A 288,358-nucleotide genomic window follows, 5' to 3' on the forward strand; every position below is an offset into this window, starting at 1 on the left:
CCATGAAGGTACGGTGATGACAATAATAAAATGTGGCAGTTTTACCCTTTCCTTAAAAAAGAAATCAGCTAATGCCCTTTTATTCCCTTTTAGGGAGTAGGCGAGGCCATTTTATCCCATCTACCTTTTGGAGACTGAGGGGGGTAGTAAAATGCTGAATTTATGTAGAGCCGCTATAGGTTTATGGCGCTGATGTTGCATGAAAATATGGATGAAAAGCATGCAATTTTAATTTTTGTTCTGTTTTCTCCAACACACTACATGATGATTTTTAGATAATGTAGTTTTATAAGAGTGTTATTAATTGTCGATTAATGTCCAACGTATGTATTAATTTAAGCAATGCATAATATTAACATTTAATTTTTAGGTTTGTGGTCGCTTGTTATAGACAGCGGTATGTAGTCATTTCATTAAGAGTATATAAGATGTTCTCTGGATTTCACTGTATTTTATGCTAACATAAACTTGTTTCTTATATCATTATTATCATCCGATCTAATTCCATGGAGCAAAAGACATTGTGGTTGGCAGCGGTAGTTATATATTACTCGTTGCCCTCCACATTTGAGTTTCTCATGATTTCACCCTGATGAGGATTATTATTATTACCTCAAGACCTCATGGAGTCAAAGACTCATCTGGGAAATGAAGCACCCTTATAAATTGATCACTGAATACCTTAACAGTATCTTCTGCAGCAGTTATCATTCTACCATTTTCATCCATTAACATCATCTTACCATAATCATTCTTCCATCTACTTGCGACTTATCTAAAAAAACTCTGTGGGGTTTTTCTTTGCCTGATATGCTAATTTCTGCTCATACTGCACTTTTGTTTTTCCTTACTAACAGAGCCACTCTTCTTGTAACTGATTATTACCATTATTCATCCTGTACTGCCTTCAAAGTCCTTCTTTTTCCAGATTTGATGCTTAATCTCCACTCTTTCATCATTTTCCACCCATTTTACACGTACCTTATTTAGCCTTTTGACCTTCAGAATATATTCACACAATGATGCAGTTATGTATTTCTTTGTCAGGTCCCAAGCAGTATTTATTTCCTTACTGCTCAACTCCTCATTCCATGCTATAGCCCCAAGTCACATACTCTCCTTTACATGCTGCCTGAGATAGTTGTCTCTGAAGAACTCAAGAAATTAATTTTCCTTATTCTCAAATGTTCTCTTCATATGAATCTATACTGCAATAATTAAAATCACTCATAATAATCACCCTTCCTACCTTATGTGGACACCTACCTTTTATGTCTTACCTTATGTGGACATAATTCCCATGCTTTCATCAACAGCACACTCAATTCCTTGTTGTCTTTTCTATGTTCATGAAAAACACTACCCTTCCATTTCTATTCCAGTGTATTCTGTCATTATTCACTAATTCCAATGTATTCTGTCAGATGTCTTTGAAAAATCCAGCAGTATCATCCTGTAGCTATTCTCTTCATCCAACTCACCTGTCACACTGTTATAAAAAGTTTGTAAGTTACTAAGGCATAACTAATCCTTCACAAAGTCATAGAATAAATGCTGTTTTTCCCACATTTCCTTGTTAAGAACAAAAAAAGCAATGTATTTTTTTTTAAATGCTTATCTCTATCGTTGTGAAAAATACATCAACTAATTTCATATATTTAATATTTAACCCCCCCCAATTCTGTATGGTAGATAAAATCTTGTCAAAGCTCCTTTCTCTGAGTTAATGGATAGTAATATATATATATATGTATATATATATATATATGTATATATATATATATATATATATATATATATATATATATATATATGGTTTTTTTCCCTTGCATAAAAATCTTCATTTTTCATTCTAGAAAATTTGCTACACAGCCCATGATTTAAAAAAAAAGTTTTTGGATAGTAAAAGATGGTTTAGTGCAGATTGTGTAGATAACGTAAGTGGCCTTCCGTTGCAAGTTGTTGGATTCCAAGGAGGTGTCATGTAATAATAATTAACTTTCTTTTGATATTTGTAATTAGTATTAATTATGACCATTAAGCCTTTGTTCAACAGCAGTTGTATAGTTATCAATTCTATAGCACAAAGTTGTCTGCTATCTGTAGGTGTCCTTGTCATACATATTTAGCATTTGGATAGCATTTCTTTGTCATCAGGAAAGTGCATTATATAACTTACATCAGTCAAAAAACCCAGATTTTGGATTCAGAAGATGCCAAAAAAAAGTTGTGTATGCAACATAACAGTGCAACTGTATACTGTTTGCCAAACATTGTTTTTTTCTGAGAATGGTAATAGTTTTTGCAGTTAATGTCAGATGAAAATTAAGAAATATTGTCTATGCAAAAAAAGTTTTCTCAGTGCTGACATCTAGTATAGGATTTTAATTCTAGTTATAGCCAACTACTACTACATTGCCATTACAGTTTGATCTTGCATTATGTGCTGTGCTTGTGGTTCTATGTGATATATTAATTCAGAGCAGAAGCCAGTCATTTAATATCTGGTACCAGGAGCTGGTGCTGAATAAATCTGATTGAATATTGTATTGCTAGGTTTGTATTGTTATTATTATTATGCTGTTGGGTTTTTCTCTATGCTAACTCCACAAATCTGGATTTTACAGGCTGAAGTTATCAGTTCTATAATATATTATTTACCGTTGTTGAAGTGATACCACATAAGCACTTGACATTTATAAGAACACATATGCAGATAGCAAACAACAGTGCACAGAACACACGTTGCTAATTGTTTCATATCATTAGTTAAATTAAAAATAATAATAATCAGCTTAATGTAAAACGTGCTTATTCTAGTGAACTGTGTGTTTTTGCAAACATACATTGTGAAAAATAATAAAAAATAATGCTGATAGAATTGGTACCCAAACACATTTGAAAGTTTAAGATATGAAGTAATTACACTAATTTTTTGGCAGAGGTGTAAGCCTTTCATTTACAACCATTTATTAGAATTGGATATCATCGGAGATACTTCTCATACACAGGCTTATACGTTGGTTATGCATTACTAAATCACTTAAGGAATTGACAACGTAGATATGAATATAAATTAAATTACACTTCCGATGTTTCGGCAACGTCACGTTGCCATCTTCAAAAGGAACTTATAAAAAAAGGCACGTGCACGTAGGCACTACAACACAGTAACTGAGAATGAAGTGATGAAGCTATTGTTCTCCTAAAAGTCCTGATGGTGCCCTCTAGCGAACTAAGCTTGGCCATTGGGCTAAAGGTCTGCTGATGTAAGCCTCCCAAATTTGCAGCAGTCTCATACAACCAAATTTGTTGAGGTTAGAGTTTCTTAGGGCTGAGGCTAATTCCATAAATAGTCTTTTGAAATATATTCGAAGAAACATCGGAGATAGTTATCATCAATGAGCATCTTTGGAAAAGTTTCAGATAAGGAAAGAAGGGATATTTAATGAAAAATTAAACAAGTAGTTTTACTTTGGGGGGGGGGAACTCTCATCACACCCTGAATACAGACTCCTCATTTTATCCAAACACTAGTAACTCAGTGACTGATCACATTTATATGCTTAATAAATAATTGTAGAAAGTTTTTCCACTTGGAAAAAGAAATTAAACTTGCCAAGAAATTATATTCTTGTTCTCATGTAATCCTTTATCCAAGTGTAAGCAAACAAAGTTTGTGCATAAATTATCTTCATAACTATATAGTCACGAAAATACTTCACATGTAAACTTGCTTTGTTTCATCATCATCATCATTGTCTCGACAGCCCTACGTGGGGGCCTGGCCTTCTTCAGAAACTTCTGCCAGCCTTCCTTATTCAATGCCAAACTCCTCCAATTTTTGACTCCTGAAACCTTAATGTCTTGCATCACTCCATCTTTCCATCTTAATTTAGGTCTTCAATTTTTCTTTTTCCTTCTGGCTTAGCATTAAACATCTTTTTAACTATTCTATTACTATTCATATGTATAATGTGTCTAGCCCAACTTAATTTATTTATTTTTATGTACTTAATAATGTCTGGCTCATTAAATAATCTGTATAGTTCATGGTTATATCTTTTTCTCCACACACCGTTCTCTTGTACTGCACCAAAAATATATCTGAGAACTCTTCTTTCAAACAGACCTAGCAATCTTTCATCTGCCATTGATAATACCCAGTTTTCAGAGGCATAGGTTAACACTGGTCTTACAAATATTTTGTACATCATCTTTGTTTTTCTTGAGATCAGATGTGACTTTAGGTGTTTCCTAAGTCCACAAAAGCATCTATTTGCGGAACGAATAAGTCTCTAAATCTCAGTACTGATATCATTTTTACAATTAACTTCTGATCCCAAGTATACAAAACTTTGTACAATTTCAAATTTATAGACTTTGTTTTTTCTACATTATTCTGCAAATTCATCTTCTTTGCTGCCTTTTCTAAACTTATGAAAGTTTCTTCCATTGCTTTTCGTGTCTTTCCTATATCATCAATATTGTCTGCATATGCCATAATTTGTACTGACTTGTAGAAATAGTTCCCCCTTGTATTAATGCCAGCATCTCTGAAAACCTTTTCAAGTGCTATGCTAAACAGTAAGCAAGCTACGCCATCCCCTTGTCGAACGCCATTTTTTATATATATTGGATCAGACCACATGTTCTGAATTTTGATCTGACAATGAGTATTTTTCATTGTAGCTTTAACTAAAGCAATAAGTTTGTACTGACTTGTAGAAATAGTTCCCCCTTGTATTAATGCCAACATCTCTGAAAACCTTTATGAACTACAATTCATGGAATATGTAGTTCCCCCATTGCAATAAATAAGTTAGTTCTATCTATGCTATCTCATATGGTTCTGAAATCTATGAAAAGGTAGTGTGTTTCAATTCCAAATTCATTACATTTTTCAAGTAATTGGCGTATATTAAAAATCTGATCAATTGTATATCTTCCTTGATGGAATCCACACTGATAATCGCCAATAATATTCTCTACATAGGAATAAAGTCTCTTAAATAGAATGTTAGAGAAAATTTTATAAGTTGTGCATAGTAAATTAATTCCTCTATAGTTAGAACATATCATTACATCACCTTTCTTATGGATGGGACATATGATGCTCGGATTCCATTCGTCTGGAATTGTTTCATTAATCCAGATTTTGTTGATAAGCTGACACAGCTGCTTGAAGTATTTTGTTCCTGCACTTTTAATTAATTTTGTTTGTATTCTATCCATTCCTGGGGGCTTATTGTTCTTAAGTTTTTTAATAGCTGCCTCCACTTCTGCATCTGTATCTTCTAGATCTTGGTTCTCTTCCACATCATCTAATTGACCAGATATATTTGAATTCAATAGTTCATTGAAATACTCTGCCCATCTTCCTAGTATTTTCATTCCCACTCAAAATTATACCCTCCTTATCCCTACATAACGTTGTTCTAGGCTGGAAATCTTTCCGACTATTAATTAACTTGTGATAGAAAGATCTGCTTTCATTCATACTTCTGAGATGGTCCAATTCTTTAAGTTCATCCTCATAGTATTTCTTCTTTCTATTCTTATGCACTCTTTTGTCTTCTTTTCTTGCCAAACGATATTCCTCCACAGAGTATGGTTTCTTTGCTGCATTTGTTTATATGACTCATTTTTTAATACAGTCACACATTCTGCAACAAACCAATAGTTATACTTAACTCTACTGACTTTCCCTAATACTGTGTCTGCTGTTGTTATTATGACATCCCTAAGAACATCCCAAGCTTCATTAACATTCTCACCAATGGTTAGACTAGATAGGTTTTCATTGATTCTCTTTCCCTCACCATATTTGGCTTCAACTTCTAATTTCTTCAATCTTTCCTTATTAAACTTTCTAGCATGGGACCCATATATCTTACATTAGAGATTGTGCTTCTAACCTTTGATATAATCACATAATGATCAGAATCAATATTTGCTCTTCTGTAGGTTCTAACATCCATTAAATTTGATAGGTGTCTTGCGTCTATTAAAAAATGATTGATTTAATCTAAAGATCCTTTAGATGCCTACATCAGGAGACTTCCATGTCATTTTATGAATATCTTTATAATTAAACATTGTACTACCAATAACCATATTTCTTGAAGAAGCAAAGTTGATCAGTGTCTAATCCCATTATCATTAGTCTCATTATGTAAACTATATTTCCCAGTGGTTGGCCTGTGTGTATCCTCTTTGTCTATCTTGGCACTTAAATCACCTATAATAATTTTTACATCCCTCTTTGGACATTCCCCAAATCTTATCTAATTCATCATAAAACAACTCTTTTTCAGCATCATTCTTATCTTCAGTTGAAGCACGTACAATAAAACTGTAGTTAAAACCTGTCCTTTAATTCATAACCTACACATTCGAGGTGAGTTTGCTTTAAAGTCCATGATAAGATGTTTTATCCTCTTTTTTATAATGAAACCTGTTCCAAACATGTGATTTTTCTTTTTTTGGCAGCTATAAAAAATAATATAAGTTTTCTTTTCCATAATCGCCTCTCCTGTCCAACTCATTTCTTGTATAGCTGTAACAAGAATCCTGTATTTATCCAATTGCTCCAGCAGCATTTTTAAAGCTCCAGATTGGTAAAGAGAAATTACGTTCCATGATCCAATTTTCAAATCGTTAAGACATTTGCCATTTTGTCACCATTTAGTCCATCCAGCACTTATTTCTTTAGATTTCATAACAAGTTTTTTTCCAAGGTGGGGCATCGGCTCCATGCCCAACCACTAACCTGGAGGACCAGGCCTCCGTATTTATGTGCCTGGGGGTGTAGCTGGGTTACCCTGTCTCCAGGGGTCATAAATACGGAGGCCTGGTCCTCCAAGTTGGTCTCCCATTTTAGTTGCCTCATGCGACATGCATGGGCTACAGTGGGGCTATTCTTATTCCTCGCCCACCACACAGGGGACTTGCTTTGTTTGCACTTGGATAATGGAATAAACAAGAATATTATTTCTTAGCAAGCTTAATTTAAGCTTTATTGTTGCCAACACCATGCATGACTTATTAAAGGATTAATGGAATCATCTCAGCTGTTCAGATAAATACACCTTGTTCAATTGATTATATTTACTATTATTATTATTTCGTGATACCTCCAAGGAGTCCAGAGACTCATCAAGGGAGGGCACCTACTCAACTCTCCGTCTCCACTACTTAATCCACTAAATCTATACCAATGCCATCTCCTGCCCACCACCACAAGTATTTTTGTCTGTAAATTGCACGTGTATTCTGAAGGCCAATTTGTCTGTATGTTTACCCAAGTAATTTTTATTTTATTTTTTTAACACCATTTGTAGGTTAGGGATTGTTACTTTAAGCCATCCTAACCTTATAAAATATCAGGAATGCTTGGATTGTTTTTAAGTTTGCAAACTTTTATTTTTTTTTTCAATAACACTCCCACATGCTAAAGGCCACAAGGCCTGTAGCAAATAAATGTCGCGTGTAGGCAGGGATCAAGAGCAAAGTAATCTGTTGATATTATTATCCAGGCCTCCATGGAGTCAAAAGACTCTTCATGGGAGGTCGTTTTTAGGAAACACAAAGTTTATCATACCACTCCTTGAGCCCATTGACCATTCCTGTTCTTACCTCTCTCTCTCAGGCAGTGCATTCCATGTTTTAACCACCCTCCATGCAAAGAAACCACTCCTCACCGTCTTGCTCACAGCCTCCTTTCATAATTTCCAGGGATGGCCCCTTGTCATCACCCCTTCTCGCTGTTCGACCAAGCGCAAGAACTCCCCAATGCCTACCCTGTAACTGCTGTCTCTCAACAGTTTAAAAGTCTCGATCATATCACCTCTCCTTCAGTCCACCAAACTCTGCAGTCCACATTCCCTCAGTCGATCCTCATAACTGACATTGTACAGTCCTGAAACCATCTTTGTTATCTGCCTCTGTACCCTTTCCACACTTAATTTATCCACTTCAAATCCTGGGTACCAAACCTGCAAACATTAGTCTAAGTGTGGTCTGATCAGGCTTTTATACAATGGAATGATAACTTTTATCTTGCAGGTCAGCATCCTTCTCAGTATTGCCGCAATCCTCTGAGTTACCTTCACCACCTTTGCAATATGCTCCCTGAATTCAGTTTTCTATTGGTCATCAGCCCTAGATCTCTTGTCTTCCCTACTTCCTCCAGTGTAGCTCCACCAATGAGTATGCATCCTCCCATCGATGTGTCCCAAACTTCAAGACTTTACATTTTGCTGCATTAAACCGAACCCCCATTCATATGCCAATCTGTCTAGTTTATTCAAATCATCTTGCAGGGCTGCCACATGTGCAGTATTACTGATAATCCTTCCCAGCTTCACATCATCTGCAAACAACTGAATATCCCCTTGCAATCCATTGACAATGTCATTGATATAAAGGTTGAACAATACAGGTCCCAGTATTGAGCCCTTGGAACTCCACTTGTAACCTTCTGACTCCTTGATATTGCCCCACCACACACAACTCTCTGATACCCTATCAGACAGCCAATCCTGAATCCATTTGACTAACCCGACATCTAAACCCATGTGCTGCAACTTAAATATCAGCTTATAATGTGGCACCCTGTCAAACACCTTTGCAAAATCTAAAAAAATGGCAGTATATGCCTTTCTCTCATCAACTGCTCTTGTCACTTTATTATAAAAGGCAATGATATTACTAAAGCAAGCGCACCCCTTAACAAATCCATGTTGATTCTCACAAATAACATTACCCTCATATGCCCAACGCTGTATATAGTCCCTCACTAATTTCTCCAAGACCTTAACAACTACTGATGACACACAAAGCCTATAATTAGACACTTCCAGTCTGCTACCATCCCTGTGCAGCTGCACTACCTTACCTTGCTTCCATTCCTTGGGTACCTTTCACACAGCTAGACTTATTGAAGAACCAGGTCAATGGAGTTGTCAGTTCTTTAGCACATTCTCTCAAAACCCATGGTGATATACCATCCAGTCCCACAGCTTTACTGGTATCCAGAGTACTCAGTATTTGGAACACACTCTCCTCTTGCACCTCTAAATCCTGAACCTGCCCTATCCCTCTAGTATTAAAACCTTCTTCTCCAGGATGAAATACTCAATTAAGTGCTTATTGAACAACTCCACTATGTCCTCTGCATCAGTCACTCTATTCCCATTTTTATCCCACAGTGTCATTCTTCCACAATAATTTTTCCTTCCACTGGACACATAGCTGAAAAATTCCCTAGGATTTTCTTTGGATCTTAGTGCCAATCTCTTCTCATATTTCAGTTTTGCCTTCCTCACCATACTGGTCACTCTCCTGGCCTGCTTCTTATATTCTTCTTGTATCTGCCCTCCACCTCTCTCCTTATATCTCTTCCATAGTCTCTTCAACTGTAGTTCCTTTTTTATATTGTTTGTCATCCACTTTACACCAAATTGTGTCCGCTTCTTCGCTCGTGGAATACAGCTTACTATTGCTGCTAACAAATACCCTTTCTTAAAGAAAATTTTTTGTTGTTAATTAATACAAGAAATCTTTCTAAAAATTGACTTCTGCTGAGCCAGCGAACATTATTGTACAACAGAAGTTCCCTATCATCATCATCTGCCTGTAATTTAAATAGCCGCCGTTGCAGGGCTTTTCCTCGAACAGAATTTACAATTTTAAATGTAATATCCAAAACATCTTTTGTGTTTAATCTTTTACTACACAGTACTTGTTGGTGAATAATAGAGTGGTATGTTAAAAAATCTGGATATTTGTCATAGTTTTTACATAATGAAATGAAGCCTGATTTATTACCTATCATTGCAGGAGCACCATCAGTATTAATAGACACAAGTTTAAAAAGCGGAAGTTTGTGTTGTTTCACAAATTCATCAAATGCCGAAAAAATGTCTTTTCCCCTAATCCTTCCCAATAATGGTATAATTTTCAAAAGTTCTTCTTTACTTGAATAATCTTGAAATACCATTTAACTGAGCAATATCAGTGAAGTCGTTTGATTCATCAAATTGTAATGAAAATGCAACACACACTGGTGAATGTCTGACATTAACCTAGCCTGGAAACTTTTCTCTGGCAATTGGAACTCTTCCTTTCGGCAATTTGAAACCTTGTCTGCAGCCTAGAAGTAGTCTCTCTAGCGAACGTCGCGAACTGAGAAGCTCCTTTCTGGAAGAGGGAAACTTTCTCTCGAGCAACATGATCTGGGCAGTCTCTCTGACGACGACTCTGGACCGGGCAGTCTCTCTGACAGCAATTCTGGAACCAGGACCCCTTCTGCTTGCTTCAGTCCCTTTTTATTAGGCCTCCTCTGAGACCTCGCATGAAGTTTGGCAACCTCCAAAGAATCGGTATGAGTCTTTCATCTTAAGTTTTAAGTTCGGCATGCCTTTTGTTCTCCTCTGCTTTCTTTTGATTGTAAGTTGCCGGCCATCGGAAAGTTGTTTGAACTCTTTCATTTCTGACTGACTTCGGAGATGTTTACACTTAGAACCTGCAAGCCTTTCTCATACATACAAGTTTCAATAACAATCTTTCTTCGGCAACAAAAACATTGTCTTTGTTTTTAACACTCTAACATATTCTTATTAAAGCAGTATATACAGTTAGCTTCAAAAGAGTTATTTACAAAAACATCTAATACAAACTATACCGAGACAAACAAAGTTTATTTTTTTTACAATATTCACATGGGACTTAACCTAAGTAAAAAATCGATGTAATGTGCTTTGGAATATTTAAGCTACAATTGAGTTTTTACACTTTGCTTATAATCGTATTCACTTGGCTCGCTGTTTGACTTCTACTGATCCAAATTAATTCATTTACCCGGACTTATAAGAAAATTACTGATTTGACAATTTTAATGAAAAATAAATAAACAATAGCAATACACTTAAAGCGCATTAAAAATAATACAAAATAATTATAAATAAAATATTATGTTTTCAGTTTTAATTAAATTTGTAAGTAAGGAGGAATACACGAGATCTACCAAAAATTGCTCTTTGATTGACGGGTTGAACACTCCTGCTATATATCAAACCTATATATGCTACTGCTGTGTTGAGTTGGAGGAGTGAAGGAGGAGTTTAAAGATAGACTGACTGGAGAAAATTACTGATATTAGCTTAAAAAAACTACAAATTGATCTAAGAAATATTAATCTATGAAAATATTGATGGCAGAAAGCTATAGGATAGAGACCACAAGGATGACTGAAAGTAGTAATACCACTGCTGTTAATATGGCCAGTTGAAAAATTGCAAATGAATACCTAATTGCTGTTTGTTTTATTTTCATAAACAAACTGATCATCCATAACTGGGAAGTGGAATAAATCGGGGAATGAGACAACAGTTTAATGAATGCAGTTTATCATCTCTGTCAGAGAAACATCATTGGGAATGTAGTACAAAACTTCAACATTCACATAGGCATCGCAGAGGAATAGAAATTATTAGATGGAATTAAAATGATTTTAAGAGTGAGAAACTGATTTTATACAGTATTTGGTATTCACATTCTAAGGAACATCTATCTTTGCACGTGTAACATGTTATATATCTTGCTTATTACATCTCATTCCTACATCATCATCATAGCCTTCGTATATTTGAAAGAAATGTTTACAGTCTTCCACTATATTGACTATACAACTGAACTGATTTTCTTTTATTGTCAGTGCTGTTGCAAAAATAATAAATAAATGATACATTTACAAAAGTAATAAATAAATGATACATTTACAAAATAAATAAAAGATTAAAAGATCTTTTTACATTAAAATTTCATGACTGACCATGCATTTTCATTGACTGATTCTATTCATGTACCGTACTCTAGACTCACTGCTCATCACAGAATCATTGAGGATGACTAACATCTCTATTAGTAATAGACTCATACGTATTAATTTCTCCCATGGAATGATTTATGAAAAATACAAAATTGAGATTCTACAGAAGGATTTTTGGGAATTAATCGAGGATAATGCATAGGCTAAATGTTGGTGAACAATTGGAAATGTTAAGGAAGTTCCATTTTCTGCTGCTTACTGATTATACCAGTCAATTGCCATTACAGTAGGAGCTAACCAGATTAATGGCTAATTTGATGAACCAGAAAATAAAAAAGAAAGCAGCTCAGGACGGTTAAACAGTGAAAGTTTATGATGAGAAGAGTAAAAGCATAGGGGTATCTAGCACTCAGAACACTAATTCAGTATATGTTCCTTTGGTCATAAAAAGGAATTAAAAACCTTGATTCATCCTATATGTGATATGAGGAATCTTTATAAGGTATTTTTCAAATGAAGGTGAGTTAGTTGGTCTCATATGACACAATTTCTCACTCTGAGAACCTGTAGTTTTTCCTTTCATAAAAGACAACTGGATTGCACATGCATTTACAAATAGACATGATATACGAGGTGGTATCAAAAAGTTTCGAGACTAGCTCTGTTTACGAGAAATTACTTTATTTATCTACGTTTACACACTATCACCTTCAAAATAGTCCCCTTGTATCAATACAGCGCTCCCAGCATTCTTGCCACTTCTAGAATGTGTCCTGGAAGTCTTCTTTTCAAAGCTTGTCAAGCACTTTCTGTGATTTGCACCGGATCGATCTCCGCAGTGGTGTCAAAACCGTGACCTTTGAGCTGGATCTTTATCTTCAGGAAGAGGGTGAAGTCTGCAGGAGCCAAATCTGGCGAGTAGGGTTGGTGCGGAAGTGAGATGTTGTTTCTGGCAAGAAACTCGCACGTCGGTGACAGGGTGCATTGTCGTCATGGAGCATCCAGTTTTTCACGCGCCACAGATCTGGTCGCTTTCGCCGAATGTCCTTCCTCAGGCGCCTTAAAACCTGGCAGTAGAACTCGCTATTGACGGTCTGGCCCCTGAGGACAAATTCTCGATGCACAATGTTGAGCTGCAGACCTACCTCGCCTTTTTCGGTTATGGAGATGATGTGCTCTTCCACTGTGAAGACTGTTGCTTTGGCTCAGGGTCGTACCCGTACACCCAAGTTTCGTCACCAGTAATGATCCTCGAATTTCAAGTTTTTTCAAATGTGAATTTCACTTTGCTCTGCTGTCCATGATGAAATCGCAGATGTGGTAATGCAGGTCGTCAGAATAACATCAGTTGCACAGCTTCCAATGTACACAGGACAATGTCTTTTGGCACACTAACTTATGAAGGTAGGTGCTCCCTGTGACTGTGTGCCTTGAATTTCACATTTTTTCAAACGTGAATTTCACTTTGTTCTTTGTTCTAACTTGCTGTCCGTGATGAAATTGCAGATGTGGTAACGCAGGTGGTCAGAATAGCATCAATTGCACAGTTCCTTATGTACACAGGACGATGTCATTTGACACACTGACTTATAAAGGTAGGTGCTCCCTGTGACTGTGCGTGTAGCCTTATGCTGCCATCTGTTGGCATGTTACAAACCTAGTCTCGAAACTTTTTGATACCACTTGCTAGTCATTAAGGTATAAGAGATAGCTAGCAAGTTGTTAGGCCTAACATATGATGAAATCAACTGACACACCATTTCCAGAATCATTAGAAAAAGACAAAAAAAGGAAAGTGCTGTTTAAACAAACAAGGAAAAGGCATAAAAGGAGAAAAAAAGAAATTGCATCAACCATTTACTGGTCTTCTAAACTTACCTTTTTTGACTTTTCACTACAAACAAACAAACAAATTGCGTAAAGCTAGTAATCTATTTTTCCAAGGTTGCAAAGTTGCACCCACACATATATGTATAAATGAATGATGTAAAACGCCATATATCTCTATTGTATATCAGCTCAGTTTCTCCTAAGTTAGCTAAAGTTCTCAAGAAATTTAAAATCTAGACTTCTTTCACTCCTCTGCCCAAGCTCTTACTCAGTACACCTAAACAAAAACATAACTTAAAATATCCTGGCATTTACTGTCGTTGGTGCTGCAACGTGCTATTTTGGTCAGAATGAAAAATCCATTGAATTCATGTGGAAGAACATGAGAGACATCACTTGTGGCAGAACTGGAGCTGGTGCACTGTCCAATCATGTCCTTCTGCTGACCCTAATTGATGAAAATTCTATCACTCATCCAGTCATCTGGAACAAATCAGAGAACATCTTTAGATGTTATGACAATTCAAGAGAAGAATTATGGAATCTAAAGAAATCATCCTCAGTCCATTATATCTTAACACTAACCTCGGCTATAATCTCTCTGATTGTTACTACGCTGCTATCCCACTTTGGCGTTCATGAGACCATGACCATGTGCACATGCCAAACAATACCTTACCTTACCTATCCTCTTCACTTCCTGCGGAGCATAGGGCCTCAACCATTGATTTCCATCTGACTCTATTCAATGCTTCTTTTTTGATCTCTTTCCAGGAACGTCTCAGCTGTCTTGCCTCTGTTTCTAGTTCTCTTCTCCATGTTATCCTGAGTCTACCTCTTTTCCTCTTGCCTTGAAGATTCCATTCTAGTTCAATTTTTGCTATTTCTTTATCTGGGTTCCTGATTGTGTGACCTATCCAGTTCCATTTTCTTTTAGTGATTTAATTTCTGATGCTGGTTTGACCTTTTCTCTCCCAAAGTTCTATGTTTGTTATTTTATTTGGCCAGTATATTCCTAGTATCTTCCTCAAGCACTTGTTTATGTAGATCTGTATTTTATTTATGTTTTCCTTTGTTAGTGACCATGTCTCAGCTCCGTATAGTAAAACTGGTTTAACATTAGTGTTGAAGAGCCTAATTTTGGCTTTTAATTTTATTTCTTTGGAGCCCCAAATTTTCTTCATCATACTGAATGCAATCTGTGCTTTCTGGATTCTATTTTGTATGTCCTGTTTGGTTCCTCCTTGTGTGCTGATCACTGATCCCAGGTAGACAAAGTTATCTACCTGTTCCAGTGTTTTCCCTAGTATTTCAAAGACTAATTCTTGTTTGGGGTTTATCTTCATTATTTAGTCTTGTTATGGTTTATTTTCAATCTGCATTTATTTGCGTCCTGGTTTAAATTATCTATTTTCTTTTGGAGGTGTTGATGTTTTTGTGCCAAAAGGCATGTATCGTCTGCAAAATCCAGGTCACTGATTTTATTTGACCATCCTCATTGAATGCCAGATGTTTTCCTCATCACCCAATCAATAACAATCAGAAAGATGGTCGGACAGAGCATACATCCTTGTCTTACTCCTGTGTTTGTTGCAAATGGTTCTGATAGTTTGTCGTTATTTATTATTTGGATTTTCTATTTTTCATGAGTTTTCTTTGTTATATTTATGATTTTCTGAGGAATCCCATAGTGCTTCATTAACTTCCATATAGTCTTTCTGTCTATGCAAATGCATGTTCAAAGTCACTAAATCCCAAATATAGGCTACTCTGCCACTCTATTGACTATTCAACAAACAATTATTGTTAATGTTATTATCTGATCAATACAAGATCTGTTTGGCCCGAACCCAGCCTGTTCTTTCCTCAGTTTAGTTTCAATTTCTTGTTTCATTCTTTCTAGCAAAATTCTAGTAAATACTTACAACATTTAGAAGTGAAATCCCTCTCCAATTTTTACAAAGTGTTATATCGCCCTTTTTTGGCAGTTTCACCAGGAGTCCTGTATTCCACTCTTCAGGCCATTCCTCCTTTTCCCGTGTTTGATTAAATAGCAGGTGTAGCATTTCAACAGTAGTGTTTATATCTGCTTTAAGTAGTTCAGTCTGTATATTGTCACTCCCAGCTGCTTTATTGTTTTTTGTTTCTTCACTGCCTGAGTTATTTCTAGTTCAGTTATATTTCCTGTATTTATTTTAAGTATTTCTTCTTCTGGTGTTTCTTGTTCTAGGTTTTCTATTTCTCCATTTAAAATTACTTGGAAATGTTGTACCCATTTTTTTTCTATGTCTGCTTCATTTGTGGGTAACTTTCCTTGTTTATTTTTTACAGGCCTTTCTCTTTTAAAGCTCTTCCCAGCTAACTTTCTTGTTAGCTGGGAAGAGCTAACAACCTCTTTGGGTCAAATTTACTTGCTGCTTCTTCAGCCTCTTTGCACATTTCCTCCAGGAAAACTCTTCTATCTTTCCTTGCACTTCTTTTTTACCTGTCTGTTTTTAAGCCTGTATCTTTCATTTATCCTATTTCTTTTGTACTTCGCAGAAGTGTATTCCATAAAGCTTTCCTTTCTTCACATAATGTGATGGTTTATGTCTATTTCCTTATGTTGTTCTACAAGGCTTCCATATTTATTCCTTAATGTTACTTTATATTTGTCTTTAGTATCCTTGTGTTTCAGTTTGGATATATTGTATTTAATTCTTTGGTTCTTGTCTTTAAATATTTTTCTTAGTTTCATTTTTATTTTTGCAATCAATAATAAGTGGTCTGTAAAGGCATCTGCACTCTCCAAACTCTTACATCTGTCAAAGAGGTTCTCCAATTCTGTTTATTAAAATATGGTCTATTTGGTTTTTGGATTTCTTATCAGGTGATATCCAAGTCTGTTTATGGATGTCTTTATGTTTAAATAACGTTCCTCCTATGATCATATCATTGAAAGTGCAAAAGTTTTTAGGATTTCTCCATTTTCGTTACAGTTTCCTTAACTTTTTCCCATTATTCGTTCTTATCCCACATTACTATCTCCTACTTTTGCATTCATGTCACCTATAATTAAAAGCATATCATTACTTTTTACTTCATCTACTTCTTTTTGCAGCATGTCATAGAAGTCTTCTTTCTCTTCTGTTTTTGCATTGTTTGTTGGTCCATATATGTTTATTACAGTCACATTTCTGTATTAATTTTAAATCTAGCTTTGATGATTTGTTCAGAAACTGGTTTCCATTCAATTAGTGCTCTTCTAGCATCTGTTGTTAGCATGAAAGCTATACCTATGTGTGTCATCTTCATTCTGGTTTCCAGAATATAAAATGTATTTGTTTGATGTTAGTTGGATTTCTCCCTACCATTCCATCTTGTCTCATTTAGACCTAGTATTTCTATTTTGTATCTGTCCATTTCTCTGGTTAGTAAGTTAGCTTTTCCACTTTCGTACAAAGTCCTAATATTCCAGCATCCAATTTTGGTTAAATGTTTTGCAGAAAACTCCAATAAAAAACCTCTATAGGTTTTTTTCTTGGAGTTTTCTGCCTGTCTGCTTCCCTAATGGGGCTTTCACTGGCTTGCTTCATTTTCCCTAGTACTTCTCCCTCTTGATTTTGTCTCAGTTTTCCAACAATGGTTGAGGTTTCTGTAGCAATATGTTTTTTCCATATTATGGTTGCTAGCCACAAGTACAACCCTCCTCCTTTCTCATCCGGACTTGGGACCAGCAATGGCAGAGTTTGCCAAACAATACAGTGTATCCAGTAATACAGTAATGCCTTCAGTCAGCAACGCATTGGCAATTTAATTTATAGCTTTTCTCTTGAGATTTTTTGTGTTTCTCTTTCATGTAATGCACTCAATGAAGTCTTCTAAGAAGACGAAACTAGCTGTGCACTTTAATTAAATTAAATAAAAAAACGGTGTTTCTATTTTATCTCTCAGCTTCCAGTCATTTTATTTACTTCAAATATATATATATGTATATAGTACTTTTTTTTTTTAAAGTAGTATGCAATATTTGCTATAGTCCTTGAGATAAGAGGGGTAGGGTCAGTTTTTTTTTCTGTTTTCCTTTATTTATTATTTATTTTATTTTTTAATGTGGTTCCCACCCACAAAGGTTATAGTAAACGTATAGTATTATGGGTGGGCTAAAGATTTTTTCTCCCCATTTTTTAAATTTTATATATATTTTTTGTAATTTTTTACTTAAATTGTTTCTAAATATATGAAGAGCTAAACATACAACTTGTTTAAGTTAAGGGATATTACATCCCATATTGTTTCTTAGCCGAATAAAAAACTCAAAAGAGTTTCATGCCGAATATAGAAATTATATAAAGTTCGGCGATTCCAAGCGTAAACAAATACCTGGATAGCAGCAACTGACCCTTAAGGTAGTGCAAGCTGAGGCAACTCATAGCAAAGGTGGAGCAAGATCTGATCACTATTCTTGATATTTACCCATAATGTGAACTTAGCTCCTAGGAGCTGTTCAGCATTATGAGAGAAGGTCACTACCCAGACCGGTTTCAACCTTATGTATAGGTGAAGTGGGCTCTAAAAATAAGACGATCCCGAAAGATCGCCCAACTCAGTTGTTCCACTCGATGACAGGCTCACTCCGTCACCGAGAAGAACTTCTCAGCATTGGATCTACCCAGTGGCAGGCTCACCCCACCACCAAGCAGAGCCATAATCTCAACAGTGGCCCCACTCAGAGACAGGCAAAACCTACCTCCAAGTGGAGCCTCTCAAAGCCAGATCTGCCCCACACCGGTTTCCACCCTCATTGAGGTCTCATCAGTGAGTAGGTAGACCTAATTAATACTAAGTTTGTAGCGAACAGAACTTACATCCCTTCTATGAAAATTGCCAAGTGGTATCCTAATAAATTACTAAATATATGAAGAGCCAAAGGCTTCAATTCGGCGACATATAACTTGTTTAAGTTAAGAGATATTACATCCCATATTGTTTCTTAGCCGAATAAGAAACTCAAAGAGTTTCATGCCGAATATAGAAATTATATAAAGTTCGGCGATTCCAAGCGTAAGCAAATACCTGGATAGCAGTGATCGGAGCTTGCTCCACCTTTGCTATGAGTTGCCTCAGCTTGCACTACCTTAAGGGTCAGTTGCTGCTATCCAGGTATTTGCTTACGCTTGGAATCGCCGAACCTTATATAATTTCTATATTCGGCATAAAACTCTTTTGAGTTTCTTATTCGGCTAAGAAACAATATGGGATGTAATATCCCTTAACTTAAATAAATTGTTTCTATTTTTATTGCAAATTTTCTAATTTTATTTCTCAGCTTCCATTCATTTAATCTATTTCAAATATATATAAAATTTCATACTACTTTTAAAAAAAAAGTAGTATAAAACTTGGTATTTGATACATTCCTTGAGGTAAGAGGTGGGGGGGGGGGGGTCAGTTTTTTTTTTATGTATGTGGTTCTTACCCACAAGAGGTTATTAGTAAACCTATAGTATATTTGTGTCGTGGGTGAGGCAAGGATTTTTTTTTTCCATTTTTATCAATTATATATATTTCTATTTTATCAGTTTTTATCAATTATATATATATATAAATAAATGAAAAATAAATAATTTTTCATTTATTTATATTTACATAGTCCAGAGATCCTACTCTACAGACCAAATATGGAACTTTATCAAGCCAATTGAGGCCTCCGGTAAGCAGAACAATGGTCTCACACCAAGTGATGAAATTAATCTGCCACCTAAAGACAGTCACGTACATCCATGCCCACGGTGGTAGTATTCAAACATGCGACCTGTTGGTTGGAGAGCAGGTATGCTAACCATGTGTCCATCCACTAGTAAGGGCATCATCATCATGTTTGGATGAAGTTCCATTCGTCCTCAGTCTAATATACAGGGTTGAAAAGTGAAATGAAAAAACTATAGTCTAATATTTGTGGTAGAAAAATGACATCTTTGTAAGGACAGATTATAAAATCAGATGTCATTAAAACTACAAGTGAATTGTAACTTGGCTTTTCCAGGGCAAATCCTGTTTAACAAACTTGATTAGTTTTTAAGTTATTGTTACGAATTGGACTGAGGAAATAATTTTACATTGTATATTTGGATTTTAGTAAGATGTTCTGTGCAATACCTTCAGAATCATAAGGTTGTGGAATATGGCATTGAGAGTAAGGCACTGAAGTGTGAGAGAAATAAAGAGATGGAATGCAGAAAATAGTAATCAGATTTTTAGTTGGGTTCTTTTAACTAGTGGTTTCTGCAGGAATCAGGATCAGTCGTTAATTTTTTGAGTGTGTGATTATAAGTAGTGTCAAAATCTGCAAACAGTGACTGGTGGGAAGAATGGTTAACAACAGTGAGTAAGAATTACTACTTCAGATTCCCGTAGGATATATTACTGGTCTGATGTTATTGTTATTTTTAATTATGACTGAAGCAACTAAAGCTAATTGCTTGAGCCATTCAGAGTATCTGCAGACTGGACAAAATAGAATATTTTTAAATTAATAAAAATAAAGTTCTAAAATATCTTTTTAACTGTAAAAAGTTACTGCACTACTGATCAGTTTATGGAACTCCTATTGACTTATTGAAATAAATGACTTATTGAGTCATTTAAAAAAAAAATGTGGATCTTGAGTAAGTGCATTTTTTTTGTATGGTGACTTGGATTTTGCATAATTTTTTGAGTCCTGCTGATTATAGTGCTCTTGGATGGATGGATCTTTTGTAGCCTTTTGATTTTCCATTGAGGTCTGATGATGATATAATCTTTCTTGTATTATGTTCTTTATTTTCTTGTATTCTTTGTTTTATTTATTATTTCTTCAATTAGGATTTATTTAATAATTTGAAAAATATCTTCTTTTATTTTAATTTCTGTAGAATCTTCTTTACTATATACTTTAAAATATATGAAATTAATATGAAAATGTTTACCAATGAAGTGAACTTTTTATGTAGGTATTAAAACCATGCAATAATGGCAGCATTACTGAAGAAGAGAGCTTTAGCTCAGTTTTCCCAAGTTTTGCAGGTAAAAAGTTTTAGTTTTTTTTTTCCTAGTACAATTCATTTCATATTTTGTTTTATGTGTTTGTCTGTACCATATTGTTGGTGTTAATTTCCTTATCTAATTGTTTTGTCATATTTAATTCAAGGTAGATATTTATTATCTCTTGCTTAAAGCTTTTACAATGTTTATCTATATTTTTATGATTCAGATGTTAATTATTTCTCCTTAGTATATATTAATTACCCATAAATACTCTTTTCTCTCTATATATATAAGTATGATTTTGAGATACTAAATTTAGATGGATGTGATATAATGTTTCACTGAAATCAACAAATGAAGTTATGCTTCAATGAGATATACTAGAAAATATATTTCATAAAATACTTGACATACTTGAAAGTATATACAAGTTTATATTTTCTGTCTAGACAATATTATGTGTGATGTTGGAAGAATCTTTATCTTCTTTGCAGCTAATGTGTTCTGTTCCACAAAACTTTGGTCTTTCTTCTGTATATCAGTGACCCTCTCCAGTTGATTGCAAATCCTTTTTCTCATTGGCACTTGTAATACATAAATCACTACAACTTTATGAACTTCTGCAATCCAAAATTCTTTTCCACAATTCATCCTTCAATGAGTTATTGATAACTTGTTAATTTCGTTCCCAGTAAACTCAGTTTTGTTTGATTTATTACAGAAAAGAACTATTCTTTCTTTTGATAACAGACAAATCTTTAGAAAAATGAGATTTTTCATAATATAAACATATTACAAAGGTATTACTCGGAAAACATCTTTTAGGTTTATACAAAACACAAATCTGTCATCTCCTTGACTACTCTTCTCCCATTTGAGGTGATGCTCCTAAGAAATCTTTAAAAATACTCAATTGAGTACAGATGAGATCATCTAGTTTGATTAATAGCCCATCCTTCACCATTTTAAAATAGGATTGTCCATGGATTATCAGAACTAACAAGGATTATTCACCTACTCTCTTCTGAATTCGTTAAAACACCCCTTCACAGAACAGATTTTTCTTTCTCTCAGTTCATTGCTTCTTCTGCTAGCTTCTGTAATAATCTTTTCTCATATTTATATTTATTGGTAAATATACAGCTACAATGCCCTGAGAATCTGTGAGTGAAAAAGCCAATGACATTTAAAGAGGGTCACTCCTAAACAGAAGCAGGCAAAATAGCCGTAAATATAATAGTTTGTTAAGAGGAGTAACATGGGAGTTCCCCAGAAATAATATCCGTAATTTACTTGTGTCTTATAACCATACAACCCCTGTCATTGGCTCTCTACTCATAACCCCCCCCCCTCACAAAAAACACCTTTAAAAATAGCATTCGCTTAACATACATATCAACACAACACAAGCATGTGTCATGGTTGCACGTCACACATTCAATGAGTGCATAAACTTTACAAAAGGGTACATACCAAAAAACCATCCTAACATACACTGCACAAAAATTATACATAACTTTCCTCAAGAAATTCCTCAATCAAAACATCACACCAAAATTCGTGGTAGTATGCGGTAACAGCACAATTAGCAGAAACAAAAAAATTTGGTACCAGGCATCCCATGCTCTCATAAAACAAGCCATAAACAACAGATTTAAAAATAAGCAACAACCATATTCATACAGTCACAAAACAAAAAACCAATTGAAAACGCTACTGACCCCAAACGAATGGGCAGTCTTTTGAGATATTACCCAATCTCACATCAACGACCACATGCTATTATTAGAAGCTCGACACGCAAAGAAATGGTATGCACTAACAAACACCCAAAACAACAATCTATCTGCTTCCACCCCTTCAGATATTACTGCCTTAAAACCCACAAAAAACAATTCCATCATCAATCTATTGCACCACAAACTCACACCCGACGAAATCACCATCCTGAGCAAAGGACTGAACTTTGGCATATCCCCAAAATACATACAAAACAGAGACATCATTACCGAAATTCAAGTGAAATTAGAGTATGATCCTAACAAAGAAACAATATTCCACAAAATTAACAACATCATAAACAGTAAAATAATAATAAAACCAAACATCACCCCCAACTTACAAAAAGCCTTCATATTTGTAAATTTAGGGACACAAAAACACACTTGTTGAACAAATTATTTTATTAATTGCTAATAAAATAAAACTTGACATTTCGACCTATCGAGGTCATCATCAGAAGAATACAAGTGTATAAGGAACCAAGCTACATGCTTATGCATAGTATATACCGGTAAACTAAATCTACGTGGTTAATTAATCCTTTTTCCTAGCCTGACCTCTAGTGATTAAAAATAAAAAAATAATAATAATAAATAAACTGCTACAATAAACTGCTCAAGTCCTCTAATATTCTTCTGGATAGTTCTGATTGTTATAATATGATTTCTTTCACTTGCTGTTCAATGTTACAAACACTTCCTCAGGTTGTCTTCTTGTAGTGGGATTTTTCTATGGCTAGTTGAGGTTGTTATACAGGTTGTAGATGGGTCCTCCACATTCTTGAAATGGTTATGCCATCATTTTTGTTGAGATTTGGGTCGTGTTTGAGCATTTCACATGACTCTTTAAATTTTCTCTCAAACCAAGTTTTGGTGCAGTGTAGGGACTTGGTATTTTTCCAGTCAATTCTGTGGTATGTTTGGAGTGCGTGGTCAGAAAGGCCGGTTTTTCCAAAATGGAGGTATTTAATGTGTCATTTGTGTTCATCTTTCCCCTATGTATGGTATGTTACATGCACATTGTATTTTGTATACCCCTGGGTGGGCTAGATGTGGAAGAGGATCTTTAGAAGAACTGAGTAGGTGTCTTAACTTATTTGGGGGTTTAAAGGTGGTTTTAATGTTGTATTTATGTAGTGTTCTGTCTATTTTTTCAGAAATGCCTCTAACATAAGTAATGGCAATAGCATTCTTGAAATCTTTTTTGTTCTTACTGGTATCTTTATGGAGGATCTTGTGATTAGTTTTTTTTACTGTATCCATTTTTGATAAATGTTTGGTTGATGATCTTCTATTCCTGGTTTAGAGCCTGTTCATTAGAACATATAGTTAGGGCTCTGTGTTTGAGGGTGCTTATGACACCTAGTTTTTGTGTTGGGTGGTGGTAAGAATTTTTGTGTATGTATTGGCCTGTAGGTTTGCGGTAAACTAAGAAGGAGAGACAACCAGAGGGAAGACGTGTGACAAGTGTGTCTAGGAAAGGAAGAGAGTTGTTTTTTTCCATTTCAATGGTGAATTGGATACATTTGTGTTGTTTGTTTAGGTGGCTAAGGCATGTATTTAGAACTTCGTGGCCATGGGGCCAAATGGCGAAAATATCGTCGACATATCTGAGCCAAATTTTGGGCTTTAGACATGCTGTCTCTAGAGCACGTTGCTCAAAGTCTTCCATATAAAAGTTAGCTATTGGTGGTGGTGTGTGTGTGTGGGGGGGGAGTGGTGAGCCCATGGCTGTACCTGCTTTTTGAAGGTAAAATTGTTTTGCCACACGAATTATCCAGAGCGGAGTACGTGGGCAAAGAGGGCCATGATGTTGTGTGGAAATATGTTCTGTAGGAGCAGGATCGTGTCATTGATGGGGACATTGGTGAAAAGGGAAGTTATGTCAAAGCTGACTAATAAATCTTGGTCATTGAGTGTAATGTTTTTAATTTTATTAATGAAATGTTGTGTATTTTTTATGTAGGAAGGGGACTGACCTACCAATTCCTTGAGTGTGGCAGCTAATTTTTGGGCTAGGTGATAATTTGGGCTGTCAATTCCTTCAACAATCAGATATAGCGGTGTGCCTGGTTTGTGTATTTTTGGCTAGCCATAAATTCTGGGCGCACGGACATAATGAGGTATTAATTTTTTTTGTTGTTTCTTCGGGCCACGTGTGGACTGATTTGATTAATTCAGTTGTTTTCTTTTTGTTACGTTTTGTGGGGTTGTAGTTTACCATTTGGTAGGTGTTGTGGTCCGATATTAAATGGTTCATTTTTTTAATGTATGTTGTACTTCTTCAAGAGGTATGTTGGTGAATAACAAAACCACATCTAAGCTTGCAAGGATATCTGTTTTTAAGATGGAGATGCCTTTTAATTTTTCAGTGAAATACTTAGAATTCTTTATGAAGGAATCTGATTTTTTATATTATCCTTCAAAAGACGGGTTAGATATTTAGCTATTAGGTATGTAGGAGAATTTGTTCTGTTGACGATTGGGTGGAGTGGAACTCCAATTTTGTGATCTTTGGTGCACCATCTAAGCATGGCATCAGTGGGTGTAGAGATTTCAGACTTCATTGTAAGTCCGAAGACCACCTAGTCATGTTCCGTATTAGGATATTAGTCTCTTTGATTTTTTAATTAAAGTTGGATCGACATTTGATATGTGATAGGTTGACGTGTCTGAAACTAACTCAGTGATCTTTGTTATGTAGTCTTTGGTGTTCAAAATAACCATCGAGTTGCCTTTGTCTGTCTTTAGGATGATTATATCTTTGTTCTTTAGGTTGGAGAGGGCTTGCTTCTTAAGAGGAGTTATATTATTTCAAAGTGAATAACACAATTTATGAACAACTTGATGGCTTAGCCATGGGCAGTTCCTTATCAGCTCCCTGTGCTGATCTGTTCATGGAAAAACTAGAAGCTGACATCCTTTCCAAAGTAAATCCAAAGCCATTGGTTTGGTGTTATTGGTTAAGATCTCCTTGATGAACTCACTCTCATATCTCAAACACGTAAACAACGGCTACCCAAAAAATATATTCAAAAAGATTCTTCATAGAAACCCTCTACAGCAACAACCGTCTGTTATGCAATATACATCGTCCATCGTCATCCCTTATGCAGGCTCAGTTTCAACAAAAATAGCTAAACTTCTGAAGTCTTTCAATGTCAGAGTTGCTCTCAAACCTGTTAAAACTTATATGCCACATTTTAAGATTTTCTAAGGACATTAATGCCTTCTTCAAATACTCAAGTGTATACAACATCCCATGTTCCTGTGGATTAAATTACATAGGCCAAACATCAAGAATCCTGGAAATTCTAAAAAAGAACATACAGGGGAAGTGAACAACAACAACAGAACAGATACTCTAGGATTAGCCCATCACTTCTCGATCTCTAACCACACCATCAATTGGGATAACAGCTCCATGCCTTATATAGAAGAAGATTTTCGATGTAGAAACTTCAAAGAAGCCACAGTTGTACTCCATTCGGGAGAAAAATCTAAACAGAAATCAAGGAATGATTCTGAAAGACATCTGAAAAAGCCTAATAAATTACTCAGCTTACCAGAATTTCATTTCGCTAAAAACTATATAATGCGCTCAATAAACAATGACTGAGACACCACGCTCCATGCTTATGATGTTGCGTGTCAGTTTTAATTTATTTGACTATGTTACTCCATTCTTTTTTACTAGCAAACAAACGTTAGTGTGTACCGTTATACTTGTCCTGAAGAAGCCAGACAGAATAGCTGGCGAAACTTGTTTGCAATTTGTGTATATCATTTATTAATATCTGGTCAACGAATAAAACAAAGAAAAAGCTCTAGTTTTAAAAATAATTTATATTTGGATCCAAGAAGATGAAACATTTCATTTTTGCATTTCTTTGAATGTTGAAATAAATGCCTACTTAATACCTATCTTTATTTACTATTCACTTGTTGACAGTCCCAACTTTTCTAGTCTAAGGATTCACCTTGCTAAGATTCCTTTTCCAAAATCCTCTATTAATATATTCCAACTGTCAAGTTTTTCTAAACTTGAATTCTGCATTCTCAAACTTCCATTCTCTGTTCTTTTCCTCTTTACCTAGGTACCAAACACTCTCTGTCAGCTGTCACTCACCCATAACCTCATTGATGAGCATGTGCACTTGTTCATCTTTGCAGCAAACAAGAAGTTAGTAATAGCTGACATGTTATTGTCAGTAGCGAAAAGAGAATGTCCCCATTATGAACGACAGATAACACAGTACACTTAACGATTGTGAGCTACAACAAACAACACCAGTGAAATTATAACAGTTATCAGAATCTGATTAGTACAATAAATCTCACATACTTTACATTTTATTAACATAAATAATCAATTTCTTATTGGTCACATTGCAAGTGCCTATCATACAAAACCAAAACTAATAAAACACCAACTTAAGAGAAGTTGTAAAAAGATTATGATTATAAATTATCATTATTTTTACAAGTGAATAGGAATATGATACTCTGAGAGATGGGTCAGAACAAATTTTAAAAAGAAGGTTTGTCCTAGTAATTTTCTTTCTTTTTATGATAAAAGTAACTGATGAGTTGGATAATGAAAATGCTGTACTGTGATGTCTGCCTGACTGTGCAGAGGCATTTGACAGGATACCTCACGATACCCTGTTTGTAGATGGGGTTTGTACATGAAATTGGTGAATAGCGAAGAAGGTGGTTGAAGGAGGACAGACATCAAAGAGTAGTATGTTGAATTGAATCGCAGAGAAGCTGGGTGACTAATGATGTGCCACAGGGTTCTGTACTTGGGCTACTGCTGTTCAGTTTTTACATTAATGATATTGAGAATCTTTTAGACAGGCTTTAGTAATGAAAGTTATTCATTTATGTTTTACATAGTATTAAACAACACGAAAACAGTAACAGATAAATAAGATATTTATTAACTGGCTGATGCTTTGCTTGGATTTTAAACTACCATCTTCAGAACAGAAACTTCTTGTTATGATATACAAGAAACAAGTACTGGAAACAGTTCAACTTACAACTAAAATTATATCTGTAGGTAATTTTGCAATTTTCAAGTGATTATTGTTGATAGTTTCATTACAGCACACATGGTTTCTTGATATGGTGTTTAATGGCAGCAGTGTAGTTACATTATACTATAGAAGTTATCTTAAGTCTACATATAAAAGTAACTGAATAGTCATATTTACATGTTATATACTTTACTCACAGGCCTGTGTAGCTCAGTGGAAGTGACACTTGCATCCTCTGCGCTTGGTTGCTCGAAGTTAGACTTAAGTTCAAGTCTAGTTCGTTGACTGGAGGAACTTTTTCTAAGCCTTTCTTCAATCAGTTCCCGAGTTAGTCGATCTCTGGCACGGTCTAACAGGTTTTTCCTCCTGGAAATTCTGTTTTTTTGTCCTGTAAATTCAAGAAAATTGATCATAGTACGCACGTTATTTCAGACAGTAACATATCTTGTTAGGGTTAGGTACCAAGAGATGGCAGTGCTTGTTTTCCAGCCTCTTCATTGGTGGATGCTATAATTAGTGATAGACATGTGCCAGCTATCTCTGATTGGCTACTGGTGGAGATTGAACTGCCCACTCAGTCTCCAAAAGCTAGATAGGGTATAAAGGCCTCACCTACTCCCTATAAGGGAATAAAAGGCATTAGCTGATTTATTTTATTTTATTACTTTACTCAGATGGAATGTTTCTTCTGTTAAAAATTATTCTGATTTTAATAAGATGGAAATTTAATGCATCATATTTTATCAGTTCATTTAACTAACCTGGTTCAGCTTTGTCAAACAGATGGTGGATGACCAAATTTCCTGCCACTGAATCCTTTGAGAATATCTAGAAATAGTAATATACAAACTGGAACCATTGAGGGGAAAAGAAGATACCGAGATGAAATATACAAGAACAATTCTTGTTTTCCTTCTGATGCATTCTGTACAGTTCTTTTATATGTGTACTCCGCCCCCCCCTCCCGGCACCTACGGCAGCCAACCTCCCCCCCCGGTTCCTGACTGGTAAGCCAGTTCTCCTTCAATTCTGAAGACTCGAAAGGGGTGGAGGTTCCATCCTCCCATCTGGCACCTAGGGTAGCCCTGAGTGTCGAGTCTTCAAAAGGGGGGGCACCGGCCCCTGGGTGCCTATGCACCCCTCCCCCTGAGTTCCAGACTGGTAGGCCGGTTCTCCTTGACTCAAATTTTGAAGACTCGACACTCAGGGTAGCCCCTGAGTTTCAAAATGTTTCAAAAAACATGACACGAAAAGGCTTATCATTATATATATAGGGTAGATATATATATACAGGCAGCCCTCGGTTTACACCTCGCTTCCGTTCCTGAAAAATTGGGTGTAAAATAAACCCAATTTTAATGGGAGATGAAAAGTTATGTTTCGCTCAGTCAAAAAATATATACATGAAGTATGTGTAACATTATTATATTTAAAGCTTTTATAATACATACATATATATTTGTTAAAATAAAATTATTAATAACGAAAAACAAAACAAAATTATATACAAGAAATATGAAACTTCGAAAAGATATTACATATTTCTATGTTGAAGTTCCTGGTTTCGGATGACCTGCATTTTATTTGAAAAAAGTATCCAGTGTTAACTGCCTAGATTTTCTTTTTCTTTCTTTAAGGGGTTCAGTGTAAGGTCGAATAGATGTGATTACACTCATTTTTACGTTTGCACTCTGTTCCCAATCGTGGTCCATTTCGCAGAGTTCATCAGTCAGTGTCTCTATGCTTGCAAGGATACACTATAAATCGGCCATTTTTATATCTCTCAGAGAACCTTCTTCATTTTTCTTCCTCCTCCTTTGGATGTTGACTTGATTGTTTGACTAATTCTTTTAAGTCTTCATTGGAATGCAGTTTATCATGGCTCTATAAGACTTCTGTCACATCTTCAGCTGTAATATAGTCCAATCCCAACTCTAGCGCAAGCTTGGTAACATCTTCAATAACATTCTCCTCTTGTCTTAATTCCTCAAAGTCATGCATAAATGCTGGAAGACGTTGTTGCCATGCTCATTTTAAACACTTTGCTGACGCCTCGTTCCAAGCTGCTTTGATACTGTTAATGCCCTTCAAAATATTGAATGACCGCTAATAGTCTTTAATAGTTTTTCCTGAAGTGTCCAAGACTCTTACCATTTCCATAAATATTATACGGAGGTAATAGGCTTTGAAGATTGATATAATCCCCTGATCCATTTTGCAAAAGCGATGTTGTGTTTGGGGGCATGTAAACAACCTTGACATCCAATGGTGTTCTTACTTCAGCAAGATTTTGAGGATGTCCAGGGGCATTATCCAAGAGAAGCAATGCCTTGGCTGGCAGGTCATTTTCTTTACAGAAGAGAAGCATGGTAGGACAAAAATAATTTGTGTGCCAATCTATAAAAACGTCTTGTGTAACCCAAGCTTTCTTGTTCCATTTCCAATAGACTGGCAGCATGGCTTTTAGACCCTTGAAGGTGCGTGGTGTCTGTGAATGGTACACCAACATTGGTTTAAGCTTCAAAGTTCCGGAGACATTTGCACCCAACAAAAGCTCAAGTCTATCTTTGCAGTTTTAAAACCTGGAGCAGAACGTCCCTCACAGGAAATGAAGGTGTGTGTGATGGCAATTTTTTCCAGTAGAGCCTAGTCTCATCAGCATTAAAAATGAGATCAGGAAGATAACTTCCTTGTTCTGCACAGTCTTGAAATTCTTTAGGAAAAGCAGCTGTGCCACAATATCTGCACTTGCCACCTCACCATAATTTGACACTATGGCACTTACTTCGAGACTTAAATCTCATGAATCAACCTTTGCTTCTTAAAAATGTTTCTTCGCCTCCATTTATCTTTTCAAGATCCTAAAAAATTATTTTTGCTTTCTCGGTTATAACAGCCTGCGTCAGAGGAATGTTTTTGTGATTCAAGTCATCCACCCATAATGATAATAATTTTTCCTTTTTTTCATGAAGTTTACCCCTGCTATGGTAGTACTACATGTTTTACATTTAGTACTGCCATAGATTGTTGCTGCATTTTTCATAATTGTAGTAACAGTCCATGGAGGTAAGTTCATACTTCTACAGACATTAGCACTTGTCTGCCCATCTTCCATTCTTCGAATCACCTCCATCTTCTTTTCAAGTGTGATTGATTTCTGTGCCTTCTTAACACCAAGTTCTGCTAACTTTTCTGCACTTCTTTTATCAGACATGGTATGTAATTACATACTTGATCAATTTAAATATGTATGTAAAAAAAATTAAATAGAACAATTAGGTAGATTCAACAGTAAAACTAGGTTTGATACATTTACATCATAGTAGCTCAGTGAACATTCAAACACTAGAGTGCCTGCTAACGTAGTTTCTCAGTCAGACCACACTACAGTAAGAAAGCATGCGCAGGCATCTGCCATTGTTGTGAATCAGCGTAAATTGAACCGTCGTAAACCTAGGGCGCCTGCATATATATAATATATATATAATATATTACAGCATAAAAAATCTCTTAAATCCTTTGTTTGTATAAATTACTTGTGAAAATGAAACATGCTTAGAATAAATATGAAATTTTTATCTTAATATATTATTTGATTTTTTTAGGAAGAGCAAGTAAAACCTCACAAGAAACTCAGACTTACAAAAAAAGCCACTCCTCAAGGAAGCATCTCCTTGGAACAACTGAAGACTGCAACATCAACAGAAGCACTTCAGCAGCTTATTCAACTACCCAGTGCTCTTACTCCAGAGGTTAAAAAAAAAGTTAAATGTTGACCAAATATATATATATATATATATATATGTGTGTGTGTGTGTGTGTGTGTGTGTGTGTGTGTATTATTATTATTACTACGGGCGACTCCAAGGACCAGTGCTTTCCAAACGTTTCATGTTGGTGACACACTTTTTAGACAAACATAATTTCGCAGCACAGTAATTCAGTCTGATGTGTCTCTCATGGGTCACATGGCCAGATCAGATGTAGTTTAAGTATATGCTTTTACAATTATGTTTTGTATAACTTTTAGAAGGTTTATTTAAAAATCTCTTCCTTTTCATCCGATACCGAGTTAATAAAAATTCACTATTTATAGTAAGTGATTAATCACTTACTCCTTTTAAAACATCCCATCATTATTATAACAAGCAGCTCCTTTTGATATTTGATAAGATCAAATATCATATAACTCCTTTAAAGGTTGCGTGATATAGTTAGATTGTACTGTTGTTTTTATTTGAGCAACCAAGTAACTTGCCTTTTGAGCTTTTTCTGATGTCTTCATTCTCTTGGTTAATGATGTAGACTTCTTTATAGATTTTGAAAGTTCAATAAAGTATTCTACTGCCTTTTCTGACAAATGAACTGTGTTTTGAGGTAAAATGGCGCTTTAATTTGCTTGGTATCGTACTTTCATTTGCAAGTATCACCCCACAAACTAAACACTGGGGACAAGGATGGTTTTCATTACCAGAAAATTTGAACCCCAATTTCATATAATCTTTATTGTATAAACGAGGCATGGAAAATTTTCCTTTCCACTTCTTCCCTATTAATGCAGACCGTTCAACAGTTGATTCTTGCGTAGTTTCCTCTATAGTCGATACATTTTGTTCATCACAAACATCACCTTTAGCTTTTCTTTTATTAATTAGTAACTTATCCATTTTATGGGTAATTCAACACCAATTTGATAAATAAAACTGTGCGAATTTATTGTAAAGCTTTAACAGTAACTAAACATAAAATAAAAGCACCAGCTCTTCATTTATTCATGTTGCAGTTAGAATAAACATCAATAATAACATTTGTATGAATAAGTGGGGCACTTTATTTTTATTGGTCGAACAATAATAAAAACGAGCGACTACTACATGATAAAACCACAGGGATGAATTCGGCTGCATTTATTCTCCATTATTTATCAAAATATATTGATATGAAATATTCTTAAAGGTTAAAAATAATTAAAAGATAGTTTGTGTATATAATTTTGAAAGTGAAATTTAAATTCTAGAACGTAAAGCATCTTGCAATTACATTCTATTTAAAGTAAAGTATTTTTGGGACTCCTTAGTGCGGCTCTGCACAATTTAGCTTGTTTACATTTACTGTCACTCATACTTGAATGAACTATAGAAAATTCCAACGAAAATGAAACTGATGGTGATGGTTGCATGCAAGTTGTATAGACTCAGGGAGGGGGTTCTGAGCAGTTGACCAAATATCTTCTTTAGCGGTGCTAACTAATAGTCGTACGGCACTTTGTGAAATGGATTCTGCTGTGGAAATTTTCAGCGATTATTCTGTTTAACGCTTTATGTTCGCACGACACACCTTCACATTGCAGCCGACACACTAACGTGTTGCGACACACAATTTGGAAAGCTCTGCCTTAGACTCATCGAGGAAGGCCCTAAACATCATGTCCACAACTATTCGACATTCTCACAGTATCTATCATACCTTACCTTGAACTCATTCACTGTCATAGCACCCACAACAGACTCTGGCAGCTTATTCCACTCATTTACCACTCTAAAAGTAAAGAACCCAGCTCTAACACCCTTACTAACCACATTCTTGCCCAGCTTCCATAGATGTCCCCTAGTCCTCCCACCACCAGTCCTGATCTCAAAAATGTCTTCTGAATTAATTTTATAGAAACCCTTCAGTAATTTGAATGTCTCAATCATATCTCCCCTCCTCCGCCTATCAACCAATTTCTGCAACCCACAAATCTTCAACCTGTTCTCATAAGGTGCATTCCATAGACCTGCTGTCGTCTTGGTCACTTGCCTCTGGATCCTCTCAACCTCCTCCTCCCCATCAAGAAGAAACCTAGGTGACCAAATCTGGGCACAGCAGTTGAGATGAGGTCTTATCAAGGCTCGGTACAGAGGAACAATGACTTGCTTATCCCTGCTTGTCAAAGTATTCTTCAGCAACCAAGTGATTTGATGAGCTGATTTAACCACTTTTGCAAACTAAACTTCATCTCCCTATCCACCAACACGCCCAAGTCCCTGGCCTAATCAATCTCCTGGAGTACAGTTCCATGAATGTGGTATACTGCTGCTAATCTTTTCACCCCAAAATGCATAACCTTACATTTTGTCACATTAAATTGACATCCATTCTCCTTAACCCAGACCTCCAATCTATCCAAATCATCCTGCATGATTTTGGCATCTTCTGCATTCATTATTACCCTACCCAGCTTTGCATCATCAGCAAACAAGTGAACACTTCCTCTCAGATCCTTCCCTATATCGTTAATGAACAAATAAAACAGCGGTGGTCCAAGAACAGAACCCTGCGGCACACCACTAGTCACAGGCCGTCTTTTGGACTCTACTCCTGAATAAACTACTTTCTGATCTCTCTCTCAATCAACCACCCTCCTATCCATCTCACCAACCCTTTATTCATTCCCATATGTTGCAGTTTATGGATTAGAATTCCATGTGGTATCCTGTCAAAGGCCTTAGCCAGGTCCAGCAGTATCACTGTAAACCTATTACCCTTATCCAGTTCAGCTGTCACTGTGCTATAAAACTTGAGCAAGTTACTGAGGTATGATCTACCCTTCACAAAGCCATGCTGTCCCCCTTACATTATCACATTTTCATCAATTCATTCCTGTATTTTTCCCTTGACTACTTTCTCCAAGACCTTGACAATGACTCCTGATATGCTGATCGGTCGGTAATTTGCAACAGTAGTCTTGGATCCTCCTTTATGCAGAGGAACTTTTCCCTCTTTCCACAACTTTGGAACTTAACCAGACCTGAGACTCAGATTAAACAACATGGTCAAGGGCACAGATAATTCTTTAGCCGCTTCACATGAGACCTGTGCATATCTAAGTCTATATCATTAAAGAAAGCTGATTAAAATCTGTGCTGCTTTGTACTAGGGTGCAGTAAGTAAAAAAAAGCACTATGGTAGCCAAAAAGAGACCATGCATCATCATGCTTATCACGGATTTAGGCCTAAAGTGGCTTGTTCTGGCCTTTGAAGTTGTCGTTGAATCTCTTTAGAGGATGTCCTGGTTTTCTTTTCCATAGTGATTTGTAATTTAAGGCTTGTTTTGGTAATCTTTCTGTTTTTTTATTAAGATGTTCATCCAATTTATGTTTATATTTTTAAATTTTTTCTATAACTAATTCCTTGTTTAATTCTTTCATAATTTCTTTTGTGATTGAATTGAGTATATTTTGCAGTTTTTCTCATAAACTTCATTATAGCTGTTATTAATCTTTTTGTTTTATTGTCCAGATTTCACTTCCTTACAATAGGATGGGTAGAGCTAATGTATTGTATACTTTTAGTCTGGTTTGTTTTTGAACTAGGTTTTAGGTTTAAATATAGAGTTAATTACACCTGTTATTTTTAAATATTTTGCAATTTTTAACTTTATATCTTTTTCATTTTCATAAGTAATCATACATTCTAGGTAGTTAAATGAATTCACTTGTTCTAAAATTTTGTTATCTATTACTATTTTAGTTCTTGTTGAATCTTGTCCTTTAAATGCCATTGTTTCTGATTTTTCTGTTGATATCATTCCATAATCTTTGGCTATTTCATTTAAATTTAAAATATCTTTCTGTAAGTTGTCTTCAGAATTTGTAATTACTATTTGGTCATCAGCAAAAAAGGAGAATGTTTAAGTTTACAATAGGAGAAAGTTTAATACCTTGATGGAAATTTTTATTCCATTTTGTTATTATTTCATTTAGATAAATATTAAAAAGAGTTGCTGAAAGGGGACATCCCTGTTGCACTTCTTGGTTTATCTCTCTCGGATATGATAGTTCATCATTTAATCTTATTTGTATTTGGTTATTTTCATATATGCTTATGATAGCTTTTAGAATATTGTTTGGTATTTGTCTTTCTTTTAATATATTAAAAAAAATACTTCTTTTAACTTTATCAAATGCTTTTCCAAAGTCAATAAATGTATTATGTGTTTCTAAATTGTATTCTCTTCTTTTCTCTGTTATTAATTTTAGGCAAAAGGCCAGGTCTATACATGATCGTCATTTTCTAAATCCATTTTTTACTTCTGAAATAAAGCTTTCAGAATATTTTATTAGTTTGTTATTTAAAATTCTGCTATATTCTGCATGAACTGTAATTGACCAGTGTTACTGTATATAAGAGAATGATTTAATATATCAGTGTTGCAATGATTCATACAGTTTAACCAGTTGATTTATGCTATCCACTCAGCCAGCTAACTTATTAAAAAATTCTAATAATGCTATATGTGCTTTATAAAATCATAATATTTGTGTTAAATAAACATAAATATTATGATTTATTAAAAATTATGTTATGTTTATTTTTAAAAAAACACAAATAATGATAATAAACAGTAATGAAATTTCTTATTGTTTCTTTAGGAATTTTTCTAATATGATTTTGTGAAATATTTAGATTGATGTTCAATATGTATATGGAGCTCTCCTGGATCATTTTCATAAAGAACAAGAATCAGCCGTAAGGGTGAAAGTAGTTAGCCTTTTCCATCAGATTGCCAGTCTTAGTCTTGTTGAGCCAAATGTGCTAGCAGATGATTTAGTGTCTTTGCTGAAAGGAGAGACATCTCATAAAGTTTTGGTTCAGTTACTCACTACACTTCACATACTTGGTAAATTAGCTGCTCCTGATGGAAGACTGCAACAACGTGTTCTTCACTTGGCAAAGCAGGTAGGTAAAAGATGTAGTGTGGTATTTTATGTATATGTCTTTAGCAGCAAATAGCATTAATATGGAGATATGAATGATAGGCTATTTCACTTACTTATGTAGATCAACACGTTCGAAAATCCGCGTATAACGTTTGACTCCCCAAAAATTTACTAATAACCTACTGTTGACCAGAAGCCTTACCGATAACATAAACATTTGATTAATGCATATTTTGTATGATATATATTATATACTATATTCTTACAATAAAGTAAGCTAGGGAAAAGAAAATGTTATTAAGAAAATCATAAGGAAGTGAAAATTCATTTACGGTACTGCACTGTATTGTATTTATCAATACTGTAATAGTTTACGTTGTCTGTTTACAAGATGAATCATACGTCTGTCAGTACCTGCAGCAACATTATCTTAATACATACAAAACAATATAGATGGTATACGTATTTCTAACACCAGACATCAAAAATGAAAAGATAATGTGAAAAAAAAATTCATATTTATTTACAGGTATAACATTTCATGCATTGATAATGAAGAAGCAAAAGTGTGATTGCTTTATATTATCCTAATGCATAGATGGCAAACCTATGGCACGCATGCCAGAGGTGGCACATGCGAGAATTTTGCTGGCACATCAGCGATTTACAGGTGATATCCTTTTATACGCTTATAAATTATTCTATCTTTTTTTTTTAATTGTTACAATACGTACAAGTTAAATTTTGTTTTACACGAAAGAAACTACCGACAAACACAAAGCCTACTGTAGAAACAAGGCCCAGCAGCTGAAAATTACAGCTGATGTAAAGAACGAATCTCTAGCCATTGGCTGAGGGGGCATAATAACATGACTCAGCTGATAGAAAAGAACTGTGTTTAGTCGCCAAAACTTTTTCATTATTTAAAAGCTTATTAACTCAAGTTTATTATCTTTAATATTTTTAGCATATGACAAGTCACCAGCTGCAACTTTGTCAAAACACGTGTCTTCTAAACATATGATATTAAGAGTAACATGGCAGTCATATCTGCTGGGCATCTTCCTACAGTGGGTTGTGAACAAATACAATTTTCTTTGCTTCAGCTGACTCATTGTACATCTGGGTTTCTCAACCGCTGGGCCCTGGCATCAATTATACCGGGCCGCAAGAGGTTCTTCTGAAATTTGTAATTTTTTATGAATAAATATTTTATAGTGGAAATATTCTGAGGAGAATATAATATTCGTGAATGTAACAAAAAGCTCAGACCCAGAAAACCTAAATAACATTTATGCAGGAAATGTTAGTGACGAAGCAGCATATTTTTAAACATGGAAATATTCAAGAGTAATCGGGAATTTTCAGACATCGAAATCTTTCAACATTCGGAAGTTCGTTGGCTGTCCTGCGGTGAAGTTCTCGAGAGGTTATATGAACTCCGAAAGGAAGCTGAGCAATTTCTAATAAGAAAGGTGACCTGCCCCATTATTTCCAGGATAAGAAATGGGTAGCCAGGCTGGCATATCATAGTCAGCAAAGGATGGTCGATTGATAGAGCCTCTGCTACTAATGGCTTGCAAAACGTTAAGCAAGTTTGAGAGCGGTTAGTAGTTGGAAGGGTATCAGTCATTCGATGCTGTTAGCACACTCTCCCTCGCTGAGTCTTTGGACATCATGGAGGGGTCACATAATAATAATGATAATAATCTCAGAGATATATTTTTTTACATAAATGAGTTGAATTTAAAGCTTCAAGGTCCTGATACTATATTTAATGCTCTTGGAACAAGATAGAATCATTCAAAAAGAAACTCCAACTTTGCTTTAATATGATTGCAGAAAGAAATAATGAAATGTTTCAGTTGTACTCAGATTATATTATGGGAGCAGGTGATTTCTATTCACAGAATTCATTTTCAGATATTATTGCAGCCAACTTGAAGATGTCGTTCTAAAAGTATTATCCTGAACATGAGAATCCCCGGAGGCAAAACATGTGAACCCCTTTGTTGAACACAAAGAGATAGCCCTTTCCATGAAGAAATCCTTCAACTTTTGAATTATCATTGGACAAAGGATTGCAAAGTACTTTTAATTCTATCAGTAATTTGAAATTCTGGATAAGAATGAAAAATGAATATCCAAATTTAAATGAAATAGCAATGAGATTTCTTCTTTGTTTTTCCACCACATATATTTGTGAAACTGCATTTTCTGTCATGACTGTGCTTATAATGAAATAGACGAATCGCTTGCAACTTTCCGACTGTCTCCATTTGGCTATCACTTCAATTCATCCCAGAATTAATAAGCTAATGGACAGAAAACCGCAACAAAATTCTTACTCTTTCTAACTAAAACTTTCAAAAACTCAGCTGTAGTAAGAGAAACTAAGTTTAACTTTTTCAGTAAATTTTAATTGCTGCGTTAAAGTGATGTGTTTTTAAATTCAAAATATTATTGTTGGAACTAGTGCTTAGAATTGAAAGATTCATATATTTTTATTTATTAAATTACATAATTTGCATATATATATATATATATATAAATATTCGGCGTGTGTATGTGATAATATCGTATTTATTCTAATATAATTCTCTTTTTTTTTTCATAATTAAAGCTAAAAATTTGTAGTGCAAAATATATGCGATTTTCAGAAACCCAAACAGTGAAATCTTCCTTCCCATTATTCCAAGCAAAAATTAACATTAATTTACAAGACTCGAGATACATAAAGAACAATCCTTCACGAATGACTAATGAAAAGTGATAGCAAAACAGACAGCAATGGTAGGCCAGTATAGAGAGCAGCAGCTATGAAGACGTGCATATGATTGGTGCGGAATTAACAAAAGATCGCGCGACTCAAAGATAAAAGCAAGCCGACAATTTTTGAATTGAAATGCTAATTCTCTTCAACCGAATCCCATAACATCTGCAACTGTCATAACAACACTCACTATATATTTCTTAGTTTTAACACATTCCCGACAACTTCTCATTACTGGCGGGCTCAACTCACACAAAGTTTCGATCCTTTGCTGATTTTTATTGCTGCCTGTTTGCATTTGAGCTGGCAGGGGAACTCACAGAAGTATTATATGGCATGTTTCAATTCGTGGTAGAATTTTATTTGAAGTTAGCTTTTGTGATCTGTCATAACGACATCGAGAATTTCAAATGCAAACAAACACTTATTTCATTATACAGTAATTGAAAAATGGGACAATAGTTTTTAGTTAGATACTGTGTTTCCGTGCAACATATGGTTTTGCTGGAGTTTATACATCATAGTTTCTGTGAGAGGGAAGATGATTCATTAGTTTGCGCCGATTTTATTCCAGCTGTCTCTAATTGCACTATTTGTTGAGAAATATATTACACAAAAGACATTAAAATACTGCACATGCATCTGTACCTTATTCAGAGACACAAAAAAACTACTTGTTTTTCTTGCATCTGCAGTATAATGGCTGTTGGGAAGGGAGAGTTGCTATCGCCTCGACTTGAATGTTTAAACATTTTTCGTGTGCGAGGTATATGAAAAACTTTTTAATGTCATTTTTCATAAAGTAAAATCAGGGATGCAAGTTATATTTGAGTAAACACGGTAAGCGTTTCGCCGACAAGTTGACATCCTTCTACTGCATCCCCTGCTCAGCTGACATCTATGGTGAGTTAAAATGCATAAATATTTTTCTGACTACCGTTTTTTTTTTTTTTTTTTTTTCAAACCAATACCATTAAAATCAATTTAATTATACAACAATCAGTTTTACACTGAATAATATTATAAATGTATACATAAATATTATAAATAAAATGAAGTATTATTTATAAAATTATAAATAATTAAATTATTTATAAAATATATATATATATATATATAAATTAATTAATTTTCTAATAATTTTTCCTCTATTAAAAACTACATGGCAGCATGTCAGCAACTTGATTTGCAAATTTTTGGCACGCACCAGTATGTCAACAAATCGGTTTGTAAACTTTTGGCACGTGCACGTAAAAAGATTCACCACCACTGGTCTAATGCAATCGATACGATTGCTTTGCAGTAGTCTAACCTATACACTAATAAATTAATCATTATAAAATTTTTATTTTATGCTAATTAACTAAGTAATAACATTTAATTTTATGCAGTTTTAATTGAATACTGTAACTTTGCATTTGTCTCGACTACAAATGGCCATATACATCTGTAAGTGTTTGTGTGCATAAGTTTTGATAAATTTTAACTTTTTATAATAGATTTGTATATACTTTATGGTAGAAAATGATAAAATAGACTAGTGTTTACATATATTTTATGCATTCATAGCATATCTAACTTTTTCGTAACTTTTTTGATATTTCTAGGCTATGTGGTTCGTGTATGAGTTTTTTTTTTAAATTGTTCCAAATCTCAAAAAAATTTCCAGTATACAGTAAAACCCTGTTTTTACGTTCTCCCAATGTACGTTTTCCTGCCATTTACGTCATTTTTCATTGGTCCTGTTTTAAGGCCTATTCTTACGATATATTGTTTTCCTGCCATTAACAACTTGATGTTGACATTATTTCCTGTGATTTGTGTTTTTTTCCTCGGGTGGCTATACTGATTTTCGAATCAATTTCTATGGAAATCTGTGCATTTCTGTTCCCAGATGGCATTGCTTTCTGCTGTATTTTCGTTTCCGCCATCATGGTGTCTTGCACACTTGCAGCAGTAATGTAGTGATGAGCAATACCGTGATTTTTTAATCACAGTACGAATTGATATTGCAGAATTTCTGCTACGTAATTAGCATATGAAAGTTGCTTTCAAGTTGCGGTGGTGGATTATCCATGTTAGTAATATGGAGAAAAAAGACAGAAAATATATTTCAGTAGAAGAAAAGATGGCAATTCTGCGACACATAGATTCATATGCCGGAACACGTGCGCATTTAGCAAAAGGTCTTGGACTCTCCGTGTCCACTTTGATAGTAAAAAACAGGTCAAGCATTGAACTCAATGTAAAGCAATCTGGTGCTATGTCAAAAAAAAAAAAAAAAAGAAAAACGAAAAGCAAAAACAACCAACAATTAAAGATTTTTTCTAAATAGATAAATGTAACTAATTGTAAATTTATTTATTTTCAGTTATTAAATTTTGTATGTAGACTCACATACTAGCATTAAGTCATCTTTTAGCCCTTTTTTAAATGTTTTTTTACATTTCATGCTATTTATACTTATTTCCATTAGTCCCCTGAAAAGTGTGAAAAAGGGGTTTTTTCTGTATTTATTTTTAAAAAAATGCGTGCAGTTCAAACCCACTTTCTTCAAGGGTCAACTGTATGTGCATGTAACCATACATATTACTATATACACACATATACCAATGTACATCTTCATTTGGGTTGTCTAACAGATACTCTTGTGGTGTTTTTTTCAAATCTCTTTAATTAAATTTAAATCTGTTTAAATTGAATTGTGATTGTGCATGGATAGCCTGGAATTTCACTTCATATTTTGGCTCTAGCATATTTCATTAAATTCTTTTTTCCTGTATAGTCGTGATTTAATTTTGTTACTTATTTGCCTGCTATGATCTCTGTGTATTCTATACATATTTAGAAACTTCCATTGTTTGGACTGATCAACTTGATTATAGTTTAGATTTATTTTCCCATATTGTATTTATATAAGTTATGTACGTGCTGTTAAATTCTATCTGAAGTTGGAAAAGCTAATGATAGTTGCTGTTTAAAATAAACTTAGAATTCATTTTGTATGATTAGAATATGTTTGGGTTCGCAACACCAATATAACAGTCACCATAGATATCATGCATTAAACTAGAGGTCATAAAGGCATAATATAATTCCAGGAGGTGGCATCATGAAACTCAGTTTTTTTTTTAATATTCTTCCAGTACATCCAATAGTTTTTGATATTCATGATCTAGGCTCTGAAACAGATAGGTCCGTGTCAGTTTATCCATAATCCTAGAAATTTTATTGGACTATACATATCAATCTCTTACTCATTTATGCTTATGTTTATTAGATGAGAATGTAATAATTTGTTTTTTTAAAAATCATACATTTATCATCCACATTTCTGATCACATTGTTACAATTGATCCTTTTGGTACAGTGCCTGAATTACAGTTAAGTACAGTATTTTTTTCTTCAACTAACACCCTGAAATCTTAGTGAAAAGGGATAAAATACATCTGTATACATACTCATTTGAGCTCAGACATTCTGGGAGGACGTAATAAACATAAAAAGACATACAAGAAATAATAAACACGCAATAAATCTGAGACGGTCCGCACGGTTAGCCAAGTGGCTTTGCGCTTCGCAACCATATGCCTGGGGAAGGAGTGTCCTAGGTTCAATTCCCGTCGGTGACGTGAGGAGCTGAAGGATCTTCCTCAGCCATAGCCAAGTTAGCCAGTCTTGGGCATGGACAGCAGGGTTTTTTCCTCAGTTTATTCTGGGGTTTTTCATCCCGCAAAGCAGGCAAACTGGCCTTGAGAACTTAACACTACAGGCCATAGGATATACCGGGGCATAGGGCTAACCACCTTATCCTGTAAATGGATTGAGGTCCGATGATCTATGGACCCTCGACACCGCAAGGTAAAAGAGGGTATAAAGAAGATGAGATGAGATGAGATAAATCTGAGACATAATAAAAAGAATAGTGATCCAAGGTAGAATAGTGCAATACCTGAGTATTGCACTATTTTTGAGAGTTTTATTTTTGTCTAGAAATATTTTGTGTCAGTAGGCAGGTTGAAAGTCAGACTGAACAGTTGTATAATTTTGTCTTGTGTTTTCTTTATTACTTTGATGGAAATGTCATCTATTTCATTGAGATTATAAGTACTGCAGATTTTGAGAGTAATTATTGTGATTATTATACAAGCATCTCTGGTTCTAATCACTACTCATTTTGGAGAGACCTACACTAACCATTATGACAAACACAAGGACTTTCTGTCTCTCTTTAAAGTCATGCTATGCATTAGCATGACTTTAAAGACCAATTTATTGGCCTTTATTTATTGAATTTATAAAAAATTTATTAACCAAAAAAATGAGCTCTCATGACTGCCTTTGTTGGACTGTGAATATCATCACATCATCAAACTCCTGATATGTATACCCCCCCCCCCCTCAAGGAGTGATAGTGCCAGAAAGTAAGGATAATAGAGAAAGGTCATTATTACTAATTTCCCTCCAAATTAGCTACTTATCTATTAGAACTTATATATTGTCAGATCTTTTATTTCAATCATGTAAGGCAGTGCACGTGTATTAGTCCACCTACACCTTGGTCTTCCTCTAGGTCTTTTTCCTACCACCATTCTGTCATTAAACACCTGTTTTGAACTTTCCTTTGTCTTTCTGTTTGTCGCTAAGATTAGCTTTATTCACACATTCTTGAATACTAATGATGTCATGAACCCTCCTAATATTTTCATATTTAATATGATTCTGACATTGACGCAATCTGTTTACTCGCCTAATTTCTCTCAGACCTCTAATATTTATAGTCTCCAATATTTTATCAGCTGCTTTATTTCTAATCCAACTTTCAGATCCATAAGTTGAATACTGTTGTATGCTGCTATTTTGTGGTTTGAATAGTTTTGTTCTTATTCAATAAAAATTTATTCAGTTGACTCCCTATCATACCAACTTTGCGTATTTTGTTATTGATTTCCATATTTAAATTGCTGTCTTCACTAAAAATTGTGCTTAAATAACTGAATTACTTCACTTTTTCTATGGTTCTCCATTTGGGATGCAGTTGATGATTTTAATTATCTTGCCTATTTTCATAGTCTTTGTCTTTTTATTGGTGAATTTCATACCAACTTTGTTAAAGCACTTATTTAGTTAAGAAATCCTGAAGATCTGTACTGGATTTATTTAAGAGTAGAGTATACATCATGTACATAAAGAAAAAATTGCTGAACTTGATATCAGGTTTAATGTGCTTTCCTTCATAATTTGATCCATATAGATAATGAATACCAGTAGAGATGGTGTGCACTTTTCCTCATACCTAATATATTCCTTTTTATATTCCTATGATTTCTCAATTATGTGTTGAACCCAGCTTGTTCTTCTCCAAGTGATTCATGCTGAATCTTCTGGAATAAAAACTATAGAAACAGGAATGAAAATAAATATTTTACTAACTAAATGAAATATTTAAAACCTGATATTTCACCACTTCAGTCTAGTATTATCAATGCTTTGAAGACATGCACTCAGCAAAGTCTCAAGTTAAAATTTCCTCCAGAACACGGGCATCACATATGAAGGACAACAATGTCGCTTTCTGTGGTGATGTTCCATGATTACTTCTGATGGGCAGATAGAGTGGTGTGCCAAAATTTATGTAGAATTACTCCATTAGTTCTATTACAGTTCAGGATTTCTGTAGTACAAGTTGCTTCCAGGAACAGTTTCTGTGATTTAAACTGGGATCTGTATAGTAGTAGTGGCTTTGCTTCCACCTGATAAAATGGTCTTCATCCAAGGCATGCTGTGCTAATCTGCTTTTTGGTTGTCATACCAAATATGTTTTTTTATATTATTTTCTTCTTACTATGGTGGTCCATCCTCTCTGTCCAAAGTACTGGATATTGTAGGCACCATTCTGTTGACTTTGTGCAGAGATTTCTAGACTGTTCGGATTTTGTGTGTTAGGATGGATCCAGTTTATCTGTTTTACCATTAATGTAGGACAGAGATATGGTGTGTATATAGTTTGGCTTGGGGGATGGGGTTCTTTTTAAGGATTTAGGAAGGATTTTTCTATTGTAACCATTTTTTTTTTTTTTTTTGTTTTTTTTTCAAAAGATGTAAGTAGATCCTGTGTCCAGAAACTTGAAAATTCCAAGTTTCTGGACAGGATGGTGATGTGAAGTGGCATGTAAGTGTCTACCTGTATGTGTGGATTTCTGATAGAGTGAACACGTGAGGGGGAAGGGGGGGAACACATCCAGTTGCCTTGCAAATAAGGTGTCCAAGAAGTCCAATGCTTCTTCTTTTTTCCTCTTCAACAGTAAAAGTAATTTGGGACTGGATATTGTTGAGGAAATGTAAAAAGTTGGAAAATGGCCAGCGCATTGTCTATATACCTCTGTCATACTTTGTGCTACTTGAGGGGGGTGATGAATTAAGTGCCAATATTTCAAAGCAAAAAAAAAAAAAATCTAACGCCTTTTTGTTCCCATATAGGGAATAGGCGAGGCCGTTTTTTTAGCCCTATCTAACTTTTGGAGACTGAGTGAACAGTTCAATCTCCACTGGTAGCCAATCAGAGATAGCTGGCCCAAGGCTATCACTAATTAATCGGCATGCATTGAAGGCGGCTAGTAAGTGCTGCCATCTGGTGGTCCCTAACACAATATTTTTAATGTCTGAAAATAGTGTGGGTTCGACAGCTGATTTTCTTGAGTTTATGGGTTTTTTTTCCTGGAAACTCGGATAGATATCCGAGTTTCCAGGAGAAAAAACCTGCTAGCCCATGTCAGAGATCGACTAACTCTGGAACCAGTCGAGAAAAGGCCTAGAAAAAAGTTCCTCTAGTCGGCGACTAGATTCGAACGCCTTTCGTCATGCAATCAAGCACTGTAGAGTGCAAATGCCACTTCTACTGAGCTACACAGGCTCTCTATCCATGTATAAATTAGTAATGGGGCAAAAGTGGAGAGCTAATTGCTACAGCTTCAGTTTGTTTAAAGAGCTTTTTTAGATGAGAATAGAATATAGAATATGAATGTATGGAAGGTGACAAACTGTTCTGGAGGCTGTTGAAAAGTTTAAAAATCGAGAAAACAGTATACTCTGAAGGGAATAAGGTGACATGAAAATTGAAGATAAAGATATTCTAGTTGTTTGGAGTAAGTGTTTCATATTTATTTAATTTATTTATTTATTTATTTATCATATGGCATATACACATGGTTAAAAGGAAATAAAATACATATGAATATAGATACGATACAATATATAAAATTATAAATAAGAAGTAAAACATAAGCAAGCAGATAAAATACAGGTATTAAATATATGACAAACTTCAAGCAAAAAATTTAGTCATATTTTTACATTTAGATTTTTAATCCAATTGATCGTCTCTGGGGATAGGTCAAAAATGTCCTTTAGTTCACCTGGATATGTCGTTAACTCACATTCCTGGACTATATGACAAATAGTTTGGGTCTCGGCTTCACAAGGGCAGTGGGGGATTCGATATCTTTTTCCATTTTGATAGTAAGTCTTTGCATACACCATGACCTGTACGGATCCTGTTAGCAGTCTTCCATATGTTCCTGGGCAGGTCAAATCTGGATGGTTTTTGAAGAATATTTATGTAGCTACGGACTTCGGGTGATAACGCTTGAGTCCACAGTGCATCCCACTTATTTATCAAGCTGGCATTCTGACTGAGAAGATTACAGGTGGTTTTAATGGCAGGTCTTCTGGATTTTAATCTATCAGATAAAGCATCTGGAATAAACTCGCGTATTAGGAGATTTTGGTTATTTAGGATTCTTTTATATTCACGAAGCAGAGCTTCCTGTCGTCGCAATTCTGGGGGAGAAATATGGCTCAGAATGGGGAGCTATTGTAAGGGTATGCTTCTGATACAGCCCATTATTAAGTGCATAGTGAGATTGAGTTGAACATCTAATTTGCTGATGCAGTGGCTATTAAGCTACTCAGCTGTGCTGTAGACCAGCCCCAAAGTAGAGCACTGTAGAGTTGTAGCACTTGAGCCCCATGTAGTACTTCAGAGCTTCTGAAGTATATTATTTCTAGTATGCACTTCAGCAGGATATTAATCATATGTTGTTTATATGACAGAGTTCTATCCAAGGTTATCCCCAAGTATTTAGGTGTTAGATTAAATGAAAACAGTTGAATTGAAGTGAAAACAAGAACATTCAGTTTTACCAGGATTTGTGTTAATCTCCATTTTTTATAGAACCTCCATGAGGCCGACATATCATTTATCAATATTTCTTCAGTTCTTTCTATAGATTTATTCCTGATTACCAAAGATAAATCATCTGCATGAGCAAATTTTTTGCTAACTGTTTCAGGGATGTCTGTGATGTAAAGATTGAAAAGCAGTGGTGCTATCACCAAGCCCTGTGATAGCACCACTGGATGGTTTTTAACCATCTTTCTCTGTTTACTGATACTTACCAGATTTCTCTGTTTACTGATACTTCCCCGATTTACCACTCTGAAATATCGATCACATAATAATTTGTTTATGAGGTGTCCTAGTGTGTTACATGGGATGATGTTAAGGAATTTGTATATGAGTCCCTCCCTCAAGAAAGTATCAAATGCTGCTGTCACGTCAACAAAAACTGCAGTAGTCTTCAAGCATTTTTGAAACCCTGCTTATGTAAGTTGTTAAGCTAAGGACCTGATCTGTGCAGCTACGATCTCTTCTGAACCCTGCTTTTCTATTGGAACACATTCCAGAATTTTACCACTGATCCTATTTAGAATCAATCTCTCCAGCAGTTTGTAGGTTGCACTTAAAAGGGCTATGGGGGCAATAGCTTTCACTTCTGTTTGCTGGCTTACCATGTTTTAGTACAGCACTGATTTTTGTCCTTTTAAATTCCCCGAGGACACAACCACTTTCAAGTATGTCGCTAAAGAATTTGGCCAACCACAATTTAGCATAAGGTTCACAATGTATCAGGAATTCATTATGAATATTATCGAATCCAGGAGCCTTCCTTGTTTTGATATTTTGAAGCGCCAAAGATATTTCTTCACAAGAAAAAGGTAAAGAGAATTGTAGGTTCTTTTGAATTACAGCCTTCATAGCCTTTAATTCACATTTTATCTCTAGTATGTTCTTTGGTTATAGGGTTTCTAGAAAGCGAAACAATATGAGCAGCTATCTGATTTGATTTGACAGGTGAAGATTTCTTTGGTATAAAGGAACTTGGACCAAGCTTCTTGAGTAGTAACCAGGCTTTTCTTCTAGAGTGTTTAAAGTCTATGTTCTCAGTTAATTGAATCCACTTTCCCTTCGAGCAGCATTCAGACTGTGAAGTAGTACTTCTTCTGTCTCAGGATCCTTACTTTCAAGGAATTCCCGATACAGGGATTCGCTTTCGTTAGTCTATCCAGGCACATATTCTTTTCGGTAGCCTCAAGGGAGGTAACTTTTTGCCACCACTATGACTACTCCAGTGAATCATGTGTAATTTTTATGGGCTGGGGGAAATTCTTCTAAGTCATGCATCTAGGTCCACAATAAAATTTTCTCAATCAGCATTTTGGAAATTCCATCTTGGTCTAGGAAATTATGTTATCACTGGAATTTAGATGCCTAATTCCATTAAGATGGGACGGTGTTGACTATTTGGAAAAACCTCAAATACGTCTGGAGACCTGTAAAGGTTGTTTTTCACAATCATTGGAGACAAATGTTAATTCAGGGTCATCATCAAATTTCTGCTATGTACCCTCAAGGGGTGTACAGGATATGATAGTACTACATGAAAAAAATTACATCATTACTAACTTCCTATCTACAATTTTCCTCCAAATCAGTCTGTTACTTGTCAAGACTCGAACATTATCAGATCTTATATTTCTATCGTCTAAGGCACTTTGTACCATATCAATCCACCTATATCTTGGTCTTCCTATGGGTGGTTTTCCTGCCAACCTGGCAGAGAATGCTCTTGTTTTGCTAATCTTTCTTCGCCCATTCTGTTTAAGTGACCATACCACCTGAGATTAGCTCTGCTAACGCATTCCTGGATGCTGACAACGTCAAGTTCTATACTTGCATAGATCTTGCCAGGAACACTCAGTAGGGAAATACCTCTGTAATTCTCACATTCAGTTTTATTTTCCTTTTTATATATGGGTACTATGAGAGCTCTACTCCAATCATCGGGAATTCGTCCCTCTGTCCAGGCTTTCTGAATTATGCAGTTCAGACACTGTAAGACTCTTATACCACCATACTTCAGCATTTCTGGTTGAATATCATCTACTCCTGCTGCCTTTCCACATATGCCTGACTGTATGCCTGTTGAGTGTTTTTTTTTTTTTTATCACTGTGCTATCACTGCTTGTTTCATTTAGCAATTTTTCAAAGTAATTACTCCATACTTCAAGGATATCTTTTTCTCCTGTTTTCATGTCACCTTTATCATCTTTAACTTCTTTTACAGCACTTTTTCCTCCATTCTTAAGCTTCTTCAACAACCTCCAGAATATTTTGCCACCTTCTTGATATTTATTTATTATATTCTTGCCAAAGTCCTCCCATGACTTTTGTTTAGCTAGTTATACACAGTGTTTCGCTTTCTTACATTTGTCATTTGTCTCTGTATTCTCTAAGAGCCCAGGCTGACTTATTTGCCAGGAACTTTTGATATGCTTTCTTCTTTTCCTTCACTGCCTCTTTAACTTCCTGTGTCCACCATAGAATTCTAATTTTAAAATCATTGCAGACAACTTCAAGGATAGAAAAATTGATTAAGCTAGAGAGCCACATGCCTCTCTAGCTGAATCAATTAGAGCTTTCTTCAAGGCTTGCTACTGAATCTCCAAGGTTTGATTCCTGTTCTCAAACTCTTTCGTTTTTTCTTCAATAATCTTTGTGTATTTTAGTCTACAGTTCACACCTGAGTGCTGCTCAGCTTTTATTCGCTTTAAAACTTTTCTACATGTTATTCTTTTCAATATGAAATTCAATTTTATCCTGCTCAAGAATAAATAGTGATCACTTCCAATTTCAAATTCTCTGTACACTGGTGTCCTGCACCAGGGAGAAAACATCACTATCAACAATAACATAGTCAATGAGACTTTTCTTATTCCTAGCCTCTTCTCTCTATGTGAATTTGTGCACATTTTTATGTTGGAACATGGTGTTAGTAATAACCAGTCCATGTCCTGAGCTGAAATCCAACAGATATTTGCCATTAGCCCATTCAGCTAATGTTTTCCCATTTTGATCATTCCAGTCATATTTCAATGAAGTATGGTGACTGTTAAAGTCTCCAGATTGCACCGTTGAATTGGGGTATATCTGTAAAACATCATTTGGCCAAGTGGTTGCAGGTGGTTTATACACATTCACAATTGTGATATCTGCTATTCTAACAACAATCTTATGGTTTTCATCATCGGTAGAAGAGGTCATCAGCACAGCATTCTTAATATCATTTTGGACATATGTTATGTTGCCGTAGCAATAAGTATATGTTATTCCAAGAATATCGTAACTAGGAATTGTTGCTCTAGATTTAACTTGTTCTTCAGTTTCGATATGTGATTTTTGAATTAAGAAATAGATCGATGTTTTCATCTCATAACAGTTTAGAAAGATATTGATACTTTGATGTGCTGATACCTTCAACATTTAACTGGCAGATGCAGATACTATGTCTGATGTTCCTTGTCTTCTGGTTCTGGGAGGAACACTATTGTGAAGGTTTTGAATTTCCATGTGTAAATATGGTCAGGAGATTGCACAAAGGTCTGGCCGTCAGTTGCTCTAGCTCTTTAGAGTGACCCAGAGTGCACCATGAGGAGGTGAGCTAGAATTGCATCCCAGTGTTTCATAGATTGCAAGTGAGAGAGAACAGTGGTGATAAATATCCAAGAAGAATGCAGTCAGAAGTACTTGAAAACTGGAGATATTTCAGCTCTCTGGAGTGATTACTTTGAAAGATTGCTAAATGAAACAACAAGTGAGAGAACAATAGTAGAAAATATTCAGTAGGAATGCTACCAGCCATGCATATCAGTATTCATCATCATCAGTTGCTGATATGTACCCTCAAGGGATGTTCAGTCTACTATAACAGCCCTACATGATTAAGTATAAATTATTATTAATCTCCTATCAACAGTTTCCTCCAAATTAGTCTATTAATTCTCAGCATTCTAATATTGCCATATCTAGTGTTTGTTTTTCTAAGGCACTTCTGACTGAATCAAACTACCTAGACTTTGGTCTTCCTCTGAGTCTTTTTTGTGCCATTTGGCATCAGACCATACCACTTTAGATTACTCTGCTCACTCACACATTCTTGAATGCAAACAATGTCCGTTTCTTTCTTAGTGTCTTCATTTTTAATATGATTCTACCAAGACAAAGTCGGTTCTATCAGCAGGAAAGGTCATGGCATCATTGTTTTGGGATACTAAAGGCATTTTGTTTATCAGTTATCTTGAAAAGGCTAAAACAATAACCGTGGAATATTATTCCAATCTTTTAACCAGACTAGATGAAAAAATTCATGAGAAAAGACCTGGTTTGCAGAAGAAAAAAATCATCTTTCATCAGGACAATGCACCTGCCCACAAAGCTGTTTTGGCAATGGGAAGATTGAGGGATCTGAACTATGAATTGTTGGAACATCCACCCTATTCCCCTAGATTTGACTCCCTCTGACTTCTATCTCTTCCCAAAACTAAAATTCTTCCTCCCTGGTCAGCGTTTTTCTTCGAATCAAGAGGTGATTGCAGCTGTAGAGGGATATTTTGCAGATCTTACTGAGAACCACTACAGGGACGGGATAATGGTGTTGGAGCATCGCTGGAATAAATGTATTAGTCTTAAGGGAGATTATGTTGAAAAATAAAAAATAATTTTGAAATTATAAATTTGTGTTTTCATTTCATTCATTCACATATTTCAATCATTAGGCTGAGAACTTTTCAGACCACCCTCATAAAACTGGTTTGAACATGCTTGTTGCTAGTTTAGTGTTTTGGCTAATTTCTCTCTTATTTCATATAAATTTATTTAGTTGGTTTCTCACCATACTAGTTTTGCTTATTCTGTTGTCTCCAAATGTAATTTACCATCTTCACTACAAACTATGTCTAAATAGCTGAAACAATTTTTTACTTTATCTATAGGGACTCCATTGAGAATGCAGCCAGTTTTTCATGTTCCTACCTATTTTCATAGTTTTGGTCTCTTATTGCTAATTTTCATGCCAAATTTGTTACAACTTAATTCAGTTTAATTAGAGAATCCTGGAGACTTTCACTAGATCACAGTATGATTCTAAATTATTGTCGTGGTTTCTGTGGCCTATAATTTTAAACCGAAAAAACAACAAAATAAAACTGCTTACAGAATATGAAAGTGTAACTGAAAAAGTTTTATTTGCTAAGCTATACTCACCGCATTTGATGTCTGGGAGATAATATGATGTCATACTTGAAAATGGTGACTGTTTAAGAGAAAGTATTGTGTGTACTTTGATTTTTCGAAACAAAGTCTGTTATCACAGTGCAACGTTGTTACAGAACTCAGCATGGAAAACATCCACCTTCATGTAATGCTATCTGATGTTGGTTAAAGCAGTTTCAAAAGACTTGGTAGTGTTCATCACCAAAAAGGAGTGGGAAGACCAAGCACTTTGCAGGAAGATGTTGATCAAATCCAGGAAGCATTTTATCGAAGCCCATAAAAATAAACTTTATATGGAATAAGAGAGAAATTAGTCAAAACACTAAATTAGCCATATACAAGACAGTGTTCAACTAATTTTAACTTATGGTTTGAAAACTGGGTTAGAAATGAAACACTTGACCAAAGACTGGAGACCACAGATTTGAGAGTCTGAGAAAGATTAGGGTTTTGAACAGATGGCATCAATGGCAATATCATATTAAAAATGAGGATATTAGGAAAAAACTTGACATTGTTAGCATCCAGGAATGTGTTAGCAGAGCTAATCTCAGGTAGTATGGTCACTTAAACAGTAGGGGAAGAAAGCAAGTGTTCTCTGCCAGGTTTGCAGAAAAAAAACCCACAGGAAAACCAAGATATTGGTTGATTGAGTAAAAAGTGCCTTAGAAGACAGAAATATAGGATCTGATATTGTTGGAGTCTTGACAAATAACAAATTGATTTGGAGGAAACTTGTTGATAGGAAGTTAGCAATGATGCAAGTTCTTCTTGTAGTACTATCATAATATCCTGTAACCTCTTGAGGGTGCATGTCAGGAATTTGATGATGACAAAATCAACTAGACGAGTTTCTTTGCAGTAAGGTTTACCACAAACGACTGTTTGGAGGGTGTTCATAACCACCTTCAACTCTGTGCCTACAAACTGCATCTGGCTTTACAGCCATACGATAAACCCCACCATTTCCAATTTGCCCAAGACATTTTGTCAAAAGCTGAAGCAGATGAAAATTATCTTCGGAGATGGATATTTCGTAATGAAGCAATGTTTTGTGTATCTGGGAGGGTAAATTGTCATAACTGCAGAATGTAAGGATCAGAAACCCTCACACATTCGAGTATTCAAAAGAGTTAGTTCAAAGGTGAATGTCTAGTGTGCTTTGTCATGTTTGAAAGTTTGGGATCCTTTTTCTTTGAAAAAAAACAGTGACAACAGTAAACTATCTGAACATGTTACAGCTGTATCTGTTATCCCCAGTTGGAAGATCATCAGCCAAATATGGTGTTCCAGCAAAGATGGAGCACTGCCACATTGGGTACTTATTGTCCAAAAATTTCTTGACATTGCTGACAATGTGAAGGAAGGACATTGTTTACCAGACCCCTGTGACCTCCCTCAATGAACTGAAGACCAGAATTTGTTTTTGTTTCAATAAGGAATTACCATGAGTAGGCATATTTAACCCTTTAATTGCTGATTTTATATTCTACTGACATTGTCCCATGTGCGGAATTAATTTTGCAAAAAATTTATAAATAAAATCAATTAAAATTCTTATTGAAGTAAGAAATCTGGACAGCATCATACGTTCTTGATATACACTTGTTCACTCACAAAAATGGCAATAATAGTGTTTTATAAAATTTGCATAATCAAGGGGTGTCCACTTGATTAAGCAAATTACACACTATGTAGAATCACCATGATCTTCTTCATCTGAAGTACACAATTCACGCCATCTACTGCCCTTCACCACAACTAGTATTTTTTGTCTGTAAATCGCATGTGTTCTGAAGGGCCGATTTGTCTGTGTGCGGAAAAACCTAAGTTTCCGGGAGAAAAAAAACCCTGCTACCTCCTTATGAGATTGGCTAGCTCACCTTCAATTGAAAAAGTCCATATATAAAGATTCCTCCCTTTACGACAAGAATTGAACTTAGGCCTTTAACAATCGAAGGGCACAATGTACCGTCATTCTTCCAATTGCGCTATGGAGGTGCTTAATATGATTAGTTGCACCAGTTCAAAATTTTCTCTTTAGATGTCATACAAGGACAGAAACCCAAGTCAAATAAACTTCACTCGAGTTAACTCGATCGTAGCAAGGTCGCCATTTTTTTCTGTGCTCAAGTTAACTGGATCGTAATAGTTAAAGGATTAAATAATTATAATACTGGAATTAACTAAATTATTATTTACATGAATTAATTGTTCCATCAGCTTTGACTGAAGATGCCTGTGATACTCAGGCAAAAATTATACTAATAAATAATAATTTACGTGAGTTAATTCTGGTATTATAATTATTTAAAAAAGACCAGAATTGTTGCTGCGATATGAACAGTTACACTGAAAATGATGGGGAACACTTGGAGAGAAATTGATTAGTGCTTGGACATCTTATGCTAAAAACTTCAACGCATTCCAGGTATTGATTTTATAGGTAATAAAACATTTTTGAGTTACACCTTCATATTCTGTAAGCAGTTTTATTTTGTTGTTTACGATTTGAAAATTATAGGCCACAGAAACTCCGACAATAATTTAGAATTGCCCTGTGTTTAGATGTAGCACATCATCTGCATAAAGTAAATAGCTACCGTTTGATATCTCTGATTGTTATATCAGGTTTAATACTTAACAGTTTCTTTCATAGTGCAATCCTTGTAGATGATGAACACCCATGCCCTTGCACCTGATTTTACATCAGACCACCTTTCTGTATTTCCTTCAATTCTAACTGCTGACTTACAACTTAAATATACATAATATATTGCTCTGTATGATGTTCCATTTATTCCATATAATTGTAGTGTTTTGAAAAGCTTTTCTCTGGGCACATTGTCATATGTCTTTTCCTGATCTACAAATTTAAATAAAGATCCTTGTTATATTCTCACGATTTCTTAACCTTTTGTTGTAAAGTGAAAATTTAATCTTGACAACCTCTATTTGATCTGAATCCACCTTGTAGGTAGTTTTTGGTAATGAGACCACATATTAATATAAATAGTTTTGTTAAAATAAGCCATTTAGTCGGCTAGGCCATTGTTATATATTTACTTTTTTCTATATTGTGTTCTTAGTTTATTTTATTTGTCTTACAAACTCCTCTTTTATATACTTCTCTATGCGTTCCTAACTCGATCCTACCTAGGAATGATTCCTCTTCGGACACTGGCAAATTTATATTTTTATGCTGCGCCAGCCAGTATCCTATATCATGAATTTGTTCAGGTTCAGGGAATATTCATAGATTGGTTGGCATTCACTCTAACGCACTCTAAATAGATATCGGTACTAATTGCAATCGTGGCCAATGATCTATTACTTAAACGCATTCATCAAAATCCCTCCTGCTATGGTTCTAATTTTTGCAAGTGGTAATTTGAAATCTCGAATTCAGGCATGAGTCAGGTATATGCAACAAAACATGTTTATTGGAACAAATGACAATTACAACTAAAATTGGATTAAAGTACTAATACTTCCAGATCTCTTACTAGGTTAATATCTCATGCTACACCAGTTACACAATGCTAAACTTATCAAAATTGCACTCAGGTCACAATACTATGCATACAAAACAATAGAACTAAATGACGATATTACTCTAAATCAATTCTCTTATGCATGCTACTCTTAAAGACATTTTATACAACTTGTTACTATCTGATAAAGGTCATTCACTAAATACAAATACACATCTAATTTCAGTCACATGCAACTATATAGATTCATTCCTGACATTTTTTTGTTCAACAGAGTTATGCGATCTCAAATTACGAATTCTTATCAGAGTCCTCTATGGATTGTCCACATAACTTAATCTAACATTAATTTCTATCTCTTTCAAAACATACAGTAAAGGTCTTTACATTACCCAGTTCTTTCCAAAGTTCTGTTAACTGCCATGTGTTGTTCGGGTTATCCTTCGTTCGGTTGTCTCGGCATACTCAGAACGACTGCCCGCTGTCCAACATCATAGGACCCTGGCTGGTCCTTTTTCTGTCCACTGGTCAGGAATCCTCGAGGTGAAGTCAGGAACAAAAGCCCAGCAATATCGTGCATATTGCCTTATATTCTCTCTCTTCTTTTTCGCACAACCCTTAATTTTTATGCGAGATGATCCTCAATTTCCTTACTGCCGTTAGGTGCTGTCTTCTAGGGAAGCGTGCTTGCGTCATCTTCTGCGTAAGCAGTACCTTGCAGCATTACGGCCGACATGTGCGTTTCGGACGCAACCTTTGCACTGGTGCTCTTTACTGTCTGGTGATTTACAAAGTTCCAGACAGCTTAATAGGACAAAATTTAACTACTATTTCCTTCTTACAAAAATCATAATATCTGATAATTTTTCCAGTTTAGTTTTCAACTATAAATATTTTTGATACAATTCATATACTATTACACAATTTCCTATATAGCAATTTAGAACTTTTTGCTGGTGAGCAGGTATTATCTAAGTTGGCTAGAATTCTCATGTTAGATTCTGAATGAATAATTTCTTTAAATTTGTTCATTCAGGATCTAACAAAGGTCCCCTTTTTCTAGATAAATTTTTTTTTTTCTTAAGCATCCCTCAATTCTCTGGGGATGACTTACTCGCTGCCCGATATCAGCATAATTAATTATCAGTATTTTGTCACTTGTTTCATGCACGTCCTTGTCTGCAACACCTTTATCTGATTGTCTCCTTCCTTCTGCTGTGCTTAATACTTTAAGTTCCTCTGAGACCAGTCTAGAAAAGTCTTCACTCTGTTCTGAATTTGTGCTTGTATTCTTTTATGCACACCATCTCCCTCAGTTGGTCTGGGCTTTCTCTGGTGTTTTCCATACATATAAGCACCCTTCCTCATCTGTGCTTGTGATCCCTTTCCAAGCTCTATTGTTTTCTTCCTCCTTTTGAACCGAAATTCCTTACTCGCATAATCACAGGAGAAATTGTACTTATATAAAAATTCATTTCCCAGGATTAATCCTAAATGAGGGGAAGAGCATTTTGGTAAAACTAAAAAGCTGTGCTAAACGCACAAACCAAATACGGGTAGATTGATTTTCAGTCTTATAGACCTCGTGGCTTGGGTAGCTTGGGGGGGGGGATACTCCCAAGAGTTTAATGGGTTCTCTCAGAACCTTTATCCTCCCCTTTACATAGGGCTCTACTTCCTGAAACAGTGTTCGGATATGAACGAGGCCTGTGAACCAGTGTCAATTAACGCTCTGATTCTTTTTTCGCATACCCTTCCTTGAATCATCATCTCAAAGCTGTATCTGACCTTCCCCCTTTTTCTCCCCTCTTCTTGCTTACTGCAAACATGAGACTTAGCCTCTGAGAAATCTCTATTTGTTCTGCTTTGTCTGGTGAAACAGTTCCTGGCTACATGTCCCAGCTTGTTGCAGCTGTAACACCTTGGAGTTTCTCGATGGTATTGCTTTTCTCTCCCATTCTTTATTACATAAAGTGATATTATATGTATATGAACCTGGCAAGGCTGTTAAAGTACAGTTACTGCAGAATGCATAACTGTAGTTACATACATTATATACTTATAACATCAATATGAAAGTTTTAATTTTGCTTAGATATGCATTATAATTTTTAAATTATTTTTAGTATCTCTCAGACACAAGTCATCTGGTGAAATGTGCATGCCTACAAATAATTAGTGAGTTTACTCCAGTTGATGGACAGTCTGATGTTAGTCTTAATACTCTTAAACTGTTGGCAGACTTCAGCCATAACCAAGATCCAAGGGTCCGATCAGAAGCTCTTCATTCCATGGTAAGACAAAGTTAATTGTTTTATTATTATTTTTAATATTCATTTGATAAAAGTCATGAAATGTATTCACAAAGTAGTTAAACTTTCGTCCTTATTGTTTTACTATTCTGAATATTTTTACATATCCATTTACTTAATTGTAACACTCTTCTTTTTTAAGTAATTTTTAGGATATAAGAGTTTCTTTTCATATTTATTATTGATTGCACCACATTACTGCAGTTGTGAAGAACAGCACAACATCCATTAACACGGTAGTTGTTTCCATAATTTGTATAATGAATTTTGATCACTGTGTAACCATGAAGGAAAAGATCCATACTTGGGTTGGAAAGTCTCAGATTTGTATCATCACATCTAGGAAATAAGGAGCTTTTGATGGTTTTCAGCAGTTGTGTATAATCATGACCTCTCCCAACCAAGCTGGTCTACTTTCTTATAGCATGTTTCCCTAATGGGCTCTAGTGGACCTAGGAAATATTGTTTCTTTAATCCCCTTGGAGGTAGATGACTTTCATCTTTCATTACCAGGGAAAACATTACCATCTTGTTGATTAGAGTGCTGATGTGGCTTTTGCAATTTTTGGTTTCTAGCGCAGGATCTCTGGTTTCTGTCTTCTCTTTCCTTCTTTTACAAGTGGTATTGTATATGTGTGGGGTGGTGGAAGTATTTTTACTTACTCCCTCCCTCAAACCCTGAATGGTTTAACTCTTAATTTCAAAATAAAAAGAAAACACTATAACTAAACTCCAAATCTGGTTTTCACATAGGTTTGTATCCCAGGATATTTCATATTTAACTTAACCTCTTAAATTAACCTATTTAACTCATTATGAGAATGAGTCTTTAAACACTGTATCCAAAATAAAAATCTTTAATTGACAAATAATACAAATATATACTACAAATCAACTACTTTACTATCCCAGTGTATTCTTTAGGTTACAACTCCAAACAATGTGAAAAACACTCTAGCTACACAGCTTCAAATATTATAAGCTAATAGTTACGGCCTTTTATAGACATAATGTCAAGCATTTTAGTCTCTTGTCTTCTACAGAAATTTTTAATCCTTCTTGAATTCATGCAGATTAACATAAAAATTGCTCTCTATGTGACAGCAACAAAAGACAGTCAACTTTTTCTTGCATCCCAAATCATGGAACACTGAAGAAAACATATCTTATCTTCATCCAATGCACTTCAATAACTTCACTTTCTATGAGAAAGTAACAACAAACTTCATTGAATAAACTTTATCAACAGTTTTATCACTTCAGAATAGCTTTGCCCTCTACATAAAAGCTTCTGAAGAAAAACTGTAACCATATCAACTGTTTCAAATCACTTATCAGACTGAGATTTCTAAATAAAACAAACTTAACAGGGCTCATTTCTATATGAACTGAAGAGCAATAAAGTTCCTTTTACCTTTAACTGAAATAAATCCTATATAGATTAATGACAACCCAAACTTTGCACTTATCTTTTTACTCTCTCAGTCTTCCATTTCTAACTCCTCTTCTAATTTCTGTTCAGTCTTCATATGTCAAAGACTGTGTTCCTTCCTACTTCTGAACAGCTGAACACTTAGCAAGGTTTGGTGATGTTCTTTCACTTTTTGCACATGCTTGGATATAAAATAGAGCAACTTCTGCTCCAGTCCACCATTGTGCACTGCCATTACTGCTTTCAGCACTATGCTTGAAAATAATAGTTATTTTCATATGGAAGGAAAGTTTATTAATTTTAAACTTCAAAATGAAATAAGCAGGATTTATAACATTCTTAATTTCACAGAATTTGCCATTGAGGTAAGTTCACTTTATTATTCCCACAATGTTGAATACAGCAGTAACTTTCACTTTCCTTGTCATTGACTTTTGTGAACATTTTGTCTATTTTATATATATATATATATATATATATATAAATGTCACTTTCTTCACTAAAGTGAACCATATAGGAGGTTATCAAAATAATGAAAACATTACAAATCAGAGAATTTTTTATTAATAAGCTAGTAGCTCACAAAACAATCACAGAGACATCACCTACGATGTGACAGTACAGTATGATATCAGCTATCACATGGCAGTGCCATAACTGATGTTGAATAAGCTGTTGTGCAGTTAGTGTGCAAAATGTCAGACCTCTGTGACCTCCAAAAAGTATGATCATTGGAGTGTGGTTTGTAGGGGCTGCCGTAATCAAAATGGCTGAAATCATAGGTATATCGCAAGCCATGGTATCGAAGATTATGACAAGATAAGGAAAACGTACACAGCATCATCTCCAATCAATTCTCCAAGGTTCAATCGCATTTTCCAATTGCAACATCACTGGCACAGTAGAGACATTTGCAGGAAGAATGGTCCCAAATTCCATTATCTTATGTATTAACACCCAAATTAAATGACTTGTATCAGTCTCTTCCACATTGAACTCATGGTATTCTAACAGTCCAAGGTAAGCCTACAGCTTATTAATAAAAAAATTCTCCAAAAATTTGTAGGTGTTTCCATTATTTTGATAACCCCCTGTAGATGATGAATAACAGTTGGAAATAGCATACATCCTTGTCTTGCAACTGATTTTATATCAACAACAAAATATCTTCTTGTTTCTCCTTCAGTTCTAACTGCTGGCTTACAGCTAAATGTAGATTTAATTGTGTTCTGCTCACAACTGAATTTCTTCCTTTACTTAATTTTCTCATGCTCTATGAAATTCTAGTGTTTTTGAACAGCTTTTTTCTTGGAACCTTGTTTCATTCCTTTTCCAGATCTACAAAACTCATATACAGATCTTATATAAATTACACTTGCCAAGAAATAATATTTTTGTTTAATCCTTTAATCTGAGCATAAGCAAAGTTTGTGTGTGAAGTATTATCACAACTAGGCTGCTTGTATATAGAGGCTAATGATTTTACATGCCTTAGTATCCCATAATACAAAGAACACATTCTTTTGGACATGTATATGCTATGCATTATGTTAAGAGCCACTACCCAAACTGGTTTCAACCTTTACTGAGGTTGAAACCAATGTGATCCAGATGAGATACACAGGTAGAAATAATGAAGGCCATATACAAATACATACATACAAATACATATACAAATGGTAAATAAAGGATTAAATAAAGATCAAACTGATCAGGGTAGTAGCCTTTCCCATAATAATAATTATTATTACAGGCAACTCCAAGGGGTCTTTAGACTCATCAAGTGAGGTCTTAAACATCATGTCAAAAACTATTCAGCACTTGCACAGTATCTATCATACTTTGCTTTGAACACATTCACAGTCTCCAAGTAAAAAAACCTAGTTCTTAACACCCTTGCTAACTACACTCTTGCTCAGTTTCCATGGATGGCCCCTAGTTCTCCCACTACTACTTTTCTGAAAAATTTCCTCTGAATTAATCTTGTAAAAACCTCTCAGCAATTTAAATGTCTCAATCATATCGCCCCTTTTTCACCTATCAACCAGTTTCTTTAATCCACAAATCTTCAACCTGTTCTCATAAGATTCATTCCATAGACCTGCTACCCTCTTGCTCACTCGCCTCTGGATCCTCTCTACCTCCCCCCCTCCCCATCAACAAGAAACCCTCTCACCCAGATCTGTGCACAGTAGTCAAGATGGGGTCTTATCAAGGCTTGATAAGAGAAACAATAACCTGCTTGTCTCTGCTCGTCAAAGTATTCTTCAGTAACCAAATGATCTGATGAGCTGCTTTAGCCACTTTTGCTATGTGCCCCCTAAACTTTAACTCCCTATCTACTAACACTCCCAAGTCTCTGTCTTCATCAATTTCCTGGAATATGGTTTCACCAATATGGTATACTGCTGATAATCTTTTCACTCCAAAATGCATAACCTTACACTTTGCCACATTAAACTGACATCCATTCTCCTTAGCCCAGTCTGCCAATCTATCCAAATCATCCTGCAAAATTTTGACATCATGTGTATTCACTATTGCTCTACCCAACTTTGCATCATTTGCAAATAACTGAACAGTTCCTCTTAGATCCTTTACTATATCATTAATGAACAAATTAAATAGCAATGGTCCAAGAACAGAACCCTGTGGCACACCACTAGTCAGGGGCCTTCTTTTGGACTCTACTCCTGAATAAACTACTCTCCGATATCTCTCCATCAACCACCCTCCTATCCATCTCACCAATCCTATATCCATTCCCATGCACTGCATTTTACTGATTAGAATTCCATGTGTATCTTGTCAAAGGCCTTTGCAAAGTCCAGCGGTATCACTGTAAATCCATTACCCTTATTCAATTCAGCCGTCACACATAGCATTGTACACCACTTGAAAAGAAGTCAGTGGACATCCCATGGGCAAGATGTGTCATGCCATGTAATGAGTCACATGTTTGTAACCAGTATAAATTGGAGGAATATGATGCTCCTAAGCCAGTGCAACTGTGTCTAGGTGACATCACTATGAGAAGGGAACTGATGGAGCTTGAAAGAGGTGATCTAATAGGATGCCATTTTATAGACCTATCTGTTCATCAGATTGTTGAAAAATTGAGGAATCCAAGGTCAATAATCAGTGATACCATACTGAGATGGAAGCATAGGAAGTGAACTGCAAGTGCAACCGCAGTGGACAACTTATCACACTCACATAATGTGACCTTAGCACTGAATGTGTTATAGTCACATTCAGTGACTGTAGGGTACTACAAAAGATAATATTCAAAAAACTCTGCATTCATTGGCCGACACATTGAATGCAGAGTTCCTAGCATTGACTGGAACACAAATCTGCACAAAAACATTTAGAACCGAGGCTCACAGCATGGGTTTCCATGGTAGGAATGCAGTATGTAAGCCCCCATTATCTAAACAACATGCTACATCGTCTTCAGTTGTGCAAACAGAGTGTACAGTGGGACGTAGAAGCTTGGAAAACTGTATAATGGAGTGATGAATCATGCTACACCCTCTACCAATCAGATGGATGGATGTGGGTGTTGCAGATGCCTGGTGAACGTCTTACTAGAATGCATAACCCAAACTATGAAATTCAGAGGTAGTGGTGTGATGGTAGGGTCCTGTTTTTCCTGGTTTGGCCTCAGACCTCTGTTTGTGGTACCATGAACATTGAAATCCAAGAGGTATCTGAACATTCTGTACAATGCAATGCTTCCTACTTTGTGCATTTCTATGGAATTGACTGTTGTCTCTTTCATTAAGATAATGCACCGTATTGTAAGGTTGCTGTTGTAAGATAATGCCCTGTATCCTAAGGCTGCTGCTGTGTGATTTGTGGACACGAATATCATCACCACACTTGACTGGCCTCCACAGAACCCTGATCTCAACCCTATTGAATATCTGTGGGATGGAGTGTCACATGAGGTAAAGGGACATCCATTCCACAACAGTTCAAGACCTGATTACATGCCTATGGAAAGAATGGTCCAAAATTCCCACATTGATTGCTATCATATGCTTGTGAAAAGTATGCCCCATAGGATTGCTGCAATCATCATAGCAAAAGGAGGTCCTACATCTTATTAAGGTGGAGTGCCATGGCTATTTGTTCTTCACACTATAGTGTCTGTTGACTTCTTTTCAAGCAGTGTACATATCTGAAAGATGTGTGCTTTGTATTATGGGATACTAAGGCAATTGATGTGAAGTTATTATCCTCTATATGCAGATATCCTCACAATAAAGTATCTTGACTGTAATCTCACACTTGGATGAATGATTAAACAAGAATGTAATTTCTTGACAAGTTTAATTTAACTTAGTGTTATAACCAAGTGAAAAAAACTTCCTAATACAGATCTTATGTGCCCATGATTTGTCAACTATTGTTTCTAAAACAAAAATCTGATACTGATAGCCTCTATTTGGCCTGAAGTCCTCGAAGTTTCTCTTCCACAATTTTTCTTAGTCTTTTGTCAGATACACTTTCAATAATCTTACCTGAAACACTCAGAAAAAATTCCTTTGTAATTAACACGTTCAATTTTATTTTCCTTTTTATAGATGGGGTGCTACCAGAGCCCTCTACATTTGAACATTTCTTGCCAAACATCATCTACTCCTGCTGCTTTTTCACATTTCAGATTTTTGATAGCTTTTTGCACCTCATGTATTATAGGCCCCTGAGAGCATTCCTCTTGAATATTTTCTGTACCTGTTTTGTCATTTTGTTTCATTTAGTGGATAGTTTGCTATTTCCTTTAGAATGACATTGCGATTATGAGACTTGTCTGGACTTCTCAATAGTTTTAGTTGAGCGAATTTATTAAAATGGTTTTATTATAGTGAGAGGTGTATGATATATAATATACTAATCTCAATTTAAACACTTGTTTAAATTTGTTGTTTCTCTTTTATTAGTTTAAGTGATTTAAGTCAGTTTGATAGAACATACACTCAGTATGTTCCATGAAACTGACTGTACAAAATGATTATACTGAAATATAGCTGATTAAATTGATATCCTTTCATAAGAATCTAACAATGCTGTTAGTGTGATTATTATCAATCTTTTTTGATACATTAATGATTTTCTAATAGTAGTGACATTAATATTTGAAAATCTTCATTATAGCTTTATGTGCATGAAAGAGGTCTGAAGTTAGACTCCACTCTGTATGATGAAATGTGTAAAGCACTTTCTGATGATTATGAAGGTGTAAGAATGGCTGCATTAAAACTTGTTGAAGTTCTAAGTCACATGTATGCAGAACAGTAAGTTACAATATAGGTTCTTGTTCATAGTAAATTTGTATCAGTTTGCATTTGATTGATAAATGATTCATCTTTAACTACATATGGTAATCTACTGTTTATCCAACCTTCAAAATGACCCTTCACTGACAGACTTCAGATAGAGCCTCATGTATTTGTACTTCAATTATCAGAACTTGCCATTCTGATAATTGGATAAATGGTAGTTTACCGTACTTAAAACCTGATTATGGTTGTATAATTAAAATTAATATAGAAATTCTATTTCTTTGATTTAAAAGCAACAGGATTGATAATATTATAATATATGTATATTTCTTTTTCCATACATGAAAGCAGTTTATAGTACTTCACTAATCTTGCAACTGAGTGTTACATTTAATTTTGGAACTGCGAAAGAAGGTCCTAAATTTTGAAATAAAATGGACCATCAGTAAGTGTGGTCAGTTTTCATTACAGCAAACTTGTGGAAATCGAAGGAATAGTTTCTGTGAAGTTCCTTTAGAATAGCATTAATGTTAAGAAGACTTCTCTGCAACTTATTTTTTTTTTTTTTTTTTGGATTTGTTATACAGTGAGTTTGTAATGATGCTGTGATTTTATAGTACCAGTTGACTGTATTCACGGAATGAAGAACATTAGATCTTCATTATTTTTCTTATCCCTTTCCTGGGATAAGAAAACTAACTTTCAAATCAATCATTAATAGCAAGAACTTTTATGTTGGGCTTCTGGAAGCAAGAAGGTTTATTTCCTCCCTCCAGAAACTCAAGTTTTTCTTCTAACAAAACAGTACAAACCAATCCAAGAATCAGTTTAATTGGATTGCTGGTTTGTTATTGGTATGACAACCATATTGTTTTTGATTATTATTTATTTAAGCATACAATGTTTCAGCTTAATTATGAATTAGTTACACTTTTTTGTGGTGTGGAAATCCAACCATTAATGATGAAAATTGTGTCATTGGGACAAACTGTCCCAATGACATCTTTTATTATTTTGAATAAAAGATGTCCCCTTAACAGCCTTTTGGATTGCCAAAATTTGAATATTGCATATATCTGAGGATCATATTCTAATTTGAATCCTGATGCTTCATTATATGTGGGGAGAGAGTGACATTTTGTGAATCTGGTAAAATATTTATTTACATTTGAATTCAAGAATAAATTATTAAATTTATTTAGGCTGATATTTATTATTTTTTGTATGCATAAATGAAAGGAAACTAAAATTCGTTAAAATAAATTATTTAAAAAATTCTCATTAAAATAGTTGATAAGATTGTTAGAAAAGTAATTTAATTATGCAGTAATATCATAGTATCCAGTCCTATACACTTCTTCATGGTACATATCAGCAAATGGTAATATTTTATAAATGGCAAAATAGCTTGTTTTAAGTGTGTTTGAAAAAGCAATTAAGAAAGAGCCTCTATAGCTCATCCAATAGTGATATAATGCTATTTGAACCTGGATTTTAAATCCCTAGGAAATGAAAAAAAAAAACCATATAAAAGGTTCTTCAGCTGAACATGAGTGAGTTAGTCAGAAGTGGTAAAGTTTTTATCTTTCAAGGTCTTTCAGATAATATATGCTTTGATAGATATAGCAGACCATACAAATAGGATTAACTGCCCTATTATAACACTAATTTGATTTCCAGTAGACTTACACTGTAGTAAATAGCATTATAATGGAATGATACAACAAACTATGAAAAACTCTTATAGAACCAGTGCTATTTTAAACTCCCTATTGCAAACAGTAAAAGCTCAAAATCTTCACAGTAGAAAACAGAATTTTTTAGCAGATTTCCTAGTAGACAAATAACAAAATATGGAAAAACTTATACTGATGCCAGTGTTTATCTACTGCAGGAACCATACACAAATAAAGGAAATAATGGAAACAGAACAAAGGAAATCATTAGAAAAATCATATTACTGACAGAACAAAAAGGATTGGCAGGAACCAAACATAAAGAACACAAAACAACATGGAAAAGTACAAGAGTGCAAACAATAATGGGAGAAATAAAAAGAAAAAATTAGAATATGAAATTGCAGAATTAATGTTTAAATTTCAAAAAGTTGGGTAAAAGATAAATTAATGTCTCTGACCTAAAACCCAACTTTCATAATGAAATAAATATCTGCAGGCTATTATTCAGATCAAAAATTCTAAATCAGAACATTTTTTTTTTACCTTATTAATAAAGAATCTTTCAAACACAAAATGAGCTGTTACCCACCCAATCTTCCTAACTTCTAATTAAACTTCAAATTTAAAAAATCCTGCATTTTTTTCATATTTCTTTAATTTACAATTTAAATAGAACAGTATCAATTTATACCAACTTCCATCATTGGGTTTCTGTCAGCGTAGGAAGCTGGCTTGTTCACCAAACAGTTGTGCAAATCATTTTCTTCCTTCTCTTAAGCTGACTGATGTAGGCTAACTAATGTGTATCATCTGCCCTCTTCCCTCTTTGTAATTACACTAACACCAGTTTATAATGAATCTGAAGTCTTCCCAACCAACTAGCGTTAAATCCTGCAGCCATGTATTTTGCCAGCTTGACTGGAAGGAGACCAAATACAGCGGCTGGAGGGGTAACTGTCGAGATATGTATGGACAGAAGACTGAGGTCTCTCTGTGTGTGGGCAGTATGTTTGTGAGTCTGTCACCTTTCACCGCATGTCCCACATCCTTTTTATTTCTTCGTCACCACATACAATGGATCACGACCTAAAGAAGTGCAATTTTGTTGCAGAGCACAAAAGATTCTTCCACAAAAAACAGTTTTAAAAAATCATAAAAAAACAAAAAAAATCCAACCAACAAAACTCATAAAACACAGCAAAATCTAACATAAAAAAACAACACCAGCATTAATTTTTACCAAAAAGTTTCTCTTATGAGAACCAGTTGAAAATCCAGCAAATATTATGATTTTCTCTCTTTTTACATTGTACATTGTGAGAAGTTAGAACTATTATACCCATGAGGTGAAAAATTACCTCAATGTCATGTCCGACCCATGAACTGTTCTTGTAATCTATTGAATTCTTTTAAGCAGTGAGGCTTCATTTTGGCTGATTAAGTTGCCTATCTCTTTTTCTTGATGTTATGAAATTTTCAGGACCATAGGTAAGATAAGCAAGGTCAGACTTTTAAGAGTCTAAGAATTTGTAGTCCTGATGTTCTGGGATCTCCTAATCTCAGTAAATTCAAAAAGCTCGGATCTGCTGAGCCTTGCTTAACATGCCATTGAACTAGACACTGAGTTCTTTGGAATCACACCAAGATTCTTCACTTGGTTTAAATTTGATTATGAAATTGTGAAACTAATATTGTCCTAATGTTAATGACTGTTTGCATACTAGTCTCAAAGTTTTGGAGAGTAATTGAGATGATCTGTTCATATTTTTATTTATTTATGTATATTTTTACAGCTTTTCGTGGTTGTGCTTTTGCATTAAAAAAAGTCTTCGGTATGGTCAGTCACCAATTAATTTTTGCTAAATCATTAATTAAGTTTTGAAAAAATACCCTTCCAAGAGGATGCTTATAATGTCAGGAACACGATGATGATGAAAACACTTTCTACAAAGGAAAAGAAAGGAAACTGCCATAATTTGATAAATTTCAATGTTCTGAATTTTTTGACATTTACCTACTTTATCTTAAAAAAAAAAAAAAAAATGCAGTATCTCTTAAAAATTCTTATATGAAAAAGTGAGCCAAGTACTGACGAAGTAGAAAGTTGGCAGTTTAGAATTTGCTGCTTAACAGACACTTTGAATGTGTAAAATTCCCTCTGAATTTGAGCAGTAACATAACAGCAACAACACTGCTTCTAATTATTAAAAATACCAGTTATTTGGCTGCAGCCAAATTGCAGGCAACCTCCTGCTTACTCATTTAGTTGCTTTTTAACATATGAGATATAAGAAAAGTTATAGCAATGCTTGTTCTAAATGAGAATTGAGTGAAAGAATAACATATTATTTCAGATACATATCTGTAGGAACCAGTGCTGAGAAGATTAGGCTTGCAGATGATGCCTTTGCTAGAATATGCAACATGATGAATGACTTGTCAATGAACGTTCGTGTCATGGCTGCTTCACTTTTGGTAAGCTTCTGCATTAAAATTTTTTTATTACATATTGACTATATAGAAATTATTAGCAAGGCTCTTTTAAATATGAGCCTTTCCAATTTTTGGTCTTTCTTATATGCCTTATTCTCTTATAGTATTATTGCTTACTAAATTGTTCATTATTAATAATTAAGTTAAATTTAATCAGACTGAGTTTTTCATCCCACAAAACTTGTAAACTGACTTGAAAAATGTGTGTAGTTGGCAAATATACATACTGTTTTGATCATAATTCCAACCCATCTCAACCCAATCCTTCAGATTTCCTAATCAATTCCACATTAATCCAGGGCTCTGCTTTTCATCCTCTTCATAAATGACCTTCACCCACTCAAACCCTATTTATAGTTTTTGTTGATAACAGTATACCCCATTCGGCTTTTTCATTTCACATCCTCTGCAGTGCTTGAATATCCCAAGATAAGAGCTCCTTCATAACCAACGCATTAAACATAATCATCACATCTTGCCTATTTATATGTGAGGATAAGTCTGCTATTGAGTAGTGTGTGGAGGAGAGGGATTGATATACATGATATTGAAATTAACTGGTTACAGCAAGGTAACCAGTTAATCGCTAGTGATATGAAGAATTGATCATTAATAGCAAATATTAAAATTTGGAAAGTTGAAGTATTTGTTTTCCCAAAATATTTCATTATATTGATTCTAATCTAAATGTTTTTTGATTGTTTTCTGAGTTGTTGCTGTGTCATATGACATCACTGGTTCTGTCCATCTGATGATATCTCTGAGCCAATCAGAATTCATAAATGCATTAATGTAGTTATATGTGTAAACCTAAGAGTTTTGTTTTGTTGAAAGTTTATATGATACTGAGTATTTTCAGTGTTTAGTTATAATGGCTGAAAAAAGTTTTTTTTTTCCACAAAAGTGATTGAAGACATAAGTGTTAGAAGTAAACATATAGCAAAAAATAGTGTCATTAATAAATAATAATATATACATATATATAATATAATAATAATAAATGGCCTTGTGTTACTTATAAAATGCATGAATTTTTTTCTTCACAGACTGATAAACACATAATACATAAGTAGTTAATATCTTTGAAAAAGGCATGTGATAAAAGGGCCAAGAGGAAAGCTCTTCAAAATGTTGAAGTTATATGGTTTGCAATGCCCACACTTAATTTGTAAGTCAGTTTTTGGAATTGACTGATACACAAGATTCATAAAATGAGGTGAATGGCAAAGCCATGCTATTCCCATTGCTATTCATCATCTATATAGATTGCATTATCAAAGAAAGTCGCATCATATCTGATATCAAATTTGTAGATACTAAACTTGGCTTTTTATGCAGAAGATGTCACAATACAGGGTGCTTATGATTCAAAATTGTATAACTGAGAAGAGACCTCCACATAGCCTTTAAAGAAATGCAGAGAACTGACCAGGGCTTCTGACCTAATGTTCAATCTACACTATCTCATGGTGCACCCTGTTAGGTGCACCACGAGACCTTCCATGACCTGGAGACTGAATGAATGAAGATGGGGTGGCAATTTGGGATTTATAAGACCAAATTGTATTCTTATTGACTTAAACTACAATGTAAAATGATGGTACAACAGGACAGAATTTCATGCTGGCTGGAGTGTTGCCCAGTTAAGCAAGGGACCCTATTATTTTGCCAGGGAAACAGGGTGAACAGTGAAAAGTCAGCTACCGGAACTAATCCTGAAACACATCCCAACTCAACATCACCAGAGCACTCTCTTCCTCTTCTTTATTGCAGAACTGTGTATATTTGTGCTTCAAGATCTTCCATGATCAATGCACTAAAAGCACTAATCTCATCATTCTCAAGTGGAATGAAGGTAATGTAGTGAATTTCAATGCTGTTGAAACAAACACATTTCTGTTGTATTACCCAAAAGAAAGATCCCCTCTTGGGCTGACTTTCACATCAAAATTTGATATGTTTAAACATATTCTGGCTTAAACATATCACATTGATACACCCTCACCACCTCCAAAAACTTGCTATTCTTTTCATTCAAAACACTACTTCTCTATTGCTCAACTGCTAGTGTAAAATATTGTTAATTATTTAAATTTTTTGATTAACTTTTGTCTTAACTTAACTTTAATTTTACTTTATTTTGCTTCACTAAGTTAGGACTAGAAACTTCTTTAACACAAACTTCTGAAGGTTAGGCTTATTATTATTATTATTTTTTTTTTTATTATTATCTGAGATCTCCAGGGAGTCAAGGACTCATCGAGAGAGGCTGTAAATTACCTAACCCAGCTATCATACCTTCCCTTAAATTCATTTACACTAGATGCGCTCACTACCCCTAAGGGCAAATTATTCCACTCACTCACTGCTCTCTGAGAGAAAAACCTAGCTCTTACCCCTTTCTTGACTGAGAACAACCTTAACTTCCACGGATGCCCCCGTGTTCTCTCCCCACCTTCCATATAACGAAAAATTTCATCATTTGAAATGCTATAACACCCATTCAAAAGTTTATAGGCCTCTATCATATCACCCCTCTTTCTCCTGTTAACCAGAGTCTGTAATCCACATACTCGCAATCTGTTCTCATAATCTAAATCCCATAATCTGGATATAATCTTTGTAACTCTTCTTTGCACCCTTTCCACACCTTCTTTATCCCCTTGAAACCTGGGAGTTCAAATCTGCACACAGTAATCCAAGTGCGGTCTTATCAAAGCCTTATAAAGAGGTAAAATTACTTCCTTATCCTTTCATGTCAAGGTTCGCTTCAGCATAGAAATTATCTTCTGAGTTGTATTTGCAACTTTTTTGCTATGTGACCTTTGAACGTTAAATTCTTATCCACCAATACACCAAGATCCCTTGCCTCTTCAGTTTCTTGTAGCATAACCCTGCTAATATAATATGCCGCTGGATCTCTAATCACGCCAAAGTGCATAACTTTACACTTACTAACATTAAACTGATAACCATTTTCATTTGCCCAGATTTCCAGTCTATTCAAATCATTTTGTAATTGCTGAATATCATAGCATCCATGATTGCCTATCTTCGCATCATCAGCAAACAATTGCAAATCTGATGATAGACCCTGCTTGAAATCATTAATGTATAGATTGAACAATAATGGCCCAAGGACTGAACCCTGAGGTACACCACTGGTTACCTTAAATCTGTCAGATTCACACCCACTGTATACCACATTTTGATATCTGTTAACCATCCCCTGATCCAAGTCAATAGATTATGTTCCAATCCTATATTCTCCAGTTTACGCAACAGCCTGTCGTGTGGTATCCTATCAAATGCCTTAGAAAAATCCAACATTATCATAGTGTATCCATTTCTTTTATCCAATTCGGCCGTAACATTGTTATAAAATATGAGCAAATTGCTAAAACATGACCTTCCTTTAGTAAACCTATTAGTAAGAACTCACATACATTTCTGTATGCGAGTTCTTACTAACTTCTCTAAAATCTTCACTACCACACCAGAAATACTAACATGTCAGTAGTTAGACACATCAGTTTTTGCACCACCCTTGTGCAATGGAACTATATTACATTCCTTTGGTATCATTCCTGAGCTGAGACTCAGTTATACAAATGTGTGAAAGGCTTAGTCAATTCAGCTGAACATTCCTTTAACAAACAGGCAGATATTCCATCTGTCCCTATTGACAAATTCTTATCCAGGTTATGCAAAAGCTCTTCAACCTCATTTTCATGAACCTCTAACTCTTCATCCAACGTAGCAGTAGCACTGTGCACTATACTACATACACCAGTTTTATTTATCTTAGCAAAGTGGGCACTCATTAACTGAATAATCTCCTTAGCTTCCGACACTCGTGTACCATCTGCATTCAATAAAGTTATTCTTCCACATTCATTCTTTCTTTTGCTTGCGGCATAACGATAAAATTCTTTTGGACCGCCTTTAGATTGCTTTTTCATACTCCTTTAGCTGGAGTATGAAAAGAAATTGGCTATCCAATTTCTTTTCATACTCCATTTTAACTTTTCTCACAATACTCGTTACTTTTCTGGCCTGAGTTTTATATATTTCATAACTCCTCTCACTCTTATTCTCATGATACTCTTTCCACATCATCATCTTCTTGTGGATTTCTAGCTTAATAAGGCTGCACATCCATTTCACACCCAACCTATTTACTCTTCGAACACTAGGGATACATTCAGATACTGCCTTATTCAAGCACTTTTTCAAAGATTCCCATGCATTGCTGACATTTTTTCCATTCAGTAACTGATACCATGGGATCAAAGATAATATTCTTCTTCTTCTTCTCTCTTCCATCATCTATGTGGATGATGATGAGGCTGAATGAACTCTTTCCACTTCTGTCTGTCCCAGGAGAGTCCGAACAATTCTGTCCGGTTTGGTGTCGCTTGTTGTGATTTGATTTTCAGGTCCTCTTTTATTTTGTCTATCCATCTAATTCTGGGCTGTCCTTTGGATCTTTTACCTTCCATCGTTGTATTCAAGGCTTTAGATGGTAGTCTTTCCGTTCCCATTGTCCTCATGCCAAACCATCGCAGTCTTCTTTTTTGGATTTTGTCTATTATTATTATTTCTTGTTTTAGTTGTTTCCTTGTCTTCGTTTCTTAGTCGATCCAACAGAGATACTCCAAGTAATCTTCTTAGCCAACCCATTTCAGTAACTAATAATTTTTTCTCTTCAGCCTTTTTGAGATTCCAGCATTCACTTTCATAGAGGAGTATTGGGAGGACCATTGTTTCATAGATTCTTACTTTTGTTACTTGTTTGATGTCTCTTGCCTTCCATATTTTATTAAGTCATCCAAAAGTTTGGGATGCTTGACTGATTCGTCTGTTTATATCTTTCATAATTTCACCATTGTACTCAATAACTCCTCCAAAGTAGGTGAAGTTTTCTACCTGCTCTAGATTCTTACTATCAATTTCAATTTTCAGATTGGTGCTTCTTTTTCCTATTTGCATAATTTTTGTTTTGTCTATATTTATGTTTAATCCAGATTTTATACACTTCTCCTTTATTTTATCAGAAATTCACTGTAGATTTTCTTCTGTGCTTGCAAGTAATGCAATGTCATCTGCAAATTTTAAATTTGTCACATTTTTCCCATATATTTTGATTCTGGAGTCTTCTTTGTTTAAGGCCTTATTGGTTGCTTCGTCCAGTGTAAGATTGAACAGGTCTGGTGACAGATTACATCCCTGTCTTACTCCACTTTCTGTGTGAAACTAGTTGGTTAATATTCTTCTAAGTTGATCATAATTTCCAGCTTTGTAATTCAGCATGTAGCCTGATTTAATCGGAGTTTCAATACAAGTAGATACTTCCCAAGAAAGAACAGCATGATCACTGTCACCAATTGGTGGTAAAATGGCAATATTCTTGACAGAGATCCCTTCTGACGCTATGAGCAAATCCAACACTCTTTGACCTCGAGTTCCTTCTTTCACATGCTGCTTGAGAAAGTTATCCCACAACAATTCAATAAATTCCTGTTCTTTCTGATCATGAGATTTCTCTTCTACCCAGTCAATGTTTGGAAAATTAAAGTCACCTATAATGATCATTTGCTTGGTACCCATAAGGCTAAATTGGCGATGCATTTCTTCGTCACCTACAACTGAGCTGCCAGGTCTGTAGCAACACCCCACCATACATTTCATTCTGTTAACCTCCACTTCACGCCAAATAGACTCAAACTCATCGCTACATGGGACATTGTTACCATCATTGTTTCCTTGTATTTCTACTCTAATTGGACTTAAGTCATCTGATATCATTAGTAGCACTCCTCCTCTTCTCCTATCTCTTCTGTCATTCCTAACAATAGTATATCCGTTACACTCGATCCCACATACCATATCTGATTCTGATAGCCAGGTTTCACTAATGCCAACAATCTTAGGCCACATCGTATTCAATAAAGCAATAGATTCAACTCCTTTGTTTCTAATGCTCCTGGCATTTGTGTATAGACAATAAATTACGACCTAGCCTATTCTTATAATTAGATATGCAATGTATTTGGTCTTGTTCTAGAATTTTCTCTTTTCCCTCCCCAGACGTACTTAAAAGGTCCGAACCCAAAGCATATTTTTTCACTCCTACGCCACATACATAACCATGTTGAAAGGCATTTATATCTTTATCATGTTTGTATACCATAGCTGAACTTTAACACACATTTTTCCCATTCCTCCCTTAATGTTCTAGTTTCCCCTGACTCTCTGCATTAAGTCTCATACCAAGAAGTCATTTCTCCAGGCTTCTGATGCCAAATGAATTTAAGTGCAAACCATCATTCTTATACAAATCTTTTCTGCCATCAAACACACCTCACACATCTAAAATATCACATCCATATCTTCTACATAGCCTGCGCATGAAATCATTTGCTATCATCGCCTTCCTTAACTCAGTACTATCATATCTAGGTAGTAATCCTACAATTTTTACTCTCTCACATTTCTTTCTCTCTTCTTCCAACAGACCGTTCATATCTTCTCTCATACTATGTTTGTCACCACTTAAATTATTAGCACCTACCAGCACTACCATTTCTTTTATGGTTTTCAGTTATGTTTGTCATATTTTTAATTTTCGCTCCCAGAGAGAATACGTAACAACACATCTTTAACATAAAAGCTTATATGTGCATAGTTGTGCAAAATTTCTTCAGCCACATACAATACTTATTTAGCACTATTCCCAGGGGCATGCCAACAATCTGTGCAATGCACACAAGTGCCAAAGATTTCAGGCGAGGAGGAAATACTTAAAAAAAATATTATTCATTAATTATATCAAAATAAATTACATTTTTGTTTAAATTTTAATTATATTTTATAGATTTGTCTTAAACACATTATTTATAATCACTTATTTGTTATTATTCCTTAAGATCTTATTTTATTCTGATCCTAGTTCTAACAAGTAGTTTAACGTAAACAAGTAAAAACTTGAACTTGCATAAGTTTACTGTTTACAGGATGACTTGCATTTGAATTTGTTTAATCTTGTTCACACTCGCATTTTCTTTAAACATATATAAGAAAATCGGCTGCAGTTTTTAACTTTATTCTATATTCTGCTGTTATCAGCAGAATATAGGCAACATCTTGCAATGTACCTTAATCGTCATGAGAAATATTTAAATCATTTGAACAATTACAAAAGTTGGATAGAATTAATTACATCCTTAAAAAATAAAACTTGTATTGATCATTTGCAGCAAACAGTTTTAGATAATGAAAGGAAACATTGGTATGAAGTTACAAAAAGAATAATTTTTGTAGTACAGTTTTTAGGCAAACAAAATCTAGCTCTTCATGGTAAAAGTAATAAACTTTACGATCGCAACATTGGTAATTTTTTAAAATGCATTGAGATGTTAGAAAAGTTTGATCCTTGTATATCGGAATACACACAATGTGTAACTAATGATCCTGACTTTAAAAATATGCCCTCCTATTTAGGAGATAAAATTCAAAATGAAATACTCGCTTCATTGGCATCAAATATTAAAAGTAAACGTTTTTATAAAGTGCTTTTTTTATTGGGGGAAGGGCCATAGGGGCGCCAACTAAAGTTTTGCACACAGGCGCCGGACACTACTGGCACGCCCCTGACTATTCCCGATGTTATCACATACACTCTCTTAAACTAAACATACGTAACAACACATAATCCTCCCTCAACTTCTAACCAAGTTATTGCCTATTTACCAATGATATCTCATAATCATACACGATTCCAAGGTACATCTCATAGCAAAAATACAATTAAAATATTGCTTACTTGCAACTATCACAAGTGGAAAGTCCAATTTACACAAAGCAAACTACATTGAGACTGGAGCGTCTTCTGTCTGGTCAGTCTTCAAGCTGCTTAGGCGGTTTCCCATAGAGTTTTCCTGCATCGAACTTGCTGGGGTTCTGTAGTAGCTACCCGGAGCCTAGAGAGAGGATTGGCAGCAGAAAAACATCTGGCATCAGCAGCGGGAAGGACAAAGGGAAGGAGTCCTGAGGAAGTCGAAAGCAGAAAGTCAAAAAAAAAAAAAAAAAAGTCTTGAGCCAAGTGCTGCATTCCCTTTTATGCAGATTTTCAGCTCTTTGTTCTTAATGATGAACTGGCCAGGATCAGCCAGTAGCAAAAATGACATCATTGTTGGCCATTTGACTATACGATCTTTGGATGGTACTTATCAGCGCTAATCTGGCTTAATTCCTACCAAGCTTTTACTAACAGGTCAAGTGTATGTGCATTCTTTCAGCAAATTTTATAACATCTTGTTTAGTACATTTATCTTACATAATTTCAAACAAAAACTGGAAAATCTATAGCGAAAACTTTACGAGATTTAATTTCTCACGAGATTTTACACTAGCTCTATAAATCCCACATCCAACGAACCTTAGTATATTGTTCTCATATTTGGAGTTTATAGTTTGCCCTCTTCTGATTACAATACTCTTTCCTAGTTATGTGAGACTCGCCATTGGTCAACATTCAAACATATTGAACCAATTTTTCATTTTCATCCTTCATTACATCCACATCTGTTCTTTAGATATGTTTTTCCCTAGTGAATATAATCCCTTGCTTTTCAAGAAACTTGTTAATAGATGCCTTCTTTCTAATTAGCCATTTGGTCACACATGGCACTTTTGTGTTATAGATTTTGTAATCATCTATATGTGGGATTAATATATATATATATATATATATATATACACACACAGTAAATACCCCTTTTTTACACTTCTCAGGGGACTGTTGGAAAAAAATGTAAATAGCAGGAAATGTAAAAAAACATTTAAAAAAGGCTAAAAGATGACTTACTGCTAGTATGTGAGTCTACGTACTAGATTACAAAATTTAATAACTGAAAATAAATGAATTTACAATTGCTTACATTTATCTATTTAAAAAAATCTTTAATTGTTGATTTTTTGATATAGCACCAGATTGCTTTGCATTCAGTTCAATGCTTGACCTGTTTTTTACTATCGTGTTCAAAGTGGACACAGAGAGTCCAAGATCTTTTGCTAAATGCGCACATGTTCTGGCATGCGAATCTAGAGTCACAGAATTGCCATCTTTTCTTCTACCAAAATACATTTTCTATCCTTTTTCTCCATGATACTAACATGGATAATCCACCACCACAACTTGAAAGCAACTTTCACACACTAAATTACATAGCAGAAAGTCTGCAATATCAATTCGTACTGTGATTGAAAAATCATGGTAACGCTCATCACTACATTACTGCTGCAAGTCACCGTGATGGCGGAAATGATACTGCAGCCGAAAGCAACGCCATCTGGGAACAGAAATGCACAGATTTCTGCAGAAATCGATTCGAAAATCAGTATTGCCACCCAAGAAAAAACACAAATCACGGGAAATAACATCAACATTGAGTTGTTAATGGCAGGAAAACAATATATCATAAGAATAGGCCTCAAGACGGGACCAACGGAAAATGATGTTAATGGTAGGATATATAGAATGGATGTAAATTGCAGGAACGTAAAAATGGGGTTTTACTGTGTATATATATATATTTGTTTCATTATATTTAGTAGTAGATAATTTTAAAAGGTTTAAATCGCTATTTGAAGTATTCCGAACCTCAGGTTCCCATTGCTTCTTGAAAATAATACATAAGAATATATAGCAAGCTTTTAGTTTTATGGAGCACCCTACTTAACCTACTTTTTTGGCCACAATTTATGTATAAATTAAGGAATAAGAAGTGGTTTTAAAATTGGCTAAATGAAAGTATCTTGTCAAAATTAAAAATTTGGGAATGAAATGGTATGGGAGAGACTGAATATAGTAAATATTTCTACTCTTTGTAGTATTATTTAAAATTATGGACATAATTTTAAATAATATTAACTTGTGTGGTGGTTATAAGTAACATCAAAATTTTGATGTCATCTAACTGAAAAAAGTAAAATAAAAGAAAAGATATAAACTCAGACATAAAAGACAAGTATATAAGCAAATTTGCTTATATGACTTGTCTTTTTTGTTTAAATTTTGTTTTTCTACTGAGGTTGTGATATATATATATATATATATATATACACATATTTTATATTATTAAGATATTTTTCTGATGTTTGCAGGGCAATATTACCCATGTCAGCTTGAACTTTTTAGAACAAACATTGGACAAGAAGTTAATGTCTAATTTAAGAGTGAGTAACATATTTCTTATGAATTTTCATGAATATATTTAAAAATCTAATTTTAGATATTAGAATTATTGAAACTTTTTAATTCTGAAGTACTGAAATATACATTGGTGTAAAATTAATATTGCAAGCAATATTAATTTTCTAAAATAATCACTCAAATTTCTAAAATATTACAGCTTTTCTTAAAATAATTATTACTAATAAGTGGAGTATCAAGAGAAGTATATTTTTTAGCAAATTTCACTCAAATATTTCATAAGCATATTTGATTTACCTATGTATATGCCAAAATGATTATTTCCAGTTGCTGATATGCTTGATGGGTTAACATTTACTTGAAGATTCCATGTGCTGTGAAATATGTGGCAAGTTAAGGAGAATATTCTGTGTTCTTACTGAAATTGTTTCATATAAAACCAAATAACTAATTTTTGAGCAGTGACCGGCTCTAATGTTAACACTTTATTTGGCAGTGCTGCTTTCAGGCAACATGACTTTACACTTGTTCTATTCTCATGCCAATAAGGGTGATTCAACTTCAAAAAAGTGCATCCATGAAGACAAAAGTTGCTTGGAAGCAGTAATGACAACAGTTGGGTGAAAACTCTTATTGGCATTAAAATAGAACAACTGTAGTCATGTTGCCTGAGAGCAACACTGTCAAATAAAGGGTTAAAGGGAGAATTTTAAAGTTTTTTTTTTTTTAATCTTGAAATTTTTTATAAAGTTAAAAAAAAAAAAAGAAATCTGTGTCTGTAGACTTGGAGAAAATTATGTGCATGATGTTTGTAGCTGCTTATCACTCAAAATATTTTTTTTCCTCCTTTTTAAAATTAATTATCCTGAATGCTTTATTGTAATACTGATGGACTTTTTGGAGGAGGGTATAAACATAAAAAGAGCATCATAGTTAATTTGGTTGTTAAATTCAGCATATTTAGTTAGTAGTCTAAAAATGTAAAGGTTGTTTTCCACTGAAATCAAATTAGCATATATACTGTATATAAATATATTGTTCTTGAAAGTGTTTTTTATCATTCACATTATCTGATGAACACTTGAAAGGTATTCATTCTTTTGCAAAAATTTGGTAGTTGAAATATTTAAAAAAACCAAACAGGATTTAAAGACATTGCAATATATGATATGTGAATTGTATCAGGAAATTAAGTAGAATTACAACATTGAGGGCTGCATATTGTTTGCAGTACAGAAAAATATCTTTACAATAAAAGTTGAAATTGAAATCCTGAAAAATATTAAATTTGAATATTGTAAATGAAATTAGTATTTAGTTTTTTTTTAGTATAATTACTTTATTATAATTATTCTTGTATTACATCATCATCAAATTCCTGACATGTACCATCAAGGGGTGTACAGGATACGATAGTACTACATGAAAAAATCTACATCATTACTAACTTCCTATCTACAATTTTCCTCCAAATCAGTCTGTTACTTGTCAAGACTGCAATATTATCATTATCAGATTTTATATTTCTATCCTCTAAGGCACTATGTACCATATCAATCCACCTATATCTTGGTCTTCCTCTGGGTCGTTTTCCTGTCAACTTGGCAGAGAACACTTGTTTTGCTAATCTTTCCTCGCCCATTCTGTTTAAGTGACCATGCCACCTGAGATTAGCTCTGCTAACGCATTCCTGGATGCTGACAATGTCAAGTTCTTTCCTAATATCCTTGTTTTTAATATGATATTGCCATTGATGCCATCTGTTCACGCCTCTAATCTTTCTCAGGACTCTCATATCTGTGTTCTCTAGTTTTTGGTCAAGTGTTTTGCTTCTGACCCAGCTCTCATATCCATAAGTTAGAACTGGTTTGAACACTGTATTGTATACAGCTAATTTAGTATTCCGACTAATTTCTCTCTTATTCCATATGAATTTATTCAACTGACTTCCTACCATACCAGCTTTGTTGATTCTGTTGTCTGTTTCCATATTTAATTTACCATCTTCACTAAAAATGGTGCAAAAGTAGTAGCTGAAATGTTTTACTTGTTCCACAGGTTCCCTGTTAACAACACAGTTGACATTTTCAACAATTCTACGTATTTTCATTGTCTTTGTCTTTTTAATGCTGACCTTCATACCATATCTATTACAACAGTTATTCAATTTAGTCTGGGAATCTTGCAAACCAGTAGCGGATTTATTTAGAAGTATAACATCATCCGCATAAAGCAAAGACCTGACATTAACATCTCCAATTCTGATATCATGTTTAATGCCACTTTCCTTCATAATGTGATCCATATAGATAACAAATAACAGAGGGGATAATGTACATCTTTGTCTGATGCCAGATTTAACATTAAACCATCTTCCTGTACATCCTTCAATTCTAACTGCCGACGTACAACTCAAATAAAGACTAAGTATTGCTTGATATAATGCCCCATTGACACCATATAACTGTAGCGTGTTGAATAGCTTCTCTTTTGACACCTTGTCATATGCTTTTTCCAAATCGACAAAACTTAAATATAGATCTTTGTTATGTTCCCATGCTTTCTTGACTGTTTGTCATAAAGTGAAGATCTGATCCTGACAGCCTCTATTTGGCCTGAATCCAGCTTGTTCTTCACCAAGCTTTTCTTCCACAATTCTTCTCAACCGTTTCTCAAGTATACTTGCATACATCTTGCCAGGATCAATCAGTAGGGAAATACCTCTGTAATTCTCACATTCAGTTTTATTTTCCTTTTTATATATAAACACTATTAGAGTTCTACTCCAATCATCGGGAATTCGTCCCTCTGTCCAGGCTTTCTGAACTATGCAGTGCAGCCACTGTAAGACTTTTATACCACCATACTTCAGCATTTCTGGTCGAATATCATCTACTCCTGCTGCCTTTCCATATTTCAAGCCTTTGATGGCTTTTTCTACTTCAAGTATGGACATGTATTCCTGACTGCATGCCTGTTGAGTGTTTTTTTACCACTGTGCTATCACTGCTTGTTTCATTTAGCAATTTTTCGAAGTAATTACTCCATACTTCAAGGATATCTTTTTCTCCTGTTTTCATGTCACCTTTATCATCTCTAACTCTTTTACAGCCCTCTTTCCTCCATTTCTAAGCTTCTTCAACAACCTCCAGAATATCTTACCACCTTCTTGATATTTATTTTCTATGTTCTTGCCAAAGTCCTCCCATGACTTTTGTTTAGCTAGTTTTACACAATGTTTTACTTTCTTACATTTGTCTATGTATTCTCTAAGAGGAAACTGACTTATTAGCCAGGAACTTTTGATATGCTTTCTTCTTTTCCTTCACTGCCTCTTTAACTTCCTGTATCCACCATGGAGTCCTGATTTTTCTATCCTTGCAGACAACCTCACCCCATGCCTTTCTTGCTGAATCAATCAATGTTTTCTTCAAGGGCTTGCCATTGAATATCCAAGGTTTGGTTCCTGTTCTCAAACTCTTTCATTTTTAATTCAATAATCTTTGTGTATTTAAATTGTACATATTTGGTCTGATGTATTAAAATAAAGAACTTTTATTATTAAAAGACCAGAAGATAAATGATAAAATATACAAAGAGCCAACAAGTTTCACTAGCCACTGTCTAGCATTTTCAAGGCTGAACTGGTGTGAAAACAAATGCATTAAGTTATTATTATTATTATTATTATTATTATTATTACCACGGGCTACTCCAGGAGTCCTTAGACTCATCGAGGGAGGCCCTAAACATCATGTTCACACAGCTGTTCATCATTCTCACAGTATCTATCATACCTTGCCTTGAACTCGCTCACTGTCATAGCACCCACAACAGACTCTGGCAGCTTATTCCACTCATTTACCACTCTAAAAGTAAAGAACCCAGCTCTAACACCCCTGCTAACCACGCTCTTGCCCAGCTTCCATGGGTGTCCCCTAGTTCTCCCACCACCAGTCCTGATCTCAAAAATATCATCTGAATTAATCCTATAGAATCCTTTTAGCAATTTGAATGTCTCAATCATATCTCCCCTTTTTCGCCTATCAACTAGTTTCTGCAACCCACAAATCTTCAACCTGTTCTCATATGGTGCATTCCATAGACCTGCTATCATCTTAGTCACTCGCCTCTGGATCCTCTCCACCTCCTCCCCATCAAGAAGGAACCTAGGTGACCAAATCTGGGCACAGTAGTCGAGATGAGGTCTTATCAGGGCTCGGTACAGAGGTACAATAACTTGTTTTTCTCTGCTCGTCAAGGTATTTTTCAACAACCAAGTGAGTTGATGAGCTGATTTAGCTACTTTTGCAATGTGCCCCCTAAACTTCATCTCCCTATCCACCAACACTCCCAAATCCCTGGCCTCATCAATCTCTTGGAGTACAGTTCCACCAATGTGGTATACTGCTGCTAATCTTTTCACTCCGAAATGCATAACCTTACATTTTGTCACATTAAATTGACATCCATTCTCCTTAGTCCAGAACTCCAATCTATCTAAGTCATCTTGCAAGACTTTGACATCTTCTGCATTCACTATCGCCCTACCCAACTTTGCATCATCAGCGAACAAATGAACTGTCCCACTTAGACCATTCCCTATATCGTTAATGAACAGATTAAACAGCAGTGGTCCAAGAACATTATATTTCAAGCATACACTTTATAACTGTTAGGCTGTTACATTTGATCATTCTGTTTGAAGGCGTGCATGTGTTCGAAAGCTTCAGTCGGATTCCGGTACATCACCACGTGTTGTTTAGTTTTTTGCATATTGTAATTCTGTCGAACTGAGAGAGATGATGAGATTTTTCCATATGTCTTTAAGAGTGAAACCCTGATTTCTATTTAAATTATTGCCTGTGCGTAGTACCACATCTGCTTCTTTTAAAGTTCTGTATCTGTAGTCATTCTCGATGTAAGGCATAGAACTGTTTTTCCAATCTATAACGTGATTTGATGTTGAGAAATGATGAGCTAAACCAGATATGATGATTCTATTATGATTGGCATCCCCCACATGTTCCTTCTGTCTTATTTCAAAACTTCTAGAAGTCTGACCAATGTAAGAAAGGCCACACGTGCATGGAATTTCATATACTCCAGGATATTTGAAGAACGGTACCTCATCTTTAGGTGATCTTAAGATTTGTCTGATCATGGTAGTTGGTTTCAAAACCACTCTGATGTTATGAGCTTTTAACATTCTCACTAATTTTGTGGAAACTGAATTAATATATGGAATGACAGCTGTGGATACATATTGGGGCACCGTAACACGTTGTTGATGGTTGTCTTTAAATAGCCATTTGTTTAAAATGTTAGAATGGTATCCATTAAGAGATAGAGTGTTAGCTATTAGTGACAGTTCTCTCTGCACATCTGTTTCTTTTGAAATAGACCTTAAGGCTCTATTACGGAGCATGTGAATGAAGCTGTGTTTTTGTGATCTATGATGGTTGGACGAATAATGTAGATATCTACCAGTATCTGTGGGTTTCTTGTAAATGGACAGTTGGAAATTGTTATCTTCTTTCCTCACTAGGAAGTCAAGAAAAGGAAGTTCTTTGTTCTTCTCTAGTTCTATAGTGAATTTGATCTTATTGTGTAGTGAGTTGATTTTGTTCAGAAACCCGAGAAGGTTTTCCATGGTATCTTTCCAGATGATGAACACGTCATCGACATATCTCCACCAAATTGACGGTTTTGGTACAATGGTGGAAAGAATATCCTTTTCAAGTTTTTCCATAAAAAGGTCTGCATATGGTAGTGACAGAGGACTACCCATGGCTAGACCTTCCAATTGTTTGTATGTGTCCACAGCTGTCATTCCATATATTAATTCAGTTTCCACAAAATTGGCGAGAATGTTAAAAGCTCATAACATCAGAGTGGTTTTTAAACCAACTACCATGATCAGACAAATCTTAAGATCACCTAAAGATGAGGTACTGTTCTTCAAATGTCCTGGAGTATATGAAATTCCATGCACGTGTGGCCTTTCTTACATTGGTTAGACTTCTAGAAGTTTTGAAATAAGAGAGAAGGAACATGTGGAAGATGTCAATCATAATAGAATCATCATATCTGGTTTAGCTCATCATTTCTCAACATCAAATCACGTTATAGATTGGAAAAACAGTTCTATTCCTTACATCGAGAATGACTACAGATACAGAACTTTAAAAGAAGCAGCTGTGGTACTACGCACAGGCAATAATTTAAATAGAAATCAGGGTTTCACTCTTAAAGACATATGGAAAAATTTCATCATATCTCTCAGTTCGACAGAATTACAATATGCAAAAAACTACACAACACGTGGTCATGTACCGGAATCCGACTGAAGCTTTCGAACACATGCACGCCTTCAAACAGAATGATCAAATGTAACGGCCTAACAGTTACTAAAGTGTATGTTTGAAATATAACTTAATGCATTTGTTTTCACACCAGTTCAGCCTTGAAAATGCTAGACAGTGGCTAGTGAAACTTGTTGGCTCTTTGTATATTTTATCATTTATCTTTTGGTCTTTTAATAATAAAAGTTCTTTATTTTAATCTTTGTGTATGTTAGTTTACAGTTCACATCTGAGAGCTGCTCAACTTTTATTCGCTTCAAAACTTGCAAACTTTAAAAGCTTCTTGTATTACATTATACAAGAATTAAGCTTTCATATGTGCCGATAAAGTGAGTGCCCACAGAATGAATTCAGAGAATGTTAATCTGATGAATTTCAAAGTAATAATACTTTAAATGGCATTGTCAGATTTTCACTTGGACATTGCCATTTGGAAAGACGGAATCCTAATTTCACACAAGAGCTAGGACATAAATAATTACAAAATGAAGGTAAAAAGAATTAAGGAACAAATCATGGCATTATACATGAAAAATATTTAAAAATAAGTTTAGGAAGTCAACAGTTGCTTATCAAACAAAAAAAATTAATAAATAAATAAAAGATACACAAAAGTGAAAGACAGCCAAAAAGAATACAACTTGGAAATCAGAAATGTTTCTATATTAAGAAATATTGCAATGTCAGAAATGTTCACAGATACATAACTGGAAAGAAAAGTAGAAGCATTATTGTGAAACATTTAAAGAACAACTTTTTCCTGCAGTTTGTAATAAAGAAAAATGCCAATTCGGAAATTTTTCAGCATAGATTTTTTGGCCATCAGAATTCATGCTATAAATAAAATTAAGGAATTTTGTAGAAATTTTGATTATTGAAATACCAGTAGAACATTTTTATATGGAAAAGTTTTCTTTATTGTTATACTTTTGCTTTAAATTTTCATTATAAGTTTACTTTCTAAACTTGATTTATGTTTTCTAACTATATATATTTTACAAAAAGAACATCTCATTAATGCTTATTCCCATTGGTATGCCTTTAATTTTGGTTTCCATACATTAGATTTTACTTAAAACTGTTTTAGCACTTGAAGAGCAAAATATTGAATAGGTTTGCATTTTGTTCATGAGAATTAGTGATTTTTAGAATTGGGATATTACTAGCAGCAAAGCGAAGTTTCAGAGATGGAATATTCGAATGAGATTCTTTAGAGGTGGAATATTTAAATAAAAAAATAAATCATTAGACTGTTATAAACAGTTTATTTTTCTAGTTGAATGATTTTAGTTAGGAATCAAAGGAAAATAATGAAACTGTTTTGAGAGAATTTAGAATAGTGGGATATTTTGATTATTTTTGTTATTACTATCATTACTTTTTTTATAATAATTATATGGTGTTATGCATCTACAACATAGATGAAATTCTAACATGTTAAAACAGTTGTGCCATGCATAAAAAAAAGTATCGTTTTTTAAAAGTTTGTCTTTAAATTTAATTTAAAGACAGGAGCTATAAAAGATGGCTTATTATTGAAAAGAAAATTATGAGTTTACTCTTGATTATTTTCAATAGAAATTACTATTGTGATTTTGTTATGTCAGTTCATGAAGACTGTAGTTCTAAATAAATTTGATAAAAAAAAGAATAGAATAGTTGTGCTTATTTAAATGAGATGAAGCTATCCTTCTATATCCAGCACTAGGCTGTGTGTTAATAGCTTATTTTTTTAAATTACCAATTGGAATGTTTTTATATTAGAATAGTTGAAAGTTAGAACATACCTGATTTTTGGAGGTGAGATTAAGTACTGAATTTGACAGTGATGTAACAAATAGTATTTGGTTAGTAATGTAGAAAATATGGAACCAGTTAATAAGAAAAATGGCAAAATTGTAACATAAATATATGAAAAGAATAAAAAAGACTAAAAAGCCAAGAGATCAAAAATTATGGATTTGAAAGGGAAAGAATTGAAAACTTAGTAGTCATGCACGACAGGTCATTGGTATGATGGTATGCTAGCCATTTCATAGAAATCATCATCAGGTAGTAGAGCATCCAAATTATATATATTATAAACTCTAGAACATATTTAACTTAGTTTTTTTTTTTTTTTTTTAATTTTATATGGAAGATCTCATTAAATCATGTTTGAGTTCTTTAAATATTTATTCTTCATGTAATTTATTATCAATTAGAAAAAACGCTCAGCTCATGAACGTCAGAAAGAAAATTATGAAAGTGGAGAATGGGCTACTGGACAGAAATGGGCAGATGATGCTCCAAAAGAAGAAATCGATGCAGAGAGTATAAATCTTATGAGTTCAGGAGCATGTGGAGCTTTTGTACATGGTTTAGAGGATGAATTCTTAGGTATATATAATATATTTTAACCATAATTCACATAATCCTTCTTCTCTTTTTTATTATTATTATAACTTGCATGGATGCTAACACTAATACGATTCTGATATTTAATTTATTAAAAGGCACCCCATACTAAATTGCAGAGCATATTAAATAAAAAATAAATAAATAAATAAGAACTCTATAGTACATTAGTACTGTTGATGTACCAAGTTAAATAGGCCAGCGATACTTTTCTTCGGCAATGTTCCAGGAGGAAACTGTTTACATCTTGAGATCTCTGTTAAAGATGAAAATCATCTCTCACTTAAGATTCACAAGTTTCCCAGTGAGGTTGATAAACACAACTTACTGGGTTGTCAAAGAGAGACATTACTCTTTCACCACTGAAGCCATTCTATAGTATATCACATTTTACATACTAGGATTTTATGTATGGTCCATGTAAAAATATCTGATTTCTTTCAAATATCTTTACCCCAGGAGTTGCTTAAGAAAGAAAAGTTAGAATGAACAAGGAGGGAGGATATTTTTTGCTTTGTTTCTTCTTGTGCATGCATTCATTTTTTGTGCCATTAATAATTTACTAATGTATTTTCAAACTGTTTTAAATCTTAACATCAAAGCAAAAAAGAAAACACCTGAAACTAAGCTCTAAATGAAGCTTCACACAGATTTCTGTCCCAAGATATCACACACATAATTTGTCCTCTGAATTAATCATTTAATGTATTGAGAGATGAATCTTTAGACACCTTTATAATCAAAGAAGATATGTTTAATTTATTTAAAAAAATAATAAAAATACGAATATATATACACACACACAACATAAAGTCAGTATAACATAACTATGCAAGTGCCAATATATCCTTCAGATCACATCAAACAACATGAACAATAACATACTTATTGAATATAAAGAAACTACCACAATTCGTTTTCTATGCTCTCTTCTCCTACTCCTCTGAATAGCTGAACACTAGTAGAAATGTTTGTTAATGCTCTTTTCACTTCAATGCATGCTCAGAAATGCAGTAGAGCAACTTCATGCTGGTGTACTATTGTACACTACCATTACAGCATTGGACTTTAAGCAGCATAATGTGACAAGGTGCCAAGAGAGAAGCTATTCAATACGCTGCAGTTATATGGTGTCAATGGGGCATTATATCAAGCAATACTTAGTCTTTATTTGAGTTGTGAGTCAGCAGTTAGAATTGAAGGAAGTACAGGAAGATGGTTTAATGTTAAATCTGGTGTGAGACAAGGATGTACATTATCCCCTCTGTTATTCATTATCTATATGGATCACATTATGAAGGAATGTGGTATTAAACCTGATATCAAAATTGGAGATGTTAATGTCAGCTCTTTGCTTTATGCGGATGATGTTATACTTCTAAATAAATCCACTACAAGTCTGCAAGATTCTCTGACTAAATTGAATAGCTGTTGTAATAGATATGGTATGAAGGTCAGCAATAAAAAGACAAAGACAATGAAAATAGGCAGAATCATTGAAAATGTCAACTGTGTTGTGAATGGAGAACCTGTGGAACAAGTAAAACATTTCAGCTACTTAGGCACAATTTTTACTGAAGATGGTAAACTAAATATAGAAATAGACAACAGAATCAGCAAAGCTGGTATCGTGGGAAGTCAATTGAATAAATTCATATGGAATAAGAAAGAAATTAGTCGGAACACTAAATTAGCTGTATACAAGACTGTGTTCAAACCAATTTTAACTTATGGATCTGAGAGCTGGGTCAGAAGTAAAACACTTGACCAAAGACTAGAGACCGCAGATATGAGAGTCCTAAGAAAGATTAGAGGCGTGAACAGATGGCATCAATGGCAATATCATATTAAAAATGAGGATATTAGGAAAGAACTTGACATTGTCAGCATCCAGGAATGCGTTAGCAGAGCTAATCTCAGATGGTATGGTCACTTAAATAGAATGGGAGAGGAAAGATTAGCAAAACAAGTGTTCTCTGCCAGGTTGGCAGGAAAACGACCCAGAGGAAGACCAAGATATAGGTGGATTGATACGGTACAAAGTGCCTTAGACGATAGAAATATAAGATCTGATAATGTTGGAATCTTGACAAGTAACAGACTGATTTGGAGGAAAATTGTAGATAGGAAGTTAGTAATGATGTAATTTTTTCATGTAGTACTGTCATATCCTGTACACCCCTTGAGGGTACATGGCAGGAATCTGATGATGATAATGTTCCATTTCACAGTGCAAGAAAGTTATAATCTGTCATGTTGTACCATCATTTGAAATTTTGGATTTCAAATGAATTTCATATTGAAATTCATGTTTCATATTGAAAAGAACATTGTAAGAACGTTTTCAAGAGAATAAAAGTTGAGCAGCTCTCAGATGTGAACTGTAGAATAAAATACACAAAAATTATTCAAGAAAAAATGGAAGAGTATGAGAGCAGGAACCGAACCTTGGAGATTCAGTGGCAAGCCCTGAAAAAAACATTGATTCAGCCAGAGAGGCATGTGGTGAGGTTGTGTGCAAGAATTGAAAAATCAGAACTCAGTGGTGGACACAGGAAGTTAAAGAGGCAGTGACAGAAAAGAAGAAAGCATATCAAAAGTTCCTGGCAAATAAGTCAGGTTGTGCTCTTAGAGAATACACAGACAAATGTAAGAAAGCTAAATACTCTGTAAAACTGGCTAAACAAAAGTCATGAGAGGACTTTGGGAAGAACATAGAAAATAAATATCATGAAGGTGGCAAGATATTCTGGAGGTTGTTGAAGAAGCTCAGAAATGGAGGAAAGAGTGGTGACATGAAAACAGGAGAAAAAGATATCTTGAAGTATGGAGTAATTACTTTGAAAAACTGCTAAATGAAACAAGCAGTGATGACAGCACAGTGGTAAAAAACACTGACCAGGCATGCAGTCAGGAATACATATCCATACTTGAAGTAGAAAAAGCCATCAAAAGCCTGAAATGTTCAAAGGTAGCAGGAGTAGATGATATTCGACCAGAAATGCTCAAGTATGGAGGTATAAAAGTCATGCAAGGGCAGCACTCCATAGTTCAGTAGTCTTGGACAGAGAGACGAATTCCAGATGATTGGAGTAGAGCTCTCATAGTACCCATATATAAAAAGGGAAATAAAACTGATCTGAGAATTACAAAGGCATTTCATTACTGAGTGTTCCTGGTAAGATATATGCAAGTATACTTGAGAAACGGTTGAAGAACCGTTTCTCAAGTATAGAGGTTGTCAGGATCAGATTTTCACTTTACGATAGATAGTTAAGAAATCAGGAATATAACAAAGATCTGTATTGAAGTTTTATGGATCTGGAAAAGGCATATGACAAGGTGCCAAGAAAAAAGCTATTCCAAACACTACAGTTAAATGGTGTTGATGGGGCATTATATCAATCAGTACGTGGTCTTTATTTGAGTTGTAGGTCAGCAGTTAGAATTGAAGGAAGTACAGGAAGATGGTTTAATGTTAAATCTGGTGTCAGACAAGGATGTACATTATCCCCTCTGTTATTCATTATCTATATGGATCACATTATGAAGGAATGTGGTTATTAAACCTGATATCAAAATTGGAGATGTTAATGTCAGCTCTTTGCTTTATGCGGATGATGTTATACTTCTAAATAAATCTGCTACAAGTATGCAAGATTCTCTGACTAAATTGAATAGCTGTTGTAATAGATATGGTATGAAGGTCAGCAATAAAAAGACAAAGACAATGAAAATAGGCAGAATCATTGAAAATGTCAACTGTGTTGTGAATGGACAACCTGTGGAACAAGTAAAACAATTCAGCTACTTAGGCACGATTTTTAGTGAAGATGGTAAATTAAATATGGAAATAGACAACAGAATCAACAAAGCTGGCATGGTAGGAAGTCAACTGAATAAATTTATATGGAATAAAAGAGAAATTAGCCAAAACACTAAATTAGGCTGTATACAAGACAGTATTTAAACCAATTTTAACTTATGGATCTGAATGCTGGGTTAGAAGTAAAACACTAGAGACCAAAGACTAGAGACTGCAGATATGAGAGTCTTGAGAAAGATTTCAGGCATGAATCCTTTCTTTTAGGCTTACACGGTGATCCGAATACATTTTGGAAAATTATGGAGACAACTACCGTGTTTGAGTAAAACTTTAGTTTAATATAAACCAAAATCCACATTCGACGTTTCGACCTTTATATCAAGGTCATCTTCTGGAGCATATATACTATATACAGAGTAACAAGCTGCATTACAGTCTACATGGTTTGTTACATGTTACAAACTGCATGGTTTGTTTTACTCAAACACGGTAGTTGTCTCCATAATTTTCCAAAATGTATTCGGATCACTGTGTAAGCCTAAAAGAAAGGATTCTCATCATCCATGGAAATTATACTCACAAGCGTTGCAATCGTTATGATAAGTTAAAGATACGTATTTCCCTCTTGATCAATCGGCTGGCCTTTTTAAGGAGATGCAGGGACAGTGACCTTATTCCTATCTGATCAAGCTGAAAAATAAATTTACACCCACTGAAGTACTTCGTATATATGACTGCACAGAGAAAGCAATACTTAAAGAACAAATCTAAACAGCCTGCGAAAACCTAGCAGTAACTCAAAATCATGTTTCAAAATTGCAATCCGAACTATTGAGCTATATAAATCCAGACATTCCACAAGTACTTGAAAGAATTACTGACAATGGGGCCAAATATATCCTAGAAAATAATAAAGAAAAACTCGAGGACAAATTTCACATTTTGAAACAACGCCGAAATATGACTACCAGTCATACCAATCCAACCAATCAGGAGATCTCCTCCCTGGTAAACAGTTCCAACAGTGAACAAGGGTGGCAAGGAGCGACCAACCACCTGCAAGCAAGAACCACGTGATCAACTTATCAAGCCACACCTTAAATAGCGGCCAACTTGCGCTACTTGGTAAAGGCCTTAACTATGCATTAGCACCTAAAATGGTCAATAAATTGGATTTTATCTACCATATAGAAAGAAGCATTAGGTGAACAAGTATTTTTATTGGCTACAATAATATAGCCAATAAAAATACAATTAGAAACCAGCAATGTTCTGAACAATAAGAAAACCATACGTAACAATCTTACAAAAATGGAACTAGCTGAAATCAAGTCATTAAAAGCAAATCAGGATATAATTATAATGAAATCAGATAAAGGCAATGCCACTGTCCTTGACAGATCAACATTCATCCATCAGATGAATCAACTAGTCTCCGATAACAGCACCTATCAGCTGGTAAACTATAACCCAACAAACAGGATAAAGAATAAAACAGAGAAATTACTTAAGTCTGTCACTTCATGGCCATCAGACACAGTTAAAAAACTTATACCCCATTACGCCCGCTCTCCCAGAATATATGGTGTCCTGAAAGTACACAAACAAAATGTGCTGCTTCGACCTATTGTGGAAGGAATTGATAGCCCTAATTACCACTTAGCCAAGAAATTAGCTTCAACACTGAAGGAGTTGGTAGATCATTCCCCCTCTACATAAAGAACACACAACACTTTATAAGCAATATTGAAGACATAACACTTAACAAAGATGACTTATTAGTCAGTTTCGACGTTTCTGCCCTTTTCACAAATGTCCCAATCAATGACACAATTCTTTTCCTACGGAACAAATTTCCACCCAACATTACAGCCCTCTTTGTCCACGTACTATGTTACGGTTACTTCGTGTGGCAAAATAAATTTTACCTACAAAAAGAAGGTACGGCCATGGGCTCACCACATCCCCCCCCCCCCATCGTTAACTTCTATATTGAAACTTTAGAACAAAGTGCTCTTGATTCCTCCACTCTAAAACCTACAGTGTGGCTTAGATACATTGAAGATGTGTTCGTTATCTGGCCACATGGGCGACAAATGCTAAACACATTCCTTAGCCACCTGAACAAACAACATGAATGCATACAATTTACCATCGAAATGGAAAATCAGAACTCACTCCCATTCCTGGACACACTGGTCACACGTCTTCCTTCAGGCAGTCTATCCTTCATGGTCTACTGCAAACCGACACACACTGGCCAATACATACATTCTAATTCATACCACCACCCATCACAAAAAATATGGAGTAATTAATGCCCTTAAAAACAGAGCTATAACAATTTGCTCTAACCAGCAAGCTCTGAAACAGGAACTAAAAATCATCAGTGACACATTTATAAATAATGGCTATAACAAAAATACTATTAATAAAGTACTTCATAAAACATTATCAAAAAATAATCTAAATTACAGTAAAACTATAGCCATCCCATACATCAAAGGGTTATCAGAAAAAATCGACAGAATCCTACACCAGTATAATCTCAATGCCACCTTTAAACCACCTACAAACTTAAAAACATATTCAACTCCTCTAAGGATCCTCTCCTCCCATTGGCACATCTTGGAGTTTATTGCATCCACTGCACCTGTTACTTACCATACATTAGTGAAACAGGACATATTATCCTTATACGTAAGAAAGAACACATAAGACACATTAAATATAACCATTTTGGTGAAGCAGGACTCTCAGATCACGCTCTCAACACCTTACACCAAATCGACTGGAAAAGTACCTGCTCTTTACACCATACAAAAACCTGGTATGAAAGAAAATTTAAGAAAGCCTGCGAAATTCTGATAAACTACCCAAATATCAACAATAATGGTGGCATGAAAATTCCAGGAATCTGGATGGCACACATTCAGCCTACTTAATATTTAGTATCCAGCATACTTCAGGACTCACTCTAGGCAACCTTCAGCTAGTATTGGAAACCATCCCATCCCAACTGGTTGGAATGTATGTGTATAATCATGGTGTTTGTATGTATATATGTATAATCATTTGTTTATATGCACATAAACACAAACATAATTAAATGCATATGTATAATATGTATAAGGGTTATATGTAGAATCATATATACAGGGTGTTCGGGATAAATTTGACATATTTATAATTAATTATATTTTTCCGTAAGTTACATGTATTAACACACACTTCTCTTCATTTAAAAGTTTGGACCCTTCTTCATTCATATACAAGATGTCAGAAAGGATGGATAGCTGGAACCCACCTGAATCATGGAAGAGAATAACTTGTATCATGATGATTCGTGCCCGCCATCAAAATAAGGATATTACGACTGCTGCCCAATGCTCCCTGAATACAGTAAAAACAATCAGGCATGAACTAGAGACTTGCAATGGTGACTACGAGGATGTAGCAAGAAGAAAGATCCCTAGCAGACGATCTGATTGCGTTCGTACAGCAGAATTCCTCGCAAATCTGCAGGAACAGGTGTTGAAGAACCCTGGCATTGGAATTCGGGCTTTGTTCGTGGAGTTGCTAACTGTAGTCAAGCCCTGGATAACAAGGGTAGCCAATGGTAGGCCGCATGTATGGCAGCAGGATTCGGCCCCTTGCCACACCTCTGGGAAAAGTCAAAAATGGTTGTCGGAAAATTTCTACGACTTCACCAGTCCAAATGTTTGGCCTCCAAACTCCCCAGACCTTAACCCCATGGATTATTTTGTATGGGGTGCAGTTGAAAAAGACACCAATCGCACTTCCAGTAATACAAAAGCCCAGTTAATGGATAAAATTAAAACAGTTTTTGCGGTCCTTCCCAGGGAGACTGTAGCATCAGCTTGTTCGAGGTTCCGAAGCAGAATTGAAGCTGTGATCGATGCTAATGGTGGTTATTTTGAGTAAATCTTGTTGATAGTATTGTAATTAACTCTGCCTGTAATGTTTTTTTGTCAATTCATTAAATTTAATAGATACAAAGAAGATTTTCTTTTTCCTTACGAAACTGTCAAATTTATCCCGAACACCCTGTATATAGACTTGTTGTTGCTCCCAATGTAATTTTACAACTAATAGATAATATTAATAACAGGACTCTAGCATTGATGTAGTAAGTTTTTTTTTTCCCACCAGAGGTCAGGCCAATAATTGTTGTAACTGTTGGTCAGTAACTTTAACAAACCATGTAGATTGTAGTGCAGCTTGTTTCTCTGTATATAGTATATATGCTCCAGAAGATGACCTTGATATAAAAGTCAAAACGTCGAATGTGGATTTTGGTTTATATTAAACTAAAGTTTTACTCAAACATGGTAGTTATCTCCATAATTTTCCAAAATGTATTTGGGGCATGAACAGATGGCATCAATGGCAATATCGTAATAAAAATGAGGATATTAGGAAAGAACTTGATATTGTCAGCATCCAGGAATGCATTAGCAGAGCTAATCTCAGGTGGTACGGTCACTTAAGCAGAATGGGAGAGGAAAGGTTAGCAAAACAAGTGTTCTCTGCCAGGTTGGCAAGAAAAAGACCCAGAGGAAGACTAAGATATAGGTGGATTGATACTGTAAAAAGTGCCTTAGAAGACAGAAATATAAATCCTGATAATATTGGCGGCTTGACATTTAACAGACTGATTTGGAGGAAAATTTTAGATAGGAAGTTAGTAATGATGTAAATGTTTCATGTAGTACTTATCATATCGTGTACACTCTTTGAGGGTATATATCAGGAATTTGATAATGATGATGATGAGAAAGTTATAATTTTGAAATGAACTGTTACACAAATTAGAACAAATGGGAATGGATATACACTGGTTATGTGGATAAGAGGATGGCTGCTGGACAGATATCAAAAAGTAGTATATGGAGGGGCAAAATCGAGGTGAAAACAGGTGACTGGTGGTGTGCCACAAGGTTCAATGCTGGGGCCATTGCTGTTTACCCCCCCCCCCCAATCGGCCACGACATCTATAGACATTCAGCTAAATCTGGATACGAAGCTCTAACACCCATTGAATAACATGGATAAGAAGTGCAATTTGGTGTCACTATTTCATCCACATCGGCTGGTAGGGGATGTTAATTTGTACATAAATGATATAGGAAATAACCTGAAAGGAAATATTCAGTTATTTGCTGATGATGCGAAATAATTTAGCATAATAGTTAATAGTTAAGAATTAATAAACATCAGTTTTTGTTGTTGTTTTATTTTTTCCCACATGGTAATCCTTTGACATAACTCCAAACTACACAAAAAGTCATTTGGATTCATGTCATGTCATCTATAATAGTAGTTTCTGACTCAGTATTTTTCTGCCTTTCCTTTTCTGTTTTAATAATTTTGTAATGTCTAATGTTAAAATTCATTTCAGAGGTACGAAGTGCTTCCTTAGATTCCCTATGTAAACTTGCCACTCTGTTTCCATCATTTGCACACCTATCACTTGATTTTCTAGTAGATATGTTTAATGATGAAATTGAAGAGGTTCGACTAAAAGCTATTCATTGTCTTGGAAAAATTAGTAAACATATAATATTGAGGGAGGATCAGCTTGAAACAATCCTTGCTGTACTAGAGGTATGTATGAATGAGGATGCATGCATGTATGTAACTAGTTTCATAATTTCATTGTCTGAAAGTTTTCATCTGATTGACATCAAAATGTTTTTAAGATAGTTACTTGCTTGCTTATGACTACTGCATAGATAAGATTAATAAACTTAATTTTTTTTTTTGTCTCCTTATTCCATTATTAAAACACCTAATAACTGGAATTATTATTAGTGCTATTTTATTTATGTATTTTATTTTTTAATGATTCAGCAGTTTTTCTGTCTATATGTGGAAGTGTGATCTAAAAGTATTGGAGTTGGGAAAACCTTAAGCATTTCTACTACTGCTGAAACCATCTTATCAACTTTTCAATTTTAGTATTGCTAAACTCTATTATGCCACATTTTTGTGTAATTGTATCAGTATCATGTTTGACCTATTTCAGTAGCATTGCCATGGTGAAGTTTTCAAACAGGTGCTCTGTATGCTCATAATCTATATTTATCATTTTGATCATCCATTTTTAAAATGGTGCCACAATCAAAAACCTTTTTCTTGTTTTATTTTCATTATCAAATACCATCTGCACTAATTCATGTCTTTCATTTAAATTTTATTTGTTTAATTTTTTTTATTTTAACACCACTGAGTTTTTTGAGCAGTTGGAGAAGATGAGTTGTGATAGATTGCAGTATGATAGCTGCTCTTCTACGCATGACACCCAGACCAGTACTTAGGTTGTCTGCAGACAATTTGGTGCCTCAGGTTTAGTGGCCTCATCAGCAGAGCAGTTGCACCGTAACAGTATGACAGCAACTCCAGCTAGTGTTACCTTTCAGTGTGCGAGGCATGAACAGTATCGTTGCAGTGGTAGACAGCATTCTGATTTAGAGGCATTCAGTCATGATCCCACATTAAGGACCTAAAGGCTTTCAATTCTCAATGTATATGAAACAGATGTTTAAGGACATTGCACCTTACCACTCCATATGACCTCTGCAACATAAATAATCAGCCATATGGAGTCTGATACTTCGCTAACACCAGGTTAGGGTTGCTGCAGATTCAGCCAGCTGAACGCTCACCTTAATCTGATATTTGACCAGGCACATCAGTCTATACCCTAACACATATAGCTAACGTACATACTAACTTAACTACCTGTCCTAACCTATCACCTGTTGAGCATGCTCTAATAGATAATCTATAGCTTAAAAGCAGGCTACATTTGCAACTTGTCATTGGTAGAGTCATCAGGTTTGCCCCTTCAAAGCCACCAACCCAATCCATTGAGTCCACCATTGCTAGAGAGTCAGATAAGGTTCCCAACAGTTGCTGTGCTGGGGTAGGTGTAGTTTTACCAGAGTACACCTCCTCCTCACAGGTCTAATGATGTCATAGCTAGAAAACCATTTACCTGTGTTCAGCATGTAGGTGCATAGTGTGGGGTGGCAAGTTCCCATGCTTCTAAGAGTAGCACTTGGCATTCTCTCTCTCTCTCTCTACGGGATCCTTTCTAAAGAGAGGCATGCTGGATCTGCTTTTCAGACAGGAGTTTTCAAACCAGCAGAACTAAAACAGCTCCATTCAACATCTAGAAAAGTGTCCACCTCAGTGAGAGTCACATTCGCTCCCACTGATCACCTCGATCTTGATTGATCAACACCTCTCAATGGCCATTGCAATTCTTTGATTTAATTAGACATTTGGATTCCCCTGGTCCATGCAGGTTCTGAGTTTGCTGTTAGTTGCCAGCCAGTGCACCAGACAGGCCATCCGGCATTTCACAAGAAGGCCCCCACGCTGGTCTGGGCTCAACCATTCCATCACTGAACAGTTTTGCCCAGTCCTGATGCAGTGCCATACCTGCTTTGGACTCCATCCATCTTGATCGGCCCAATCCTCAGAGCCAATCCTTGTCCCGAAGTTACAGATTAGTCTTACAAACATCACTCTATTGATTAGAGGCTGTTCACCTTGGAGACCTGCTGCAGGTATGCTCCGGAATGAAAATCACATTTTCTCTCTCCCTCAGATTTTCAAGGGCAGGCAGGAGTGCTCTGGATACTGCAGGAGGAAGTCTTTAATGAGGACAGAAGGAGATGACATAAAAGAGAGGTTATCATGATTGATCTGAAGTTGGACTATGAAATGATGGTGAGAGCAGCTATTTAATTTTTTATAAGCTTTAAAAAAGTAGACATATAACTGAAGCCAGTTCAGCAAGGAAAAGGCATAAGCATGAAACAGGAAGAAATATGAGAAAGCAACTTGAATGAATCTGTTTGGGTGTGTGTGTGAGAGAGAGAGAGAGAAGTAGAGGAGAGCTGTCAGTTAACTGAATGCTATTCTCTGGAGATTATCAAGAACTTTTAGGAAGGTTTTGGCATAACACCTGTAAAAATTTTGGATGGATATAGAATTTGTGTAAGATTACTAACAGGTCAAAAGTGGATTGTCTTGAGCAAAAAAGAAAACTCAACCTCAGCAGCCTTGAAGATAAGTACCCAAGTATGTAAGAAATATCAATGGAACTAGTGAAAGAATTAAAGAAGTACCACCCAATGCATTGGTGTTAACTAAGACAAAAAAAAAAAAAAAACTACTAAAACAGGTGAAATATTGCTAATATTAACTAAAAGATGGTATATTCTGACAGTAGCGATCAGAGAAAGGAATAGTTGCAGTATTCACTGCTAAATGCACTGACAAACTAGAATGGTAAACAAATTCAAATAGCATGATGGAGACAGATTTCAAAATGGGAAGTTGTAAAATGAGACTCATTTTGTCTGTGGTCTCACAGAAGGCACTAGAAAGGAAGAAGTAGAGAACTTTCAGGTCATTAGATAGGGTATCTAACAAGGAAAAGCTAGTTTTTGTTGGAAATCTAAACAAAATATAAAAGGAATACCAGACATATAGAAATGTTCTCAGAAAATTTGAAATCAATTGTGTACCACAGATATAATAATAATGATGTAATTTTTTTTCATGTAGTACTATCATATCCTGTACACCCCTTGAGGGTACATGGCAGGAATTTGATGATGATGATGTGTACCACAGTAAAAATTCAATTTATTATGCAGATATTTCATCTTACGTATCATAAGACATGATCAGTGCAAATAGTGAACAACAATAAGGAATTTGAATAACGAAACAGTAGAGCGCATGCATTAAATTTGAATCCCACGCTGTATGTGATTGCATGTTCATAGGTTAAAACTGTTGGGCTGAAAATTAATTAAAATATAGAGATTACAAATTTATTTGATACAGTTGAGAATGACACTTTAGGAATGGTGAGGCAGTTATTACATTGAGGTTAGGCCAATGAAGTGGGGATTCAGCACTTTCTTTATATAAACATTCATGTTTATACATAAATCTATGTAACAGTTTGGTGTTTTCCAACTGGATCCTGTGGCTGGTGCTTTCAATCCTGTGTTGTGCTGGCTGGATTTGTGAGGTTTGATGAGTCAAGTGAGGTCTTGATATTTAGAGATGCGTTTGTTGATTTGTTTGCATCTTTTTATTTCACTGGCAAGATTATTTGCTCTCTTTGTTTATATAAAACACTGCAGTTATATTTTGTAAATTGAATATTATACAAAATATGTTATATAAAACCTAGATTTAAATCAGCAGTTAGAATTGAAGATCCACAAGAAGATGGTTTGATGATTTTAAATCAAACCATCTTCTTGTGGATCTTCAATTCTAACTGCTGATTTATATCTAGGTTTTATATGTATATGAAAGACAATGCTGACTCTGATCGTATTCATATATATGGACCACGTTGTGAAAAGGCATTAAATCTCTATCCGAATTCTAGATATTTACCTCAGCTCTTCACTTGATGCAAATATGCTAATATATAACTGACGTAACAATTTTGCATGAAAATCGGCAATAAAAAAAAGCAAAAACAGGTAAAGTAGGCAGAAGAATGGAAAATATTATCAGCATTTGGATAACCTGTAGGATAAGTAAAATATTTCTGCTATTTAGGTCCCATGTTTAAGTGAAGATGGCAGATTAAATGGATATAGATAATAAAATAACATAATCAATCAAGCTTCTAAACAGGGCTCGACAAATATGCTTGCCCACTCGCCCATTTTGCTAGTTAGCAAGTAGCTGCAGACTGGACAAAATAAAATATTTTTTATTTAACCCTCTCATGCATGAATTTTTATATTCATTTATAAAAATTATAATGGCATGGTACAGTACCATTTAATCTTACAGTATTACCATGAATTCATTAATTTTGCTAAATTTATGTCCTGTACATGTAAAATATGATGTCCTCATCTGAGGACATCATGCACTAATTCCAACAGACTACAGACATATTTCTGTGGAAATGACTTAGACTAAGGAATTTATTTTCATTGAAAGACATTACAAATATGACAAAACAGATTATAAACAATTTATATTTTGCTGAAACACTGCATGAATGATCAAAATTTGGATTACTTAGTACACATACAAAAAAATTCTAATTGTTGAACAATTAGAATTTGTAGTAGAACTATGTAAATCAAGAACAGTCTTATTCTCTCTGTCTGAATCAATAAAATGCAAATATCACCTTATGTCCTAGCATCTGTTCACTGACATAGCATCAGCTATAACATCCATGCACAGACCATGTTCAGAAGACCAATTCTGTCTTACATGTGAGTATTTTATGTATGTCATGACAAGTACAATTCCAAGATGTAAACTTGGAATTGGTGTTTTCCTCTTAACTGTGGTTCAGTGCCACCAAAGGGATTATCTTTCTCACTAAACCACGCTGGTTGTCTCCGCAATGGCATATGACCAGCAACAGCTGGACTTTGAACGTTGTGAGTCTGACCAACAGGGGAAGTACACTGAACATCACTGTCTTCACTTGAACTGTCACTCTCTGTAGGATCGTTTTGTGGCTGCTGGTATGTAGGATCATCATCAGAATCACTCAGCTTCAAACCATCTTCAGATTCCTCCAACAGGTTTTCAATCTCCTCTTCGGTAAGTCTCTTGTGGTAATAGGCCTTTTTTTATGTCTGATGGACCTGGCTTTTGATTATCCATCTGTAAAAACAGATGATGATGCCAATTAACACACTTACTATTCATTTATATAAATAAATAAATAAAATTATTTTATAAATAAAATAAAATAAATAAAATTATAAAAAAATCTTGTACAAGAACTTTCTAACCTCAAACTATTTGCTGCATAGATTACCTTATAAACATATTGTCCTCATGTGAGGACAGGTTGTTTTCAAGTTTACTTTATGAATATAGTAATAAACATGAACAAATTAAATATTCACACTTCATCTACAAGGTATAACAATATATAAAATCATACTAACCTTTCCAGAAGATTCGTAAAATCACCAAATTCAAAACAACAAAACAGCAGCTTTTTACTTCCTCCTTGATACTACCATGCACTGCAAAGAGATTGGTATTCCTGTTACTCTATTGAAACTCCTGCCATCTGGTGTGGTTTCTAAGAACACTGGTCTCCCTAGATGAGGATTACATGCATACAGTAGCACTAAATTATGAATGAATAATTATTATGAGGGAAAATATATGTGTCCTCATACGAGGCCCTTATGTATGAGAGGGTTAATAATAAAAAAAAAAATTTCTTCAACCATGGTACAGCACCACTAATCACTGTATGGATCTCCTATTAACTTATTTATTATTGTTACATAACACCTCCAATTAGTCCAAGGACTCATTGGACTGATGATGATGATGGTACTCTGGAACTACCATCATCATCCACACACAACGGCACTCACCACTACCACTAGTGTTTTTTTTTTTTTTTTTTCTGTAAATTGCGTGTGTTCTCATGGCCTGATTTGTCTGTATGCAGGATGAAACCATAATTTTCCAGGAGAAAAGACCCTGCTACCTCTGTATGAGATCTGCTAACTCAACTTTCATTGAAAAAACCCATATAAAGATTCCTATCATCACAGCAAGAATCGAACTTTGGCCTTTTACAATCAGAGGGTACATTGCACAGAACATTAAGTTCTGATAATTGAAGTACAGTTGCATGGTACTCTACCAAAAGTTTGGTGAGACATGCAAGGATCACTTAATTTGAAGGTCAGATAGATGGTAGATTACTGTATTAATTTTGTATACCTTTATTTTACCATCAGTAAGCAGTAGACTTGAATCTGAATGGCTATTTGTAAAACTTTTTCCATCTTTGGTGATATCTTCATGTTGCATCCAGAGTAATGTTTCCCTCAGTTGGAAAGATCTAGGTTTGAACCTGTTCAAAATGCAAAGGAATATGTATATTGGCTTTTCAAATGAAGGGCAGTTAGTTGGTCTCAAACATCTGCTGGGTTTTCCCTTCCTGGATACTAGTTTTTACTCTGTGAAACTTATTATATAGTACATGAACATGGCTGAAACTAATAAGTATGATAAGCTTGCATTATAGCCTCAAATTCCCTATCATATTCCTAAATATTCTTCTATTTCTCCTGTTTTGTAAATTTAATAATTTCCAAAGAAGGAGAGGAAAGTTGCCAAAAATGAAATAAAAATAAACTTGAGTTTATTTATTTTTATTTCATTTTTGAAATGAACACAAAGATGAAGTTTATTGTTCAACAAAATAATACCACTATGTTTACTGAAGGCCACTTATGTTGTTTTTAGAGCAGATTCTCAACTTATCTAACACTTTGCTCAACCTGTGGGATTTGCATCCTTTCATGAGAAACATCAACCTGTCTGTTTTTAAGATGAATTTGAATTAAATGAATATCTCTAAATATTCAACTAACTTTCTGGTAAAGTCACTCGAGTTTATTATGAAAAGACAATCTGTTCAAATTTTATCAAAATAAATGCCATTCCTCAGAATTTTTTAGTATTATTTCCTATGTTTACTAATCTGATATGCTCTCATATAATAATCCTACAACAAAATTTCTTTCTTTCTATTTTTGTGATTAATTATAGGATTATTCTATGGATATTAGAGAAGCTTTACATGAGATTTTAGGAAACTGTCATCTTTCAACAAAGACTGGACTGAAAGCTTGTTTTGATAACTTATTAGAAAATATGAAACGGTATCCACAAGATAAAAGGTCAATATGGAGGTAAGCTAAATAGAAATTGATAATTACCATTTTCTTAATCTCATGTAAATGTTCCTTATTTCTGATTTTATCTGTAATGTAATGCAGATGAAAGAGCACTATGTTATTGGGCACATTTTGCAAAATTTACAAACACGTGTTAAATTGTTTTATCCATCAACTGTTCTACATAGCATCAGCGTTCTAGCTGAAATGTCAGTGGCTTGAGCAGTTATTGTTTAAATCAGCTTATCTGAAAGTTGGATCGTGTTTAGTATGCAAAATGATTCAGAATGATATAAGATAATAACTTTACTCTGGTTGGTTGGAATATAATGAAATTTGATATCTAGGATCTCTATTGAAATTTGTTGCATCTTCACAATTTTTGGTTTAAATTGGATCCCTTTTTTTTTAGACAATATGATTTGAAATGATATAAAACTGTATATCACAAGACAAGAAATTACTGTAGTCCTTCAACCAAAGTGACTGTAGTTTTTTATGTAATAATCAATGATATCAAAGATGGTCAGTTCCCACTATAGTAAACATTACAATAACAAACTCATTCACTATAACAAATTACCAAAAAAAGTCATGGCCAAACGTTCATAGTTACAATACTATTCTAAAGAAATTCACAGTGTTCTGTGACATTTTATTTAATTCCAAACCCCCCCCCCCCCCCCCCCCCCCCAATTTTATTTAATTCCATCCAACCAAAATGGAATTATTAGAGCATATAAGTTTGGCATGATTTTTCTTTTTACTAAAAAAATAAATAAATGCTGAATTTTAAAAAAAAATCTCTCAAACCAGAATCTAGAAATTATTTGCTATTCAGGTAGACAAGGTTTCAAAAAACAAAAGTTTCATATAATATATACTTATGCAGTTTGTAAAATGGTTCAGTTAATGTACAGCTGTGAAGTTACTTTGCATGCATATCTCTATTACAATTGTACATTTGCTTATGTATAATATAAGCTGGCCTGTTTGGCTGAGTGGTTAATGTGATGCTCTCCAATCAACAGGTTGTGGGTATGAATCCTGGCATTTTTTTTTTTTTTTTTTTAAGGTAGGGTGCTAAAGGGTCAAAGCTGTATAACTGAGAGGAGACCTCCACATAGCCTTTAAAGGAATGCAGAGAACCGACCAGGGCTTCTAACCTAATGTCCAATCCTCACCTTCTCCTGGTGCACCCTGTTGGGTATCTACCTGGATGAACTGAACGAACGAGGATGGGCTGGCAATTTGGGATTTGGTCGACCAAATTGTATTCTTAAACCAAAATAAAATATGATAGTACAACATGACAAAATTTCATGCCGGCTGGGAGCGTCGCCCGATTAAACAAGGCCCTCGTTGTTTTCGCCAGGGAATCAGGGCGAACAGCGAAAAGTCAGCTACTGGAACAAATCTGAAAACAAACCCAACTGAACATCACCAGAGTTAAAGATCGGTACTATCAACATAAGAAGCTTGAATGGCAAAGAAATGGAGCTAGCTGAGGAATTAGATAAGTACCAGATCGACATAATAGGGGTGACTGAAACAAAAAAGACCAAAACTGGTGAGATCTTTCTGAGCAATAAATACAAAATGTTATATTCAGGCAATGACAATCAAGGAAAAGAAAGAGTAGCCATAGTATTCAACACAAAATACGATGCTAATCTTCTTGAATGGCAGGCAGTCTCAAGTAGAGTAATGTGGGCAAATATGAGAATGGGGAACTGGACAATGAAACATATTTGTGCCTATGGTCCCACAGAAGGTTCTACTAAGATAGAAGGAGGAATTTTTTGATGCTTTAGAAAACACAACTGACACAGTGAAAAAGGAAAAGTTGGTCCTTGTTGGGGATCTGAATAGCAGAGTAGGAAATGATTGTCAGACATACAAAAATATTTTGGGAAAATTTGTAGAAAAGAGCAAAGCTAATAATAATGGCAAATACCTATTGGATTTCTGCTCAGGACATGGACTGGTTATTACTAACACCATGTTCCAACATAAAAATGTGCACAAATTCACATGGAGAGAAGAGGCTAGGAATAAGAAAAGTCTCATTGACTATATTGTTGTTAGTGATGTTTTCTCCCTGGTGCAGGACACCAGAGTGTACAGAGGATTTGAAATTGGAAGCGATCACTATTTAGTCTGGAGCAGGATAAAATTGAATTTCATATTGAAAAGAATAACATGTAAGAATGTTTTAAAGCGAATAAAAGTTGAGCAGCTCTCAGATGTGAACTGTAGACAAAAATACACAAAGATTATTGAAGAAAAAATGAAAGAGTTGGAGAACAGCAACCAAGCCTTGAAGAAAACACTGATTGATTCAGCCAGAGAGGCATGTGGTGAGGTTGTCTGCAAGGATAGAAAAATCAGAACTCCCTGGTGGACACAGGAAGTTAAACAGGCAGTGAAGGAAAAGAAGAAATCATATCAAAAGTTCCTGGCAAATAAGTCAGCTTTTCCTCTTAGAGAATACACAGACAAGTGTAAGAAAGCTAAACACTGTGTAAAACTAGCTAAACAAAAGTCATGGGCGGACTTTGGGAAAAACATAGAAAATAAATATAAAGAAGGTGGTAAGATATTCTGGAGGTTATTGAAGAAGCTTAGAAATGGAGGAAAGAGTGCACTAAAAGGAGTTAGAGATGATAAAGGTGACATGAAAACAGGAGAAAAAGATATCCTTCAAGTATGGAATAATTACTTCGAAAAATTGCTAAATGAAACAAGCAGTAATAGCACAGTGGTAAAAAAACACTCAACAGGCATACAGTCAAGAATACATATCCATTCTTGAAGTAGAAAAAGCCATCAAAGGCTTGAAATGTGGAAAGGCAGCAGGAGTAGATGATATTCGACCAGAAATGCTGAAGTATGGTGGTATAAAAGTCTTACAGTGGCTGCACTGCATAGTTCAGAATGCCTGGACAGAGGGATGAATTCCCGATGATTGGAGTAGAGCTCTAATAGTGCCCATATATAAAAAGGGAATTAAAACTGAATGTGAAAATTACAGAGGTATTTCCCTACTGAGTGTTCTTGGCAAGATCTATGCAAGTATAATTGAAAAACGGTTGAGAAGAATTGTGGAAAAAAAGCTTGGTGAAGAACAAGCTGGATTCAGGCCAAATAGAGGCTGTCAGGATCAGATCTTCACTTTATGACAAATAGTCGAGAAAGCATGGGAATATAACAAAGATCAGTATTTAAGTTTTGTCGATCTGGAAAAGGCATATGACAAGGTGCCAAAAGAGAAGCTATTCAATACGCTACAGTTGTATGGTGTCAATGGGACATTATATCAAGCAATATTTAGTCTGTATTTGAGTTATAAGTCGGCAGTTAGAATTGAAGGATGTACTGGAAGATGGTTTAATGTTTAAATCTTGTGAGACAAGGTTGTACATTTTCCTCTCTGTTATGCATTATCTATATGGATCACATTATGAAGGAAAGTGGTATTAAACATGATATCAGAATTGGAGATGTTAATGGCAGCTCTTTGCTTTATGCTGACGATGTTATACTTCTGAATAAATCCGCTGCAAGTTTGCAAGATTCCCAGACTAAATTGAATAACTGTTGTAATAGATATGGTATGAAGGTCAGCATTAAAAAGACAAAGACAATGAAAATAGGTAGAATTGTTGAAAATGTCAACTGTGTTGTGAACGGGAACCTGTTGAACAAGTGAAAAATTTCAGCTACTTAGCCACGATATTTAGTGAATATGGCAAATTAAATATGGAAATAGACAACAGAATCAACAAAGCTGGTATGGTAGGAAGTCAATTGAATAAATTCATATGGAATAAGAGGGAAATTAGTCGGAACACTAAATTAGCTGTATACAAGGCAGTGTTCAAACCAGTTTTAACTTATGGATCTGAGAGCTGGGTCATAAGTAAAACACTTGACCAAAGACTGGAGACCGCAGATATCAGAGTCCTGAGAAAGATTAGAGGCGTGAACAGATGGCATCAATGGCAATATCATATTAAAAACGAGGATATTAGGAAAGGACTTGACATTGTCGGCATCCAGGAATGTGTTAGTAGAGCTAATCTCAGGTGGTATGGTCACTTAAACAGAATGGGTGAGGAAAGATTAGCAAAACAAGTGTTCTCTGCCAGGTTGGCAGAAAAACGACCCAGAGGAAGACCAAGATATAGGTAGATTGATACGGTACAATGTGCCTTAGACGATAGAAATATAAGATCTGATAATGATAATATTGCAGTCTTGACAAGTAATAGACTGATTTGGAGGAAAATTGTAGATAGGAAGTTTGTAATTATGTAAATTTTTCATAATTACAAAGGAATTTGATGATGGTTTTTAAGGTTGCATAGCCTAGTGGGAAACCACCAGCTCTACTTATTGGAGGTCTAGAGCAGCTTGAAAAAGTTCCATGTTTAGTTTCCTAGAGCAGGGTTTCTGGATTATATAAAAACTAATAACAAATATGCCGGCCGAGTGGTTAGCATATCTTGTCTCCAGTAAAAGGCTGTATGTTTGAAACCTGCCATGGGCATGGATGTTTGTGATTATCTGTGAAAATATTAGTGGTGGAAGTGGACAGTAGGTGGCATTTGTGTAGATGATGATGGTAGTTATGATTCGCTCTAGTTGGTGGACTGAATGGTGGAGAGACAGAGAGTTGTAGAGTAGGTGCCCTCTCTCAATGAGTCTTTGGGCTCCTTGGAGGTGTCGTAATAATAATACAAAATATAAAAATATTTATAAAGCAATCCCTAGCCTGCTGCTACTAATGTACTGTAGGTTTGCAACTTTTTTTTGATAGGAGTCACAAAAAAAAAATAAATAAACTGGATTAAAAGAGTATATGACAAAAGTCATACATTTCTCAGAGTTTTTTTTTTTTTATTATTATTATTATTATTATTAGAGATATGATAGTGTGTTACTTTTTTTCTAACATAGAAAAATATTCCTACATATTAATACTTTCAGAGAATATGATATATTTGAAGTTTTGGTTACCAGTAAGATTGGTGTTCAGTTTGTTTCATTATGTGGAGATCATTAAGAATTATCTTATTTCCATGATTTCAGTCTTTTAAGAAGCTTCCAAGAGATGTGTTAAGTGATATTTTTTTATGTCATCTCTGGACTGATTCAAGTTTGATAAATGTTATCCACAAGTTTTGTTACTATTAGGCATTAGTTCATTCCAAATTATCTAGTAATCTGCTCGTTACAGCAGAACAATTTTGTGTGCCAAACAGTTTTTATGATACCCCCCCCCCACCTGTGGAAGGTTAAATATCTGTAGTATGTTCATACCATGGATGGATAAGTTTAGATAAACAGGAACTCTTTTGTAGACTAGACTAAACATTGTCTTTTCAAGCTATTTCAGGTTTAGTGTTAAGGATGGTGGTTGTGGTATTATGAAATGAAGCATTGAAAATTATCTCCTTCCCAGAAGCATTCACAAACACTTAAACTACAGTATAATTGGAATGCACAGCCTGTTGGTAGTAAAACAACAAACCATCCACTCAACTACCTTTGGAGCTTGAATTGGTAATTATGTGAAAATAAGTTTATTATGACTTGGAAATTGGGTGCTCTGCTCTTGGTATGGAATGGAATATACTGTGACTCTTTCACTTCCCTCACAACATAGCTCTACTCTGTAACTTTTGTCCTTCAGTACCATTTTATGCTTTAATATTGTATTTGCCAAAACATAATACCAAAATATATATAAAAAAAAATAATAATAATATCAACATTAGCTGCCTAAATATAATGATGCATACCACCACTTTCAGACATCCAAACTTGATCTTTGGTTTTTATCAGAACTTCAGCTGTAATTTTTGAATCCTATTTCAAAGAATACCAATCTGGAAATCTTTTTATTATTATTGCTATTTGCTCTGGTTTAAAAATTCCTTTCAAATTTTTATCACAGAAGCCTAATTTTCTGCACTTGAACTAGCATACAGTGAGGAATTCTTCTTTGTGGGTTTCATTATTCATTAACTAGAGCTAGCATCCCTTTCCCAATTCTGGCCAAGCCAGAAGAGATTTTGAAGTATTTATTTGCTAATAGTAATGACTTAACCCAAATTGTCCATATATCCTCCAGAATTAGTCAGGAGGATATATGGACAATTTGGGTTAAGTCCTTAATCAGTCATCCTTGTATATCATGCATGTTCTCTCTTCTTGGTAGATGAGCCATAACCTCTTATTCTGCCCTTCTCAATGTCTGATTTCTGTTTTCTCTTAGTGCAGACACCTGCCTGGCTAAAATCATTGAAGCAGTTCTTGTTGGAACAAGGGCTTTGTCCCCATTCATTAAATCTCCATATCAGTGTTCCTCACCTGGACCAAATGACTACCTGTATGAATTCTACCACTCTCAGTCCAAGTCATGGTTTTCCAGTAAATGTGCTAAAGCAGTCCAATACTGCCTTATTGGACAGTCTTAAAAAAACATTCAGCATGTCGCAAGTGGCTTGAGATAAAAAAAAAAAAATCCAGCTTCCCAAAAAACAACACCAACTAACTTAATTCCAACTGTGAAATAAAAAGAGACTGAATGCATGGTAATCATGCCTTTCAATCTCTTACCAAAGCCATTCAATTCAGATGATACCATCATAATATTACCCAAAGATAAGCTGACATCATGTCATTGTTTTTGTACAAATACCCATGTCTTCCAACTCTTGCATAGATAACAAAAACAAATCATTCCATGATACTATTTAACTGCCCACCTGTCTCCCCTGATCTTTTGCCAGAAAAGTGTCAGAAGAATCCTGGACAACATATATAAAGAGGTCTTTTGGTTCTGATTTTATTTCCCCCTTTTTACAATTTTGCGTTCAAAACATGCTCCAGAATTAACCTTTCCTTTGTCATTTCTATAGTGCTTCACTGTTTAACGTGAAATCAAGCCTATTATTCAGCCCACTCAAAATGAAAAAAAAGGGGGGGGAGTGATAAATCTACCAATAAGTTATCATATCAGTGTTCCTCACCTTGGTTCTCTCAGAAATAATGAAAAAAGTAATCTAGCAGTTTCTTCATGAAGTCCAACACACACACACACACACACCAACCAAATAATGACTTTCAGTATGAATTCTACCACTCTCAATCCATTGCAGATCTCCTAGGCCCATATTACCAACCTCTGGACACAAGCCACTAAAAGGTTGGGAGAAACTTGCAGTTTGATCTTGATATTTCCAAGATCTTTAATTGAGTGTTGTGATGATTTTTCTGTTGTCTTTTTATTGCTGCAATGCTAACCAAGCATTAACCTTTGGAAATGCTATTACTAATTTCATGCTCAAGTGTTCAGTTTGGTATAAAGAAACCGTATCTTAAAATTTTTATTCCAGAAAGAAGTCAGAATTGCTTCAAGTATATCAATTTAATTAAATATTATTCACAGTAATTATATGCATAATCATTAGCAAACTTAGGTGCACAAGTCTGTATTTGTTATTGTAAATTATTAATAATAATTTCACTCTCACACATTTTTATTCATTTTAAACTATTTTAAAATAAAGATGTAAGTTGAACTAAACTGATTTAAATAACTGAATAAACCCATAATGAGCAGATCATAAACTGCTTTACATGAAAAAGCAGTTTAAACACTGTTGGTTCTCTCTGGGTAGATGAAGCAGAGTACATAAATTATTATATTCATCCCTTTACTGAATTATCAGTTTAAATTCTGCTCCAAGTAATTCATTCCTTTTTTCAACAAGACATAAATTAACTGAGAAAGAAATTAGTCCTACCTTCCAGTAATATTCCAGAGAATATTCACAAACAAGAACACTTATCATATCCTTTCAGTGTGAAGAACGGCAGGTCTTAAATATAACTGACACATCATCAACAAATTCCTGATATATTATTATTATTACGAGCTACTCCAAGGCCTCCCTCGATGAGTCTAAAGACTCATCGAGGGAGGCCCTAAACATCATGTTCAACATTTGCTGTTCAAGTACTGTTCAACATTTGCGCAGCATCTATCATACTTTTCTTTGAACTCATTCACAGTCATGGCACCCACAACAGATTCTGGCAATCTATTCCACTCATACACAAATCTCAAAGCAAAAAAAAAAAAAAATCTAGTTATAATTGGTTAACTAACTCTTACCCAGTTTCCAAGTTCTCCCACCACCAGACCTGTTCTGAAAATTCTCCTCTGAATTAATCATGTAAAAACCCTTCAGTAATTTGTATGTCTCAATCTTATCACCCCTTTTTTTTTGCCTATCAACCAGTTTCTGTAATCCACAAATCTCCAACCTGTTCTCGTAAGTTTCATTCCACAGACCTTCTACCATTTTGGTCAATTGCCTCTGGATCCTCTCCACCTCTTTCTCATTGCCAAGAAACCTGGCACCTAGATCTGCATGCAGTAGTCAAAATGGAGATCTTATCAAGGCTTGATAAAGAAGAATAATAATCTGCTTTTTTCTGCTCGTCAAAGTACTCTTCAGTAACCAAGTAATCTGATGAGCTACTTTAACCACTTTTGCTATGTGCACCCTAAACTTTAACTCCCTACCCACTAATACTCCATAATCTCTGGCTTCATCAATTTCCTTGATTACAGTTCCACCAATGTGGTATACAACTGGTAATCTTTTCACCCCAAAATGCATAACCTTACACTTTGCCACATTAAACTGACATCTTTTCCCAGATTTTCATATCATTCTCCTTTTTCCAGACTGCTAATCTATCCAAATCATCCTGCAAAATTTTAACATCATCTGTATTAACTAGTGCTCTACCCAACTTTGCATCATCGGCAAACAACTGAACACTTCCTCTCAGATCCTTTCCTATATTGTTAATGTACAAATTAAACAGTAGCAGTCCAAGAACAGAACCCTGTGGCACACCACCAGGACTCTACACCTGAATAAACTACTCTCTGATATCTCTCCATCAACTACCCTCTTATCCACCTCCCAACCCTATATCCATCCCCATATGCTGTAGTTTATTGATTAAAATTCCATGTTGTATCCTATTAAAGGCTTTTATAAAGTCCAGCAGTATCACTGTAAACCCCATTACCTTTATCCAACTGAGCTGTCACTGTATTATAAAACATGAGTAAGTTACTGAGGCATCCTCTACCTATGTTGTCCTCCATACAGTATCCCATTTCCATCAACCCATTCCTGTATTTTGCTCTTGACAACAACTGCTGATATGCTGATTGGTCAGTAATTTGTTACATCAGTCTTAGAGCCTCCTTTATGCAATGAAACTATTTTCCTCTCTTTCCATCCCCCCCCCCCATAAGGACTAACTGAGACTTAGGTTAACAATGTGGTCAAGGGCACTGACAATTCCTTAGTAGCTTCATATAAAACTCGAGCTGGTATGCCATCCAGTCCCGCACCTGTATTCACATTAAGATTCTGTAATATGCTATGCACCTCCATTTCATTTACCTCAGTTCCCATAAAAGTCTTTGCCTTTCTCATTACTGTAATATCTCCACCTGGATAATATACTCGTGCAAAGTGTTCACTTAGTAATTCTACTGTTTTGACTGATTCAGTTACTTCTATAACATTAGCACTCATTAAAATCATTCTGCCATAAACATTCTTTCTTTTACTTGCAGCATATCCAAAGAACTGTTTGGAATTATCTTTACTCTGCATTGCTAATTTCCTTTATACTCTGCTTTTGCCTTTCTTACCATACTGGTTACCCTTCTGGCCTGTGCTTTGTACTGTTCATGTGTCTGCTGGTCGCCTTTCTTCTTGAATTTCCTCCACGGTTGTTACTTTTTTTTGCAGCTTTAGTTTAATGATGATATTCATCCATTTAACTCTCACTTGATTTACTCTATTCACTCTAGGTATGTAGTCTGTCATTACTTTCCTCAAACACTCCTTTACCACTTCCCATGTACTATCAACATCCATCTCCCTTGCATTTTCACATGCCATGGCACAATAGAGAATCAAGAGGTTTATATAGGATTACATGATGGTACTGCATGAAAAGTTTACATTATCACTAACTTTCCATCAACAGTTTTTCTTCAAATTAGTTTATCTCTTGGAGCTTCAGTATTATTAAATGTCATGTTTCAGTCTTCTAAGTACATCAGTCCTCATCTTGGTGTTTCCCTGCACCTTTTTCCTGCCATTCTGGCATCAGACATCTACTTTAATAACCTTTCCTCATTCTGTTTAAGTGACCATACTACATGACAGAAAGCTCTGCTCAAACATTCCTGAATGCTAAGAATGTCAGGTTCCTTCCTAATATCTTAATTTTTAATACAGTTGTGCCATTAATGCCACCTGTTCACATCACTTGTTTTTCTCAGAACTCATATTGTGGTCTCTAGTCTTTGATCAATTGTTTTAAATTTCCATAAATTGAGGAACAAAAAGAAAAAATTATAACTCTGAGGGGTAATGCTGAGTCAGGTTATCATATACAAATGAGTGGTGCTGTCAACAGTATATGCAAATAGGCCATGGCATGAGAGCAGGGATTTTGGAGTGGTTTTCTATTTCATGTCTGGAGTGAGAACAAGACATTTTGTGATAGCAGCATTCTAGGATATGGCTGCAAGACATCATTTAACTGTTGAATTCAGGTAGTGAACCATCATAAGACTACAGGCCAGCCAAAGTTGGGCAGAGCTAGCCAGATGATTGCATGAATCATTCCATGGTTCACAGAGTGGAACCCATTTGAACAATCACAAACAGCATCCTTGAGATGCAGTGAAGGAAGGCCATGAGCTACAACCACATGGGTGACCACTATCTCTGCTTATCTGCTTGCTGAAACAGAAGTGCTACCCTAAATTAGTTATGATCTGACCTCACATCAGCTACAGGAACATCAGTATCTGCTTCCACTGTGTGCAGAAGATGGTTTGTATATGAGGCAACCAGTAGTCTATGTGTTCCTATCCCCATGCCACAGGAGAGAATGTTTGAAATGGCCCTGTTTTCCATGTGAGCTGGACCCAAGACCAATGGAGGTGTCAGTATTGTTTACAAGAGTCTCGATTTTCTCTACAAAGCGATACCAGACTTGCTCTAATCTGGAGAGAACCAGGGACATGTTATCATCCCTCTAATATCTGTGAAAGGGACACTTAGATAGTACAATGATTTGGGGAGGCACCTCATTGAGTGGAGCATTGACATGTATATGCTGCTTAGTGGAACCACGAATGTTGCTACTTATAGATGAAGTTCTGGATCCAGTGTATTCAGTTGTCTGAAGCTATAGTGGCAATATCTGGTGTCCTCTATTAGCAGAGTGTAGTATAAATTTTGAGTGATTGTCGTAAGTATATTAGTCACATTTATGCTACTAAGGTTGCGAGAAGCAGAAGTGAAATGTTAAGAGATTAAAATGGTGATTGGACCAAAGTCATATTGTATCCTTGAACAATACTGTATCTTTGGATCTTTCCCTCTTCTAGTTGGTTGATCAAATTTTATAAATGCAGCCTTAGCTGCTGCATAAATATTCCATATAAGCCAATCATATGCTCTACCCCATTCCAGAGATGAGTGATGTTTTGAACCATGAATTATCCAACTTCATAAATAATTGTAGATTTTTGTTATTATCTAAGAAACAAACAAGTTCAAGAGGTAGAAGAAAGTAAAATAATAACAGTTATTATTGTTTTTACTATACAGTAAGTCTTCAGCTTACGCAGTTAATTCACTTCCAAGGTTTCTGCATAAGTTGAAAATCTGGAATAAGTCAAAATGGTGCTTAAATACAACGCATTTTTGACAAATGCTTGCTTGTCAAAGTATATTTGTTTCAGAGGATAATTAGGGCTAAAAAGGTTCTGTTTATGAAAATAAACTTTGAGAAAATTAAAGTTTACTGAATATTTTATTGGGTATATGACTATAAAAGCATATATAAATTGTAATACAGTAAATATGCACTAGGTGAGACCTTGTATGTAATGCATGCACTAATGTAATACTGTATGCATTACATACAAGGTCTCTCCTAGTGCATATTTACAGTTCATACTACCGCAGCTCTCTCTCTCTTTTATTCTTTTTATTTTTTAGCCTTGTAAATCAGTTTATAGCATGCAATAGCATCTTTAGTTTTCTCTTGTATAAGCATAAGACTTATTGGCATTCATTGTTGCATGTCTTAAATCTAAATTTGCCAGTAATTTTTCCATTTCTTCTATCAGTATGCCTCTTTTTCTTAGAAGTGATTGGCTAAATCATTTGCTGCATAATACAAACTTTATGTTTTATAATAGTTCTAACAGTCAATTATTCATTTTGTAAGCTTGTGCAATGTATGAACTTATTACCTTTTTTCATGTAGTTTAATAATATCTACTTTAGTTATAACGTATCTCTTCTTACCACTTATATTTATTTATTCTCATAATTTTTACATTTCTCAGACATGTTTAGGGTTTTTGCCTTCAATAAGTATTACGTAGGTGAACTAACAAGACAAGAACTTGTGCTCAAGGTAGAAACAAACAAAATAGCAATGATCCTGTGAGCTGTGCATCAGCTTACCTGGAAAGTCATCTTTCATGTTCAAAGTGGCACTTGATAGAGGAGCTTACTAGTCTAAGTTGAAGTATAGCAATTGTGTATGTACAATCTGCATAACTCTAATCTGTGTAAGTCAGGGACTTGCTGTATTAGAATATTTACAAAGTAAAAATTATTTATAAATTAACTGTTTGCAGTATATCCGAAAATAATAAAAATTCTTTTTCCCCCTCTTTAGAAGCATAAACTTATCTAATTCAGACTTTTCATTCAGAAACCTACATATGGAAGTTTTATGTGCAATTTGGAAGAGCAACTTGTCAGAAAATAATCACTTCAGGAAATTTTACATTTTTGCAGAGGAAAATTTTTTTTGTAATATTTTAAATATTTTTTTTCCCAGTTTGCTATTACCTATTAAATAATATAACAAATCAGTAATATGGTGGATGACTCCTTATCTTCTAACTATGCAACTAATGTTGGTGTCTCATAAGGCTATTATTTTGTCCATCTTCTTCCTTTTATATATAAACAGTATACTCCAGCTGACAGCCAATCCAGTACATGGTTTGCTGATGACAGTACATTGCACTCCTTTTCATATGAAAAAACCTTGCAGTGCATAAATCACTGCAACCTTGCAGAACCTTAACCTATACTACTTGAAATTCTGATCTTCAAAACACTCACCAATGGAATTTAGCTAACCTTGTCAACTTCAATGCTAGCAAAACACAACTCTGCATTATTTCCCACAAAAAGAACCCTTTTTTTTTTTTTCTCCCAATCTTACCTTTGACAATGTCCAAATCTCTATTCAAGATTAGATTTTCCTTCTTGGAATAACTCTAACCTGAAATTTCTCTTAGCACAAGCACATTACATTATATATTACTCCTCTGCATCCAAAATAAGTTTTCTCTTTTGCTAGAGGCATTACTTTAACATCAAACATCTCCTAACTGTACAAATTACAAATTCATCAGACCATTGAATATTTCTCTCACATCTGGAGTAGTGCCCCTTGGAACTTTAAAAATACTGGATTCTATATATAAAAGGGCAATTAGATTGATTAATGACTCCCTCTCTCACTAATTCATCCCACTCAATTTCCCATAGGCATTCAGTTTTCATTCCTTGCATCTTCTATAAATACTTCGATGGCCATGGTTCACCAGGATGGGTATCTGGAATTCCCCCACTCCCTGCCAGTCAATATGCTCTCAAACTTCAATCCCACAGAACAAATTTTTCTCCTCTTCATTCATCTCTTCCACTGTTGCACTCTGGAACAGTCTCCCACCATGTGCTTCCCCAAAGAGTACATTCCACTGCTTTTCAAGTTTAATGCAAACAAGTTCCTTCTTACCCATCCACAGTGCCAGTATACTACAGGTTGACCCATCTCTTGTGGATGGGTTCTCCATTAAAAATAAATTAAAAAACATTACAAGGTGGAGCATAATTATTATAACTGTTTTAGGTCTATTAGTAAATAATATCTATAAATTTATAAAATGTCTTTGAACTGTTTTAAAAAATTATTAGAATAAATTTGTTCTGGGAGTGTAGATTACTGAACTTTCAGATATTGCATAAATGCAAAAAAAGATTATCTTTGAATATTACAGATCACATTTTTTTCCTATAAACACAAAGAAGGTTTTTCCTTGTATTGCGTGTTAATATATAAGCAAACAGCTGCAGTCACTCTCCCCTCTTAATCTGTTATTATTTTTACAGGTGTTTACAACAGCTTGGTGCTAAGCATCCATATTTAACATTGCCGTTAGTACCAGAACTGTTAGGTATTCATCCATTTCTAGATATGCCAGAACCAGATATTGAAGATCCTGCATGTATCCTTTTTTGCAGATATTTATAGATACAGATTTCATTCGAAATATATTTACTGTTGTATAGTTTATGTATCGTTCTGTTGAGAACTATACATAAACTTAAGTGAGTGATTTCATTAAAAATAACTTGATATATAGAATAATAATATTTAAATTTCAGCACATTCTATTCTGAGTCCTATGCACCAGCATTTTTGAACAGTGAGTATTGGAATTTGTATTTCCCTAAAGTCCTGTGAATGTTTTAACTAATCATTCACAGGACTTTAGGGAATCAATCAAGACTTAAACACAGTATTTGGTGGCGATAATTTGTGATAAAACATACATAATATCATAATATTTTGAGCATGAAATTTTTTCCAATGATTTAGTTCAGGTGTGAATTTACCTGAAACAAATCTAGACCACATGAAGAGGATATATATCCTGGTCTTGATACATGAATAAGTGAACCCAATTGAAAAACTGATAGCAAGTGAATATGTTATTTCAGAAAACAAAATTTAAAAATGGACGAATGTGGCTGAGGATGCAAAAACAAAACATGTACATATTTGCATACTGAGGTTGTCATAATAATTGGGTTTGAAATTTGTTTTGTTGAAATGAGAGAATATACATGTGATTGGAAAAAAAAATTGCTGAAATGGGATATTCCTTCATTGAAAAATTTCATATGTGAAGAGAGTGGATCCCCCCCCCCCTCTCCCTTCTGTTCATGGTAGTATATGAATAAAAAGTAATGGACCAATTTTATGCTACAAAAAACACCTTTTACACCGTCACATTTTATATATAGACAATGCAATCCTACTCATTGCATTCATAGGTCAAATCCTGGTTCTTCCATATAATGAAAACTGATCATTAGGGACAGAATCAAGGCAAAATTAGGTGACTAGTGGTGTGCCACAAGGTTCAGTGCTGGGACCATTGCTATTTAATTTATACATAAATGATATAGGAAATAATCTGAAAGGAAATATTCAGTTAATAAATTAAAGACTTAATTCTGTATGATAGTCAAGTAAATAATAGTTTAATATCCGACATGTTTCACTGACTAATATCTGTCAGCATTTTCAAGGATACACTGGTAAGCAATGGAAAGTAACAAAAACTAGGAAACTAACTGACAATTCTAAAAATCATATAAAGTTATCACTGTGTGTGATATAATACATGTCGGATATTAAACTATTATTTACTTGACTAACATACAGAATTAAGTCTTTAATTTATTAATACTAGTGGTCAAGAAAAAGGTCATAATATGAAATATTCAGTTGTTTGCTGATGATACAAAATTGGGTAGAGTAATAGTTAATCAAGCCGATGTGGATTGCTTGCAGGACAATTTAAAATAGGCTGTCAGTATGGGCAAAAGTTAATGGATATCGGTTTAATGTTGAGAAGTGTAAAGTTATGCATTTTGAGATAAATAGATTACAAGCCATGTACCACATTGATGGAATTGTATTCCAAAAAATAGATGAAGCTAGAGATTTAGGTATGGTGGTAGACAGAGAGAGAGGGGGATTGCATAAGGATCAAAGCCTAATAATTGGGAGGACACCTCCACATCGCCTTTCAAGAATGCAGAGAACTGACTGGGGATTCTGCCCTAATGTCCAATCTCACCTTCACGTGGTGTGCTCTGTTAGTAGGTATCTACTGGGTACTGAATGAATGAGGATGGGCTGGCAATTTGGGACTTAGCTGACCAAATTGTACTCTCTATTGGCTTAAACCACAAATGCATATGGTGGTACAACATGATGAGATTTCATGTCGGTTGGGGCATCTCCCAGTTAAACAAGAACCCTGCTGTTTTCATCAGGAAAGCAGGGCGAACAGTGAAAACTCAGCTACTAGAACAAGCTACAATTCCACATCTGTAAGAAGAAGAATAAACCCAGCATCAAAAGTACTGAAGATAGGCACCATCAGTATAAGGAGTATTAATGATAAGGAAATTGAACTTACAGAACAATTAGAAAAGTACCATGTGGACATAATTGGCATTATTACTGAGACAAAGAAGACAAAAACAGGTGAGATCTTACTAAATAATAAGTATAGGATGCTATTTTCAGACAATAATGATCAAGGAAAGGAAGGAGTAGCAATAGTTAGCATTCAACACCAAACATGAAAATTGGGAGGCAGTTTCAAGTAGAATTATGTGGGCAAACTTCAAAATGGGGAAATTGACATTGAAACTTATTTATGACTATGGTCCCACAGAAGGTTCTTCTAAAGAAGAAGAAGAAGTGGAGGAATTTTATGTCATTAGAACAGGCAGCTGACATAAAGAAAATGGAAAAAGTGGTGCCTGTTGGAGATCTGAACAGCAGAGTAGGGAATGAATCCCACCGGGCATATAGGAACATTTTGAGAAAATTTGGAGAAAAGGACAAAGCTAATAATAATGGTAAGTATTTACTGGACTTCTGCTCAGGACACGGACTAGTCATTACTGACACCATGTTTCAACATAAAAAAGATATGCACAAGTTCACATGGAGAGAAGAAAGAAGAAAAGCCTCATTGACTACGTCATTATTGATAGTGATATCATCAAGCTCGTTCAGGATACAAGAATGTACAGAGGATTTGAAATTGGAAGTGATCATTACTTAGTATTAAGCAGGATGAAAATAGATATCACATTGAAAAGAACATGTGTAATAAAGTTTTTAAAAAAAAAAATAAAAGTTTACCAACCCGTACAAGTAAATTGTAGACTTGACTATACAAACATTACTGAAAAAAATTTGAAACAGTTTGAACATAAGAACCAAATCCTGGAGTCTCAGTGGCAAACTGTAAAGAAGACATTGACTGAATCAGCTAGGGTGAATACATGTGAAGTTATTTGTAAGAATAGAAAAATAAGACTGTCATGGTGGACACAAGAAATTAAAGAAGCAATTATGGAAAAGAAGAAATCATTCTGAAAGTTTCTAGCACACAAGTCAGTAGATGCCCTAATAGAGTACAGAGAAAAATGTATGAGAGTCAAGCTATATGTAAAAGGAGCTAAATAAAAGTCATGGGAAGACTTTGCTAAGAATACAGAAAATAAATATTAGAAGGTGGCAAAATGTTCTGGAGGCTATCGAAGAAGCTGAGAAATGGAGGAAAGAGTACTGTAAAAGGAATAAAAGGTGATATGAAAACTGAAGATAAGGATATCCTAGATCTGGAGTAATTACTTTGAAAGACTGTTAAATGAACCAAGCAGTGACAGAACTATCCTAGAAAATTTTCAAGAGGAATACAAAGAGGAGCACATATCAATTCTTGAGGTTGAAATGTGGAAAGGCAGCTGGAGTAGATGATATTTGATCAAAAAATAGGGAGGTATAAACGTTTAGTAGTGGTTAAACTGCATAATTCAGAGGGTCTGGTCAGAAGGTTCAAATTCCCAATGATTGGAGTGAAGCTCTCATAGTACTCCCTCTGTAAAAAAGGGAATAAAACTGAATGTGAGAATTACAGAGGAATTTCTCTACTAAGTGTGCCAGGTAAGATTTATGCAAGCATAATTGAAGAGGTTGAGAAAGATTGTGGAAGAGAAACTTGGAGAAGAACAAGCTGTGTTCAGGCCAAATAGAAGTTGTCAAGACCAGATTTTCACTTTAAGACAGTCAGTTGAGAAATCGTGGGAATATGACAAGGATCTGTACTTAAGTTTCGTAGATCTGGAAAAGGCATATGACAAGGTGCTCAGAGAAAAGCTTTTTAAAACACTACAACAGTGCTTCCCAAACTTATGAATGTCAAAGGCCACTTTGGAAAAATTAAAATATTTCATGACCCCCCCCCCCTCCATCGGAAAAAAAATCGTAATACAGACATATATTCAATACAATTTATATTCAAGATTTTGCGTTTGTAAGCTTTTTTGTGCTTCTTATCAATACCTTTGAAATTAAACTTATATGAATAAGCATATATTTACTAATATACATTAAGCGCCGAAATACACAGCAAGCAAAATTTGTGAACCAACACCGATGTGTGATTTTTTTTCCATTAAAATATAAAAAATTACAAAAAAGAAATAATAAATATTAAAAATTAAATAACGTTTCTTTTAAGATAAAAAAAATCTACTTAGTCTTAAAACATTTTAAATTTGTTTTCATTATTTCATGGCCCCCAAGGGGCCACGTCCCACAGTTTGGGAAGCGCTGCACTACAATATGGGGTGAATGGAACATTATACAGGTCCATACATAGTTTATATTTAAGTTGTAAATTAGTAGTTAGAAATGAAGGGAATACAGGAAGATGGTTTGATGTAAAATCAGGGGTAAGACAAGGATGCACATTATCCACACTCTTGTTCATTATCTATATGGATCACATTATGAAAAAAATTGACTTTAAACCTGATATTTATCATTGGAGATATGAAACTTAACTGTTTGTTTTCTGCAGATGATGTAGCCTTAACACATCCAGTGCAAGTATCTGCGATTCTTTTCATTTTACACAAATTATGGACTCTACAACCGTGTTATAAAAAAACTATTTTAATTTCCCAATGTTTCGACCTTCATATTTCAACCTTCACATCTCACCAAAACGTGGTATGAACGTAAATTTAAGGGGGCCTGTGAGATTCTTATCAATCACCCTAATCTTAACAATAATGACGGTCTAAAAATCCCAAGCATATGGAAGGCACATATTCTACCCACTTAAACTTTCTCCCTAAGAGTTAATTTTAAATAGAACCATAGGTAATCCAGTATCCTAAATCTAATATAACAATTGTCATGTTAAATTAGGACATCATTTTCACTGTAACAAAACTTCTGTATGAAAGAATGTTTCTCTGATGTCATCTTAAATAGAATATAGCTTTGATGTAGTTAATTTATTTTATTTCATTTATTTATTGTAATTTTATTTTCACTAGAGGTCAAACCAGTAGAATAATCGTTGATCAAATCATTGTCTCTTCAGCATACTATGTGAAATGTAATTTAACTTGTCTCTGTATATATATATATATATGTGCATACTCCAGATGATGACCTTAATATGAAGGTCGAAACGTCGGGAAATGAAAATAGTTTTTTATAACATGGTTGTAGAGTCCATAATTTGTGTAAAATGAATGCTGAACACTAAAGTAAAAGAGACTCCAGGATTCTCTAACTAAATTGAATAACATCTGTAACAAATTTAGCTATGAAAACAGGCAGCAACAGTTGAATTCTGAATGGAGAGCCTATAGAACAAGTAAAATGTTTCGGCTATTTAGGCACAGTTTATTGTGAAGATGGCAAATTAAATCTGGAAATAGATAACAGAATGAGCAAAGCAGATATGAATCAGTTGAATAAATTTATATGGAATAAGAAAGAAATTAGCCAAAAGACTAAACTAGTAGTATACAAGACAGTGTTCAAACCAGTTTTAAGTTATGAATCTGAGACTTAAGTTAAAAATAATACATTCAGCCAAAGACTAGAGATCACAGATATGAGAAGTCTTAATGTTCAAACCAATTTTAACTTATGTATCTGAAAGTTGGGTTAGAAACAGAGCACTTGATCAAAGACTAGAGACCAAGATATGATGGTTCTGAGAAAAATTAGGGGAGTGAACCGATGTCATCAATGGCAGAATCATATTAAAAATGAAAATATTTGAAAGGAACTTGACATTATTAGCGTTCAAGAATGTGTCTGTAGAGCTAATCTAAGGTGGTATGGCCACTTAAATTGAATGAGAGAGGATAAGTTAGCAAAACAAGTGTTTCATACAAAGATAACAAGAAAGAGACCCAGAGGAAGACCAAGGTTTATGTGGATTGATTCAGTCAAAAGTGCCTTTCCACATTTCAGGTTTTTGATAGCTTTTTTCTACTTCAAGTATTAAAGTGCACTCTGATTGCATTTCTCTTGAATATTTTCTGCCACTGTTTTATCACTTCCTGTTCAAAGTAATTACTCCAGCACCTAGAATACCTGTATCTTCATTGTTCATGTCATCTTAATCATCTCATTCTTTCATAGAACTCTTTGTAAAGTTTTTCAACAGCCTCCAGAACTTATTTTATTTTTATTTTTTTATATATCTGATCCACACATGAAAGGTCACAAGACCTATAGCACATCAGTGTTGTGTGTGGGCAAGGGAATAGAGGAAGTGGGGCAAGCAGTGAGAGGTGACAGACTTACAAACATACTGCCCACATAGAGGGGACTCGGTCTCCTGCCCAATACGTGGCCTCGACAGGTCCACCTGCAGCCACAGTATTTGGTCTCCCTCCACGTGGTTTCAGGATTTGACACTAGCTGATCGGGAAGCCTCCAGATTTGTTACTATCTGGTTCAGTCCCATGTACTATCCAGCAGCTGGCCTGCAGAACCATTTTACTGTTGTACCCTTGAATGGGGGGGGGGGGGTCCAGCCCGTACAGTAAGATTGGTATGTCATTGATGCTGTCACTGCATGTGGAAAGAAGGGGGGGGGGAGAGACAGAAACCAGAACCCATGCTCTAGCAACCAAATGTGGCTGCAAGTACTTCAGGTCTTTAATAAGAAGGGTGATGAAAGACATCTACCACTTAGAAAAAGTTATGTACCTGCCAAGGCATGAACCTGGGATTTTCCCACCTCCTTGATATTTATCTTCCCATAATGTTTATCTACTTTTATGTAAGGCTTTACTTCCTCTCTGAATTCTCTCAGAGCACATCCTCTCCTGCTTACTAGGAACTTCTGATATGCTTTCTTTTCTTTTGCAATTCTCTTTAAGTTCTCGAGTCTACTATGGAGTTAACCACAGCATTTCTGGCTGAATCATTCAATGTTCTCTTCACAGTCCACCACTGAGACTTCAAGGATTGTGTTTTGTTCTCAAGCACTTTCATTTTTTTCTTGAATAATATTTGTATATTTTAGTCTACAGTTCACCTCTGAAAGCTTCCCTACTTTGATTCTTTTTAAATACACACCTTTCTTTTCACTGTGAAATTTCATTTCATCCAGCTCAAAACTGAATGGTGATCACTACTTGTTCAAATTCCCTCTATACTCTTATGTCCTGAATTGGCATGAACATAGCCAATTCAGGACAATTATTGTTGGTAATACACATATTCACATAGAGAATATATGTCCCTTTGTTTTTGAACTTGGTGTTAGTAATGTCATTATCATTCTTCTTCTTCTCCTCTTCCACTCATGGCAGGTTGAGTTCCTCAAAGATGAATTTTTGCCATTTCTCTCTGTCTGTTGTCTTTTTATGAAGTTCTATTATGGAATTTAAGTGGGTGCTTTCTTTAATGTTGTCAATCCATTTCTTTCTTGGTCTTCCCCTGCTGGGCTGTCTTTCAATTCTGCCATTTAATAATATGTTTGATAGTCTTTCTGGGTTCATTCTTGAAACATGTCCAAACCAGCTTAGTTGACTCTTTTTTAGTGCTGTAATTATTGTTTCTTTAAAGTTAAGTTCTTCTCTGACTTCTTTTATTTATTTATTTCTTTTTCTTTCTCTGATTTATTTTTCTTTCTGCCCAGTTTGTTCTATTGTTTTTTCTTAGGCATTTCATTTCAAAGCATTGAGTTTATCTATTTCTTTTTTTCTTAAGATCCAGCATTCTGAGCCATAGAGTACTGTGGGAATTATCATTAGCAGTAGAGTTTTTTATTTTTGTCTCTCATAAGATCTGCTAATCTGTTTAATGCGAAAATTGCATCTGTTGTGCTTCTGCTGTTCATAAATCCATTTGCTCTTTTTTCATCTGTTCTTCATAGGAATGTTTAACTCTGTTTTGAAGAATCCTGATGAATATTTTATAGCAATGGCTTAGAAGGTCTATAGTTAGTGCAGGATCTGGCATCTCCTTTTTTTGTGGATAGGTATGATTGGCCTGTTCTCCATTCTGTTAGTTCCCTTAGGTAATTTATTATGCTTACTCCCCCTTTTTTAGAAGTTCTTTTTGAATGTTGTCTATGTCTGCTGCTTTATTATTTTTAATTTCTTTGATTACTCTATGTATTTCTTCATTTAGTATGTCTTTTGTGTCAGAAGTTTCTTCTGAGTCGAAGGCATCTTGATTTATGTTTCTTTAAAATGATTAGTCCATATTTCTTTTATTGTTTCATGGCAACTTGTTGTGGTTCCATCTTTTTGCAATATTGAAACTGGGTTGGGTTAGTATGTTCTAGTTATCTCTTTAACTATTTCATTATCATTAGCCAGTACATTATTAGCTCTTCTCTTTTCCACAGATTTTCCCAAAATATTTCTACATGTGTGATATTTGTTAACTGCTCTGCTGTTTAGATCTTTATCAAGAACCAACTTTTCTTTGTTTTTATCTTATGACTCAATCCCAAATTGCTAAATCATTCTCATTCATTTATTATTTTCTCCTAACAGGGTACACCAAGATGATGAGGGTTGGGCAGTGGGTTAGTTCTTTCTCCACATTCCTTTAAAAGGCTATTTGGAGATGTCTTTGACTCATAAGAATCTCAATGCCAGTAAGTATAAATTTCAAATGTCTTGCATAATTCATGTCTCAGAAATCAAGTTCATGCTATCTGCTTGCCAGCGATGGTATGATCTTGAATTTCTGTGCTGATGTGACATTATTCCTCAGGTTGTCTCTGGCATTCAAGGTCGCTGGAAGATCAATCACTAGAACATTTTATATGGTCATAAACTCATTCACTGCCTGCTGTTTCATCTCCTCATTTTGTGATGTTTTTAACTACTAAATTGAGAGACTTTGAAAGCAGAACTGTGAAACTTCACATGACAGCAAGAAAACCTAATGAATCAATTCATTGTAGTTTGCTACAAGACTGTTGATTTATTTTGCTTAATTTATTTTTATCTTTTTCTTAAAAAAGAAAAAAAAATGCATTTTCATCACCCTGGTAGTTTGCCATGAGTAGTCAAGGTACTATTCTGAAGACATTTACCTGAATATAGACTTCATATAAATGTATCTGTAGGGGATGCTTAAGGGTCAAAGCTGTATAACTGAGAGGAGACTTCCACATAGCCTTTAAAGGAATGCAGAGAACCGACCTGGGCTTCTGACGTAATGTCCAATCCTCACTTTCTCGTGGTGCACGATGAGAAAGTGAGGATTGGATATCTACCTGGATACTAAACGAATGAGGATGGGCTGGCAATTTGGGATTTAGCCGACCAAATTGTATTCTTATTGGTTAAACCAAAATAAAAAATGGTAGTACAACATGACAAAATTCATGCCGGCTGGGAGCGCCGCCCGGTTAAACAAGGCCCTCATTGTTTCGTCAGGGAACCAGGGCGAACAGCGAAAAGTCAGCTACTGGAACAAATCTGAAAACACACCCCAACTCAACATCACCAGAGAGTTAAAGATCGGTGCTATCAACATAACAAACCTGAATGGCAAAGAAATGGAGCTAGCCGAGGAATTAGATAAGTAAGAGATCGACATAATAGGAGTGACTGAAACAAAAAAGACAAAAACTGGTGAGATCTTTCTGAGCAATAAATACAAAATGTTATATTTAGGCAATGACAATCAAGGAAAAGATGGAATAGCCATAGTATTCAACACAAAATACAATGCTAATCTTCTTGAATGGCAGGCAGTCTCAAGTAGAGTGATGTGGACAATGAGACTTATTTGTGCCTATGGTCCCACAGAAGGTTCTACTAAGGTAGAAGTGGAGGAATTTTTTGATGCTTTAGAAAAAGCAACTGACACAATGAAAAAGGAAAAGTTGGTCCTTGTTGGGGATCTGAATAGCAGAGTAGGAAATGATTGTCAAACATACAAAAATATTTTGGGAAAATTTGAAGAAAAGAGCAAAGCTAATAATAATAATGGCAAATACCTGTTGGATTTCTGTTCAGCACATGGACATGGTTATTACTAACACCATGTTCCAACATAAAAATGTGCACAAATTCATATGGAGAAAAGAGGAAGGAATAAGAAAAGTTTCATTGACTATGTTATTGGTGATAGTGATGTTTTCTCCCTGGTGCAGAACACCAGAGTGTACAGAGGATTTGAAATTGGAAGCAATCACTATTTAGTCTGGAGCAGGATAAATTTGAATTTCATATTGAAAAGAATAACATGTAAGAAAGTTTTAAAGCAAATAAAAATTGAGCAGCTCTCAGATGTGAACTGTAGACTAACATACACAAATATTATTGAAGAAAAAGTGAAAGAGTTTGAGAACAGGAACCAAACCTTGGAGATTCAGTGGCATGCCTTGAAGAAAACCCAGATTGATTCAGCCAGAGAGGCATGTGGTGAGGTTGTCTGCAAGGATAGAAAAATCAGGACTCCATGGTGGACACAGGAAGCTAAAGAGGTAGTGAAGGAAAAGAAGAAATCATATCAAAAGTTTCTGGCAAATAAGTCAGCTTGTGCTCTTTGAGAATACAGAGACAAATGTAAGAAAGCGAAACACTGTGTAAAACTAGCTAAACAAAAGTCATGGGAGGACTTTGGCAAGAACATAGAAAATAAATATCAAGAAGGTGGTAAGATATTCTGGAGGTTGTTGAAGAAGCTTAGAAATGGAGGAAAGAGTGCTGTAAGAGGAGTTAGAGATGATAAAGGTGACATGAAAACAGGAGAAAAAAGATATCCTTGAAGTATGGAGTGATTACTTCAAAAAATTGCTAAATGAAACGAACAGTGATAGCACAGTGATAAAAAAAAAACACTCAACAGGCATACAGTTAGGAATACATATCCATACTTGAAGTAGAAAAGGCCATCAAAGGCTTGAAATGTAGAAAGACACCAGCAGTAGATGATATTTGACCAGAAATGCTGAAGTATGGTGGTATAAAAGTTTTGCAGTGGCTTCACTGCATAGTTCAGAAGGCCTGGACAGAGGGACGAATTCCAAATGATTGGAGTAGAGCTCTAATAGAGCCCATATATAAAAAGGGAAATAAAACTGAATGTGAGAATTACAGAGATATTTCCCTATTGAGTGTTCCTGGTAAGATTTATGCAAGTATACTTGAGAAACGGTTGAGAGGAATTGTAGAAAAACTTGGTGAAGAACAAGCTGGATTCAAGTCAAATAGAGGCTGTCAGGATCAGATGTTCACTTTACGACAAATAGTGAAGAAATCATGGGAATATAACAAAGATCTGTATTTAAGTTTTGTTGATCTGGAAAAGGCATATGACAAGGTGCCAAGAGAGAAGCTATTCAATACGCTACAGTTATATGGTGTCAATGGGGGCATTATATCTAGCAATACTTAGTCTTTATTTGAGTTGTAAGTCGGCAGTTACAATTGAAGGATGTACAGGAAGATTGTCTAATGTTAAATCTGGTGTGAGACAAGGATGTACATTATCCCCTCAGTTATGCATTATCTATATGGATCACATTATGAAGGAAAGTGATATTAAACATGATATCAGAATTGGAGATGTTAATGGCAGCTCTTTGCTTTATCCGTACGATGTTATTCTTCTGAATAAATCCGCTACAAGTTTGCAAGATTCCCTGACTAAATTGAATAACTGTTGTAATAGATATGGTATGAAGGTCAGCATTAAAAAGACAAAGACAATGAAAATAGGTAGAATTGTTTAAAATGGCAACTGTGTTGTGAATGGGGAACCTGTGGAACAAGTAAAACATTTCAGCTACTACTACTTGTGCACGATTTTTAGTGAAGATGGTAAATTAAATATGGAAACAGACAACAGAATCAACAAAGCTGGTGTAGTAGGAAGTCAGTTGAATAAATTCATATGGAATAGGAGAGAAATTAGTCGGAACACTAAATTAGCTGTATACAAGACAGTGTTCAAACCAGTTCTAACTTATGGATCTGAGAGCTGGGTCAGAAGTAAAACACTTGACCAAAGACTAGAGACCACAGATATGAGAGTCCTGAGAAAGATTAGAGGCGTGAACAGATGGCATCAATGGCAATATCATATTAAAAATGAGCATATTAGGAAAGGACTTGACATTGTCGGCATCCAGGAATGTGTTAGCAGAGCTAATCTCAGGTGGTATGGTCACTTAAACAGAATGGGTGAGGAATGATTAACAGAACAAGTGTTCCCTGCAAATTTGCAGGAAAACGACCCAGAGGAAGACCAAGATATAGGTGGATTGATACTGTACAAAGTGCCTTAGACGATAGAAATATAAGATCTAATAATGATGGTATTGGAGTCTTGACAAGTAATAGACTGATTTGGAGGAAAATTGTAGATAGGAAGTTGGTAATAATGTAAATTTTTCATGTAGTACTATCATATCCTGTACACCCCTTGAGGGTACATGTCAGGAATTTGATGATGATATAAATGTATCTTTGGATTTGCACTCAGTCTATATCCATCCGTCCTGTCGATTAAGGTTTCATTTGTTTTATTAACCATAACTTAAGTAATTAACCATCAAAACAGTGTGCAGATCATTTGCATTAATACAATAATCACATTATTAAGTTTATAAAAAATTAATTTTGATAAAATAAGTTTTTTCATATTATGTTTCATTATGGGATATAATTATGTCTTAACTGTTACCAGATATAAGTGTTCTAATTTTGGTGTTTAATGCAGCAGCAAACTGTGCAACAATGATGCCATTATTTGAAGAGCATGCTTTGAAACATTATTCATACCTACGAGATACATTACCGTCAGTTGTACCTCAGTTAAAGGTCTTTACATATTTTATCAGTTTCTGTTTAGACTTAATAAAACTGTAATAACAGAATAAAGTTTCTGTTAAATTTTTATTTGTTTTTATTACCCATGATTTTATAGCTTATCATTCTTAACTAACTATAAGCATAAGTAACTATATTTTTAACATAAATTTGTTTGCTTTTCTTAATTGATACTTTTAGCAGTTTTGTGAACTTGTTCTGATGGGATTTATACTTTTATTCCTCATCTTTAAATACTGATTCCTTATCTAAATTTTGGCTTTTATCAAGAAATGCTCTAAGAATTTCATTCTCTGTTTTCGAAAATGTCAGGCTGTATGGTAATATGAGATACATTGACAAAACCAGCCATGATGAATATCCTATTGTCTCATATTACCACACAGGCTGTCCGTGCGGTTAGCCTAGTGGCTTTGCGCTTTGCAACCATATGTCTGGGGAAGGAGTGTCCTGGGTTCGATTCCCATTGCCGACGTGAGGAGCTTAAGGATCTTCCTCAGCCATTTCCAAATTAGCCAGTCTTGGGCGTAGATAGCAGGGTTTCCCCCTCCAGTTTATCTGGGGTTTTTCATCCCGCAAGCAGGCAAACCGGCCCAGTGAACACACATGGATCTACAGCCATAAATACTTAAACCCCCTTGAGGGGGCTCAACTTGCCCCAATAGGGACGGGGGAGAAAAGGAAGGAAACTCCATATGAATAAAAAAAATAAAACCACACAGGCTGTCCGTAGTCTACAGTAATCAGTTAGTAGCATTTAGTTTTTTTTGTTTTTTTTTTTATGCAACTTTTACCGATGTAAATTTGTAAACCTATAGTATATTAGTACTGTGGATAGGCTAAGGATTTTTTTATTATTATTAACCCAAGACCTTCATGAAGTTGAAAGGCTCATTGTCAGAGGTACATGCTGTCACAGACCCAAAGCTTGCTATCATGCTTTAAACTTATGCAAAGTGCCTTCACTTGCCACACTCATGTGATACATTTCATTCACACCACCCACCCTCTATGTAACTAAACTGTTCCTTACTCCCTTGCTCACGTTCTCCATATAGTTTCCAGGGACGGCCTCTTATTCTATCCCTGTTTTCCATTATGTGAAATATTTTTTCAACATTAACTTGTTAACAACATCTTATCAACTTACATGTATTCATATCCACTGCCCTCCTTTTCACAAGACTCTGCAAGTTGCATTCCTTCAGCCTCTTCATGCTACACATTCCAAATACCACCTTAATCAATCTTCTTGTCTTCTTCTCTGGATCTTTCCTAATATGTCATCTTCCCTATTAAAACCATGTGACCAAATCTGTACACAATAATTCCTATGAGGCTTGATCTAGGAACATTGGAACCACAACTTCTTTATTTCTGCATATCAAGATCTCCTCATTCTCATAATCCAATCAAGCCTTCCAAAATCCACTCCCAGATCTCTCATCTCCTCCAAATCCTGCAAAATTTCCCCACCAAGTATATAATTTGCATCTCATCCTTACCTACCAAATTTCAGAACAGACACTTTCCACTTGCTCTGTTGCTTAAGTGAAACAGTTGTCACTTAACTGTCCTAAAAATAAAGTCTTTGCTTAAACATCCCATGTGGACGAGTATTTTTTCCCTATGTTAGGAAGTTCTGGAAAGTTTTTCTACTTGGTCACAATGTATATTATACTTTATAAGAAATTACATTCTTGTTTTAATTCTATACCCAAGCATAAGCCTGAAATAACTTCATGACTAATCTACTCGAATATAGATTAGTCAAGTGGCTCTTGACTTCACATCAATTTGCTAGTTTATGACTTCTGTTTAATGCACACTGAGCAGAGCTATGTGATATTTTACCTGTCTGCACCAACAGTTCAAGATCTGAGATCTCTGTTGGTTGTGCCACTGTTTTTCCTGACTGTCCTATCTAAAAGTTATTACTGTAGTCTTAAGTGTTCCTTTAATAATTATACTATGCCACAGTTACCTCTAAAAATCAAATATCTACCCTCAGTTGTATATATAGGATATTGTGATAGTACAGCATGAAAATATTAAATTTTTTCTTCAAATTAATCTGTTACCTGTCAAAAGAGGACTCCAATATTCTTAGATCTTATATTTCAGTTTTCTGAAACACTTCTTACTATATTAATCCATCTAGAATCTTTGGATCTCTTCCTACCATCCTGGTAAAAAAAAAAACCACTTGTTTTGCTAACCTTTCCTCTCATTCTGTTCAGATGACCATACAACCTTAGGTTAGCTCTGCTCACACACTCCTAGACAATAGCAATGTCAACTTCCTTCCTAATATTCTTGTTTTTAATAAAATTCTGTTATTGATGTGCCATTGGTTCACTAACCTAATCTTTTACACAGACCAGAGATCACATTACTTTCATATCTGTGGTTTCCACTCTTTGAACAAGTGTTTTCATTTTAACCCAGCATTCGGATCAATAAATTAAAATTGGTTTGAACACTGTCTGGTATATAGGTTGTTTAGTATTTTGATTGATTTTCCCTCTTATTCCTTATAAATTTATTCAGTTGACTTCCCATCCTGCCAACTTTGCTAATTCTGTTGCCTATTTCCATATTTAATTTGCAGTTTACTAAAAATCATGCTTAAATACTTGTTTGGCATCTTTAATTTATGTATATGCACTGTCATTAAAACAGAGAATTCAGTTTTTAGATTTTTATTGGTGGTGGAGACTAGTTCTCAAAGATCACGAACTTTCCTTACTTCTTCATTTTAAATCTGAATTAGTCATGGTAAGTAAACCTTCACTGTTGTAGTTCCTGATTAAACCTAAACATGTATTACAACCTTTTTTTCTTTTTTTGTGAATGATTAAAAAAACGAGTTTTTTTTTTAAACATACATTAGATTTAGAAAATACACTGAACAGTTGGTTTTTATTTTTGAAAGCTTCCTAACCAACCAGCCAGCTCACCTGCTCCTGTATCATCAAATCATCATTCAAAAACATTTTTACACCAAGTGTTAGAAAGAGTTGCTGCATCTGAGCATCGAAGACCTGAGGCAAGACAAAAATTAATGGAAAGTGCTATTCAGTAAGTTACTTGAAATTTAGAGTGATTTAATGTATTAGATATAATGTTTTGTGAAACATTGATAATCAGTATATCCTTTTATGATAATCCCACCAAGAGTTGGAAATGTGTAACTGAAACTGTGGGTGAGCTAAGAATTACAAATTATATAAACTGGGAATCTTCTAGTAATCAAACATGATATTGTATAAGGAAAGCCTTCATAGCTTAGTTGATATTGAACATGGCCTAGAGTTGAAAAGACGTAGGCTTAAATTCCATTGAGGATGCAACAAACCTTTTCTAATGTTTTGTAATAAGATTTATTAGCTAGTCTGATATGGAGGTGTCAAGGTTTTTCCTCCCTGAAAATTGGGGTTATTCCTTCCACAAAAAAAAAAACAAAAAAAAAAACATCTAGGTTGTAGAATATACACACACAGAGAGAGTTAACAGACAAGAATTAACAATTTTAGACCTCCCATCTAAAGTTACATTGTAAATAGGCATTCTCCTCCTGATATCCAATGAACTTGAATTTCACAAAAAAAAAGTGAAGGGATTAAGGGTCAGAGATAGCTAACTAGAAGAAGAATTCTGCATGGCCTATAAGGAAAAATTGAGAGGAGCTTCTGACCTGTTAATCTTCACTTATTTGAAGTGCTTCCTGTTACTAGATGTTTACTTAGATTCTGAAAGGAAGAGGATGAAATGGCAATTTTGGACTTAGTCTACTAAATTGTATTCTATATTAACTTAAATTACATATATATTACAATAGTAAAACTAATGATATATTAATAATTTATAATTCTTCAGTTTATGAGCATTATTAATCTGTCTATAGAATGCTTAATTGGTCATCCAGCAAATGCAGTATACTAGAAAAGTAGCATCAGATTCATCAAAGATACAAGTTCATTCTGATGATCCCATCCACAACTTCATTTTCCTCATGAGGAATAATTGTTTCTTAATCTCTTCTTTCAGCAATATGTATGACCTTTATTCTTGTGGTCAATTTTAAGAAAGTGCATTGAGACTTTTAAGCATTACAGGTGAAGTGAAATATGTCTTACGTTGTTTCCCAGATACACTGAATTTCTTATATTCATGTATACCACCAGGCTAGCATTGCTTGTAGTTCAACATTTATTTCTGTTTATTAATTATTATTATTATTATTATTATTATTACCTGAAGCCTCCAGGGAGTCCAAAGACTCATCGAGGGAGGGCACCTACTTTACAACTTGTCTCTACCATTCACAATCCACCACCTACAACGACCCGCAACTATCACCATCTACACCGCCATCTACCACTAGTATTTCCACAGACAATTGCAAACATCCATGCCTGTGGCGGATTCGAACCTGCAGCCTTTTCGCTGGAGAGCGGATACACTAACCACTCGGCCACCCAGGCCGGCAAATATATATTGCATTTTTTTCTTGTTAACTGATAGTTTTAATCTGGTTCCATAATAGGAACCTGAAAGGCTAGGCTTGAAAATTCATGATAAATTATCAACTCTTATTAGTGTTGTGAAGAATGAAATTAAACTCATGTTAAATGAACATTTTTTAAAATTTTTTAAAGAAAAAAGAAACATTGTTAGTTTATTTAAATTAAGGGGATATTAAATCCCACATTATTTAAAGCTGAATAAGAAACTCAAAGATTGGAATCAAAGAGTTTCATGCCGAATATAGTAAACTATAAAAGTTTCGGCAATCTTTGATTTGATCTTTGAGTTTCTTATTCGGCTTTGAAATAATGTGGGATTTAATATCCCCTTAATTTAAATAATGTTACATCGCCAAAGTGAAGCCTATTGACTCTTTTATTTAAGTAATTGTTAGTCTATGCTAACTGTTGTGGTTTACTATTATTGTATTGTTTGTTATTCATATTATTCTGTACATATTGTTTTATATGAAAAATAATTTTTGAACTTAAATGAACATGAGAAAAATGTTTGTTATATAGCATATTTTTTGTTTCTTCTCCTCAAAAATGTAACATAATTTATGGATTATTCCTAAGTAGAAAAGTGGCCTCACATTGAGTGATGAAAATGGCAACTTTTTTTAGGAATTTTTGCAGAAATCTGTACAACAGTGAGATTTGATCATTTATTTTCACAAAGAGAAATACTGTCCATTCTGTTCAGCTGCCTTAGTCAGCATTCATCTATTAATGTATCTGTGGAAATGTTTGTAGCCAAGTTACAAAGTGAATAAAGCAGATCGTTAAAATTTGTGTGCATTGTAGTATACATTATTATTAACTTTCTATCCCTATTTTTCTTCCAACTTAATCTGTGATTATCAGATTTTTATCAGATCTCCAGTATTGTCTGCTCTTACTTAAATCTTTGAAAGCATTGCAAACTATATAAATCCAAGATTTTGGTTTTTCCTTTACATTTTTGCATCAAATATTTCTATTTTTAACCATACCTCTTCCATTCTATTTCAATGGCCATAGCACCTTACATATTCATGAATGGTAATAATGTCACTTTCTTTTTGAGTATCCACATTTTTAACACAGTTTTACTAATGATGCTATCCAGACTCATTCAAATATGTGAATTCTGTCTTATATACTGCCAGTTATATTTTTGCTAATTCATGAAATTCATATAATTCTCTTCATTCATATTTAGGCATGATTTTTAATGAAGATTGTAAATTAAATATGGAAATAGACAACAGAATTATCAAAGCTGGTATATGGGGAGGTCAGTGGAATAAGTGAGAATTAGTCAAAACACTAAACTATGTGTATACAAGACAGTTTTCAAACTAATTTTAACTTATGGATTGGAGAGCTGTGTTAGAAATAAAACATTTGCCCAAAGACTGGAGATCACAGGTATGAAATTTTTGACAAAGATTACAGGAATGAACAGCGAGATCAATAGCAGAATCATATCAAAAATGAAGATATTAGAAAGGAACCTGACATTGTAATCATTTGGGAACGTGTGAGCAAAGCTAATCTCAGGTGGTACGATCACTTAAACAAACGAGAGATAAAAGATAAATAAAACAGGTATACAATTCCAGAATTGGTGGGAAAAGTTCCAGAAGACCAAGATCTATGTGCATTGATATAATAAGAAATTCCATAAAAGATTGAAATATAAGATCTGAGAATATCAGAGTCCTGACAGATAACAGATTAATTTGAAATTATCAATCGCAAGCTATTAATGATGTAAACTTTTTATATTGTACTATCATGATATCCTGTGTACCTCCTGAGGATGCATATCAGGAATTTGATGATGATGATAATGATATATTCTGAAAGCAGTGATCAAAAAATCCAAGTAGAGTGATGTGAACAGATTTCAGAATGGGATATTGGACATCGAGATTTAGTTGTGCCTATGCTCTCACAGAAGCTTCTACTAAAGAAGTAAGAAGTTTTTTAGAGTCATTGGAGAGAGTGGCTAACATATAAAGGAAAGCTGGTTCTTGTTAGATGTCTAATCAGCAAAGCACAAAATGAATGGTAGATATATACATAGAAATGTTTGGGAAAAATTCAAGAAAAGAGCAAAGCTAATAAAAATGATAAGCATTTCGGGATTTCTGTACACATCAGATATATGAGAAATCTTATTGGCTATATCATTGCAGATAGTGATATCCTCACATTTGTTTGCAATACAGAATCATACAGTGGATTTGAAATAAGAAGCAGTCACTATTTAGTTTTGAGCAGGATAGAAAAGAGTATCATATTGAAAAGAAAAATGAGTACAAAAAGTTTTTTTACAGAATCAGAATTGAGCAGCTTTCAGAGGTGAACCATAGACCTAAATATACAAATATCATTGGGGAAAAAAAATACACAAACATTTCAAAACAAGAACCGAACGTTGGAGACTCGTTGATAAAGTCTCCTGAAAACCTCGATTGAGTCAGACAGAGAGGCATGTGCTGAAGCTGTTTGCAGTGATAGAAAAATCAAAACTGGACTCAAGAAGTTAAAGAGACTATTAGGAAATGAAGAAATCATATGAAAAGTTCCTGGCAATATATCAGTATTTTTTAAAAAAAATTTAATATCTGATCTACACACAAAAGGCCACAAACCCTATAGCACACTAGTGCCATGTGTGGGTGAGAGGCTTAGAAGAAAGGAGGAGTCTGTGCACATTTTGCTTGAACAGCTGAGAGTTGTAATCTTTGGAGAAGGATCAGTGGTGAGCTATGGAAATTTTAACAAAGGGCTTGCATCGTCAAGCAAAAAGAAAAGAAAAAAGATAACTTAGCCCTTATATTGCAACTTTGTAGAACTTCTATAGGATATCAATCATTGATGCTAGATCTTTTAAAAATTCCAAATTGAGATGTTGGTTTAAAAAGTCCTTATATTTATTGTTCAATGCTAAATGCTTGCATAAAGCTTCCAAACACGTGCCTGATCTTTAAAATTTTGATACCAAGATCTTTTGCAATCGTATTTAATTCTCGTTAATTTTTTGCTGATTGATGATAAAAAGCATATAATTTATTCATAAATATTTCAAAATGATTTATTTAATATTTTTTATCGAATCGCCTAATGCCAATTGTAAACGATGAGCAACGCAATGCTGGGAATCACAATGTTGGGAAATTTTTGTAGAAGTTTGATTACAATACCTGATTTGTCTCCTAACATTACACTAGCTCCAGCAGAACAAAATGCAATGAGATGATTTTTTATATAGTTATCAGAAAATCCATATGAAGTTAAAGTAGCAATTATAGTAGCATGTATACATTCCGTGGTGGTATTTTCTAGTTCTACAAGATTATTAAACAAGAAGAACAAGGGGCTCGCAAATTTGAGAAAAATTTAACAATGGGCTCTCGTGAGCCCATTGTTAAATTTTAAAGAGGAAGCAGCAAACTTAGTTCGGTGAGTTTTAAGATGGACTTTAAAAGGTTGTTGATTAGTAGTGGAGGAATAATGGTGGCCAATAATAGTGGAAGAGAGTGGAGGAATAATAGTGGCCAGTCCATGAAAGTACCAATTTATTAATAAATAAATCTGTAGATTTATTTATTAATAAATTGGTTACTGATTAGGGGGAAAAAAATTATATATTTTTTATTTAAAATTTAAAATTTCACTGGCCGCCACTGCTATCAACACTCATCATGGGAGGTCCCTCCTAGGAAACACAAAGTCTATCATACCACTCCTCAAACTCATTGACCGGTCTCGCTCTCACCACTCTATCAGGCAATGCATTCCACTGTTCAAATACCCTCCATGCAAATAAACCACTCCTCACCCTGTTTCCTTTCGTAACTTCCAGGGATGGCCCCTTGTCATCACTCCTTCCTGCTGTTCAACCAAGCAAAAGAACTCCCCAGTGTAACAACCCTGTAACCACCTCTCAGTAGTTTAAAACTCGATCATATCACCTCTCCTCCTATCCACCAAACTCTGCAGTCCACATTTCCTCAGTCGATCCTCGTAACTGACATTGTACAGTCCTGAAACCATCTTTGCTATCCGCCTTTGTACCCTTTCCACGGTTAATTTCTCCCCTTCAAATCCTGGGGACCAAATATAAAAACAATAGTCTAAGTGTGGTCTGAGCAGGGTCTTATACAATGGAATGATAACTCTTTTATCTCTGCAGGTCAGTGTCCTTCTCATTATTGCAGCAATCCTCTGTATTACCTTCACCACCTTTGCAATATGTCCCCTGAATTTCTGGTTTTTATCAATCGTGTTTAACTGTCAGGTTAAACAATATAGGTCCCAGATCTCTTGTCTCCCCTACTTCCTCCAGTATAGCTCCTCCAATAGAGTATGCAGCATCCCATTGATGTGTCCCAAACCTCAAGACCTTACATTTTGCGGCATTAAACCGACAAACCATTAATTGCCCATCTGTCTAGCTTATTCAAATCCTCTTCCAGGGGTACCACATCTGCACTATTACTAATAACCCTTCCCAGCTTCACATCATCTGCAAACAACTGAATATCCCCCTGCAATCTACTGACAATGTCATTGATATAAAGATTAAACAATATAGGTCCCTGTACTGATCCCTGTGGGACCCTACTTGTAACCCTCTGCCTCCTTGACACTGCCCCACCATACACAACTCTCTGATACCTATTGAACAGCCAATCCTGAATCCAGTTGACCAACCTGACATCCAACCCCATGTGCTGCAACTTGAATATCAGCTTATCATGTGGCTCTCTGTCAAATGCCTTTGCTAAATCCAAGAAAATGGCAGTATATGCCTTTCCTTCATCCACTGCTCTTGTAACTTTATTATAAAAGGCTAGCATATTACTAAAACAAGAGCGCCCCTTCACAATTCATGTTGACTCTCGCAGATAACTTCACCCTCATCTGCTCAATGCTGTATACGGTCACTCACTAATTTCTCCAAGATCTTAGCAACTACTGATGACACACAAACTGGCCTATAATTTGACACTTCCAGTATGCTACTGCCCTTGCAACAACACTATCTTACCTTCCTTTCATTCCTTGGGTACCTTTCCCACAGCCAGACTTTTATTGAAGAGCCAGGTCAACGGAGCTGTCAGTTCTTTAGCATATTCTTTCAAAACTCGTGGTGAAATACCATCCAGTCCCATAGCTTTACTGGTATCCAGAGTACTCAGTATTTGGAACACACACTTTCCTCTTACACCTCTAAACCCTGAACCTGCCTTATCCCTCTAGTATTAAAACCTTCTTCTCCAGGATGAAATACTCCAATAAACTGCTCATTGAACAACTCCACTATGTCCTTTGCATCAGTCACTCTATTCCCATTTTTATCCCACAATGTCATTCTTCCACAATCATTTCTCCTCCTACTGGCCACATAGCTAAAACATTCACTAGGATTTTCTTGGATCTTAGTGCAAATCTCTTCTCACATTTCAGTTTTGCCTTCCTCACCATACTGGTCACTCTCCTGGCCTGCATCTCATCTTATATTCTTCCTGTATCTGCCCTTCACCCCTCTCCTTATATCTCTTCCATAATCTCTTTTTCAACTGCAGTTCTTGTTTGATATTGTTTGTGATCCACTTTATACCAAATTGTGTCTACTTCTTCACTCGTGGAATACAGCTTACTGTCGCTGCTAACAAATATTCCTTCACAATTTCTCAAGCACTAATGATATCCTGGCCTTCCAATTCTGCCCTCCATGAAACTTCCCCAAGTTTATCTAAGACTATTATAATCACCTGCCTTATAATTCCACATACTTTCCCATCTCTTTGATATTCCTGCATATCTATTCATCTTCCAAGTCAAAACCACATGGTCACTCTCTCCAACTGGTGGGAGAGATGTCATCTCAGTTATTATCAACTCTTCTGATGCTATGACCAAATCCAAAACTCTTGAACCTCTTATTCCCTCTATTACATGTTGCCTGAGACATTTGTCCCTCAAGAATTCTAGAAATTCCATCCCCTTATTACTACATGCATTTTCCTCTTCCAAGTTTATATTGCTGTAATATCTCCCATAACAATTATTCTTCTTGCACTTGCCAATTTCAACTGCCTAAACATCTCCTGGTTCCCACCCTATGTGCTCCCTGGTTTGTAGCAACACCCAGTAAATATCCTGTCTTGGCCACTTCTACATCACACCATATGCTTTCAAAACCATTAGTGTCACTGTCTTCCAAAGCCTCCACTCTTAGAGGACATAAGTCATCACTTATCATAAGCAGTGCTCCACCACCACGTTTTCCTTTCTTATCCTGCCAAAAAATGCTGTACCATGCCACTTCAATTCCTGTTATTTAATTCTTTGGCCAGGCTGATGCTATCAGCTCCACCAATTCATCTGCTTTATTTTGGATACTCCTGCCATTAGTATATAGCATAAAAATGTCACTGCTTTTATACCTATCACTGTCCTTTCTCGACCCCCACTGGACTCAGTGTTACCAGATGTCATTCCCACAAGAGGCCACCCCTGCTAACATCCACCCTGGAAATTCTAGTTTCCCTGCATTGACACACTGATTCGTTCAGAAAACCGCAATCTCTCCAGATGCCTTCGTCCTTCCTCATTCAAATGCAAGCGGTCTCTTGCATATAGTTCCCTTCTGTCCTCAAACACCCTCCAAGCATCTACATTCCAGTCCTCTCTTCCGACACATTCTGGCTATTATGCTATTCAGTATTATTGGTCTTCTTCTCAGCTCATCACTATCATACCTGGGCAACACACATGCAATCTTTCCTCTGCGTTTTCTTTTGCATAACCTCAAAGCAAGAATCTCAGATCTCTCGCTGCCCGATTTACATTACCTTTCAAGTCATTCATGCCCACCATCACAGTCATTTCATCCATCCTTTCACCCTTCTTAATTGCCATAGCCATATTTTCTGTCGTCCCTCCAGGCAAACACACCTCTGACATCCTATCTTGCACACCAGAGATCATCCAGTCTCCATACATCACACCTCTTACCACTCTGTTCCTTGATTGCTTATCTGCATCTCTCACTCTCTCTCCTCTAACCCTTTCTCTCTGTGTTTCCCTACTTACTTGCTGTCCTGGCATCACTCTATCCCTGGTTCTAGCACTCCCTCGCATTCTTTTCATTTCCTCTCTCCGACTGTTTCCATTCTCCCCTCCTCTATCATTCCCATCTCTCTCTCACTCCCTCTCTTCTACTGTTTCTATTCTCTCCTCTTCTGTCATTCCCACTCTTCTACTGCTCCTGTTCTCTCCTCTTCTAGCATTCCCATACCTCTCTCTCTCAATCCCTCTCTCCTGCTGTTTCTATATGCTCCTCTTTTATCATCCCCAAAACTCTCTTTCACTCCTACTTTGATTCGCTTTGCATTCATCTCTTCCATTCTCCTAATCTCATCTTTCATACTTCTCATCTTGTTCACAAGACATTCCACCTCTTTCAGCTCATCTATCCCTCATCCATTCATTCATTCATTCATTCTCCCAATCAAGACCATCTTCGAAAACTTCACAGTCATTCAAGCCTTCCACACTCCCGACTCTTTTTTTCTCATTCATATTTTGCTCATCATTCTCTCCTATCATGCTACTTGTCTCCCGACATTCATTTCCCGTCCCTGACGAAACTAGGTCAGTTATCGAAATATCTAATTCATTGAATTCCTCCCATTGCCTAAATTTTGTGCATATACGCACTTCCCCTTCTCTCACCCACCACATATCCAACTCTCGGGATGCATACATGCCGCAACACTGCATGCCACAAAGTCCTTTATCATCATCATCATCATCATCAAATTCCTGCCATGTACCCTCAAGGGGTGTACAGGATATGATAGTACTACATGAAAAAAATTACATCATTATTAATTTCCTATCTACAATTTTCCTCCAAATCAGTCTGTTACTTGTCAAGACTCCAACATTATCAGATCTTATATTTCTATCGTCTAAGGCACTTTGTACTGTATCAATCCACCTATATCTTGGTCTTCCTCTGGGTCGTTTTCCTGCCAACCTGGCAGAGAACACTTGTTTTGCTAATCTTTCCTCTCCCATTCTATTTAAGTGACCATACCACCTGAGATTAGCTCTGCTAACGCATTCCTGGATGATGACAATGTCAAGTTCTTTCCTAATATCCTCATTTTTAATATGATATTGCCATTGATGCCATCTGTTCACGCCTCTAATCTTTCTCAGGACTCTCATATCTGCGGTCTCTAGTCTTTGGTCAAGTGTTTTACTTCTGACCCAGCTCTCAGATCCATAAGTTAAAATTGGTTTGAACACAGTCTTGTATACAGCTAATTTAGTGTTCCGACTAATTTCTTTCTTATTCCATATGAATTTATTCAATTGACTTCCCACCATACCAGCTTTGCTGATTCTGTTGTCTATTTCTATATTTAGTTTACCATCTTCAGTAAAAATTGTGCCTAAATAGTGAAATGCTTTACTTGTTCCACAGGTTCTCCATTCACAACACAGTTGACATTTTCAGTGATTCTGCCTATTTTCATTGTCTTTGTCTTTTTATTGCTGACCTTCATACCATATCTATTACAACAGCTATTCAATTTAGTCAGCGAATCTTGCAGACTTGTAGCGGATTTATTTAGAAGTATAACATCATCCGCATAAAGCAAAGAGCTGACATTAACATCTCCAATTTTGATATCAGGTTTAATACCACATTCCTTCATAATGTGATCCATATAGATAATGAATAACAGAGGGGATAATGTACATCCTTGTCTCACACCAGATTTAACATTAAACCATCTTCCTGTACTTCCTTCAATTCTAACTGCTGACTCACAACTCAAATAAAGACTAAGTATTGCTTGATATAATGCCCCATTGACACCATATAACTGCAGCGTATTGAATAGCTGCTTCTTGGCACCTTGTCATATGCCTTTTCCAAATCGACAAAACTTAAATACAGATCTTTGTTATATTCCCATGCTTTCTCGACTATTTGTCGTAAAGTGAAGATCTGATCCTGGCAGCCTCTATTTGGCCTGAATACAGCTTGTTCTTCACCAAGCTTTTCTTCCACAATTCTTCTCAACCGTCGTTTCTCAAGTATACTTGCACAGATCTTGCCAGGAACACTCAGTAGGGAAATACCTCTGTAATTCTCACATGCAGTTTTATTTCCCTTTTTATATATGGGTACTGTGAGAGCTCTACTCCAATCATCGGGAATTCGTCCCTCCAGGCTTTCTGAACTATGCAATGCAGCCACTGTAAGACTCTTATACCACCATACTTCAGCATTTCTGGTCGAATATCATCTACTCCTGCTGCCTTTCCACATTTCAAGACTTTGATGGCTTTTTCTACTTCAAGTATGGATATGTATTCCTGACTGCATGCCTGGTCAGTGTTTTTTACCACTGTGCTCTCATCACTGCTTGTTTCATTTAGCAGTTTTTCAAAGTAATTACTCCATACTTCAAGGATATCGTTTTCTCCCGTTTTCATGTCACCTTTATCATCTCTAATTCCTTTTATAGCACTCTTTCCTCCATTCTTAAGCTTCTTCAACAACCTCCAGAATATTTTGCCACCTTCTTGATATTTATTTTCTATATTCTTGCCAAAGTCCTCCCATGACTTTTGTTTAGCTAGTTTTACACAGTGTTTAGCATTCTTGCATTTGTCTCTATATTCTCTAAGAGCACCAGCTGACTTATTTGACAGGAACTTTTGGTATGCTTTCTTCTTTTCCTTCACTGCCTCTTTAACTTCCTGTGTCCACCAGGGAGTTCTGATTTTTTTATCCTTACAGACAACCTCACCACATGCCTCTCTGGCAGAATCAATCAATGTTTTCTTCAGAGTTTGCCACTGAATCTCCAAGGTTTGATTCCTGTTCTCAAACTCTTTCATTTTTCCTTCAATAATCTTTGTGTATTTTAGTCTACAGCTCACATCTGAGAGCTGCTCAACTTTTATTCGCTTTAAAACTTTCTTACATGTTATTCTTTTCAATATGAAATTCAATTTTATCCTGCTCAAGACTAAATAGTGATCACTTCCAATTTCAAATCCTCTGTACACTCTGGTGTCCTGCACTAGGGAGAAAACATCACTATCAACAATAACATAGTTAATGAGACTTTTCTTATTCCTAGCCTCTTCTCTCCATGTGAATTTGCACATTTTTATGTTGGAACATGGTGTTAGTAATAACCATTCCATGTCCTGAGAAGAAATCCAACAGATATTTGCCATTATTATTAGCTTTGCTCTTTTCTCCAAATTTTCCCAAAATATTTTTGTATGTCTCACAATCATTTCCTACTCTGCTATTTAGATCCCCAACAAGGACCAACTTTTCATTTTTCATTGTGTCAGTTGCTTTTTCTAAAGCCTCAAAAAATTCCTCCACTTCTACCTTAGTAGAACCTTCTGTGGGACCATAGGCACAAATAAGTCTCATTGTCCAGTTCCCCATTCTCATATTTGCCCACATTACTCTACTTGAGACTGACTGCCATTCAAGAAGATTAGCCTCATATATTGTGTTGAATACTATGGCTACTCCTTCTTTTCCTTGATTGTCATTGCCTGAATATAACATTTTGTATTTATTGCTCAGAAAGATCTCACCAGTTTTGGTCTTTTTTGTTTCAGTCACCCCTATTATATCGATCTGGTACTTATCTAATTCCTCAGCTAGCTCCATTTCTTTGCCATTCAGGCTTCTTACGTTGATAGTACTGATCTTACTGATCTTTAACTCTGGTGATGTTGAGTTGCTGTTTGTTTTCAGATTTGTTCCAGTAGCTGACTTTTCGCTGTTCGCCCTGGTTCCCTTGCGAAAACAACGGGGGCCTTGTTTAACCGGGCGACGCCCCAGCCAGCATGAAATTTTGTCATGTTGTACCATCATTCTATATTTTGGTTTAACCAATAAGAATACAATTTGGTTGGCTAAATCCCAAATTGCCAGCCCATCCTCGTCCGTTCAGTATCCAAGTAGATACCCAACAGGGTGCACCACGAGAAGGTGAGGATTGGACATTAGGTCAGAAGCCCTGGTCGGTTCTCCGCATTCCTTTAAAGGCTATGTGGAGGTCTCCTCTCAGTTATACAGCTTTGACCCTTAAGCACCCCGTCCTTTATTATGTTATGTATAATAGAGTTCTTAAATGGCAGAGGACCTGGTGACACGCATTTATGATTGCAGCTGCAGTGGCCATCATTCCTTACTGCCGAGGAACTACTAAACTAAACACATTACTATGTATAAACTCTATATAAACACTGTATTATGTACACACACACACACACATAAAAGCTATATTCAACTATACCAAATAGCGAAAACTTATCTTCTCTTCCACCGCTAATGCTGCCAACTGTGACCTCGCCTTCTCAGTAATCCATCCAAAAATAACAATATATAACAACGAAACTTCAAAAGCAGAACCACTGAAGAACACTTCTGTTACTGAGAAAAAAATGGTTGCATTTGTTTGCATTAATTTGCCAAAAATTTGGGGGACTGTTATCCTAAGAGCAATTCCCACATAGCTGTAATGTTTTTTTTTTTACAACATTAGAGGGTGCCAAAATAGGACTTTAGATCTTTTTGTCCATTGCAATTGTATTGTTTCACTCACTCACTGTCATGTGAACAAGTGTGTCGTGTTCTGATGATGCTGATTTGAAATTCAGCGAAATATAAGAAGTTAATAAAACATCTTTTTGATAAAATTGTTTGGTGTTGTCAATACCGTTAAAAAATAAGTCATGACTAACCATCAACACCTAAGCTTATCTGTTAAAAGAGGTATATAGATATTAAGACAGTTCAATACTATTTTGATTTCACTGGTTTTTGATCAACTTTCTTTGATATTTGCCAAGTCTGACATTTGATCAGCTCTCACACTTTGATATTCTAAAGCATCTTACAAATTGCATCAACTAACTTATACCTCTATCTCTTTCTATGGAGGTATAAGTTAGTTGATGCAATTTGTTTGTTTTTTTCACTTAGGTACAGAGAAAAAGCCTAAAAGACTTCATTTTGGCATCAAAAACTATTAAAAGAAATGATAATAAATATACGATAATGTTGTACAGCCAAATAACAAAACAATGTTCTTTAAAACTTATAAAGTTGCAAAAGTGACTTATGAGAATATACCTTTGGTATGAGACTTGTCTCGGGATTGCACTATTTATAAGATGACTAATTATCTCAAGAACTCATATATTGATCTTTTGGTATTGCTATTAAGTTCTCAGTGGCCTAATAGCTGTTTCAAATTATTGGTTCTTATTGGAGACCAGACAGGAACCTTATGAGAACAAATTCCCTCTTCTCAATACCATAGAAACCAATGTCTGAAAGTTGCATTTTCCATAAGTGAGCAAAAGACAAGTAAAAAGGTTAATAAATATCCAATATTATTTTATAGCAAAAAGATTTTTATCTCTGAAACTTGTGAAGTTTTGATGTGAACAGAACTTTTAGCATGAGAGTTGCCCTGATGTTGCTTTACTTATACACTTGCTATGATACTAATTATTTTCAGTTACAATATGAATTGTTGCTGCAACAATTTAATTGACTGCTGTTTATTTATCACAGTTGTAATTTGTGTTTTGAAGATGCTGGTTTGAAATACACAAAATATTAGTGACTCAGTAAATTATTTATTCTGCTTGTCTAGTGTTATCTTTTAAGTGACATACGATAAATCATAAAAATTTTCAACAGCAAAATTTGTAAATTTATTGCTATTTTTAAAAAAAAAAAAAAACGTACAATAAATTATTCACATTTGCACAAAAGTTCGATATCTGACACACAAGCCTGTTCAATAGGATATTCTAGATAGAAACTGTTACTGGTAAAAACATGATTTTGAGACTTCTAATAGCAAGTTATTATTATTATTATTCAGGTTTCCATGGAGTCAGAAGACTCATCGCAGGATTTCCTTCCTACGAAACACAGTCTATCAAGACTCATCGTGGAAAGTCCCTCCTAGGAAACACAAAGTCTATCATACCACTCCTTAAGCTCATTGACCGTTCTTGCTCTCACCACTCTATCAGGCAATGCACTCCATGATTCAACCACCCTCCATGCAAAGAAAACACTCCTCACCCTCTTGCTCACAGTTTCCTTTCGTAACTTCCAGGGATGGCCCCTTATCATCACTCCTTCCTGCTGTTCAACCAAGCGAAAGAACTCCCCTGTGTCAACCTTGTAGCCACCTCTCAACAGTTTAAAAGTCTCAATCATATCACCTCTCCTTCTTCTATCCACCAAACTCTGCAAGTCCACATTCCCTTAGCTGATCCTCATAATTAACATTGTACAGTCCTGAAACTATCTTTGTTATCCACCTTTGTACTATTTCCACAGTTAATTTCTCTCCTTCAAATTCTGGGGACCAAATCTAAGAACAATAGTCTAAGTGTCATCTGATCAGTGTCTTATACACCAGAATGATAATTCTTTTATCTCTGCAGGTCAGTGTCTTTCTCATTATTGCAACAATCCTCAGTATTACCTTCATCACCTTTGCAATATGTCCCCTTAATTTCAGGTTTCTATCAATCATCAACCCCAGATCTCTTTTCTCCCCTACTTCCTCCAGTATAGCTCCTGCAATAGAGTATGCAGCATCCCAAACCTCAAGACCTTACATTTTGCTGCATTAAACCGACACCCCATTCATTTGTCCATCTGTCTAGCTTATTCAAATCCTCTTGCAGGGCTACCACATCTGCACTATTACTAACCCTTCCCAGCTTCACATCATCTACAAACAACTGAATATCCCCCTGCAACCTACTGACAATGTCATTGATATAAAAGTTAAACAATATAGGTCCAAGTACTGGGCCCTGTGGGATCCCACTTGTAACCCTCTGCTTCCTTGAAACTGCCCCACCATACACAACTCTCTGATACCTATCGGACAGCCAATCCTGAATCCAGTTGACCAGCTTGACATCCAAACCTATGTGCTGCAACTTGAATATCAGCTTATCATTTGGCACCCTGTCATTGACCATTCTCCCTCTGAATCAGTCACTCTATTTCCCATTTTTATCCCACAATGTCATTCTTCAACAATCATTTCTTCTCCTAAATCCAAGAAAATGGCAGTATATGCCTTTCCTTCATCCACTGCTCTTGTAACTTTATTATAAAAGGCTAGCATATTACTAAAACAAGAGCGCCCCTTCACAAATCCATGTTGACTCTCGCAAATAACTTCACCCTCATCTGCTCAATGCTGTATATCAGGGTTTCCCAACCCTATGCCCATGGGCACCATGGCGCCCGTCAAAAAATTTGCGTGTGCCCGCCGCTGTTCAACCGTGTGCCGTATACTTTGAAATAATCACGCAACAATTCATGGCATGCGTTAATGACACATGACTAGTATTAAACGCATACAATGTAAAGTAGACGCGCATTAGAAGTTGTTCGTTCCAGTTTAAGAACTGGAATATCATCATATTCTCCTAATTATGAAGTACTGGCCAATGAAATGGAATGCCATACTAACGTACATATATATATATATTTAAATTTTTATATAATGTAAATTTTTAAGTAATAAAGCATTTCATTATAATGTAAATGTTGTATGTATTCATTTAACAAACGAATTCAAAAAATTTGCTTGAAAAAATAGATGATGCTCGTCGCCCTACCAGTATTTTAGAATGTGCTCTAGGAAACAAAAAGGTTGGGAACCACTGCTGTACACGGTATCTCACTAATTTCTCCAAGATCTTAGCAACTACTGATGACACACAAACTGGCCTATAATTTGACACTTCCAGTATGCTACTGCCCTTGTGCAGCGACACTATCTTACCTTCCTTTCATTCCTTGGGGACATTTCCCACAGCCAGACTTTTATTGAACAGCCAGGGCAACTGAGCTGTCAGTTCTTTAGCATATTCTCTCAAAACTCGTGGTCCAGAAATAACATCCAGTCCCATAGCTTTACTGGTATCCAGAGTACTCAGTATTTGGAACACACACTCTCCTCTTATACCTCTAAACCCTGAACCTGCCTTATCCCTCTAGTATTAAAACCTTCTTCTCCAGGATGAAATACTCCAATAAACTGCTCATTGAACAACTCCACTATGTCCTTTGCATCAGTCACTCTATTCCCATTTTTATCCCACAATGTCATTCTTCCACAATCATTTCTCCTCCTACTGGCCACATAGCTAAAACATTCCCTGGGATTTTCTTGGATCTTAGTGCAAATCTTTTCTCATATTCCAGTTTTGCCTTCCTCACCATACTGGTCACTCTCCTGGCCTGCATCTCATCTTATATTCTTCCTGTATCTGCCCTTCACCCCTCTCCTTATATCTCTTCCATAATCTCATTTTCAACTACAGTTCTTGTTTGATATTGTTTGTCATCCACTTTATACCAAATTGTGTCCGCTTCTTCACTTGTGGAATACAGCTTACTATTGCTGCTAACAACTATTCCTTCACAATTTCCCAAGCACTAATGATATCCTGGCCTTCCAATTCTGCCCTCCATGAAACTTCCCCAAGTTTATCTAAGACTATTATAATCACCTGCCTTATAATTCCACATACTTTCCCATCTCTTTGATATTCCTGCATATCTATTCATCTTCCAAGTCAAAACCACATGGTCACTCTCTCCAACTGGTGGGAGAAATGTCATCTCAGTTATTATCAACTCTTCTGATGCTATGACCAAATCCAAAACTCTTGAACCTCTTGTTCCCTCTGTTACCTATTGCCTAAGACATTTGTCCCTCAAGAATTCTAGAAATTCCATTCCCTTATTGCTACATTCATCTTCCTCTCCCCAATTTATATTGCTGTAGTTAAAATCTCCCATAACAATCATTCTTCTTGCACTTGCCTAGCTCAACTGTCTAAACATCTCCTGGTCCCCACCCTCTCTGCTCCTTGGTTTGTAGAAACACCCCACTAAATATCCTGTTTTGGCCACTTCTATCTCACACCATATGCTTTCAAAATCATTAGTGTCACTGCCTTCCAAAGCCTCCACTCTTAGAGGACATTAGTCATCACTTATCATAAGCAGTACTCCACCACCACGCTTTTTCTTCCTATCCTGCCAAAAAATTCTGTACCCTGCTACTTCTATTCCTGTTGTTATAGCCTCTTCTGTCAACTACATCTCAGTGATCCCAATAATCTTTTGACAGGTTGATGCTATCAGCACCACCAATTCCTCTCCTTTATTCTGGATACTCCTGGCATTAGTATAAAAATGCCACTGTTTCTATACCCAGCATTATTCCCTCTACACTCCACTGGGCTCAGCATTACCTGATGTCGTCCCCCTTCTCCCAAGTACCCATTCCCACAAGAGGCCACCCCTGCTGCCATCCACCTTGGGCATTCTAGTTTCCCTGCATTGGCACACCGACTCGTTCAGAACAGCAATCTCTCCAGATGCCTACGTCCTTCCTCATTCAATTATTTTTTGAGATTGTATGGGTTATGACTAAATTGAATTATGATGCACTATAATGAAAAAGAGATATTACAATTTCTAGTGAAATTCCTGGTAATTACCAGTAATCATCAATAATTTCATTTGTCAGAATTATTTAATGTTTTTAGTAAATCTTTATATCTGTTAATTTCTTTCTATGACTGTATAAAAGAAATTCAAATAACATTTAAAACTTTCAGTATTTTTTGTATGTTATGCTATGAGAGAGAGATTGAAGTGGATCTGTAAGAGAGAGAGAGGGATCATTAATTAGCCAGATTGCCTCTTCTGGATAGAAAATGCCTTGACAAATACAGTAGAAAACATGACAGTTAAGCTCTGTGTAAAAGTAAACAAAAGTCTGGAAGGAAAGTTTGGAACATAGTTTGGTAAGAAGATAGAAAATAAATATACAGGTAGCTGAATGTTCTGGGGACTGGTGAATAAATAATCATTACAATTTGAATTGTTTCACTTACTTATAAACTGTAACATGCTGCTTTGTACTCTGTGAAGATGCTGATTTGAAATTCAGTGACTGATAACTTCTGTGGCTTGACGGATATCTAATCCCTTCATCGCTATGAATAATTCCCAGTTTAATAGAAGATATTTTTGAGCACTTGGCCCACCCTAATTAGGGCTGTGTTGAGAGATTTCAATTTGCGATCAGGGCCGCCTTTGGGCGTTTATGCTTCCATCTATCTTTTTCATCATAATCTGATGACTCACGAATGAGTAGGTTGGGATGGAGTGATGCCTGAGCAAAGTACTTGGTTGCTATCTGGAGGAGAAATGTAGGTATGTCTTGCAGGTTTCCGTCTTGATGGAGAATAGTGTTCCTTACAAACCACGGGGCATCAAAGATCATTCGGAAGCACTTGGTTTGGATTAATTGCAGTCGTTTGATGTTGCTTGGAGAGGCGTGGCTCCACGCTGGCGAACCATGTCAGAATAGGACTGATGATTGTTTTGTATATTCTTAATTTGTTTTCTGGACTGACTTTGCTTCTACGGTTGAGTAGAGGGTAGAGCTGAGCTATTGCAGAGTTTGCTTTGTTGCAAGCATGAGCGATGTGGGAGTTGAAGCTGAGATGATTATCTAGTTTGATTCCCAGATATTTTACTTCTTTTTGCCATGGAATAACAGTATTGAACATCGTGATTGCTCCATGATGGTCTGCTTTCTTCCTTGTAAATAGAATGGCCGTGCTTTTATCTGCATTACCATCAATCCTCCATAACCGAAACCATTTTTCAAGATTCTTTGCTGCATTTTGTAATCTTTGTGTGGCCAGGTATGGTCTGAGTGATCTGGTCAGTATCGCCATGTCATCTGCATAAAATGCCATGGTAGTTGATGTTGTGTTTGGGACATCTGAGATAAAAATGTTAAAGAGCAATGGCAATAATAGGGAGCCTTGTGGGACACCTGCTGTGATACTTCTTGTGGTTGATCTGAGCCCATGAAGTTTCACTTGAAATTTTCGGTCTTTTAGGTAAGAATCTATGATTTGGATGAGGTTTAGTGAGTATTTTGCAGTAATTAGTTTGTGGATGAGGCCTTTGTGCCACACTTTATCGAAGGCCTTCGCCACATCTAGGAAAATTGCACATGTATGCTGTCTCCAGTTAAATCCAATAGTTATGTACTCTATAAGTCTGTGGATTTGTTGAGTTGTGCAGTGTCCAGTTTGAAAACCAAATTGTTCTTTTGGGATTAGACCTAGATTGTCCGTTTCACTTTGTATGTAGGCGTTTTAGAATTACTTTTTCTGCTATTTTCCTTAGGCCTGACAAGAGGCTGATAGGTCTGTAATTCTGGGGGAACTGAGGTGCTTTCCCTGATTTGTGGATAAGGATTACATCTGCCTGCTTCCAGCGAGTGGGGAAGTAGTTGAGTCGTAGCATCGCATTAATGATAGCCACTTGATGCATTATTGTTTTGTGAAAGAGTGCTTTTATAATTTTGTTTGAAATCTGGTCAGGACCTGGTGCTTTTCTGTTATTGAGGTTCTTGATGATTTGGTATATTTCATTTGGCGTGGTATAGTTTGTGTTATCATGGGTGGTGGAACGATGAAGTGCATAGTGTACTTGCTTTTGGAATTTTTCAATGAAGAGCAAGTCCGCATGAGTGTAGTTTGGTTGAAATTGCAGCTCCAGAGAGTCTGCAAAAGCTTCTGCTTTCATCATCTCGGTAGACTATACCTTTTTCTCCATGTATTGGTTTTATGTTGGGGTGATTGCTGCGGAGGGCTTTAGTCATTTTCCATAGTGAGTTATCTTCAGCTTTTAAGGAGCTTAGTTTCCTCTCCCATTGCTGATTCTTATGGTCTTCAATTGCATATCGGACTAGGTTTGTTGCTCTGTTAAGCTCTTGCTTATCCTAAGGTGATAGTGTTGTATGGTACCGACGTCGAATTCTGTTTTTGCTGCGGATAAGCTTTAGAATCTCTTCTGGGAGCAGGTTAGTTTGGGCTGGAACGGTAACTGTGGAGGCTGTTGCAAGGCCAATTTGGATTGTGCTTTCCAGTTTGTTGATCGCTATGTCTACTTCTTTGGGTGAGGAGATAGATGGGACGGGGCCTGTGATGTTCTTGAGAGATGAGGTGAGCTTCTTCAGATTTGTGTAGGATTGTTCAGGGATGGTTTTGCTTCTCCACCTAGGCTAAGCAGAACTGGATTGTGGTAGGAGCTAAGATCATTAATAACCTGCAACTGGAATTGATGTGGGATGTTCCTGAAAATGGCGATATCCAGCACGTCAGGTTTGCTGAGTGGTTCGTAGTGTGTTGGTTCAACAGGACCTGCTATGGTGATGTTTCTTGTCATAGCAAATTTGTGTAGGCTCTTCCCATTATTATTGGTGTTCCTGCTGTTCCACGCAGGGTGTTTTGCGTTTGGATCTCTCGCCACTATTGTTGCTTTGTTTGTGTCAAGGAGCTGGGAGAGGTCTGAGGCTAGAAGTGGTTTGCCTGGAGGGTTGTAGACTGAATATAGTTTTAGACTGCCTGTGTTTTTTGTATGTATTTCAATTCCAGTTTCTTCCAGGTTTGTGGTTGCTGATTTCTTGATCTTGTTGTATCTAATGCTTTTTTTGACAAATATAGCAGTTCCGCCCTCTCTGGCGTTGAGTCTATCTGATCTTAGCAGCGTGTAGTGCCTTATTTTGGGGTTGTCGCAAGGCCGAAGATGCATCTCGTTGACTAAAAGGATGTCTATCTTATTACTTCAGCAAATTCTTTTACTTCCAGGAGATTGTTGTTTAGCCCGTTGGCATTCAAATAAGCAATCTGTAATGAGTTAGTTAAGTTGACTGTGTTATCCATTAATCATAGAGAAGATGACTTGTGTGTTTTTGAGGAATTTGTTGGTGTCAGCCTGATTGGGATTTGTTTTGCTAAAGGCTGTTAACATCTCTCCTAAAGTAGCAATTATGGTTGCTGCAATGGTTTGGTTGCAAGATACTGGTTTGCTATTTGTAGAGACCGCAGATGCATATAACCTTTCAGGAGTAACGACCCGTGTTTTGATTTCAGGTGTAATTCGCTTCTGATTGGGCAGGGGTTGTTCCTCTCTAGCCTTCTGCAGGTTGAATGGGTGGAGTGGGCATCCCCTGTAATTTGCTGGGTGTGGGCTGCCACAGTTCGCACACTTAGCAGGTGTGGTTCGTGGTTTGACGCAAGTGTGTGAGGGATGGTTATTACCGCATTTGACACACTTGTATTCCGCTTTGCATAGTTTTTGTGCATGCCCATACTTTTGACAGCGATGGCATTGACCAGCTGAAGCCTTTCTTCTGAGAGGCTCAGTCTTGATGACCAAACTGCATATTATTTTAAGGTCGTAAATTTCTCTATGCTCTTTACTGATCTCGACCAAGACCAGAGGCATAGGGCGCTTGTCAGCTCGATACATTCGTGAAATTTTGATTGGCTCTAGGCCCTGTGATCTGAGGTCAGTAGCTATTTCTTCCACTGGAATGGTCTCAGCCAGCCCTCTAATAACTACTTTTAAGTTTTTTTCGCTTTTGAGCTGAAATGTATGATATGGGACTTTTAGTTCATCCATAAGTCTGGTGAGCTGGTGGTAGTGCGAAATTCCTTCATCTGTGCTTTTGGCTGATGTAAATTTGATATTTGTATTCCTCATCGTTGTTGTGATAGCCGACCATTTTTCTTTTGTTCTCAAGATCACAGGTGGAATCCGCTCTTTGGGTTGTACCCTGGAGACAGTCTTTGTTCTTTCATCAGGTTGTGCTGTTAATTCCATTGGAGCATATTATTTTAAGTTGTTTTTTCCAAGAGTTGACATACTATTTCAGGCTCTGCTGCTGGTGAACTCTTCTTATGCTTTTTTCTGCTGACAACCTGATAGTTTGTAGCATTATCTGAGTTCACTAGGGGCTGGTCGTTAACCGGTGACATAATCTCTCTGGTGTTATCTCGAGAAGTGCTGGGGAGAGGGTCAGGGGATTGACAGTCCTCTGTATAAGCCTGTTAATAAACATCTTTTTTATTAAAAAGTTCATTTGGTGTTGTTAGTACTGTTGAAAATTAAGTTATACTAGTAGAGATGGTAGGGTCTACCTTTCCAGAAATTCTGAATTTTCATCCTGCAAAACATGCATTTTAACAGACATTAACATATTTGACCTGGTGTTGCTTAAGCTGTAATTACAGACAACCCAAACTCATTTCTTCAGTGTGAGACATTACCCTCTTATTCGGTGGTGACTTGAAATGACTATAAAAAGTACCATGTTTGGTCTCTAGAGTAAGAGATCTGGATTTTCTATCCTGTTGCAAAAGATAACAAATTTTAAAACCTTTTCTGGAATTCACATTTAAAAAAAAAAAAAAAAAAAAAAAAAAGTTTGTAGAAAGTAGAAAAAAAAAAGACAGGTTTAAAATAGCTTGGTATCTTTAACAAATACCAGTTTGTCAAAATTTTTCAACTGTAACATAATTATAAAATATGAGCAAATTGCTCATGAGTATTTAGACATGAGTAAATTTTACTCAGACATGAGCAGTTTACCATTAGATTACAACAGGAATAAGAGCAGGGTAGTTAAGTTTTTAAAAAAAAAAATAATAATAATAAATAAATAAAACATTTGGTGTTTAACAAGATTACCTCCAGAAACTACGAGAGTCATTCTTAGACTCAGTTTATGTCGTAGATCTTCACATCTTTATTCATGCAGTTTTTGTAGTAGAAAGTTTTGAGTTTTTTGAAGGTTTATTCCAATTAACCTTATGACTGGAAGAAATGATAAAATTTCTTCCAGTTTATTTATTTAATTAATAATTAAATAAACTTCCCATAGAAATCTTATTGTTTTGAAATCGTAGAACAAAGAATTGAAAGATAAGATTTGGATACAGTATGTTAGGGGCCACCCAGACTTTATGGTCTATCTAGAGTCATTCATTCAAACAAACAAACAAATGGATAATTACATAAACATCCATGAACCCTTTTTTGCTTTTGTAAATAATTCTCTTACACATAAAAAAAAAAAAAACATTCCTGGCATTTTAATTAATGTAGTCTCCCATTTCCCTTTCTCATAAATATCCTGTAGATGATACCCTAGGAAGAAAGATTGTCTTTCACACATCAATAATGTATTTGGTATTTTTTTTTTTACTTGCCAAAAGAAAATAAAATGTACAAACAGATTGCAGAAACAGCAGTGGGTATTGTGCTTATTCCCATTAATTACTGCATTTTGGGTAACATATCCTAAGCACATTGCCTGTCCTTTCATATGGCTCTACTATGTGGATGATATGCTTTAAGTTTCACCAGATATTACAATTTCTAGTGAAATTCCTGGTAATTACCAGTAATCATCAATAATTTCATTTGTCAGAATTATTTAATGGTTTTAGTAAATCTTTATATGTGTTAATTTCTTTCTATGACTGTATAAAAATAAATTCAAGTAACATTTAAAACTTTCACTATTTTTTGTATTTTGAATCCCCAACAAGGTTAATAATTAGTTCATCAGTAAACGACCACCACTTCCCAATTAAGTACAGTCAATGAAATTGAAATGTTTCTGAAAATTTAAGGGAAAAACTTAAGGTATTCAGTTTTTTTTTTTTTGTTTTGTAATATAAAAGGAAGTGGGGAAAAATAATAATTAAAAATACATAAATGTTTGGATTATCTCTTTTTCATTATAGTGTATCATAATTAAATTTAGTCATAACCCAAACAATCTCAATTTTTATAGAATATTGAAATCTTTTTTCTTTCAAATATTTTTTTAATAAAAAACTGTGGTCTAAGATTACAGTTTTTAATTTAAAATACTTGTGCTTATGCACTGTTAATTTGTACCTTTCTTTGGTACAGGATATTGTAATATATAATACTTATTTTCATTAAGTTTTGATTCTATACTTTGTTCGAAATATACACTTCTTTATCTTGTTTATTTCAACTCACTTAACTTATTATACTTAACAGCCATGACTCCGTCTTTCTTAATCCGTTGCTTGATCTAGTCTACTGTAGTTAATCCTTTCTGTCAATTAGACCTCTCCTTTTTCCATTGTCGTAACTATGCTAAATCACATGCACGAAATTCTAAAACATAGGAATTGCCTCTGGCTGGAGTCAATCCCTTTGTAAGCGTTTTTCTATATTGATTTCTGAAAAATTTATTTTTTTTTATTACAACTGCACCATCAGAAATCACAGATAAGGCTAAAATATCCTTCCATTAAAAAAAACACTTAGCAAAGCACGGAAATATCTCTTACACTTGTCACTATGCCAAGCAACGCAATTCTCTATTCTTCAGTCGTGACTATTTATCTCCCTAGGTCACACAGGTTCAGTCCTTTTATGAGAAGTGCATTGGTATATAGGAATCAGGCAAGTTATCTGACAAACAAAACAATTTATTCATGCTAATTAGAGTACAATAAAGTTAACACTAAGCACACAATCTTTTTCCCGACTCTATACTTCTCATCAATGTTAACTTAGATCTTCATCACCATGCATATCCTGGTTTTCTTTTTCCTAATGACTTGTACTTTAAGGCTTGTTTTCGTAATCTTTCTATTTTCATTCTTTGAACGTGTTCCATCCATTTATGTTTATATTTTAAAATTTTTTCTATTACTGATTCTTGGTTTAATTCTCTCAGAATTTCTTTGTTTCTTTTGTGATCAAATAGAGTATGCCTTGCAGTTTTTCTCATAAACTTCATTTCTGCTGTTATTAATCTTTGTTTGCCTTTTTGTTTTATTGTCCAGATTTCACTTCCATACAATAAGACTGGTAGGGCTAATGTATTGTATACTTTTAGTCTGGTTTGGTTTAAATATAGAATTAATTACACCTGTTATTTTTAAATATTTTGCAATTTTTACGTTTATATCTTTTTCATTTTCATATGTGATTATACTTTCTAGGTAATTAAATGAATTCACCTGTTCTAAGATCTTGTTATCTTTTACTATCTTAGTTCTTACTGGATCTTGTCCTTTGAAGGCCATAGTTTTTGATTTTTTTGTTGATATTATCATACCATAATCTTTGGCTATCTCATTTAGATCTAAAATAGCTTTCTGTAAGTTATCTTCAGAATTTGTAATTATTATTTGGTTCATCAGCAAAAAGAAGAGTGTTTAAATTCACAGTAGGAGAAAGTTGAATACCTTGATAGAAATTTTTATTACATTTTATTATTTCATTTAGGTAAATATTAAAAAAGTTGTGAGAGGGGACATCCCTGTCAGACCCCTTGGTTTATCTCTCTTGTATATGATAGCTCATGATTTAATCTTATTTGTATTTGATTATTTTCATATATACTTATGATAGCTTTTAGGATATTATTTAGTATTTGTCTTTCTTTCATCATCATCATCATCAAATTCCTGCCATGTACCCTCAAGGGGTGTACAGGATATGATAGTACTACATGAAAAATTTACATCATTACCAACTTCCTATCTACAATTTTCCTCCAAATCAGTCTGTTACTTGTCAAGACTGCAATATTATCATTATCAGATCTTATATTTCTATCCTCTAAGGCACTATGTACCATATCAATCCACCTATATCTTGGTCCTCCTCTGGGTCGTTTTTCTGCCAACCTGGCAGAGAACACTTGTTTTGCTAATCTTTTCTCGCCCATTCTGTTTAAATGACCATACCACCTGAGATTAGCTCTACTAATGCATTCCTGGATGCTCACAATGTCAAGTTCTTTAATAATATCCTTGTATTTAATATGATATTGCCATTGATGCCATCTGTTCACGCCGCTAATCTTTCTCAGTATTCTCACATCTGCGGTCTCTAGTCTTTGCACAAGTGTTTTACTTCTGACCCAGCTCTCAGATCCATAATTTAAAACTGGTTTGAACACTGTCTTGTATACACTAATTTAGTGTTCTGACTAATTTCTCTCTTATTCCACATGAATTTATTCAGTTGACTCCTACCATACCAGCTTTGTTGATTCTGTTGTCTATTTCCATATTTAATTTACCATCTTCACTAAAAATCGTGCCTAAGTAGCTGAAATGAAATCTGTAGCTGGTGGTGGGAGAACTAGGGGACACCTATGAAGCTGGGCAAGAGTGTGGTTAGCAGGGGTGTTAGAGCTGGGTTCTTTACTTTTAGAGTGGTAAATGAGTGGAATAAGCTTCCAGAGTCTGTTGTGGGTGCTATGACGGTGAACGAGTTCAAGACAAGGTATGATAGATACTGTGAGAATGTAATCGCATAGTTGTGTGGACATGATGTTTAGGGCCTCCCTCGATGAGTCTAAGGACTCCTGGAGTCGCCCGAAATAATAATAATAATTCCTAAGCTTCTTCAACAACCTCCAGAATATTTACCCACCTTCTTGATATTTATTTTCTATTCTTGCCAAAATCCTCCCATGACTTTTGTTTAGCTAGTTTTACACAGTGTTTAGCTTTCTTACATTTGTCTCTGTATTCTCTAAGAGCACAAGATGACTTATTTGTCAGGAACTTTTGATATGCTTTCTTCTTTTCCTTCACTGCCTCTTTAACTTCCTGTGTTCACCATGGAGTTCTGATTTTTCTATCCTTGCAGACAACCTCACCAGATGCCTCTCTGGCTGAATCAATCAGTGTTTTCTTCAAGGCTTACCACTGAATCTCCAAGGTTTGGTTCTTCTTCTCAAGCTCTTTCATTTTTCTTTCAATAATCTTTGTGTATTTTAGTCTACAGTTCACGTCGGAGAGCTGCTCAACTTTTATTTGCTTTAAAACTTTTTTACATGGCATTCTTTTCAACATGAAATTCAATTTTATCCTGCTCAAGACTAAATAGTGATCACTTCTAATTTCAAAACCTCTGTACACTCTGGTGTCCTGCACCAGGGAAAAAACATCACTATCAACAATAACATAGTCAATGAGACTTTTCTTATTCCTTGTCTCTTCTCTCCATGTGAATTTGTGCACATTTTTATGTTGGAACATGGTATTAGTAATAACCAGTCCATGTCCTGAGCAGAAATCCAACAGATATTTGCCATTATTATTAGTTTTGCTCTTTTCTCTAAATTTTCCCAAAACATTTTTGTATGTCTGACAATCACTTCCTAATCTGATATTTAGATCCCCAATAAGGACCAACTTTTCCTTTTTCATTGTGTCAGTAGCTTTCTCTAGAGCCTCAAAAAATTCCTCCACTTCTACCTTAGTAGAACCTTCTGTGGGACCATAGGCACAAATAAGTCTCATTGTCCACTTCCCCATTCTGATATTTGCCCACATCACTCTACTTGACATTGCCTGCCATTCAATAAGATGAGCCTCATATTTTGCGTTGAATACTATGGCTAATCCTTCTTTTCCATGATTGTCATTGCCTGAATATAACATTTTGTATTTATTGCTCAGAAATATCTCGCCAGTTTTTGTCTTTTTTGTTTCAGTCACTCTTATTATGTCGATCTGGTACTTATGTAATTCCCCCGCTAGCTCCATTTCTTTGCCATTCAGGTTTCTTATGTTGATAGTACCGATCTTTAACTCTGGTGATGTTGAGTTGGGGTGTGTTTTCAGATTTGTTCCAGTAGCTGACTTTTCGCTGTTCGCCCTGGTTTCCTGGCGAAAACAACGGGGGCCTTGTTTAACCGGGCAAGGCCCAGCCGGCATGAAATTTTGTCATGTTGTACCATCATTTTGTATTTTGGTTTAACCAATAGGAATACAATTTGGTCAGCTAAATCCCAAATTGCCAGCCCATCCTCGTTCGTTCAGTATCCAGGTAGATACCGAACAGGGTGCTCCACGAGAAGGTGAGGATTGGACATTAGGTCAGAAGCCCAGGTCGGTTCTCTGCATTCCTTTAAAGTCTTTGTGGAGGTCTCCTCTCAGCTATACAGCTTTGACCCTTAAGTACCCCTTGTCTTTCTTTTAATATGTTAAATAAAATACTTCTTTTAACTTTGTCAAATGCTTTTTCAAAGTCAATAAATGCAATATGTGTTTCTAAATTGTATTCTCTTCTTTTCTCTGTTATTAATTTTAGGCAGAAGGCCTGGTCTATACGTGATTATCATTTCCTTAATCTATTCTGTACTTCAAAAATAAAGTTTTCGGAATATTTCATTAGTTTGCTATTTAAAATTCTGCTATATATTTTGTAACAGGAATTTAGTATACTTATACCTCTATAGTTTTTAGGGTCATCCATCAGGGGCACGCTGTAATCCCTAGAGAGCGTGTCTCCTGGGTTGCGGATAGGGGAGCCCACCGTGTGTGTGTGTATGGTGGGGTGGCTTGAATATACTGAATCAAGACTCATGGACCAACACATCTATAAGGGTAATCATCTTGATTGTAAGTGAAGTGGCACTCCTGTGGACCCTCTAGCTGGATCTATCCTCTTTTTCTACTCTGAGAAAGATTCACTCACATTAATCTTTCCTATAAGGTCTTATTTTATGACCCTTATGCTATTAGAGTAGACGAGGTCCATGGGGGTCTTTCCATTTCTGGCCTTACAACTATGTCCCCTTTATAAACCTTTACTATAATTCTATTCTATTCCACTATAATCTACTCTTTCCCCTTCAATATACCCTATTCCTCCTATGGGTTTAAATTTGGAAGAGGGGCTAGTTCAGAAGCCTTAAGGTAGCAGACCTACCACTGAACTATTCCATCGTCAGGCTAGTCACCTGACATGGAGAACATAATTCTACTTTTAAGCTGACAGAAAAAGGTAATCGGAATGAATCTATGGAAAACGACCCTGGAATGGATAAGGTAAAACTTAGATCTTAAATTATCAATCTAGTTCAACAATTCTCCTTTAAATAAACAGGCTAAGGTAATATTTGTGCCTATACTTAAGTCATACAACATAACAGACATACGCATACTATACCAAACCCAAAGGTAGCTTAGACAATAAATAACATTACGCTCATTACCTTTCACCTTGTAACAGCGCTAATTTATTTCACACAGCTAAGCAAGTTATTTCTCAATGGTTAGCTAAGTGCCTTCAGTCCTGAAGTAATACTAACAAAAAAAAAAAAAAAAAAAAGCTAGAGCAATCTCTGCTACAATTTCTGCCTCTAGTTAAATCACATATAATAGACCTTGTGTGGTATTTATTCATCTAGTCCACATCAGTAGACCCTTGAGGTCATTATCATCTTCTTCCTTCTAATATTGCTTACACACTTGGGCACTATTTTCCAATATCGACGAGGGCACTTCCACAGGCAGAGATCATCAGGAACCTTGGTGGCTGGAAATCCAGAACTTACTTTCTACACTGCATAAACGACCCATCTAGCATCTTCGGGCATCCGTTGGCTGGAACGGGGCCCCTTGACCTAGAATCAGCAGGACATACTCAAACTGGGAGCCAGAACAGAAACTGGGTATAAACGAACTTATCCAGCGACGACCATCGAAACAACTCCTCCTCCTAAGCAGTCTTCTAGCTAACTTGACTCACTTTCTCTGAAACGAACCCTCTTCGTGACGACTGACCTTCCTCAAAAAATCCTCCTGTGTTCGTCTCCTCCACTCTCTCAATGTCTCCCCTTTTATGCTGCTCAATCGACCTTGATTCTTGCTACTTTTTTATTCCCCTGGGTATTCATAGAGGTATTTTTCCCCCGCCTTTTAAGTCGCTGCGTTAAGGCAGGAAACTCCATACATTCTTGACCTTCGTGTGTGTGCAGTGGCCTTAGGTCTTATTCTTAATCCCGTCTGGGATTTTTTTTGTCTTAACAATCTATGGTTACAGTTCATTCAGACATTTTTTTTCTTTGTCCTTTGTTGTTGTACAGCAAGTCATTAGTTAAATATAATCAAAATTACAAGTATGTTAAATTAATTTGAATTCCTGAGTAAAATCAGTATAGGAAGAATGTAATCTAAAAAATTTTGTCTATACAAGATTTTACAATATATGGTACAAAGTTATCATCGATGTGAAATGCATATTAAAATTGTAATACCTTTTGATATTACATTGAAACATATGATGGAGGCAAAGTGTATGAGGAGAGATATATTTCATCCATATTGATGTCAGTATGGTTACCTGTTTAGAAATAAGTCATAAATCTCATGAAGTGTGGGGGTTTATGGTACATCAATTACAGAAAAAATATGTACTTTTTTTTTTCAAATGAAGAAGCAATCTATATATACTTGCAGGTATAGACTTGTAGCTACTGCAGTGCTAACATAGTTATATTCAGAACTGATAATGTATCCTTAACTTATCACAGATACAGAACAATACCATCAACTATGCAGAAGTATTTTTTTCTGAGTGGAAATAAATCTCTCAGAGACAGTTTTTTTTTTTTTTTAAACAGACATGGATTTAAGAAATGATTTATAAATGATTGTGGGTCCAATAAATACTGCTTTTTTTCTTTCAGTAGGATTTTTTTTTTTTTATGGAAAATTGGAGGGAGGGGTTAGAAAGGTAGATGCAATGAATTTTATTGAAAGTTTATATAATTCAAATTCATTTAATTCAGAGCCAGTTTTGGTCATTTGAACTTTGAAATAGTCAAGCCCTACTATTTTCATAAATTTACAATTTTTAGATTCTATAAAATTTTTATTTTATTTTATTTATTTTTATTTTTTGCTTCATTCTATTAATGCAGGCTTTTGTTCTTAGGGATTTACAAAGGTTGTCTCAAATTGAACCTGAACTGTCTGCAGCAGCAAATTGTGGAAGCCTCTATATTCAGTGCCAGCTGCTGTTAGCTAAAGTAAGTATCTTTAAGAGCAATAACTACTGTCATTTTTGCTGCCCCATGTGCACATTAAAAATATTTTCTGCACAAGTTCCCAGTCTCAGGCTCAATGTGTGCGACACATTGAGTCTGACAGCCTGTGCTCACAATAGCAAAAGTCACAAGCAATGTTCTATCTAAGCTGTGTGCACTTGTATGCATGCACATCGATCAAAAAGTGAGCACATACAAAATTTTTCTTTTCAGAATTTCTAACTGACAGGCAGTAATTTTTCAATGTACTATAAAAACAAATTATGTGATAAATCATGCTTGTCATTTGTTTTATTTAATAATTTCTCCAATGTCTCCACTCTAATATTATTCTAAAACTTAATGCATCCTCTAATTAGTTACTTTTAGCCTGTGCCATGGAGCAAACTGATGCTGATGTCAGCAAGTTGCAAAAGTATATTTGTTTAGAGTGTCTACTGTCTAGATAGTACAGTCATTTGAACTTGTGCTAATGGTGATGGATTTTTGTAGTTATGCAGATTTAAGTGAATTAATTTAGTGATCACACTTTTACAGGTTACAGCTAGGGGAAGAAAGGACATCATTAATATGAGAAATATTTCATTAGTGCACACTTTTAGTCTGAAACTGGAAATTTGCACACTATGTTATTCAAACACACATGAAACTTGTGACCAGTGTTCCCACTAATGTGTACATTAGAGGGAACATTGGTCACTGGCCACAAATTCTAAATTAATTTGCTTAAATCCACATAGCTACAAAAATCAGTTACCATTTGCATGAGTTCAAGTGATTGTACTGTCTGTATACAGTAGATGCTCTAAACCAGTGGTTCTTAATCTTATTTTGCCTGGCATCCCTTTCAACTATTTGTATGGCCTGTTGCCCCTTGCTCAGTTTTACACTAAGTTAATGACTCAATTGTAATATATTATTAGGCAAACCTAAATTACCATCAACATATTTTATTCAGTTAATTAAAAATTAATAACTTTGATATAAATTAATTATTCATAAAAGATGTAAATTTACTATATTTAATAAACCAATCATTAATGGCTACTCATTAATGATTAGCTTATTAAATACAGTAAATAAAATACATTTCTAAGTCAATAAATTCTTCACACAAATTTGGATGAACAGAAGTGGCCTCAGAAAGAAATGGATTTATGACCCAATTGGGTATTTTAAGCTCATCAGAGTCTTTGAATCTGATCATCAAGTCTTCTTTCAGTGTCAGAAGATGGGAACAATAACAATTCAAATCTGTATCTAATATTAAATCATCTATTATTTGTAGACTTGAGAACTGCAGAAAATCTTGTCTTGCAATGCTCTGCTGTAGAATGTTAATTTTCTAATAAAAGCATTTATAATTCCCTTTGCTTTAATAAGATCCATGTTGCTTCCCTGCAATTCAGTGTTAACTTCGTTTAATTTGGTGAAAATATCAGAAAGATATGTGATGTCAACCTTTTCCTTTTTTTACATTACACATGTTCTCATCATGTGAATTAAGAAATTTCAAAACAGTATCGTAGAGATCATTAAAGTGTCACAGACAGTTTCCATTTGAGAGCCATCTGACTTCAGTGTGAAGCAAAAGATGTTCAATTGCTTCTTTATTAAAGTTACCAAAAAATACTGGTATTCAATGACTGGACTTTGAAGATAGTATGCCACTTTTCTGACAGAAAATAGGTGATTTGTGTTATATCCCTCCTCTGTTAAATCAGCAGTAAGTTCCACAGATGAAGAGGTCAGCCTTTGCCACTTTGGCTATATTTAAATTCTTTATTCTATTCACAGATGTTCTATCAGGTTTAAGTCAGGACTCTGTCTTGAGTACTGCTATAACCTTTAGTTTGGTGCAGTATGACTTTTGTTGTCCTTGTGCCAATAAACCCCTAATCAACCAATCAATCAGTTCAGGAATCTGTTACTGACTACTACAATGTTCAGATGTTAGAAGATGTAGGGGCAGAACTGCTTTAACATCTAGCTTTTTACATCTAGCCCATGGTATCATGTGGTCCACTTTGTTGATATTGTGTAGCACTGCAGCCCATTAAAGTGTGTGAACAAAAAAAGTGTCATCAATATTCAAGTGAATATTTAAAATATGGAGCTATTCTGTCTATAAATAATGAACAGTTACCAATATGCTTAATATGTGAAAAAAATTTTCTCAAGGAATGAATCTTTAATAAATTTAAAGATCGTCCTGAACTGAAAGAGTTAGTTGCACAACAAAGTAACCAACAAGAGAAGAGACTTGTCGTGTCTTACAAACTTTCAAAATTAATTGCCAAATGTGGAAAGCCACATATTATTGGCAAAACTCTCATCTTAGCAGCTATAAATGAAGTTTTCGATACGATGATTGGCCCAGGTAAAAGTAATATAACGTCATCAATTCTTCTCAGCAATTAGTTCAGTATCAACAAGAATTGATGAAATGGCAAAGGACATAGGAAAAAAACTTGGATTTAAAACCATAGAATTTTCTTTGGAACTCAATGAGACAACTTTATGTGACAACGAAGCTTTGTAATGGCCTACATGCATTATATAAATACTCATGAAGAAATTATTGAAGAATTTCTATTTGCAGAACAACTGAAAATTGACACGAAAGATTTTACAATTTTTAAGGTTGTTAAAGACTTTTTAATGTTAAAAATATACCTCTTGCAAATATTATTGTGTGTGCAACCGATGGAGCACTAGCTATGAATGGTTATCACTGTGGATTTATAACACATTTAAAAGAAGCAGTTCCAAATATCTTTACAATTCACTGTATTCTTCATAGACAGCACTTAGCTGCAAAACATCTTAGCAGTAGACTATATAAGGCTTTGGATGATGTTATTAAGCATTTGCCTTTGATAATGCTTACATCTCAAAGACATTTCACTGTACAAGGTCCCTTTGGTTGAATTCTTTAAACAGTGATGCCTTGGATCCCATTGTTCTGCTTCACATTAGTGCCATGTGCAACTTACCATGCTATATTAACTACGTTTAAAATTAAACTTTTAACTTAAATCTAATTAACACCACAATACAATCGAATTCTAACACAATCTTTAATTAATATTGCATTTTTCTAAACTTAACACCTGAGCTTTCAGAGCTCTCCAAACACAGGCTCACCACCTAAAAGTTCCTCTAGATAGTAAATAGAATTGAACTTCCAATGCACCTTCTTCAGGCGGTCTAGCGCTGTGAATGGCACACGCCACTTCCACTGAGCTATACAGTTGTATCAAGTGTGTGTATGTGTACACACACACACACACACACACACACACACACACACATATGCACCATTTAGATATACTATTTGTTTTGATAATTGACTTACATTCAAAAGAAACAATATTTTAAATTAGATAAATTTACAGGGGTGCTTAAGGGTCAAAGCTGTATAACTGAGAGGAGACCTTCACATAGCTTTTAAAGGAATGCGGAGAACCGACCAGGGCTTCTGACCTAATGTCCAATATTCACCTTCTCATGGTGTCCCCTGTTGGGTATCTACCTGGATACCGAACAAACAACGATGGGCCTGCAATTTGGGATTTAGCCGACCAAATTGTATTCTTATTGGCTTAAACCAATATACAAAATGATGGTACAACATGACAAAATTTCATGCCGGCTGGGGCGTCGCCCGGTTAAACAAGGCCATTGTTGTTTTCGCCAGGGAACCAGGGCGAACAGCGAAAAGTCAGCTACTGGAACAAATCTGAAAACACACCCCAACTGAAAACATCACCAGAGTTAAAAGATCAGTACTATCAACATAAGAAGCTTGAATGGCAAAGAATTGGAGCTAGCTGAGGAACTAGATAAGTACCAGATCGACATAATAGGGATGACTAAAACAAAACAAAAAAAAAAAAGACAAAAACTGATGAGATCTTTCTGAGCAATAAATACAAAATGTTATATTCAGGCAATGACAATCAAGGAAAAGAAGGAGTAACCATAGTATTCAACACAAAATACGAGGCTCATCTTCTTGAATGGCAGACAGTGTCAAGTAGAGTGATGTGGGCAAATATGAGAATTGGCAACTGGACAATGAGACTTATTTGTGCCTATGGTCCCACAGAAGGTTCTACTAAGGTAGAAGTACGTGTGTAGAGGCTTAAGTGCTGTGAGGACATCATGTTGGAGGCTTAATGGATTTTTTTTTTTACAACACTCAAAAAGAATTAAAATAGAATTTAATACTTCCTATATTTCGTCCTAGTCACTAGGACATCTACGGGGATTACAAAAACAATTAATGTAACATATGCACAAATAACAAACAATACTAAGCCCAACCACGTGGGTGACACTAAAGTCCTATCTAGGTAGAGCGCCCTCCAAGGGCAGTAGTAGGTGGCCTGGAATGTAAGGTGGGAACTCTGGTGTTTCCCAAATCTTAGGAAGCTTAATGCAACCATATTTATTGAGATTTGGTTGGTTTTTGAGAGCTGCTGCTGCTTCTAAGAAAAGTCTCTCTTTCTTGAATTTGCTGTGGTGGAGCATGGTGGTTTTCTTCCATGATACTCTGTGGGTGGTGTCCAAAACATGGTCAGCCAAGCCTGAATGGCCATAGTTGTGTTTGAAGATGTAAGACTTGTGTTCCTCTAGACGGATGGATGCTGATCTGCCTGTCTGTCCAAAGTACGCCAGCTTACAGGAACAGGGTACTTTGTAAACTCCAGGCAGAGAGAGAGAGGAGGGAGCTGATCTTTCGTAGAACGGATAAGGGTAGCCAGTTTGCGGTGGGGCTTATATGCTGTGTGTAGATTGTACTGTTTTAGTATCTTAGTACCAAGAGAGCCCACAATCTTTGTTCCAGTGGAACTGCCCTCACTAATGAGCTTAACCACATACACAGCACTTTCCTCTCCAGTGGCTACAGCGATCACAGTATCAAAAAAATAATCAACTTCTCCCCCATTCCCCTTCCTTCTCATCAACAAGATTTTAAAAATGCCATCACCATACCCTACATCCGTGGCACATCTGAAAAAATAGCCAAGATACTAAAACAGTACAATCTACACACAGCATATAAGCCCCACAGCAAACTGGCTACCCTTATCCGTTCTACGAAAGATCAGCTCCCTCCTCTCTCTCTGCCTGGAGTTTACAAAGTACCCTGTTCCTGTAAGCTGGCGTACTTTGGACAGACAGGCAGATCAGCATCCATCCGTCTAGGATGGATGCTGATTTGAATGTCGGTAAGCATTCAGCTGTCCATGGAGTAGGAATAGGGATCCCATACGTCCCGGTTTGCCGGGAGAGTCCATTAGATATGTTTAGTTCAGGACGCTAAATGTCCTGGATTTTTTAGAATATAAAAATATTAACATTTCTAATAAGAATAAGTACAAGTCATAATAATTTTGGGTGCTTTTAAAAATGTATGTTTACAAAACAAAAAGCAGAGACATATTTATTTTGTAGTTCGGTGAATTACCAGAGTGTTAGAATTTTGGGAAAACGATTTAGTTCCATACATTTCATTCAGCAGGAGAAAAGAATGTCAGAATGAGGGAGACAGTCGTCCAACTGTATGTTTAACTAATCTCAACCACAGCATCTATTTCGTTTGTCTGGTCGGCCTTAAATTTTTAGCAATCTTTTGTCTCAAGCTTAGTTCGGATAGCATACAATATCTGACAGTCTGAACTGAGGTTCATTGGTCGACAAGTTTTTGAATATTAACACGCCACGATAGTTCATTTTCTTTCAACCAATGAGAAACATTTCGGACCGTCGGATATCGTACGCTATGTAAACTGAGCTTCACACGTCAGGTGCTAAATTGTTTTTATATCGCTATTTATTTCTCTTAACCCTTAATTCTACAAAATTTATTGTGTCCTGGTTTTTTGTTTTCAAAAAATGGTATCACTAAGTAGGAGGCTAATACAGCAAGAGGAAACTGTAGCTTTTCTGTCTTTGATATATGAAAACTGGACAGAAATTAGAACAAAAACTAGAAATAGAAGACTGAGAAAGGATATCCTTGTATGATGAGATAAGTAAAAGTTTTTATAGTTATTAATCCATATAGAATTTATTTCAGTTAAGGCTGAAATCAAATTTCTATATGATATTGTTGGCAAGATCATATAGAAATGGGCCCAGTCAACTTGTTTTATATAGGAGTCTCAGTTTTTGTTCTCGTTGTTTCTTCAGATGCTTTCATATAGAAGGCAGAGTCATTCTGAAGTATTAAAACTGTCGATAAGATTTGAAGAAGAATGTGGTGACTTTCACATAGAAAGTTAATTCATTCTAGTGATGCTATGGTTTTTAGTAGTTTATTCAGTGGAACTTGCTGTTACTTTCATATAGAAAGTGAAGTTATAGAGGTGCATTGATTGAAGTCGAGATATTTTTTCTTTAGTGTTCTGTGCTTTTAAGATGCAAGAATTTTCACTTGAGTTGCTGTCATATAGAGAGCACCTTTGTTTTGTGCTAGTCTTTCTCCTATGTGAACTCAATAAAAAGAATAAAACTTCTATAGGAAGCAAGAGACTAAGGTTCCAGAAATTTTTTCCATATTGGATGATAACTGCTGGCTAATGTAATTGAAGAAAGGCTGTGTAACAAGAGTCTTTTTCATGTTGTTTGAAGTTGTAGTTTGGAGAATATATTGGTGCTTGCATAGTTAAATAGTTGATTTGGTGCTGTATATATTTCTGTTACTTTTGTAAATTAAAGATTTTTATTTTGGTTAAAAAGTTTTTAAGATTCAATCTCTTAAAGGGTTTAATTGGATATTAAGATTATTTATGACTATATATGAGATATTCTGAGACGAACATGTGTTCAAGCTAGATTTGGAGTTTTAAATTTAGGAGTTTTGGCCACTTGGAATGTGTAAGAGAAGCGAGCAAATATATATATATATATATATATATACACTCTCTCTCTCTCTCTCTCTCTCACACACACACACACACACACACACACACACACACACACACACACACACACACACACACACACACACACACACACACACACACACCAGTTGGGTAACTGAAAGTATAATTGCATGATGCTGTAATTATCAGATCACATATTCCCAACATATTCTATGTAAGAATGCAAATGACATAAGTATGCATGTACCAGAAGTCATTTGTTACACCAACACATTCAAGGTTCTGTTAATTGAAGATCTCTTCATCTGAAGTTCGGATATTAAGAGATCACTAAATGTAAAAGTTAAAAAGGTTATAATAGAGAAATACAGAGCTGTATAATAATTTCCATATACATTTTTTGACAGTAGATCTTGGCCTATAAGAAGACATATTAAAATGCCATATACTACTAAGTTTAGTTGAATCACTGCAGACAGAAGGAGAAGCAAAAAAAGTTATTGTATGTTAGTCATACTCAACAAATTATCTGAATTATCTTTACCTGTGGTTCCAAAAAAAATTGAAAGAAAATGTCTTGGATACTGAATGTTACAGTGGATGCTGATTTTGATAAAGCTTTCAACATTATGTTGATCTTCTGTAATTCACAATGAACAACAAAGCCTGCTATAGATAGGTAAACTGAAGTTTTTTGGCTAATGTTCACTATTTAATCAATTCAAATACTCCAAAACAAAATCTGCACAACTTAACATATCACTTCAATTGCTTGTCTCCACAGTGCATGCAAAATTTTATGCTGTAAGGCACCACTCTGCATGTATACTTGTGAGTTTCACTCTGTTTATTTGTCATAGAGATCTGTCATGTAACAATTTTAAGTAATCCAGCAACATTATCCACAGCACAGTGCATACGGATATTCTATGCTAAGTATGCACAAGTATGTAAATTTTGCAGCAATTTATACACTGCTAATGAATTTCTCTTTACCCAGTAATGAGACTGACAGTGTACAACTACTATATAAATTGAAAAGATGTATGCAGTAAAATTAAGAAATATGAATAACATATAATAGAAATGGTACAAAAGATGAAGGATGGAAAAAGAAAAAAAAAAATGGGGGGGGTACAAGAATTGGCTCAGTTTCCACCTAGTGGCTATAATTTTATTTAGCGACTAACTGCAGAGAAGTTACATTGGGTTCCACATTCTATAGTCATTTTCCCAAAGTAATTTTCCATACTTGTGATTTGAGGGTTTTCACCAAGATTTTTCCACAGATAAAATATCACTTTTTGTATACAGAGTTTGGTTTATTTGAATAGTTTTCATTCCTGTGTTTACTATCTATCCAGAACAGCCATCTGTCATCCATTTTCAGTAGACCAGAAAGGTGGCATTGAATGAAAGTATTTATGAGCATGCAAATATTTTCTGTAAAAGTAAGTTTTACTGCTCTATTAGATTTTCTTTTGAGATTAAGACAAAGGTATTTCTTTCTTTTCTCTTTTTCTGGTTGAAAGATTGAAAGAGTGGATAGGATGAGTCTCAGATAATTTGGAAACCTTGCTCTGGAGACCAAGCATAGAATTTTTTCAAGCTACTTCAAGCTGCCAATAAGCAGGATGCCAGACACTGAATGATAGAAATCATCTACTGCCTAAAGACTTACAAACAGCTATACTACAGTGGGATTGAACCTATAGTCTATTGCTTGAAAAGCAGAGATGCTATCCACTTAGCTAACCAAACTGGCAACTTGATTTATGTGTAAATATGCTTTATCATGTGTTTATTTTTTAATGGTATATATTAGAACACAGAAAAATAAGTAAATAATTAATTTATTAACTTATTGCTGATATTTCGCTGGTGTTATAACCAGCATCTTCAGAGCACAAAAACACAGTTTGTAACAATACGTGAGATTATAACAACATGGTGTAATTAATGGACTAGTTAAACAAAATTGTAGCAGCAACACAAAGACTAGTCCTGATTTTGGCACCCTCTATCCGAAAAAAAAAAAAAAAAAAAAATTGCAGCTATCACATAAGACTAGAGTCCTGAACAGAGAAAAAAAAACCAGTACTAGTTTTTTCTTAAGATGACTGTCTCCCAGATTTTAGGCAAATTTATACAGCCATATTTGTTGAGATTTGGAGTGTGTTTTAGGGCTTCTGTTGCCTCTAAGAACAAATCTCTCCGACTTGTAAGAGCTTCTGTGCAGTACTTTTGTGTTCTTCCAGTTGATCCTGTGTGCAGGGATATCCAGAGCATGGTCTGCTAGGCCCGACTTACCATAGTGAAAATGCCGGATGTATCTTTTGTGTTTGCTGATGTGGATGTTCACATGTCTTCCTGTTTGACCGTAGTAGGCTTGATTACATGAGCAGGGTACTTCGTAGACTCCTGGATGTGATAAAGGGGGGAATGCTGTCCCTGGGTGAGCGGATAAGGGTTGCTAATTTGCCACACAGTCTGAATGTGGTGTGTAGTTCATGTTAATTAAGAATTCTTGAAATCTTTTCGGATGTGCCATTAATGTATGGGATGGTGACTGTTTTGTTGTAGGTCTCTGTGGTGGATAGTGGGAGGGATTTCTTAGGAACGTTTAATATTTTGTTTATCTTATGGGGGGATTATAACCATTGGCCAAGAAGGTGTTGCATAAGTGAGCCAGTTCAGCAGCAAGAGCATTGTCATTGGAACAGATTGTTCTCGCTCTGTGGGTTAGCGTTTTTAAAATGCCATATTGTTGAGAAGGGTGATGGTGTGATTGTTTGTGTAAATATCTCCCTGTATGTGTGGGTTTTCTAAAAACTGAAAATGATAAGGAACCATCTGGAAGACGTCTTGCGTATTGTGACAAACTGTGTTTTTGTGCTCTGAAAGTGATGGTTATAACACCAGTGAAATATCAGCAATAAGTTAATAAATTAATTATTTACTTATTTTTCTGTGTTCTAATATATACCGTTAAAAAATAAACAACATGTACGACGAACACATAAGTCTGATCACGGAGACGATATCGTACATAAGACATGACAATTTGGTAAGTGGAAGTTAAAATTGGTGCGGCAACTGAACAGGTTAGCCTTCTTAAAGAGGTGCCGAGACACCAATTTAATACCGAACTGTGTTAAAATCAAAAACAAGTTCCACTCGGCCAAAGCCCAATGCATTTATAAATGAGCCAGTGTAGTGCTGTTACACTAGATTAACACCACTTGTCTGGAATTAGCAAAATCAAATTCAACCATCAATGCACTCTGTGAATCACTATATAATATTCTGAATATGGAACTATGGGCAATCCTAGATAACATCACCGACGCAACGGCTAAAAAAGAATTCAACATACTCAAAAACCAGCACCAAAATAAGTTTGAAAATCTCCAACAACGCAATACTATACAATGATCGCAATTACAACAAGACCTCCTCATCGTGAATTTATCGTCGTTCACCTTAAGCAAAGAAGCCACTAGTGCTTTAAGTCGAGGGCACAATTTTGCCGTGACTCCCAAACAAGTTCCAAAAGCCGAAATAATGGCATCCATCGAACGGGGAATATACGACCTGCCTCCAACAATAGCCAACATCCTAATCAAGTCTAAGCCTCCCAAAAATAATATCCCGCATAAGGAAATCATTGCTGTAAAAGAGCTACAGAATAATAGCCAGATTATCATAACAAACGCAGACAAAGGGAATGCAACTGTGGTGATGGACACAACAGAATATGAAAACAAAATGCACACGCTGTTACAAGATCAGTTGACATACAAAATTATAGATCGCAATCCCACCAACACACACAAAAGAATAAGGCACGTAAATTATTGAAAAAAAGTCACGTCCTGGCCCAAAGACAGTAAACAAACTCAAGCCCTTCCATGTTAAAACACCTGGGATTTATGGAGCACCAAAAATTCACAAACAAGGTACACCCTTACGCCCAATTGTGGACAGTATAAATAGTCCCACATACAAACTGGCTAGACATTTAGCTAAGCTACTAGCCACTCTCACAAACAATTCTCCCTCCTTTGTCAAAAATTCAGCCCACCTAAAAAGCATCTTCTTACAACACCATACCCTAAAAAGCTTAGACTTAATAGTAAGCTTTGATATCACCTCGCTATTCACAAATGTGCCACTAATAGAAACCCTCAATCTACTGAAGTCACACTCCCTCCCCAATATATTTGAACTATTCAAATTCACAATACATGCAGGATATTTCACAACGAAAGAGAAAATATACAAACAAATAGATGGGACAGCCATGGGCTCACCCCCCCCCCAGCCAACTTTTACATAGAACACCTGGAAAAACTAGCAATCAATACAGCCACTCTCAAACCAACACTTTGGCTACGCTATGTTGATGATGTGCTTGCTATTTGGCCTCATGGCCCAGAGACATTGGAAACATTCTTAGCGCATTTAAATAGCTAACATCCAAAAATCCACTTTACAGTGGAACTGGAAGCTAATAACTGTCTGTCCTTCCTGGATACACTTATCACACGTCTTCCAGATGGTTCCTTATCATTTTCAGTTTTTAGAAAACCCCCACATACAGGGAGATATTTACACAAACAATCACACCATCACCCTTCTCAACAATATGACATTTTAAAAATGCTAACCCACGGAGTGAGAGCAATCTGTTCCAATGACAATGCTCTTGCTGCTGAACTGGCTCACTTACGCAACACCTTCTTGGCCAATGGCTATAATCCCATAAAATAAGCAAAATACTAAACCTTCCTAAGAAATCCCTCCCACTATCCACCACAGAGACCTACAACAAAACAGTCACCATCCCATACATTAATGGCACATCCGAAAAGATTTCAAGAATTCTTAATTAACATGAACTACACACCACATTCAGACTGTGTGGCAAATTAGCAACCCTTATCCGCTCACCCAGGGACAGCATTCCCCCCTTTATCACATCCAGGAGTCTACGAAGTACCCTGCTCATGTAATCAAGCCTACTACGGTCAAACAGGAAGACCTGTGAACATCCACATCAGCAAACACAAAAGATACATCCGGCATTTTCACTATGGTAAGTCGGGCCTAGCAGACCATGCTCTGGATATCCCTGCACACAGGATCAACTGGAAGAACACAAAAGTACTGCACAGAAGCTCTTACAAGTCGGAGAGATTTGTTCTTAGAGGCAACAGAAGCCCTAAAACACACTCCAAATCTCAACAAATATGGCTGTATAAATTTGCCTAAAATCTGGGAGACAGTCATCTTAAGAAAAAACTAGTACTGGTTTTTTTTTCTCTGTTCAGGACTCTAGTCTTATGTGATAGCTGCAATTTTTTTTTTTTTTTTTTTTTTCGGATAGAGGGTGCCAAAATCAGGACTAGTCTTTGTGTTGCTGCTACAATTTTGTTTAACTAGTCCATTAATTACACCATGTTGTTATAATCTCACGTATTGTTACAAACTGTGTTTTTGTGCTCTGAAGATGCTGGTTATAGCATCTTCAGAGCACCATAACACCAGCGAAATATCAGTAATAAATTAATTGTTTACTTATTTTTCTGTGTTCTAATATATACCGTTAAAAAATAAACAACATGTACGACAAACACATAAGTCTGTCTACATGCTTTATCATTTTTAACTCCTGAATATGAACTTGTTTCACAGTAGTTAGTATGTCCAATCTAATGTTGGATGCAGCCCACTGATGACTTTAATTTGGCTTTCAAGAATATATAAGGAATTGGTTTAAAAACAGCACCCGTTTTATATTAAAAGAAACTATTAAAGGCAGAGTGTCCATCCATTCATGTTTTCCAACATCCATAGCAACATGTTGTTTGTAATTATGTAACACTAACAGGAGTGTTAAATACAAATCGGTTTGTATGCAGTATGAATAGTCTGTCTATTTTAGTTTGAATTTCTGTTGCATTATCTACTAATAGCGGTGATCAAACTGTTTTCCTCGTATGAAACTGAATAAATCTAAATCAAGAAATAGTGCATCAGATGGTCATCCTTGCTGTTTGTTGCAAACTGGTATTATCTTTGAAACTCCAAATTAAGAAAATTGTCTAAATATTTAACCTTAGGTATCCCATACCACTACAGTACAGTAGAAGAAGTGGGTAAATTACTATATAGTTAAATTTTGACATTTTTTATAGTAATTTTGTAACAAATCTAAAAATATGTTGATGTTAACTCCCATTATATCAAACACCACTGTTATAACTACAGGGAGTCAACCTATATATTTATGTCCATTTTATTGCCAGATTTCTCTGCATACATCTTCTCCCCCCCCTCCATTCTGAATGTGAGTGACATGATCTCTAATTGCTTTCGCACATACATTCCATTTCTCTCTGCCTCATGCTCAAAAAAAAAAAGTCGAATATCACTTTTATGCCACAATTTATTATGGTTGAAGTTCCATTAAAAATTCGTTGAATACCACTATTTTACAGTATGAATTTATTCATATTAATTCATTCCTTACTAACAAATAATTTGATTTAATTGCTGAATTAATTCATATCACTGATTATTTTAGATACTTTCAAATAAAAACTGGCTAAATCCATCACTTCTGTGTCCATTTCAAGGAAGCTCTTTAAAATCGTCACTGGAACATGTAAGATTTTTTTTTAACTAGAAATAGCTAATTTTTAAACTTCAAAAGATTGAATATTATTTTGTATTTTAAATGTTCTTCAATTTCATTTTCATTTATAATTCAAAAACAGTATTGCAAAAGATTTCTCGAAGGATGTTAGCTGTTCTTACTCCTGAGAACACCATTATAAGAATCCAGAAATTCTCAGCCATAAAGCTGCACCTTTTAAAAGAATAAAATTATTGGATATTCAATCCAATTCTGAAAACATCACTCATACTGCAAGCTAGAAATTGGAGAAATTAAGTAAAAGAAAATAATGACTTCATTGGTACATTTGGCAGGGAAATTGCTATATCACTCAATACAGGCTCACCTTTTCTTCTGAGAGGAAAACGTGGATGCCTGCTTCAATTCTTGTCTGTGTTAATTCGTTCCCACTAGTTTCCTCTGCTCTGAATAGTTTTAATGGTTTGAAAACAAGAAACAAACTTTAAATGTTCTTCAGTTTCATTTTCATTTATAATTCAAAAACAGTATTGCAAAAGATTTCTCAAAGGATGTTAGCTGTTCTTACTCCTGAGAACACCATTATAAGATTCATCCTCTCTGGATGAATCAATCAACCATATGCCTCTCTGGTTGATTGATTTATCCAGAGAGGCATATGGTGAGGTAATCTGCAAAAATCAGATTTCCATGGTTGGACTCAGGAAGTTACAGAACAGTCATGGAAAAGAAGAAAGCATATCAAAATACCTTTGTGCTCTTAGGGAGTACAGAGCAAAATGTAAGAGAGCAAAGCATTGTGTAAAATTAGCTAAACAAAAAGTCATGAGAAGACTTTGATAAGACCGTAGAATATAAATATCAGGAAGGTGATAAAATATTCTGGAGGCCATTGAAAGAGCTCAGAAATGGAGATGATAAAGGGGTCACTAAAACTCAGGATAAAGATATTCTTGATGTATGGAGTAATTACTTTGAAAGATGAATAAAACAAGCAGTGACAGCATGGTGGTAGAAAACACAGAAAACACTCAACAGGAATGCCATGTGCGATATATTATTATTATTAAGAGAGACCTCCAGGGAGACAGGAACTCGAGACAGGCCATGCTATTTGCACCAGCTGTCATACCTGTTCTTGAATTCATTCATGCTACTTGCACTCCCAACATCTAATGGCAATCCATTCGAATCATACACTACTCTGTGAGAGAAAAATATAGTTCTAACCCCTTTCTCAACAGCATTCATTCTCAACTTCCCTGGATGCTTTTGCATCCTTTCCCCATCCATAACATGAAAAATTCCATCAACTGGAATTTTTCATGAAATTCAACTGAAATCCTGTAGGACCCTTTCAGAAGTTTATACATCTCAATCATATCACCCCTCTTTCTCCTGTTTACTAGTGTCTGCAGCCTACAAATTCTCAGTCTGTCTTCATAATCTATTCCACAATCCTGATATCATTTTGACACACTCCTTTGCACTTTCTCCACTATCAGAATCACCACAGAAACCAGGAGACCAGTCCTCTGCATAAAGTCCAAGTGAGATCTTATCAAGACCTTGTAAAGAAGCAAAATGACTTCCTTATCTTTACATGTTAAGGTTCGCTTCAGCATTGCCATTATTCTCTGAGTTGTATTTACATTTTTTGCTATATGACCCTTAAACTTCAACTTCCTGTCTACTAAAACTCCAAGATCCCTAGCCTCATCAGTTTCTTCAAGCATAATCCTGCCAATATAATATGACATTAGATATATAATTACACTAAAGTGTATTTATTAGCATTGAAATGACTATCATTTTCACATTCCACAATTCCATCCTATTCAAATCATTCTACAAGTGCTATATCAGCATATTGCCTGTCAAATCTTTCCCAATAAAATTGTTTTGCTTCCTTGGGAAAAGGATTAAAACCAAGTATAAAATTTCTTAGTATCTGTAATGATCCCACAGATGTTGAAAGAATGTATGGTGATAACCATTGCACAAGTGTTGTTATCTCAGGAGTAGTGGAGTAGAGTCACCATACCAAATAACATCCTTCTTTTATAATCAACTTCACTTACCAGATTTTTGTTATTACACACTAACTTACTGGATTCCGTGCTTTGTTTTCCATTTTGCTGTTGAACTTTTTTATTCTCCCTGTGTTTCTCTAAACACCACCTGACTTTCTGTAGTTCCCTCATCATCTGTCCAATACTCTGCTTTAGCCTAATGATCTCAGAGGTTAAATTATTTTCAATATGTTCTTAATATCGTCTTTAGTGGAGGAAACTTTCTTTTTCACTACTTTGCTGTTCTTGTTAGCATTTCATTTCTTTGGGTTTTTGGAGCAATTTTACACCTATATTGAATATTAAAATATTACAATAAAAATATGTTATAAAGACACTAAATGCTCTAAAAAACATGAAAATCTACTCTAATATACTATAGAACTCTAATTTTCTAAGGAAAAAACACAACAAAACGTATAAAAATCACCAATTTTACATAAACACTAAATTACACCGACCACTCACGATATAACTTTGAACCTGAATGAATATATCAGTACTTGAATAGAAAAAGCTGACAAACACGAAATGTGAAAGACAGCTAGAGTATATGATATTTGACAGAAATGCAAATATGGGGGCGTAAAAGTTTTACAGTGGCTACACTGCATAATTCAGAAGCCCTGGTCAGAGGGTCAAGTTCCGGATGATTGAAATAGAGCACTCATAGTATCCATTTATAAAAAAAGGGAATAAAGCAGAATGTGAGAATTACAAAGGAATTTCTCTGCTGAGTGTTCCTGGTAAGATTTATGCAAGTATTCTTGAGCAATGGCTAAAAAAAATTGTCGAGGAAGAAGCTTTGAGAACAAGCTGGGTTGAGGCCAAACAGTGGTTGTGAGGACCAGATTTTCACTTTAAGACAAATAGTTGAGAAATCATGGGAATATAACAAGGATCTGTATTTAAGTTTTGTAGATCTGAAAAAGGCATATGGAAGGTGCCAAGAGGAAAGCTGTTCAAAATGCTCCGCTTATATGGTGTAAATGGGACATTTAGAGCCTCTTGCTCAGTCAGTATAAACAAAGCTCTTTGGTCAGAAAGACCTGGGTTCGATTCTTTTCCATGATGTGAGGAACCTTTATCTGGTCTCTTTTGAGTAAAGGTGAGTTAGCCAGTCTCATACAGAAGTAGAGAGTTTTTTTGTCACTCTGAACAGGCAAACCAGCCCCGTGAACACACAGATTTACAGCTATGAATACATGTGACAATATGTGGAAGAGATAGAGTCCTCACCACGTTGTTATGTCCGTAGTTAACCCTGAGTCACATCATGATAGCCAACCTCTTAGATAGAAGATGATACACTAATGAGATATCTAGTAATACATAGTTTCTATTTAAGTTGTAAATCAGCAATTAGAATTGAAGGAAGTATAGGAAGATCATTTCATATTAAGTCAGGTGTGCAACAAGGATGTACATTATCTCCACTGTTATTCATCCTCTATATAGATCACATTATGAAGGAAATTGGTATTAAACCTGATATCAAAATAGGAGATATTAATCTCAGCTCTTTACTTTATGTAGGTGATGTTGTTGTTGCTATTATTATTATTATTAGAGAGACCTCCAGGGAGTTTGGGACTCATCGAGGGAGGACACATACTTATTCTTAATTCATTCACACTGCTTGCACACTCAACATCCAATGGCAATCCATTCCAATCACACACCACCCTGTGAAAGAAAAATCTAGCCCTCACTCTCTTTTTTGCAGCATTCATTCTCAGCTTCCAAGGATATCCTTTAGTCCTTTCCCTACCCTCCATAACATAAAAAATTCAACTGAAATCCTGTATGACACTTTCAGAAGTGTCTTAATCATATCACTCCTATTTCTCCTGTTTGCTAGTGTCTGCAGTCTACAAATTTTCAATGTGTTCATAAGCAGTATTCCATAATCCTCATATTTTTAACACTCTCCTTCACTCTCTCTCACTCCAATATATCAGAATCACAAGAGAAACCTGGATTAAAGGTTTCTATTGTGAACCTGAATTAAAACCAGACCTGCATATAATACTCCAAGAGAGACCTTATCAAAGCCTTTTAAAAAGGCAAAATGATATCCTTATCTTTATATGTGATTGGTTCATTTCAGCATTGCAATTATCTCATCATCATCAAATTCCTGTCATGTACCTTCAAGGGGTGTACAGGATATGATAGTACTACATGAAAAAAATTACATCATTACTAACTTCCTATCTACAATTTTCCTCCAAATCAGTCTGTTACTTGTCAAGACTCCAATATTATCAGATCTTATATTTCTGTCGTCTAAAGCACTTTGTACCGCATCAATCCAACTATATCGTGGTCTTCTTCTGGGTCGTTTTGCTGCCAACCTGGCAGAGAACACTTGTTTTGCTAATCTTTCCTCGTCCATTCTGTTTAAGTGACCATACCACCTGAGATTAGCTCTGCTAACGCATTCCTGGATGCTGACAATGTCAAGTTCTTTCCTAAGATCCTCGTTTTTAATATGATATTGCCATTGATGCCATCTGTTCACACCTGTAATCTTTCTCAGGACTATCATGTCTGCAGTCTCTAGTCTTTGGTCAAGTGTTTTACTTCTGACTCAGATCCATAATTTAAAACTGGTTTGAACACTGTCTTGTATACAGCTAATTTAGTGTTCCGACTAATTTCTTTCTTATTCCATATGAATTTATTCAACTGACTTCCTACCATACCAGCTTTGTTGATTCTGTTGTCTGTTTCCATATTTAATTTACCATCTTCACTAAAAATCATGCACAAGTAGTAGCTGAAATGTTTTACTTGTTCCTCAGGTTCTCCATTCACAACACAGTTGATATTTTCAATGATTCTGCCTATTTTCATTGTCTTTGTCTTTTTATTGCTGACCTTCATACAATATCTATTACAAGGCTATTCAATTTAGTCAGAGAATCTTGCAGACTTGTAGCAGATTTATTTAGAAGTATAACATCATCTGCATAAAGCAAAGAGCTGATATCTCCAATTTTGATATCATGTTTAATACCACTTTCCTTCATGATGTGATCCATATAGATAATGAACAACAGAGGGGATAATGTACATCCTTGTCTCGCACCAGATTTAACATTAAACCATCTTCCTGTACTTTCTTCAATTCGAACTGCTGACTTACAACTCAAATAAACACTGAGTATTGCTTGATATAATACCCCATTGACACCATATAACTGTAGCGTATTGAATAGCTTCTCTCTTGGCACCTTGTCATATGCCTTTTCCAAATCGACAAAACTTAAATACAGATCTTTGTTATATTCCCATGCTTTCTCGACTATTTATCGTAAAGTGAAGATCTGATCCTGACAGCCTCCATTTGGCCTGAATCCAGCTTGTTCTTCACCAAGCTTTTCTTCCACAATTCTTCTCAACCGTTTCTCAAGTATACTTGCATAGATCTTGCCAGGAACACTCAATATGGAAATACTTCTGTAATTCTCACATTCAGTTTTATTTCCCTTTTTATATATTGGTACTATGAGAGCTCTACTCCAATCATCGGGAATTCGTCCCTCTGTCCAGGCTTTCTGAACTATGCATTGGAGCCACTGTAAGACTCTTATACCACCATACTTCAGCATTTCTGGTTGAATATCATCTACTTCAAGTATGGATATGTATTCCTGACTGCATGCCTGGTCAGTGTTTTCTACCACTGTGCTATCATCACTGCTTGTTTCATTTAGCAATTTTTCATAGTAATTACTCCATACCTCAAGGATATCTTTTCTCCGTTTTCATGTCACCTTTATCATCTCTAACTCCTTTTACAGCACTCTTTCCTCCATTTCTAAGCTTCTTCAACAACCTCCAGAATATTTTGCCACTTCTTGATATTTATTTTCTATATTCTCGCCAAAGTCCTCCCATGAGTTTTGTTTAGCTAGTTTTACACAGTGTTTAGCATTCTTGCATTTGTCTCTATATTCTCTAAAAGCACAAGCTGACTTATTTGACAGGAACTTTTGATATGCTTTCTTCTTTTCCTTCACTGCCTCTTTAACTTCCTGTGTCCACCAGGGAGTTCTGATTTTTTTATCCTTGCAGGCAACCTCACCACATGCCTCTCTTGCAGAATCAATCAATGTTTTCTTCAGAGTTTGCCACTGAATCTCCAAGGTTTGATTCCTGTTCTCAAACTCTTTCATTTTTTCTTCAATAATCTTTGTGTATTTTTTTGTCTACAGTTCACATCTGAGAGCTGCTCAACCTTTATTCGCTTTAAAACTTACATGTTATTCTTTTCAATATGAAATTCAATTTTTTCCTGCTCAAGACTAAATAGTGATCACTTCTAATTTCAAATCCTCTGTACACTCTGGTGTCCTGCACCAGGGAGAAAACATCACTAGCAACAATAACATAGTCAATGAGACTTTTCTTATTCCTAGCCTCTTCTCTCCATGTGAATTTGTGCACATTTTTATGTTGGAACATGGTGACCAGTCCATCTCCTGAGCAGAAATCCAACAGATATTTGCCATTATTATTAGCTTTGCTCTTTTCTCCAAATTTTCCCACTATATTTTTGTATGTCTCACAATGATTTCCTACTCTACTCTTTAGATCCTCAACAAGGATCAACTTTTCCTTTTTCATTGTGTCAGTTGCTTTTTCTAAAGCCTCAAAAATTTCCTCCACTTCTATCTTAGTAGAACCTTCTGTGGGACCATAGGCACAAATAAGTCTCGTTGTCCAGTTCCCCATTCTGATATTTTCTCACATCACTCTACTTGAGACTGCCTGCCATTCAAGAAGATTAGCATCGTATTTTGTGTTGAATACTATGGCTACTCCTTCTTTTCCTTGATTGTCATTGCCTGAATATAACATTTTGTATTTATTGCTCTGAAAGATCTCACCAGTTTTGGTCTTTTTTGTTTCAGTCACCCCTATTATGTCGATCTGGTACTTATCTAATTCCTCAGCTAGCTTCATTTCTTTGCCATTCAGGCTTCTTACGTTGATAGTACCGATCTTTAACTCTGGTGACGTTGAGTTGGGGTTTGTTTTCAGATTTGTTCTATTAGCTGACTTTTCGCTGTTTGCCCTGGTTCCTTGGCGAAAACGACGGAGGCTTAAACTTGCTATCTATTAACACTCCAAGATCCCTAGCCTGATCAGTTTATTTCAGCATAATCCCACCAATATAATACGAAATTGGATATCTAATCCAAAGCTCATGACTTTACATTGAACTGATATCCATTTTCCCATGCCCAGAATTCCAGCCTATTCAAATCATTCTGCAAATACTGCATATCAGCAGCATTCCTGATTACCCTACTTATCTTTACATCATCAGCAAATTGTTGTATGTCGCCTGTCAAATCCTTCCCAGTATCATTAATGTACAGATTGTGAATAACAGTGGACCAAGGACTGATCCTTGTGGTGCACCACTACTTACATTAAATTTTGCAGACTCACATTCCCATTATATCACTTTTGATTCCAATTTATGCAACAGTCTTCATGCTGTATTCTCTCAAAAGCCTTAGCAGAATACAAAAGTATCATGGTGTATTCATTCCCCTTGTGTAGTTCAATGGTAACATTATTATAGAATGTAAAGTTGCTAAACTTGCTTGCGTTCTGTAATGCTTGCATTCTATGGCTTTCCCTTAGTAAACCCATGCTGTTCGTTGAAAAGTTGAGATTCACTGTCAGCCCATTTCTGAATTCATGCCTGAATGAATTTTTTCAGAATTTTCACCACCACTCCTGATATTCTGATTGTTCACACTAATGGGATACATCGATCTTTGCAACACCCTTGTGCAATGGGATTAACATGCATTCTTTCCATTCCTGCAGAATCTTCCCTTTTCTGACACTCATATTATATAGCCTGGTCAAAGGAATAGCCAGTTCAGCTGAGCTATCTTTTAGCCCATTCTGATATCCCATCAGTCCCTATTGCTGAATTATTATTCAGTTTAGGCAACAGCTCTAATACCTCCTCTTCATACATCTGAGTTTCTTCATTCATTAAAGAGTTAGTGGTGAACTCAATGTTGCATACACCAGGTTGATAGCTTCTGGCAAAATGGGCACTCATTAGTTGAATAACCTTGTCTGCATCTGTCACCCTCACACCATCTGCATTCAGAAGAGTTATTCTTTCTTTTATTATTATTATTATTATTCGTGACACCTCCAAGGAGTCCAAAAACTCATCGTGGGAGGACACCTACTGTACAACTCTCCGTCTCAACCACTACACCGAACCTCTACTACTAATCATCTACATTTTACTTGCAGCATATTGATAGAATTCTTGCAGGTTGTCTTTAGCTTGCAGAGCCAGTTTCTTTCATACTCATACTTAGCTTTCCATACCACACATGTAACTCTTCTGGCCTGCTGCTTATAATTTTCATAGCAGACATCATCCTTATGCACACGGTATTCTTTGCACATCTTACATTTCTTACAAATCTTTTGCTTAATAAGATTACACATCTATTTGACTCATACCCTATTTATTCTTTGAATTCTTGGGACATATTTTGGTGTTGCATTATTTAAGTATTTTTTAAATGCTTCCCATGCACTGTCGATATTCTTCCCATCCAGCAACTGATACCATTCTGCTGAACTCAGTATAGTTGATCATGATTTCCTGCTTTGTAGTTCAGCATGTAACCTTTTCTGAATGGAACATTCATAAACTTAGTCACTACCTAAGTGAGTACTGCATGATCACTGTTACCAACTGGAGGCAGAATAGTTGTCTCTAACTGAAACACCCTCTGACACTATAATCAAATCTAACACTCTTTGACCTTGAGTTCCTTCCGTCGCATGCTGCCTAAAGATATTGTTTCGCAACAGCTTAAGAAATTCAGTTTCATTCTTTTCATGAGATTTTACTGCTATCCAATCAATATTTTGATAATTAGTCTTCCATTATGATTACTCTTTTTGTGCCTATTGTCTCTATTTGATGATGTATTTCTTCACTAACAATTCCCCACTATGTAATTGATCTTGTTAGATATAACCTAACACCAGATGGTTCAAATTCACTCCCTTATGAAATACTGTTATTAGTACAACACTGACTGAATTCAAGTCATCCAATATCATTAGCAATGCCCCCCCCTCCTCTCCTATTCTGTCTATCCTGTTATAATCCTAAATAAATCCAGAACAAGTGCATTATACCTTTACCAAATTCAATAACTGTTATAATTAATTTGATATGAAAATCAATACAAAAAAAAAGACAAAGACAGTGAAAATAGGCAGAAACATTGAAAACATCAACTGCATCCTGATGGAGAACTTAGAGAACAAGTAAAACCTCAGCTATTTAGGCAGAATTTTTAGTGAAGATGGAAAATTAAATTTGGAAATAGACAGCAGAATTCGCAAAGCTGGTATGGTAGGAAGTCAACTGAATAAATTTATATGGAATAAAAGAGAGATTAGTCAAAACACTAAACTAGCTGTATACAAGACAGTGTTCAAACCAATTTCAACTTATGAATCTGAGAGCTTGGTTAGAAATAGAGCTCTTGATCAAAGACTGGCAATCACAGATATAAGAATTCTGAGAAAGAATAGAGGATTGAACAGATGGCATCAATGGCCGTATCATATTAAAAATGAGGATATTAGGAAAGAACTTGATATTGTTAGAATTCAGGAATGTGTCTGCAGAATTAATATCAGCTGATATGGCCACTTGAACAGAATGGAAGAGCAAAGATTAGCTAAACAAGTGTTCGATGGCAGGAAAAAGACCAAGATGTAGGTGGATTGATACAGTAAAAAGTGCTTTAGAAGACAGAAATATTAGATCTGATAATATTGGAATGTTGACAGATAACAGCTAATCTTGAGGAAAATTGTTCATAGGAAGTTAGTAATGATGTGACTTTTCATATATTACTATAATAAGATCGTGTGTGTGCGTGTCCCCCCACGAGGGTATATATCAGAAAGTTGATTATGATGACGATTTCAAGTAGAAAGCGAATACATGTTAAAATTTTTTGAATCGCATGTAAAGGGGGGGTCACATGGTAGCACTCAACAGGATAAAAGGCAAAAGGCTGCACCAAGCGAATTGTGTTTGAAGGAAGCTCATTTTTGTGAAGAAATAAAATTTCAAACTTGGATGTCTTGTAATGCCTCAAAGGCATCATTTATATCAGAGGTGTCCAACCTGTGGCCCCATAAGTTCTTAAACTTTTAACATTATTATGTGATGCGAAAAATATGTTGTCTTTCTTTCTGTTTTGATACAGGAATTTAAGAATTGGTTTCAAGATTTCAGAAAAAATTATGAATTTTTTATATATTTGCAACTCCATTTTCAGTTCGACATAAATATATTACCTTTGACTTTTCGAAGGGAATGTATAGAGTTGCAATCAGATATTCAACTCGAATAAAAATTTGATCATGTCTCTTTACTAGATTTTTATAAGACCTATCTTCTCAGAGAAAAATATCCTTTGCTTCATAATCACGCTTTACTCATGTCATCACTTTTTGGTAGCACCTACATTTGTGAACAACTATTTTCAAGAATGAAGCAGAAGAGCAGAGTTAGATCAAAAATTTCTGATGAGAACCTTGAGAACTCACTACAAATTGCAACCACTTCCATCAAACCAGACATTGATTTCACGTAAACAAGGCCAGATATCTCACTAATTTTGTGTTTATGCTGCCCTCTTTTTTTAATGTTATAATAAATTTTAAAAAATAAAGGAAGTTTTGTTACTTATATACATTAACTATATTATACATTTTATATGCAGCCCAAGACAATTCTCTTCACTCAATGTGGCCCAGGCAAGCCAAAAGGTTGGACACCCATGATCTAGATGATTTTATGTAGGGAAAAATTGTTAAAAAGCTTGAAGAAGCCACAGAATTAGTGACATTATTATTATTATACGGGCACCTCCATGGAGTCCGAAGACTCATTGTGGGAGAAGATCCAATCTATCCACACAATCTATCATACCTCTCTTTGAACCCATTAACAGACAAAGCACTCACAATTGACTGTGGCAACCCATTCCACTCATTCACCACTCCAAGTAAAAAAAAAACTAGTCATCACACCCCTACTGACCACACCTTTATTCAACTTCCAGGGATAACCCCTTTTTCTGGTCACTCTAGCCAAGTGCTGAAACATTTCCCCTGTATATATCCTCTAAAATCCTTTAAGCAACTTAAATGTTTCTATCACATCCCCTCCTTTTCTCCTATCAATCAACTTCTGCAATCCACACACCTTCGGTCTATCCTCATAGGGAACATTCCGCAGGCCATTTACCGTCTTGGTCACTCACCTCTGAATCCTCTCCATCGCCTCCTTAGTGATATTGACAAAGAGTTTGGAATCTCGCATATCCAGGCTCTGGGCAGGGTTTCAAGCCAATCAAATGTGTTCCAGATCTTTGTTAAGAGGTTGCCAGCACTCTACCATGGAACATGGAGACAAATTTTTGGTTATAACAGCAAAATGTAATTGATGCACCAAAGCAGGTTAGTTTGCAAGTTGGCTCCATTCAAGCACATGTACATGAATATCTGAACAAACTGGCAAGTTTGTTCAAATATCCATAACATCTATGACAAGTAGGTCTATGTGTCTGAAGCCCTGTAGTCTACATTCCTTTATCCACAAAAGGCCTTATTCTTGCTCTTAAGGAGGAGTGTGCCAGTTTGCCTCAAGAACTCCTGAATCACTTTTGCTAACATTGTACAATATTGTGAAAGCTGCATTGCAGTTCGGGGTGAACGCATTCCATACTGAAATGTCTCTTCTCATAGTTTTCCATAAGCACTGTACATTAATTCCTTACTTATGTCCTTAGGAAATTTGTAAATTTTGCCAAAGATTGCAGTTTAATTTATACGAAATTTATAACTTACGTTTTGCGTTCTATAATTTATTAGTATGCTGGCAATAAATTTATGTCCACATTTGGCTTGTCATGAAAATATTTTTATATACAGGTAAAGATGTAGTTCATCATTAGATTTTGGACACCACTGTGTATATGTTTCCTCCTCCTTCATTAATCGTAGCTGTTTAGGTGGTAATCTTAGTAATGAAGTGATCAGTGCATATTTCATAGCCTCTGTGCACTTGAACATCTAAAGAAAATTTTTGTTTTGTTTTTTCATTTAAAATAATCTATAATTGATTTTTATTCTCTTTTTGACAAAGTAAAGTTATGTGTGTGTATATATATATATATATCTTTATGTTTATAGAAAGGATTCATTACTTTAAGAAAAAAACACATGGATCTGACTTGTAGGGTCAGATCCACATGTTTCATTTATTGCTGTGTTGCCTTTGTGTGTATGGGTTACAAGTGTTTGTTACTCCTTGAAGATGTCTATATAGACATCTTCAAGGAGTCTGTATAGACATCTTGTCTATATAGACTTCAGATCTTGGAAGAATTAAAATAGTTTTAAATCCTTTCTTAGTGCTGTTAATACTCCATTAAACACCTCTAACATGATGTCCTCCCAGCAACTAAGCCTTAACACACTAGGCGATGAAATTCATCTCCCATATAAAGACAATAATAAACATCCTTCTCCACAGTGGGATTCGAACCTGTTGGTTGGAGAGTGGAATGCACTAACCACTCAGCCAACCAGTCTGACAATAGTTGTTTTTATTTCTTATATATGTTTGTAATTGTTCATAGAATTCAATGCTATAATTTTCTCTTTTCTCTTCTGGAGCATATAATCCAGTTATTGTTAAGTAGCCTTTGTTTATTTTTTTAAATTATTCTTTCATTTTATTTCAGTATTTGTAGTAATTCAGTTTTGAAATAGATTTATGAAACCAAATCATAAAGCACACAAAGGCATTTTGATATCTACTGACTCCACTATATATTAAAGTTCTCAGTTTCCATGATTCCTTTTGACTTATTTTTTGTTTCAGTAATTATTGCAATCTTAAATCGTCCTGTATTTAATGTTTTATGTAAGTTAACCTCTTTATAAGCTGTTATTCCTACATTCCAGGTCATAATATTCAATTGCCAATTTCATTTTGCTATCTTCATTTCAGGGTCAGTTTTCAAAGAGTCCATATGAAAATGTTCTTCTTTATGAGCTTAAAACTAAAGTAAAACATCCCCATGTCAGGTTGTTAGACTGGCATTGGGTAATTCAGTGGCGTGGCATGGTTACTTGCTACCTTAAGGTCTCTGGACTTGCCTTTTCCAAATTTATATCCCTAGGAGAAATAGAGTATATAGTTGGCATTTCCTCCAACTTAAGATGTTATGTTTATACCAGCAATACTCTATTACATAGCCCCTTTCATGGCGACAGGTCATACCATTAGAAGGCATGGTTGGTAGTTGATTGAGAAAGTGGTTATGTTTTGTGCATCTTTGACCTTCGCCAGAGAGTGATGTTATGGCAATATTATGGTACCATAAAACATGAGTCATTAGGACATTCTGGAGGAAAGAAAACTTATGCTAGATCATAGTCTAAGTTAAGAGGGGAATCTGAATTTTACAGCATACTTGGAAGGAGAACTGCACTGGAAAAGTTAAAAAGGGTGTTGGGAGAGAGTGGCAATCATTGCGTAGTATTCTAGTAAATAAATAACAAAATTACTTTCCACATTTGGAAAAATGAAACATGTCAGTATTAGTATCTAAGGCTGAAAATCCATATAGAATGTACATCATATGTACAACAGACTAGAAGTAACCTTGCTTTTGTTTGGTGTCTCAAAATACCAGTTTCATCCAGTTTTATTTGCTGAGGTGAAAGGGGGGGGGTGTAATAGTTTGGCTCTTTCTTAACATTTAGTAAGTTCATCAATTCTCCAGATTAATTTAGTAAATGTAGTTTGTACCTAAACTTCCATTCCAAATGTTTTTTGATTATACTCTTTGCTTTTAACCAAACAGAGCTTCCTCAAGTCTGTAATCAGTTACTAATATGAAATGTTGCCTACACATGGCCTTGAAAGTACAAAATAATATGTCCTTATTAATCAATTGTGTCAATGTCAGTTCACTATTTATAGGTCTTACTAAATAATTGCATTTAGTTTTTATATTTTTTTAATTTTTCAAATGGAGATCATACTGGAACTTTATTAAAGATCGTATTATATATATTTTTTCCTTCTCCACCAACTAATGTGAATGAACTTTTGACTAGAATAGTTTATAGAAAATGCAAGATAATTTTGAACTCTTTAGAAAGAATTTATTTTAAGATTTGTTGTGATAAAATTTATTCCTACATTTCAGTAAACATTACTTTTTTTTTACATCGATAAATGTCTGCGTACATGCACGTCAAACATTTATTGCAGAAATTTGAGGTGAAATTAATTTATCATTTCAGTTACTTCAGTTGTCATTTTGTTTGAGTCATCAGTTCTTAGGATTAACACCAGAAGAGGTTGCATGTTTGAAGCAGTTAAAATTGCGAGTTCTCTCATTACAACTTCTAGTTGTAATTCGTGGAAGTAATACTTCTGCCCTTGGTTTATGTGAAGCCTTTCTAGACCAAGTTGAAACCCTGCATAGGTAAGATTTATAATTTTGTGTGTGTGCGTGCGTAAAGATTTGATGTATTATGTCAACGTTTTTATCATTTATGTTATCATTTAAGAATGTGTAAGCAGAGTTAATCTGAGGTATGATCACTTAATTAGACAAAATTCAAGAAACAAGACTGCAGTGGGCCATGTGACTAGAATGGGAACAGAAAGATTACCAACTGAAGCCCTGAACACAATGATGGAACGTAAAAGATCCAAAGGGCAGCCCAGAATCAGATCATCATCATCAAATTCCTGCTATGTACCCTCAAGGGGTGTACAGGATATGATAGTACTACATGAAAAAATTACATCATTATTAACTTCCTATCAACAATTTTCCTCCAGATTAGTCTGTTACTTGTCAAGACTCCAATATTATCAGATCTTATATTTCTGTCATCCAAGGCACTTTTTACCGTATCAATCCACCTATATCTTGGTCTTCCTCTAGGTCGTTTTCCTACCAACCTGGCAGAGAACACTTGTTTTGACAATCTTTCCTCGCCATTCTGTTTAAATGACCATACCACCTGAGATTAGCTCTGCTAACGCATTCCTGGATGCTGACAATGTCAAGTTCTTTCCTAATATCCTCGTTTTTAATATGATATTGCCATTGATGCCATCTGTTCACGCCTCTAATCTTTCTCAGGACTCATATCTGCGATCTCTAGTCTTTGGTCAAGTGTTTTACTTCTGACCCAGCTCTCAGATCCATAAGTTAAAACTGGTTTGAACACTGTCTTGTATACAGCTAATTTAGTGTTCTGACTAATTTCTCTTATTCCATATGAATTTATTCAGTTGACTTCCTACTATACCAGCTTTATTGATTCCGTTGTCTATTTCCATATTTAATTTACCATCTTCACTAAAAATCGTGCCTAAGTAGCTGATATGTTTTACTTGTTCCACAGGTTCTCCGTTGCAGTTGACATTTACAACGATTCTGCCTATTTTCATTGTCTTTGTCTTTTGAAAGTATAACATCGTCTGCATAAAGCAAAGAGCTGACATTAACATCCAATTTTGATATCATGTTTAATACCACTTACCTTCATAATGTGATTCATATAGATAATAAATAACAGAGAGGATAATGTACATCCTTGTCTCACACCAGATTTAACATTAAACCATCTTCCTGTACGTCCATCATTTCTAACCGCTAACTTACAACTCAAATAAAGACTAAGATTTGCTTGATATAATGCCCAATTGACACCTATAATAATTGTAGTGTATTGAATAGCTTCTCTCTTGGCACCTTATCATATGCCTTTTCCAGGTCTACAAAACCCGTGATTTCTCCACTATTTGTCGTAAAGTGAAAATCTGATCCTGACAGCCTCTGTTTGGCTGGAATCCAGCTTGTTCTTCACCAAGCTTTTCTTCTACAATTCTTCTCAACCGTTTCTCAAGTATACTTGCATAGATCTTGCCAGGAACACTCAGTAGGGAAATATGTCTGTAATTCTCACATTCAGTTTTATTTCCTTTTTTTTTTATATATGGGTACTATGAGAGCTCTTCTCCAATCATCGGAAATTTTTCCCTCTGTCTAGGCCTTCAGAACTAAGCAGTGCAACCACTGCAAGACTTTTATACCATCATACTTCAGCATTTCTGGTCGAATATCATCTACTCCTGCCGCCTTTCCAAATTTCAAGCCTTTGATGGCTTTTTCTACTTCAAGTATGAATATGTATTCCTGACTGTGTGCCTGTTGAATGTTTTTTTACAATTATGCTATCACTGCTTGTTTCATTTAGCAATTTTTCGAAGTAGTTAATCCATACTTCAAGGATATGTTTTAAAAGAGGTATACCGTGAGTAGACATATTGATACAAAATTAATAACGGAAAAAACTCGCGTACAAAGATTATTTAATAGTATAATTTTCACCTGTGTGTCACAGGCATCTTCAGTACATTAAGCTGAAATTAAACAATAACTGATAATTCCAAAAAACGCCACCTAAGTAGCTGGTGTAAGATAACTAAAAAGGTCAATAACTTTCCTTAAAAAAAAAAAAAAAAAAAAAAAAAATCAATACAATAAAATGTTAGAAAAGATTAGCTGATTTGTAAAGTACTATCTCCCATAATATAGGGGATTGACGTAAGCCGTCGGATCTATTTAAATTAGGAGAATGAAGTAGAGTTTCACATGTTTCTTTATAAAGGTGTTCCATGAGAAACTGACTTTTGTGAAGAACTCTTGTCTTTCTCCAATGAACTCTGTGTCTAGTGAAGATGGCATGTTCTGCAAGTCAAGACTTTTCAGGTTTAAAGTATTCAATATAAGATTGATGTTCTTCTAGCCGAATAGAGGCAGATCTTCATATTTGTCCGAAATAAGATAATCCACAATAGCACGGAATCTGGTAGACACCTGGATGATTAAGATATGGAAGCTTGTCCTTAGGAGAAGTGAGAAAGGTGGAGATTTTTCTAAACAGTCGAAAGGCAACAAAAATATTCAGTGGTTTTAAAACTTTTGCTATACATTCACTAATGGCTTGTACATAAGGGATAGTAATGCGTGTTATTTCTTCTGTGTTTGAAGGGTAGTTTTAATATGTCTTCCTCTTCAAACACAGAAGAAATAACGCGCATTACTATCCCATATGTACAAGGCATCAGTGAATGTATAGCAAAAGTTTTAAAACCACTGAATATTTTTGTTGCCTTTTGACCATTTAGAAAAATCTCCACCTTTCTCACTTCTCCTAAGGACAAGCTTCCACATCTTAATCATCCAGGTGACTACCAGATTCCATGCTATTGTGGATTATCTTATTTCGGACAAACGGGAAGATCTGCCTCTATTTTGCTAGAAGAACACCAATCTTATATTGAATACTTTAAACCTGAAAAGTCTTGACTTGCAGAACATGCCATCTTCACTAGACACAGGGTTCATTGGAGAAAGACAAGAGTTCTTCACAAAAGTCAGTTTCTCATGGAACGCCTTTGTAAAGAAACATGAAACTCTACTTCATTCTCCTAACTTAAACAGATCACACGACTTAGGTCTATCCCCTTTATGGGAGATAGTACTTTACAAATCAGCTAATCTTTCCTAACTTTTTATTGTATTGATTTTTTTTTAGGAAAGTTATTGACCTTTTTAGTTATCTTACACCATCTACTTAGGTGGCACTTTTTGGAATTGTCAGTTATTGTTTAATTTGAGCTTAATGTACTGAAGATGCCTGTGACACACATGCGAAAATTATACTATTAAATAATCTTTGTACATGAGTTTTTTCCGTTATTAATTTTGTATCGATACTTCGAGGATATCTTTTTTTCTTCCATTTTCATGTCATCTTTATCATCTTTAACTCCTTTTACAGCACTCTTTCCTCCATTTCTAAGCTTCAACAACCTCCAGAATATTTTGCCACCTTCTTGATATTTATTTTCTATGTTCTTACCAAAGTCCTCCAATGACCTTTGTTTAGCTAGTTTTACACACTGTTTAGCTTTCTTACATTTGTCTCTGTATTCTCTAAGAGCACAAGCTGACTTATTTGTCAGGAACGTTTGATATGCTTTCTTCTTTTCCTTCACTGCTTCTTCAACTTCCTGTATCCACCATGGAGTTCTGATTTTTCTTTCATTGCAGATAACCTAACCACTTGCCTCTCTGGCTGAATCAATCAAGGTTTTCTTCAAAGCTTGTCACTGAATCTTGAAAGTTTGGTTCCTGTTCTCAAACTCTTTCATTTTTTCTTCAATAATGTTTGTGTATTTTAGTCTACAGTTCACATCTGAGAGATGCTCAACTTTAATTCACTTTAACACTTTCTTACATGTTATTATTTTCAATATGAAATTCAATTTTATCCTGCTCAAGACTGAGTAGTGATCACTTTCAAATCCTCTGTACACTCTGGTGTCCTGCACAAGGTAGAAAACATCACTATCAACAATAACATAGTCAATGAGACTTTTCTTATTTCTTGCCTCTTCTCTCCATGTGAATTTGTGCACATTTTTATGTTGGAACATGGTATTAATAATAACCAGTCCATGTCCTGAGCAGAAATCCAACAGATATTTGCCATTATTATTAGTCTTTTCTCCAAATTTTCCCAATATATTTTTGTATGTCTGACAATCATTTCCTACTCTGCTATTTAAATCCCCAACAAGAACCAACTTTTCCTTTTTCATTGTGTCAGATGCTTTCTCTAAATCCTCAAAAAATTCCTCCACTTCTACCTTAGTAGAACCTTCTGTGGGACCATAGGCACAAATAAGTCTTATTGTCCAATTCCCCATTCTGATATTTGCCCACATCACTCTAATTGAGACTGCCTACCATTCAAAAAGATTAGCCTCGTATTTAGTGTTGAATACTATGGCTGCTCCTTCTTTTCCTTGATTGTCATTGCCTGAATATAACATTTTGTATTTATTGCTCTGAAAGATCTCACCAATTTTTGTCTTTTTTGTTTCATTCACCCCTATTTTGTCGATCTGGTACTTATCTAATTCCTCGGCTAGCTCCATTTCTTTGCCATTCAGGTTTGTTATGTTGATAGTACCGATCTTTAACTCTGGTGATGTTGAGTTGGGGTGTGTTTCAGATTTGTTCCAGTAGCTGACTTTTCGCTGTTCGCCCTGGTTCCCTCACGAAACAACGAGGGCCTTGTTTAACCGGGCGGCGCTCCCAGCCGGCATGAAATTTTGTCATGTTGTACTATCATTTTTTATTTTGGTTTAACCAATAAGAATACAATTTGGTCGGCTAAATCCCAAATTGGCAGCCCATCCTCGTTTGTTCAGTATCCAGATAGATACCCAACAGGGTGCACCACGAGAAGGTGAGGATTGGACATTAGGTTAGAAGCCCTTGTCAGTTCTCCGCATTCCTTTAAAGGCTATATGGAGGTCTCCTCTCAGTTATACAGCTTTGACCCTTAAGCACCCTCCAGAATTAGATGAATAGACAAAATAAAAGAGGACCTGAAAACCAAATCACAAAAAGCAACTGGACAGAATTGTTTGGACTCTCTGGGGACAGACAGAAGTGGAAAGAGTTCATTTGGCCTCATCATCATCCACATAGATGATGAAAGAGAGAAGAAGAAGAAGAAGAAGAGTGATCACTTAAATGGAATGGGAGAGGAATGGTTAGCAAGACACGTGTTGGACGACAAGATGACACTAAAAAGATCCAGAGGAAGACCGAGATATGGGTCGATTGATGCAGTTAAAAGTGCCCTAAAAGACCGAAACAAAAGATCTTACAATATTGGAGTCCTGATAAATAACAGATTAATCTTCACAACAAGTCTGTTTACATTTATGCCTATAATTTCCTATACATTTTGAAATTTAAAAATATGAATATATACAGTTATAGAATTTCTCTTAATTATTGGCGAATTATATAACCAAAAAAAAAAAAAAAATCAGCTAACGCCTTTTTATTCCCGTATAATAGGGAGTAGGCGAGGCCATTTAGCCCTATCTAACTTTTGGAGACTGAGTGGGCAGTTCAATCTCCACTGGTACCCAATCAGAGACAGATCTCCCAAGGCTATCACTAATTAAGCGGTACGCAGTGAAGAGAGACAGCTCAAATGTGCCGCGATCTCGTGGTCCCTAAGAAAAGAAAAACGTTGACTTTGGAAACAAAGCTCAACATCTTTAAGGATTTTGAAGGTGGAATGAAAATTTGTGAGCTAGCAAAGAAGTTTGATCTACAGCAATCCACAGTAAGAACAATCATAAAAGAAAGGTTTACAGATTTTGGAGGACATACATTCTAACGAGGAATGAATTGTAGCCACGAAGCAAGGAATAAAAAAATCATTAGCTTGCTATGAAGAAATTTTGCGTGACAAGAAAAAGACATTATGCCGTCAGATGAATCTATTAGATTTTATGAAACCATCGACATCGAAATAACTTGTTTTTTTTATGTATGAAAAACTACAATTATGATTATATTTCTTAAAAAATATAGGTGTTTTTATAAATCTTTGGTCTGAATTGTATGTTTGTGTGTATAAATTACATACAAAATTATACCCCGAGTTACGTGAATTCGACTTACGCGCTTTTTGTTGGTCCCACCTACCACATAACTTCGGGGCATGACTGTATTCACTTTTACCAAGAAATATGATAAAAATGAATTAAAAAGTAGGGCTATGATGGCAAACAATTCGATGCATAGGCTATGTAGAAAAAAATGGATGTGTGGAATGAGTTTGAGGGAAGATTGGATTTGTATAAGAGGGATGGCCTACACCTGAATGCATTTAGCATCAGGAGTCTAGAAAATCTAATAACTGGTATGAGACCTAACACAGAGAGTCAGGACAACTAAATTATAAAGGGCAGAATGGTGCGAATGTGAGTGTAATAGCGACAATCTTATATAACTGTGTTAATGATGGGAATGTTCTTTGTCATAGAAATGTTGACGAGGCGAGAATGATTTCAGGTTTGTGTTCATCCAGTTTGGACCCATCATATGCGTGCAAAGATGTGTACATGTGTAAGACATTGGAGAAGAATAGAGATCTGCAAGTTGTCCAACTGTGTCAGGCAGACTGCAAACAAGAGTATACAAAAGAACGTTTAGGTAGATTATTATGTCTATACTCGAATGCTAAGAGTATCAGAAACAAAGGGATAGAGTTTGTTGCCTTAGTCAATATGTTGAGACCTCAGATTGTAGGTATTAGTGAGACCTGGCTATCAGAATCAGACTTACTAACTGGTATTGAGTGTAGGGTTGCCACCTGTCCCGAATTTTAAGAAAATTTTCAGCATCCTGAATTACACCTAAGCAGGACAACTTATATATTTAAAATACAAATATTATTAAATCACTAATACCAGTACCAATGTATTCAGTCTTTTAATTTTTTTATAAGGTTAGAATTACATATTCAACTTTGGCTTTTTCATTTTATACATTTAGAGGAGAGGAAGACTTTCATATTCGATAAGTGTGTCCCTCTTTGGACTTACCAAAAGGTGGCAACCCTAATTGAGTGTCATGGGTACAGTATTTTTAGGAAGGATAGGAGAGGAAGGGGGCATGCTGCTAATGGTGTCGGATGACTTAATTCCAGTTAGAGTTGAGGCCTATGATTGCAGTAATACTACTAACAATATTTCATGTGGCAGCGAGTTTGAACCCATCTAGTGTGAGGTGGAATCTACAAGACAAATTACATAGTGGGGTGTTGTTACAGACCTGATTTATCAGTTGCTAGTGATGAAAAAATGCATCACCAAATAGAAAAGATGAGCGCAAAAAGAGTAAACATAATGGGAGACTTTAATTATCCAAATATTGATTGAGTAGCAGTAAAATCTCATGAGAAGAATGAAAATGCATTTATTGAACTGTTGCAGGACAACTTCCTCAAGCAGCATGTGACAGAAGGAACTCGAGGTCAAAGAGTGTTAGATTTGATTATAATGTCAGAGTGTTGCAGTTAAAGACATAACTATTCTACCTCCAGTTGGTGACAGTGATTTTGCGGTACTCACTTGGGAAGTGACTAAGTTTATGAATGTTCCATTCAGAAAAGGTTACTTGCTGATCCACAAAGCAGGAAATTATGAGGTGTATAATGTGGAATGGGATCAGTTGCTGGATGGAAAGAATATCGACAGTGGAACAATACTTAAATGATGCAATAGCAGAATGTGTCCTGAGAGTTTGAAGAATAAATAGAGTAGGAGTCAAATGGATGTGTAATCTTATTAAGCAAGGGATTCGTAAGAAAAAGACGATGTGGAAGGAATACCATTTCCATAAGGATGACGTTCATTATAAACGTTATAAGAAGCAGGCTAGAATAGCCACAACTGTTGTACGAAAGCAAAGTCTGAGTTTGAAAAGAAACTGGCTCTGCATGCTAAATACAACCCACAAGAATTCTATCAATATGCTGAAAGTAAAAGAAAGAATGAATATGAAAGAATAGCTTTTCTAAATCCAGATGGCATGAGGGTTACAGATGCAGAAGAGGTTGTTCAGTTAATGAGTGCCCATTTCGTTAAAAGCTATCAACCTGGTGAACACAACATTGAGCTCACTTTTACCTTTTCACTAGATGAAGAAATGCAGGTGTGTGTGTGTATTAGGCCGAGGTATTAGAGCTGTTGCACAAATTGAATAAGAATTCAGCAATAGGGACTGATGGAATATCAACACATGTGCCAAAAGAGTGTTCAGCTGAACTGGCCATTCCTTTAACCAGGATGTTTAATATGAGTCTCAGAACATGGAAGGAATGTATGGTAATTCCATTGTACAAGGATGGTGCAAAGACTGATGTATCCAACTAACGACCAATTAGTATCCCAGGAGTTGTGGTGGTGAAGATTTTGGAAAAGTTTGGTTATAGCTCACATTCAGAAATGGGTTGACAGTGAATATCTACTTTGCAATGAACAACATGGGTTTACTAAGGGAAGGTCATGTTTTAGCAACTTGCTCGCGTTCTATAACAATGTTACCATTGAACTAGACAAGGGGAATGGATACACCATGATACTTTTGGATTTTGCTAAGGTTTTTGAGAGAATATAGCATCAAAGACTGTTGCATAAATTGGAGAAAACGGGTTTGGATTATACAATATTAGCATGGATAAGAGGATGGCTGACTAATAGATATCAAAAAGTGGTATATGTGGAGGGGGGGGGGGGTCTGAGTCTGCATGGTTTTATGTAACAAGTGGTGTACCACAAGGATCAGTGCTTGGTCTACTGTAATCAGGAATGCTGCTGATATGCAGTCTTTGCAGAATGATTTGAATAGGCTGGAATTATGGGCATGAGAAAATGGGTGTCAGTAAATGTAAAGTCATTCACTTTGGCATGATTAGATATCCAATGTTGTATTATATTGGGATTAGGCTAGAAGAAACTGATAAGGCTAAGGATTTTGGATTGTTAATAGATAGGAAGTTGAAGTTCAGGGGCCATGTGGCAAAGATTGCAAATACAACTCAAAAGATAATTGCAATGCTGAAACGAACATTCACATGTAAAGATAAGAATGTCATTTTGCCTCTTTACAAGGCCTTGATAAGACCTCACTTGGACTATTGTGTGCAGGTCTGGTCTCCTGGTTTCCGTTGTGATTCTGATATATTGAAGAGAGTACGAAGGGAGAGTGTAAAAAATGATATCAGGATTGTGGAATACTGATTATGAAGACAGATTGAGAATTTGTAGACTGCAGACACTAGCAAACAGGAGAAAGAGGGATGATATGATTGAGACTTACAAACTTCTGAAAAGGGTCATACAGGATTTCAATTGGTTGAATTTTTCAATTTATGGAAGGTGGGGAAAGAACGAGATGACATCCTTAGAATCTGAGAATGAAGGCTGCCAAGAAGGCTGTGAGGACTAGATTTTTCTCTCAGAAGGTGCTGTGCGATTGGAATGGATTGCCTTTGGATGTTGTGAGTGCAAGCAGTGTGAATGAATTCAAGATTAAGTATGATAGCTGGTGTGTGTGTGTAGTATGTGGCTTTCCTCGCTGAGTCTTGACTCCCTGGAGGTCTCTCTTAATAATAATATTATTATTATTTTGCACTGCAGTTGATGATTATTTTTATCTCTTATTTTCTTTTATTTATTTATTGTGTGTGAATTCCATAATCCAATTATTAGTATACTTGGAGATACTGAAATCTCTAGTTATCACTTAATACTAACATGGATGAAAAAAGTGAATAGCTGTAAGCAACAACTGAATGGTAAAATAAGTTACTTATCATCTGAAATCTGTTTTTCAACAATAGGTTTCTAGAAGAGCAGGATATTAATCCTGATGGATTTATAGCCTCAGTATTTCATGAATTGGATGCATTAGATGAGCCCAAACCAGGTACTGTAGCACGTATTCTGCAACCATTACTTCAGTCTTATCCATGTCCCTCATTTCAACTGCGAAAAGGATCAGAGGATGGAAAAAATTTGGAAAGGATAAAGCAGGCAAAAGCTACCATTCATGAACCTGCAAGTGAATCTGATAACCCTCTTAAATTTACTGCTGGACTAATACTTGGTGTTAATATGGATGCAGAAATAGAGAATGTTGAAGATGTGAAAAATGTCAGAATAAAAGTAAGAATTTATTAATTGCTCTTGTTTTTTGGGGTGGTTTTTTTTCTATTAATTATTTAGCAGAATTTGTAGTTTTGTCTGATAAACATATTTGCATTGATAACATCCCCCCCCCTGTTAAACTAAAAATATAAAATATAGTAGATGCTCATTATAGCACACTCCCCATAGGGACCAGAAAAATAGTTTATTACAGGACAAGGTTTTGGCATAGTAAATTTGGAGAAAAAAGATTGATTCTTCTCTTTCATGCACTTTACTCTATTCCCATGGCAGGAAAAAGAATAGAAGAAATGGCAAGAAATAGAACAGTGGAAATTGATGGATATAACAAAGAAAATCATGGGAAGCTGAAGAAAGGAAATGGCAGGAAACTATACCTAGACAGAATTCACAGGATGAAATATCCAAACATGAAGGACACAAAACAACAACAACATGAAAAAGTACATGTAAAAAAGTAAAATTCAATCATTAATGGGAAACATATAAGAAAAATTTAGAAGAATATGAAATTATAAAAATGAAAATGCAGAATTAATGTTTAAATTTTGAAATGTTATATTAGCTTAAATTTATGTCACTTACCTGAGATGTTTGTGACAAACTAAATACTGACAGTGTACCATTAAAATCAAAAATAAGCTTCAGAACTTCAGTAGTCACTCAACATTATTTATAATTAGTTCTCTCTAATTACAGAGTAGGAGATGAATAGTGATATGCACAGCTGGTGTGAACAAGTCAACTTCTTAATAGGGCAGAGATTCAATGATGGACATCTGGCATAAATTGATATACTGTTCTCTTAGAACTGTAAATGAAAAAAAATCACATATTTAGCTTATTACAAAGATTTCAGGTGAATGACATTAATTTTACCATTAATGTAAACATTTTGAAATTTAAACATTAACCCTACATTTTTATTTCTATAATTTCATACTCTGAGTTCTTTCTTATATGTCTCCCATTATTGTTTGCATTTATACTTTTCATGTTGTTTTTTGTTCGGTTCCTGCCAATCCTTTTTGTTTTCCTGAGATTTCCTTTGTTCTGTTATCTCTCCTGCCATTTTCTTTGTCTGATAATTGTAATAATTTATTAGAAAATTCATTTCACAATCTCAAAGGTTTACTAATAATTTTACTAATTATAATAAGTGAGCTTCAAATAGCATTGGTTCTATGTGATTTAGACCAGGACTCTTCTGCTGTTTGTTATATCGCATACAATAAAATGGTATAGAAAAGTTCTGATATAATGATTTATTACAGAGAGAATTGACTGTATATGCACATTTCGTTATCATTATTTATATTAATGCCAGTCACCACTTGGATGTTATAAATTTAGTTTAATCCTTTATCCAAGTGTGAGCAAACAAAGTTTGTGTCTGAAAAAAACTTCAGGAATGGGGTAAGGTAGTACAACACTGGGAAACTCGTAGCAAAGGTGGACCAAGCTAACATCACTCCTATCTTAGTATCTCCCATAATGCAAAACACATCTCCTTGCAGATATGTATAATGTTATGCATTAAGGGAAAGGCACTACCCAGACTAGTTTCGACCTTTATTGAGGTCTCTTCATGGGATCCAGGCCAAGAAGTGGAGATACCAGGCAGAAGCAATAGCGAGGTCATCTTTACCTATAGGAGTTGCCAAAAGGTATGCCACCTTTTTATTAAATTACTCTGGATTTAGAGTAAGATGTTAAAAGTTTATTTTTCACTTGGTTAGACTATAATAAATTTAGTTTAATCCTTTATCCAAGTGTGAGCAAACAAAGTTTGCACTGAAAATATCTTCAGGATGCATAAGGTAGTACAACACCGAACTCGTAGCAAAGGTAGACCAAGCTAACATCATTCCTATCTCAGTATCTCCCATAATGCAAAACACATCTCCTTGCGGATATGTATAATGTTATACATTAAGGGAAGGGCCACTACCCAGACTAGTTTCGACCTTTATTGAGGTCTCTTCAGTGGGAGCCAGGCCCAGAAGTGGAGATACCAGGCAGAAGCAATAGCGAGGTCATCCTTACCTATAGGAGTTGCCAAAAGGTGTGCCACCTTTTTATTAAATTACTCTGGATCCACAAGATGTTTTTGCATTATGGGAGATACTGAGATAGGAGTGATGTTAGCTTGGTCCACCTTTGCTACGAGTTGCCTGGTGTTGTACTACCTTACCCCAGTCCTGAAGATATTTTCAGGTGCAAACTTTGTTTGCTCACACTTGGATAAAGGATTAAACTAAATTTATTATAGTCTAACCAAGTGAAAAATAAACTTTCAACCACTTGGATGATACACACCTACCTTCTGTTATCATATTATTCCTACCAAAAGCATGTGCTTAATCAGTTAAGCATTCCTATGATGTTAGATATGTGCATACTTAAAAAAAAAAAAAAAAAAAAAATTCTTTATTGGGGAGTGTTTAAATGTGGTGGTACAGTAAGCAGTAGATTTAGTTTGCAAAATTTTTTGAAAAGACTGACATTTTAAAAATGATTCCATGATTTAAACATAATTCACGTTTATGTAATTTTTATTCTCCCAGTATTTTTTGATCTGTTCTTAGCGAATACCTATTCTGAAAAATATACCAGCTCAAAATCCATATAACTTACAATATAAGCTCATTCTTTCTATGGGATTTCTTTTCCTCTCAACTTTTTCTTTTGGCCGTTTAAAATAGGATTCTACTTTTCTTTTCCCAGACAATTCTTTCCATTCTCCTGATCCAAACACTTGTCTGGGATGCAAACCTTCAGTTTACACTCTGTTTAAAATTCCCACCTATTGTCCAAGGTTTAGCTTTCCAACAAGTATGCCAAGGTAGTCTGAGAAAAATATTCAGCACATTGCAAGTGTCTGGAGATGAAAATTCAACTTTTTGTCCTACGTTGAACCTGGAAACTACCATCACATCAAATATTACTTTGAAAGAATGTCCAAATCCAGAAAACTTCTTTTACAAATGGTATTTATGTTCATGCCTTCTATTCTCTTGCAAATGCCTTGGGATATTATTATTACCTCTCTCACACCTGGATGAATCCTTTGTAATTGTACTAATAGTGACAAAACTGATCTCATAGCATTATTCTTCTCTTCCAGCTTCAGCAAAATGGCCGAAATTCTCAGTCTGTTGTGGTTGCTATGACTGTGAAAGAATTCAAAGCAATGTATGATAGATACCGCACAAGTGTTGGATAGGCTCTAAACGATATGCTAATTGTCATGTTGCTTAGGGACCTCCCTTGGTGAGTCTAAGGACTCCATGGAGTAGCTCATTAATAATAATAATAATTGTCCACTTTTGAACATATGTGATGGAAAGATTTTACGAAACTTGTGGCATTGGATTGGATTCTGTGATCTGTCTTCTATCTTTTAATTGGATGGCCTTTCCTCTTCAGATTCCCCCAGGATCTGAATTTGTCTGCATTCTTCTTCTATTTGTAAATTATCTTCTTTTGCTGGCATTTTTTCTAACTCGTTTGACAAATGTTGCAGTGCTCAGACATTCAATGCTTCAGGATCTCCAACCAGTACCTTAAATGCCGATTTCCATTCTCAGTGCTACTAAACACAGTTCCTGTCTTCTTTCTTGTGGAGAAAAAAAAAAAAAGTTCATCTAATGATTAATACCGTCTTGATCTACAGACTCATCACATCTGTGACTTTTTTTGGTCTCCAAAATACCTTAAATGTGTTCTCACATTTATGTAGTGCCAAAAACCTCCTTAAAAATCCTTGAAGCTTCTTCAAAAGAGAGAGAGAGTATTCAGCTGACTGAAGAACACCCAGAAGTGAGTGCAGTAATTTCCCATTATTCCTGAAAGTTACAAGCATCATTTCCAAGAAATGCTACAGATATAGAAATCATGAATAGTGGCATCTTAACTTGTGTATTGCTGTATTCTTTGATTTAGTGGAGTTAAGACCCCTTGCTGTCTTTGTGACAGTATACCATAAATCAACCAGCCAAAGAATACAGTATGGTGCAAAAAAAAACGGTACTGAATTTCAACATCTGTATCATTATAGTTATTCAGTACTATTTTTGTGCCATGATGCATTTTTTACATATATGTCACAGGGATTACAGAGAAAAGTATATGTCACACATTGATTGATTTGCTGATTGCCTGATCACTGGAAAGTAGTCAGATGTTGAGGTAAAAAATGTACCATTAAAGCATGCTATTATTTCTCCAGCTTTCACTTACAGTCATGCTTGACTTCTTTTCAGTTTCATATATTGGACTGATGAATTTTCTCCTAATGTAATAGGCTTTAAAAGTAGCAATTAACCTTGGTCTCTAGCAGTTGTAAAAGTGATGTTATAATTGATGAGAAGAATAAAATTTAGATTGTCAAACACATTAGATTTCTTTGAAATCCTGAGGCAAAAAAGTTTAATGGAAACGATTCGGGTGCTAAATAAAGAGCCACTCCACAGTATAAAAGAAGTAAAGTTGCTGCCTGACCTTTATTTATTGGCTTTCCAAGAAACTGAAAGGTGTTTTTATTCTTTCCCTTTAATGCCTTCAGATTAAGTAATTAATTTGGCCATGTAACTAATAGGATTTACACAAAACAGTATAGCAAGCCTGTCTTTTGCAGTATTGAATCCAGAAGCAGATTTTTTTCACTATTTTGCTAGGTGAGTTCTGGAATGCATTCCTGTCCAAAACAAGTCAGTTTCATCCACATTAAAAACTTGTTTAGGTATATATCCTTTTATCCATAATAACTTTCTTAATTATTATTATTATTATTACATGACACCTCCAGGGAGTCCAAAGACTCATCCAGGGAGGGCACCTGCTCTTCAGCTGTCTCCACCAACTACAATGAACCTCAACTACACCAACTGCATCTACTGCCCACCACCACCATTAACATTTTCACAGACAGTCACAAACATCCATGCCCACGGCAGGATTCGAACCCGCAGCCTTTTGGCTGGAGAGCGGATATGCTAACCACTCGGCCAATCAGGCTGGCAATTCATCTGGATAATTTTCTGGCCAGAGTTTGATGATGCATTCACTTAAGAGCTTCATGTTGTGGAGATTAAATGCTTTTTAAAATTTTCACTGCAGCCTGTGCTGGCTAACAAACTTGTGCTGTTACTGTTTTTGCCAATTTCATTGAAGTATTGATGCAGTTGTTTTTTTCTGTCTAATCATTATTCTATACATTCAATTCCATCTATATTTTTTTCTATTTTTTTGTGATGTGTTACAGAAGATACTACAAATAGTGAGGGATTACTGGATTCAGCTAATTGATGATTCCCTTTTATAGAATCTTGAGAATCTCAAACAATCTGTTTCTGTCTCTTCTCTCTCTCCCTCCCTTTTTTTTTTTTTTTTTTTTCAGACACTTTAATGCATGCTATCAATGCATTTCCATTCACTATTGCTCTACTTTGTGATAAGCCCATAATAACATGAGAGGTTACTGCCCAGCATCTATTCAGAGTTCAGTTGAACTCATTGAATCTGCTTCTCCTCCTCTTTTATTCTATCTACACTGATCTCCAAAACTAAGGATGAACACTATCACTATTTCTGAAGAGGTTACAACTGCAAATATGGATGAATCAGCTTGTGGCAATTTATATAACTGGCAATTTCAAGCAGAAAGCAGGCACACATTCAAATTTTCAAATCGTGTGCCAAAGGGGTTCAACTGGTAGCACTCAACAGATAAAAGGCATTTGTTAAGTGAATTGCACTTGAAGGAAGCTCTGTTTTTGAAGGAATAAAGTTGCAAACCTTGATGTCTTTTAATATCTCAAAGACATCATCTAGATGATTTCACATGGGGAAGAATCATTAGAAAACTTGAAGAAGGCCACAGAGTTAGTAATATTGACAGATAATTTGGAATCTCACATAGTATTGTATAGCATTTCCAATAGAATGTGTTCCAGACATTTTCTAAGAGGTCACACTCGCTCTATCATGGAGCAAGAAAACAAATTTTTGGTTATAACAGCAAAATGTAATTGGCATACCAGGGCAGGTCAGCTTACAAGTTAGTTCCATTCAACACAGGCATGTGGATATCTAGACAAACTGTGAAGACGTCTGCAACAAGTAGACCTATATGCCCGAAGGCCTGTAATCTCTGCTTCCCTTTATCCACAGCTCATTCGTAGAGCATGTTTTCAATGGTGTTGTGTCCATAAAAATTGGACGACACCAGTGGACTAATGTACTCTTTACAAATGAGTCATTTTAGTCTTTCCTCTGATTCTAGATAACACTTGATCTGACATGAAAGTGTTACTGCTTACATCGCGAGAATGTTCTTAAAAGGGATAGATATGGCAGTATTGAAGTCATAGTGTGGGGAGCATTATGCTTAAGACACACTGAGTGCTGGAAAAAGGAACTATGACTGGTGAACAATATTATTGCAGTGAGGTTCTTCAACGTCATGTTCAATTGTTCTGTGGTGCTGTAGGTGAAGAATTCATTTTTATGGATGATATTGCCACACCACATTGTACACGAGCAGTGGAGATACTTTTGGAGACTGATGATATTAATTGGATCATATGGCCAACATGCTCCCCAGACCTCAACCCATTAGAACCATGGCAAGTCAGCTTGGACATAAATTTATAGTCATTTTAGTCTTTCCTCTGATTCTAGATAACACTCGATCTGATATGAAAGAGTATTGCTTACCATTGCGAGAACGTTCTTGAAAGGGTGAAGAACATGTTTAGGATGTAATGGGGAGATGCATTTCTGCTCGGCATTCCCCTCCAGAAAACAAATGAGACCTTAACCTTGCTCTGAAGGAGGAGTGGGCCAGTGTTTGCCTCAAGAACTCCTGAATCACTTGGTGCTAAGCATGGTACAATGTTGTGAGAGCTGTATTGCAGTTTGGGGTGGACATATTCCATACTAAAATGTCTCTCCACATAGTTTTCTATAAGCACTGTACATTAGTTCCTTAACTACATGCTTCGAAAATCTGGTATCTTTTGCCGAAAATATATTGCAATTTAATTTGTACAAAATTTATAACACATTTTTTGTAGTATAATTTATTAGTATGCTGGCAATAAATTTATATCCATATTTGGCCGTAATCATGAAAATATTTTCATATACGGGTAAAGATATAGTTCATCCTTAGTTTTCAGACACCAGTGTTCACAAACTGCTTTCTGACCCAAGGCTTTCAACCTCTAGCATTTCAAATAAGAATAGCAGTTGCATTCCTCTCTCTTAACCCTTATATGCATGTGTGCACATACACAGATTGTGTGTGTGCGTACATGCATGTGCAGAATTGATATAAAAAATATTTAGAAATCTGGTGTTTGACTTGCTAAAATATACATTTAAGCCAGCCATTTGCTGTAAGAAGAGCAGATTTCTGCCTCTTGCATTGTTTTGGCTTAATAAAAATTGAAACCATCTTTGCAAATTGTATACTCTGCCCTTAATCCTGATATCCATCCCATACTTAAGTTACCAACTCAGCTGTGATAAAACTGTTGATGTTAAACAAATTAGCTAATCATTTATTAATTTTTTTTTCATTACTTTACACCACACTTCAAAATTATACTGAATAATAATCTGTATAGTTATTTACTATAATAATGTAAAAGTTTGGAGTCTCCATAGCTCGTTCAGTAAAGACAGTGCCCTTTGGTTGGAAAGAATTGGCTTCAAAGGACACAAAGAACTTTTATGGTTTTTTTTCTTTTTTTCTTTTTTTTTTTTTTTTTTTCATGTGAAATGTAGTTGGCTAGTCTCATATAGAGTGATAGTTCCCCCCCCCCCCCAGAAACTTAGGTTTTTCATCCTGGAGAACACACAAACAGGCCAGAAAATGGATGCAAATTAAGCATACCGACTTGCAGATGGGATTAGCCTCCCTATCAAAGTCATGTTACTAGTTGTGTCATTGGCCCAACACAAAAATGAGATTATGTAAAAGTTAAGCATTATAAATTAAAAGGAAGTTGATATGGATGATGCACTCTCTTTTAATTTATTATACTATTCCTATTCGACCTCCAGAACTATGTTGCTAAATTAAAGATTTGTCTAGACTCTCACATAAGACTTTAGATACATGAGTAAAAAAGAAAAGTCATGGGATAAGCAATAAATGCTAAATTATTACAGTTGATTGTTTTCTGGTTTTTGAAAGGTCACCAATGTCAGATCTCTATTGCTTAGCATGCAATAGAGATCTGACTGTTACTATCCAGTGTTCTAAAATCTTCTAATTTCTGTATCCATTTTGTACACTGCTCAAAACAATTAGGGGATGTTTTAGTTTTTTCTGTTGGATAATTATAAATTTCTGCAAATAATTATAACTGTTGGGTACTTTATACATGGATAATTATTTCTTACTTATGGATAGGGTGTAATTGATGAGATATTGTTTAAATAATCGATATTTATTACAAATTTAACAAATTATACATTTTAGCACGAAATAATTTTAACAAGAATAGCCAAAAACACTTTTGTTAATTTTTAATAGGGTGTATGGTCTCCATTAACAGCCAAAACAGCAGTACATCTTGATTGCATGGACCAGATAAGATGATCAAACAGTTCTTGTGGGATATTTCTCCACTCCTCTGTGAGAGCAATTTCAAGCTTTTGAAGCAATCGTGGTGGCACCAGTTGAGAAGAAACGCACCTACCTAAATCATCCCAGGCATGTTCGATTGGAATACAATCTGGTGAACAGGCAGGCCAGTCCATTCATTTAATATCCTCTTTCTCAAACCACTCTTGTACCAAATTTGCATAGTGTGGACGAGCATTGTCATCCATAAAAATGAATTCTTGGCCAATTGCAGCAGCATATGGACAAACTATAGGTTCCAAAATCGCATTGTGATACCTTAGGGCTGTTAAGGAACCGTTTCTGATAAAATGGAGATCAGTATGGGCACCTATACTTATTCCAGCCCATACCATCAAACTCTCACCTTGATGTTGAGGTCTTTCACGAACAAACTGCAGATTATTTCTTGTTCCACTTTCGTGCCATATCAAGATATGTCGGTTATCTGGTTGTAGACTGAACCTGTACTTGGCACTAAAAAGTACATGAGCCCAATCCTCATTTTTCCAATTGTGGTGTGCCTGTGCCCAAATTCTTTGGGCTCTTTTGTGATTTGCAGTAAGTGGAATGCAAACCATTGGTCTTCGAGCATACAAACCAATGGCATGAAGGCGATTTCATACTGTCTGTGTACGAAATATCAGCCTCCCTGTTGCTGTGGCAAGTTCACTTCGGAGTTGTGTTATGTTGAATGTTCGATTTCTTTTGGCAGGTAATGATAAATACTGATCGTCTCTTGGAGTTAGTTGTTGATGATGGGTGACCTTGGCCTTGTCTTCAGCAAATATTTTCCATCTCCAGAAAGTGATTCCAAAGTCGCGAAATTACACTTTGAGATACACGACACGCTTGAGCGAGAACTTGCTTCATTTGCCCAGCTTCTAATCGACCAATGGCTCTCCAGACCATGGATTCTGGGATATCATGTTGCTCTGCCATTTTTAACAAAATAATGGGTGGAAGCTGACACAAGTTTACAATTGAAGTGATAATTATGCATTGTGGAAGTGAGCGCAACAAGCCATGCTTATATACCCCCCCCCCCCCCCACATGCTAATATGGCTAACACATGTTTTGACAAGTCTTAACATGTGTGTTCTACACTGTTGTATATTAAGAATATTTTAAAATAAATATGTGACATTTGTAAATTATTTTTATAACTTTATAATTTACAAGAAAACCAAAATATCCTCTAATTATTTTAAGCAGTATACATATTCACACATCTTTTCTTGGGCACTCTTTCACTGTTTGCCTTAAGCCTACATATACTGGCCAATGCATACATGTAAACTCTTACCACCACCCAACAAAAACTAGATGTCATTAACTCACTGATAAACAGAGCTGTAAGGATTTTTTCCAATGAACAAGTGCTTAAGCATGAATTAAAAATTAACAGCAGTACTTTCCTAAAAATGGCTGCAGCAAAAATATTGTCAACAGAATTCTTCACAGAACTGGACCTCAAAATAAAAATAAACTAGATCATAATAAAACTGTAGCCATTCTAACTTAAACAATTATCAGAAAAAATAAACAAAATACCACACAGCTGTTATGGCCATCCATTCATTTCCAACTCTTGGTAATCTTGTGAACAAAGGCACTCTATCTCACTCAGCCTCTTGTCTTTTCTTTCAACATTTGTAAGTTCAGTTTGGTAAGTTCCTTTATGTTGTCCATCCAACCCTTTTGCAGTATTTCTCTCCTTCTCATGCCGACAATCTTCCTCACATAACTGCCTTTTCCAGTGATTCATCTGCTTGCATAATATGTGCAAAGTACATAAATTTCTGTTTAGCAATCATTGATTCCAAGGACATTCTATCTTTATACTCTCTAAAATCTTCTTATTAGTCATTCTTGCAGTCCATGGGATTCTTAATAGTCTCCTCCATGCCCATAATTAAAAATGAATCAATTCACTTTCTGTCTTTCTTCTTAATAATCCAGCTTTCACATCAATACATTACTACAGGAATACCGTTGCTTTGACAATTCTAACTATTATAACCTTACTGGCATCTTCTGTCTTTCATAAATTTTTGCTAGGTTTACCATACCTTTTTTCCTCATGGCGATCCTTCTTTTAATTTCATCTTCAAATTGACCATCATTTCTTATTCTAGAACTCAATAAATCCGAACTTTCAACCACTTCTATTTTATCTCCCCCAATCTTAAATTCATCCAAACTGCCAGAAGCCATCATTTTTGTTTTGCTGATGTTTAGTTCAAGCCTGGCTTTTTTTTGCTTTCCCTATTAATCAACTGCTCCATATCTTCCTTAGTTTCTGTTATGAGGGTGGGTTGTATCATCTGCATATCTTAAATTATTTATTTTTCTGTCCCCAGTCTTGAACATGTGAAAAGAATGTGTTTTCCTCAACACACTATCAGATTGATAGCCAACTTGCATAGGGAGTAAGAAGCCACAGTAAGAACAGGTGTTGGATTGACTGACTGACTTCAAGTTGGAAAAGGAGTTAGGCAAGGATGTTTACTTTCTCCTCACTTGTTTAGTATATATGCAGAGGACATCATGCATGAAGCATTGAATGAGCTCAGGACAGGAATTAGGATAGGAGGTAGATTGATCAGTAATCTGAGGTGTGCTAATGATACAGTACTACTTTGTAATGACATGGAAGAACTAGGACTAATTCTTGACAAAGTTAACAAGATCAGTAATAACAGAGAACTTCAACTCAATCCTAGCAAGACAAAGATTATGGTTCTCAAAGGAAATACAAACAGAGAAGCTCTTGAGAAACAAGTGTACCTTAATGGAAAAAGAATTGAGGATGTCAGCAAGTTTGAATACCTGGGATCCATTATTAATGTGAAGAATTGCTGTTCAGAAGACGTTAGGAATGGCTAAAACAACAGTCAGAGACCTGTCTAAAATCTGGAATGATGGATCTATCTCCATGGGAACAAAGTTGAGGATTTTGGATGTTTTTCCAACAGCGATTTATGGATGTGAGACTTTGAACCTAAAGAAGTCAGATAAGAAAAGAATATCTGCTTTTGAGATGTAGTGTTACAGAAGGCTGTTGAGGATATCATATACTGAAAGGCGTACAAATGAATGGGTTCTACTGATCTTAAAGATCAGTAGAACTTTAAGGCTCCTTAAGGATATTGACAGAAGAAAGTTAAAATATTTTGGACACATAGAAAGGATGGAAGAGGGACTTCTCAGAACAGTAATAGAAGGTAAAGTTCCTGGAAAAAGAGGAAGGGGTAGACCATCAATGGGATGGATGGATGGTGTGTGTGAAGTGACTGATCTTCAGAGAGTTGAAGCTGCCAGAAAAGCAAGCAACAGGACTATATGGCGTGGCCTGGTGTGGCACTTCACTGAGTATCAGAGTGACCATACAGCATCTGTAGATACACAGTGAACAGAGCCACCAGTCTTAATTCCTGCTGGGTCTTTGTCTAAGTTGACATTCTCATAATATATTCACTATAAATATTAAAAGGATAGTGTGACAGTATACAAGCCTGCTGCACCCCTTTTTTTGTACTTGAATGCCATCTGTTTCTCCAAAGACTCTTTTTACTGAAGCTTCTTGGTTGTTATACAGCTCTCTAATCAAGAGAATTATATGCTCAGGTTTTCCCATTGATCTCATCACATTTCACAGTCTGTTGTGACCCACACAGTCAAAAGCTTTCTTATAATCAATAAAGCAGATGAATATTTCCTTCTGAATTTCTCTTGTTCTTTCCATAATCCATCTCATGTTCAATATCTGGTCTCTAGTTCCTCTACCTCTCCTCAAGCATGCCTGTTCTTCTGGAATTTGTCTATTTACATATGGTTCCAGCCCCTCCCCCTTTTTTTTTTACACCTATTCTTCCATCAAACTTTTTGTTTTTTCCAAATTACTTTTTACAACTTTTAATCTAGTGATAAACTTCTCTTTACCTTTGTTATTTCATTTATGTTGTTTTTTAAGCAGATCTCTTGTTCTGTCTGTAATGTTACTTTCTTCAACTTTCTTGCACCTTTTGTTTAGATATTTTTCCTTTATCTTTCCTAGCCTGTCTCTCTGGAAATCTGCACTCAGTTATCTAATCCTTTCTTTGTTTCTCTGAAGTTTCATTTTTTTTTCTTTCTTCTGACCATTTACAATCTCTCTCTCTCTCTCTCTCTCTCTCTTTTTTTGCTTTTCTTTTGTGCTTCTTAATTTCTCTGACTTCTACTTTAAATACTTCATTTATATGATTTAAATCAAATTTGATACCATCCGTTTTGTTTCTTCTTAGTCCTTCATTTCAGTTTTCATTTCAATACCACACAAATACAACCTTAATGTCACCTTTAAGCCTCTTGCAAAATTAAGAAACTTATTCAGCTCCTTCAAAAATTCCTATCCTCTGGCCCAACCTGGAGTATGCCATATTTATTTCACCTGCAAACTTTCCTTATATAGGTGAAACTGGATTCATTATTCCTATTCAGAAAAAGGAACATGGATCACATATTAAATTTAATAACCATGGTAAATTTGACCTTTATGATCATGCCCAGGATACTCTATACAGAATTGCATGGAAAGACACCAATGTCTTACATCACACCAAAACATGGTATGAGCTCAAATTTTAAGAAGCTTGTGAAATTCTAATTGACCACCCTAATCTCAACAATAATGATGGCCTAAAAATCTCAAGAATATAGATGGCACATGTTTTTTTATTCTTGTTATTTAGAGTGATCTCCAGGTATCAGGGACTCGTCGAGTGAGGCTACATACTACCTGCACCATTTGTCATACTTGTTCTTGAATTCATTCATTCATTCACATTACTTGCATACACAACATCAAAAGGCAATCTATTCCAATCTGCACCACTGCAGTATTACCATACATTCTCTCCACTCCTGTAGAATCTTCCCTGTTCTGAGACTCAAATTTTATAGCCTGGTCAAAAGAATAGCCATTTCAGCTATTCTTTTGACCATCTTTTAACACTCTCTTTTAGCATCTGTGCTGATATCCCATCAGTTACTATTGTTGAATTCCTCTTCACTTTGTGCAACGGCTCTAATACCTCCTCTTCATCCAGTGAGCACAATGTTGCATACACCAGGTAGATACATTTTAGCAAAATGGGCACTCATTAGTTGAACAATCTATTCTGCATATGACATCCTCATACTGTCTGCATTCAAAAACGTTATTGTTTCATATTCATTTTTTCTTTCTTTTACTTGCAGCATAACGATAAAATGGAATTGTCTTTAGCTTGAAAAGTTAAAGATACTCAAACTTAGCTTTCCATACAACAGTTTTGACTCTTCTGGCCTGCTCCTAATAATTTTCATAACTGACATCATCCGCATGCACGTGCTATTCTTTCCTTGTCATCCTTTTCTTACGAATCTCTTGCTTAATAGGATTACCCATCCCCCTCACTCCTACCCTATTTATTCTTTGGACTCTAGGGACACATTCCAGTATTGCATCATTTAGGTCGCGATTCTTCCTATCCAACAACCAATTCCATGATGCAGAATCCAGGCTACTCCTCAGCTGGTCATAATTTCCTGCTTTGTAGTTGAGCATCTAAAACCTCTGAACATTCATGAACTTTGCCACCTCTTAAGTGAATGTCGTATGATCACTGTCACCAACCAGGGGTAAAATAGTTACATCTTTAACTGAAAACTCTTCTGACACTATAATCAAACTTAACGTTCTTTGACCTTGAGGTCCTTCTGTCACATGCTGCTTGAGAAAGTTGTCTTTCAATAACTCAGTAAACTTAATTTCATTCCTCTCATGAGATTTTACTACTCTCCAATCAGTGTTTTGATAATTAAAGTCTCCCATTATGATTACTCTTTTTGCACCCATCATCTTTATTTGGTGATGCATTTCTTTGTCATTTCATTCATTCATTTCAGTCATAATAATTAGGACTGTAATACTCTAGGTTCTTAACATTGACCTTCATATTAAGTAAAATTATGGAGTCTACCCTCAAATTTCCACTTAGCACAATAGCAGTCTTGAAAATTATACTGAAATGAATGCTAAAAACTGTAATGTTAAAATAAAGTGTACTGAATAGCATTGGGTAGTTCGATGCAAAAAAAGTGAAACGTTGAGTATCCTAACCTGTAGTTTTCACATCAGTAAGTGTAATTGACATGATAAGATAAATTCTGTCTGTCAATATATATGTTTTCTGACTGATTTATCGCAGTAGTGTGTAGAAGGGAGACAGAAAGAGCAGAATTTGAAAGAAAAATTCATGCCACCTCCATGTGAGACCATACCATATAACCTTCCTGCTTTAAATGTTCCTTGCATCTAGATGGAATTTAAATATAGGTCTTTTCATAAAAAGGGTATTCTTGTTATTGGCTGCATGTAGAGGCACTAGATTTGGCTATTCAGAAATTATTATTATTTAATCCTTCATCCAAGTGTAAGCAAACAAAGTTTGTGCATGAAATCACTAGCAAAGTTTTATGGGGAATTGAAAATTAAAGGATATAAATGTCTTAGAATGATTATACTCTGTTATCGTTTTCCTTCTAATCATATACATCTTTATGAATCGTTATTTACAACAAAAAAGTTATTATTATTATTCTTTTTTACTTAACAATATTTATTGAAATTTTTGCTGTATAGGTAGCCTATCCTGATCAACAAATTCAGTTAATCTTGCCTAGACTTTCCGACTTCAGACAACAAGGAGAGCTGACATACCGGTTATACACAAATGTATTACTTTCACACAGTATTTGGTCAGGTAAATTTCTTTTCACTAAATATATTTTATGCTTATAATTAATGGAACATTTAATTTAGTAAATTAGCTGCATTGTAACTTATCTTGAACCATTTGGGTTGAGAGCAGACAAGTGACAGCAGTGGTTAGTGTAGCATCCTCCAATGAGTCTCTGGAGATACCCAGAAATTATCCTTACTCATGTAATAGTTATTGTTATGCTCTTTTACCTATCTTTCTACCTATAATATGCATAGTTGCTGGAATAAATATTCAGAATTTAAATTCCCATTTGTATCCATATCCATTGCATTGGGTTGGTTTACATTATTTTTGGATTAAAGGTGATATATTTTATTGGTTAAGTTTATAATCATCATGGAGAAAGTTGATATTCTGAAGTTACATAAATACTATTTCTAAAATATATTTCATTATTTTGTATTAATTCTAAAACGTTTTAAAAGCATATTTTTATCTAACTGATTTGATTTTTTGTTTGATTTTTCAAAATGGCACTTCATATTTATTCTTATTGAAACATCTTTCACTGTAGAGGCTTGCCATGTGGAAATGAACTTGGTGCTCGATTTCAGCGACACCGAAGGTGGTACCACTAGTCGAGGAAGTCAGAAAAATCCACTGTGGTTGAAATCAGAAAACAGTCCCATAGAGCTTTGCAAACCTGTAAAAGTGTATATAGCACCAAAACCTGTAAAAAAAGGAATATAGAGATTGTAAATAATGAAACATTTGGTTTGTGATGTGCTAAAAGTTAAGTCGTGTGTCAGATATCGAACTTTTGTGCAAATGTGAATATTTTATTGTACTCAAAGAAGAATAAAAAAAATTTTTTTTTTTAAAAAATAGCAATAAATTTACAAATTTAGATCTGTTCAAAATTTTTATGATTTATCGTATGTCACTAAAACAGCAAACACTAGACAAGCAGAATAAATAATTTACTGAGTTACTAATATTTTTTATTATTAATTATTATATAGAATAATTATTATGATTTATCGTATGTCACTAAAACAGAAAACACTAGACAAGCAGAATAAATCATTTACTGAGTTACTAATATATTTTTTTTTTTATTAGTCATTATTATATAGAATAATTATTATAAGGGTGCTTAAGGGGCAAAGCTGTATAACTGAGAGGAGACCTCCACATAGCCTTTAAAGGAATGCGGAGAACCGACCAGGGCTTCTGACCTAATGTCCAATCCTCACCTTCTCGTGGTGCACCCTGTTGGGTATCTACTTGGATACTGAACGAACGAGGATGGGCTGGCAATTTGGGATTTAGTCGACCAAATTGTATTCTTGGTTAAACCAAAATTAAAAATGATGGTATGACATGACAAAATTTCATGCCGGCTGGGGCGTTGCCCGGTTAAACAATGCTCCCATTGTTTTCACCAGGGAACCAGGGCGAACAGCGAAAAGTCAGCTACTGGAACAAATCTGAAAACACACCCCAACTCAACATCACCAGAGTTAAAGATCGGTACTATCAACATAACAAACCTGAATGGCAAAGAAATGGAGCTAGCCGAGGAATTAGATAAGTACCAGATCGACAAAATAGGGGTGAATGAAACAAAAAAGACAAAAATTGGTGAGATCTTTCAGAGCAATAAATACAAAATGTTATATTCAGGCAATGACAATCAAGGAAAAGAAGGAGCAGCCATAGTATTCAACACTAAATACGAGGCTAATCTTTTTGAATGGTAGGCAGTCTCAATTAGAGTGATGTGGGCAAATATCAGAATGGGGAATTGGACAATAAGACTTATTTGTGCCTATGGTCCCACAGAAGATTCTACTAAGGTAGAAGTGGAGGAATTTTTTGAGGCTTTAGAAAAAGCCACTGACACAATGAAAAATGAAAAGTTGGTCCTTGTTGGGGATCTAAATAGCAGAGTAGGAAATGATTGTGAGACATACAAAAATATTTTGGGAAAATTTGGAGAAAGAGCAAACCTAATAATAATGGCAAATATCTGTTGGATTTCTGCTCAGCACATGGACTGGTTATTACTAACACCATGTTCCAACATAAAAATGTGCAAATTCACATGGAGAGAAGAGGCTAGGAATAAGAAAAGTCTCATTGACTGTGTTATTGTTGATAGTGATGTTTTCTCCCTGGTGCAGGACACCAGAGTGTACAGAGGATTTGAAATTGGAAGTGATCACTATCTAGTCTTGAGCAGGATAAAATTGAATTTCATATTGAAAAGAATAACATGTAAGAAAGTTTTAAAGCAAATAAAAGTTGAGCAGCTCTCAGATGTGAACTGTAGACTAAAATACACAAAGATTATTGAAGAAAAAATGAAAGAGTTTGAGAACAGGAATCAAACCTTGGAGATTCAGTGACAAACTCTGAAGAAAATATTGATTGATTCTGCAGAGAGGCATGTGGCGATGTTGTTTGTAAGGATAAAAAAAATCAGAACTCCCTGGTGGACACAGGAAGTTAAAGAGGCAGTGAAGGAAAAGAAGAAAGCATATCAAAAGTTCCTGTCAAATAAGTCAGCTTGTGCTCTTAGAGAATATAGAGACAAATGCAAGAATGCTAAACACTGTGTAAAACTAGCTAAACAAAAGTCATGGGAGGACTTTGCCAAGAATATAGAAAATAAATATCAAGAGGGTGGCAAAATATTCTGAAGGTTGTTGAAGAAGCTTAGGAATGGAGGAAAGTGTGCTGTAAAAGGAATTAGAGATGATAAAGGAGACATGAAAACGGGAGAAAAAGATATCCTTGAAGTATGGAGTAATTACTTTGAAAAACTTCTAAATGAAACAAGCAGTGATGACAGCACAATGCTAAAAAACACTGACCAGGCATGCAGTCAGGAATACATATCCATACGTGAAGTAGAAAAAGCAATCAAAGGCTTGAAATGTGGAAAGGCAGCAGGAGTAGATGATATTCGATGATATTCGACCAGAAATGCTGAAGTATGGTGCTATAAGACTCTTACAGTGGCTCCACTGCATAGTTCAGAAGGCCTGGACAGAGGGACGAATTCCCGATGATTGGAGTAGAACTCTCATAGTACCCATATATGAAAAGGGAAATAAAACTGCATGTGAGAATTACATGCAGTTTTATTCCCTACTGAGTGTTTCTGGCATGATCTATGCCAGTATACTTGAGAAACGGTTGAGAAGAATTGTGGAAGAAAAGCTTTGTGAAGAACAAGCTGGATTCAGGCCAAATAGAGGCTGTCAGGATCAGATCTTCACTTTACGACAAATAGTCGAGAAAGCATGGGAATATAACAAAGATCTGTATTTAAGTTTTGTCGATTTGGAAAAGGCATATGACAAGGTGCCAAGAGAGAAACTATTCAATACGCTGCAGTTATATGGTGTCGATGGGGCATTATATCAAGCAATACTTAGTCTTTATTTGAGTTGTAAGTCAGCAGTTAGAATTGAAGGAAGTACAGGAAGATGGTTTAATGTTAAATCTGGTGTGAGACAAGGATGTACATTAACTGCTCTGTTATTCATTATCTATATGGATGACATTATGAAGGAAAGTGGTATTAAACATGATATCAAAATTGGAGATGTTAATGTCAGCTCTTTGCTTTATGCAGATGATGTTATACTTCTAAATAAATCTGCTACAAGTCTGCAAGATTCTCTGACTAAATTGAATAGCTGTTGTAATAGATATGGTATGAAGGTCAGCAATAAAATGACAAAGATAATGAAAATAGGCAGAATCATTGAAAATGTCAACTGTGTTGTGAATGTAGAACCTGTGGAACAAGTAAAACATTTCAGCTATTTAGGCACGATTTTTACTGAAGATGGTAAATTAAATATAGAAATAGACAACAGAATCAACAAAGCTGGTATGGTGGGAAGTCAACTGAATAAATTCATATGGAATAAGAGAGAAATTAATCAGAACACTAAGTTAGCTGTATACAAGACAGTGTTCAAACCTGTTTTAACTTATGGATCTGAGACCTGGGTCAGAAGTAAAACACTTGACCAAAGACTAGTGACCACAGATATGAGAATCCTGAGAAAGATTATAGGCGTGAACAGATGGCATCAATGGCAATATCATATTAAAAACGAGGATATTAGGAAAGAACTTGACATTGTCAGCATCCAGGAATGCGTTAGCAGAGCTAATCTCAGGTGGTATGGTCACTTAAACAGAATGGACGAGGAAAGATTTGCAAAACAAGTGTTCTCTGCCAGGTTGGCAGGAAAAAGACCCAGAGGAAGACCAAGATATAGGTGGATTGATACGGTACAAAGTGCCTTAGACGATAGAAATATAAGATGTGATAACGTTGGAGTCTTGACAAGTAACAGACTGATATGGAGGAAAATTGTAGATAGGAAATTAATAATGATGTAAATTTTTCATGTAGTACTATCATATCCTGTACACCCCTTGAGGGTACATAGCAGGAATTTGATGATGATGATGATGATGAATAATTATTATATAGAATGAATATTAGTTACTAATATTCATTGATGTGTGTATGTTGTAGAAGAATTAAGTGGTGGGATATGTATTAGTAGTATGAATTAAGAGGTTAGATGTGTGTAGCTGAGTGGAGTAGAGGCCTTCCCCGCCGCGATGAGTCCTTGGAAGTGTCACGTAATAATAAAATGTTAAAGTTATATTATTCCTTATTATAATTTTAGAACAAGAATACTGTTACTATTCATTTCAACTGTTAAATATAGTAAGATTTTGTCAATTTAGTCATCATAGTTTTAATCAGAAATTTTCACAAACAAAAATTATGACTGCTAAATGTAAAAGTTATAAATTATTAAAATAGAGGGGTTTATGTGAGACCTGCAGAGTGGAAGCATTGATTGATAAAAACTTTTGAATTTGCAGAGGGATATTTTACACACTATAGAATGATCCCTTGTAGATATTCTGTACGCAGCTCCGAACAGAATTTTTAATCAGAAATTTTCACAAACAAAAATTATGACTGCTAAATGTAAAAGTTATAAATTATTAAAATAGAGGGGTTTATGTGAGACCTGCAGAGTGGAAGCATTGATTGATAAAAACTTTTGAATTTGCAGAGGGATATTTTACACACTATAGAATGATCCCTTGTAGATATTCTGTACGCAGCTCCGAACAGAATTTTTAATCAGAAATTTTCACAAACAAAATTATGACTGCTAAATGTAAAAGTTATAAATTATTAAAATAGGGGGGTTTATGTGAGACCTGCAGAGTGGAAGCATTGATTGATAAAAACTTTTGAATTTGCAGAGGGATATTTTACACACTATAGAATGATCCCTTGTAGATATTCTGTACGCAGCTCCGAACAGAATTTTGTAACCAATAAATACATGAAAATAAACAAAATTCCCATTCCATTACTTTCCCTTAATCCATGTATTTTTAAATAATTGCCAGCCTATCGGTTTCAATGAAAGTATCCATCCTAGAAAGCATTACCTTTTAAACTGGCATTAAAAAAAAAAAAAAAAAAAAAAAAAAAAGCATTTTTTCTGATTAAACTTGAGTGATCAGTTTAATATAACTGGTAACCCAAGAGAATAAAAGAAAAATGATGAAAATAAAATTGTGTCAATCTCTGATCAATTCTGTTATTCATATCACATTAGGCACCATATCCATCAAGGCTAAGGACATAGTATTGAATAATATACATGCTCAAAGTTCCATCAATACTGAAATAAATTTTAGTAACCGCTCTGAATATATTATGAATTTCTTCATAATTAATACATTTAAAATAGGGGTATTATCATACAGAGAATATTTGAATAAACAAGAAAACTTGCATGTACCTATTCTGTTTCTGTACTTGAAGGGGAGGGATATTAGGATAATAATTTGTTCTTTTCAATTTTGCATAATTATACAAATTCTTCTTTTCAGCCATTTTCTGTCCACTGCTGGACAAAGGAATCCTCCAGTTATTTCTCCACCTTTCTTTGTTCTTGGCAATGGTTGACCAAATTAAAAATAATCAGATATTCAAAGGATATAATTTTATAAGAATAAATAAAGATTATGTATATCATCATATGCTCACTGGGCATCCACAGATGCTGTATGATCACTCTGATGCTCGGTGATGTGCCACATCAGGCCTCGGCATTTAGTCTGTTGTATGCTTTTCTGGAGGTTTCACCTCTCTGAAGATCAGTCACTACACACACATTTATCTCATTGACAGTCTACCCCTTCCTCTTTTTGCAAAAACTTTACCTTCTATTACTGTTCTGAGAAGTCATCCTTTCAATGTGTTCAAATTATTTTAACTTTCTTCTGTCAATATCCTTAAGGAGCCTTAAAGTTCTACTGATCTTTTCTAACACCCATTCATTTGTATGCCTTTCAGTATGTAATATCCTCAACAGCCTTCCATAACACCACATCTCAAAAGCTGATATCCTTTTCTTGTCTGACTTCTTTAGGTTCCAAGTCTCACATCCATAAGTTGCTGTTGGAAAAGCAACTGCATCCAAAATCCAACTTTGTTCCCATGGAGATAGATCCAGCCTTCCAGATTTTAGACAAGTCTCTGACTGTTGTTTTAGCCATTCCTAATCTTCTTCTGACATCTTCTGAACAGCAATTCTTCACATTAATAATAGATCCCAGGTACTCAAACTTGCTGACTTCAATTCTTTCTCCATTAAGGCATACTTCTTTCTCGAAAGCTTCTCTGTTTGTATTTCCTTTGAGAACCATAATTTTTGGTTGAGTTGAAGTTATTACCGATCTTATTAACTTTATCAAGAATTTGTCCTAGTTCTTACTTGTTATTACAGAGGAGTATTGTATCATCAGCATACCTCAAATTAGTTATCAATCTACCACCTATCCTAATTCCTGTCCTGAGTTTATCCAGTGCTTCACAAATGATGTCCTCTGTTTATATACTATATAAGCGAGGAGAAAGTAAACATCCTTTCCTAACTCTTTTCCATTCTGAAGCCAATCAGTTAATCTAACACCTGTTCTTATTGTGGCTTCTCACTCCCTGTACAAGTTGGCTATCAACCCGATAGTTTGTTTAGGAAAACCCATTCTTTTCATTACTTCCCACAGTTTCACATGCTGAACACAGTCAAAAGCTTTAGAGAAGTCTAAGAAACACATCACCAGATGGAGTCTAAATTCTTTATATTTTTCTGTGATCTGACTAAGGCAAAGAATCTGATCTCTGGTGCCCTTACCTTTCCTAAAACTTCGGGCATCAGCATTTCTGCCTCAACTTTGGCCTTAATCCTATTTAGCATGATCTTCAATAAAAGTTTGCTTACATGAGATATTAAACTAATAGTTCTTTCAAGCCTTCTTATGTAGTGATATGAAAACCAACTTCTTCCCATCTTTAGGCCATGATCCTGTCTCCCATATCCTTGTAATCAATCTATGAAACACTCATCCCTCCATCCCCTGTGTTCTTAACTCTGCTGGGATTCCATCTGCACCTGGGAACCTTAGAATGCAATAGAAAATAAAAACATGAAGATATCAACAGAAAAATTAAAATCATTACAGTTGCTAGAGAAACTATAGGATGTAAATTAGAAATCAAAGAGAAAATAATTGAATAACTTATTAAGATAGTTATTTAGCTCTATGCCTAAATATTTTATAACATTGCGCAAATTGTATAAGAACAAGCAAAAAAAAAGCTACTAGAACATATGGATATCTTAGCAGCATTATCTGAAAGAGTAAGAACATTAAAATAAAATCTACAAAGGCAATGCTAGATCAGTATTAAGATTGAATAGAAATGAGAGCAGAAACTACAAAAATTAGACAAACCATTGAAGAATATTAGTGTAAATATATTAAACGAATACACAAATCAGAGAAAATTATCAATGGCACAGAGACTGGTCTCTATATATGGATGTCATGTTCACGAGTATCTCCCCACCGCATGTCCCCATGCTTTCCTTTCAGGTAATGATAAACTAGAAATAGTCGAACAATGATGGCAATATTGTGAACATAATAAATCTCTCTCAACAATTAGTTCATTCAAACAATTCAAATTAAACAATATTTATTCTAAAGTTACCATGATCTCTACCTCACATGCTCTCTGCTCATCCTACTTCTTTGTGAAACCATATTGTTCTCAGACATCCCTTACATCAAGGTCATCAGCAACTATGCCTTAAACACTGATCTCCATACCATCATTTAGTGGGGAAAGAATAACCTGATCAACTTCAATGCCTCTGAAACACAGTCCTGCCATTTCTCTCACAAACGGGATCTTAGCTAACCTTCCTTCATCCTCAGTAATGCACATCACCATACAGGATAAACTCTCTCTCCCCTTGAACTGACATTTACATCCAACCTCTCATGGCATAATCACATCAATAGCTTACTCAGATTCTAAAAAACGGCATTCTTTTCCACTCAAGCTATTTTACTCCACCCTAGCTACTAATCCTATATATAAATCTCAAATCTGCCCATCCTTAGAATACTATACATTTTGGTTGGTGTACCTAAAATCTCCTTAAAAATTCTTCATGCTGTCCAGAGGAGAGCAATTCGGCTTATAGATGACCCTTCCTTCACAGGGTTACCTCAACCCCTATCTCAGACAATTTTTCAGCTCTGTGTTTTTTCTACAGGTACTCCCATGGTGATTATGCCAGCGAATTGACAAATATCATTTCACCACTTCCTGTTAGGTTTGTTAAAAAGAAGGGCAGCTGCTATCCAACATCCCTTTACAGTCCAACTGCAAACTCATTGAATATGCTTCTCCTCTTCCTCATTTATTTCATCTACCTTTTTCCTCTGGAACGGGGCCTTTCTCATAATATGTTTCCCAATAATTTTAACTGAGAGCTTTCAAGAAGAATGTCAATAGGTTATTTCTTTTTCAACCTTCATTTACTCACACAAGACACTGATGTGCTATAGATTCTTGTACCTTGTGTGGTGTGGAATAAATAAATCTATCTATATATATGAATCTCAAATCTGCCCATCCTTAGAATACTATACACACGCAATTGGGTTGGTGCACCTAAAACGTCCTTAAAAATTTTTGATGCTGTCCAGAGGAGAGCAATTCAAGCAATATATATAAAGTTCAACTAGAACTTTTTCCAATCATTCATCCAGTTCCAAAGTTAGTCGATTTATGTCATGAGTAAGTAGGGATTTTTCTGCTGGAAACTTGGATTTTTATCACAGTATCTCAAGAAAATATACCATAGAACTTGCTATATATGGGCTGGTGGCAGTTGCCTGCTGTTCTGTCTCTCTTGATGCCTATTAAAATCATTGATGGCCTTGAACAAGCTGCCTGTGATTGGCTAGGGGGAGCATTGGCTGCCACTGAGTCTTCAAAAGTTAGGCCTAATTGGTTTTGCCTATACCCTTTGGAAAATAAGGCATTAGTAGATTTTATTTGCTTTAAGTTCATGACAGACAGGTGTCCTCGGTGGTCTAGTATATGAGAACCTGTATGACCACAGTCTAATGCTTAGCAGAATTAAAAGTAGCTTACTGAAAAGTATGTCAAAGTATTGAAAAGAATCAAAACAAATACAATTCACAAATGTTAACTGTAGACTCATAACAGCTATTATAGAAAATTAAAGAATTTAAAAACTAAAGTTCAACTATAGGCCTGTGTAGCTCGGTGGAAGTGGCGATTAGTCGCTCGAAGGTTGACTTAAGTTCAAATCTAGTCGCCGACTGGAGGAACTTTTTCTAAGCCTTTTTTTCAACCAGTTCCCAAGTTAGTTTATCTCTGGCACAGGCAAGTGGGTTTTTCCTCCTGGAAACTCGGATTTTTCATATCATATTCAAGAAAATTGACCATAGTACCCACATTATTTCAGACAGTGACATCTTGTTAGGGTTAGGTACCAAGAGATGGCAGCACTTGTTTGCCAGCCTCTTCATCGGTGGCTGCTATAATTAGTGATAGGCATGGGCCAGCTATCTCTGATTGGCTACCAGTAGAGATTGAACTGCCCACTCAGTCTCCAAAAGCTAGATAGGGTATAAAGCCCTCACCTACTCCCTATAAGGGAATAAAAGGCATTAGGTGATTTATTTTTTTATTTATAAGTTCAACTATAGAAACTGAGTAGGGAAATCGCAAAAAATAAATAAATAAATAAATAAAAATTGAAAAAAAAAAAGTTCTGTGCTTCATGTTGGCTCAAGAGGCAAAAATGAATTTATTTCTAGTCTGCAGACCATATGGAAATGTTTTGATAAAAAAAAAGACTGTGAACCTCTAGTAAATAATATGCTGAACCTTTTTACAAAAGTTTATAAAAGCTAAGGGGATGCAACAAAGTACTAATTATCATCTTTGTTTTCCTTTGACAGTAATTTTTGTGCATTAATTCTAATATTTTGAACCACGTTAAAAATTATTTTAATTTTGTGAATGTTTTCAAATAACAGTTTTGTTATAATTACATTTTTATGTATTTACATACTTATGTAAAATATATATATATATATAAAATCAGCTAAAACCTTTTTATTCCCATATATGGGGAGTAGGCAAGGCCATTTAGCCCTATCTAACTTTTGGAGACTGAGTGGACAGTTCACTCTCCACTGGTACCAATCAAAGATAGATGGCCCAAGGCTATCACTAATTAAGTGATACTCAGTGGAGAGAGACGGCTCAAATGTGCCGCCATCTCGTGGTCCCTAACACAATATATTTAATGTCTGAAATAATGTGAGTTCTACGATCGATTTTCTTGAGTTTACAGGACGAAAAACCCGAGTTTCCGGGAGGAAAAACCTGCTTGCCCTTGCCAGAGATCGACTAACTCGGGAACCGGTCGAAAAAAGGCTTGGAAAAATTTCCTCTAGTCGCCGACTAGACTCGAAACCAAGTCTTCCTTCGTGCAGCCAAGCGCCGTGGTTGGCAAACGCCACATCCACTGAGCTACACAGGCTCTTATGTAATCTACAAATTATCTAGATTTAGATTATGCTAATTCATATATTTTTATAATAATATTTAGTAATAATTAAACCTGTGTAGCTCAGTAGAAGTGGTGTTTGCACTCTACAGTACATGACTGCATGACGAAAGGCGTTCGAATCTAGTCGCCGACTAGAGGAACTTTTTCTAAGCCTTTTCTCGACCGGTTCTAGAGTTAGGCGATTTCTGACATGGGCTAGCAGGTTTTTTCTCCTGGAAACTCAGGTATTTCGTCCCGTAAACTCAAGAAAATCGGCCGTTGAACCCACACTATTTTCTCTCTCATCTCATTCGATTGGTAACAGGTTGAGTCCACTAAGAAGAAAGGTTCTCCACTTATCACGATCTTTGGCCATCTCAATCATGACTCTATAGCTAGGTAGATGTGAATGTTTTTTCAGCAGCTTTATCCAAGTACTTCTTGGTCTGCCTCTAGGTCTTTTTCTTCCGATATATCCATTCAGAGCTAAATATGGGAGTCTATGAGGAGACATTCTCTGAATATGACCAAACCATCTCAGTTGATGCTTAATGATTGTGTGTCTATTATATTATCTGGGAAGTCTAAAACTGTTCTGACTTGATCATTAGTCTTGTGTTGCATCCAGTGGGTGTTATTAATTTTTCTGAGACATTTCATTTCAAATGCTTGAAGTTTCTTGATTGGTTGTTGAGTTAATCTCCAGGCTTCTGAAGCATAAGTAGCCATTGAAATTATAATTGCTTTATATAATTTTATTTTAGACTCGTTGGGATTTTTTTATTTTTCCATATTTCTTTTAGTTTATTCATGTTTGTCCAACCTAGGTTTAGCCTGTGTTTTACTGTTTCCATATTGTTGAGGTTACTAGATATAAGACTGCCAAGATAAACATATTTATTAACTTGTTCCAGCAGGTGATTTTCAAGATAAAAAAAATCAGCTAACGCCTTTTATTCCCCTTATAGGGAGTAGGCGAGGCCTTTATACCCTATCTAGCTTTCGGAGACTGAGTGGGCAGTTCAATCTCCATCGGTAGCCAAGATGTCACTGTCTTGGCTACCGAAGTGACATCTTGTTAGGGTTAGGTACCAAGAGATGGCAGGACTTGTTTGCCACCTCTTCATCAGTGGCTGCTATAATTAGTGATAGACATGGGCCAGCTATCTCTGATTGGCTACCGATGGAGAGTGAACTGCCCACTCAGTCTCCGAAAGCTAGATATGGATTTTCAAGATTTATAGAAATAATTTCTTCTTCTCTACCTATCTTCATTATTTTTGTTTTATGAAGATTTATTTTCATACCATAAGTTTTACAAGTGTCATTTAAAATATTAATAGTTTTTTCTAGCTGCGGTTTAGAATCTGCTAAAATAATATGATCCGCGTATTTTATGTGATTAATGTTGGTACCATTAATTTTTACACCTGGTTCATCGGCTATGGTTTTACAGACTTCTTCTAGGAAGAGGATAAAAAGTTGAGGTGAGAGAGGGCATCCCTGCATTACACCTTTCTCGACTCTGAAATTCTCGGTTTTAATGTTGTTTGTTTTAACAAAAGCTTTGGTGTCTCCATAATAATTTGTAATAAATCTTAAAATATCAGAATCCATTTTTACGTTTTTTTTTTGGATAGTAATCAATTTGTTTCTATTAACTGAATCAAAGGCTTGCTTAAAATTTATAAAACAACAGTATATGGGCAGGTTTTATTCCCAATATTTTTCTGCTATATTAATGGTGAAGATATGGTCTATAGTGGATCTATGTGGCCTGAATCCTGCTTGGTTTTCCTCTATGATGTTTTCTGTAAGCACCTGTGTTCTCCTTTGTATAATTCGACTGAATAGTTTATAACTATGACTTAAGAGTGTTATTGGTCTGTAATTTTCACATATTCTTTTGTCTCATTTTTTGTGAATGGTATAATAATTCCTGTTTTCCAGTCAGTTGGAATTACTCGTATAAAGAATTTGATTAAATAAATTCATTAAGAAATTAATGGCTTCCTTGCCAGCCTGTGTAGCTCAGTGGATGTGGCGTTTGCACACCACGGCGCTTGGTCGCACGAAGGAAGACTTGGTTTCGAGTCTAGTCGGCGACTAGAGGAAATTTTTCTAAGCCTTTTTTCGACCGGTTCCCGAGTTAGTCGATCTCTGGCACGGACAAGCGGGTTTTTCCTCCTGGAAACTCGGGTTTTTCGTCCCGTAAACTCAAGAAAATTGACCGTAGAACCACCCACATTATTTTTCAGACATTAAATATATCGTGTTAGGGTTAGGGACCACGAGATGGCGGCACATTTGAGCCGTCTCTCTTCACTGAGTACTGCTTAATTAGTGATAGCCTTGGGCCATCTATCTCTGATTGGTGCCAATGGAGATTGAACTGCCCACTCAGTCTCCAAAAGTTAGATTAGGGCTAAATGGCCTCACCTACTCCTGTATACGGGAATAAAAAGACGTTAGCTGATTTTTTTTAAATGGCTTCCTTGCCACCATATTTCCATAGTTCTATAGATATTTCAACTTTACCCATAGCTTTTGAAAGTTTCATTTGGTTTATTGCATTTATAATTTCTGCTGAGGTTATGGGTGGTGCCTTTTCATATATCATCTTTTCAGTTATACTTTCCTCCTCCTGTTAGTTTTGAAATAATGTTTCATAGTAGTCCTTCCAAATTATTTTAATATTTTGTATTGACCCAGTTTCTAGATTGTTTTTATCTTTCATTGTTAATGGTTTATCTTTATAGATCTTAGTTAATTCTTTGATAATTTTGTATACAGTTTTATTATCATTTCTTTTATTAGCTTCTTCGCAAAGTTTTGCTTTTTCCTCCAACCAGTTATTTTTGGCAGATCACATTTTATCAATTTTGTTTTTAAGATTCTTATAATGCGTTTATTTTCTTCTGTATTTTTTATATTTAATATATGCTTTGCTGTTCTTTTTTCTTCTAAAGTATTTAGAATTTCAGGGGTTATCCATTCATGATTTGGTCTTGATGTTGTACCAAGTATGTTTCTTGCAGTACTTGTAACAATTTTTTTACCTTGATTCCATGTATTTTCTATATTGTCATAGGATAATCTTCTAAACTCATTTTCTATTAGTGTCTGATAATTATCTTGCATAGATTTCTCTTTCAGTTTTGACAGGTCCACTTTGTTGATAGGAGTTCGTGATTCACGAACTCCTATCAACATATTACAACTCCTATCAACACGATACTTGAATTTTAGTTTAATTTTTGCTGCTAGCAGTTCATGGTCAGTGTTTAAGTCTGGAGTTTTTAAAGTTCTAATTTTGCACTGATGATTTTCAGACATTAAAAATATTGTGTTAGGGTTAGGGACCACCAGATGGCGGTCTTCTTCACTGTGTGCCGATTAATTAGTGATAGCCTTGGGCCAGCTATCTCTCTGATTGGTTAGCAGTGAGAATGAACTGCCCACTCAGTCTCCAAAAGTTAGATAGGGCTAAAAAAACGGCTTCGCCTACTCCCTATACGGGAACAAAAAGGCGTTAGCTGATTTTTTTTTGCTGATTATTTTCTGTGCAATAAATTAGAATTGCAAATCATTCAACACATTCTCTTTGATTATTCTAATTGTTTGATATATAAAAAAAAAAAAAAAAAAAAATCAGCTAACGCCTTTTTATTCCCGTATATACGGGAGTAGGCGAGGCCATTTAGCCCTATCTAACTTTTGGAGACTGAGTGGGCAGTTCAATCTCCACTGGTACCCAATCAGAGACAGATGGCCCAAGGCTATCACTAATTAAGCGGTACGCAGTGAAGAGAGACGGCTCAAATGTGCCGCCATCTCGTGGTCTCTAACCCTAACACTATATATTTAATGTCTGAAATAATGTGGGTTCTACGGTCGATTTTCTTGAGTTTACAGGACGAAAAACCCGAGTTTCCGGGAGGAAAAACCTGCTTGCCCGTGCCAGAGATCGACTAACTCGGGAACCGGTCGAAAAAAGGCTTAGAAAAATTTCCTCTAGTCGCCGACTAGACTCGAAACCAAGACTTCCTTCGTGCGGCCTAGCGCGATGGTGTGCAAACGCCACATCCACTGAGCTACACAGGTTTGATATATAAATAATAGAAAATAAAAATAGATTAAAAAACTGTACAAAGGGCTATAGCCATACTAGTTAATGTAAAAGTACGTCGTAGGCGATGCAGTCACTAAAAAATGAAATGACTGCATCTATGAGAGCACACAAATACACAGAGAAAATAATTGAAACATGATATATACATTTAGAGTAATTTTCTATAATATGCATGCATAATAAAAGTCAACATTATTTCGTTCCATGAGGAAGATTATCAATATTTTTCGAAATGTGTAACGTGATGTTACAGACTTTATTTCATTAGGCGATTTGTTGTAGTTGCTTGTTGCTAAGTGCTCAAATGATCCTCCAAAAATTCGAAAAAATTTCAGCCACAATGTAAATCATAGTTTACAATTATATACAGAAAAATTATAATGTTATTTTTTACATAAAGTATACAATTGTATAGATAATGTTTCTGTAATAGCAAAACATTAAGAATGGTTAACAGGTCACTAGTTGAATATGCAAAAATATTAGTAATAGCTATAACCCTGAATTATTCCATTTTGCACTCTCATCAAAGGAAGCAGGTTGTTGTAGTAATTTCCACCCCAACAGGTGATACCATATTGCACTGAAGAATTCCTATTGAAACATGAATATCGTGAAGTAGATGCTGAGGATCATCAAATGCACTCAGACAACCGCAATTTCTTAAATTTTTATGAGTGATGTCTGATTACAATATAAAGAAGAATATAGAACTTCTTGATTTCAGCTAATTGCATTGTGTTATTAGCTATCTCAAAGTTCTACAGTACACACTACATTGCTCTCTCTCTCTCTCTCTCTCTCTCTCTCTCTCTTGCGCTCTCTCTCTCTCTCTGGAGAAGGTCATATCAGTGAATGGTAATTCTTTACTTACTGATGGGTAGATGTTATGTGTGATCACTTTAGCTAGTGTACTTTAGCCTGTCTCTTGCAAATATACTGTATATTCTTAACCAGTATCAAACAAAAATAGTTAAAATATACCAATTATTACAGAAATCGATATTCTACTGACTTGGTGAGCCCATACTATATTCAGACAAAAGAATATTGTGTTAGGGTCAGAGACCACTAGATGACAACATTTGTTAGCCATCTCTTCACTTCGTGACGAATAAATTACTGACAGCCTTCCACCAGCTAACTCTGATTGGTCACCAGTGGAGATTAAACTGTCATTCTCCAAAAGTTAGTTAGGGCTAAAACGGCCTCACCTACTTCCTATAAGGGAATAACAGTGTTAGGTGATTTTTTTTTATTTATTTTTGCATCGCAGTATTCAGCTGGAAGGAAGTGGTATCAGGTCTGATTTTAGTCGCCAACTAGAGAAACGGTTTCTGCAGCCTGTTCCTCAGGAAATCAACGTTAGAAACAGGGAATGAGAAGTTTTCCTAACAAATCAATAGAAGAAAACAATATTGCATTACATCTCTCTCTCTCTCTCTCACCCTCTCTCATTCTCTCTCTTTCTGTCTCTCAGTTCACAGGTAAACTGTTCAATATCTGTGAGAATGAAGCTAGAAGCCTGGTTTTTTTTTTTTAAAAAATCAGCTAACGCCTTTTTATTCCAGTATAGGGAGTAGGCAAGGACGTTTAGCCCTGTCTAACTTTTGGAGACTTAGTGAGCAGTTCAATCTCCGCCGGTAGCCAATCAGAGACAGCTGACCCAAGACTATCAGTAATTAAGCAGCATGCAGTGAAGAGAGATGGCTCAACAAGTGCCGCCATCTCGTGGTCCCTAACCTAACAATATATATTTAATGTCTGAAATGATGTGGGTTCTACGGTCGATTGTCTTGAGTTTACAGGACGAAAAATCAGAGTTTCCGGTAGAAAAAAAACCCGCTTGCCCATGCCAGAGATTGACTAACTTGGAAACAGGTCAAAAAAGGGTTAGAAAAATTTCCTTTAGTTGCCGACTAGATTCGAAAGCAAGTCTTCCTTCGTGCGCTCAAGCGCTGTGGTGTGCAAACGCCACATCCACAGTTATACATGCTGTTATGTTTTTATTTTGTCTTCCTATCAAATCAATAGCAGGAATACCGATGACAAACCCGAGTATTACATTGCATCACTCTCGTTCACAGGTAAACTGTGTTCAATATCTGTGAGCATCAATTGGCCACTTGTCTTCAGAAAGTTATTTAGGTCTCACCAATAACTGCCTACTCCTTTTGGGGGACTAAAACATTAGAAGATTTTTTGTTCTTTTGATGAATTTCTCCAAATCTAAAAATTCGTTAAGGTATGCAATAAAAACAGTATTACAGAATGAAATTACAATAATAATATGCTAATGCCTTTTATTCCCTTATAGGGAGAAGGCAAGGCCTTTAAAACTCTGTGGCTTTTGGAAACTGAGTGGGCATTTCAATCTCCACCTGTAAATAAACAGATAGCTGGCCCATGACTTTCACTAATTATTGGCGTCCACCGATGAAACCAGCAAACAAATACTGCCATCTCTTGGTACCTAATCCTAACAGGATGTGTTACTGTCTGAAATAATGTGAGTTCTACAGTCGGTTTTGTTACATTTACGACGAAAAACCCGATCTTCCGGGAGAAGAAACCCGCTTTCCCGTGCCAGAGATCGACTAATTCGGTAACCGGTTGAAGAAAGGCTTAGATAAAGTTCCTCCAGTCAGCTAGTAGACTTGAACTACATGTCTATCTTCGGGCGGCATAGCAGAGGTTGCAACGCCACTGCCAATAAGCTATACAGGCCTTAGTTACAAATATACTATGTGATATTAATTCAAGCATATTGCCACTTTAAACATGTTATTCTTGACATAACGGAACCCAAGAAGAAGTAAGTTTGGTTATTAAATGTATAAAAGAAGTACAAAGAAAATTCTAGTTTCTGGATGGATAAACTACGTCACTGGAATTAAAATACAAAAATTGACAGTGTCGTTAGTAATATAAATCACCGCTGCTGCAGCTAAACATAAATCTTCATAAATATAAGCATCATTCATGAGCTAACTTTCAGTTCAAGAAGCTAAAATAAAGTCTAAAGGTTTTTGAAGCCTTTTGGCTTCAAAAACCTTTAGACTCTTTATTATGAGTGCAGAGGTTTTTATAATAGCTTAACCTAGTATTCTAATCGATTTTCTCTTAGATCTCTCTTTATATTATTTAATATTTTAAAAACCGTGTTATAACTGTTTCAAGTTCAGAGACAAAGTTGTTCCCAGACTGTGTTTTTTTCTTACAGCTTGATTTGTGATTGCTCTTTTTCTCTTGTATTCTATATAGTCATATTAAGATTATGTTGCTAAGTATTTTTGGGCAATGTAATCATCCCATCTTCTGATTCCCTTTCTTCTCTGCCATTTTATTTCCTTCCCGGTGATTCATTGGCCGCATCTTATAATTGTTTTGATGGTATTCCATTTTCGACAGCTTTGCCTAAGTTCATATTTTCTATTTTTTATTAATTCTTTTTTATAGATCAATTTAATGCTAGTATCGTTTAAAAGGCAAATCATAAAAAAAGGTTTCCTGTTCAGATGAATGGACTTTTCTCATTAACCATTGAGGGGGGAATCTTAGGTTTGTAACAAGAAAAAAGTGATCGGTTTCTCAGTCACAACCTTGTATGCTATTGTATCTAGAATGAATTTTGCAAGTATTTTATTAGTTATTATATAATCTATAATTGTCTGTGAACTGCGTGCTGACCAATTATATTTATGGCAATCTTTATGCTTAAAGAGTTAATTGGGCAAACTGTTTTTAAACTGTTAAATATTGAAAAATCAATTAATTTTTTTTCGTTGTTAGTGCATATATGCAAGTTTTATAATATATGTTATTGCATATATTATAAAAACCTTAACAATACATTATGGGTGGGATCACTACCCAGAAACCGGTATGGGTAGTGACCCCCACCCATAATGTATTGCAGTATACATCTCTTAGTGAGATGTGCTTTACATTACGGAAAATACTAAGAATAGTGATCAGAGCTTTACCGTCCTTTACAATGAGTTGCCCTAGTGTTGCACCACCTTTAGACTTGAACTACATTCAGGTGCAAACTTAACTGTTTGCTTACTTGGGATTAGGAGTAAAATAACCAAGTTTATAAAATTACTTGGTAACCCTAATATAGGCAGTCAAAATTTTCTTCTTTTATGAGACTTGAAAGCAAAGTAAGATGTCCTACAAATTGGTTGCTGGAAAAGTGTAGTAAGCCCTGTGGTATGACTGCTATCGTTAAGTCTCTGTCTCTGGACTGGCTTATTGGAACCACATTTCCTCAGTTCCTGATGTTATGGTTATTCTGCCAACACTCGGACGTCAGAGCCCCATCTTTTAGAATTCAGGCTGCACCACATGCAGGTAGGGTTGATATTTAGTAAAGAGAGGCTATATCTTTTGCAATCACCCAGTAAATAGCCCACATTGATTCTGAGTCGGAAATAAATGTAATTATGTCTCATAAAAAAGAATTTCATATTTCTCATTAATTTCACAAAAAAAATCTTTTGATGCCCAGTTACTCTGTATTTTGTTAATGTAGAGATAAATGGCCTTGCTTACTTCCCATAATTGAAATAAAGGCGTTCGTGATTTTTTACCTGAGAATTTTGTTTATTATCTTACATATAATTACATGGCAATATCGATTTTGCTTTTGGATCCATAAAGGACAAAACATTTATAAGAAAAGCTGGTACATGATATATACTCTTGTATATATTGCAAGTATTTTATATCATGTACCATATATACCAGATATATGGTACATGATATATACTCTTGTATATATCATGTACCATATATCTGGTATATACATATCTTGTACATATATATCACATGATATATACTCAAAATGGCGCTTGCATCCTCTGCTCTAGGCTGCCCGAATATAGACTTATAGTTTAGGTCTACTTACCGACTAGAGGAACTTTTTCTAAGCTTTCTTTCGACCTATTCCAGAGTAAGTGGATCTCTGGTACGGACAAGCTTTTTTTTTCCTCCCGGAAACTCAGGATTTTCGTCCTGCAAATCCAGAAAATCGACTCTGGAACCCACATTATTTCAGACAGTAACCTATCCTGCTAGGTTAGGTACCAAGTGATGGATTCACTTGTTTGACGGTTTCTTTATCAGTGGCCGTCTATAATTAGTTATCAACGTGGGCCAGCTATCTTTGCTTATTTACCTGTGGAGATTGAACTGCCCACTCAATCTCCAAAAGCTAGATAGGGTTAAAGGTCTTGCCTGCTCCTTATAAGGGAAGAACAAAATGCGTTAACATATTATTTATTTATTATTGAAGTAGCATCATTTTATGTACAGCAGATATACTGTTACCTTTCTTGGTTAGAATTCTATTAAAATCCTATTAAATTCATAATTCATCAGAAGAATTTAGTAATATTAAAACTCATCTAGTATTACTTCATTCCCCAAAAGGATTAAACCAGACTTCCGATTAAACTCTTTTATTCTTAACTGGCTAAAATCGGTAGATTCGTCGTTAGTATTTAAGTTGACCTCTCCTGAGGTTTTCTAAATTTACAGTGCCGAGACTACACGAACAACTGCTAAAGTTTTGTTTACCTATCTGATAAGTCTGTTTAAAGTTGTCAACTCTATAAACAGATAAGTCTGTTTACAGAGTTGCTTTTATTCTGGTGCAAAGGACGTGTGAACCAGACAATTAACTAGTGGAAAATTGTACTCTGGAGCGATGAATCAAGGGTCACCTGTGATCAGTCGCAAAGTATGGGTTTGGAAGAAGCTCCGTAAACTCTTGTTACCATAGTGATGCATTCGTGCTTTCCATTCCCCCTCCAGAAAACAAACAAAGTGTTTTTCTTGTTCTGAAGGAGGAGTAGGACCGTTTTTCTCAAGAACTCCTGAATCATAGGATACTAAGATGGTATGAAGTTATGAGGGCCGCATCGCAGTTCGAGGTGGACATACTGAATTCTTTCTCTGTATAGTTTTAGGATTTAGGATTTTAACTTTTGCCCAAGAAAGTATTGCAGATAATTTTGAATGAAATTTATAACACATTTTTGTATAATATAGTAAGCTGACCATAAATTTATGTCCTCATTTGTCCTGTAGTAATGAATTTTTTTTTTCATATACAGGTAGAAATGTATTCGTCGTTAGCCCTTAGACACCAGTGAATTATTATATCTGACAAAGTCTGCAGCTGACATACCGTCAATCTGATTTGGATTGATTTTGCATTTCTTACCATGATGGACATGTTTTTTGCCTATTCCTTTCTATCATTTCCTTAGTTCAACAGTTGTATTTTCATTCAAATTCTTCAGTATCCTCAATACTTGCAATTCATCATCCTTTGATCTCAAATCAATCCTTATCACCTCTATGGTGACAATATCTTCACTTGAACGATATATCTTTGCAAACCACTCAGTACTTCAACAATTTCGTCTGCCTCTGTTACCTCTCTACCATCTGTACTCATTAGAGTAAGTAGTAGGACTACTTGCCATATAAAGAAAATACTCTTTGGGATTTCTTTTTACCTCTTCGGTTAATTTCTTCTCATAATCTGATTTTTTTTCCTTCCACATCACGGCGCTTGGCCACGTGAAGCAAGACTTGGTTTCGAGTCTAGTCGGCAACTAGAGGAAATTTTTCCAAGCCTTTTTTCGAACGGTTCCCGAGTTAGTCGATCTCTGACACGGGCAAGCGGGTTTTTCGTCCCTTAAACTTAAGAAAATCGACCGTAGAACCACCCACATTATTTTTCAGACATTAAATATATCGTGTAACGGTTAGGGACCACGAGATGGCGGCACATTTGAGCCGTCTCTCTTCACTGTGTACCGCTTAATTAGTGATAGCCTTGGGCCATCTATCTCTGATTGGTACCAGTGGAGATTGAACTGCCCACTCAGTCTCCAAAAGTTAGATATGGTTAAATAGCCTCGCCTACTCCCCGTATACGGGAATAAAAAGGTGTTGGCTGATTTTTTCTTTACTATGCTTACCCCTTTCTTTCGTGAACCTTGTACTATTAATGAGTTATTTGGTCACTTTTAGCCTTATATTCCCACCACAATATTTTCTTATTTTGTAATGCATGCTAATGATGCTACTCATCCATTTACCACCTACCTGATTTACCCTCCTAATGGTTTCACATATAATCTTCCATGTTTGAAATTTCCACATGTTTTGCTACCTCTGAAGTCAACACCACATGATCACTTTTACCAATCAGAGGAAATATAGACACCTTTGTTATGGATAGTTCTTCAAATACTATAATCAGATCTAACACTTTTTAACTATAATCATTTTCTTCCACTGACTGTTTCAAATATGCCATTAATTGTATATATCCATTTCCTTTCTGCAATGTGATCTTTCCTCCTTCCAGTCTTTGTATCTGGAGTTTAAGTCGTCATAATTTTGCTAAAGCTTTTGACAGTATTAGCATGGATAAGAGGATGGCTGACTGACAGAAAAGTGGTATATGGGGGGATATGTGTTCTGCATGGATTTAGGTAACGAGTGGTGTACCACAATGAACAGTGCTTGATCCACTGTTATTCAATCTGTACATTAATAATATTGGCATGGATTTCACAAGCGAAATACATCTATTTTCTGATGATGCAAAGATAGATAGAGTAATCAGGAATGCACCTGATATGCAGTCTTTGCAGAATGATTTGAATAGGCTGCAATTGTGGGCATGGAAAAATGGGTGGCAGTTAAATGTCAGTAAATGTAAAGTCATTCACTTCGACATGATTAGATATCCAAATTTGAAGTTTAGGAGCCAGGTGGCAAAGATTGCAAATACAACTCAAAAGATAATAATAATGCTGAAACGAACGTTCACATGTAAAGATAAGGATGTTATTTTGCCTCTGTAGAAGGCCTTGATAAGACCTCACTTGGGCAATTGTGTGCAGGTCTGGTCTCCTGGTTTCTGTGGTGATATCATGGAGAGAGTACAAAGAAGAGTGTTAAAAATGATATCAGGATTGTGGAATACTAATTATGAAGACAGATTGAGAATTTCTAGACTGCAAACGCTGGCAAACAGGAGAAGGAGGGGTGATATGATTGAGAGTTACAAACTTCTAAAAGGGTCATACAGGATTGCAATTGATGGAATTTTTCAATTTATGGAGGGTACGGAAATGACGAGAGGGCATCCTTGGAAGCTGAGAATGAATGCCGCCAAGAAGGGTGTATAGGCTAAATTTTTCTCTCAGAGAGTGGTGCGTGATTGGAATCGAGTGCCATTGGATGTTGTGAGTGCAAGAAGTGTGAATGAATTCAAGGATAAGTATGATAGTTGGTGCATGTGTTTGTAGTATATGGCCTCTCTAGATGAGTCTCTGACTCCTTGGAGGTCTCTCTTAATAATAATAATAATAATAATAATTAGTCAACTTACACTAATTGTACAGTATGGCGCAAAAAACACGGAAAAAAAAAAGAAAAATATTACACTGAATAACTCGAACTATATATGTTATGGAGTAAATGGATTTATTAACAAAGAAATAACCTTCAGTTAATTCCCGCATAAAGCATTAAAGAAGGTAGATTACTTGCTCGAAATGGGCACTTTGTCTTCTAAGACAGGTTTCGTATCGCATGAGAAGGTTTTCTGTCATCTTGGAGAACAACGGTTGGGACATGCTGGACATATAGTATCTCAAGCGATGTTCACCCCCTTCAGTACTGAATGGGGTGAAAGAACATATGTCAGTTCAGTACTGTTTTTTTGTGCTATATCATAATAATCTGCTAATGCATGTCTTCCACATCATCCGTCTCACCCCCTGGCATAGCAGTAACATTTTATATTTTCTCCTATTGCACTCAATCTGACACCAGATTGACTCAACAGTACTGCCATATAACTGACTGACTTATAAAAATATAAAATGAGTAAATCAGCTAACAACTTTTATTTCATTATCGGGAGAAGGTGAGGATTTTTACCCTATCTAGCTTTTGAATATTGAGTTGGCAGTTCAATTTTACCTTTATCCAATTAGAAATAGCTGGCCCAAGACCATCACTAATTATAAGAGACAATGTGTGTGTGTGTGTGTGTGTGTGTGTGTGTGTGTGTGTGTGTGTGTGTGTGTGTGTGTGTGTGTGTGTGTGTGTGTGTGTGTGTGTGTGTGTGTGTGTGTGTGTGTGTGTGTGTGATATGCTTGATCTTCTTGAGTTTAAGGGGCGAAAAACCCGAGTTTCTGGGAGAGAAAATCCGAGTGCCATTGATCAGCTAACTAGGGAAGGGAACAGGTTGAAGAAAGGCTTACTTGAACTTGAGTCTACCTTCCAGCATCATTTCCAGTGAGCTACTCCTGCTCTTGTTGCTGCATTTCATCTACTATCTTTAGCAGACTCACTCCTCTCCTGTGCACTGTATCCTACCTGAAAATTCTAATTGCATCACATTATCTTCTTGTAACTATACCATCTGCTTTTAACTGAATGTCACTAATTCCTATAACATTTGGTGAGATTGCACTAATCACTGCTATAAACTCCCTCTCGCTCCTGATAATTTTGGCATTAGTATATAAAAACTGCAGCATCCCCGTGGGTTCCTTTTTTACTTTTACTTCCTGAATGGACTAACATAAGTAATATATTTGCATGAGAGACTAGATTCTTCACTTCTTAATTATTCTCAAAGTGATTTCCTTCATTGATGCCTTCACTCTCTCTCTCTCTCTCTCTCTCTCTCTCACACACACACACACACACACACACACACACACACACACACACACACACACACACACACACACACACACACACACACACACACACACACACACATCCTCCCTAATTTCTTTAGTTTTCCTGACGTTGCACTTCGAACTCTTATTGAACCAAGTTTTCTCTAGACTCCTAATTCCAAATCCATTTAAGTGTAGTTTATTTATCAGCATTGTACAAATCTTTATGTCCATGAAACTCACGCCATAGATCCATAAACCCTGCATCATTTCTTCTGCACAACTTGTGCATTGATTCATTAGCTCTCATCGCCCTTTTCTCACCTCTTAGGTCATTAGTTCCAGCCCAAACGATTAATTCTTTTACCTATTTTTCTGCATTGTAACAAATATTATTAATTTTTGTAACAGGCAAACAAGATTTCGCATCGCTTTCGTGAAGTACTCACCTTATCATAGAATCGCCCTGAAACATTATCTCCTGACGCTCCTTCTCTCCTTTATTCTTACAATTTACTTTTTTACTTCGGACTTTTTCCTCTTCTCAAGTCGACTAATCCTTTTCTGTTTCTGCAGCCTTCGAATCTCGTGATGCAAACGAGCTATTTCTTCATTCAGATCTTCTACATTCTTCAGAACGCTCTCACCATTATTGTAAACGCGGTCTTACTGCAACTTTTAATCTCCCCTTTTTTACTCAAATTTCATTTACCATTGTTTAGTTCTTTGATTAATTAATCTATTCTGTAGTCTCTTGCCAAAGTTCGAGTATTAAGGGGTACAAATTGCCATTTTCATAGATTTAAGAGGCGGCTTGTTTTCATCTGCGAGATTCTTAGCACCCCTGGCCTCAGGGCCGGCGTTTTCCATAAAGGGACCCGAGCGCGGTAAACCTTTTGGGGGGCCCTAAAATATTTTTCAAAGGTAAAAATTAAAGGATTCGAAATAAACGTATTTTAAAACCTTTTACCTGCAAATGATTTTGGCACAGGAAAAAAAAAAAAAAATCGAAATATAACACGTTCGTAATGTGTACCGACTGTGCCCACTCGATCGTGGGGCTCGAGTGCATTGCATCCACTGCTCCCCCGAGATGGCCGGCCCTACCTGGCCTCACTCGGTGGCTTACCGCCACTGAAAAAAGTGAGCGTGGGCCGCGCAGGACTCGGGGCCGTTTCTTTTGTTGCAGTAGTGGCATCTTTGCTGTGGTCGCATATACACTTCTCTTGACCAGGGTTCTGAAGTTTTCGCCAGAGCTCTGTTAGTGGTGTTGGGTCCAGGTCCAATAATGGTTAGGATTCCCAACACCCCAGGGTACATCACGAGGGAGGTAGAGTTGCACTTTGCATAGGCTGACCATATTTCCTTGAGACAAAAACGGGACGGGGGTTATATAATATTCTGTATTCATGAAAAAGTAAAACGATAAAAAAAGTTTTACTTTGCCCAATACGTATGGTGATAAAACACTGGTAATTATTGCTTCTGATTTGGTACATGCTGAAGAAAATTTTGGTTCGTAAATTTAATTGATCAATGTCGACAAGCAGTCATTTTTGCGAGAAAACTTTGGCCGTGACCCATAGTATGATAAGCAACAAGAGCTTCACTTGCTGCAATTTTATCACTTTCGCTATCACCATCACGTCTCACCATGAACGTGCTAATGTTTTTAACTGAAACCAGAGTCTTTTCAGCATTCTGATGTTTCTGGGTACGTAGATGTCGCTTCTGCCTCCACGAGCAACGGAAAAATGGACATTACAATGTTGGCATATTACTTTTAGTCAATCACTACACAGCTTGTTCAGTTTAATAAATTTGAATTCTTTCTGGAGATCGTCATTAAAACTGCAGTTTCGCTTCTTTGGCATTGCAAGGATAGACTTAAAGCTTTAAAAAATAAAATTATAACTTATGAAATTTAAATCACCGGCATTGAAAAAAAAAAGCCTACAGACAAAACAAAACCTAATGCTATAGCAGAACAGACGCCGCGTCTGAGACGCAAGTGTTGCCAAAATGTATTTATTACTTTCTCTGAATAAATCACTGCAGATATCGATATTTCGTATCGAACAATGCGACTCTATGGTTATACAAATGACTGGTATCCATGATATTGATATATGACTATAGGTTATGAATAATAATTTATTATGGACTAATATTAAAGTATATTTATAGGTTTTATTAAAAACTGGACAAAATTTGCATTTTATTAAAACCACAGGACGGCCGGAAATTTAAAAAAAAAAACGGTACTGTCCCATTCAAAACGGGACGTATGGTCAGCCTAACTTTGCACCCCACCTGCTATAAATATATAAAAAATAAATAAATACTGTATTCAACTACACAGTTATACACAAGAATATTATAATCGCTAATTATCGAAATATCTTTATATCAATATTAAATCATTGACTTAGCTGCGAGTTCACTATCACGCAGTCTATCCAGTGCTCGTCTCCGCTGATTAAGTGTACTGATAGAATAAAGCTGAAATCTTTTGGATATATTGAAATTGAAGATTATCAAGTATGGGATCAAGGAGTACTAGAGCAGAGTTTAAAAAAAAAAAAAAAACAGATGGAAAGAGTATTTTAAGTAACTATACAGTTAATGAGGATGAATTCCATAGGACACTTTCCTAGGGGGAGGGAAGTAGTTTTCATAGCTTATTTAGAGGTGCAATCAATTTCGCTTAAGCACGAGGATTAAAAGTGTTGTTATGGAGCTTAATAATAACCTCCATGTGCATATAAAATCCAAGGAAAATTAATTCCAGCCACAGGATATGAGGGATAAGTTTGTTTCATAAATCAATTATTTGGATTTTGGAGAGAGGTCTAGCGACTGGAAGAAGTCAGTATTCATAGTGATGCTTAAGAAGGCAGATATGAAAGATTGGCAGAACCATAGAACTATTATTTTAATCTCTCATCAAACAAGATATCTAATTCCTCCTTACTTATTCTATGCCGAGGATATATCGGGAAGAACTAGAACGAACCCTTTGCAGACTTAATGGGGTCAGCATGAAGAAATGACTTAAACTCATTCCTAGCAAAGACAAAGACTGTTGCTCTTGAAGAAAAGATACACATCAAGGCCTTGAAAAATTTTACATTAATGGAGAAATAATTAAGGGTATCAGCAAATTATACCTGGACTCCTTTATTAGTGTGAAGAATTTGATGTTCTGAAGACATGAGAAGATTGGAAGATTTTTTAAAAAAGCTTTAGGGAGGGATAGCTTATTTCTACAGTTAGAATTCCGAGGATTCTGGGCGCAGCTGTTTTTTCTTTTTTTTTTTTTTTCAGTAGTTACCTGCTTATGGATGCGAAACTTCCATAAGCAGGTAACTGTAAATGTCTGGTAAAATGAATGGCTAATTTGATAGATGGTGTTACAGGAGACTGTTGAGGATTTCATGCAATGAATGGTGGACAAATAGGTTCTAAAAGGATCGATAAAACATTATGACTCATTAAGGGTATTGACAGAAGAAAGCTGAAATCTTTTGGATATATATATAGAAAGAATGGAAGGAGGTATTTCTCAAAACGGTAATAGATCGTAAAGTTCCTGGAAAATGTGGAAGTAGTAGACCTTCAACTACATGTTTGGAGTGTGTCTGGTTTTCCAAGGGTTGAAGCCTTAAGAAAAGCCTACAATTCTCACCTAGAGAGAATTCGTGTAACATACCACTGAGATCCAGAGTGACTATACGTATGTGTTGATATGATTTTTTTTTTTTTAAGTGATGTTGTAACAGATTTTCTGTTGTTAAAATCAGATACAACATATAATGTTAATTAGTCAATACTACAATACTTGAATAAATTTCTTCACTTTATTTATGCTGTTTGTTTTGGTGTTCCATTTTTTTTTATTTTTCGGCTTAAGAAAATTTCTTGGCTGTTGAGCGTAACATAAAATGTTATTGAATTCTTTGATCTTAAAAAGTTTGGTAAATACCGAACACCTGTAATCTTCGAGTCTCCATACAAAGTTGTTTCCTGTTTTACATTACGAGCTCGCTAGTTCTAGTTACATTTTTTAAACATGTACCGGTTACAGCAAACTAGATAAAGTGAAATGTATGCGATTATTCACAATAGCATTTAATATTTGTCTCCTTAACTTATCGGATGTTCTGTGAGCGATATCACCTTCTCAGCTGGTAATTTATAAAAATTAGGAAATATATTTGCCGGCAAAGGTTGGTCGATTGGTAGAGTCTCTGCTACTAATAGCTCGGTTAAGTAAGTTTGAGAGCGGTTAGTAGTTGAAGAGATCCCAATCGTTCGATGCTGTTAGCACGCTATCCCTCGATGAGTCTTTGGACTCCCTGGAGGTGTCAAATAATAATAATACAAAAATAAAAAAAAACCACCGTATTTCGAAAAGAAATGTTTGACTGGAAGAGTCGTTCGCCTCCTAACCAAATATAATAATTGTTAATTAGACTGAGCATTTATTTTAAATGCCTACAGAAAGCGAAGCGAATAAAAAAGATCAATAGAAGTTTTAGTTTTATCTTTTCACACACATGTTATGTTATTTATGCTAAGTTAAACATTGAGGCTATTCGTCATTAGAAAGAAGGAGGGACTTGGAATTTTCGGTATTTTTTAACGAACACTTCATCGCCGGTGAACCATCCAGTATGTTTTGGGGACGATGTCACATGACTTCTTTTCAACCAATTACAAGTGACACCTCTCTTCCACCGCCAAGCTCGTTTGAAGAAAGCGAATAGAGGAGAGCGCAGGTAGCGATTACTATTGCTGTGTGTGGTATAGTGAGCTGCTTACCTAGGTGAAGTAGTAATCTTTGTATATATATAAATGAATGAATAGCAAGCATTAAAGGGGTGGTTATAATATGGACTCATCATATGGGATGTAATTTAATTGATGAGTTACTGAGTTTTGTCAAGAGATGTGAAAATTGTTGAATTTTGAATGATTAAAAAAAAAAGATTAAAACTTCTGGGATTATTGTAGGACGCCTCCCATACTAGCGAATAGGATTTTAACTCCGTCGCCATCTTGACGTAATAAGTTTTACATTTTTAAATTTTTTTAATCTTTAAATTGAAAGTGATATATTTTCGAACTTGTTAAACGAATATTTTGCTGTACATATGAAAGTGCCGAAGAAAATAGCTTCACTAGAAAGTTCCTGTGGAGTAACTACCCAGTTATTTTGCCTCGCAATTTTCCTCGTTAGTCAAGTTAAACTTGAACCTGTACTGATTATTTTAATTGGTATAAAATCCTTTGGAATTAGTTGAAAGTGAATATGGACTTCAACAGAAGCGTAAATACAGTTACTCAAGGCTAGATGTGTTGATCGCACGTAGTGGACACTATGTAACTGATTTATTCACAACCAGGTAGTGGACGATCGTCTAGAGTAGCGTGCCAAGGGCCATTTCCCTCCTTGATGTATGAATTTACGCATGGCTCCCAGTGAAGCCTTTTATTCTTCTGAACTTTTACTGCACTTATAATTTAAAAGGTACTTCGTGGTAATATTTTAAATTTGATTGCTGATCCTCATTTCTTTTGTTGTTAAAATGTGCAGATGTATGTCGTACTGAGTTATCGATGTAGGTTTAGTGATTGCTTTCTAGCATAGTAGTAGTATAACGTGACAGAATACAATATAGTCTGTAAAAGAACACATCTGTATTTCTAGTGTATTTGGGTAATTTTTTCTGAAGGTATGCTTATTTGTTAAATACTATCATTAAGTATCTGAGTGCTATCATTCAGTATATCCACACAAAAAAAAAAGCTCTGCTGCTTATGTTCATAGTATTTCTCTATATTTAAAAAAAATTATATATCTATCAAACAAATATATGCTAGTCAATTGTATTTGTTAAATCAGATGCATTCAGCTTTAATGAAAAGGAAAGGTTTCAAGCACCTTTTATTTGAACTTATTTTTTACTGCCTTATTTATCCATGCAGAACTTTCAGTAGATGGCATGGATTTGTGTACTAACTTGAAAGTAATTTCTAAAAAATTAGTAGAGGTGTACTTTTTCATCATGTGATTTAAAATATGTTTATATATTTATATTTCAGTAATATTTCTGTGTTGAAAGTTGAAGTTTTGTTTTTACTCAGCTTATGTTCTTATTTCCCTTCTCAATTATTTTTATATTTGAAAAGTGTAGCTCTACAGCTATTTTTAGTATATATGAATATGTTAAGTCTGACAGCTTAGTTATGTAAATATGAAATGAAAGTTTTATACATTATGCAATTATACTTTTTTGTTGTTGTTTTTAAAGCAGAACTTTTCAATACCCTGTAATTGTCAGCAGAAGTTGAAACTCTAGAAAAAAAAAAGTGCAGCAGCCTTTCAACTTTCAGTCTAATTCTTTGATTAATGCTGCTTTCCCCAGCAGTCATGTGCATATGGGAGCTGATAATGAAAATTCAATAGGGTCTACATGGAATATACCCACTCACAAATAATTAGGCTAAATTGGAAAACCCTGTTTCCTTACTGATTTTCTTTTGTTCTTGTGTTTTCTTTTGAATTATATTCTGAATTACTCTTTTCCTACTCCCACAAAGGAGAGATAGTTATCTTAATCATGCCTTTATCTATGCCTTGCCTGGAAAGAAGTCATCTTCTTGGTACCCACCACTTCTTATTACCTGTTCTCCTTAGCAAAGCAAAGAAACTTAAAAGTTCTTATTTTCTGGAGGCTGGATAGTAGATTAGTGTTTGGATAAGAGATTAGCTGTTTAATAGGTATCAGCAAGTTGTATGTGGAGGATTGCTATCCCAGAAGAGAAAAGTTATTAGTGGTGTACACCAAGAGTCTGTTTTTGAGTTTTTGCTGTTTAACTGGTAGTTAATGATATTGGGAGGTGATATACAGTTATTTGCATTTGATGGAAAGTTGGGAGAACTATGAGAATGGAGCAGATGCCATGGATTTGTTAGATGACTTGAATGCACTGGTTAAATGGGAAAGTGAGTTGGGGTTGCCAGTTCATTGGTGCAGAATGTAAAGTTTTAACATTTGGGAAGCAGAGAATATCTTGGAGTAAGTGGTAGAGATAAGGGACCTGGGGAAATTGTGGACAAGGACCTAAAATTTTGAGGATGCATTGCTAGAATCAATAAGACAGTGCAGTGGATTATGGCAGTGATGCAGAGGACACTGATGTTTAGAAGTTAGGATGTTATGGTTCCATTATATAAGACTTTGATTAGGCCACATATAGGCTATTGTGCACAGATTTGGTCGCCTGGTTTTCAAAAAGTATGAAGATATGTTGGAAATCGTCCAGAGACGATTGACCAAGCTGGTATCTGTGCTCTGGAATGTTGAATATGAAGACAGATTGAAGCATAAATTGCAGTGACCGGCAGATAAGAGGAGGTGGTTAAATTACTAAGGGATTATTACCAGATTAATATGGATGAGGTTCACATAGAATGAGAGAAAACAATATGTCATCCCTGAAAGCTGTATAAGGAGAGTATGAGGGAAAACAGTTTTATTGCATAGTGGTAGTTGATTGGAATTAATTACCTGAGAGTGTGATGAATGCAGAAATGGTGATATTTAAGGCACAGTATTCTGAACTGTGCATGTGATAGTGGGATCTTCTGTGGAGGTCTAATAATAATATTTCTATATTTACATCCTAAGCCACCAACAGGTGCCCACCTAGTTAGGACTCTAGTCTTTCATCCACATTTCACTTAGTTTTGGTTGCCTGCATATATGTGTGTGTGTTACGTCTCATTGTACTCCCTGATGATATCTCAGTCATTGAGATAAAAATATTGAATGAGCTAAATATTATTTTTAATCCTTTCTCAGTGGCTGTTTCACTCCATTAAGCCTCTAACTTGAATTTCTCCCAGCATATTACTCTAAGCACACACAAACCCCTAGTGACCTGTCTTAAGCACAGTAATCTACATATAGAAGTGTCAGTGCCTTATAAAGAGAGATGATAACTTCCTTATCTATGTTAGTGTGTTCTTCAGTAACCAAGTAATCCTATGACCTATACTCCAAATTTCAACTGTGTGTACCAACATCCCTCAAATCCTAAGTTTCATAGTTTTCTAAAGTGTCCCCTCCCCCCAAATCTGTTTGGTACACGCCTTTATTTCCTCATCCCAAAATGCATAATTTTCTACTTTTCCACATTAAAACTGTCTTTCTCCTTTGCATCTATTATCAGTCTTTTTAAATCATACACTACTTGATTTTCAGCAAACAGCCAATTATTTTCTTTGAAATCATTTATGTACAAAATAAACAGTAGCAGACCATTGTGGCATACTACTAGACCTGCTTTCTTCTGGATTCTGCTTCTTCACATGTTACTTTTCGGTATGCCCATTTGGAACCTTATTATTATTATTTGACTCATCGAGGGAGAGTGTGCCAACAGCATCGAATGATTGGTGCCCCTTCCAACTACTAACCACACTCAAACTTACTTAACTGAGCCATTAGTAGCAGAATCTCTACCAATCGACCAACCTTTGCCGGCTTAGGTTGGTTGATTGATTGACCAACCTTCATCATATTCTGTCAAATGCCTTTGCAAAATCCAGCAGTATCATCACCTAGCCATCATTATTATAAAAAGTCAGTAAATTACCAAGTCATGCTGTCCCCCCCCCCCCCCCCCCCAATATAGTATCATATTCTTATCTGCCTACCAACTTTTCCATTACTTTTACCACCACTCCCTTGATTGGGCTGTGATTTGCTACCATGCTCTTAGAGCCAGCTTTGTGTAGCAGAATTACTTTTTCCTCCTTCCACTTCCTTGAGACTACCAAATGTTAGACTAGTCTAATATTACGTTGCACATTCTCATAATATGTGAGCTGATAATCTGTCTAATTCCATAGCCATATGCATTGAGATTCTGCAACATCCAAAGCACTTCCAATTCACCAATCTCTATTCTCACAACTATTCCTGTCACACCAGTACCCTAGATAATAGGCCCTTGCAAAAGTGGTCACTGTGTAACTTATTGTTTTGTCTACTTCTGTCATCTTGTTACTGTCAGCACCAGTGGCTGCTCATGGCTTGAAATCGTGGGGATGCTGCAACTTTCGAAATATACATACACGCTGTAAGTAGTACAGTGTATATGAGTTTGGATAAAATATCAAAATTATGATAGAAATTTAAAAAAAAATTAAACATGAAAAAATATTGTTAATTATCGATAAAATTATACAGTTTAGTATAATTCAAAATTATTTAAAAATAAAATCCATTCCTTTAATTGAAATTAAACGAATGGATGTACAATTTTTGGACATTTCAATTAAATCCTTTAATTGTAATGTCCAGATATTTAAAGAGATGGAATAAACACGATAAGCACTACGAGCACTCTACTACTGGCGCAAGGCACAAACTGCATATAAACAGTGGAACTGTGCGACAGACAGTGCTGCATTATGCTAATAGCTCTTATCTCACTATGACATGCATATACTTGCACACATAGCAATATGACACTGTGGTAAACACAGTGCTGCTTACGTCCTTTGCCCTCCTAAGTGCTACAAGATGAATTTTTATTATTTTTTTTATACAAAATAAGAGAATTGTATGGGATTGTTGATGATGAAATTAAATATTACAAGCAAATATTAATAAATATATTTATATATCGAGAAAAATTGGGGATGCTGCAGTTCCACAGTGCCTATTCACGAGCTGCCTCTGGTCAGCACTCTTTAAATTCACCATTCATGTAGTCTTCTTCTGTTTACTTGCCACATAATGAAAAAAATTCCATGGGGGCTCTTTTTTAACACATTGGTTTCTTTAAACGTTGATAGTATTTCTGGCATTCAGAATTTTTTTTGAAGAGCATTACTTAAATTTCCCAATTAGAAATGTAAATTATTTTTGATAACTATTTGGAATACCTTTTTTGAAGTGATTTTGGGGATGATTTACTTATTGAAAATAAATTATTTGCAAAGTAATTTTTTGAGTTTAAAAAGTGGTATATAGAAATAATTATTTCTATATACTGAAACCCCCCCCCCCCCAAAAAAAAAATAAGCAAAAAGTTTTAATAAGTTTTTAGTTTTAAATACAGTGACATGAATACTAGTTTCAGAAAAAAAATTATATTAAGGCAGATTTCATTGATCCATGTTATCTTTTTTTTTTTTTTTTGTTAAAAAAAAAACCTGTCAGATGAATGGTAAAAATGTTAGGTTAGCTTTAATTATGCTCTGTTTTTTTTTGTTGTTTTTAAGTGAACAGTGAGGTTAGTTTAGAACTAGTAGTTTATCATTCATAAATTCAAGAGGTGGGGGGTGGGTGTTGCAGGCTACATAGAGAACTGTTAGTCCTTTGACTTCTTATGTAACTTTTAGTTTCTAAGCTGAAGCCCATGTTAAAACATCAGGAAAGTGCTCTCCACTTGACCGACTAGGCCAGCATATTTCTCAGACTCAAAAGTTTATCTTCCATTTGATTGTATTGCTACCAACATCTTCTTCCTAAAAGAGGAAGCAGGAAAACCCTAATCATTTTTGTCTTTTCAATATGTAGCAATAAAATTAGCTGTTGGAGTGTGCTAATATTAAAAACAAATGGCATATTGTGTCATATAGGATTTGCAGTAAATTATAGATGAAATAACTTATTTTCTAAATCTCTATATTGGGATAATTTTTAAATTTGCAAAATGTATTTATGTTAGGTGTTGCATCAAGGACAAATTGAATATGCTGCATACAACTTCCCTTATACAAGCAGTATAATTGGGATAAAATGAGTTATTATAATGTTGACAAAAGGACTGATAGTGTGCTCTTAGGTTAATAAGTTGATTTCCACATCTCACGTGTAGGAGCATTAAATTTTTAAGATATTATCCAATACATTAAGTCACTGTTAAGCAGTTAGTGACTCTGTCTTGCATGTACATTATCAGTCTTTTGTCAAGGTTATAATTTATTTTATTCCCCTTATGTTTTATGTAAGAGATATTGTAATAATAATTATTGAGAGTTCTGGTATAAAAACCACAATTCAACATAACCAAAGAAATAGCTCAGGGAAAGTTATAGCATTGCAAGGACAATTAGAACAAGCAGCATTTTTTGGTACATTTTTGCAAAATGCATATCACTTGTTAAATTTGTCATTTATCTGTTTGTATGTTATTTCTTGTTGTTGGCTGGATATATTTTATTGAAATTTTGGAGCATTAAATTTGATCCTTTATTGGTTTTAGTAATCATGCTCTGACTAGATGGAATTTCAGATATTTTCATCTATTTGTCAGCCAATCTCGGTTTGGTTTCATTTAACCTAATACACATAGAACTCTATCCACAATATGTTGTAGACATTGTTTTGTGAGTGGGGTTCCCATATTGCATATTTAGTACTTTGAGGTATGTGGACTGACGGTTAGATAATCTGTGAACTTTTTCAAGCCACTTCTCCCATAAAGAGGGTGGTGGTCTCACACCTGGTAATAAAAATTGTCTGCCACCTAAGTACTTCCACAAGCATTTGTGCTTACTATGGAGAACCCATTGCAAGTTGGTTGGAGAGCAGATAGTATGCTATCCATTTGACCAACTAGGCCAGCATATTTGGCAAAATTGTCTGTCGTATATATATACGTCAGATTTTTTCTGTGTTCAATTGTTAGAATTAATCATCTCACTATATAGAATGCTATTATGGAAGGCATCTTTTGTATAATTGTCTTTAACTATTTTCCTTCTTAATTGTGTATGTATATTGTTCTCATTATATAGCAACCTTGCTCACTGTAACACTATGCCAAAGGTTGCAGGTTTGTTATAGTGAGATTAAGAGAATACTGTTTGAACCAGGTAGCAGTAATGCTTAATCCTGGATGTATATAATTAGCTAAGTGTATATTTTCATACAGTTAAAACAAGGATAGAAATTATGCAGTATGATATTAAATTTGGATATACTAGTATCAAAATATTCTACAATTCTGTAATGTTTTCTGTATTTTGCGATTAGTTTAGGTTTTGACACTTAACAAAAATAATTTGTTTATTTAAACACAACTTTCATTAAGTTCCTCCAGTACATATGTAATTCTGCATGTGTTTTATGCTTGCCATGCAGTTATATTCTTGTTTAATCCTTTACCAAACAAAGTTTGTACATGAAGTATCTTCATGACTAGGCTGCTTATATGTAGAGGCCACATGCGTGTGTGCGCATACGCAAGTAACCTAGTCAACTTGCGTGGGATACTGAGGCAATTAACATCAATTTCCTCAGTATCTCATAATGCAGAGCATACTTCATTTCACTTATATATATATTGCTATTTATTATGGGCAAGGTTACTTCCCAGCCAGTTTTTGACTTTTATTGAAGCATGATCAGTGGGAGCAGGACCCAGGAAGATACAGAGGTTGAATTGATACAAAAGTCATATCCGTATACAAGTAACAAAAAAAGTGTCACCTTAACCCTTCACAAAACCACGATGTCCCTTATAGTGTCACATTCCTGTTCAACCATTCCCAAATTCTGCCTTTTACCAACTTCAATATTTTAACCACCACTTCTGAGATTAGAGTATAATTTGCTGTACTATCAGAGCCTCCTTTATGCAGTTGAACTATTTTGCTCTTTCCACTGTCTAGATAGTTTTCCAGAAACTGAGGCTTAAATTAAACAACCAGGTCAGAAGAACTGCCAACTTCCTTGCACATTCTTGTAATACATTGGCTGATATCCCATCTAATCTTATATACAAGTAGCAAAAAAGGTATCTCATGTTATTAAAATGAGAGGAGGCTATTGAAAGATTAAAAATCAAGAAAAGTATCTTTTTCACCTTTATCAGATGATAAAGATGAAAAAGAACAGCCAGATGTTATTTTGAAAGAGTATTAAATGGTCCACCTCTCTGTGTAATCATGGCTCACAGATGCCGAGGAACAGATTCCACAAGGTGTTGAACCTCCTCCATGCGTAACTTGACCCATGTTCACTGCAGCAACTCTGTCAGTTCAGTTCATGTTCATTCCATGAAGGAGGATCAGCAGTTCTCACATCCCATTCTAGCATATCCCACACATGTTGAATTGGGTTACAGTCAGGGAAGTTTGGGGACCAAGGCAATGTGGCGAATTCGTTGTGTTCCTCCAGCCACTCAGTACTTGTACAAGCGTGATGACAAGGTGCATTGTCGTGTTGAATGATGCCACTGTTTGGTCAGGGTAGACCTCCTGCTGATATGGATAGTGATGGGCGGCTTATAGGTCTCTGTAGCATTCACCATTCAGTGTTTGTGGGATAATAACCAACGGAACCAGGGCATGCCAGGAAAAAGTTCCCTTTTCTTACCTTTGGTCAGGGTAGACCTCCTGCTGATATGGATAGTGATGGGCGGCTTATAGGTCTCTGTAGCATTCACCATTCAGTGTTTGTGGGATAATAACCAACGGAACCAGGGCATGCCAGGAAAAAGTTCCCCAGACTATTATACCACCTCCATCAGCCTGTTGAACAACTATGCAACCAGGGAATAGGACTTCATGCTGTTTATGCCAAATGCGAACCCAGCAATCAGCATGCTGCAGCAGGAAATGGAACTCGTCACTCCAGATGACATTCTTCCATCTTTCAAGGGTCTATTGCTGATGTTCTTTAGCCCATGCGAGGCATTGTTCGTGATGCCTGGTCATCATTAGGGGTACCCTTGTTGGTCTCCTCTGCTGGAATCCCAGTGAAGCAAGGTACAATGCATGGTGTATGTGGAAATGAGTCGAACTGTTGTGCTTGTGGGCAAGCTGTGTGACTGTTGCTCATTGTTGCTGAGATCCCAGTCATGACATGCAGTGCTCATCTCTAGGGTCAGCCATGCATGGGCGATAATGTGAGCCCTTCTGCTGGATGTCTGTTCATGGTTAATTTTAGTCTTGGTACACCCTTGATACAGTGGTATGGGAGCAACCAACAAGTGTGGCTGTTTCTGAAATACTGGCACCCGTCTTCCCGGTCCCAAATATCTGCCTACAATCAAACTGGCTTACGTCACCATATTTCTCCATTACTGGAAAACATTGACTAATTGCATACAGAGGATAGGTGTGCTCATTTATAGAAGTTGCATGTGATGTTGATATCATGTGGTACTTCGTTATAGTGTTGAATACATAAATCAGGCAAAGCTGACTCAGTGTATATATCAATACTTTACATAGGGAAAAAAAGCTAGAAATAGTGAAATATGCAGGTATAAAAGTTTGCAAGAGGAGTACATATTAATACTTTAGGTATAAAAAACCATCAAAAACTTGAAATGCAGAAAAACAGCTGGATAGGTTATATTTGACCAAAAATGCTTAAGTATGGAGGTATAAAAGTTTTGCAATGACTGCACTGCATAATTCATAGAGCCTAGTCACAAGGTTGAATTCTAAACGATTCATGTATAGCTCTAATAGTTCCCGTCTATTAAAAAAAAAAGGGGGGGGGGAGAATAAAACTGAATGAAAGAATTGCCAGCCTGGTTGGCCAAGTGGTTAGCATATCCGCTCTCTAGCCAAAAGGCTGTGGGTTTGAATCCCGCCATGGGCATGGATGTTTGCGATTGTCTGTGAAAATACTAGTGGTGGTGGTAAGCAGTAGATGGTGCTTGCGTAGATGATGAAGACGGAGAGATGTATAGTAGGTGCCCTCCCTTGATGAGTATTTAGGACTCCCTGGAGGTGTCGTGTAATAATAATAATTAGAGAGAGTTTCTCTAAGTGTTTCAGGTAAGATTTATGCAAGCATATTCGAAAAGAGGTTGAGAAAGATTGTGGAAGAGAAACTTAGAGAAGAACAAGCTGGGTTCAGGCCAAATAGAAGTTGTCAAGATCAGATTTTCACTTCACAACAAATAGTTCAGAAATTTATGGGAATGTGGCAATGAGATGTAATTTAAGTTTTGTAGATCTTGAAAAGGCATATGACAGGAACCCCAGAAAAAAGCTTTTCAAAACACTACAATTATATGGGGTAGATGAAACATTATACAGAACGGTACACAGTCTATTTATGTTGTAAGTTATAATTGAAGGAAATTCAAGATGATGGTTTGTAAAACCAGGGGAAAGACAAGGATGCACGTTATCTCCACTATTATTTATCATCTAGATCACAACATGAAAGAAAGTGGCATTAGGCCTGATTATTAGAGTTGGAGATGTCAAACTTAGCTCTTTGCTTTATGCAGATAATATTGTACACCTAAACACATTTAGTGCAAGTCTATCCAGGATTTTCTAATTAAATTGAATATCAGCTGTAACAAATTTGGCATGAAAATCATCAATAAAAAGATCAAAAATTATGAAAATAGACAAACATTGAACATATTAACTGCATTCTGATTGGAAGCTATAGAGCAACTAAAATATTTTTTAGTGAAGATAGCAAGTAAAATCTAGAAATTGGCAAGATAATAAGCAAAGCTGGTATGGTGGGTAGTCAGCTGAATAAATTTATATTGAATAAGAGAGAAATTAGTCAAAACACCAAGCTAGCAGTATATAAGAGTGTTCTGACCAGTAGAAATAAAGCACTTGATTAGAGCACTTTATTTCTACTGGTGTTAATAAGGTTGTTTTTTTTTAGGTGAGTAAACAGATTGAATTTGAAAAACTCGCAGGATTGTCCTCAATATTTCAAGGGCATTTGATCAGTTTGGACAGAGGCATACTTAACAGGCTGCCATCCTATGGTCTGCTTTACTCTGCAACTGGATCACTAAATTTCTTATTGGTCACTCGCTACATTTCATGGTGAACAGTTTCTCCTCAGATTTCCCAACCAACATAGGTGCACCCTAGGGTTCTGTTCTCTCACCCACTCTCTTCCTCTTGTATGTGAATGACATGTTCTCACAGACTTCCAGTTCTATCCATAGGTTTGCTGATGACAGTACACTCCATTCCTCCTTTTCATTTGACAAACCTTGTAGTGCTGAAGTATTAGAATCCTCAAGATCTGCCATGACCTTGGATCTGAACTTAGATCTCTTAGTTATATCCTAGTCGGGCAAGAACAACCTTGTTAACTTCAATGCCACCAAAACCCAGTTCTGTCTGATCTCTTGCAAGAAAGAGCTTGCATCCATCCCTCTTACCTTCAGTAATACTGAGATATCCAAACAAGATCAGATTTCTCTTCTTAGACTGACCTGCACCTCTGATCTTTCCTGGCACAACTACATTTCAACTATAGCTTCTGAAGTTGTCAATCTGGAGTGGCACCAAAATCCTTTCTAAGACTGCTCGATTCTATCCAGAAGAGGGTAATCCAGCTAATTAATGATCCCCCTCTCACATATCCACTACAATCTGTCTTTCATAGACTTCAGTTTCTGCTTTATGCCTCTTCTTCGGATTCTTTCACGGACATTGCTCTGCTGAATTGGCCACTGCTATTCCTCCACTCTTCTCCAAAATCATTAAAACAAAGAGCCACTGCTAACCAACAGCACTTTTACAGTGCATCTTGAAATTCACTGAATCAACCTCACTGTCTTGTCTTTCATTCCATCTACTTCTGTCCTTTGGAAAAGCCCCCCCCCCCAATTCTGCTTTCCCCAAAGATTAAAATGCTGCTGTTGAAGCAAAATGTGAACAGATTCCTCATTTTTTTTCTATTCCTCTTGTCTACACATGACACTAATGTGCTGTAGGTCTTGGGCCTTTCATGTGTGGATCACATTAAAAAAAAAAAAAAACATCAAGACAAGGATACACACTCTCTTACCCATCTATCACATTTTGAAGAAAAGTGGTATTAAACCTAATATCAAAATTGGAGGTATTTAGCTTGGTTCTTTACTTTATGCAGATAATGTTATATTCCTAAATAAATCTAGTACAGCTTAGATTCTTGGATTGAATAACTGCTATATAACAAATATTTATATGAAAATAAGCATGAAAAAAGACCAAATTTTGAAAATAGGCTGAATATAGAACTAACTGCATTTCTCAATGGAGAAATTTCTATATTTCTCAAAGACAGCCTATTGAAAAAGAAAAATGTTTCAGCTTTTTTTAAATGTAATTTCTGTGAAACAGTTTAAGCCTATGGTACATTGGTACCCTGGATGGGATAAGATATTTTTAAATTATGTTTTCTGCATTTTAATTTATTTTTATGTAATTTAGAAACTGCTCTAGTTCAGGCTTCCATTGCATTGATTTAATGATCTCACACTGAGTGAAATTCATATATCACCTAAATGTAGATTTTTCAAGCATTCCTCTTAAGGCCAGATTTGAACCTACATTTGTTTTATCTTGGAGAGCTGGCATGCTAACCACTTAGCCATTCAGGCTAACAAAGTGAAGATGGGAAATGGAATATGGAAATGTGCAATAAAATAAGCATATCTAATGTGCTTAATAAACTTATATGGAATAAGAGAAAAATTAGCTATTAATCTGAGAGTAACCAACAGCCATTAATACAGTAATTAATTCTTATTCTTCTGATTTCAGCTGCATCAAAATTCTCTCCAAACCCATTAAGTACTGCATGTTGAACTACAATATTGCTTGAATATAGTAAAAATATTGAGACAACCAGTATGTTATCCCATAACTGATTGAATGAACTTGGTTATATTGTAAATTAAAGATGCCAAGAAATTATATTCTTAGTTTCATCTATTATTCAAGTGTAATATACCTTTTGACTACTTGTATATTGGAATTATGACTTCTGCATTACTTCAAACCTTGGTATCACAAATTGCTGAGAAAGTTATTCTCACCAGACTCCAAGAATCAGTACGCAAGCTAAACATTCTTCCCGAGGAGCAGTTTGGGTTCTGTCAATTGCATAGCACCACACAGCAGATTTTCAGATTGGTGGAATATGTCACCATGGGATTTAACTGGCGTTAATGCACTGGGTCTGTTTTCCCTGACATAGCCAGTGCATTTGACAAAGTTTGGCATTAGCTTGCTATACAAAATGATAACATCCAGAATACCATTGGAAGTGGTTCATCTGATCAGATCATACCTCCATGATAGACGCATGCAAGTTAAGTTAAATGGCACAATTTCAACTCAAAAATGCATCATAGCTGGAGTCACACAAGGATCCCTACTGGCACTGACTCTCTTTTCCATATATATGTGATATCCTGCACAACCTTCTGTCATCTATCAAAGCCCTATATGCAGATGATACACTGATATTAACCAGATCTTTAAAACTGCACCACCTAGCAATCAAAAAACTGCAGGAAAATCTACTGCTAATCAAACAATACTTTGCCAAATGGCAACTTCAAATAAATCCCCAGAAGAGCATAGCCGTGCTATTCACCAGAAGATCAATGCTTCCTACTGGAGATGTCCTCTTGTTCATCACAAAAATTCCATGGCAAACCGAGATCAAATATCTTGGCGTATTGCTGGACAGAAAGTTGACCTTCAGCGCCCATATCAAAACTCTATGTCTAAAGATGTCAAAAATCATTGCACAGCTCAGCAGGAACAGCAAATTGAGCACCAGAATCAAGCTACTTATATACAAAATAATGATTCATCCTATATTCATATATGCCGGCTTGGAGTCATACTGCTGATACCAATATCCTAAAATTACAACATGCGCAAAATAAATGTCTCAGAATGATCCTCAACGCACCATGGTTCTTACGCACTGTGCAACTTCACCGGGACATAAATATTCCCTATATTTACATCTTCGTGCAGACTATAGCAACTAAGTTTTTCTCAAAAGCATCTGTGCATCCTAATAATCTAATTCAACTAGCGGCAAATTACGACGCAACAGACTACTCCAAGTACAAACGACCAAAAGCTATTTTAGACCAGAAATTGCTGGTCTAGTTGGCTGAATGTTAACATATCCACTTTCTAACCAAGCTGTGATTTAGATTTTGCCATAGGCCTGGATGCTTTGTGAATCTCATTAGGTGAGGATGAATTTCATTGCCTGGTGTCAGACTACAACCAGACTTATTGGGAGTTTCAGATACCTTGAAAAAGTTAGTTTGATCTCCAAGGTTTCCAAATACCTATTCCTTAGCTGACCCACTAGTTTGCAACACAATTCAAAAACCTATGCACAAATGCCATTTGATATTATACAAAAAGAGAGAGAGAGTGATCTCTTTTCTCCACAGATCAATATGCATTTTGAAGCTTCCTCCTCTTTCTGATTAGTTATGACCACTCTCAGTTGATGTGATGATAACAAAAGACTCATTACAATGGCATTTAACTTTATTTCATCCTTATGATATCACTCTGATACTTCATCATATATTACATTTGTTAATACTATATAACTTGATAGCCTGGTTGGCTGAATGGGTAATGTCACTAACAAGTTTTAATTTGTATTTAATTATAATATGGATGCTTGTGTAAGTTTTTATGTGATAGATGAATTTCATCTTAATGTGAGATCAGTTAAATGGTAATTGGAACCTAAAGTGACTTGAAAATGATCGGTATCTAGGGCAAGGTTTGTAGATTAACATGAACCTGATGTAGTAACAATTTGCTGTAGAGTTGTCATAAAAAAAAATAAAAAATGTTGGTGGTGCATATGCAGAACAGTTAATATTTATTTTTCATTCATATTTTTCATCTATTTACTTTCTTTTAAATTTTCACATTTCTTCTCATGAAAATAGCATTGGCTTACTCTTAGTTCAACAACTTCTTATTGTTAACACTGGCATTACTCGTAACTAATGGTTCGTGATTAAACTTCTTATCAAGAATACTGTGCTGGAAGCTAGCTTATCTAACCATCATGGATGTCCATAAGTCAGCATAATAGTATTAATGAAGCGATCCCATGAACTCATTTAAAACATAACAAATCCATTCCTGAAGGTTAAGTAGTCCCACAATCATTTGTGGAGAATAAGATGATTTTTGTTTTTGTATATATAGTGAGATAAATTTTTTAAAAGTAGCAGTGTTTACAAGTAAATTTTATGTGATTCTGACCCATAAAAGATTAAACTTATTGTAGTTTAGTACAGTACTGTGGGTAGGTGGGTTAATTTTTTTTTTTTTTTTGCAATTTTTTTACATGATCCAGAAACTGCTCTAGAGACCAAACACTGAATTTTTTTAAACCTCTAGTAAGCTGGGTGATGATTTCACAGTAGACACTGATCTGTCTTCCATCTGAACATCACAAACCTCCGTACCGAATTTGTACCCCCCCCCCAGCCTAATCAGCAGGTATCTATCTACTCAGCCAACAAGGCCATCATGTCATATAAAAATATTTGAGGGCTTCATTGTTATCGCATCCACCTGATATGGAAAGAATTGAATTTCCAAGATTAATTCTTTTTAATATATCAACCTCACACATGAGAGGCCTCAAAACCTATAACACCACAGTGCCATGTGAGCAATTACTATAGAAGTAATTATAAATGTTGCAATATTGAATATCAGTTAATGATATCATTAACTGATATCATCATTTAAAATTCATTATTTGGTATTTGTAGTAAAAATGCTGAGGAGAAGGTGAATATAAGAGAAGATACTTCTCAATTACTGCATTTATTAAAAAAAAAAAAAAAAACATAGGTAAGACTTAAGTTTATGTAGTATTTTTCTAACTGAAGAAATTTAGATGTTAGATATATAGCGGTTATGCCTTGAGTGTAAACTATGTGAAATGTCTAATTTAACACAAATCAAGAAACTATGTTTCTTGATTTGTGTTAAATGTCATAATTATGAAAAGGTATCTGTTTATAAGTTTACCTCTTGTTATTTCAAATCCTTAGTTTCTCCCTTTTTGCACAGACTAAGTGAATTTTCTGTTGTCTGCTACATGCAGTTGATATTTTGTTGTCATCAGACCTCCAGGGAGTTGCAGGACTCATTATTTAGGTCCTTACTCTTCACATCTTAAGTTGGTTTTCTCTTGCTGTTCCTCATACTGTGACAACAGATTGTCACTTTTCAAGCAAAAAAAACTTGCTTCTCAATCTCTTGCTCACATCCTCCTTACAACTTTTTGGATAATCTCTCTCTCTCTCTCTCTCTCTTCCTCCAGATAATCTGTATTAATTTGATATAAACCATTTTTATAGATCATACCTTTTGCCTCTTATTTATCAGCAGTCTCTTCAGATAGCATGAATGTCTTCATATTAACATTTCAGAGTCATGTTTTTCTAGACTTTTCCAAAATCTCATTGTGGCAAAACAGTTAGTGACAAAACAACACAGAATTCTAAATACATCTTTAGTCCTGTAAAATAGAACAGTAACTTCATTATTTTTGCATGTCGGTGTTCTTCTCATCATTATTATAATTTGTTACATTGCTTCTCTTAAGTGTCCAGAGTTGATAAGAGTGCATTTTTGGGCCTAAGTGATTCCATCCCCCAGCAAGGACAGATCAGCTAATTATACTGAGAAAAACAAAACATGCAATTAAGGCCCCAGTAATTTATACTGGTTTTCCCTTTCAGCACCGAATCTGTCCTCTAAGTTTTGGCATCATGTTATCACCCCTAGATTCTTCTTCCCCACTAATTAAATACATTGCATTTCTTCCATACTCAGATCTTTGTATTTAGCAGCATTGAATTAAGTTTCACTTAACTGCCCATATAAACAGCCTGTTCAAAGCCTCGTAGAGGACTACATTAGTTTCACTCTTCTTATTCTCCTTATCTTTGCATTATCTGCAAACAACTGTATATCCTCCATATAACTTCTCTCTCTCTCTGATTAGCATTAATATAAAAGTTATAGTAATGGCCTTAAAACAGAATCCAGTGCCAATGGAAGAAGTCAGCACCACTAGTTGCCTATTTCTTCCATGATTCTGAATCTCCATATATAACTTGCTAATAAATCTATCACATAGCTAGTCTGCTATCCTAATTTATTACTTATCTCAACCTGTCTTGGTTATATCAACCTGTTCTGTGCACTCCGTTTGTTTGCTAACCATGATTCTCCCTCAATAAATCCATGCTAACTCCTGTCTTGGATCGATCTTAGCTTTCTGCCCTTACCTTAACCACCATTCAGATACATAAACTAGTTGCTAATTTGAAACCTTTTATCAGCTTCTTTGTTAGTGGCACTATTTCATCCTTTGATTATTTTGGACTTTCATTATGCACATATAGAGTACCATTAAGTTTTTTCAAAAATTCCTTTTAAAATGTGAATAATATGTCATGTTTCTCAAACTTTGAATGAAATTGCTCTCATTTGCATAAAAGAGCATAATAAAATGTTCTTTTATACAATTTAAATGCTATTCATGTAAATTATTCAACTATATAACTTCCATAATAACTTGAACAAAAAAGAAAACTTGAACAGAAGTAGAGGAGATGAGAGATCTATGAGTGATGGTGGACAAGGACCTGAAATTCAGGGGCCACATTGCACAAGTTGTAAAGACATCACATCGAATAATGCGATTATTCGATGTGATTTCTGCAACCCTGACATTCAGAAATAGAGAAGTTATGATTCCATTGTATTAGGCCTTATATGGATTATTGTGCACAGATTTGGTCTCTGGATTTTCATGGTGACGAGGATATGTTGGAAAGGGTACAGAGAAGATTCATAAAGGTAGTCAATGGTCTTTGGAATGTGGAGTATGAGGACAGATTGAGAGAATGTAAGTTGAAGAGCCTCGTTCATAGGAGGAAGAGGGGGATGTGATTGAGACATAAGCTGGTCAGGGGTTGTTATCAGGTAGACATGGAAGAGATTTTTCATAGAATGTGAGAGGGGAGTAGAACAAGAGGCTATTGCTGGAAACTGTATAAGGAGGGTGTGAGTAAAGGAGTGAGAAGCAGGTTCTTTGCATGGAAGGCGGTTGGTGAGTGGAATGCATTGCCTGAGTGTGTTGTGGATGTGGACACATTGAATCAGTTTAAGATGCAGTTGGACGAGCATTGTATGCAATAGTGAGTATCTCCCACAATGAATCTCTGACTCCATGGAAGTCAAATGTTAATAATAGTATAGGTATTTATCGTGGAGATTTTTTTTTTTTGTAAAGATTATTATGGAATATTCCATTCTAAAATAAGATTCCATCTCATTATATATATTTGGTTTATTAGATAGTTCTGAGTTAAACTAACATTGTGTAAAAACATGAGGAAATAGGTTTTATGTTACTTATAGTGGCATAACATTTACAGTACCATAAACTCGTTTTATTTTTTAAAAAAAAAATTGTTTTCCCTTCCTTCATTATTATTATTTTTTTTTTATTATTCCACATCACTTGTAGTGGTTACAAGGCTAAATTTCAGGTTAAGACTACAGTTTATTATTTATGCTTTCCTTTAATTGTTGTTCATCTTTATATAGGGCCTCTTTATTTGCCATCATTTGAATGTGATAAATACCCAAGGAACTCTTAATAAAGCTACTTTATTCATTTGTTATTCACTTTGCAGGTGAGAAATAACTTTATTCTCTTTAATACTACCTTAAATACATTAATTCCAATACGATTATCTTCATTTATTATTCTGAATAATTGTGAATAAATCTTAAATATTTATTTTACAATAAAATGAGATATTTTTACATTTTTTTCTGAATTATAAAAATAATTGGAATTTTTATTAATAATTGGGAGAGGAAATGCATTTCAAAAGTTCAAAACTCTTCATAAGGAGAATTTTTTTTTTTTTTTTCGTGTATACCTTTCACTGAATCTTGCTAGGATCCATTTCTAATTAGACAATACTACTCTACTGCAACTCATATCTGCTTTATTAATGGTGGTAGTAGGAACAAATGACCTGACTGGGAATCAGGAGAGTGTAAGACTGGATATCAAGAAGTTGTTGAGAAAAATAAAAGATAGTGTGATAGGAAAGGTAGTCAGAGTGTTGCTTAGATATGACAGCGATATGAGATGGAGAGCAAGAATTATAAATGATATATTAGCAGAAATACATGGAGAAGAGAAGTGCAGTTTGTGAGTGTGTGTGTGGTATAAGTTTGAAGGATGGAATTGTATAAGAGTGATGGAATGCATTTTAATGGTTTTGGTGTAAGTCATTTGGAGAGGCTGCTGCTGAAAGCAAAGTAATGAGCGCAGAGAATGAATCTGAGCAAGTAAGAAGCAATGTGGAAGAGTAAGGAAAGAGGGATTGAAATGGTGCTTATGAATGGAGAAGTGGATAGCATGAGTGTAGAGAATGAGAGAACAAGTGTGCAAGACAAACAGGATAATGGGGACTCGGGGGTTGATGGAGTAGCACAGTGTGAGAAAGGTCGATGCTCAACGATGAAGTGAAAGTATGAGTAGACAAGATAGAAATGAGATGTGGGGGAGGGGACAGTTGGGTTTGAAGAGGATACCGTGATAAGTAATGATAGAGAAAAATGCCTCGAGGAAGGCATGGGGAATTGCTAATGAGTGGTATAAGTGAAACTTGTTATAGATCAAGAAATGAACTATTATGTTTGTATATGAATGCTAGAGATATCAGAATCAAGGGGAGGGAATGAAATTGTTACACTGATTGGGGGTGCAGGAAGGGGAGTGCTGTCAATGATAGAAAAGGAGTTATGCCTATGCAGTGGTTTTGAGACAGTATGATGTGAGATAGAGGTGAATAAAATATTTGGTCGAATGTGCTATAGACCTGATAATGTGGAATGTAATGTGTAACCTTAAATATATAATCAAATTAGTCACAAATGGGAAAAGGGTGATCATTATGGATGATTTTAATTACAGCAATATAGATGGGAATGAGAAGATAGCATCTGGATGTAAATTAAATGAATTTCTTGAGTTTTTGAGGGCATGCAATGGTTGAGGGTCTCAGATCTGATCAACTCATCAGAGGATTGCATTATATATGAGGTGTGAAATCTGCCCCCAGTTGGTGAGAATAACCATGAAGAGATTACCTAGGTGGTTGAAAGCTGTGTGAGGAAAGGATATATTTGAAATTACAAGGCTAGTGATCATGAAAAGCTCCGGGGACATCTTGCAGCTTTTGTATGGGATTAGGCATTGATAAGGAGATCAGTCTACTTGGGTAAGCTATGAATTATCTAATAGAAGCAATGTCTGAATGTATTCCATTTAGACATTGGAATACATTTAGATGGTCAAGTGTCTGAAGGTTATTAACCTTCAGACACTTGACCGATGCGGAATGGATGAATGTAGAGATTAAACATGCAATAGAAGAAGAAGGCATTATTTAGGCAACATTAATAATCAGTTCTATAAAGAGTACAGAGAATAGGCAAGGAGGGTGACTCAGTTGTTAAAAGTAGGAAAGGTGCCGCATGAGCAACTGTTAGCTTATGACCCAAAAAAAGAACCTCAGGAGTTATTTTGACACGTAGCCAGTAGAAAAACAGAGCGATCACGGGAGGATGATGTTGAAGAAAATGGTAAAAGGATAACTGTTGCAGATGATATAGTTAAGATATTGAATGAACAGTTCCTAAAGGTATTTCATCCTTGTGGATGTAACATTCATACAGAGTTTGAGAGCAATGGAAGTGGAATAGGAGAGACTGATTTTGTATAAACAAATGAGCAAACTTGATCTTAATAAGGCAGTGAAATTAGATGATATCACCATGTGTTTTGAAGGAATGAGCCCAGAAGTTGACATCTGCCATGTCATGCTTATTTAATGAGTCTTACATAGGGATCCCAATTTTTGAAAACAAAAAACCTGGACACAATCAATTTTGTAGAATTAAGGGTTAAGAGAAATAAATTTTATTCATTAACATTATGTATATGCTATGTAAACAGTTCAAAACTAGGTTATATCACATACCCTGTAGCGATATAAAAACAATTTAGCGCCTGACATGTGAAGCTTTGTTTGCATAGCATACGATATCCGATGGTCCAAAATATTTTTCATTGGTTGAAAGAAAATGAACTATCATGGCGCATTAATATTCAAAAACATGTCGACCAATGAGAAACATTTCGGACCATCGGATATCGTACGCTATGCGAACTAAGCTTGAGACAAAAGATTGCTAAAAATTTACGGCCGACCAGACGAACGAAATAGATGCCGTGGTTGCGATTAGTTAAACATACAGTTGGGCGACTGTCTCCCTCATTCTGACATTCTTTTCTCCTGCTGAATGAAATGTATGGAACTAAATTTGTTTTCCCAAAATTCTAACATTCTGGTAATTCACCGAACTACAAAATAAATATGTCTCTGCTTTTTGTTTTGTAAACATACATTTTTAAAAGCACCCAAAAATATTACGACTTTTACTTATTCTTATGAGAAATGTTAATATTGTTATATTCTAAAAAATCCGGGACATTTAGCGTCCCGAACTAAACATATCGGGACGCTGGGACAGAAGTAATAAAACCGGGACGTATGAGATCCCTAGTCTTACATGAGATTAAGTTCCTAAGAAGTGGAAGGAAGGAAAGATTGTTCTGCTTCATAAGAGAGGTGACAGAATTTGAGCTTCAAATTATAGGCTAATCTACATGTCATTTGTTGTGGTTAAATTGCTGAAGTTAGTGAGAACCATTATCCAGAATTGGGTTGACAACAGTAGTATTCCCTTTGATGGACAGCACGGATTTGCTAAAGGAAGGTCATGTTTCAGTAATTGCTTATTGCAATAAAATGACAGGTGCATTGAACAAGAAAGAAGGATGCACTTTGTAAATTTTACAAAGGCTTTTTATATATTGCTATATGATAAGTTGATAGTTAAACTAAAACGAATAGAGTTGGATATTAGATTAGTGCATTGGATTAGAGATTGACTCTGATATGCATCAACAAGTTGAATATGGGGGGGAGCAATATCCCAAAAGAGGAAAGTCACTAATGGTGTGCTTTAAAAGTTTGTTTTAGGGCCATTGCTGTTTTAACCTGTATGCTAATGATATTGATTAAAGTTTGTATGGGGATATTTAGTTGTTTACAGGTGATGGAAAATTGGGAAGAATTATGGGAGTAGCGCAGATGGTCTGGCTGAAAAGAGAACTTGAATCTGAGTGAATGGGCATAGGAGTAGGGTTGTTGGTTCAGTGTTGTAGTGTGTAAGGTTTAAAATATACACTTGATGGAGGTGGAGGAGATAAGAGATCTGGTTATCATTGTGGATTTAGAGGACACAATTTCTAAAATTGTGAGGCAACACAAATTTTGGCAGTGATGCAGTAGACTTATACAATGAAACCAGATGAGATTTTGGTTTCCTTGTATAAGGGCCTTGATTAGACCATATGTGGACTACTATGCACAGATTTGATCATCTGATTTTCGTAAGGATGACAGGATGGTATTGGAAAGGGTCCTGAGACAATTGACTGAAGTGGTTTCTGGGCTCTGGAATGTAGAGTATTAAAGGTTGAGAAGTTCCAATTTACAGTCTAATGGACAGGAGTAGGAGCAGAGGTAATAGAAATATAATTTGGTAAGGGGTTCTTATTAAATTAATGTTGAAGAGATTTTCCATAGAATGTTAGGAAGAGGGTGTGAGCAAAGGAGTGAAAAGCTGGTTTTTTGTGTGGGGAGTGATGATTGATTGGAATGCATTGCCTGAGAATGTGGTGTCTGCAGAGAATGTGAATGTCTTTAAGGGCACAGTAGGATGATCTGTGTGTATGATATTGGGGACCTCCCATTATGAGTATTTGACTCCATGGAAGTCTAGGGATAATAATAATAATCCCTTTCTCATTGACTATTATGTTAAGCTATTGTTTTATGTTTATAATCTTACTGAAAATGTTTACAACACACTCAGTGTTGTAAACTTTAATATTTTTGCTATCATCATATTCCTGATATGCATCCTCAAGATTGTATACCATAATTAAATTTGCATTATTACCAACTTCCTATCAACAGTTTAATACCAAATTCATTTGTGATTTGTTAGACCTCTGTTGTATAATTTTATCTTTCAGCTATTCTAGCAGAAAACACCTGTTTTGCTGTCCTTTCTTCTGTCATGAATATAACACTTTAGATTAGCTCTGGTACACTCTTGAATGTTAACAGTATCAAGTTTCTGTCTTTCTAATATTTTTATTTTTAATATAATGCTGCAATCGATGCCATCCACTCACTTCCCTTATCTTTGATCAACTGTTTCTTCCATTCTTTTATCCCTCCCCTCTCCCAGAGCTGTAACTTAAAACTTGTCTGAAGAAGTCAAGGGTTCGAATCCCGCCATGGGCATGGATGTTTGTGATTGTCTCTGGAAAAACTAGTGGTGGTGGTCAGCGGTAGATGGCACTGGTGTGGTTGTGGTTAGTTGTAGTTGGTCGATTGAGTGGTGGAGAGAGAGCTGTAGAGCAGGTGCCCTCCCTCGATGAGTCTATGGACTCCCTGGAGGTGTCAAATAATAATAAAATAATAATAATAATAAAAAAGTCTCGTACACTTCCTAGTCTAGTGTTTTTGGCTATTTTATCTTTTCTTCCATATAAATTTATTCAGCTGGCTCCCTGCCATACCAGCTTTGCTTATACTATTGTCTGTTTCCATCTTCAGTTTGCCATCTTTCATAAAATTGTGCGCCTAAATAACTTTTTGTGTGCTCTTTGAAAATGCAGTTGGTTTCTATGTTCCTGCCTATTTTCATAGTTTTTTTATTTTGCTACTGATTTTCATGTCAAATTATTAAGTTTTCTGATCTAAAAAAACTTAAATACATATACATATTATTTCTGGAAAATTTCCCATGTTACTCCTCTAAATTAATATTAATTTTTATGGCTATTTTGCCTATTTTTCTTTAGGAATATCCCTTTTATGATGTCATTGGCTTTTTACTCAATTTTTAGGGCATTACTGATGTTTTAAAGACCTAGATACAGGAAGAATATAAAGAAGGAATAATTTTGGACCTACCTTTGTAGGATGTTCCTGATTGACACGGCTAACTGCGCAGACTATTAAACTCATTATTTATTTTAAAATGTGATCTAAATACCAGAAGCTGTCTACAGAACTGCTAAAAACCACTGAAACATATTCAAGCATGTAGTAATAATCTTCACACTAATGTGATACTGTATTTCAGTGAAGAATTTCTTCATGAATATTATGTCTTTTAAAAATGCTACACTAATAAATTTTTAACATAATATATGCTCTTATTAATGAACCTCATTATTATGACAGTAACCAAAAATTAGGTTACTGTCAATTTTGAGGCATGTACATTTGTTACACTGAAGTATATAAATTTACTTTTACGTTTGGTAATTTTAAGATCATTATTCCTAAACCTTTTTAATTTCATAACATTGTGTGTTAGCATGGTCTTCTAAAGCCTCTGGGTTCATTTAGGTTTTTAAGTGTCATTAGTAATTTTGTTTTGTGTGCATGTGTGGTTACCACCCACGAAAGGTTATTACTAAACCTATAGTACATTTGCACCGTGGGTGGGCTAAGGGTTTTTTTTTTTTTTTTTGTCAGTTTTATATATTTTTTTAATTTACTTATACATAGTTCAGAAACTCTGCTCTAGATACCAAACATGGAATTTTTTCAACCACTTCAGGTTTCCAATAAGCAGGACAGTGGTCTCAACCAGGTGATTAAATTTATCTTCCACTTAAAGACAATCGCAAACGTTCATGGTGCGATTCGAATCCCCGACCTGTTGGTTGGAGAGTGGGTACGCTAACCACTCGGCCAACCAGATATGATTTTGCAAAATAAACTGTACCCTCCCACAGGGATTATTAATTGGATTAAAAATATGATACGTCCTATTACTGAACCTTGTTGAAACTCCATATGCAGTGAGCCCTGAATTTTATGTGTGTGTAGCTGGAAATAGATTTGCTGGTCAGATAATTTTGAAGGGTCAGTATAGTTACATATTGCTGTGCCAGAGGTCAGTTGACATGAACCCATCCTGGATTGGTTAATTGAAGGTTGAATAATTGAGAAAGAACCATACAGCTGATTTATTATACCAAACTAAAAGTTGCAACAAAAGCCCTGTAGGTATAGTGCTATGCTAAAAGAAATTCGCCATAGCAAACTATCAACATTAAGAAGCCATTCTTGTGGTCCCTTCAAGTTTGCTAAAGTGGGAGTCAACTGTATTATCATTTCAGTAAGATTATGGTGCTACAACCGTGTTAGGAATCTCTCTCGGATCTCATGTCTGAGGACTTGTGACCTTCCTTACATCCTCGTATTAAGTTTGCCATGGAGATTGAAAAAGACAAGTTATCCTTTTTAGACATCCTCCTCATCCATTCACCTTCAAGTATTCTAACAAGAACAGTTTACAGAAAACCCACTTTCACTGAACGTTATATTCTCAAACAATCTGCTCATCATCCTTATCAAAAAACAGGAATCATAAAATGTTTAATCTGACGAGCTAGAAATAATTGTTCAACTCCTCATGAATTACAGAAAGAACTTTCAACTATCAAACATCACATGAAATTAAATGGCTTTTCCGAAAAAAGTACACAACATCTGTTTGATTCCTACAATTCAATCCAGAACAACAAAGAATCAATACGTAGAGTTCCAATTCCATATATTTCTGGGATTTCAGAACCAATTTCAAGAATTCTGAAGAAATATGATTTAATAGCCACTTATATACTTATTTCCCCTCTTCTGAAGATAAATGCTCAGTTATGTCTCTGCCTGGTGTGTTTCAAGTTCCTTGTAACTGCAATCTGTCCTACTTTGGACAAACGGGACGCTGTATAGAAAAAAAAAATTCAAGAACATCAATCATACGTTCTGCACAATAAATCCGATAAGTCTGGATTGGCTTAGCATGGGATAGAGACAAGCCACAACATCCTCTGGTCTAAGACTCGCCTTCTACGCAGATGGTGCTATAAATTCAAACGCCTATTCAAAGAGAGTGCTGAGGCCTTACTTCAATGCCCTAACTTGAATCGAAATGACTATATCCTTATCAAAAATATGGGAAAGTTTAATCCGGATAACACATTAATTTTTTTTTTTAAATTGAGGCTTAATTCCTACATTAGTCTAATGTTATTTATAAATTAAGATTATTATATGAAATTGTGAATTAATACCTATAATTGTCATCACTGATGAAATTTTTCCTCTCTTTAATGCTTAGCAATGTAACATCATGTGGCTCGTTCTACTTTCGAATGATCAATTGTTGGTATTCCACCTTGTTAAAAACTGTTCCTAATTTCCACTGAAGATAATCTGTTTCAGACTGTAATATTTGGCAAATATTAAAAATTCTTGTGTTAACGTGTCTATAATTCCTAATATGATACTTAGTACTTTATTGCATCCCCCTTAGCTTTTTTACGACTGTTCGTAAACAGTTGGGCATATTATTTACTAATGGTTCAATCTTGTTTTTTATCAAAACATGCCCATTTGACCTGCACTCTAGAAACAAGATCATTTTTGTTTCTTCATAATTCCCCACAAATTCGCAATGAGATTTAAATCTGGTGATGTTGCCAGCCAAGGAATTACATTGATTTGTATTTCTTTGAGCCATCTAATAGTGATCTTGGAAGTGTGACAAGAGCCGAATCTTTTGAATGTTTTCAAATAACAGTTTTCTTATAATTTATATTACATTTTTGTGTGTTTACATGATTATATAATCTACAAAGTATGTAGATTTTAGATTATGCTAATTTGTATTTGGTAATGATTATTTTATATGCAATAAATCTTTCACACTTTTTTTTTTTTTTTTTTTTTTTTCCCCCGGAGGTGTATATATAGATCAAATTATTAAAATATGGAAAACGATAAAATAAGGTATCCAGTTAGCCAGGATTGTTATCAATACAATGCTGTATTAGATGATCAGATTATATTAGAAGACAATAAAGATTAACTTGAAAAATAAGTTTATGAATTAAACAAAATAAGGCCACCAATACAATTTAAAAATTTCACAAAAGAATACAAAAGTCATGGCATTTAAAGGTCAAGATCATGGTGAGTCAAAAATAATCATAGAAAATTGAATAAGTGATAGTTTAATTAAGCTACATAATAACATCTAAAAGATAAAGATATAGATAAAACAAAGAAATTCAAAAAAATTTGTGGAACAATTAAGAGGACATTAAAAAAAACAAGATGAGAAACAAATTTTATAAAGTAAGGGTCAATCCCACTCTATTATATAGTTCAGAAATATGGACTGTTAAAAAGAAAGATGAAAGTACAAGCATCAGTAATGAGATTTTTAAGAATTGAAGGATACACAGAATTGGACCATATAAAAATTGAAGACATCTGACAATATAAATGAATAGATCAAGGAATATAGAGAGAGAAAAATGGAAAGAGCATTTATTTAGGAAGGAAAGATATTGGCTAAAAGGAGGGAGGAAGACCAATAAAGCCAGAGCTGGCAAATGCCTAATCCTTGAGAAGGAGAAGAGGAAACCCATTATAATTTCTTAAAAGAATTTCAAACACTTCGTATAGGCTGATGATATGCTATCTAGAATTGGAAATTAACTAGAGAGAATTAAGTATCAATTACTGAGTGAAACACAATCAGTCATTTTAAAGTAGATTTAGAATGAGGCACTGATTATGCATAATAACTTATGTTTTTAATCACTTGGCAGAGTCAACTTCCATTCTTTTCATTGCATTAACGAATATTTTAATTTTTATATTTTGTCTCTTGTTCAACTTTCTAGAAAGGGTTCTTGATGGAAGATTGAGGAAGGAGGTAGAGATTGCAAAGGAACAATTTGGCTTCATGCCTGATAGATCAACAACAGATGCTATCTTTGGGTTACGGCAGATGATGGAAAAGTTTCGAGAGAAACAACGGGAGCTACATCTGGCATTTATTGATCTGGAGAAAGCATATGATAGAGTGCCAAGGCAAGAAGTCTGGAGGTGCCTGAGGGGGAAGAAGGTTCCGGAGAAATATGTCAGGTTGGTGCGGGAGGTTACAGAAATGTGAAGGCAAGTGTTTGGACCTGTCTGGAACAGACAGAAAGTTTTCAAGTAACAGTTGGCCTGCATCAAGGGTCAGCATTAAGTCTGTTTCTGTTTAATATTGTGATAGAGCCTTGGACAATGTTGTATGCAGATTCAAGAGAAGAAGCAGGAACTAAACTGGAAAGATGGAGAAAAGTACTGGAAGAGAGAGGTATGAGACTGGGCAGAAGTAAGACAAAGTATATGTGTTGTGCAGTGGCCAGGAGACAGATCTAGAGCTGGAAGGAAATGTCATCAGGAAGGTGAGGGACTTTAGATACTTAGGTCCACCAGTGGAAGAAGATGGAGGAGCTGAGAAGGAAGTGGGATGCAGGATATAAGCAGGTTGGAGGAACTGGAGGGAGATGGCTGGAGTGTTATGCTATAAGAGGGTGCAGATCAATCTGAAAGGCAAAATCTGTAGGTCATTAGTGAGGCCAGCTATGACAGTATGCTATAGAAACTGTGGCCCTGAGGAAAAATAACATCAGCAGGATGGAGGTAGCAGAGATGAGAATGCTTAGGTGGATGTGCAGTGTGACCAGAAAGGATTGTCTGAGAAATGACCATGTGAGGGGAACAGTGAAAGTTATGAACTTAGGAGCAAAGATACAGGAGGCAAGGTTGAGATGGTTTGGTCATGTGATGAGGAGGGAGGACGAATATGTGGGAAGAAGGGTCGTGCAGATGGATGTGCAAGGGAGGAGGAAGCGTGGGCAGCCAAAGAAGAGATGGGGGGGAGCTGGTAGAAGAGGACTTGAGAATGAAGAGCTTGGATGTGGAGGAGACTCATCAACAGTGACCCCACTTAAGTGGGAGAAGCTGGAGAAGAAGTCTCTTGTTCAACTTTTTGTTACATTTGGCAAATTGTTCAAATTCACATTATTAGATCAATTAATGAAACAGTCTTGTTTTTATGAAAGTGTGTGTTATATTCATATTTCAAGATTAGGTACAGATTAGATTGGATAAAACTTTCTCTTAAGCAATATAATAATATTGGTTTATATAATTTTTTTAACTAAACCTTTTTTTTTCTCTTAGGATTGTTTCATTGATTCTAATGGAGAAATGACTACTTACAAAATCCAGGAATCAAATATTTCTGTGAAAAGTAAGTTAAGGGTTAATGTAATCTCCAAAGACAATGTCATTTAATTGTAATAATTATATTTCAATGTAGCTGAATTAAAATTATTTTAGCTCATGTTCTAGAGACCATTTGTGTATGAGAGAAGAGATACTGCTTTGAACAGTATCAGTGAAATTAATGATATGAGTTTATCAAAAATAATAGTAATTCAAAGTTTGTAACATAGTTGGACAGTTTGAAATACTTTGCAAAGTTGCTTTATCGCATATCTTATCTGTTAGCTGTAAAAAGCTTAATGGAAAGGGTGTAGAGATTAAATGCTGCATGTGCATGTACACATACAATGTGAATTTTTCTAATAAAATGCAATATGTGAGAATTTTTATTGCTTGATAAGTTATCAAAACCAAAGATTCCTTCACCTTTTTGGGGTTTTCTTCTGCCCATTCCTTCCCCACTCTTTTTGCAGTTCTGATTTTTCATTTCCATAAAGCACTGAACTTACAACCACGCTATTAACCTTTTTCATCATACAAATCCTATAATAATAATAAAGTTAGTATAATAATTATACATATAAGATACATTACTATACTTGTAGAAATTCATTTGCTGTATTAATTTTTGCAAGTTTTCTTCTCTCTCAGAAGTCAATACAGTATTATCTGTGTAATAAAGATCATTCATATTTCTTTCTCCTGTTTTTACTCTCTCTAGTTTTTTCAAAAATTTCTTCCTTATACTGGCGACACAAAAACATGGAAGCAATAGATGTGACCTATAATTCCACATTTTCTGATCCTCCAAATGACGACTTAAGCTCACTGAATTATTTTGAAAAATTTATTGATAACAGTATCACAGAAAATTTAGTTGACCAAACCAATTTGTATTCCACACAAAAAACAGGAAAGTCTAACAACACATCTGTGATTGAAATATGCAAATTTATTGGTATGCATATTTTGGCTGGAGTTGTTAAGATGCCAAAATACAGAATGTACTGGGTGATTCTACACGTTATGAGCCTATTGCAGGAAGTATGACATGCGATCGATTTTACAAATTGAGAAACTATTTGCATACAAACATGATTTCAAGAGAGCATAAGGACTATGATAAACTCTTCAAAATTAGGCCATTAGTGGAATCTCTGAGAAAAAATTTTCTGAAAATTGAGCCAGAGGAATATAACTCAGTTGACGAAATAATGATACCGCTCAAATCTCATACATCTAAGATACAGTATGTAAAGAGCAAGCCACACCACTGGGGAATAAAAGTATTTGCACGGGCTGGAGTAAGTAGGATAGTGTATGATTTTGAAATTTATGTGGGCAAGGGTACAAAAGTGAAAGATGGTCCCTTAGGTATAAGTGGCAATGTGGTCATGAGGCTAGTTGAGGATTTGCCTAAACATAGGAACCATAAGCTATTTGTTGATAATTGGTTCACTTCATTTAACCTGGGTGTAGAACTGAAAAAGTTGGGCATATATATGGTGGGAACTGTCAGGAAAAACTGATCGGCAGGCTGCTCTTTGCAGACAGATGCTTATTTGAAGAAGAGTGGTCGAGGCTCATATGATTATAGAGTAGAGACCAATGAAAATATCATGCTACTGAAATGGCTCGACAATAAGGCAGTTCACCTTATCTCCACTTATAAAAATCAAGAGCCCGTCGAAAATGTCAGACGATGGTCTGTTGCTGCTAAACAACATGTGAATATCCCTCGTCCATCAATAGTCAAAGAATACAACACTTTTATGGGAGGTGTTGATCTGCATGACATGCTTGTTCAGCTATATCGCACCATCATTAAGGGTCGTCGCTTCTACTTGAGGATCTTATTTCATTTGATCAACATGTCATGTGTCAATGCATGGCTCTTGTATAGAAGACACTGTGATCAGCAGAACAAAAAACACCAACCACTGCTTGATTTTGTGTGTGATATTGCTGCTGGTCTTCTAAAAAGGGGAACGAATGAACCAAGAAAAAGAGGGCACCCATCTGACTCGTCAGAGCCAGGACCATCGAAGAAGAAGAGGGTAGAAAAAGCACCGCATCCTGTTGCTGATGTACGCTATGATGGTGTGGGTCACTGGCCAGAGTACCTCCCTGACAAGTCAAGATGCAAACTGTGTATCAAGAGTTACAGCAGAATGAAGTGTGGAAAATGTAATGTTTCACTCTGGCTGAACAAAGAGAAAAACTGTTTCAAGGAATTCCATATAAAATGACTTGAAAGTCACAACACCAATATAGCAAACGTTTATAGGTTACGACTATTATTGAATTGAATATCTCTACTTTTTTTTTGTATACTTAAAATGTATACAAAATTACTAATGTGAAATAAATATAAAGTGGAAACTTCCTTATTTAGATATCATTATATTCAAAATAAATGCATTTAGATGTACACTGGAACAATAAAAAGGAATTTATAAGAAAGACGAAGACTTTTTACATTGCTTTCCACATACACATCACAATGTCCTAATGATGCCAATTGGAATCATTTCAGAATTCCTATCCTGAAATGTATTTTTCATAAAAATACTTGATAATCTCACTTTTTAAGACCTAAAGACAAAATAAATAGAAAGAAAAAAATTTTTCACTTGGAAAAAAATTCAGGTCAGAAAGGGTTAAAAACGAGGATATTAGGAAAGAACTTGACATTGTCAGCATCCAGGAATGCGTTAGCAGAGCTAATCTCAGGTAGTATGGTCACTTAAACAGAATGGGCAAGGAAAGATTAGCAAAACAAGTTTTCTCTGCCAGGTTAGCAGGAAAAAGACCCAGAGGAAGATCAAGATATAGGTGGATTGATATGGTAAAAAGTGCCTTAGAAGATAGAAATATAAGATCTGATAATGCTGGAGTCTTAACAAGTAACAGACTGATTTGGAGGAAAATTGTAGATAGGAGGTTAGTAATGATGTAAATTTTTCATGTAGTACTATCATATCCTGTACACCTCTTGAGGGTAAATGTCAGGAATTTGATGATGATAAAATGCCACATTCACTTTTGAGAACAATCCTCGTTTCTTTTTATTAATTTCAAATGTTTTGTATTTGTATAGCCTCATGTAAACATTTCAGTAATGATGAAATTCTTCTCATTAAAATTAAATGAATTCAATTATCAATAATTAAAAACAAATTAAGCATTAAATTTACAAAAGTTTAAATGATTAAAAGATCACTGGAAATTTTATTGATTAAAAGATCAATTTTATTGCACATAAGAGTTTTTATCATGTCAAGATAAAGGTGAAAATTTTTTTTCTAATCACGAAATAGTCCACTGGTATTCTATACAATAACACATTTCACAGTGAAAACACAGAATTAGTTTAATGCTAATTAAATAAAGACAATAAACACAGGATGAATGAATAACTCATTCCATCTTTTTAGTGTACACATATTAAGTTTTAACATGCTCTGGAATAAGCAAACCCTGGAATTTCAGACTGTGTTCAAACCAATGTTAACTTATAGATCTAACAGCTGTGATAAAAAATACAACAGTTGATTAATCAACTGTGGATGACTGAAGATGACAGATATGAGAAAGTTGTCAGACAAATTAGGATACTGAACAGATGGGATCAATGGCAGAATCATTAAAAATGGAGATATTAAGTAAAGAAGGAACTTGGCATTGTTATCAGTAAAGAATGAGTGAGCAGAACCAATATCTCAGGTTGTTTGGTCAACTTGAATATAATGGGAAAGGGAAGGTTAGTAAAAACAGGATGTCCGACATCAGGATGAGAGGGGAAAAGACCCATAACACGACCAAAATCTAGGTGGACTGATGCAAGTCAGAAGCACCTTAGAGAGAAATATACAATCTAACAATATCGAAGTTCTGAGAGAGATAACAGAATAGTCTGGAAAAAAAACTGTTGATAGGACATTAGTAATAATGAAACTTTTCATGTAATACTATCACTGTATCCTATTGAGGATACATATCAGGAATTTGATTATGTAAAAGAGCCTCAGAACTTTTTTTTTGAATACCTGTTTGTGTTTAAGCCTGCTTCTATGAATTAACCTGGTGTTACTTCAAAAGGATTCTATCACTAAATTCAAACCCCAATCAGGAATTGTTTTCAGAACTGAGAACATGAAGCAAAAGAACCAATAGGTTGCAGGTTTGAATCTTGCTGTGGGCACAGAGTGTAAGATCAATGATCTATTAATATTGGAGCTTTATGAAACAGCTTGAAAAAGTTTTTTTTTTTTTTTTTTTTTTAATGAACAGCCTGTCTAACAAAAAAAAAAGTGACATTTGTATGTCACTTGATATACATCAAGCAGCGATAGGGAAGCCTGCCTAACCTTTAAAGAATGCCAAAAAAAATAGACTAAGGAAGGAACAAATTATTATAATTTGATGAAACATGGGGATTAAAGGGTTTTGAGATATGTTCTTTCTTGTGGTTATATCAGTTGCTTTAATATCATTTTTGTTCCAGGTGTTTATCAGAACTTTCCATACTCCCCTTGTATTTTGTTGAAAGGTTTACAAAGTAGAGAAGATATAGTGAGAACTTTCAAAATCCTACTAATGGCTACTTAGTAGGATTGATTAGTAGAACAAATTGGGAGAGTGAATAGATAGTATCAGCAGTTGAACCATATTAAAGTGAAGATATTAGAAGGTTATTATGAAAGTGTAAGATGCTTAATACATCCAGTTGAATGGATGCTAACATTTGTGACATCATTTCTAGCCAACCACACTTGTCCTGCAATTGTTAGATGAATGTTGTTTGGGATCATTCTATGAATGAGACCTAGTTTTGTGTCTATACTAAAGATTACAGTTATTTTATTTTGAAGTATTTAATAAATAAATTATTTACATATCTAATTGGCACCTTCACTAAGAACAGCTTAAATAGCTAAAGTTGTTCTATAGGTTCCAAGCCTTCACATGATGTGGCTTGTATTCTAAAACACAGTTTTGACAAATCTGGTGAGCACTTGGTTAGATGTACATGTCTAGTTGACTACCTCGAAGCGGTAGCTGTCTATCATCACTGGGTGAAACACCAATAGCATTTACTCGTTACTTGTAAACCCTGTTTTGTACTTGATCTCCAGAAGAGGGTTTTCAGTTTCTATTTATTCTCTCTCTTATATGCAGTGCAAGCATCCCTCAAGAGCATGCCAAACATTGCATGGATGAAAAATCCCTCTCAGTCAAAGATATAGGCAGTAAAGTTGTTCCATAGACCAAATGCTAAACAGTATAATACGACTAAAGGATTCTTCTTCTTTTTCTGCATTATGCTTTTCTATAGGTATTTTTTCATTGATGTTTGATGAACTAGCCAGCATTTTTTTTTTCTTACCTCTTCAACATTTATTTGTGGTCTAGCTTAACACCTACCGAATTGACTTTTAGTCATAACTTTTTCACTCCATCTCCTTCTGGAAACAGTTTACTTCACCATTTCCCCTTTTTCCCTCCCAAGGACTACAACCTAGAGCTATTCAAGAAACACAACAACATAATTCCTTCTTCACCTGTTCGTATACAACAATGAAATGCTATTGATTTAGTAACCTCGCATGCAATCAGGTATGCATTTTAATAGTTAAAATATGAGTATTAAAAGAGCTACTCCAATCAACTGGAATTTCACTTTCTGGCCAGGCATTCTGAATTATGGCATGTAAAACCATTCCGAATTATGCCACGTAGTACTGTAAAACTTTTATACCTTCATATTTCAGCATTTCTGACTGAAGATAAGATTGAATATGGGAATAATAGGGATGATGTGGAAGATATGCATCAGCAGATCAGAACAATGAATAATTATTATGGGGGCACTTCAACTTTGAAGACAGATTGGAAGGAGGAAGGATGACATGGCAGGAAGGGAAATAGAATTTATACATTTACTGAGAGATATTACTTGAAGCAGAATGTGAAGGAGGAGGATGTGGGATGCGAGACTGTTGATTGTTGTTATAGGATCAGAAAACCTGTCCATAACTAAGATGGCTACATTGCCTCCAACTGGTTAAAGTGATCATGTGGTCTTGACTTAGGAACTAACAAAACATGTGGAAATTCCAGTTAAGAAGGGATATATGTGGAAATACAAGGCAGATGATTATGATATACTTAGGAGGCAGCTTGCAGTAGTACCGTGGCATAAAGATCTCTGCAAGAGAATATGTTCATGGTGTATTAAGGGGTGGCGGGGAGTATCTGGAGGAAGCAATATCACACTCTATACCCAAAGTGAGGAGATAAATCAGGTACAAATTAGATCGATGAGTAATATCACTAAACAAGAGCTGCAAATAAGATGCTGAGGAGGATATATAAATAGAAAAATGACCAGCAAATTTATGAACAGTACAAGGATCAGCCAAGAAAGGCGACCAGCAAGGTAAGGCAAAATCAGATTATAAGAAGTTAGCTGAGCAGGAAAAAGGAAATTCCAACATTTTTTCATTATGTGGCAAGTAGGAGGAAGAATGACTAGGAAAGGATAACTTTAATGAGTGCAGATGGTAGAGGTATCAGAGACTGACAAAATTATTAAACTACTGACATTTTTGCAAGGGTATATCATCTAAGTGAAGATACTGTTATAGCAGAAGTGACAGGGACTGATATGAGAACAGAAGGTGAAGAATTGAAGGTAAGAATGCAGAGAAAGAAAGAAAGAGATCCAAGAAACAGATTAATAGTAAGCACAAAGAAATTAGAAAACCTAGAAATAAAACAGATCGGTACAATCAACATAAGAAGACTGAATGGCAAAGAAAGGGAGCTAGCTGAGGAATTAGATAAGTACCAGATTGACATAATAGGGGTGACTGAAACAAAAAAGACAAACACTTGTGAGATCTTTCTGAGCAATAAATACAAAATGTTATATTTAGGAAATGACAATCAAGGAAAAGAAGGAGTAGCCATAGTATTCAACAATAAATACGAGGCTAATCTTCTTGAATGGCAGGCAGTCTCAAGTAGAATGATGTGGGCTAATATCAGAATGGGGAATTGGACAATGAGACTTATTTGTGCCTATGAACACACAGAAGGTTCTACTAAGGTAGAAGTGGAGGAATTTTTTGGTGCTTTAGAAAAAGCAACTGACGCAATGAAAAAGGAAAAGTTGGTCCTTGTTGGGGATCTAAATATCAGATTAGGAAGTGATTGTCAGACATACAAAAATGTTTTGGGAAAATTTAGAGAAAAGAGCAAAGCTAATAATAATGGCAAATACCTGTTGGATTTCTGCTCAGGACATGGACTGGTTATTACTAACACCATGTTCCAACATAAAAATGTGCACAAATTCATCACATGGAGAAAAGAAGCAAGGAATAAGAAAAGACACACTGACTATGTTATTGTTGATAGTGATGTTTTCTCCCTGGTGCAGGACACCAGAGTGTACAGAGGATTTGAAATTGGAAGCGATCACTGTTTAGCCTTGAGCAGGATAAAATTGAATTTCATATTGAAAAGAATAACATGTAAGAAAGTTTTAAAGCGAATAAAAGTTGAGCAGCTCTCAGATGTGAACTGTAGACTAAAATACTCAAAGATTATTGAAGAAAAAAATGAAAGAGTTTGAGAACAGGAACCAAACCTTGGAGATTCATTGGCAAGTCTTGAAGAAAACTCTGATTGATTCAGCTAGAGAGGCATATGGTGAGGTAGTCTGCAAGGATAGAAAAATCAGAACTCCATGGACACAGGAAGTTAAAGAGGCAGTGAAAGCAAAAGCAGAAAGCATATCAAATGTTCCTGGCAAATAAGTCAGCTTGTGCTCTTTGAGAATACAGAGACAAATGTAAGAAAACGAAACACTGTGTAAGACTAGCTAAACAAAAGTCATGGGAGGACTTTGGAAAGAACATAGAAAATTAATATCAAGAAGGTGGTAAGATATTCTGGAGGTTGTTGAAGATGCTTAGAAATGGAGGAGAGAGTGCTGTAAAAGGAGTTGGAGATGATAAAGGTGACAAAAACAGGAGAAAAAGATATCCTTGAAGTATGGAGTAATTACTTTGAAAATTTGCTAAATGAAACATGCAGTGATGACAGCACAGTGATAAAAAAACACTGACCAGACATATAGTCAGGAATACATATCCATACTTGAAGTAGAAAAAAGCCATCAAAGGCTTGAAATGTGGAAAGGCAGCAGGAGTAGATGATATTCGACCAGAAATGCTGAAGTATGGTGGTATAAAATCTTACAGTGGCTGCATTGCATAGTTCAGAAAGTCTGGACAGAGGGAAGAATATCCGATGATTGGAGTAGAGCTCTAATAGTACCCATACATAAAAAGGGAAATAAAACTGAATGTGAGAATTACAGAGGTATTTCCCTACTGAGTGTTCCTGGCAAGATCTATGCAAGTATACTTGAGAAACGGTTGAGAAGAATTGTCGAAGAAAAGCTTAGCGAAGAACAAGCTGGATTCAGGCCAAATAGAGGCTGTCAGTATCAGATCTTCAACTTACGACAAATAGTTGAAAAGGCATGGGAATATAACAAAGATCTGTATTTAAGTTTTGTCGATTTGAAAAAGGCATATGACAAGGTGCCAAGAGACTAGCTATTCAATAGGCTACAGGTGTCAATGGGGCATTATATCAAGCAATACTTAGTCTTTATTTGAGTTGTAAGTCAGCAGTTAGAATTGAAGGACGTACAGGGAGTTGGTTAAATGTTAAATCTGGTTTGAGACAAGGATGTACATTATCCCCCGCTGTTATTCATTATCTATATGGATCACATTATGAAGGAAAGTGGTATTAAACATGATATCAGAATTGGAGATGTTAATGTTAGCTCTTTGCTTTATGCGGATGATGTTATACTTCTAAATAAATCCGCTACAAGTTTGCAAGATTCCCTGACTAAATTGAATAACTGTTGTAATAGATATGGTATGAAGGTCAGCATTAAAAAGACAAAGACAATGAAAATAGGTAGAATTGTTTAAAATGTCAACTGTGTTGTGAATGGGGAACCTGTGGAACAAGTAAAACATTTCAGCTACTTAGGCACGATTTTTAGTGAAGATGGTAAATTAAATATGGAAATAGACAACAGAATCAACAAAGCTGATATGGTAGGAAGTCATTTGAATAAATTCATATGGAATAAGAGAGAAATTAGTCGGAACACTAAATTAGCTGTATACAAGACAGTGTTCAAACCAGTTTTAACTTATGGATCTGAGAGCTGGATCAGATGTAAAACACTTGACCAAAGACTTGAGACCGCAGATATGAGAGTCCTGAGAAAGATGAGAGACGTGAACCGATGGCAACA

The 288,358-nt window shown here is 35.4% G+C and overlaps 2 protein-coding genes across 6 annotated transcripts in view; both read left to right on the plus strand.

The window, feature by feature from the left end:
- Positions 1-202: 202 nt before the first annotated feature.
- LOC150093195 (integrator complex subunit 4-like) lies at positions 203-220,874 on the plus strand. Of its 5 annotated transcripts, none has more exons than XM_090413370.1 (21): positions 218-397; positions 1,857-1,984; positions 20,635-20,707; positions 31,097-31,243; positions 35,940-36,212; positions 58,037-58,204; positions 64,818-64,957; positions 68,979-69,099; positions 79,285-79,356; positions 87,903-88,077; positions 97,344-97,549; positions 104,546-104,688; positions 119,007-119,122; positions 131,695-131,828; positions 134,773-134,918; positions 166,104-166,197; positions 179,701-179,781; positions 194,259-194,443; positions 204,264-204,588; positions 219,898-220,018; positions 220,554-220,874. In XM_090413370.1, the coding sequence occupies exons 3-21, from the start codon at positions 20,654-20,656 to the stop codon at positions 220,727-220,729; spliced, it is 2,877 nt and encodes a 958-aa protein (XP_090269496.1). In that variant the 5' UTR covers positions 218-397; positions 1,857-1,984; positions 20,635-20,653; the 3' UTR covers positions 220,730-220,874. The 5 variants fall into 5 exon arrangements, with proteins under 5 accessions (XP_090269495.1, XP_090269496.1, XP_090269494.1 ...); XM_090413371.1 differs by having other exon boundaries at positions 295-323; XM_090413369.1 differs by lacking the exon at positions 1,857-1,984 and having other exon boundaries at positions 203-323.
- Positions 220,875-249,668: 28,794 nt separating this feature from the next.
- The window catches only part of Dp (transcription factor Dp), a 230,932-nt gene continuing 192,242 nt past the window's right edge, over positions 249,669-288,358 (plus strand). The window contains exons 1-3 of the mRNA XM_090414181.1: positions 249,669-250,387; positions 268,298-268,386; positions 278,959-279,028. Of these exons, the coding sequence (XP_090270307.1) occupies positions 278,986-279,028 (43 nt within the window). The 5' untranslated portion in view covers positions 249,669-250,387; positions 268,298-268,386; positions 278,959-278,985. The remainder of the gene's footprint in view (positions 250,388-268,297; positions 268,387-278,958; positions 279,029-288,358) is intronic.

The sequence above is a fragment of the Typopeltis vanoorti genome, chromosome 24 (assembly GCF_054136105.1).
Source record: "Typopeltis vanoorti isolate ZY-2024b chromosome 24, IOZ_Tvanoo_1.0, whole genome shotgun sequence".
Classification (NCBI taxonomy): Eukaryota; Metazoa; Arthropoda; class Arachnida; order Uropygi; family Thelyphonidae; genus Typopeltis; species Typopeltis vanoorti.

Excerpts from the sequence above, each read along its gene's own strand:
- LOC150093195 (XM_090413369.1), top strand. The coding sequence starts at position 20,654 with ATGGCAGCATTACTGAAGAAGAGAGCTTTAGCTCAGTTTTCCCAAGTT. Across the intron at positions 134,919-166,103 it reads TTAATGGAAAGTGCTATTCA|GGATTTACAAAGGTTGTCTC; the intron begins GTAAGTTACTTG and ends TTTTGTTCTTAG. Across the intron at positions 179,782-194,258 it reads TAAAATCGTCACTGGAACAT|TTACTTCAGTTGTCATTTTG; the intron begins GTAAGATTTTTT and ends TTATCATTTCAG.